Source organism: Pholcus phalangioides, unplaced genomic scaffold, assembly GCF_987345545.1.
Source record: "Pholcus phalangioides strain wild (caught in Gottingen) unplaced genomic scaffold, Ppha-v1.0 ptg000003l_1, whole genome shotgun sequence".
In the NCBI taxonomy this organism is placed as follows: Eukaryota; Metazoa; Arthropoda; class Arachnida; order Araneae; family Pholcidae; genus Pholcus; species Pholcus phalangioides.
Window position 1 is genome coordinate 33752534 of NW_028301596.1, and position 288358 is coordinate 34040891.

Sequence of the window (288358 nt, forward strand, 5' to 3'; positions counted from 1 at the left end):
CGGTTCTCACTTCAAAGGATCCTAAAACTAAATTTTTATTCTCCTCGTTGAAAATAAATGAGACTGAATTGCATTTTACATGAGAATAAGACACGTGTTTGAACCTTGTTTCCTTTCTGTAATTTGATGAGACCTGAGCCGTGATAGAAGGTTCTGAGAGCGTTAAAATGACTGGAAATTATACCGGCACTTTATTGTCTTATATTGCTATCAATGGAGATAACTAGACAATAGCGACGGAAGAATTCACGGGTTTGTGTGACGCAGTTTTAAGGTTTTATTTTTATCGTTGAAGCTTATAATTTTTATGTCCGTTAATTTAGTTGATGAATAATATGGTAATGCTGCATGTATCTATCGGTAATTAATTGCAAGCGAATGAGCGGAACAAAATCAATGTGAATCCCAAAATATCTTGAGATAATCATTCGAAAACAAATCTCGGAAATTATTTCTAAGAATTATCAGTAGTAAGATTTCAGTGGGACGTTGTTGTGGTTCGTGTCATGAAACGCCAGTTGTTTGATTGACCCCTTTACTTTGCGATCAGGGACGTAATATTGCTTCTAAATGTCAGTGGAATAAATTCAATATAGTTTAGTGTTACTTCTATATCTTTTTTTTTCTCATCGGGAGGGTTTATTACAGCCCTATGAAATAAAGTTGTGTGTGTGTGTATGTTCACCCCCCTGTTCTCCTCAGCTCCTCCCCCCAGATATAATGTATCTTTCTCAGAGCTAAGATACTGTACATGGAGGTGAGAAAGAGAACACGTAGGTGGGGGCAAAAAAGCAAAGTGATGTACATCTCTTATATCTTCTATCTAATTATCTACTGTATGTACTGTTCCTCCCCACTTTTATTGCTTTTTTTATCGTGCGAACGAGATTACAATATTTATCGCCTATACGCCTAATACAGATCATTCAAACTTATCGCCAACAATTTGTACGCGAAGGGGGTTGAATGCACTGCACAGAGGTAATCGGAGTTTGATTTGTACCTTCCCACCAAAATTTCGCTAAAAGCTCGCGGCAAAACAAACCTACAACCTCATAAAATAAATATTAATTTTTAACACTATAGGTTTACCGACATCTCTTATATATACCTATCTCTACCGACACGGGTCAATTTGAACCATGAAAAAATCACACATTTTCTTTAATATCTCGTTTATTCACTGGAAAATCGATGGCAGCTCCATCAGAATGCATACCAGACTTAGCGCTGGACACGTACGGTAGAGGATAGGCCAAAGTAATATGTTACTTTTAAAAATGTTGGCCCCCGACCGGAAAATATCTCGTCAATCGTATAAATGATGTTGATCGATGTAGTATGAACAAAATTTAAATTCATTCATAAAATATCACATTCATTGCAAGAAATATACATTCTTTGCGAGTTTCGTCTTTGAAAGATAGGTAGCAGCACCTGAACGCATGTATGCATGAAAATTATTTAAATGATTGAATGCGCATAATTGGGTACCGCAACAACTAATTACGACACAGCCACCTCTTCGGAGGAAAAATGCTAGTAAATAGCCTTTGTGGCGATAGATATGCATCAATCAGATAAAGAAGTATTCAGGGTGGGCAACAGGCCTTGTGTGTACGCATTTCAAAATTTTCTAAGAAATCAATCAATCGCGCGACACATAAAGGTGTGGTTTGTACTAACATAATTGTCATGACGTAGAGTTGTTCTGTTTTTGTAATTAAAAATAATTACAAAATTTCAAATCGTAGACCACAAAATAGTACGAATTTCAACTGAAGCTGTACCACCACCGAACACTCGACATAACACAAAGTATCACATAAACAGTGTATAATTAATGTTTATCACAATTTGCGTTACATGAAACTATCACATTTCAACATGAGCATCGTTTACATGTAACCCAAGTTACAAAATATGATAATATTCAAACGCGATATATTTATGTAACGCAAATCGTCATAAATGGAATAGCTGCGGGGATCGTGAGTTTCAACACATTTGACGCGTCTAAAAATAAATACGATAACCATAGTGGGATAAATCGAGTAGCTATCCATGCTTATCTAAAACAAACATAATTTTTTTTTCTATGGGCAGTGTATTATATACAGTCGAATCCCGTTTCAACGAATACCTTTATAGCGAAAATCTCGTTTTAACGAACACTTCATCCAAATAAGTTTACATGGGAACAATGCTAGGTAACCTGGAATTCCTTTATAACGAAATTTCGTTTAAATGAAGTGATTCATCCGGTCTCTTGGTGTTCGTTATAACGGTATTCGACTATTATTAACTATAATAATATTATTTTTTTGGGTGAGATGCATGCTTTTATATCGGGTTGCTGTATTTGGTTACATTTGACGTCCTATTTTTTTATGAACATAATTTTTTTTTCAGTCACTTCTCGTTGGGCAATTTGACTGTTGTGGCCTTTGTTTTGTTTATTTGTACATGAACATTAATAATTATCAAGGAAACAGTTATTTTCCGGATATTATGCTGAGGTGAGCTCGGAAAGAAAAGTCATCACGTCTCCGCCGGGACTCGAACCCAGGCCCTCTTGCATACCGAGAGCATTGAGCTCACCTCAGCATAATATCCGGAAAATAACTGTTTCCTTGATATCACTGGCTGAGAAAGAAGCCATCTATATCTCTCTAAACCGTCCCACCCGGGGGCCATTTCCTGAAGTTAAGAGAGGCTACTAATGCCTCTACTTCAGCGCCTCACGACACAGTGCGTGAAATTAGGAAGGCAGATTCATGTGTCTCCAGTGGTGTAGATGATAGCATGCTTGCCCGGTATGCAAGAGGCCTGGGTTCGAGTCCCGGCGGAGACGTGATGACTTTTCTTTCCGAGCTCACCTCAGCATAATATCCGGAAAATAACTGTTTTCTTGATATCACTGGCTGAGAAAAAAGCCATCTATATTAATAATTATGCACGGTAATTGCATTTTATGGGTTATGTTGAGTTTTTCGTTATACAGCACCATCTGTGTGGAGCTTTTTTTTAATTTTTAACCACTTCGATTACAAGATTTCGGTGAGAAATTCGGATGATCTCTATTTGACGAATAGACGGGACATATGGTAATCTCGTTCCAACGTAACCGCCCGTCAGAGAAAGGTAAAGAAGTTGAACGGGGAAAAGAAAGGGGAAAAAAACAAATGAAAAAAAACCCAGTATAAAATGCATAATGTAGATAAGAGAGTGTAGCTATACGATATGTAGTTATACGGGTGTTGATTTCTCTTTTCAATTTCACCCACCACTTTTGCTCTTGTACGTATCTAGTAGAAGGATCATCGTATGTGGGGGATAAAGTCACTAAAAATTGTATAAAACTAAGGCCCCTTTCACACGGAGCGGATGCGGGTCCGCATACCCTTTCAAACGACCGCTGAAGATGCGGACGAATCGCCCGCATCTTTAGTTCGAAATTCGTGCATAAAAACTGTTTTTTCGCAATTTTTGTAATTATTTGTCTCCTTCACCCCTGATTCAGTGCCCATAGGCAGCCTAGAGGCATTCTTTGGTGGTTTTTATCATTGAGCCTAAAGATGCCTCCATTCCGATCCTCACAAGTAGTCGATGGGAGAAAATATCTTAAAATATTTTCAAAAAATTTTGAAAAAAAATCTGTCTTTTCGGAAAAATATGAAAGAAAATTCCAAAACACATCCAATGTTCGAAAAATCCAATCCAAAAACATCCAAAACATTCGATGTTCCAAAAAAACAAAATTCAGCAAATATCAAAGAATTTGCAAGTACAAAAAAAGGGAGGGGTTGGGACTTTCAAAATGTCTGTGCTTAGAAATATTCACATCACAATTCTGTCTTAGGCCGGGATTACACTATAAAAGTTTTGTAAAAGCTCTTTGATAAAACGTGAAAAATTCAACCATTAAGATCACCGGTTGCATTTGCTTGAATGCAAACGATGCGCCTATTGGTTGAATTTTTCAACTTTTATAAAATATCTTTTACAAAACCTTATAGTATAATCCCGGCCTCAAGTATGGATTACACTATAAAAATTTTATAATAATTCTTTTAAAAAAGCAACTAATATATTTATCGGTTGCACTTGCAATTTATTAGTTGCTTTTTTCAAGTTTTATAAAATAACTTTCATAAACCTTTTAGAGTGAAATCCCATCCTTAGATTAGTCACTTCTGAAATATAAAATTTCATTTTTTTAAGTTTATAGACTAAATATTGAGTAAAATATACTTGTAGGTATTCGGGGGGAGCCACCAAAAATATTCAAGCGCTAGGGTCTTCAAACGTCTTAATCCGGCCCTGAGTGAACACCGTACGTGGATAACGTTGTTTAATAAAAGTATTTTTTTTTAAGTTTAAAAAAATTAACAGATTAAAAATTAAAAAAAATAACAAATATTTAAAATAATATTTCAGATATTTATATTTTTAAATAATTTTAAAAATTTAAAAAGAAAAAAATTAAAATTTTTAAATTAAATTTAAAAGTTATTAAAGTATGTAATCAATTAAATATTCGTAATGGCTTATAGTTTTGGTCCCGTCAGTGGCCGTTGTTGGCAGGTTTTATTGTATAAAATTGTGAAATATGGACAAAAGGCAGTTGAAGTTGCTATATCTCAATCTCAGAAGGAAACGAAGGGATACACGTATGTAGGTACATTATATTAATTAGCAGGGACCATCATATGGTGTTTTTAAGGGGTATTTATGGCAAATAATTAAAAAAATTCCGTGAAAAATCACCTTCAAAAAGTAGCCAAAGATGCGGACGAATTCGCTCCGCATCGTCTGAATAGCTCCGAATAAACCTATTGTCAAAACTTCTATGTGCGGATGCGGAGCCCGCACTTAGGTTTTGACACATGCGGACGACGTCCGGACAAGCATGAACATTTCCTAGGTGCGGAGATTTTTCGGCTCGTCTGAAAGGCGCAGTATATTCCAATTGTTAAAACTTCTTCCGGACCCGCATCCGCATCCGCTCCGTGTGAAAGGGCCCTAAAAGGCAGATGAAAAGAACAATTTCGCATACTGTTACAACAGCTAAAGCGCGAGATTAATATAAACAATGTAACATATCTTCCTACAGATGTAGAGCATAAACATCCACCATGGACGTATCACCCGGTGAAAGATATTTTGCCAACACAGGTCTTGACCATAGATGCAGAAGAATCAACAAATCGAATTATTTTCACAGACGGTTCAAAGACCGTGGATGGCGTAGGGGCCTCCTACATCAGTATATACATGGGTGAAGTAACAGACAAATGGAACTGCCGATTGCTAAATAACAACACTGTATTTCAAGCAGAGTTATACGCAATCTGGATGGCGGTCAGTTATGCAAAAAATTGTGCAGAAAAATCAACTATAAAGACAGACAGCATGTCATGTATACAAGCAATACGAGACGTAGAATCCCCTTATAGCCTGGTGCATGACATCAGAAAAACACTAATGGATCACAGGAAGATTGCAATACGATGGGTGAAAGCTCATGTAGGCATTGAGGGGAATGAAATGGCGGATAAATTCGCAAAAGAGGCTACAAAACATCAACATGAAAACCATCTAATGAAATTACCGGCATCCTACATTAAAAATCTGCTCTGGCAAGAAGCGTCAGAGAAATGGCAACACCATTGGCAAATATGCACAACTGGAAGAAAGGTCTTCGACGTTATACCAAAAGTGGGTAAAATGAAAGAAGTCGTGCCGAGAGAAATAGTAATGTTCCTCACAGAACACGGTCCATTCGGTGAATACATGCAAAGGTTCAAAATCAGCCAGACCAGTACGTGTAGATGCGGCCATTCGGGAAGCGTGATACACTATGTGACACAGTGTGAGTACACAAAGGGATACCATTTACAGGCGCCACCGAACGGACGAGAGATCTTGTGGAAACGAAAAGTTGTTTTACAAAGATCTGCAACGAGGAAACTACAACAAGTCTTGGGCTATCTGATAAATTATAAAGAAACTATTTTGATAATAACTGGAAGTAGTGAACAATCCACTAGTGATTCGGAAGTGGAATCTGAAACGGATGCGGGTTCCATATAGAGGGGCGCACTTGGGCTCCTAAACCATAACATTTGAGTAATACACCCTGTATAATTTATGAATGTTTTTGTATATACAATTTCATAGTATGATGGTGGTGTATGATGATTCTGTACTAATATACAGTAACCTTGTATATTAGTAGGAGCTCATTATGGCATTTGTTGTGAATATGTGACGTACATAGTAATGTTTATGTGTATCAACAATTATTATAAAAATGGGAATTTATATTTTGTAATTAGAGTATATTATGTAAATATGTGTGAGTAATTCAAATGTGATCGCTGCCACCCAGCACTGTGAACAAGGGCTGTATTTGATTGTTCCCGCCGAACTTTTTTAGTATGATAGTAATTTGTAACCTTGAATATATATTTGTATGAGTTCATGGTGATATTTGTACCCAATACTACCTTCATACAGTAATGTTTTTGTGCATTCCCAATGGTATAAAAAAAGGGAAATTTTTGTAAAGTAAATAATATATGCATGTAATTCAAATGTGAATGCCCAGCACTGTCAACGGAGGCTCTGTTTGATATTCCCGTTGCAGTGCAGGCTCTGTGTGAATTCTGTGTGTGTGTGTGTGTGTGTGTATATTGCATATTCTGCAATAGGTCAGGTAAAACTGCTCAGCACTGTGGACGGAGGCTTTGTTTCTTCGTTTCCCGTCACAGTCGAGGCGCGGTATATATGTAATTTGTATACATTGTGTATTGTGTATTTTGGTCATTCTCAAAGCTCTCCCACTTCAACTTGCCAGCTTCTTCCTCTTCTTTCTTGCCCACAAGTCTTTTCCACATTTCTTTCGGAATCCCAGGCTGCGGTCTCCGGCCCTTATGTGCCACTGGGCGCACGTGCAATTTTTCTCCCTAGTCATTGGATTCAGTCACCCATTTTTGTCAAATGGCTTGTATGTTGCATTGGTTGATGGCTGTCTTCCTGGGGAGAACGACGCGAGTAATTCGAAACTTGCGAGCACGGGGCAAGGGGAGCCACCACTATAAATCTTTGTTTACATTTCCGACACAACTCTGCCTCTTTTGAGGGAACGGAAGTAAGGTGCTTTGCATCAGTCCGGGGTTGTGAGCGGTTCTATCTATCTATCTATCTACCGTTACAACAAAGCTTGACGGTGATAAGAGAGGAATGTAAGCACAGGGAGACCTTTGTTTTTGACTTCATTCCAAAGGCGTTTGGACGCAATATTACGTCCTAGATCGTAAAGTGGTTAGTTCATTAAAAAACTGCTATAAGCCATGATAAATATTCCTCATTGCAATCCACACCATTTTATATCAACTGGTTGATTTTTTATTAATTTTTAAAATGTGTCTTGGACTTTTCTCCCAACCGGTATTTATTTATTTATATAATAATGTTGGCCGAGGCCTAAACATGAGAATGCGGTTGATGGTGATAGAAAAAAAAAGGTTTTACATTTTTCGAAAATATAAATGGCGTGGGGGAATCAACGACAGTGGAGGGGAGTAAGTTCACTTAGTAATGGTATGCGGAAAGAAGCTAGATTTAAAGCAGTCCGTGGAAACAGAGATAGGGTTTATCTTAAGTGGATGATCAAGTCTGCTAGAGATATATGTTGGCTTGGAGATAATATCGGTGGTAGGAGAATTTTAAAAAAAAGCATGGTTAATCGAGAAAAAAAGACGATGAGTACTCAGAGGGAGAAGATTAAGTTCGGAGACAGGACACAAAGGAGGACCAACTGTCGTAGATAAAACGGGTGGATTTATTTTGTATTGATTCCAGCTTCTCGAAATTGCTAGCAATGTAGGGGTCCCGAATTTCGGAGGCATAGGAGAGGAATGGAAAAATATAGGTTTGATAACAGAGGAGTCTAACATCGTGAATAGAGTGTTTGAGGTTGCGGAGGAGGAAAGAAGAGTTTATTGACACATTTTGATAGATATAATCGAGTGCTTATTCCAGCGCAGGTCTGCTGAAATTATGTCACCGAGGTATTTATATTGAGAAAACTGGGATATGGAGGAGTTATTGATAGAGTATGAAAATTCGAAAGGTGAAAGTTTACGTGAAATTCTCATGGGAACTGTTTTAGAGATGTTGAGAGTCATTTCCCATATGGAGCAGCATCATTGGGAGATGGAATTGAGATTGCGTTGGAGAAGTTCTTAGTCTGACTCGTGATTTATGGTGCGGTAGATTACGCAATCATCATTAGCGGAAAGTCTAGTGGTGCGGCTGAGGGGTTCGGGGAGGTCGCTAATAAAAATTGATTTTTATATCATATTTATATTCGTTTTCGTGCGATGTATTTTTCTTTTTCAATTACAGTCGGACCGCTTAACCGGATAAAATCCTCCGGGGTGCCAAAATTTCTCGCAAGAGACAAAGTTCTCCGCTTAATACGATAATTTCGACGAATTTTCTCCATACCACAATAAAACTACTTCAATGAATAAACACTTTGAATTTATGGGAAATATGTTATTAAATGAAGGTTAAAAAAAATACATTAGAGCAGTGGTTCTCAACCTTTTTGGACTCGCGGAGCCCTTTCTGGTATATAATTTCTGTGGAGGAGCCTTAGACTTATTTTTCATTCATTCATCAAAATTATTAATTTGTTATTATTCAGAAATACTTGTAATTATTTTTTCCGAATTTACTGTTTTTTTGTATTTTTCTGGAGATGCCCCTGGGGAGTTCACGCAGAGCACCGATTGAGAACCGCTGCATTAGAGAATAGTCACTGACCTCCGAGTATCCAATTCACTCTTTAATACGTACGTTTAGTAACTAATTTTCATAATGTAGACTAAAAATCTTAGATATTGTCTTCATTGCAACTAAATATAATTTTAATTCCACTTTTGATGTCTCATTAATTCGAGAAGCTTTATTAATATTGATCCTTCACCAGTTTTTATATACAAATTACACTAACGTTGTAAAATGACAATTGAATTGCTGTCCGCTTAATCGGATATTGTGTGTTCGGAAGTCGTTGCTATTTTATTAAGCGGGGTCTACTGTATCTGCAAATGTAAATAGATTATTTTTATAGTTGGAATTAATATGATAAATGAATAACTAAATAAATATACTCTAATAAAAAATAATAAATAAATAAATATACTGTAATATAATAAATACTACTCGCGCGGTACACGAGTATATACATCGAATGTCCATTGGAGTAGCAGTTGAATTAATTGCAGTCTCCCAAGATCAATAATCAGACGCGTACGTGTACACATACACACACCCTGCCTGGGTATCGTCTCTCAACTGTCCGACGATCCATGGTTTATAAACTGAGAAGCGTCGGTATGGTGAATCTTAATGATCCACTTATCGGATGCGATGATTAAGTTCAACGGCAGTGGCTTTGACGCGTTACGAATGTGCCAAAAGCCCTCGAGTAAGATCTTCGAATATCATTTTCTGGTCGCCTCCGATGATTACGAGCTCTTTGAAAATCCAATCAAAACACGTTCTCATCATTATCATTATAGAAGTCAACTGACAAACGCGCGGTAAAGAGTGCAGCGGACGGACGCCAGGCAAAATGTCGATGCGGACAATAATTGAATGACGGGGATGCGCACATTCTGTGCATGGTAATTACGCTATTCCCCCCCCCCCATGAATCTTTGCTCTCAGACGGGCGGTGCCGGATTCCATGAGCGAAAATTAATTCGTATCCGCCCCATGAAATTCCCTTGCATTTAGAATTCCTACCGTGTTCCGTTTCCCGACGAATACCTTCATTAAGTGATTCTGCCATTGAAAATCACAAAACATACATTGGTTGTAACAACATTTTAATAGCCTTGATGCCAGATGTTTCTCATCTGTAAAAAAAATCCAATCATCTGTTTAATCTATGGACACATTTTTTAAGCATGATAAGGGTCTGATCAACTCCCCCAAGCCCCGTTCAGTGGAAAAGTTGTATTAATGCTATAGGTGGAAGGCGGAGGTTGATATTTGCCCCAGCTCCTGTTCGTGGAATATGTATCCTATTATGCTATGTGAATCTCTCTACATATACAGTATGGTTCACGTGGTCTTTCTGTTATGCACATCTCGTCAGATTAGATATGACCCCCCCCCCCATAGTATTACAAAAAAACAACAAAAAATGATAAAAATTAACACGGATACCAGAGCCCCGTCAGCTCTGCCACACTATAGCTGAGGCAATCATACTCTATTCGGAGTACGGTTTTCTTGGTCCTCCTGCTATTAACGCTTCGTGACAGATAGATAGACGCGTTGTCCTTTTGCTGTGTGCATCTCGTGATGGAGTATGGTTTTCATGGTTCCTCTGCCATATGCATTTCGTGATATAGTGTGGATCCCGTGCATTATTCCATTATACATCTCGTGATAGATAGAGAATGGTTCTCACTGCTGTTCTGCTACATACACCTCATGGCAGTATGGTGCTCGTGGTCCTTCCGCTATGGATATCTCGAGATAGATTGAGTATGGTTACCGTGGTCCTTCAGTCACACGCATCCCATGATTAACGGGGTACGGTTCTCGTGGTTCTTTTGCAATATACATCTCGTGGCAAATAGATTAGGCTTCTTGTGGTCCATCTGCTATGTACTTCTCTCTCGTGATGGTAGATTAATTTTCTTTTGGTTATTCTTTCATATACATATCGTGATAGATATAGTATGTGGTTAGCATAGTCTTTCTGCTGTGAACATCTCGAGACAGAATATGGTGCTCGTGGTCCTTCTGTCATATGCATCTCGTGATGTACAGACTATGGTTCTCGTGCTATATACCTCTCATGGGAAATAGAGTATGGTTACAGCGAGTCCTTCTGTAATATACATATCGTGATAGATGGGGAGACACCCCACACACCCACTCCGGCTATATAGAAATTTACTGCCATTAGTGAGTTAGCTTGGAAACGAAGGCTACATCTAACGGTGGTCGCCTCAAGATCGTCGGGGAAAATATCTTCTTATCTATATTCTTCCCCCGTTTCGAACCTGGGACCTGACGGCACCCTTCTGACGACCCAAAGTGGTAGACGAGAGTCTTACTACCACGCCACTTGGGCGTGATGGATATGCGGCATGATCCTTCTGCTATATATATATCACATGAAAGGTATAGAATAGTCTTCGTGGTGTTTCGGCTATCGACATCCCGTGACACAGTATGTTCCTCATGATCCCTTTGCTACGTACATCTCGTGATAGGTTAGATTATGCTTCTCGTGGTCCTTCTGCTATGTACGTGATAGGTTACGCCTCACTTGGTCCTTCTGCTATGCACATGTGACAGATATAGTATGGTTCTAGTGGTTCCTTTTGTTATGAACATTTCGGGATGGATATTGTTCTCGTGGTCCTTCTGCTGCAGGTTGAGTATGGTTCTCATGGTCATTTTGCTGTGTACGCGTGGCAAATAGCGTATGGTTCTTATGGTGCTTTAGATATGTACATCTCGTGATAGATCCATATATCGTTCTCGTAATTTTTCTGTTATGTACATTTCACGGCAGGCAGAGGATATTTCTCGTGATTTTGCTGAAATGATAGATCGATTATGAATCCGTGGTCCTTCGCTATATACATCTCGTAAAAGGTATACTACGGTTCTCGTGATCCTTCTACTATGCAAATCTTGCGCACTCTCACCTCAAGACAGCTACTTCACCTTACGTGCATTTCATCTGGGGATCAAAGAAGGAGACTTTTTAATATTAATTTTGAGACGAACTTTTGTAGAGAAATTGTTTTGTTGTCTCAACCGGAATTCTCAACCCCTGGCTCTCTTGCAATTCGCTCAAGTGCGCTAACCAATACATCATTCATTACTTCTTCATTATTTTTCTTTTTATAACATGCACAGCAACGGGATATTTCCGTTGTTTCATCATAGCATTTCTCTCTTTGCTGTCGGCACCTGGACCTTACCGAGTTAAGGGAGCCTCTTCAGTGCGTTACTATATATGCGTATTAATATGAGGAGAGAAATCCCTGTTCTATATGGTAGTGTGTTTTTAGTGCGCTCGCCTTGATTACAAGAGGACAAGGGTTTTATTCCTGGCGGAGACAAAAATGTTCGTGTTGGCATTGTTATCCAAAAAGTCCTTTTTCCTTGATGTATAACACTGGGCTGAGACAATACCATCCCTGCCATTTCCCCTGGGAAATGTCTAACGCAATCTCATGGCCTGAAGCATCAATTGCTGACCTGGTGACGGCGACTGGAAATAAATACAGCAAAAAGTTTGAAAACCTTATTCTAGACTAGGGATGACCAAGTTCTTTATATTCAAGGGCCAACATAACATTCAGCTGCAGAGCCGCGGGCCGCGTTGTGGGTGTCATTCCGGTGTATAAGCCGCACCTGGAGAACAATCGATTAGAACAACCTCCCACCTAATATCACTGATTGTTCTGTGATTTCCGATTTCATTTGCAACATCAACGGTGGTCATCTTCGTCGTATTTCACAACCGCATCCACTTGAATAGGCCTCTCGGCCAAGGAATTATGAATAAATAAATAAAAATTAACTCGCACTCACATTTCTATACGCCACAATTACCGGCAATTTATACAAATACAAATACAAATACAACGCCACAACAGGCAAAATGCCCAACGAGGTGGCTGATAAAAAGATGCCCATAAAAATATGGTTGTCATATGTTTCAAAAATACAGCAACCCAATTAAAAATGCAATTAACACAAATTACAAACAATATATACACATGATAAAATATTATACGATGCCCATAAAGATTACTTATGGTTGTCTTATTCTAAGAATAGATAGCTTCTCGATTTACCCCAACATGTTTATCGTATTTCTTTTTAAACGTGTCAATTGTGTTACAATTTACTACCTCCGGGGGTAAGCTATTCCATTTATTAACAACCCTATTGGAGAAAAATTCCCTGCGACACCATAACCTTGCATTGTCCCTCACCAATCGATACTGGTGTCCCCTTGTAAAAGCAGTCGATTGGCGGTGTACTAAAAGTTCATGGTCCATCCTATCCATCCCATTGAAAATTTTGAACACTTCGATCATATCTCCTCGACACCTGCGTTCATCCAATTAGATCGTCCAATCCAATTTAGTCGCTAGATTTTTTCCCTGGGCATTGTAATCCCATTCATTTTTATAAACATATGTTCATTATTTATCTGATTGCGTTCTCAGCCAAATGTAATGCATCAAAAAAAAAATTAGTTTCTTCTGCAAATCATTCCATTTTCTCATATAGTTTCAATTTTACAAATAGAACATTTTTTTTTCTAATTTTTTTCTGCAATCATTATTTTGGCAAAATGGGCAATTTTCCAAATGAGGTGGCGGAAAAATAGGAAAAAACAACAACTTTTCATGACAAATTTGAGCAATTTTTGTGTTTTTGAAGAGGCAGTAGAATGAGAAAGCCATTAATAATTGCGTCACTAATTATAATGAATGTAAATAATTTTCTGCTGTTGGAACGAATAGCTCAAATAATGATGGAAAATTTGTTTCAACACATGGTAAATTATAAATTTTAAATTGATGATTTATTTTTACCTCCCTCTGGTGATTTTATTATAACTATGCTGGACAGCTGTGTCGGCAACCCCTTGTCTAGACTTAATTTCACTTTCAAGTTTATTCAATAATGCAAAAATCTATTTTTCTTTCAGCAGTAGTAAACCTCACATGCAACTGAGCTTGAACTTAATTACTTCCAATGTCATGTCCGATAAACCTGTTATTGAAATATCGGTAATTTTTACGACTCTTTTCGAATTAAACACCGATTTCTGGAACGTACTGTCGAGTGAACATGGATTGATAATTGGGAATTATTGCAATTTTGCCACCGTTATATTTGTCAGTGATAGGAGAGATATCCTCGGATTCGGAGAACGTGTTTATACGGCTGATGTTGCAATATGTATATGCCGGTAAGAGTTGGTGTGTAGACTGATAAACACACGCATACACACGTGGAGATCTCGAATCCTAATTAGCCAAATTTGCGAAAAGTCGGTTCTGCTTATAAATACGTTTGTTAGTCAAGCACAGCTGCATTGGAAACACATCTCGGAGAAAATTATTAAACGAAAATGTGGGTGATTCTCCACCGTGAAATTGTTTGTTTCATGCATTTATTTGAGAGGAAAAGACAAATAAACACACACATGCGTGCACTGGAAATACACGCGACAACACTTACAAAGTAATTTGTTCGAAATCTAATTTGCAAATTGCTTCAGGAATGATTCGTCTGATTCGTTGTTTGCAGATTAATAACAAGAGAAGAACACACGGCTAATGGTTTTCCCCCCTCTTCTCTCTCAATCTGTATATATGCATAACAAAACTAGTCGCTTCGTTATCAACAGGAGCTAATGGCATCGAAAGCAATCTGGAATTAAATTGGAATCGCTCTTATTCCTACTGGTACAGAAAGTATTTGCTGCGTTGAGGTTGAAAGGATTAGCTAATGCATTAGACGTTTTAGTTGGTGCCTTAAATATTATCGAGATACAAAATTGGTAGCCAGTATTGTTTGATATTTCTGGAAAAAATTTGAATAAAAGATTTAACAATACCTATCTAAACTTCAACGATTATTCATATTGAATTTCACGTACATTGGTCTATCATGCGTACTTTTTAAACCTCTTTCTGTACAATGAGGACACACCCCGTATTAGAGTAGCTGGAAGCGAATCGCTTTGAAATACCAAGTCGACACATCCACCATCTTGGGTAGAAGTGCCACGTTATTATTATCGCTACAACCGATCATAGGGCCCTTTATACCATTGTACCAGTTCCTTTCCACAATTTTTTTGGTGTTTTAGAAAGTAAATCTTTTAGTGTGATTTCAATGCAAAATTCGGTTATACGGGGGTGTCCCTGAACTCATGAGCCAAATTTTAAGGGAAGGTAAAATACACATAAAGAATCATTTTTTTATAGCAATGTGAGGTTGAAAATGGAAAGTGCTGGCGGAAAAACACGAAATGGTGAGGAAATGAAAAAAAAAAAACCTTTTTAATTACAATAAGTGATCAAATGCGCCACCACCAACTCCGATACAAGCCTGGCAGCGTCTAGCAAGTGATTGACCATTCTTTGGAAGATGCCGATTGTTTCACGAACAGTTGCAGCAGCGACTAAAAGTTTTGCAATGAGGTCATCAGAGTTTTCCGCCAACACTTTTCCTTTCCGACCACACATTGCTATACAAAAACAGCTTCTTTTTGTGTATTTTACTTTCCGTTTACTTTCACATTTTGAGAGCTGCTAAAATTTTACATTCTCTGATATTCATAAAATCGCACCAAATTTAGGTATTTGAAAAATAAATTCAAGGTGAGAGAGAGAGAGAGAGAGAGAAAACTGTTAAACTTTTTGCTAATCAAGATTTCATCTATTTGCAGATAGCACTGAAACCAATTTTCGAATGACGTTGCATTTGCTCAACTCTTTGTTTAAATTGTTTTTCAATTTAATTCGTACATATGTTTGTATGAAATTAACGTTTTTGGAAATTAAAAAGTCTGAAATCCAAAGCATTTATTAAAATTTGGTCACAAATAAATTCGGATTTTTATGGCTTTTCAAAATGAAAGTTTGAAAATTTTATCCCGATTTTCGATCTGGAAAAGTTTTTTTCCATGACCAACAGAAATAATTTTTTTTGAAAAAAATAATTTTTTCGCACATGATACACGAGGTTCCCAAATTCATAATTACTAATTATTTTAATCAAATTAAGTGAATTATTTAACAAATAATCAAAAGTAATTATATTATAATATAAGTAATTTAAAAGTTTTAATTGAAATGAACACCCTTTACACCAGGAAAAAAACGTGCTAAATTGATATCATATCTCTCTCTTTTGAAACTTCTTAAATTTGTTATTAAGGTATTCAGTTACATATCATGTATATAAAGAAATTGTGCAGCTTTTTGTCATGAATTGGAGGAACGGTTAAAAATGAGTTGAAAACAAGGTTAACTTTATATTTTACCTTTAATTGACCATTATACCTAATTAAAAACGCCTCTGTAATTAATTAAATTGCTGTGTTGATGAGTATTATTTCAATTAAAAATATGCGAACAATATCCGTTAACATCTGCTTCTGTAAAAAAAAATCAGTGCGTTTTTACGAAGGAGAACCATAGAGAGTTAAATGAATACGGTAAGGAATACTGTTTGCCACCAAATTGGTGCTTTCAAAGTTATTAATGCAACAGGCCCCGGATTGAACGATAGGCTGTTTTAAAAAATTGTCAGCAATTGCAGGGCAAATGCCCGAAATGGGTGATAAACCGACAGGCAATAACAGTTCCTGGGACTCAACAATCACTTTCGGAATGTTTACTTTGGTAAACGTGGTTCCCTAGAAATGCGTTTCAGACATGTAGATGCCTTTACAATGGTTTACCACTTCTTTAACGCTGCCAGTATTATGTATAATATTTTATTTCTTTGTAATGGTTTGCCATTTTTGCAATCCTCCCAGAAACTGAAGAAAACCCGGGAAGCACCGGGTATTATAGCTCGTTAAAAATATTTTAGTAAAAGGTTGAGGGGGCTTTTCATACTTAAAATTTTATTTCTCCAATTTTCGATTCCCCAATAAACAAAGCTGCTGCTACTAGCGGATGACTCAGTAAACATTTTACCGAGAAATTTGTGACGAATTCCTACTAATGTCAGACGAGAGTTCATTTCCGAAAAAAATTTCACGTGCTGAAGAATTGCTGCCACGTGTCTTCGAAATTCGGATGCAAATTACACAATTCATTTTACATGTTCGTATCGCGCACAGTTTTAGGGTTGATTGCTCTCTCTGTGGTGAGACATCTTTTGACTGGGATCGCGTCTCGAAGTATGAAAATACGGAGAACTGGCACCGTTTGTCATCTTGGGGTCTGTGACCTTATTCTTTTATCTAAATGTTATTTGATGCATTAACACCTTTGAATGGTGTTTAAGATTTGTATACATAAATTCGTCTGATTTCAATCTATGAATTCCATTGATTGAATAACCTTGGGATATGAGTGAAAAATGAAATAGGAATGCAATAAACTTTCGTAAAAAAAAAATATTAATCTCATTTTATTTTTAGTCAATTAATTTAGAAGGTTCATAAATTAGCTTTAATTGCATTCTTCGAGAGTCTTGGAGCGAAAACTATGCTGAAGTTGTTCTCTCTTCATAGCTTGACGTCTAATATTTCACCATTACATTCCGCTTTTCTTGCACTGAGTTATTAATTACTCGGTTCCGGGGCGTGTGTAGAGCAAGTATTTAATGAAGACTGATGGAGGTAATGCCTTTTGTCGTACATCATTTTTACACATGCGGCTCCGCTTATGTAATGGCTCAAGGGAAGAAGAAGAACAACCACTGGCACTTTTTACACTCCTCTCTTTCTTTGTTCTTTCGCACGGCCCGAAACAGTGCAAACAGAATGTTCAGAAAGGCATTGCATTCATAAATCGCCATTTTCGTGCTTTCCTCTTGATTCCGCTTTTTTTATAACACCGTGTAACAAATAAATCTTAACAAATAGTTCGTGAATTTTCTTCAAGAGACCAAATATGAAAATATTTCTATTATAGTTCTTAATATATTCATGATTCTTAAATCACGTGCATTCCTGCACTAACAAAAAACAATGTTTTACTGGCGAAAACCATAGAAAAAATGCATTCCTTGATGATGCAATACATAAGTATGTATATACAAATATGTTGTATAATATTTTATCACGTGTATATATTATTTATAATTTTTATTAATTTCATTTTTAATTGTGTTGCTGTATTTTTGAAATATATGCCATCCATCTTTTTATGGGCATCTTTTTCTCAGCCACCTCGTTGGGCATAACAGATGTGCATCTGGCTGACATTGGTATCACTGTTATAGTGGAATTACATCCATTTATTACTCGTCATAAGTACTGTATGTTAGTGTTTCCTAGCCTGTGGTCCGCGAGTAGGCTACTATGTGAAGGGTCCGCGGGATCTTTTTCATTTAATACCATCACATGGATGACATATTTTGTGCTGTGGAATTCTAATTCTGAAATTATTTTTTGAAAACATGGAACCGAAATTAAATATTAGCCACAGCCGAAAAGACATTAAACAATAAGTACAATAATTCATAGAAATGAATTATTGGATAATTAACGTAATCAATTACAGAAAAAACCCGCATTTTCTACCAGATAAAAAAAAGGGGGGGGGTGCGAGAAGGTAAGTAGCATTGGTCTGGGGTTGCGGAAAGGAAAAAGTTTGGGAACCAAACTAATGTGTGTAAATTTTAGACTTCACCATTATTATGTTTTGATATAGGCATAGCATTTCATTAGATTGCCTCTCACTGACGTTTTCTACTGCCAATTCTAATCAAACCAAGATTTACCAGATCCGCAAAGCGAATAAGGACGTTCCACTCAGTAGGTGCGATTTGTCCAGTTTGACACTGTGGCCAACCAGCGAAAGCGAAGGAAACATAGATGAAGGGAATGGACAGAAGTCACTTCAATACCATTTTAGTCATTGCTTTAAAGCGAGAATCATGGGGAAAATATTTGTTACACTAGAGCAGTCTTCTTTAACCGCTTATCCGCGAACTGGTGCCGGTCAATGCGAACTTCCTTCCTGTCTGTAAAACATTTCGCTAAATTCTCAAGGTCATTTTATGAGTGCTGAGCTGCATTGTTGCGAGATGAGAAGGATGTTTTTGAAATGTCTGTTTATGTGGGAAAAAATGTTCAGCTGCGTCAGAGTAATGCAAAAAAACCGAAAATCCGATACACAAAACATACTATCATACACTGCTTGGTATAAGAGTGAAATATATTAGTATCAGGTCATATATTGTTAATTTTTATGTTGTACTTCGGTTTGAAACCATAAACCGATTTTGCTTGAAGAATTATAACAAATACTTTTGTCTTTGTTTGATAGATGGCAGCAGGTGCCCGTCGCAATCAATTGAGCATATACCGGTTACTATTTTTTTTACGTTTACCGCAATATTAATACAATTGAAAAAATTACTTTTTACAATGTAACCGTATTCTGTTCCTATTGACAAGAAATACAGAAGTTTAAAACCAAGAAGTTTTATACATCGTAGTGTGTTGTCTTCCGCAAAATTTCATGCTGCACAATTAAAAAGTAGACACATTAAAAAATAATTTTTCAATTGTATTAATATTGCGGAAAACGTTAAAAAAATAGTAACCGGTATTATGGTGCTCAAAATATGTACCGGTGTGCAGCAAAAAATGAATAATATATTGATATCATATTATATATTGTGTTCATTCTGATGCTGAACACTGGTTTAAAACCAAAGGCCAATTCACACTTGAACATATATAACAAATAGTTTCGTTTTTCTTTCATAAGTGGCACCAAGAATGTTATATTTCTTCACTCCATAATTTCATTTTTTTATTAATATCAATTTTGTGTTAATATATATTTCATGCCAATTCTAACCCCCTCTCAGTGAACCCGGCTTATAATGAACAAAATCTTCAGTCGCGTTCTCCAAACCTCCGGATATAGCGATCCAAATTTTTAATCCCTTGAAACTCGGAAAAAACAGTACAAAATCCTAGATTTCCGAAAATGGATGTTCTAACATCGTATGTAATATTTATTAAATAATATCTCGTATTTTTATATTTTTTATTCAGTTCCGATTTTATCAACTGTGTCTTTTAGAAATTTTGGAGAGAAATTTTTCATAAGAATTCACCGCAAAAAAAAAAATACTCTCCTCCCTTCCCAAACTAGCTGTATACGTGACCCGAAATTTTAGCACTTGAGAGAAGTTGGTGTTACCAAGGCACCGGAAATTGATCCCGTTACTATCCGATCCCGAGTCTCGTATCCTGATCCCAGATCAACGATGATGGAAGAGAGAGAAAAACCAAGACATTTTCCTCCCCTACTCTTCCTTTTCACCTCTCAACACCATCGAGTAGAAATTCAAGCAGTGGTAAAATATCCAGTTGAAAAAAGAAATAAGATTGCCATAAATTTGAAGAAATATGGCGTAAAGTTCTAGTCGCGGGGCTCTTCGGGAACAAAAAATTCAGTCATTTTAAAGTCTATATGGCGTGTAACGTGTGAATATTGATGTATAATATGATAGGAGTGTGTAGAATCAATGATATTTACATCAATATCTACACGTATATAATACGATAGGGAAGTGCAATCAATCATGTCGTACACTTTCTTCTATTTTTACAGCTATTTCCCCCGGGAGAAACCAGACACAAACTCATCTTATAGGGTGTACAAAACAACATGCATTAATGTACGTGGGCAGGAATAATCCCGGTGTATATCCAAGAGAGAAATGACATGGATATTTTTTACGATTGACATGACAATAATATCTTGGAGTCTCGGGAAAATCTTCAATATTCTGCTGATCACTTCAATGTCATCCTTCAACAGGGCTGCAATAGGAGGGAGGCAGGGCAACTATCCCTTGCTGCAAAATTTAGAAGGGCGGCAATTTTAGGTGGGAACAAAGAACACCGTGTTACGAAATTATCGAATTTTAAAATTGTGGGGGCGGCAAAAGTGGTAGTTACGGCCCTGTCCTCCAGTAACTTCTATTTTGTCGACAGCGGATTAGATATTAAAGGAAATACCTAATATTTCACCGCAGCATGCAGCATCTTGAATTTATGAATGCATGGGAAAAGTTGTTTGTTTTATTCACGACTTCGGGAGAAAATAATACATAATAGTACTGCAAACTGAGCAACCAAACTGTTGCAAAACTTTCGAAACACTATAGTGTTCAAGAACTAAGATCAAGCCTAAGATCAAGAACTAAGATCAAGCCTAAGATTAATTTGTTGTCATTGAGCCAACCGTTCTTCAACCGCTGTTGCCCGGACTTAGTACCGGTGCCGCTTCATCAAATTCTTAAAACCACTACATGATTGGGGAGCTGCATCGTTGCGGGGTTAGAGGGATGCATTCGAAATGTTTATTTATATGAGAAAAAATAAATTGTTCAGCCATACGTCAGTAAATGAAAACCAAAAACGAATGGAAGCTGATGCAGTGGTTTATATATCACAGAATATCACAGTTGATGAACCCACTCCTGTACATTTTTTTAATACGAAACAGTCAATGTCCACCTACTGGAAAAACGATATCACTAACCTCAATTCTCGTATATCCGGGTGCCGTAAATGAGGATATAAAATAAATGAATTACCTTTTGGGTTTGATAATACAATTGAATAATCTACGTAGATTAACCCAAAATTCCAAAAAGAACCACTGCTATACGCGTTTCGGAACTATATGAAGTTCCTTCATCAGTAGCAGAAACAATATATAATTCCTTATAGAATTTGACTCTTGTCTACAACAGCGAGTAGTAACTCCCGCTCTAAAGAGTTTTTCAATATTTTTCTTTCTTTGTTTCTGCTACTGATGAAGGAACTTCATATAGTTCCGAAACGCGTATAGCCGTGGATCTTTTTTGGAATTTCGGGTTAATCTACGTCGATTATTCAATTGCATGAGACTATAACAATTTACGCATATTAAAACAAGCAAGTGAGATGGATAGGTCAGATTATCATTTTGAAATGGTTTAGTTAGTTACTTGTTCGACAGCGCCAAGTTTTTTCAGTATATTCTGCCAAGGGTTCCTTTGGCTGGCTTGAATTCATCGATAGTTTGAGGGCAGTGGCGTGTGAATGAAAGACGTTTGTGTCGAGATTACTTCAGCGTGTCAAAAAGATAAATTTCGTTGCCTTGAATATTGATGAATGAGTTCGAATTCTATTCACTTGCCCATTGAAATATTTTTGTGTAGAAGAGAAATGTGCATAAATATTTCTTAACACATGAAACAAATTATATTTGGACTCCCGCTGCCACCTGTCAAATAAAAACGAAACTATTTTTTATTCTTACAATTAAATGGGTTGCTGGTTTTATACTGGTGTGCAGCATGAAGGTGAAAGATATGTTACGACAGATACGGAAAACTGGCTGAGTGAGGAGATATCGATGTTTCAGGAGAGGAAAAATTCATCTCTGCCCTCACGCGGACTCGAACTCTACCAACTAAGCTATGAAGACAGATAGAGTTTGCCTCCTTGGAGCTTATGTATACGTTCAATGGCTCCGTTCAATGGACGGTGGCAACATTCTGCTAATAGCTCGCAGATGACATCAGTACCACCAGATGGCGGTATATGACGAAAGACGTCACTCTCCCTACTTCCTCTTCCTACTGGCTGACCGAAAGATATGTTGTATGATATCAAAAATTGTGAATTTTTATGCTGCATAGCGATGTAATTCTCATGCGCCATAATACTGGTTACTATATTCTTACGTTTGCCGTAGAATTATTCTTTGGTAAAAACAAAACTATAGTAAATGGTGTTATGCACGTAAAATGTGCATGAAAATAAATAATGGCATTATACCATATTTTGTTCATTCCATTCTGCACCGCGATTCAAAAAACTTTCTTTCAATTTCACTTCAAGAAATACAACCCATATGTTTGCGTTTATTTAATAGGTGGCAGGGCTCACTCATGTCACCGCTATTTTGTGCATGTAAAATATATGTATAATAGGATAAAAATGTGAAACTTATAAGTGAGAAGATAAGGAAATACTCGTCTGTGTTTTATCTTTATGTTGCCGTTTCCGAAATTCTTCTCTCACCTATGCCGGTCCGCGAAGTTGTTCACTTAATTACACCGTATATAGAAAAAAAGTGAAGAGATCACTGATTCGACCTTTTTCCGTACAAGAGCGAGATACTCTCGGCCTGGAGTGGATTAAAGACTTAAATTTGAGCTTTCCTCCCCCCCCCCCTTCTACCACTCATCGAGACGCGTATATTAGTAACCATACGCGAACGGGAGTAAGTTTTTCCCCCTTTTACCTTAGCATTATTTTTTCCTCCCTCACTAGGGTTAGACGAGTAAGAAAATAATTAGGGGAAGTGAGACTAGAAGGGGAAAAAAACGAAACCTCCATTCATCTTTTTAACTTTATTTCTTGAATAGTAACAAACATATCAGTTTCTGACATATATCTCTGGTACATGTACTATACTTCGTCCAAATTTGTTGCTGATAGCCTGTACATAAATGGGTTAGTAATCTTAAGCAAACCTTAGCAACTAACGATTGATTTTGTTTGACTCAAGTGATTCTGAAAAAAGCTAAAACTACCAAACAGAATCTTACGTATTCAAAAATGCCTATGACAAACGCAAACTCGATCTTTACCTGAAATGATTCCTTATGATAAAATCGTATTTATTCCAGTACTTCATTCAATTATATAGCAGATATTTCTCTGAAACGGATTTTTATGTAACAAACCCAATCTTGTGTAACTAATTATACAAAGTATATCATGTTAATTATCACCCTAATGAACCTGAGACGAATTCCCATCTAATCAAAGATTTCCTTTAATTGAAGTACCCGGGAAAAAATCTGACGCAGCAGATATAAATATCATGAATATTCAAGATTTATTCAGAAAATTAACATGAAATTACCCTTTAACTCCTAATGAAATGTTTATGTATCCAGCAAGGAAATGATAAAAAGAAAGAAATCGAAACATGTAAGAAACCGTGAAAATACTTTTTGTAACCCCCGCTCAGAGAATTCACCCTTCCTTCCCAAAGGAACAAGGAAAAATAGAACTAAAAACGGAAACGGAATAGCTGATCAGGCAAATTTAGGAATAAAAAAAACGAAAATAAAAGGGGGATAAGCCTTTGGAAGAGGGAATTCTTAAAGACAAATGAAGGAATGCGAAAAGAGGATAAAACTAAAGAAACAAGAATGGGTTGAAAAAGAAAAATACCTCGCGAAGCTGCATTTTCTGCTTCCTTTTGTCTCACCAAAAGTGAAGTTCAGAAGTCGATTTCTGATACTTTTTCCCTTTCTATTTCCCCCGAAGATATTGATTCTTCGTGTATCCAAATCAGCCGCATAAGGAAGCCAATAAGAATGGAATATAAAGAAAATAAGAAGGAAGATGTGGCTTTGATTTCCCAGAAGCTGACTCCTCGCGAATCCAGGAAGCTGGAAATAGTTCCGGAATTTGTCTGTCAAATATTCTTGATTTCACAATCGATATGAGTATACTTTATTTCCAGCGGCTATAACTCTTCCTTTTTCTGTGGAGATATAAGTTTTTTGGCATATGGTGGTGCGAATCTTCGGAGGGGAATGAAATACAGTCGTCGAATTCTTTTCCCATGTCGGGTTCTATATATATATATATATACAAGCTTTACGCCGATATTTCTTGATATTGTTACAGCAGATATCCAAATTCTTTTCAAGTTTCCGGAAACTTAGTGGATCAGTAATTCTCGGTTGAGTCATAGTGCAGTGAGACTGATTGGCTGTTGGGGTTTACACTTCTGCATATGTAACGCTATCGTAGGTTTTGCAGGATCAGAGCTCTTTGATTTTTCGTTTCAGCGCTGAGCACCTGTAGAATTCAGTGGTTTGCTTCCTCTATGTAGTATTGCGAATAGACGTGTACGTTCTGCTGTTGCTGTATAGCATGCATATAATTGTCTTACCGTTCCTCACCCGGGCCTTCAAGTGTATTTTCACTTTATATTTAATTGTATTATTGTTAATTGTACCTTTCACGTTAATTATCACCTTTGCAATTGGTTTTAAGACCAGATCAATAAATTTGAATTTGATTTGTCGTTTTCTTCGCTCTGTCTTCTGCTGACTAGTTATGTAAGGAAGGAGGTCCTGTATGGGCACCTCAGTATGACGATCCGAATCCGTTTTAACTTAATGACTTCATCCTCGGTATTTCAACTGCCACAACGACAGCCGCGAAAACCTAATTGAAAAATCTATTTTATGATTATTCAAGTGAATCTAGAGTATAAAATTGAACCCAATTTATGAAAATTCTCTATACAGGGTGCATAGCTATACACCTGGTACTGCAAATCAACCGTCGATCCTACAGACATGCTTGCAATTAGAAATAAGTGTTCGAATAACCTGTAGAACTCAGATACGTCATTAATGCTTGCGAGGGGGTTGTTAGGTGTTGAAATAAAAATTAAAAAAAATCTTTTTATACGGACACTGTTCTCAAAAACCCAATTAGCAAATCGTGGCACAGTCCTTCCTGAGGATAACAAATAAATACCAGGTTTCCAAGTACAATATTCGCTGAAATATTTGAATTCAAAAATTAAAGAAAAACGACATAAATTAACGGAAAACACATTTTTCTCTTATTTATGTGGTTTTTCCTCCGATTTTTGAGATTACATATTTCAGCGATTACTGCACTTAGAAAAGTGGAATTTTCTTTGTTGACCTAAGGAGAGAGACAGAGCAACAACTTTTTAAGATTTTTGTTCACAGGGTGTTTACCTATAAAAAGTTTTTTTTCTTCATATCACCGTCCCCTAGCACTATGAATGGCGTATATCTGAGATCTAGATGTTAATGGAATGTCTTTATCTACTTGGAAGTGTGCTTCGAGGGTCATTGGTTCTCCAATAATTTGCAGTGCCGTGCTTTTGTTAACTATCACCTCTGAATTACATGGAAAATTCACATTACAAGATACATTTTATTTGAACAATCTCAAATTTTCTAAGTTCAGCCTTTGTCAACTTAATTTTTTTGGTTTCTATGATTGAAAAACTTTGAAAAGTTTTGATGATATGTGTTGAATGAGCGAACAGATTTTTTTTACAATACTTTAGAACATAGCATGAGCATTCGCCATTCTCACCTGAAAATGTGGGGGAGAGATGGCAGCACCAGCATAACACAAAAAAAACAATAAATTTACATAAATATGTTAGGGCCAGTGTTCGATAATACGCATATAAACGCGTGATTCTTGCATCAAAATTAAATTTTACTCTTCCGAATTTCGTTGAGGAGTGAAAATATGCCTTTAAATTTTGGGTAATTTTTTTAATAGTGTCTCGCTGATTTTTAAATAGTGTTCTGCATATAACCAATTCGTTAGAAGTTCCACAAAGGAATGTTCACGAGCGGCATGAGCGGTTGAGTAGCAGCTTGGATTATGGTCATTTATTCCGCATAAGTGTTCATGTCACTAGAGTGATTTTGTTCAAGTTTCCTTTCCCCACAATGACGTCCATTTCATCAAAATCGACGGCGTTAGAAGACAACTCACGTTGATGATGTGATAAATCTTCAATTTTTATTGACATGAAGTAAATATATGAAACTTAACAAACGACTGATTTTAGCGGCCATTCAAGAATTACGTTAGTAAATGTTTAGCCATTTTTGACCCCCTTGAAGTGAAGTCAGCAAAACTCTGACCCTTCCCCCTTGTCAGCAAAATTCCGCATCTGCTCCCCTACCGCCTAACGCATATCGGTGGGATCAGAGTCTATCGCCGGGGGGGGGGGGCATAGGGAGGCTGTGCCCCCCCCCCCAGATGATCAAAAAAAAATTTTTAATAGAAATTTCGAAAGGAAATACTTTTATAGGAGTAATTATAAATTCATTGCGACCCACCCTCTAAACCATATATGGCAAGCCCTTGACCCGCGGACCAAATGTGGCTCTGGGGGTTATCAGATGTGGCCTGCCCCCTCACGCCTAATTCTGTAAATATGAACTAAGTGGCACATTTACAGATCGCTTAAGTGACTTATGGCACAATTCCAGACCGTTTGAGCTGCCCGTGGCATATATTCAAATCACTCAAGTAGACCCGCGGCACATTCACAGATCAATCACTTAAGTGCCCCGCGACACAGTTCCAGAACACTTAAGCGATCCATGGCACATTTAGAGATCCATTGAGTGATATGTGGCACAGTTTTAGAGCACTTAAGCCGCCCCTAGTGTGGTTATACATCGCTCAAGTTACCAGCGGCACATTCCCAGATTACGTAAGTGATCCGTGGCATAATTACGGATCACTTGAGTGGTACGTGACACAGTTCCAGAGCACTTGGATACACGAAATATTTAGAGATCACCAAAGTCGCTCTGTAAGGGACTTATCAACAGGAAGAATGTTAGTCCAGGTGTTCACAACTTAGTGAAAGTTTGTTCTTGTTTTTGGCGGGCCGAATAAGATGTCATTAAGAATATTTCATATTTTGATAAAGGGTGGTTGATGACGTAAGCATCCTTCAAGTCCCCCCGCACCCGTCATCAAAAGTCAACAAGTCGAAACCCCCTCCCCATCGATGCTGACGTAATACTTGAATGACCCCTTATTAATTTATCTATTTGCGCTTTCCCCATTTTCAGTTTGAAAGATTAGCGGCAGTATCTTTATTATACATCACATAACACGCTCAAAACTACACCCTGTTACATAATTTACTTCTTCCGGGGATAAATCAGTGATACGTTGTCTCAATGCCGATTTATTGGTGTCGTGGATGTTCAAGGAGAGGTATAAAAATGAACGCGAAAGGATGACTGAAATTTTTCTGACGGACTGAAAATTTTGCGTCGTCTTCAGTAGAGGATGTGGAATTGCTCAGTCTAGTATTGACAAACACATGCATATGATTTCATACAGGGAGACTTCCTGAATATTATTGCTAAGATGAATTTTGCAAAGTTTTTTTGTCTCCACCAGGCAGTGACGTCGGAAGTGTTTCGAATCTGTGGGTGCTCGTCATGAGTATCATGTTGGGAATTCGATTTCTGAGTCATTTCTGTGGGGCTTGGAACCGTGTCACTAATTGGAGTGCTCGACATCCCCGACACCAACGCCACTGTCTAGAACGGTGTCGCGGGTCACTAATGTGCGGTAATTTGAGAATTCTGTGGGTGCTCGAGCACCCACAGCACCCCCGGCTCCGACGCCACTGCCACCAGGAATCAAACTCTAGACCTCTAGCGATCCGAGCAAGGTAAGTTGGTATGTTATATACGTTCTAACTATTCTTCCCTTATTTTGGAAAAGTCTATCAGGTGGCTCTCTACTGGTGCCACCTTGGGGGTCCTATGGCTGAATTGAAGGCCATGTCTCAACTCAGCTCATCGCGGGTGCGTGTTGTAATAAGGAAAGAAATAGTTGCGTCTCAGTGAATATCATCTGTAGTGCGCTCGCCCGGAGTGGAAGAGGTGCCGGTGGAGACAAATTTTCCTTCCCGAAGTTCGCCTCAGCATTATCCAGAGAATATCTTTCTTTGTTGTGGACTGGAAGATCTTTAATTGCAGCAGTTTCAATCACGTGCTCGATACTGCATAACTTTGATTTGCAACTGGTTTAATAACTGAATCAGTTAATTTAAAAAAGGTAGGCTAGGCACTGATACTGTGGGTTCACGTCTATTTCTGCAGGCTCTATGCGTGTTGTGTGTGATCTTTGTTATTGTGAAATTACAGAGAGTTATTGTTATTAATTTTTCTTCAGTAAAAGTTACAATACTCAAATTATTTGGCGACAAACTGTACTGTATATACAATGCATATATTTTTGCATTATTATTATTTTTTGTACTTTTTACTTTTTTGTGTTTTTTCAATTTATGATAGATATATTAATAATTTAATTTACATATCCTTTCTTCTCTTTTGCGTCGTCTTTGTATTTTTGCATAGTTTTGTATTTCTTCATTGTTTTGTATTTTTGCACTGATTTCGTGCTCCTTCATTGTTTTTGAATTTTTCATTTTTTGTGCTATAATATTTTGCATACGTGTAAACTCTATGTATGTATATTTAATTGTGTTTAATAAAGTTTTCTCCGACATGGTCCCGCCCCTTCACAAGGACAATGGCTAAAATTGGCAAAAGGCGAATAGAGTATGCACCGTGTTTGTTTCGAAAGAAAGAAAAAAAAAAGAAGGTACTCAAATTCCTTAAAAAGAAATGTAGTATAAATTACAAATGCATTAAAAAATTTCCTTTCGTTTACAATGAAATCCAAACATTGAGTAAAAATCGCGCAGATTTCTTTAATAACGAGTTCTATGTCAATCCTTCTTTTAGGTCGGTTCCTATCAGAGTAGAGTTTATTCTATCTTTTGTTTTGACATTTATCCAAGTACCTTTGGATCAAATTGGTCGCCCGGAAAGATAAAAGAAAAAGGAGATAATGATCCCGATGTATTTCCGATTAGAATCGAAAACAAAAGGATAGTCTTCAACAGCACGTAATAGGATCGAAACCGAAGTGTGAAAAACTTTGCTTTCATTTCGAACAAAATTGGTAATTGACAACAACACGAGAAGAAGAATGAGAAACAAACAAATGGGTCTCTCTCTTTGAAAACTTTCTTCAGTGTTATTTTTCTTTGTTGGTGAGACCTTTTACCGGAAATCACCTTCAGAGAGGAAAGGAAAAAGTTAAGAAAGAGCTATATATTTTTTAAAAAGAAACTGGTAGTCGAAAGATAGTTTCGCACCCTTTTACCAATTATGTGTTTCGATTGGTTCGTTAGTACATCGAAACCGGTGGTGTTACGAAAAGTAGGATTTATATTGTATGTGTGTACCTGAAAACAAAAGTTTTGCTCTTGAATGGAGTTCCAGGCTTACTGAGAGTGAATTGCGTTGAGATTGAGAAATGAGCGGGAAACTTCAGACTTTTTTCAGGTTTTTAGCTTCCCCTTCCCCCCATTTCGATGTACTGATTGGCTTGACGTTTTAGTTGCTCAACGACATTCGATGAAACATATGAACCACCGGGCAAATTAAATACATTCAAGTGCGTTACGAAAATAAGTAAAATTGATTTCTTCCTTAGCGTGCAGTGGCAATAGTGTGGTGCTGGTAATAACACCGCTAAATAAATCATTGAATTATAATGTCTCAGTTTTTTTCAGATGCATCTGAGATTTTTGCCTGCGTAAACTTAAACATTCTTTTTTAGGAACATAAGCATTAGTATTGGAAGCAAAACATGGTGTCCCAGAACTCTACCCGTAAAATGAGAATGATGATGGATACACGTCCAGAAAAATCGTTTTTGGAATGGATCCCGCAGGTTTTTATCCGAAGGATACGTGCATTTCACTGCTTCATAAGTCATCTAAAATAACTAACTCAAAATTTACCAAGTCAATTTTCTCAATATAACCAAAGTTTGAATCACTGGTGCCAAAAAAGACAGATAAGAAATTTCGTAAAGTAACCCTTGTGGATTTAAAGGAGAAAAATATACCCCCTTCTCCCCTTAGCACGCATGATATCTCTAGAGAAGAAAAGGAACGATATTGTTTCTCCCTCCGTGATCCCCACTGTTTTTTTTGTAAGCCTTTTTTGACCTCTCACACCGCCTATAGAATTTCCTCAGAATGTTCGCAAGGTTGCCATATTCTGGCGACTTCTGAAAATTTGTAATGCACTTATCCCCCAAATAAGTTATGGCACTCGGCGTCGCCCCCGAGTACCATTTCAAAAAAATGTTTGTCTTGATGTTTACTATCACCTCGGTATTCTGGATTGTGGGATCAGGTCTGGAAGTTGATGCATTTCTCCCGTTTTTCAACAAAAAATAGAATGAAACAGCACACATTATTATTAAAACAAGTTGTTTTTGTTCTAGAGCACATTGAATAGCTATCGAAAATGTCACAGCAAAGATCATACAAAAATGATCAGCACAGTCCAGAAAATATCACTTTTCATACTTTCAAAGAGTTGTGCGCAGATTTTGAAAGCGCTTTTTTTTTCACACGGATACATTTTGTTTTATATTCATTTTAGTACAGGACTTTCTTAGAAAAGACTTCATATTTGGTCCATTGATAAGTAAAGATGGCGCCTTCGTCCGTTTATGTTATAAAATTTCATTCGTCGTTTCACCCTCGTACAGCGGTTTTTACAGTACTAGAAAAGAAACCTGTCCTTATGTCTATATGTATACAACTATCACTGCGTCACAAGTTGGAAATCCGTCAGCACAATGTGTTTGGATCCATTCCCTCATTCACCAGATGGCTCTGTGTCGATAGTCTCGAAAAGTATAGGATATGTAAGCTGGTTGCCTTTGTCCCAACTGAATATTTTCTTATAGAGCGGGTTATAGCTGATCATGCTACTCTGACGGAAAGGGTTCGAGAAAGTTATGTCGACGTCCAGGACCCTGTTTTGATACAGGTCGAAGGCAAACGTTATCTGAGTGCTGGTCGCCGTGACGCTGCTCACGGCGTACAGCACCCCGCAGCAGATGAACATCTCACCCACGGTTCGGTGCTGGAAAGTAATGTTCCTCGCGTAGTTGGTCTTTAGCGTGTAAGGGTTCAGCTTCCTCACTATCGTGAAATTCGAGTACATGCTCGAGTAGATGACCCACAGGCCGTTCTCGTCGACGGCAACGTCCATGTAGTTCATGTCCGTCGAATACAGGTGGTTCTTCCGATCGAGGTCGTGTATGGGTTCCCCCATGGTCGAGTTCCTGGCGATGTCGTATTTCATGATGGTGTTCTTACGGGCTTCGTGGTAGTAGAAACTCCCGTTGTAGATGGCGTGGGCGTTACCGGATATCTCGTAAGGAGTCAGGTCGTGCTTGACGCTATAATTGTCGCTCCTGAAGCTCGCGAGACTGTTGTACTCGTACAGGAAGTACGGATCTGACAGCAACGTGACGTAATACTTGTGTTCGGTCTCTGGAGTTGGTAGCGGGTCTTGGTACCATGACCCCATCTGTTCTTTTGAGGAACGCTGGAAGACGGGCTTGCCGAGCTGCCTAATCAAACAGTCTGCAAAGAGAAGGGGAAAAAAACAACAGTGACATAATTCAATACAACACGATGTTCAATTGTCACAAAGGCAATCGATCCATCTAGGTCATAGTCTCCCAAACTTTTTGTTCCATCGCCCCCTTCTTCAAAAATTTCTTTCTCTCATCGCCCTCCAACTCAAATAAACCCATAGGATCCTATGTTAAATCAGTTGGTTCTATCGCCCCCTTGGACCATTCCATCGCCCACTTTGGGAAACACTGATCTGGGTGATTGCGGTCATGCCACTAAGATTCGCCAGGACGGGTGAAATATATTATAGGCAACCACTATTAGTACGAGTAGTGTAAAACCTGCGTGTTTTTAGAGAAAATATAACTTGTGGGGATTATTATTATAATTATTTTTGTAAAAAAGCATGCTTTGGCCCGATGAGCCAATTTAGCCTGTATAATTGAGCGAGTAGTTTTTCTTTGATACAGCCACGAGACTGAGGCGTTCCACGTCAGTTCGCTCTGGATTTTCGACATGTACAGTTAGCTCTCAATATCTCCGTGTATATATTTTTTTCCCCTTAACACTTGTGATGTCGTATTTAGTTATGTAATAAAATGTCTAATACGTTCGCGAGTTGCTCATCTCTTGTTTTCCACATCATCTATATTCCGATAAACTGATATTCGTTACCGAAATACGCTGTTTTTTTTTAAGAAAAACGAAATGCGCTGAAATACTGTAATCTCAATATCTGATCAACTACCACATTATGAAAACTACAATACATGCTGTTTTGTAACATTCTATAAAATGACCTATCAGCGTTGGGATTTTTTTTATATATCATAACCTTAATGCTATATTTTAATACACTAGGATACGTAAAAGTCATCTGAAATACTACATACTGTCCTGCCTGGGCTCAGGAGGGTGATGCCGTATGTTTGGTATGTTGAGTACAGGTACAGCAACCACTCTCGTTGGGTGAGACTGTCCTAAATAGAATAAAACAATCCATATTCAGATATAAGGCAGAGAGCAAAGGGGGAATACGATAGCAAGAGACATTCCTCGAGCACAATTACGTACAGCAATTGCTATACTAGCTACATCATAATTCACTCATATCTATTATCATAAATTTGTTCGGGCTATACATGATGCACACATAAAAACTTTCACAAACTCTTAAAAAATTCCCCAGAGGAATATTTAGGAGGTGCATGTACTGTGTACTAGTAATCCGTAGTTGTGGAGCAATGATTAGAACACATGACAAACGTACCGAAGATTGTGTATTCGATTTCCTCTCCATCCCAACGGAGGTTTTTTGACGCCCGAGTAGCGTGATGGTAAGATGATCGTCTACCTCCGTGAAGGTTGCTGTGATGGTTCCGGTTTTTCTCGAACCCGAGGAAGGATATAGTTAGATATTTTCCCTCACGAACTTGAGATGACCACCGATAGACAGCACCTTCATTTCCAACCCATCTCATTAATGGCAGTAAATTGCGATATAATCTAGGTGATTGTGGTGTGGCCTATACACGTGTTATAGGTCACCACTAAGATTCGCCAGGCCGGGTGAAATATCTTTACCACTATTAGAACGAGTTGCGTAAAACTTGCGTGTACTTCACCAAACAACAGCTCTGGCTATATGGCCAGAGTTGTTGTTTGGTGAATTACTAGTAGTGGGTTCAAACTGTAGTGGTGGTCAGCTGAAGTTGGTTTTCTGTGGGTTCCCAACTCCGAGGAGCGAATGCGATCAGTTCTCCCCATTGAAAAGTCTCGCCACAGAGAGCTACGTTCCTGAAAACGGTACAAATATTCGATCTTCACTTCTGAAATATAGATGGGAGCACTGAAAAATCAAATATACCATATTAGCCGTAACAGTAGTCACTACTACGTCATTGATATCACTTTATGCGGTAAACCTATTCTTAGCTCAAAGAGGGATGACAATCCCCCCCCTTCTTTGTAAGTGTATTAGTTTGATTGGGTAAGACTTTTTGCACTGTTTGACATCATGTCTTACATGCCGTTCATTCTGGAATGGTTATGGAAGAGAATACAATTTATGGGAAGAAATGCAATATACACTCATGTCTATAAATTAAGGATAATTCAGAATCACACGGAAATCAAAATCTAAAGTAAAACTTTCACCTGTAGAATTATCACACACATTTGCAAGAATGATATGCAAATTTCAGGAAGCCACCAGATGATGCTGATAGTACGTCACAATGACGAGAGTGTAAGAGGGGGGGGGGGTATATAAGGAATGGTGGCAAAGAAGTAAAATTGTTCACAAGAGTTCTGTAAGGCGCTCAATGCCATAAGCGAATAGTTATGACACAGAGGACGCATGTGGATAATTTTTTACGTGGTAGAATTACCGGCCGCCTGGAATGTGGGCGTACTCAGATGGAAGTATCCGAGGAACTTGGAATTGCCCAAAGTGTCATCTCTAGGCTTTGGCAACGATTCCAAGATAACGGAAATGTCAGTAGACGTTACAGTATAGGTCGCCCCCGAGTTACAACGCCGAATGAAGACCGTTATTTGGCAGTAACTGCCAAAAGAAGCAGACGGAGCACAGCATCCGACCTGTCTCGTCAGCTATCTGCAACCACGGGTACCACAGTTTCAAGGCAAACCGTGTACAGACGTTTGGGAGATATTGGTCTATATGCTCGCAGGCCTGTCAGATGTGTTCCGCTCACGGCAACTCACTGTCGGCAGCGATTAGCCTGGAGTAGAGAACATGCAATGTGGACATCGTCACAGTGGGCTTGTGTGATGTTTTCCGACGAGTCCAGGTTTAGCTTGCAGTTTGATTCACGTCGGACTTTCATATGGAGAACGCCAGGTACCCGTTACCACCAAGACAACATCATTGAACGGCACCGTTACGGTGGTGCAGCATTGCTCGTTTGGGGTGGAATTATACTGGGTTCCAGAACAGATCTGCATGTTTAAACCGGAACCATGAAAGCCCAAATTTATCGGGACATTATTCTGGAACAACATTTACGTTTGTTTAGGGGTGCCATGGGCGCATAATTTGTGTTTATGGATGACAACGCCCGTCCTCACCGAGCAAACATCGTAAACGAAAGCCTTGAATCTGAGGATATAACCCGTATGGAATGGCCAGCATTCTCACCTGACTTGAATCCGATAGAGCATGTGTGGGACATGCTTGGCCGACGAGTTGCAGCCCGTCAACCGCCTACTACATGTGTACCGGAACTTCGGAGAGCATTGCTTGCTGAGTGGAGTGATCTTCCCCAAGATCAGATCGATAATTTGATACTCAGGATGCCTAAGCATTGTACGGACTGTATTTCATCGCATGGGAGACATACAATGTATTAACCATCATACCAACCATGTAATAGTAAGTTTTTGTAAAGAAGATATTTTTTACAATTGCTCCAGGGAGCAAAAATCGTAGTTTTTACGAATGGTACCATACATACACCATCGTTTTTGTTCTTTATCTTTTGTTTAATAAATGGGCTTTATGAATAAGTTACGTTTGTTTTGTTTCTGAACCTTTATTTGCCGGAGCTGGCATTATCCTCAATTTATGAACATGAGTGTATATTAATGCATACCAACCGCTTGTAATTACTAAATTCAAGTTTCTTGAGAACATATCAACAGTAAATAAGTAATAACACAGCAAAAATGTGAATGCCGACCATAAGTAATAAAACTTGGATTAGAATTATATTGATTATACCGTTTAAAGTGCGATTACTGAGATGTCACAGACCATCGCGGTTCTGATCACGAACCTAAAGCAGAGAACAGGATCGGAGCCGTGGGATAAGATTTCGCGCATTCGAAGTCATGATCTACGACGTCATTGTCGGTTTATAATGAAATCCTCACTCCAGACGATATCGTGCAGAAATAATGCAAAATGCAGTGTGACCTGTATAAAAAGGAACGTCATGAGACCGCAATAACTTTCCGTTTTAGACAGTTTTCCGTTTCATAAAGGTGGACATTCAAGCACTAACCATCGATGGAATCATTTCTCACTCCGTTTAAGGGTGTCACGAACCCTAAAGTCGAGTTTTCAAAAATGACTTTAAAAAATATTTTACTCAATTGCAAATCAAATGAAAAATTTTCACGTTAGCCCACCGTTCAAAATAAAAGAATGGAGTAATGAATACAAATGTATACAAGCATGCACTGAATGCATTGCATTATGAAAGCGGTTTTCTCAGATTGTAGTTTTTGATTTCATCCGTAAAGCCGGGTTTTCCTAAGAGCAGAATTTCTGCGCCATAATATATATAGCGTGAAAACACCGATTGCTTAAAAACCTGAAATTCATGTTTTTTCGCCCAATCAGCGTTTTCACGCTGCACGCACTATAATGAATTACCTGCTGCTAGGAAAACCTGGCTTTAGATTAAAAATGAACTACTACACCAAAAATTCTGAAAATTTTGCAGAAATGTTTATTCGACATGCGTTCGTAAAATGAACCTCGAACTTGGATATCCGACTATTCGTTAGAATTTTATAAATTTCCAAAGTTTGAAAATTCTAGATTTTTTATTAATATTTCAAATTGATCAATTGCAAATTCGGCGGTTCATTTTACTAGCACATGTCGAATAAACATTTCTGCAAAATTTCAGAATTTTTATTGTACTCGTTCTACGATGAACTCAAAAACTTTCAATCTGAGAGAAAATCGCATTCAAAGTGTTTTCTCTTGTATACGTTTACATTATATAATTCAGTATTTCATTATTTTATTTTGAAAGAATAAACAAACCGACTGACACGAAATTTTTTGCCTTTGATTTTCAATACAAACATTTTTAGAGCCTTTTTTTGAAAAATCTACTTTAGGTGTCGTGACACTCCTTAAGACATGTTTCCGTCTCAGACAGGATCCGTAGATTCCTACATGAACTGAGTCCACAGCAATTGGCGGTACGTGTGGTAACTACAGAATGAATTCGAGAGCTTAATACGAAACAATAAAGTCATCTGGAACATACACTGATAATTAAAAAAGCGTAAATCACACAGCGTTTGATTGGTGGACGAGTTCCATGTTAATGACCTTGTCATCCTCTAACAGGGTTGTGAATAAATGGAATAGCTTACCCCTTGGGGGTCGTGAATTCAAACACGATTGGCACGTTTGAAAAGAAGTATGATAAACATGGGATAAATCGAGCAGCTACTAATACTTGAGACAACCATAATCTATTATGGGTGGGCAGTATATTTATATTTCATCATAATTATTGGGGTTTTTTTAATGTTCTTGTTGGGTTGCTGTATTTTTGATGTAGTTTAGATGTTTATATTCGGCATCCATATTTTTTTATGGAATCATTTTTCAGTCACCTCGATGGATCTTTGTATTTGTATATAAAATAATTTGTTTCAATTTATAAGAAGGAAAGTCCACTTTTCCCAGTATTTTTTTCATTGTATTTTTCGTATTTAAAATATTTCTATTCCATGCAATGCATTGTAATGCTTTGATATAGTTTTGGTATCCATATTTCTTTATGGGCATATTTTTTTCAGCCACCTCCTTGGGCAATTTGTTTGTTGTGGCCTTTGTACTTGTATAAGTAAAAAGTAATTTCTATAACTTTTAATTGTGGGAATATTACCATAAATCTTTTTTTTTCACTGCTAATTAGTAAATTCAAGTGTTATCTCAGAAATATCCAAAAAAAATTTAGTATAAAATTTTTTTCTTACACCACCTAATGACAGTCCCTCCTCTGTGCTAATGGATATCCACTGGTGAGTCGGGATGTTTGCGAAGCCATTAAATACACGTAGTTTTTTTCCTTGACTTTATCTCCACATATATAACATACCATATTCCCTAATGTCAGCCGGGTCATCACTATCCAACAGAAGGCGGAAAAAAAAGTACCACCAAACTCCATTATTACATTAATTGACTCTTTTCCCTGTAGATAATCCACAAAAGCCAGGGCACATCTACACGTTATAGGCGATGGTACACGCTCGATATCTCTAAGGAATATCCCCCCAAGACAATTTTGAAACGGGATTAAAAAAAAAAAAAAAAATCCGCACACAAATTTGCAAATCGGAATGAATTCATTAAATAATTTTTTTTTTTCCCAGGTCCCAGTGATTTTTCAAACATATTCACAGATGAAAGAAATTCTTGGAATGGAATGAAAATGGAGATGGAATAGCTCTTCCGATGGGAATGGAGGGGGGGAAAAAAAAGGAAGAAACCAACAATGGGAAAAGAAATTACAGGAAACTCAGCACTCCATTTATCAAATCATTCAATTCCTTATGGAATCAAGACACTTTTTTTTTTTATAAAACTATATTCTTTTTACCTGGAATTTATTTTTATATTTTAGTTGAATTTTTTTTTTTTGTTTCTTCAGGGCCGAGGAGGGATGAAGAAACCAAACTCTAATCCATTCCTAATCAAGTTCCGCCATTTTTTTGTACTTTTCCTTTCCTTCAGGGCGATAAATGAAATTTAAAGTGATTTTTTTGTTTTATCTACTTTCCACTCGAAAATGGTTTTTTTTTTTTTTTGGTCTTTTCTCTCCTTGACGTGTCCGCAAATAGATTTTTTCTTTTCTCTTTCCACCTGAAGTATTTACTCTATGAATTGATTTATTAGAAAAATGGATTTTTGTTTTTGAGGGAAAAAGGTTTTTTTTCTTTTTGTCCTTTCTTATCAATGAATGATGTAAAAGTGAATTATATGTTTTTATGTGCCATTTTTTAAGATTTCTTTTTTACTGTGGGTAGATGTTTCTTTAAGATTATATAAACGCAAAATATATAATACTGGATGCATCATGTAATACTTATCAGGTGCACAAATATGGTTCAACGTTTATTGTCAGATACTTTAAGATGTGTGAGATTAAAATTGATGGTATCTTTATATACACAAATGCAAAGACCACGATAGGTGAAATGTCCGAATGAAACATTCTGCCCGTAAAAAATATGGATGCCAAGTACCATCAAAATACCCAATACAGCCGATCCCGCTCATAACGTTCAAAATTAGTACGATTAATTTTTGAGAATTTAACTTTTTCCTATAATGTTAACTTTTCCCGCATAAAATGGTTGAACGGTTTGCTATTCCCGCTTACAACGTTCGAAAATTTCACATCGGGCTTTTTTCCGCCCTTGGAAACAACATACTTTTCCGCCTTTTTCACAGGTAAAGAAACGAAAATGGTGGTTATTTGTGTGCTGGCGATTAACTATTATGTGAAAACTAGAGGTCGGACTTCTCTTTTATCGCTCTTTGGAAGCCGGTTATTCTTTTCGGCGTAAAGAATCGCCTGAAAGTCCGTTTCTTTCTCTTTTTCAAGGGTTATTAGGCATAATAATTTTATTTCTGTTTTCTGTTCCTCTCCTTTGTCCAACAATAGTGTGCAGAGCATAAACTGCCCTTACCACTGTTCACATACACCAGGGTGATCGAAGTTATGCCACCGAATAGGGAGACTTATTAACAGATAAGAACTAGGAAAAGTTTTCAGAAGAGGTTAATTTTTTTCCCTTTGCGGTCTTATTCAACTTTGCCGCATTAGATCGATTCCAAAAAATGACTTCTTCCAAAAAAATGAATCTTCTCACAGTGGTGTTATAGACGACAGCATATAACAAAGGAACGAAACGGTGGGTCTTCTCATCCAACTCTGAATCTATTGGTAAAAAAATGAAGCCGGAAAAGTGTGAGAGAGATGGTCACAAAACATAAACAACTTCACATATTTTCAGGAAGCCAAAGCATCAAGTAGCATTTAAAGGCGTCTTTTAACGGATAAGAAAAATTGGACAGAACAGCCAATACGATGCTTTCATGACCTTTGAAATTTGCAATAAGCAATAATATCATTACAATTTGCAGAGCACAGTTCGAGTCAGAATGTCTCGGAGCAAGTTAAAAAGAAAAGCTCTAAGTGTAGGAGATAAAATAGAAATTCTTGAATTTGTAGATGTTTACTACCACCTACCCTTTACTTTCTAGGGTTACAACAGCAAAAAAATTTGAATTTACCTCACAGCACGTTAAACACCATCCTTGGTTCAAAGATGCTTTGTACATCAATATCAAAATGTAAACTTTCTTTTTTTCCCCTATTTTTTTTTGTTTTTTTCCCTGCAAACTACATCCCGTATAATGCACGTTAATATTTAATGGAATAACAAATACATAATTTCTTTGATTAAATCCATATGTACCGTAATATTTGCTAATAAATTTAAAAAAAAACCTGCCTAAAAAGCTATGATCGGTGAAAAACTATGCCTTACAAATCTTATAGACATTTCTCGCTTATAACGTTCTTTAGTTTTGGTTTTTGAGAAAGCATTTTAAGCGGGAGCGACTGTATATAAAAGCATATATAACCATAAAATAATAATAATATATAATACACAGCTTATAAAAAATATTACTGTTTGTCTTATATATACATAAGTATGGATAATTCTCGATTCACCAACATGTTTATCATATTTCCTTTTATATGTGTCAATTGTGTTAGAATTCACTATTCCGGGATATAAGCCATTTTATTTATTAACAATCCTATTAGTGAATACCCCTGAGAAACCCAACCTGGAATGGACCCTGAAAAATATTGGTGTCCCCTTGTCGAAGGAGTTGATTGACGGTGTATTAATAATTAATGGTCCAAACTATCCATCCCACTGAAAATTTTGAACATTTCGATCATATCACCCCGACACCCCCACCCGAACCTGGCTCCGCTGGCTTTCCATTCAGCAATTATTTCCGTCTCGCCCTGTCAGATCTGTACTGAGAGGGATGGCGGTGTCAGATCTACAGAACTTGACCTGTATAACCCTTAGAGGTGGGCCAGGGGTGCACCAGAAGCATATCCCTCTCGACACCTGCGTTCCTTCAATATAAACATACTCAAGAAATTCAGTCTTTCTTCACAGCTCAAGCCTAGTGTGCCAACAAGACTTGCGTAGTTCTTCTCTGCACCATCTCAACCAACGGGTTAATTACGTAACGGTGGGCAAAAGGCTACTACTTGCGCCTTCTCCCTGTTTGAGTCGCACTGCCTCGTCGGAAAACAGACTGGCTCAACAAACCAATCCCGACGAGGCAGTGCCACTCAAGCAGGGAGAAGCCGTGAGTTAGTAAGTAGTAAGTAAGTAAGTCTTTTGCCCACCGTTACGTAATTCTTGAAAATGTTCGCCACTCGTGCGAATGAAACGTCAAAAGACAAAAACTGTACTTCACGTCCGCCAAAAAACCCGAAATTTTTTAAACTTAATTCTAATTGTTTGAATATTTACAATAATGTGATTTTTGTACATTCGATACTAACATTCAACGGGCTTCTTTGATGGGTATCTTCAGAGGTGATATGATTGCGTCATGTAAGACAAGGGAACTAGCTGATTGGAAGCCGTCACGAGAACTTAAGTCAACCGACTTAAAACTCTACAAAAGAACCAATGCTTTTTAACGCGCAGAATATTGTCAATTAATTAAAAACGGAATCGACAAAAGTTTTTGTTCGTTCTCCAGATTGTGCTGAAAATGAATTAACTAATTTGTCCAGGCATTTCGTTTCATGGAAGGGCCGCAGAACAAAATCGGCATCCGAATATGGGTCCCATTCTCAGTAGCAACGACGTGTGTCAAAAACAATCAACACAAATATCATTTCTGTATTTAAAAAAAAATCTTAATTATCAACGAATAAAAATTAATTAAAATCAAAACGAATGCAAATCAATCATTTATATTTTTATGGCAATTAAAATAAATTATCTTTGCCACCACATTTGCAATTTCATCAAATAAGAACGATTATCTCTCTTTTTTTTTCTCATATCTGTAAAAATAAATTAATTGAATCATTTACGAACGTTATAAAATAATGGGAAAAAATATTTTCAAATTTATAATTGGTTAAATTAACTGCCTAATTAAAATAAGCTTTTATCTTCCTGTTTTAAGATAAACATTCTATTTTTCGCTGTTATTGTTTATTACTACTTAGTAAAAAGACTAATTAATGAAGATTAGACTCGATGGAAGATTAAAGGGTTTGTGTATTAACTTTTTAATTAGTGATTTTTCCCCCTTTTTTTCACTCAATGGATTCCGGTACAAATGACTATCATAATCATAAAGAGATGTGTTTAAGGGAAGATTGGAAACACCCACGAGATAATCGATCGGTTTTATGTGCGATGAGAAATCGTTTCTCTTCATGATTCATTTAAATTTTTATTCCGATGTTGTGAAATATACGTGAGATATATTTAATCGGCTTTTGTGACACCTATAAAAAAATTGTATGAAACTGATGAATGGTAAAGGGGGAAACTGCTATTTAGTGGATATTATGCTGAGGTGAACTCGGAAAGGAAAGTCATCTTGTCTCCACCGGGACTCGAATCCAGGTTCTCTTGCATACCGGGCAAACACGATGATACCACCTGCATCTTCAACCTGTTGCTCGCGAGCACCATGGGTGCTCCCTAAACCACCCTGAGTGATCGATGCTTGTGTCTCATTTCGTGCTCGTGAGCACGTGATCAACAATTCCACTTAAGCACTTTCTACCATCGAGCTTATATTACATAATATAAGCTCGATGCTTTGTACACATTACATCCAAGGATTGAAATCATCCTGATTTCACGCATTCGTATGTCAAACTCGCTTAAGAGTGCTCTTCTTTTGATGATGAGTACAGGTGGTGCTCGCGACTAAGAAATGGTGAGAGACCTGTGACCTACACCAATGGAGACACGACCCTGACTTCTTTAAGTTCACACGTCAGCGTAATATCCAGGAAAATATCCTCTTGATATCTTGGGCTGAGATAAAAACCATTTATATCTCTCTACCGTCTCATATGTGGTGGCATTTCCTAAAGTTAAGAGAGTGACTACTAATGCTTCTACTTCAGCGCCTCACGCCACAGTGCGTGAAATAAGGAAGGCAGTGTCGTGTCTCCAGTGCTGTAGATGATTGCATGATTTCCTGGAACTCAAGAGGCACGAGTCCTGGAGAGGGTCAGACAAGGTTTATTTTTGTTTCCGAGTTCACCTCGGCATAATATCCAGAAAATATCTGCTTCTGTCCATCTCTCCAATGAATTGCAAGTTTAATTAGATTTTTTCAATCACGATTACCAATGAATTGCCGTCGCACCGATTAAAGAAAAATTAATAACGATTAAAAATACCAAAATGATCAATTATAAATTTTTAGAATAAAATTGAATTATTATTTATAAATCCACAATTTTATGGTATTTTTATTTTATTTTACTGATTTAGGGATCACCCTGTATTATCATGTAAAAAACCGTCTTCTAAGATGACGGACAAGGAAATATTTACAAATCGTGATCCGAAAAATTGGGGTAGGCTGTGACAAGGCCGCAAGTTCTAACGTGAATACGTTCTTTGTGCCTTTGAGTCATATGTAAGGTACTGACATAATGAAATTTGTGTCATTATCATCGACCTTGTCTCTGGAATTGCTATCAAACTATACCAATGTCGTTTATTTCCGTTGTGACCTGCTCGACATATATCGGAAAACAATTTGTTACGAATCAGGGCCGCGCACCTGGTGTTCAGATGGAAAGAGATGCTGAAACCGGAGTGAGATATCATTGAATGCACCATTGCAATGTGCATCTGACGAAACCATTGCTTTTGACTTGCGTTGGGTACTTCCCGAGATACGTATGAGCGTTTACAAAATTCCGTCACGCAAATTTTTGTGAATGATCTCGGCATCGTCGGGTGATTTAAAAGAGGTGTTCGCTTCAAAAATTGTGTGAGTGACAATTCATGATCATGAAATTCAATTTAGGAATCATTAGGAACGTCGTATATCCGGGTTTTCCTAGGAGCAAGATTTTGTGCGGCACGTCAGGTGAATAGAACCATTTCGCGTAGTCGTAAACGTGTAATTTTACCACGCTATGCCTTTGTGATTTCCTCGCATCATCTGTCCTGTCGCCTGAACATCCGCGTATTTTTGTCATTTTGTACAAAAAAAGAAAAGAGAAAATGCGAGACATAAAAGAGGAAGGGTAAGAAAACACACACACATCAAAAATGAAGACAAGTTCGGCGAAACGCGCGGCGCAAGACGCATTTGACTCCTCCGCAAGCAGTCGACCAATCACGCCCGACTCAAAGCGCTGACGTGAGGCACGTTGCACTCTGCAGGAAAACAGTCGTACCGTTTTTTCTACTGGTGAGTAGACGGCGTCTCGCGGTAGTCGATTGACGTTGCACGCGGTGCAGAAATCATGTTATCAGGGAAACCCGGCTTAAAGTTGTCAAACCCTACGTGTAAAATTTTTGTACGCTGCGCATTTATAATTTATATACACGCACAAAATATCTTACATACCCCCAGGTGGACATGCCGGTGGTGGATCACACATCGTCATACATGCTTCGCAGTCATTTTCCTCATATTTGGGCAAAGGCGGCACTGCAACAAGAAAAATGGCAATATTACATTACGTTACTGTTTGTTATACAGTATGTCTATTTAGGAAAATGTACTGCATTTTTAACAAATATTTTTATTTTCTCTTTAAACCGAAAATAACTCGTATATATCGTTAGAAGCAATTTACGCCCTGCTATTCTCGGGAAGTGGGGATACGATGCAAGACACATATATCAAAGTTAGAAAATATACGCCAACTGGGAGTGGGTGGAGTAGGATCAAGGTACATGTCACCGGCAGTGACAAGTTTCTTTTTTTCAATTTTTCAATTATTTTTCTGTGATGAAATAATTCACTCTCTTTCTTTAATAATTCACTTTTTAAAGCCAAGATGATGCAAGGTATATCTTATGTAATAAATCACACTTTTCCCTGAAAGCCACCTTAAAAATCCCCTGAAAGTTTAACTGTAAGTGCTGCTCTCTAGCGAAAGTCCTCAAAGTTCGAATTCACCATATGTCTAACTCAAAACAATCCTTTAAGCCAAGACTTAACTCTTTGAAGTAAAAGAAAAATCTACAGGAGAAATAGCAACTCACACATTTGTGCATGGTGGGTCTGAAAGGGGTAAGCAACACGATGCAGCCACGAATAAGTGACTGCGTCGAAGTTAATAAATAGGACACGAACTGCGCATTTATGTAAGTTTCGTGCGTGCATTTATTCAAGTGATGCAATCTATCTTCTAAAGACGAAACTAAGAATGAATGAATATTCTTATGATTGGAATATAAATGTTGTAAAGTCGATTATACTCACTGCACAGAGATCCGTCCAAACTCGACACCTACCTTTAAAAGTTTTACATGCAGTTTTTATTGGTGCTTTGTAACATGAGGTGGATCTGTGGTTCTGCCGCCTGTGGGCTACACGAATTCTGCCGCCCTTTTTCATTCTAGTCTATTTTTTTACCGCCCATTGCTCGAATTCGTCACCCTGTGCCATTGCCAACTTGACCTCTCTCCCCCTGTAAGCACACCTATGCCTTTAAGTCACCCTTTTGGTGAATATGGACGAGGTGCATATATATCTGCTTAGTAGTAATAGTAGTCGTCACCCTTTTGGTGGCGCATTTACTCAAACATTATCCAGGCCACTCGTTTAGTCATTCACATGCTTGAACGCGTTTTATTTAGGCGATTCTTTTGGCCGCTCACTAACCTGGTACCTTGCTCTTTAGGGGGGCACTCCCATGCTCATACACCCTCTAAGTCACTCACCGACATGGTCAATCGCTTTATACGTCACTCTTTTGATCGTTCACATCCTTGCGTAAGTAAGCTCTAGGCCACACTTTTGATCATTTGCATGCTTGTTCACGCTCTAAACCACTTTTTTGTTCACTCACGTGCTTTCACTTGCTTTCTGGGCAAACACAGATTTCGGAAGGGCTCTACAGACATTTTTTCGCCTTTCTCCCATTGAACCAATTCTGTCGGCAACTCATTTCTCAAAGTTTCCGCTATTTTGGATTTGACGTCCTGTGCTATAGTCCGCTAAGCCCCATCCCCCCCCCGTAAATACGCCACTGTTCGTATCGAATATAGTACATTCAAACATCCGTATAAAATGCACGTCTATTCAACGGAGAGATGTCTTGATCCATATTCGTTCCAATAAGAACTAATTTACCTCTGGAAAAAAAAAAGATTCCTCAGTTTAAGAGACATTTGATCTGATGCGCGTCCCTTATCGAGAGGTATCATCACTGTATATGCGTTTTACCCTACTTATTGTTGAACTCATGTGAAGAATTTATTAATGATTAAGCTTACGTTATTTTCTTTTTCCTTGCAAGAATAATTATTACAAATGAGTTATTTCCAATCTGTACAGGAAATGATAACTGAAATTTTCTGAAAAGCTCCGATTTGTGTAGATATTTTCAATTGCCGATTCAAGTCGTAATTTCATTCTCACTCATAGCAGGTTAAAGAGGCTTCTTGTTATGATACACTCTTATGGAGAAAATTCATTAAAATATCCACAACAAAAATTACACACAAAAGAATAAGAGGAAAGAAGAACGATACTCACGTTGTCCATAAACTTCATAAGTCGGTTCAGCGGTCGGTAGAGGCGTCGGGATGCTCGGATCAGTTTCTGATGGAAAATAACAAGACGAAAAATGAATCTAATGACTTATTACGTACCTAGATGATGGGGGAAAATGAGTGGAAATCATCAAAAAGAGGGAAATGGGCATTTTATGAGAACTTGGAAATTACCGTAATTAGTTGACAAGTCATCGTAAAACGTTTGTTAATTGAAAAAAAAAACTAATGACAGGTGGAGGATAATTACTTGCCATCCATTGACAACTATGAAATGGAAAAACTTTTATTGTCGTTCTCTTCGTGTTCGATTCTTAAAAGAGTCCAAGAATCGAAAAAATTCTAATTTCGAGTCTAAAACTCGAAAATAATTTTCCAGAATTTTCATAAGTGGAATGAATTAATTGATGAAAACAGTACAAATGGATGAACTTTCAGATTTTAAAAACACGACACGAGTTATTATAAACTTTTTTAAATCCACATTGCCTTTCAAGATTTTGTTAACTGAAATATTGGCAATTTGCTAGTTGCTCAAGTTTGGCGGCTTGGCAATTTATAGAGGTCTAGTTTTAACGAGTACCGGACATTTTATTCCTGTCTCTAATTTTCTCAGATTTTGAGGTTTACAGCGGACGTACATAGTGTCCCACAATCGACTAACGGTTTTCAAAATGGGATAGCAATAAAACGGCGACAAATATTAAAACAATTCTTGCGAAATATAAATGTGAGAAGTCGGAAATAATTTCAACTACGTCATTCATGTTGCAAGGGATTGTATAGGCATTAAATTAAGATAAAAATTAACTTTTTAAATAGACGCGCTCTGCCCAAAAATCCAATTAGAGAGAAAGTTGTTGCCCTGTCTCTCCTGATGCCAACGAAAAAACTTCCATGTTTCCACGTGTAATATTCTCAGAGATATCTGAATTGAAAAATCTTGGGAAAGAAGCGTTGTTCGTTCATTTTTGGTGCTTTTGTTCCTCAATTTTCCTCTTCGATTTCTTAATTTGAATATCTCGGCGAATATTGCACTTAGAAACGTGGAAATGTTTTTTGTTTACATCAGGAGAGACAGGACAACAACTCCCTAATTGGGTTTTCAGGCAAAGGGTGTCCATATAAAAAGTTAATTGTTTTTATTTCAATAGCTACTACTACTTTACCAGACATACACCTAGTCCATATTCCTCTGCGGAACTTGCAACGAATTGGTACATGTGTGTGTATGTATAGTGAACATTCCGTGAAGTTCGTTTCCGTGTATTTTTTATTATGTGTAGTGCTGCCATCTGCAATCAATTTCTTTAAACTACGAGTTTTTCTCAACTCATAGTCAGTGAAGTGTAATGAATGGATAATTATACCGTTGTAGGCCTGTTGCTCTATATGCGGCGAGATCGGCTCGCATTCGCACCTCGAAGTTGGGAACCGCAGGAAATATACTTCAGCCCACCACCACTGGCGTGAGGGTGGGGTTTGAACCCTGGTCATCGCGATGCGAGTCCGTCACTATGACCACTCGACCACTACAGCGGCTATTTTAATAACTACACAACCCCTTGCAACATGAATAACGTAGCTGAAATCCGTGACTTGGCACATTTATATTTCGCAAGAATGAGTTTAATATCTGTCACCGTCTTCTTGATATTCCCGTCTTCGAAAACCGTCAATCGATTGTGGATGCGTAAAAAACAAAAAAACCTCAATGAAAGCGTTGATGGAAGAAGTCATTTCGCGAAATTAATGAGGTAAAAAATGCAGATATAATGAGAAAAGACTTTATAATTATGGGAAGAATTAATTTCAGAATTAGTGAAAAAAAATTATTTAACTATTCATGTGTAAACTCTTAACCAATAAAAAGTATTTCCAAAATTATTGAAAGAAATATTTCCAGAATGGACATTTCCCATCTGCGTTCATATTTAGCTGGAGATTCTCTCCGGTTTTATGAAACGCTATTTTTTTGTGTGTCAGGTAATATGGAGTACTATAAGTATCATCTTAGTTGAGCTAGTTTAGGGAGATAAAAGAGTAAAAGTCCAGAAATAACTTGTGTATCCGGTTCTTTGTGCGGTTTCACCTTGACTGGTTTTGGGCAGAAAAGGAAGATTGCATTTGTGGCTGTTGTAAAAGACCATGACACCACCACATAGGTCTTGAAACGTTTACTAGTCGCGAACACTGCATGCACCATCGTCACAAGAAGAGTACCCTTACTGCGAGTTTGACGTACGTATGCATGAAAAATCGCGATGATTTTAATCCTACTCTTGAATGTGATTCGTGCAAGATACTTAATTGGGACTTTGATCGAGTGCTCGCGAGCATGAAATCGGATACGAGCATCGAGCATTCTGGGTGCTTCAGAGACCGCAGCAAATTGAAGATGCCTGATCTACAACAAGGGTGACCAATCTTTAGGAGAATGCGGGTCACTTCATTGATTTGAATACTTGTCGCGGGCCACTTAAGTGATCTCTAAATATGTGTGTGGATCAATCATTTCTGTGATCTCGAAATGTGTCTCGTGGGCTAGAATTAAATGCTCTAGAGCTGGTCCGCGGGCCACTCAAGTCATGTGGAAGCGTGAGACGGGCCACTTAAGTAATCAGGAAATGTGACGCAAACAATTTGAATGATATAGAAATTGTGCTACTGGGAACTTGAGCTTTATAGAACTGTGCCCCGTATTACTCTAGTGAAGTGGAACTGCACCGCGGGCCGCTTAAACACTCTATACCGGTTTATGTGCAGCGGACCACTCAAGTGAATCTGGAACTGTGATAGATGTAGAAGAAGAAACAAACTCACCGAACACGTTGAAAACTCCTTGGGTCTTCCCGCGGTCGTTCTTGCTGACGCACTTGTAGTGGCCGTAGTCGGTGTGTTCGACATGCGTTATGTTGAGTGTCATGGTGGTCGTGTATCCGGACTCTTTCTGGTTCATCTTGTACTTCCAGGAAGGGTCCACCATGCGATTGTCCTCGTGCAGCCAGAAGTTGACGCCCTGCGGGTGGGAGTCGATGATGCATTCGAGCAACGCGTAACTTCCATTGACAGTGCCGATGTTCTGGTTGCGGATTTTTATCAATGGTGGAACTGTGGAAAGGGAGCAAAGAACAATAAGAAACACACACACGCATACAACGCAAACTCTATTGTAGGAATGCTGGGCAATCAGCTGAATAAAAGTCATGTACGATTCGCTTTCACGGTGATATTGGTGTGTTGAAAATGAAAGTGGCGTAAGCCAAGATTAGGTTGATTTTGTACTTAGCCGCATAAAATAGCCTACAGATGACAATACTGTAATTTTCCTGACACTATAACTACTAGTAATCTCAAATGCGAATTTCTTTCTCCTGAAAAACTAGCACTACATTCTCAACCCCCCCCCCCCCCATTATCAATTAAACTGTTCAATGAATGGGCTCGGTCAGTTTTGTTATATAATTATAAGGAGAGCGGGAGATTTTTAATGCGTTAATAATGATTTTACTTTTACTGTTAAGGATGAAGAATGAGGCACATCGCTATGGTCCAGTTTCCGAACATTCTGGAATAGCTCTTTTTTTGTGATAGGCATTTAAATCGTATTTCGCTTTCAGGAATTCCGAATAATTTCGTGAATATAGAATATGTTGACACAAAATACTGGAACCCGAATCTATATATCATCTAGATATCTCAGAAATCGGCTCGAAAGAAAAACTGGTTACTTACAGAATGAGCAAGTTGGGAACGAAGAACGAAACTGACTGAACGAAACTTTGATTCGCTGACCAATAAATCACACTATGCCTGACGATGCTGTATGCTGATTCAGTTAAGATGCTGCTACCAATATGATATTCCAGAAGAAACAAACTTTAAAAAAAGAAATATACAGTCGGATTCCGATATAACGATTAAAAAACCTCGAAATAACGACCAGTGGCCAATCCGTGTGCACCAATACCATTAAGCGTCGTGCTGTCCGCATGTTTAGATTCCAGTAAAAAATAATGTTATTTCGAGTTAATGATCTGCATTGGCGTACGCAAAGGTATGGGGGGGGGGGTGTTCTAAATTCCCAAGCCGAGATTATAGTGTTTATTTTTGCAGAAAAAAACGTAAAACCCCACCCATAAGAAGAAAGAATAAGCATTTCGAAACCCTCCCCTCGAGAAAATTCTCCGTACACTTATGGTGCTCTGTATAGACAAGAAAGAATATGGCGGGTCATCTGAAGAGAAAACTTTTTTTTATTTAGCGAAGAAAATCTAGACTTTGATAAAAATATTGGACGTATCAAACAAACTTCTACCAAGCAATTTCTTATGCATTCTGACTTTATTCTTAAGTTTATTATTATTGTTCGATTGTTGTAACAGCAACAACCCCCGCAAAGTAGCTTTGCGGAAAGTAGCTTTTGAAATTTGCCGTTTTGCTTCTGATCAATTTGTACCCGATTTAACGAATAAAGAGGTCGGTTTCCTACGATTCGTTAAATCGGGGTTAGACTGTATTATCAATTTTTTTCTTGTATTTATGTGAAATATTCTCAAGAATTGAATGTTGATTGTAATCATAAATTTTGATAGCCGAACATTGCGCAACTACAAAGCACACTTATGTCGTAAGAATGTCCCAGAGAAAACAGAGTTTATAGATATCTATACTAAAAAAAAGTAAGCCGAGGAATTCGGGATGGCATACAAAGGAATGAGTCGGTGAGTTTCTTCTAAAAACAGAATCGAACGAGCCACCAGCAAAGAAATAAGATGAATTGAGAAAAATATACGCGAGTAATGGGCTATGCATAGCCAGAGGCACATTTATTGTTTTGTCGCATGCGGGCTGCACGAATTTCACCGCTCTTCTCCCACTCTAGTTCAATTTTCTTGACTACACTTTACTCGAATTCGCCACCATGTGCTATATATAACCCACTTGCCCCCCCCCCCCCCACTCCCGCAAGCACACACCTGTGTCTCTAAATCGATCTTTTGGACATTCACATGCTCAAACACTTTCTAAGTCACTCTTTTAGTCATTGACATGCTTACACATTGTTTTGGCTATACACATGCTTGCACACTGTTTTGGTCATACACATGCTTGCACACTGTTTTGGTCTCACACGAATGTTGCACACTGCTTTGATCATACACATGCTTGCACTCTGTTTTGGTCTCATACGAATGTTGCACACTGTTTTTAATCAATCACAAGCTTGCACGTGCTCTAGGTAACTATATAGTCATTCACATCTTCCACAATATCTGACCTGTTCCCTCACTCTGGAGGTACATTTTTTGCTCATGAACGTGCTTGCAAACTCTCTGGGTGATTTAATCTTTTGGTCGCTCACTGACATGGTTCTTTGCTTTATAGGTCACTCTTTTAATCATTTATACGTTTATCCACATGCTTTATGCCGTTCTCTTAGTCATTCACATGAATGTACGCACTCTAGATCACTCTTTTTTTCTCTTCACATGCTTTCACACTCTCTATATACTATAATACACTTCTATTTGGCGAATTCTGAAATCGATATAACAACCTCCTATTCAACGAATTTTATGATTACGACCCGATATAATGATCTCTCATTTAAGAAATTTTATGATCGCACCCAGATATAATGAACTCTTATTTCCCAAATTTTAGGATCATCCCCCGGTAGAACAATATCTCCTATTTCTCATAATGAGAGATTTGATCAAATTTACTAGGCGCGCTTTTTGGTATCATGCATAATCACCAGTAAAAGTGATAATTGTTTCAAGCGCTTATCAAATTTACCAACGAAACTTGGGTATTATGCATAATCACAGGTTAAAGTGATAAATTTATCAAACATACCGAGACGATCGATCATTACGCATCACAACCGGTTAATACACATAGTAACCGATTCATCACATTCACCGTAACATATCGATGTTATAAATCAAGAAAGTTACAGCTAACAGTTAAATCCTTAAAAACGCATCGCAAAAATGTATAAACAGATAATTTCATGGTGCTCATTCTTTAGGTTCCGTTGCATCTAATGAGCATGCAAGTGGCATAAATTTTAAAATGATTTAATTCCGTTTATTATTATTATTATTTTCCCTCTCAAGTCTCATTAAGAGGTTCTCATTAGCGTTGGGGTACGAATTAGAAAACACTGAAGAAAGGATCTTTTCGCGAAGGAAGTTCCACGTGCTTCACTCGTATACATTCCGCATATTTCCCAATGTAATGTGTGCGTTTGAAAGTGCGCAAACATGCTCGAAATATATGTGTTCTTTGTTTGCCCTCATATGGGAGAATTTAATCTCTTAGAACGAGAGTTTTCTGTCGACGAGAGGAAAAGAAGCTCTAAAAGGGGGAGAGGAAAAACTTTTCTCCCAAGACGGAAGAAGTTTTTCTTTTTGCGAGGAAAGAAGCGCTTCTCTCTACTTTTATTTCATTAGCTGAAGGTTTGTGCGCTTTCTTCCATCGTCGAAGTTTTTCGGCCAGACTCAAAACATCGAGAACATTTTCTAAAAGGACCTTCTGCAAACACTCGCTCCTTTCTCTGGGAGGGAAAAATTGTTGGATTAAAAGAAAAGTCTGCAAACACAGTTTACGTCAAAATATTGTTTCTTGGCTCTTCTAGGACGGTGAACATTTTTTTTTTCTGCTTTTCGTTTTCTTATACGAAAGTGTTGTTTGTTGTCGCGTCCCGTTCCTTATTGTCTGTTGTTTTTTTTGTTAGGATTAGAGCTTGTGTGCTCAAGAGCTTATCAGCGTCGTCTCTGTTCAAGTTTCAAGTTTACTCGAAAAATTGGTGTAGTGTATAGTATAGAATGATGACGCAATCACAATTATTCATTGTTTTTCGATATTCTTTTCGACCTCCTTGAAACATTATAGGATTCTTGGGAGAGAACTACCGACAAGATATTTGTGATCGATACGCAAAGTGGATGAAAAGTCCATGACGAATTTTAAAAATTAATAATAAGAAAAAAGACATAAAAAAGTGGTTTCGCCAAAAAAAAAACCCACTTCTTATGACGTGGAGTTTTTTTGAAAAATTTAAAAATGGTTAAAAAATTCAATCGCAGATGGCGCGTTATTCAAGTAAAACTCAGCGAGAGGAAAAAAAAAGCGATAGAAATTGTGTAGCGAGATGAGCAACAGATATGAACGGCATTCGTAAATTTCATAGCTGTTTTCTAGCAGTTTTGCATTCTGGCACGCTTGTTTCTCGGCAGCTAGTTGCTGTGCAAAATAGAATGCAAACTGAAAATACTGTCTTCCAGAAATGGCAGCCACGCTAGCTGTTGAAGAAAAAGTTCTGGTCTTTTGATAATTTTTGTCGCACCACGGTCATTTTCTGCCCCCCGAGGGCTAACTAGACCGATACCTACAATTTATTGTCGATTCCAAACGGCAGCCATTTTTTTATACCCACCGTGAGGTTGAGACACTAACCCCTCAGTGTGGGACTCCCTGCGGTAGGTGTCAAACATCATTGTAGATGTGGTCATGTCGCCGTTTCTGTTGTACCCGTTCTGTTGTGTCAGTAAAGTACCTGTCAAGGACGAACTGCGTATCAAACTCGCGACACCTTTAACATTCCTTTGACACTTAGGCGAGTATCTCATCGACCTGGGCTACCGCTACCAAAAAGTTCTGTTATTACAGTTAAAAGAAATGTACGCTCGAGTAAACTGAGTATCGTTTAGATTTCGTCTGAGCTGTAAAGGGTTCTTAATAGAATACTAACTCTGCGTCTCAGAAACATAGACTTACATGCAGTTTTTATCAGTATTTTTTTTAGTTAGTATTCTAGGGTTAATGTTTTAATATGGTGGTTTTTATTTAATGCAAACGCGTAAAAAATAGTCGTTAATTAGTCACATTTTGTAATTGTCAAGTTTCTTTGCAGTACAGTGTCACCTGTGAGTGATGTGTCGAACTATTTTTTAATTCATCCAAAAAATGAAAAAAACAAAACAACTCATTGGCGTTTGCATGTCAATTGGTTGATTCCTCAAATTTTCAAAATGTGCCATGGGGCCATTCAAGTATTACGTAAGCAGATTTTCAGCCATTTTTGACCCCCCTCCCCCCCTGCCGGCAAAAGTCAGCAAAACACTGACACCGCCCCCCTTCCCCCTCTGTGAGCAAAATTTCGTCAGCAGCTTAGAATATTTCATATACAAATACAAATACGACGCCACAACAGGCAAATTGCCCAACGAGGTGGCTGACTTAAGAACATCATGGATCCCCGAGCCACTTTTTGGAGGCCCTACCTACTACTGCTACACCACACATGCACCCCCCCCCCACCCCAACGAATCGGTACATGCGGGAATGTACGTGTACGTGTAGTGCAACCTGACGTAAAGTTTGTTTCTGTGTAATGCTTGTTATTTGTAGTGCTGTCATCTGCCCCCAGTTTTTCTAACTATGAGTGAAGTGTTATGGTTGAATGATTTACCGTTGTAGGACTGTTGCTCTCTGTGGCGAGACTTTTTAACGGGGAGATCGGCTCGCATTTGCGCCTTGAAGTTGGGAACCACAGAAAACCAACTTCATCCGACCACTACTGTGGGGTTCGAACCCGGATCCTCGCATCACGAGTCCGGCACTATAACCACTCGACCACCACAGCGGTAATATATATACACAGCGCCTCCACTGTGACGGGAGACTGAGCCTCCGTTCACAGTGCTGGGCAGTTTTGTTTCAATTCCCTTTTACAGAATACGCAGTATACACACACAGAAAACACAAAGCCTGCACTGCGACGGGGAAAAAAAAACAATCCTTGCCGGGATTCGAACCCAGGACCTTTGGATTAGAAGTCCAAAGATATCTTCAAAAAGGGGTGGTTGATGACGTAAGCAACCTTCAAACCACCCTCCCCCCCTTGTCATCAAAAGCCAGCAAATCCGAAACCCCTCCTCGATGCTGACGTAATATTTGAATGACCCCCATGGACTTTTCACTCACCGAATGTAACAGATTAAAATCGTTTTAAACTGTTTTTTTTTTCACAATTTCCATCAGGTTTAACGAACAACAAATTTTAAATCAAAGTCTTCATATTCATCAAAATCCACGCAGGTCTAAAATATTTCTAAAAGAATATCGAGATATTACACATCAACGCCTTAACAAATTCGTTTTTTTTGCTATATTGTGTCGAAAAATAAGTACATTTTCTATAAACAATTTTATATTCAAATCGATTACATGAATTCAAGTCAAATTGTTACGAGCATTGTATTTATCAAGTTACGCTAATTTTTAATTACAGAGAAAAAAAATGTTATTTTTACTTAACGTTGGCTTTTTTCCGAACAACCAGCTGAACTGGAAAGAACACTTTACAGAAATGGACGACAGAAAAGGTCATGCATTTTTTTAATACTTACATTCTTATTTTCATTTCGAAACTCAACTAATATATGTTAAATTTTAAAACATGGAGATATAAGCAAAGTCCTGTATCACAATTGGAACGAAAATATCTGGCTGACAACTTTATCGGGACAAAAAACTTTACTGGACAACTAGAGCCATCAATTAGGAACACAGAAAACTAAGTTAAAAAGCCAGGCAAAACGAGAGGATTAGGGTAGAAAAACATGCTTCCCTCCATTTTTCTAATCATCCAAATAAGTTTACATAAGAACAATGCTAGGTATTCCTTTATAACGAAATTTCGTTTTAACGAAGTGATTCCTCCGGTCTCTTGGCGTTCGTTATAACGGCATTCGACTATAGTCGTAAATTTCTGTAAATTGTGTTGTGCTGAAACATTCTTAACACTAGCAGGTATCCACGTGCTATGCGTTGTCTTTGAGTGGTTTGCTCATATTTTCCATCAATTCGCACAGATATCTCGAAATAGTTCATTTTGAGCCAAGAAATGCGTACTTGACGAATGTCTAACTTGGGTGGATTGAATCGCAATCAACTAGACTTGCTTTACGCCTCTAGGAATTAGTATGACAGAAGGCTGGCGTAGCGCCGCGATCGCAACTGTATTGTGCGGGGGCAGAAACGTATGAGAAAACATAAGTTCAACGTATTTATTTATTGCCCCATGGTCAAAGCGAGTAAGGATATATAGACGTATTTTTACACTCTTATGACAATCAGGTCACTCTCATGAGCTCTAGTCGAAATGTCGACGTTGTTTACCTTGATTTCCAGAAGGCATTCGATCGGGTCCAACATGGCAAACTCTTGAAGCGTTTACACGAGATTGGAATTGGGGGCAACTTGTTGAATTGGATAGAATCGTGGTTAAGAGATAGGTCGCAACGAGTTATGGTGAACGGGGAATTCTCTGGTTGGACAGACGTCACAAGTGGAGTTCCTCAGGGAAGTGTTCTTGGCCCCATACTTTTTTCACTTTTTATCGACAAACTCGATCAGGGTATCGATGGGATTACCAGCAAATTTGCAGATGATGTGAAGCTAATGGGGGTAATCGGGAATGAAAGCGATAGGGAGTTGCTTCAGACCAACTTAAACAGGATTGCAGCATGGGCAAATGAATGGAGCATGACGTTTAGCGTAGATAAGTGCATGGTCGCTCATTTTGGTTTGAACAACCCCCGGTTCTCTTACGAGTTGAATGGTGTCACTATCCCGGATGCAACTAGAGTCACCGATTTGGGAATTCTCATTGACGAGCGACTTAGGTTTTCTGAACATTGTTCAGCGGTGGTCAAAAAATAGAATAGAATGCTTGGTCTCATTTTCAAAAAGGTCACTCCGCGTTCTCCTAAAGTCATTCTTCCGCTTTTTCGAGGCTTAGTTCGTCCTGGACTGGAGTATGCTGTAAGGTTTAGGAGACCATACCTACAGAGGGACATAGACTTGGTTGAAGGGGTGCAGAGAAGAGCTACGCGTGTCCTTATTGGCACACAGGGCTTGAGATATGAAGAGAGACTTCATTTTTTTGAATATGGTTACATTGGATGAACGCAGGTGTCGAGGAGATATGATCGAAGTGTTTAAAATTTTCAATCTGATGGATAGGATGGACCACGAACTTTTAGTACACCGCCAATCGACTGCTTTTACAAGGGGACACCAGTATCGATTGGTGAGGGACAATGCAAGGCTATGGTGTCGCAGGGAGTTTTTCTCTAATAGGGTTGTTAATAAATGGAATAGCTTACCCCCGGAGGTAGTAAATAGTAACACAATTGACACGTTTAAAAAGAAATACGATAAACATGTTGGGGTAAATCGAGAAGCTATCCATTCTTAGAATAAGACAACCATAAGTATTCTTTATGGGCGTTGTACAATATTTTATCATGTGTATATATTGTTTATAATTTGTGTTAATTGCATTTTTAACTGGGTTGCTGTATTTTTGAAATATATGACAACCATATTTTTATGGACATCTTTTTATCAGCCACCTCGTTGGGCATTTTGTCTGTTGTGGCGTTGTATTTGTATTTGTATAGGGGTTTCCAAGCAAAAATGAAGCAAGACAAAGCACGTTGAAACAGTTGAGTTTTTTTCCTAGACGATACCCGTGAAATTCCAATAACCAGACAGGAATCCACGGTTTATCCGGATTTTGAACCCCTATACCTGAGAGAAACGGAAAGTCAATCCACGAAAAAAGTTGCGTGAAAGCGAGGAGAAGGTTTATCAGATTATATGTTACATCGTATATTGCGGGCAGTCTGTCCGGAATCTGAGTGCAACTCATCAGTTGATGAGAGAACGGGGCTCATGGCTCATGGGATTCTTATTTCCTGTTTATCCAGGACTGCAGCTTGGAAAATTGTACTAATAACAGCGTTTTTCTCTACCTTTTCTCTCTTTTTTTCGTTTGGTTCCCTTGAGGTCAATCGCTTTCGTACGTGTCATGCTAAAGCGAGCAGAGCATCAACATTTCCGGAGCTAATTTGGTCCGAACGTGACCGGTTGTTGTTTTCGTCCACTACTGTGACACGTTTTGCTTGTGAGATAAAAGGCTTCACCCTCGAACAAAGTTAATCAATGAAAGAGTAACTCTCTCTCTCTCTGTTCTGCATATCCCGGATAAAGAAAACAGCGAAATTTCCCGGTACATCACGTTTCCTCTAGAATCCGGAAATCCATTTACTATCTTTTTTTTTCCTTTTTCCCTTTGATTTAAATGCAAAGCATGTTGGATTGAATTTCTTTATCAAAGTTCGGTCAGAATAACTAAGCTTCACAAAAGTCCGATAAAAGATCGATCTTATTCCAGAGTCTTACGTATGCGTATCCACCATAATAGTGTCACGGAAATGTTTGGTCGTTGAGAATATCGACCTATAACATTATAACTTCAAGTTTTAAGATTCTGTGCTGCACTCGTAGATTCGACCACATACCCGATTCATTCAAGCTTCCACCAATAGCCAAAATTATAATTTTACAAGAAAAGACAATTTTTATCTCGCCCATAAGAATGCTTAAAATAACAAAAGGTAGTTCAACGTTTTCACAGCTGGTAAAACTCAAATATCACTTGAACTTAGGCTGAACACTTATTACTGATCCGTCGCATTTGTATCTGAGAGACACGTGCACGTTACAGTCGTAAATTATTTTTCTTCTCTGCACCTTCAAGCTATCTGCCCCTCCCCCTCGTGGTAAAGTGGTATTTAACAAGCTATTTAAAGTACTCAAGACAGTTTTTATCTAAAGTTGGGGCAAGAAAACTACTGTGATTCTTTTTTATTGTATCACGGATATACATACGGCCGATGACGTCGAGATTTTTCCATCTAAGGCACCTATAAAGAAGATCGGACATCGTCGTTCGTCTTTGAGGGAAAAAAACAGGTTTGTCACTCTTAGGCCCGGATTACACTATAAGTTTCATAAAAGTTCATTAATAAAACTTGAAAAATGCAACCAATAAGGTAAGGAGTTATATTTGAGCGAATGTAACCAATATTATTATTGGTTGTTTTTTTTTTTCAGGTTTTGTAAAAAATATTTTGTTCAAATTTTATAGTGTAATCTTAGCCAAAGTCAGGGATCTTCAACCTTAACATACAAATTGGCGGTACAAATTGAAACTTTCCTCGAAGCCCGCGGGCCACAAACTCATGTAATTGAGTTTGAAATCACTTTATGCGGTTAATTAACCATTTATTATACATACATATATAATTTCATAATAATTAATATGTAAGACATATTAATTTAAAATTAATATCGCTTGAAATCATATGTCTTTCAATAATTATGCAATTATTACGTACGTACGTACGTCTCTGATCCCAATATGCGTTAGGAGGTAGGTGGCAGAGCTGACGAAACTTTGCTGATAAGGGGAGGTGGTCAAAAATGGATATAAACCTACTGACGAAATACTTGACGGCCCCTGTCAGAAGTAACAAATACCGAAGTAAAAAGTATTAATTAAATTAATTCATAAATCTAAATCATCCAATTTAGGGTTATATTCTATAGCTTAATTTCATTTTGCTGCTGGAAGTTTTGGGTTTACTTTTTCCTATCCTTCCAAAGAAAACACTAATCCTCTCCTTGCCATGTTAAATTTAACTCACTTTAAGCTATTTCGTCTTACGCTATTATTTTGTGGAACCAATCAATCGCGTAAAGCGAGGGACGCCTGCACACCAAAAGCATAGGGACCAGGAAAACAATCCGGTGGATCATTTTCGGTTAGTTGACAAGGGGTTAAGCTAGAGAAAGACTCACATGAGGCTAGAGAAACAGATGCGATAAAATTGATACTACGAAAATCATTTGAAAATTTCCAGGTGTAACCATGATTTGAAAAAGTCTCTCCGCAGAGAGCTCTACAACATGATACTGGCATAACATGTAAATTCAAACATTTCCATCTTTACCTAAGAAAATGGAAGACATATGGCAGTATGAATTCGAAACAATCGCAACTCGACAACATAAATACGTTAGGGACACATACATACTCAGAACACACATTCCGGAATGTGCCGATGCGTTAGAAATCTCGTAGAGCAATGTGTACGAGGTGCATGTACGGTTAAATAGTAGGTGTAACCACGTTAAGTAATCACTGTTTTGTGTAAACCGCAATAATTTTCCTGAATAAATTACAATATCCTACAGAACATATATCTGAACGATTAACGCGACCGACGGAGTGTTAGGATAAGAAGGGTAATAACAGACACTTTTGAAACACAACGATAAAGATAGAACAAAGCGTTCATCACGATATTTATCGCAGAGATTTTTTTTCCCCCCCATCTATCACGAACAAAACCCTTTCACGATCATTATCGCTATAATAAGCCTCCCATATACAAGCATTTTTATTATGGGAAAGACATCAAATACGAGCACGGGAAGAAAAAAACGGATAATTCACACAAGCGGTTCCTCGCCGTGCATCTCCCCACCCCCCCACACACATATTAATTATAGTTATCATAAAACACATTGAACTGCGGAAGAGATTAATTATATTATCATCATAACATAATTTCCAAAAGCTTTGTCGTCAAGTCATTCTCTTCTTAAGTCTTAATCTGAAGACGATTATAAAAAAAAAAGAAAGGCCATGAATATAAAAGAAGTAAATTATAGTGATTTCTTTTAGAAGCTTAAAAAGAAATGGAGATAATAATTTGAGAGCAGGAGGCAAGTGGTCATTAGCTCGGAAGGTTAAAAGACGTCAAAACCACAATTACTGAACAGGAAAAAAGAAGAGGTATCTTCCCCCAAGGACAATTAACAACAGCTGTTAACCGAGCCATTTTCTCCAACATTGTTAAAAAGTATGGGGGGGGGGGGGAAGAAATATTTCTGGTTTATTTATGAGTTGAGGGAAAATAATTTCTGTAATATTTATACCATACACTTTAAAACTATTGTTATTATTTATAAATATAATAAACCAAATTGGGAATTATTCTCCAATCACGTTATGTGCGATGTTTTACTATCATTTGTGAAAACGTATGAGTATACCAGATAAGGTTCCTCATTTATTTATAAGGCAATTATTACTAGTATATCGTTATTAATGGATATTTTTCATATGGATATTAATCATCTTATAAATGGATGATAACTACCAAAAAAGGTGATTCGTTATTTATTTTGTTTCTATTTTCATCATTTCAGATACTATTAGCCATAAATAGATAATTTAGTTATGAAACCTTTTATTTGACATTCATAATTTTCATTTTTCTTTTTGAGCCACTTCGTTCTGCGGCTTGCCTGCTGTGACCGTTTTCTTTTTTATTTGTGCAGCAAAGCCCCTCTTAACAGTCACCCCTGTGTCACGGGGTGTTTAAAAATAAGAATTCTCCCATAAAAATCGAAGTTAAATAATGTATTTCAACCCCTGCTTAACGGTATTGGACACCATTTTCATCGTTCGTTCCAATGGACCATATCCCCTGCACGTACATCAGCAGTTGCAATTTCTGTTTAAGTTATACGCACTAGATGGCAGCACAAGTTCTAATATTTGATCGGTTTTTTTATTCATTTTTTGGAAAATTTTTTAAAATAACAGGTGTTTAGTATAAAACGTGCGACCTAGAATGTAAACAAACACAGTGATTTCGATTGCGTTGCCACTCACCTGATTATCAATTTAACATTAATATTTGGTTATAAACATTGCACACAAATATTTTTAACTGGACCATAAATAAAAAATATGTGATTCAGGGGCATTTCTATGCAAAATAACTATTTACTACAGAACAAAAACATCATTAGAGAAACATAGATGGCTGAAATTGACTACTTATGAAATTGACTTCAGCGCCTCACGCCACAGTGCGTGAAATAAGGAAGGCAGGGTCATGTCTCCAGTGGTGTAGATGGTAGCATGCTTGCCCGGTATGCAAGAGGTCCTGTGTTCGAGTCCCGGCGGAGACGTGATGACTTCTCTTTCCGAGTTCACCTCAGTATAATGTCCAGAAAATAACTGTGTGTGTGTGTTTCCTTGAAAAACTCATTGTTTACCTTTTTTGGGTCCTTAAAATAGTACTTCCGGTGCTGGAAATTCTCACTTCCGTTTAACTAAATTACCTATAACTTCGGTTCTAATCATCGTAGGAACAAAAACAAACCAGTTTTAGATTCTCGTTCAGGAAATTTGGTATGTAGTTAGTAGTTTACAATGGTAGTTACCTTGCCTTTCAGGAAATTTATCAGACTACGTTGAGAAAAAAAAATCCAAAATTTTTGGAAAAAATGGCTTTTTCAACGTAGTAAGTTACCTTAAGAAAATTTTGGTTTGTGAAGTTTTTATTGTTTTTTTTAAATATTTGGCAACTCTGATGACTGTTTAGAATCTGAAATCAGGCGTTGCTGGTTATGCTCGTATATTTTATACATTATTAGACGCTTTTAATATGGCCAGTTATAGTAATCGCCACTGTCTGTCAATAAGAGGGAAAAATTATGTCAGATTACAGTGATTTATGACGGTATCGGCGGAAGATTATGTTCTACAGATGAGAAAGTAAGTAGAGGAAACCATATCACCGAAATATCCGACATCGTTTAGGAGTTAGCAATGTCAGTCATCTGAAGAAGACGATGATGGAACAAGTAGAGCGTCCCAAATGATAATTTTGGGAAAACTCATGTACCATGTGACAAAAAAAGGGAAAAATGATTTTTTTTCTATTTAAAAAAATATATATTTCTTAGTCCATGGTCAGAAAAAAAATCCTAATAAAAAATCGGAATAAAATTTCGGAAATTTTCATTTTTGAAAAATCACAAAAAAATTAAATTTTATTGTAAACAGATTTTAAAAAATACCATGACACACTCATTAGATCTTTTAGTTCCCAAAAATGTTCATTTTCATAGAAAAATTTCAATGAAAAGTATCTGAAATTTTTTGAAATGAACAGTTTCAACAATGTCAGTAAAACATGGGCTAAAAGTTGTTGCAAATATGCAAATCAGAGTCTTATAAAATGCAGCTAGTTCTACTAATGGCTCATTTTTCTGTATTTTCCTATTAGTGGTGCTAACATAAGATTTTCATAGTGATTCTGACATTGGTATGTGTCACACTGTTGGTGAAGTTGTTTTGCCTGAATGGCAAATCGCCGGTTAGAGATTTGCGAATGTTTCGGACACAAAATAGATTGAAGAAAGGCCCGAGTTTCACTCTTTCTGATTTTGTTTCCTTTAGTGCCCTCTAACAACAAAATTTGAACTAAATTACCTTTCTAACCAAAAAACAGTTTTTCGTTTCGTGAGAATAACTTTTTCGCACAAAAATCGCATAAAATATAACAATTGCTTCAATTTTTACGAAATTTTAAACTATTTACGAATATATTGGACATCCTGTATATCATATGAATGGGGAACAAAATTTCATTTGAATGGTAACGTACAGCTTTATTCTAGTTAAGCCTCTCTTGTTTTCTTAATACAATTTTTACTCCTTGATATTCTTTTTTTATCTGAATATTTCAAGGATATTTTGTGTACCCGGTACAAAAACTTTAAAACCGTCAAAATCACGTAATCTCTAAGGATGAACAAAAATGAATACCTACAAGCCACTTCCAGCTTGATATCCAACGTGTCAGCCGGTGGTATACCATTATCAGCCGTGCATCTGTACAGTCCAGCTTTATCTCTCGTCACAGTCGGTATGTACAATGGGTCTTGAACCGAAGATTCTGGGAGGAATATTTTGTTATCACATTAGAAATGCATCAGGATAGAATTTTGAATAGAAAATGCAATCAAAATGAATTTTGGTACTCATACTTACAGAAGAAAATTAATTTTCCATAAACTCTGTTATAACGACATCGAAGATTCCACTAAATTTTGTCATTATAACCGATGTTTGAGTTCTCAATGTTTCTCTTCTTTAGGAAAAAAAATATGTAATCGGTTTCTGTGCGTATATAAAAGTTGTATGATGTAAACGTCTTGTAATATTTCTTTTTGATAAAGGTGAACGTATATGATCGAGAAAAAAATACTGAAAATTGGGGTTGTACATATCCGATTCTCGTGAAAAATGTTGCTATTTGTCAGCGAAAAATTAAATTGCCAAAATTTCATAAATAGTAACGAAATATGCACTAAAATTATGCCAATATGCCGAAATATGCACTAAAAACAAAAATTCAAAAATACACATTGAAAAAGCCGAAAATGTCACTAAAAATCCAAAAAAAGCACTAAAAATTAAAAAAATGCACTGAAAAGATCCTCAAAAGTCATTAAAATTTCCAAAATATGTCCCAAACATGGCCCCCACATCGTGGAGTAGGGCGTCTACACTGGAACCTTTGCCGGTGACCCCACACCAAATTTTCACGGGACCTACTATAACGCATTCGTAGCTTTGTAAAAAACAAACAAAAAAAATGATGAAAGTTGCCCGGGAAACAGGGATGGAGCCCTGCTAGCCCCTCCCTTGAGGGGATCGGGGTTCCCAGAACTAGTAAAATATGCATTATATAACAAGTTATCATGTAAAAAAAAAATCTTAAATTTTGTTCTCGGTTCGTCTTAAATTAAGTAAAAAAAAACCATGAGTTAAAAATTTTCATAGAATTTTTGTAAAAGATCCCTTAAATCTAAAATACCCTTAAATTAATTAACTGCATAAGGGAGATGAAATAAGATAATTTTGATCTTGTCTTGTAGATTCCAGGTTTGAGTAACGCATGTAGCATACAAACATCTTCTAATTTCCTAAATACCACCCTTCTGCCCCCCCCTCCTAACTTTGTTAGTCCCTAACATAGGTGTAGGATCATGGCCTCACAATGCTTGGGATGATAGGGCTTCATCCCGAAAGTCCCGGGTCTCCATTATTATCTTTTTTCTTTCTTCTTTCACACTATGAATCCACTATAGAAGGGCTGGTGAAAAATGTCTTGGGGCTCAACAAAGATCGCAGCCTAGGGGGGCCCTGTTGGAGGATGTGGGAGTCATGGGTAGGATAGAAGCACTTTACTACCGAATCATTGTTTATGAGCGGGGAAGAGAAAAGGCTGGTGTTATGTATACATTATTGAATAAATAATGATATACATTATATACATCATGTATTCATTTTAAAAATCATGGAAATGTGAGCTTTCGTATAACTGCAAAAAAATTTTTAGTTTTTCTCAAAATTATCCAATTTTATGCATTTATATGCATTAATGCTGAAAATGCCCAAAATATGCATATACATTTATGCACTTATGCATATACATTTATGCACTTATGCATATACATTTATGCACTTATGCATATACATTTATGCACTTATGCATATACAGCGAGAGAAACACAGTGTTTCAACAAGTCTGTAGTGATAAGAAACACTGAGCCCCGCCCTGACAAATATAATTTGCCATACGCAGTGAACATTTATTTTATCCGAAAAAAAAATGCATATGTATATATATGAACAAGTCTGTAGTGATTTAAAATATATTTCACTGGGGGGGGGGGAAGTCAAACATGACAAATATGTGAAATGAATATTTATAGTCGCGGGCATTGTGACAATTTTGAATAATTTCATCATTTTTGTGGCACCACGGTCATTTTGTGCACACGAGGGCTAATTAGACCCCGGGACCTACAATTTGTTACCGATTCCAGTTTTTTTAATACTCATCGAGAGATTGGTACGATAACCCTTCTCGGTGCGGCACTCCCTGCGGTAGCAAACTCTTTCCGCGGGTATCGAACTCGCGATGCCTCTAAAGATCCTTTGTCACTTTAGGCGAGTATCTTATCGACCTGGGCTACCGCATCCCCACAATTTTTGAATTATGCAAATTACTTCCATCCCAAATTCTAGCAAAGTATTTGAATTAAATCAAGGTTTGTTGGGAAAATAACCTGAGCATTTTTATAATAGAAAAAGTCACAGTAACGAAAATACGGGAGAATGTTCCGTCTTATCCAAACTAGACACCCATTTATGACAAAAATTAGTAACGTCAAAAACTATATTTAATTCAAAATAAACATCTTCCGTAATCTAAAATCATTTACACGACGCTATTATGCGAATTAGAATAAAAATACGTCATTCTTTATATCCAATATTTCTGTTATTTTTAATAATGAATCCACTTATTATACATGTTACGAGAGACAATTATTAAAATTTTGTATATCCATAGATACAGAATAATTTCGCGACAATTATTTACTCACAGGGTTTACTCACAGAGTTGTTTACTCACAGTGTTTTATTAACATACGGATTTATAGAAATGAATTGAGAGGATTGATAATTTTATTTTTCGATGTTTATTCATGATAATGTCGAAAAGCGTTGAGTAATATTTAATTAACTGCAAATTATTTGGAGATATAAAACTTATTTATATCTCCTTAATTACTTCTTGCCATGATTTTGGAACAGTATATCTATTAATTACACTTCCATTTACTTGTATCGGGTTCAATTAGCTTCGTATCCTATAAAGTGGCTATTAATTAATGTATGAATTAAAACTTGAATAGCTAATGATTTCTGGCTTTCATGTATTTCTGCGACGTCGTTACACGCTCGGCTTCGGTGTATATATATATGTAATAAATGCTATTAGTTATCGTATAGTAATAAGAGTAACATTGCAAATATTTTGGTTGATTAAAATTTATGGTGGAATATTTTATATATATTTACATTTATATGACATTTATATGATAATGTTAATAACTGCATTAATTCAGATAATTGATTACCTTGCGAAAATTTATGGGAGATAGCCCTGCCGTCGATTCTTCTCCAGGAAATTAAAGGTGATGGGTTTCCGGATGCCGGACATCGGAGTCGGACGTTGTGACCCTCGTCGACGATTAGAGTCGTCTCTTGATCTTTCTCGACGATAGATGGCGCAGCTGCCGGAAATTAATTGGTTAAATCACGTGATTTCAAAGATACAATTTGACTTTACATTTATTGCAAGGTTTTCATTTGCGTCTTTCATAGAAAGGACTTACTTAGTATGCTTCCATTCTTAGTGAGGTTAGAATGCCACGCTGTTATACCAGGTGTACCTGCAAAATGTGAAATATTTTCAATTACAAGGGGGGGAAAAAACGACGAGAGTTTAATGTAGTTCCCCAAGACAATATGTGATTATGTGTTTTCGACAATTTCCAACTATAAAAATGTAAAATTGGAATTTGTGTTTATAATGCCGGGATTACACTACAAAGGTTTAACGACAGATCATGTACAAAACTTGGGGAGAAAAACAACCAATAGGCCAACCAATAGTTGGCTACATTCACTCGAATGTTACCCATACGATATTGATTGCATTTTTAAGTTTTATAAAATAATTTTTTTAATATTCATTCCCGGTCTTAAGAACAACAGAACACAATCTCACAGAGTAAATTTCCTTTCAATTGATACAGAGAGAAGAAGATTTCAATCCCCTCAATTTTTTCGATTAAATGAAAATATTTCTTGCAATATATTATTTTTCGGTACAGACTTAATAATGGCTTTATTGTGCATTAGGCCCGAGCCCACGGCGCAAAAAAAAAAGAACGATTAAAGAGAAAATCACCCTAAAATCATTAAAAATACAAAATCATTGTTCAGCAGCGTTATGTATAGATAGCTGATAGATAGTGTACAAGCTTTTGGACAAAACTTCGGATGATCTCTATTCGACGAATCGGCGATAAATCTGGCAACCTTGTGCTAACCTAATCGCAAGTTTGGAAAATGAAGAACGGGAAAATAAAAAATAGGAGAAAAAGAAGAAAAAATAAATAGAAAAGGGGGGGGGGACACAAATAAGTAGATAAGAGAATATACAGTAGATTTCTCTTTCCACCCTCATCCTACTGTTCTTCCTCGCTCTTACATGTATATAGTATGAAAATATATTATATGTGGATTGAAAAAAAACACTAACAAGCGTACAGAAAAAACGGGGAGGAAAAGAGACAACTTCGATTCATAGGGTTACAATAAACCTGCGCGATGATGAGGAGAGAGGGAAGAAAACACAAACAACTGGATTCAATTTATTCAATTGGTGATCGAACGGAATATTTCATCTGTGATCGTAAAGGGGCTAAAGAATTTTTTTTTTTGTAAAAAATCCATTCGATGATTCAGCAAATTACAAACTTCACGCCTCAAAACACTTCATAAAGCTTTGTCACAAATACTCGTACAACTAATATGTTTTAAAGAATATATATCATATATACTGTGCACTTTTTCCCTCTCTCTTAATGTTTCAAAGTTCCAGAAAGAAAAAAATATGTTTCCGCAGTCGTAGAGCAAATATTTATTCTGTCCCAATGAAAATTGCTGATCTGGTCCGTCGTCTTTTCAGGTTTTTTTTGCTTTTGCTTTGGACACTCTCGCACTGCGAATCGCTATAGAATAGGGTTCTCGAAGTTTCTTTCTTTCCAAATATATATATTTACAATTGACTCTAAACGAAAAAAAAGAAAGAAAGTTTTGTTGATGTTGTCCATCCGAAGAAAATGTACGAGAGAAAAAAATATACAGTCTTTTTATCCTGTTTGCTCTAAACTGCTCCGATTTTCTATCAACCGTCCGTAGAGAGAAAAAGAAAAACGTTACACTGACTGCTGCAAATAAACGTTTCTTTCGTTTTTTTTGTTTCGAGATATACGTAAAAAGAAACGTTTATTCTTTTGCTATTTTCTATCTTAAGAAACGTTTTACGATCGAGTCTGGTAGAAAATCTACTGGACTGTGTAGAACACGACGGTTGAAGATAGACAGCTCTCCTTTTTTTTTTCCTTTGTATATCTGAAAGGCTTACGCTACTGTAAAGAAGCAAAGAGTTGGATGGTAAAAAATAAATAAGAACAGTTTAAGTTATGAACACGGCATTTCTCTTTTCTTTTTTGTCGTGTTTCCTGTCTCCGAGGCTCAATGTGTAATTTTTTACATTTCTTTTTACATTTCTACCCGGTGAAAACACGTGTAACTGGCATTCGGAATGGCACTGACGTATGTGATGAATGATGTATCTGATTGAAAAATGTATAGATTTTTATATCAAAGAGACATTTTTTTTTTACATTCTGAACTTGAGAGATGCAGGTTTGAAAATGAAATGTGCCGTTCTTTTTTGTCTGTGCAACACATAAACTTCAAATGTCTAGTATTCTGTATCTGCACACAATTTCTTTCCCTGAACTAGAAATATTTATATCTGGAATTGAAGCAACTGTACATTTGATATCCCTCTTAGAAGAATTCAAGTTCTTTTGTTAATATCAGGAATACAACTATTATACTCCCTCTATAACGGATGCGAAAGAGTCCAATACAGTGGAACCTCAACTAACGGACACTTTCCTGGTCCGCGGTGAAGTGCGGACACTCTCGATAGCGGGCAGTAAAATCACAAGCAAAGTCTAAACTCTAATTTATTATTATTTTTTTATCATAATACGAGAATTTATCATACTCAACTAAGATTACGTTTAATCCCAAACTCGTGTTGGTAAATCGTCTATTAATTGCTTAATTAACTGAAGATGGTTAACTATGCTCCAGGATGATGAATTCGAATGGTTGTGCTGGGGTTTTGTTTGTTGATACGTGTGTAAAAAGCCAACATCACAGGACTGATAGTGTTGTTATGAATTTTTTTTTAATGTCATTACCACGTATTTCCAAGAGATCTTTACGATCTGTCCAGGAAATTTCTTAGTGTGTTAGTACACATCCATGCCCGAACCGGGATTCGAATCCGGACCTGCACAGTCAGAAGCTAGCTCCCTTACCAATGAACTGCCAGGCGGTTATAATTTTTCTATCTTCTTCACGCTTATTTAAATTTAATTCCATTTTTATTGCAAAATATGTATGTGTAGTGCACGTATCATGTACGTTTAAAAATAATTAATTAATTTAATGAAGAGAAGAAAAGTCATAATTTTATTTATATTTGCCAGAATATCAACTTTATTTGGTAACTATGCATAATCGCCGGTAAAAGTGGTAAATGTAATGAAATTTAATGAAAGTTTTTTTATTGAGACGATAGGTAACTATGCATAACAACTTGTGTATTACTTTTACATATTCATTTTAACATTAAAATGTATAGCAACCGAAGCCAAACGTCGTATAAATATGTGAAAGCCGTGTAAACGAGGTTCCATCATATATTTCCCGTTAGCGGACAAAATTTTCAGTCCGTTATCGAGTGGTTCTACTGTATATGATTCGTTATATGCTATATGATAATAATAAAAAAATATGGGCAAATTTTTTTCCCACAACAAAATTATATCTCCCCTCTTTAAATAAATGTGATTACGAATGATTTTTAGCGTATAAACATTTTAGATTCATTAAGAGAAATCAATAACTGAAAATATCATCTTCCAATTAAATTCGACATAAGGCTGTTCATATGAATATTTATAATCAATGTTTAAAATAAATTATGAAAAATTCAGTAAGTCAAGCTAAGATATCGAAATACGGTAGAATCTAGATTTATAATGGATCAGATAAAACCAACATTTTCATTCGTCAAGTCAATGAAATTGTTATACCGGGGTTAGATAACTGAAATTTGCACACATTGACTTCTAAATATGTCTTTGAGAAATCCGTTGAATCGGAAATCATTGTAAATGGGTTCTAGTTGTATTTCATTGTAATTACATTCTTAATTCGATTTTCTGTATTCTTGAAGGCAAATAATAGTCTTATAAAAAGGATGTTAAATGTATAGGCAGTCGAACAAGACCAAAAATTATACTCATCGTTGCCGGATGTTCGATACAATTCGATTCGTTACTGCAGGGTTTGGTATTAAACGCATATGAATGTAGTAATGTTGACGCTCGTTATAACGATCCCACGTTATAGCGACCATGGAATGGCCACTATAACGTGGTGAAAGTCTACAAGTCCATCGTTACAAAGTCCCAATTTTTTTTTTTTTCATAGAACAACTGTCATATATGTTTTGCTTTCAATAGAAGGACCCTCCCAATATAACGTCCATTTTTGACGGGACGAAGGAGGGGGTCGTTATATCGAGTATCAACTGCATAAGAAATAATAAAGCTATTTTATTTCGTCTTTAGTAAGAAAATGTGCGTCGGGAATCAATCGATACCGTATTTCTTAAAATATGCCGGGCAAGGTTGTACTGTAAGCATCGTTGTGTCTGCACGAGAAATATAATGGAAATCACATGAAAATATATATAATGAAAGTGTACCTCGCTTTTTTACGATAAGATTATCTTCGCCGTTCGGAAAAAATGAAATGCAATATAAAAATTTACTAGAAGTATATACTATTTATTCTACTTATATCATTAATCATTGAGAAAATAACGATAGTTGAAGTATGATTACTATTCATACACGATGTTTGGGTATTATTATGCATCGCGTTATTGAATATAATAACATTCAAAGAATATTTTGAAATGCTATGTTGTATTGTTTAATTATTATTTTTTTATATTTTATTTCGTTAATAAAAATTTTATTTGGAAATTTACCTTTTTTTTAAAATTTTGTAACCATTTAAATTAAAATTTTTCAAAATAAATAGTTTTAATGTTCCTAATATCCCGTTTTCCTAAACATAAGCCCTGTAGCATATTTCTTGTTAATACCACCGAAAAACATTGTAAATGATTTCGAAACTGCGCATTTCTAATTATGAGCATCAAGAAAACTTAATACCTGCAAGAAAATACACTAAACATATAAATATAATGACTAAAACACACACAAAAATATTATAGGCTACAATACATTAATATTTATGAATCCCGAAACAAAATTTTCAGATCACGAGTATAGAATTAAATGTTCTACGCAAAAACGAAGAAAAAAATGAAATTTAAATAAAATTTCAATTTATACACACAATATTTAATTAGTACTCACCATCCACGCCAGGAGCACCAGGAACTCCTCTCCTGCCTCTAGAGCCAGGTAAACCTATAGGCAAAATAAAGAAACAATAATAAAATGAGAAATATGTGTATTTCGAGATTCTAAACTATATTAAAATTTTCAGTGCTTCCTACAGTTACGGATAATTCAAATACAAGCTGAAAATGATACAATTTACGAGCTAACATTTGTGAGCTTGAAACTTACGAGCAGAAGCTCAGGCATGAAGACACACGGAAACTCGTGTATTTTGGATCTCATGTAAAATTGTACCGTAGAGACTGATTTTTATGCTTGTATTAATATTGTCAATATGAGGAATGAAGTCAACTCCATTATAACTTAATTTTAGACTGGGAAAGTTTGCATCGAAATACGAGTTTTCCATGGTAAGTAATAATAGATTTCCGCGAATGATCGTTAGATAATAATCAATTTCCACCAAGGATTGGATTGCCAAGTTTAGATATTCATCCGTGTACGTGATCCGTAACCGCTATAGTGATATTCTTTTATTTTTATTCTTTTATTCTTCGCATATTCTTTTGATAAAACATTGTTTCAACATGCCAGCGTTATCCGTGGTCTTAGAAAGTTGTAAAAAAAAATAATTTTTGAGTGGTTGTTCTGTTGATAGGTGTCATTTTTGGTTAATTATATACGCCAAGCTTTGTAATCATTAAGTGAAACGTGTCTCGATACTCAGGCTTTATATAACACGTTAGTCTATTTGGCCCACAAATTGAGAGAAAAAATTTACACTCGTGGGCTATTGTTTTTTGTCAATTATTATGAGTCTTGCCAGAATATGAGATGACCATTTTTTTCAGTGTCCCACCAGTTTGAATCTCTTATAAAATGGCCTGTTGATACTTGAATGAGACAGACAGAGAAGGAGAAACAATAATATATTATATATAGTCTAAATATCTAGCGAACTTCTGTGTTCTGAAAAGTTTATTCCCTCTTTTTCAGCTACAAACATCATTTGAAGAATATTTCTGCAGATGAAAAAATGAGTAATCGGCATTTTTTAGATTGGCTATGCGTATGACAGTCTTTCATTATAAGGAACATTGCCGATTAATAACTATCCGGAAAGTTCGCCGATTCCGGGTTTTTTTTGTTTTTGTTTTTCCCTGTTCTTTTCGGTTTTCCAACGCGAATCTCGGACAAAACAAACGGAACTTCTTGTCCAGGAAATGAGAATATTGTCCAGCGAGAACAAACACAACTTCCTCTGGCCATCACTAATAAAAATAAAAGTGCAGGAAGAAAGCATATACATATATTGCGAGCTCTTGTTTTTATATAGGACATTGTAAGGGGGAAGAGACACCTTTTCTATACAAAAAAGAGTGAGGATGTTTTCGTCCTTAATGTTTTTTTTTTCTTCCGTCGATGTCTCGCTGACGTACAATAGTGGATGACGAATGAAGATGGATGGCCTATGCTACTAAGTTTTTTTTTCTAGTATAACCCTCTTTATTTTTTACCCTTTAGCCAACTGGATCTGCCAATAGAAAAAGCTCCTCTACCTTATTATTATTATCAGAATTACACATTGTTTTATCGATACTTAATTTAATTATATAAGTTAATTTCAACAAGTAAACACACATACACAAATATACTTATATACATGAAACAACGATACCTCCGCTTACGAATTTTCGGGATAACGAAGATTTTTGTAATGATTTTTCAGGTTTGGATACAGATTTGCGATTCGGTTAATGATCGCAACACTACAAATTTTCGGGTGAGTTCTTCGAAATTAATGTCATTCACGACTCATGAATTTATGTCAAACTGGATCCTATATTTTTCTTTCAGAAAGAGGGGACATTTCCCGTGAAGTGAATAAGTACGCTAGAGAAAATGTACCATTTTTAAAAAATTCCAGACTTGTGTTTTTATTACAAGTGGCAAGACTTTTGTCATCGAATTTGCGAGTCTAGCCATTCCAGGAGATAATATTTTCCGTCTGTAACGAGAGCCTTGTTCACAAATTGGGTCATGGCGTTTACAAGGGTGGGGCTGACAGGGCCACAGCCCGGAACGATACTTTCTTTTCCCCCACACTACAAAATTACTATAGTGGGGCCTGTTAAAAATCTGTCCAGGATCCCTCCAAAGATGTAGAAACATTTAAAAAATTTCAAACAAATCAATCAATTGTCATTAAGAAAAACGTTCCTTATCAAGATGCAGAGATTTGTTTGAATAGAAGCACCCAATCACCCGTTTAGATGTAGAAACGCTGCTTATATCAAAATCTTGGTTCGTTAGCATCAATGTGTGTATGACATTTTACGTGCCAAGTCGAATTTTTTTTCCGCGGCATTGTAAGTAAAGTTTTGAAATTTTTTTGTTTATATGATATATAAACATATAAACTGGACGTCTTGATAAGTATTTTATTGCAAACCGCACATTTTTGTGTAAATTTTGTGTCAAGTGGTTGATTTTTTTACTTTTGAAAAAAAATACATCCCATTATAACGAACTCCCAGAGACCAAACAATTAATCACTTCGTTATAACGAAATTTAGTGTTATAAAGGAATTCCGGATTTTTACATTGTTCCTACGTAAACTTATCTAGGGGAGGGGATTAAAAAAGTTTTCGTTAAAACGAGATTTTAGCTATAACGGTATTCGACTGTATTATAACCACAATGCATTCATGAAAAATATTTCTCATAACTTAAAGAGCAGTAGAATGCTTGTCTTGAATAAGTAAATAGTAATTTTTTAATACATTTATGCGGAAATATATTACTGTTTTAACTTATTTTCTGAATCTTATCTTTTCTGGAAATACAGTTACGATTTTCGATACATACCTCAAGAGATTCATTGATGAACATATTATTAGAGACAGACTATAGTGAAACATTAATTATAACTAAAATTAATCAAGTACAATTGAATTTTTTTTTGAATTGCTGCAATAGCTTTTATACAGAAAGATGGTCCGAAAGACCAGAAACTAATTTTTTTTGAGAGCTTATTATTTATTGTTTAACAAGTCAGTATATGCAAAACTTCCACTGTTTTATATCATGTCATAGACCAGGGTGGCACAACCTTCTCAGTTCGCGGGCCAGATATATGCGGTATTTCTGCCACTTGCGGCCCAGAAAATTAAATATATATATTTAAAGGGAATTTATTTTAAATTTACATAAGCCATATTTTACGGGACATTCTGTTATTTTGGCCATCCCATCTGTCTTATGAAATGTCCCGTCTTTCCCATTTTTTCTTCAAACCTTTTTGAAATAAGCAACTACAATTATTTTCATGGCTTATTATATTATGATTATCTCAATCCGTAGCACAAAACTATCCATCTCACATATTTGTCAAACTTTCCCTTTTTTTTACACGTTCTGACTTGCTGCAGTCTTCTATATTACGCTGTTAGCGAATTTTCAACAATTTTAGATAGATGGCAACTTCACGTGCCTTCGACAATTTTTTTGATAAATGAAATAATTGGAGATATCCTGTATGGATCACCCGATTTCGGATGTTCTTATGTAAAAAGTATGGTCAGCCCAGATATTTATCGTGTTTCGTGTATTGATACTTTTCTACCGGAACCCTTCACGCGGGCCGGATGGAAACCCTTGGTGGGCCGCATTTGGCCCGCGGGGCAGAGGCTGTACATCCTTGTAATAGTCCCGTGTATTATTGAATCTGAAAGCGTTAAGGCAGTTTTGTAATCGATTTATATAAATTAGTATTTCATTAATTTCATCCACTTGCGGAAAAATTACTAACTGTTAAATTCCAATTCCAAACGTTCCAAATGCATTTATTATTCAGTTATAACACACCCAACATTCACAATTTTCCGACACGTTCTCTCGCATTATCGAATACGGCTTCCACAAAAATTTTATAATTCACAAGCGAATGTAAAATTATTTTCAGTAGGACTTGAGTTTCCGTGTTAATTGTATGGAATTACTGATTCAAGCAGTTTCTGTAAATTCGGGTATGCATATGTATTTATGAGAGATACTCACGCTTTCATAAATAACCCGGCGAACGGAAATCATTTGTTGGCTGTCAAGTCGATTTCGATAATTTCCGGGTGAAGAGGATCACCTTTTTATTCACCCGTAAGATAAACTTTGGCGCATGCTCGTCATTACTAAATTGCCTCGAAGCTTCACAGTTTATATAAAGGACGTATCAATGAATTACACGCGCTAGATACTGATTAGATATAATTTAATCAGGATCATCTGGCATTTCCCAGTTCCCTTAGGACTCCAAGCAAGTTACGCGAACCAATACATATATACAGGACCTCTTCATTTACATTGTTATATTACCCATACACGCATGTATGCACACAAGAGATAAATAGACGTACCCCCCATAGGAAGGTATACGAACACATATAAACGCCGAAAGCGCGTTAGAGCTTTGCCGAACCCATCGAAGCCTCGAGTTCACGTAAGATTCGAATCCGAAACGTAATTTACATCGAATTCGATTATTATTGTATGGTGTATATCAATTAGATGTTAGAATGAATTACATTCCGCAGATTGAGGGTACGTTTCACACGAATTGCCTCGAAATGATATCGGATGATTTCGAAAATAATCGAAATGGACTAAGGTGCACGTCAGTAAAATCTATGAACCCTGTGTATTATATGTGTGTGGTAAATTATAGTTTTATTTTTCATGTAATTTTGATTAGTAATTATTCTTTACCAAGTCAGGAATATATACTGTTGTACGATACGTAGCATTATCAGCCCAGCACCACCGTATGTTTGAAATGGTATCATGGTTGATGGCATCATGTAAACTCCTCCTTCCTCACCCAATACTGACAGTATTTTTTTGATTCATTAGTGTTTATTGCATGACAAAATTCTCTTTAAAAAGAAAAAAATAATGATCAATCAATTGATTTGGGTCGATATCTTTAGTAGGACCATTTGAGTTAGGAACACCTTTATGTACCTCAGATCTTAACTGGGAAAAAAACAATTTAAACCACGTTAAAAATGAGGTGCGTATATGTGTTCCTTCTGGAGAGAAGAGGTTAAAAATACCAGAAGAGTCGACTCTTGTCTTGCTCGTTCCCACCCCTGACAAGAGTTGTCAATCATCCCTCCCAGCCCTTTCACCATAATCTCTTATACACGCAAACCACCGTCTCGGCCGTCTCCGGCCATTTTGGCCAGCGTTTTATGATTGTCAGCGTTTCCAGATGGCTCGCATGTGAATGTTTTATGTATGCTTTAATTTGATGCAAGAATGTAAACCTCAGGGGGTACTAAGTTTCTGCTCGCGAAATGTTAATGGTGCTTCATTGGGTAAGATATTTTTTCTCGTAATAGACGCTTATATCATCAGTCTCTCCGAGACCGCCCGTTCCTTTGGAAAAGAGCGCAAGAAATCTCAATATGGGTTCTCTGAGCGGTCAGTGGGCGTGTCTGTCTGTAAGCACCGTCTACGGCCGCTATGGCCGGTAAAGAGTTAAAGATAATTTTTCACGCACTTTCCGGCAGCTATTGAATGGACTGCAGCCTGTTTGTACAGCTCTAAATAAATTGAACAAACCTACAGCATCTTATTTTATTTCTTCTAAGGGGTTTCTTCCTCGTGTAGTGGCCCAGACCGCACAAAATCTTTTTACTTGGATATGAATCGGTGGTCACATTAATTTGACTCGACTGTGTACAGAAGTAAATATACAACCGGTGTGTACTGTGTGCATATTTTCGTTTGTGAAGGAAAACTACATATACTTCAAAGTTACAGAAGTTTTTCTTTTGAAATTGAAATTATTCATAAGATATTCAATACAGGGGGGGGGGGGTTTCTGAAATCCCATGCACGTACTCAATATACGAATACGTGCACATATGTTATTTTAAAGAAGAAGAAAAACAGCACATATACAGACAAAAAACAACAACAGCATGGAAACACATGAAAATATGTAAGAAAATCTTATTTTTCTAGAGAAAAATCTAATATTCATTCAATTCATAATTCATATCAAGTAAAAATAATTCCGTCGTTGTACAAAACAAAGCAGTGATGTAGGATCTCAAAACCCAAGAACTAATTACTTACCGGTTGGTCCTGGAGGTCCTTGAGGACCTTTAGGGCCTGGAACACCAGGAATACCTGTAATAAATTGAATACTTTTACTAAGTTTCGGAATTCTTGTATTACTCGACTACTCGTTAAAAATTAATTCAATGAAATAATAAACAGCAATAGAGAATCAGAAACGCTTCAAAACTGCGGAAGAACAAATAGTTATGAACAAAAACTATATTACAATATTATTCGAGTCTCGAAACTACGAGGTTCAGAATAATCAGAGTTATTCCTTTGTCCGAGTCGAAATTCCTTTCTCTCTGTTTTACGCCAATAATGAGTTTTCTTTCATTTTGTCTAACTTTCCTTACGAAACACAAAGAATTTCTGTCTTAAAGGGATCTTTACAGAGACTAAAGGGGGGTCTTAACAGGAACTGAATGGGGTCTTGATGCCTAGACTGGATTCTTTGATGGCCTTCCAGGTTAGTCACAGGCTCCTCTATAGTAAATTTATAGTTTACGAAACAAACCCATTCATATTGGCATTCATCGTGGGCATTCACGTCTGCGAGACCTGTCGGTCTCACTTATAAATGGGTCTTGTGTAATTTATTAAGAACAAAACAGGTAGGCTAGTAACCCCTCCTCCTTTATAAAGCCGTTTTGTATTACTTTTGGGTAATCTGAGTTTTCAATAATCCGATGCGATCGTGGTCCTGTTTACCTAAGATTATCGAGACTCTACTTCACACATGCTCAACCCATGACCCGCGGGCCAAATCTGGCCATCAGAGTCATCTGATGTGACCCGCGACCCCAAACGAAATTTCGTAAAAATGAACTAGGCGGCACATATCCAGAGCACTTAAATGACTTGGGGGTCATTCAAGGATTACTTCAGCATCTGAGGGGGGGGGGGGTTTCGGATTTGCTGACTTTTGATGACAAGGAAGGGGGGGGGGTTGAAGTTTGCTTACGTCATCAACCACCCCTTTTCGAAGATATGAAATAATCTAATCTGCTGACAAAATTTTGCTGACAGGGGGTGGGGGGTCAGTGTTTTGCTGACTTTTACTGACAAGGGGTAGGGGAGCGGGTTAAAAATGGCTGAAAGTCTGCTTACTTGAATGGCCCCTTGCTGTGAAGTTCCAAATCACTTATATGATGCGCGATATATTTCTAGATCACTTAAGAGAGCCGCGTTGCACAGTTACCGATACCTCAAATGGTCCGTGGCACATTCCGAGATCACTTAAATCACCCGCACCACGTTTACAGGTAACTGAAGTGACCTGCGGGGCCGTTACAGATCCCTCGATTAAGTGGCCCGCGACACGTTTACAAACGAATGAAATGGTCCACACTCTCCTGAAGGCTGAGCAGCCTTGCTCTATTGCATAATAGAGACAGTTGGTATAAATCAATATTTATTTTGATTGCATACATTCATACACATTTGTAGGAAAATCGACAATAAACACACGTTGTTTCGAAATGAAGTGTTTCTATGCTGAAGAACGATGAATGATTTCGAGTCCTGTATATCTGTATTTATAATTCCGATACTATCCTAACTATATTCTGATACCAATGATTGAGTCCTCCAGTTACTAATACCGTCGTACTTCAATAACTGGTGCGTGCCGGTATTGGTCTCGCCGCACGCTATGTACGGATTCACGATTGACGGATGATAGGTCTGAGTGAATTCAATGCGTTATATGAATGGAAAAGTCAAATAAATACTACATGATATGAATGGATTTAAATTGAATACGTGAATATGGACATATATTGAAATTAATATGAGATGGCGATAACTATTGTATGATATGTACATGTAGATCCACTCAGACATATCATACGTTATCAGATCGGTGGATAGTATGTAATAAGCAGGTTGCTTTTAGAAAATCAATCAATGTTAAATTTTGCTATGTTTAAGCAATGGTAGTTTATATTATCGTATTTCTTTGCCTATCCGCTGTGTTTGTGTTTTTTTTCAATGTTCTTTTTGTTCCTCGGAAAGCGGCGGATAGACCAAAACATTGCGGCAATTCGAATGAACATAACTTATATTGATAAAAATTGTTTTTTCGGGTTCGAAGACCGTCGTCCGTTTGAGTTTGTTCTCAACGTCTCCCCAACACTAGTGGTTGGCATCATCAGGAGAATTGATAAACTGGATCAAAGTCAAGTTTTCCGGAGTCTCAGGTTGTATTTATGCACATAAGTGGCTTGAACTACACTATTGTTTTGCGATTGGTCAGTTGATTCTATGGCTGACAGCGTATTGTAAACAGTTGTTATGCTGGTAGAACCTGATTGGCCGAGAGATGTGGAGTTATCTGATTGGCTGTTGTCATCATTCTGTTGCTGGTTTATCAGTTTATCAATTCTCCTGATGATGCCAACCACTAGTGTTGGGGAGACGTTGAGAACAAACTCAAACGGACGACGGTCTTCGAACCCGAAAAAACAATTTTTATCAAATGATGGCCGCGAAAACCTTATAGACTATAACTTATATTGTTTAGTATATATATCTATGTCACGGTAAATGTGATAAATCGATTATTATACATAATAACCAGTTATTATCCATACTTACCAACAATATTGGTGAGTGATGAATTTCTCTCTTTTATTGGAGAATATTCATTATACACAAGCATCGTCGGTAAATTTCGATAAATGATCAAAAAATCATCACTTGTTTACCTTAGATTATACACAGTACCAAAGCGTCGTTGGTACATTCAATAAATACTGAAAAATTATTATTTTTACCGGGGATTATGCATACAACCCAAGCGTCACTGGTAAATTTGATAAATATCTGAAATTTATCGCCTTTATCTGAGATTATGCATAATACCATAGTGTAATTGTTGAATTTGATATATATTTGTATATCTATGAGAAAAAAAAATCCTTATCGGGATCCCGATAGAATAACAAATTTTACGATCGCATCTCGATATAATGATACAATGCATATATGAATTATCACGTATAGCATATAATGTAGTCGATTAATCATGTTTACCAACGACGCGACGCTTGGGTATTATACGTAAATGAAAGTGATGAGTTTTAGTACTTATTAAATTTACCGATGGCTCTTGGGTACTGCATAATCACGAGTAAAAGGGGTAAATTTATGAAAATTTATCGAACTTGAATGCTTGGCAAGTATGGATAATAACTAGTCATTGTGTAATAACTGGATTTAACACATTTACCATAGCATATACACTTTGAACCACAAATAGCAAGCAGCATTCAAAATATCCTGTATAGTACGCACAGTCAATGACTTGCTAACTTGTTGCTTCCGATTTTGAATGACAGATGGCAGCACTTATCGAACACGTAACACATACACAGCGGCATACACATTCCAGCACAATACATTCCGGCATTCATCAATTGTCACTCTCCGCTATTCGTGCCAAAGTTTAGACAACTGGCTGATGTGAAGATGAGTTCAAGAAAAAAAATTCAACTGTCTCCACTATAAAACTAATCACCGTCCCCTCGTAACTTTCGATGGGATTATAATACATCGACGTAACATCGTATCTAACTAAATATAACTTAATTTAATATAAATAATAATATTATGAATATAAATAATAATATTATGAATATAAATAATAATATTATGAATATAAATAATAATATTATGAATATAAATAATAATATTATGAATATAAATAATAATATTATGAATATAAATAATAATAATATTATAAATATTATTTAATTTAATATATTATTAGTGAATGAATTCATACCGCGTATTTCCAACATAGATAATCTCTTATCAAAGTACTCAATCCCCATTCGTTTCTCTGTTACTGATTCGAAATTTTTCGTCTCCTATTAGATGATGCATCATCAAATATTTGAAGAACTAAGTTGAATTTACACATACTGCGCCTAATAACACAGTTTTCTCAAAGTATCACTTAAGATGCATTCTTATCAACTCTCAACAAACGAGCATGTTAGCTTTCAGATATTTCTTAAAGATCTTTCATGCCAGTGATACGTACGTACGTTATCTGAGAAGAATTTATTTTCTGTGTCATGGATAAAGAATTATTGATCATGTTTTCAATAAGCTTGAAAGTTCTGATACGATATTTTCTTCTTTGTGAAACTTTATTGCCGTGAGCGTTCGATAATATTCTCACTGATCTCGACTGAGATACTCGATTCTTGACAAAGGGTGAGGATAAAGGAAAAAATGTATTGGGGAAGTAAAAGAAAAATTCATCGGGACACAATATTCATTTAATATTGCCCCATAGTATGTATCACATTAGTAAGTACTTCACGTATCGAAGATTTTTCGATACATGGAGAACTAAGTAAAATAATTTAAATCACTCTCTGACGTTGTTTCACATCATATCAACCTCCTATGATCTGGGGAATATTTGAATATACATGTGAAAAACCAGACAAAATGTTGTTGATGTCATTTTCTGACAGCTGCTTAAATTGCACGTGTTCAAAGATTTATAAAATAGCGCCAAATCGAACCAATTGGAAATAATATTCAAGATAAAAACTGTTCAACTTTTCTAAGCAAGATTTTATAAATTTTAGATAACAGTAACACCCGTAAAATTAAGGGTAACTGTATGTTTCACCCCTAACTTAATTTTTTATATATTCTACCTAATTTAAATAAATCCTTACGAATGTTTTTCGTTCCACTAAATTCTTATGTGGCTGTATTGTTTGAATTAAAAATATGCCGGTATATATCACTAATATTTACGTCAACGTTTTTACGAAGGTGAAGCATAAATAGCATAGAGTATAGATATCTCAGAAAATGTGCGTAAAATGGAATTTTCTATTTGCGGAAATAAGAAGAGAAGAAAGAAGACTTTACACAGCAATTAAGTGTTCTATTTTTGTGTAATACAACTAATCCTTAACATCAGTCCCTTAATCCCTTTTGTGTTTACATGTCAAACCAATCTACTTCCTTATTCTCTCTCTCTGTGGACTACTACTACTACGCCGTAAATGCACTTCGCGAACATTTCACCGGGGAGTTTCTACAATTTGATGTACATACGAAAGTGTTGTATATTTGTAAGCATGGCTCTAAACATATTCATGATGTAAAAGTTATGCGTGGTTCGTGTTCGAGAAGTGATACCATCTGTATTTTATATTGGAAGTGGCAATTTTACGTTTTTGGAAGTACAGGCGGCCTTGCTCAATCGGATAGCGGATACCCCGCTTAAACGGATGAAATCCACCGACACCGAAATTTCTCCCATTGAAACAATGTTGAAATCCCTTGCTTAATATGATAATTTCAACGATTTGTCACCGCTAAATCGAATACTACGCTTCACACGTCAACTGCCAATTCACATGAATTACTCTACAATTTTTTTTTTTATTGAATTAAATATTTGGATTTGATGGGAAATATGTTACTGAGAGTTAAGATAAAACATTCGAGGGTAGGTATCTTTCCACGTATGCAAGTTGTCTTCAATCAGTACATTTCATCAGTACATACAACCGCGCTCAACGGGCACTCGCCGGTAGCAGACACCTCCCGTTAACGGACACTTTTCTGATCCCCAGTCCCACGGAACAGGGCTTTAATGTATGTCACTCCTCGTTAGCGGATACGCTCGATAGCGAACAGTAAAATCAGGCAAACTCTAATTTTTTTCCGAACTCTGATTTGTAAATTTTTTTTTTCATAAATTAGGAATTTATCATATTCAACGGTGATTATGTATAATCCCAAGCTCGTATTGGTAAATATGATAATTTGTCAATTAATTACTCGATTAACTGAACATGACTATGGGCCAGGATGTTGGTTCTGAATGGTAATGTTTTTGTTTGAACATGTTGATACGTGTGACGAATGCTAACATAACTGATAAGTTTTGAACGTTTATATATTTTTCACACTTATTTCAATTTAAAATTTCATTTTTATTGCAAAATGTGTAGTGCACGTATCATGTGCGGGAAAAAATAATCAACTGTGCGGTTTAATGAAGAGAACAAGAGGTTATAATTTTTTCCATATTTATCAAACTTTCCGACTTTATTTGGAAATTATGCATAATCACCGGTAAAAGTGATAAATGTAGTGAAATTTAATGAAACTTTCTTTATCAAGACAATTCATGATTATGGTTAACCACCGGTGTGTTATTTTTGCACACAGTAAAAGTAACATATAGGAGGCAATTGCGACCAAACAAAAATGTCCTATAAATGTGAAAGTATAAACGAGGTTCTACTCTATATCGTACCTCCCCGTTAGCGGAAAATTTTTTTTGTCTCATGAGTGTCCGTTATCGAGAGGTTCTGCTGTATAACAATTCAACTGATAAGTGGCACTACCATTCGAAAGAAATCGATCCGAGGATGTATGTATATGTCCTTGTTTGTTGAGAACTAAGAATTTGTCAATTCATAAAACAATTCATGGAAACTACTACTTTTATTCGTAAATACAGTGTTTGATACATCCGAACGTAGTAAGACTGCATTAATCTCTAGGAAATATTGATTAATGCTGTTCAGGCTCGGATATATGGGGGGGGGGGCAACTGGAATGCGTATATGATAATATTACATTCAATAAATCCGTTGAAAATTACTTGTATTAACATTTTTCATTAAATAACAAATTCAAGAAATCATTAGACTAAAAAACGGAAAGACTGGGACATTTTTTTCAAAAAAGTCGGGATGGAGAAAAATACAGAGAAAATCGGGACTATCCGGGGAACATATGGGACAAAATGCAGGACGTATGGTCAATGCACGTATGGTCAATGCATTCCACAACAATTTGAAGGGGAAGGGGAATCACTCCTCCCAACAGATAGCTCTAGATCTGCCCCTCACGCTGTGTCTTTAACATTGAAAGTGCGAAACCACAGAAGAGAGAAGACATATTGTAAATCTGTAGAAATATTTTTCGAGAGGCAGTACCACTTGTCAGCAAGCTCTCTTTTGTACTGTTTCTTTTTATTCAATAAAAAAGTGCATCATCAGTAATGCCAGTTGTTTGCATTTGGTGGTGAATATCCACCGTCTTTTATTAAATACACTCAAACCTGTTTTTGTACGATCTTTTTTGTGCGATTTTTTTTGTGCGGTATATGAAAATTTCAATCAAATTAGAACATAATTGACGAAGTTATCAATAAAAAAAAAATTAGTAGGTTTGATCGGCCATTTAGTTTTTTCGATTTCTGATATTTCATCACATAAGTATTGCGTCAGCCAATTACATTATATATCTATTGAAGTATATAATCGCATTATTTAATTGACGTAATTCAAAGTGCTTTCATATTCCTGGACCATTAAGAGAAGCCATCATTTCAAAGCGTAAATTGAAGAGAAATTTATTATTTTTTCCATTTAGATATAAAGTTTTAGGATTTTTATTTTATTTTTCGACATAATCCCTGAAAATGAATACGGGAAAAAACAAAGCGAAGAGAAAGGCAATTTCCTTAGAAACTAAGACTACGATTTCAAAACAAATAGCAGAAGGTGAAGGATCCACAGCTCTTGGTAAAGAATTTTGGATTAGTTGAATCCACTATAAGAGGCATTACAAAAACGTTTTGTATGTGTAAAACAATTACATATGTAAATAAAATATTTAAAAATGTTCGCATGTGTATTTTCTCAATCAGATTCCAAAAGGTTTGGCGAGATACCAAGTATCTGCCAAGCAGGGCCGCAACTAGGGGGGTGCAGGCTCTGTACTAGAGGGGGCGCAAATTTCACTCTTTAATCTCTCCTTCAATATTATGAGGGGGAGCTAAAATTCATTTTGTTGCCCCGGCTGACTTAGTTACGGCCCTGCTGCCAAGCCTCGTGTCTTGATTTCATTTAAAAAGCAATTCTTAGTCATGCCGTAAGGTTTTGAGTTATTTTCTACGTGAGACTTTTTTTATGTGGTCCTTATCCACCGCACAAAAACAGGTTTGAGTGTATTGTTTATTTCAGAAGATTTTTTAAAAACAGGATCTAGTTCTTCGATTGTTTTTTTTTTTTTGAAGAAAAGGTAAAACGTATATGTATAAATTTAAATTTTGTGACATATATATATAAGAACAAGCTTGGCCATACGTCGCATAGCATAGCGTAAACTGGTTGGAAGATTTCTTTCTTGTGTAAATGTCGAGAACCTTCTCGCGTATGTCATCTTTTCAAAACAATTTAATGTTGCCGCGAAATTATTTCCGAAAACTAATTATCGGAATTTTTTTTTTTGTTTTCAAGGAGTTTATGTTTTCCCCTTTATTCTTTTACAAAATGAAAAACATATTTACAAAAGATCCTCTTTTACTTCAAGTTTCAGGTTACGGATTAATTTTTCGTACGAGAGGAAGGATATCAAGTTTTTTGAAAATTACTTTTTTTCATTGAGAGTAAAAAAAAGTAGTTCTCTTCAAGGCATATTATTTTTCAAAGCTTTGCGTATTAAAACTATTGGAAAAATAGGTCTTTTGAGTTGATATTAGGGAATTAATTCATTCCGAATAAGTTCAATATATTCTAAGTGATTATTATTTTGTAGAGCACAAATGTACAGGCATACACGCATAAATTGCCAAAATCTTATTAAATGAATAATTTTTGAAATTTTGTTTTTTTCGTAAACCAGTACTACTAAAATGTAGATAGCGTTAAGAAATTATTTTTACAACATTCGGTTCTTGATGAAAAATTTAGATAAGTTTAAATGTTCTGTTTATACATAATTGGGGAATTCATTTCACCATGTATTGATGGAAAATTTATTTTCCTATGCATTATTGGGAAACTTTTTTCTAAGCATCACTCAGCCACTTTCGTTTTTTGAACAGCATTAAGCAATTAATGGTTCGAGCATTACTGAGCAATCTTCGTTTCCTACATATTATGAGCAAATTTGATTTCTTAAATATTGTGAGGAAATTCAATTTTAATTTCTCATGTATTACTGAGCAATTTATTTTACTATGTATTACTTTATGTTAGAGAAATTATTTCCCTAAGCATTAATTATAAATTTAAAGATCCCTTACTTCACTGAGCAAATTTAATTCATCAAGCCATTAATGAGCAATTCATTTCCCCATGTGGGTCATTTTTAATTTACTATGCATTATTGAGAAATTATTTTCCTATGCAATATTGAACAATTTTAATTTCTTACGTATTAGTGAACAATTTGTTTTTAATTCCCCATGTAAGTAAATTTCAAATAACTGCATTTAATTTTCCATCAGTACCAATAACGTGTTGCTTCTTTTCTCATTATTTCTCTTTTCTTCGCCTCTCGATTCCCTCTGTATGATTGAATAATTTTAATTTCAAAACCGATATTGACAATTTATTTTTCAGACAGTATTGAACAGTTTCAATATCAAAAGCCTTATTTAGCAATTTTAACATCAAAAGCATCATTGAGTGATTTTACTATCAAAAAAATTTTTAACCAATTTTAACTTACCATGTACAACTGATTGCTTTTAATTTCCTATGTTTTACCGAGTGATTTTAATTAGCTATCTGTTACTGAGCAGATAATTTAGGCGTAGATAACTCTTTCGGTACCATATATATACAGTAGCGTATGAATTCGCCAAACTCAAACCATCGCAAAAATTAATTTAACGTTTTTCGAATCGTAAACTGAATTCAATGCCTTTCTAATACAGGGAAACACATTCATCGTGATTGTAGAGATTATTTTATGCGATAAGAGCTGCAATTTTAAAATCATGTTTTTCAAGTCATTCAAATAAAAGTCACCACTTATTTGGATATCATTAAAAGTATGAGATTTTTATACATTTCGCTGCTTCCGGAAAGTCAGAATTTTTAACACCAATGAGTTTCAATAATTCATTCATGTTCCTGTGTCTCTGGTGTACGCTGAAGCAGTTTCTACAATGCGGGTTTCGATGCAAGCAAATGAGCAAGTACAACCAAATATTTTCTTTTTTCTTCTCAATAAGCTCCGACAGCATTCCACGCTCAATCAACGCAAAACTACACACGTTCGCAAAAGATGCGAGTACATACGAACAACATGTCTTCTATCTGAATCACGAGAGAGAGAGAGAGAGAGAGAGATCCTCTCACAAAAATAAGGAGTGACTGCGGTCATCAGTACTGAAAACGTGTTGCTTCTTTGCACTTCCACAGCATCACTTCGTTATCGGTTTCCATTAGCACAGGTTCCACTAACGTTGCGAGAAGGCATCAAGGGTTTAGGTAGGAAGTAGCAACAAGAACATCAACAACGTACGTACGTATTCGGCTATCTAGTATTTGTCTTCTTCTGAATAAGGTAAAAGAAGAAAGTGCATTTGTCTAAAGCATTTATTATGTTCCGTCGTTAGCCATAAGTACGTGAACAGAGTAGGAGGAAAAATGTACAGGTTTCCTGCGAACAAGAAATCGTATTGATTCGGTACAAAGTGGAGTCAACACTGCTTATTAGAATCACGCATAACGCTACAGTTCGAATATTGTTATCACTTTTCCAAAAAACAGAACAAACCAATATCATAACATGGGGAAAATTCGTTTACGGTTATCATGACTTCAGGTTACGTTAACTTTCTTTTTCAGTCGAAAATTCATTTTGTGCATTTTGAAGCTAACATTTAACTATTTCTTTCATTTATTCTAAATTCTCATCAGTTCTGAAGCATTTTTGCGTTTATTCCGAATTTCGTTATTTTCATTTTCTGAATTTTCCATCACCTCATTCTCATAGAAGAAAGTAATAGGGGCTAGGGGGAGAAGGGGCTTTTATATCCCCGGGCCCCGTATCGGCTGCAGGAGACCCCGGTTCTAAATTTTCGCTATTTACACGTTTTATCACACGGGGACTGTATAGAAAGTTTATTATTTTTATTTTTTATGTATACGACTCCCCCCCCCCCAGAAAATATTAAAATATAAATAAACAGCATGTCATTTGAAAACTTTTCGAAATTGGAAGTATACTTCTAATGACATTGGTGGCCGAGAAAGTCCAGTCGACAGACAATGAATCGCCCTGTATACCGTGGTTTTTGGATGTAAGGCATTATTTTATCTTCCATCAGAATCCAAAAATAATTAAAAGAAAGAGAAATGATATCCCGAAATTCATAGAAACTAAATTCCACATTCGAAAATAATTTCTTTCTCAGTATAGGAATATATTATTTCAAAATTCAAATTTACAGAGACATCTATACGAGAGAATTTCTATTATTCATTACTTCACATTATAATAACGAATATATATATCACTCTTCCGAAAATATCTTCTAAAATTCATGAATAATTTATAGACAATAATTAATAATCCATGAGGGGTGATATAAATGCGCTAGAATTCTGTTGACGAATGCACATACTTTCGCGGATACTTTTCTCACATTTGTGTCTATTGTAAATAATGTTACGAGTGTATATATATATGTATCGATGAGCGTATATATATAATAGGTATACATACGAAGAGAGTAACAACATCACATGCAGATGTTACTTTTCTCCGCGATTTGCAACAAACACGATCCATCCATCTCAAAAGTGTCTGGAATTCTGAATAGGTTTGTGGTTATTTGAATGGTTCCCTTTCGATATTGAATATCAAACAGATTCGTGTCTGAAATATCGAAACTTCAATCTCTGTTAATTAATTCTCAACGAACACCAATTTGCCGTCCAGTGGGAGCGAGTGCATATTATGGATGAATATACGGGGTGCATAGCAAACAGGGGATATGACATTTTACTGTAGAACCGTTGATCCTAGAGGTGTACTTCCAAATAGAAAAAAAAGTTTCCAAATACGGTGTAGTATTCAGGTATATCATTCATGTTTCAAGGGGTTGTATAGTTATTGAAATCAGAAAATTAACTTTTTAAACAGTCCCCGTGGCTCCCAAAAATTCAATTACAGAGTTTTTGTGCTGTCTCTCTTGATGCCAACAATGAAAAATTCTGTGATTTTAAGTGGAATATTCATAGAGATATTCGAATTCTGAAAACGGAGGAAATTTGGAGAAAAACAGCGTTAAATGCGGAAAAACCGTTTTACCTGCTTTTAACGCTGTTCTTTTTTTTTCCCAAATTTCTTCCTTTTTTCGAATTAGAATATCTCAGCGAATGTTGCACTTAGAAACGTGGATTTTTTTTTGTTGATGTCAAGAGACAACAATTTTCAGAGCGCAAAAATTTTCTAATTGGATTTTGGGGCACACGGGGACTATATAAAAAGTTATTTTTTTATTTTAATAACTATACAACCCCTTGAAACATGAATGACATACCTGGATACTACACTCCCAGCAGCGACCGGAGGAATTACTTCGTTAAAACGAAATTTCCTTATGAAGGAATTCCAGGTTACCTAGCATTGTTCCTATGTAAACTTATTTGGGGGATTAGAAAAGTGTTCGTTAAAACGAGATTTTCGCTATAACGGCATTCGTTAAAACGGATTTGATTGTATCATGTACTCTAACACATAGTATACCAAACTTTTTATTTTCCATCGCCCCCTTCTTCAAAACTTTTTTCGCCCGCCAACTCAAGTAAACCCATATGATCCTGTTAAATCAGTAAGGTTCTATCGTCCCCTTGGACCATATCATCGCCCACCAGAGGGCGATATTTCCCACTTTGGGAAACACTACTCTAAAATGTACTCAAAAATTCTAAATGTATAATAAGACGTCCTGAATTTCGCGGCGTGATTTGTCCGTTATATTAAATAGAACATGTACCAAGAACGGAATGACTTTCTATCATTTCAACAATTTGTACGCATAAAAGTCTAAGGTGTGGACGACGGTTGAATGACGAAATTTCTAAGAACACACGGAATTACATTGGGTTTTTGGGGATGTTAGGCCATGGACGAAGATTTCCCATTCCTTACGTTTCACCTGTACCTGTAACAAATAATCTTCAGGTGTTATATACGTAAGCCACCGAGACTCTGGCAAAAACATGTTATATTTTGATGGGTTGATATAGTGCGGTTGACCACCAAAGCACTTACACGTAGGGACACGATGATTTTCAAAAATGGGGAAGCATTCATCTCTGAATTTTGACACGGAAGGCTGGCATCGTCCGTCGTTGAACCAGACTGACACTTATTCAAACCCAATCACGATATTACGCTTAAAGGAGGTAGCTCCCGTATGGTGGCTTCGGAGCTGGGGATGCGATCTTTGCTACCAGATAAGTGGAAAATTTATAAAGAATGGGAAAAAGTTAAACGACTAAATTGCCCGTGTTTCACTATATTGTCATGGAGTATAAAAATCCGTGAGTTTTCCAGGTGTGGCTTAGGGTCCATTCAAGTTTTTTTTAAGCAGATTTTTAGCCATTTTCGACCCCCCCCCCCCGTCAGAAAAATTTCGTCAGCAGCTGAGAATATCATATCTTTTAGAATTTTCATATCTTCAAAAAGGGGTGGTTGATGACGTAAGCGACCTTCAAACCCCCTTCCCTCCCTCGTCATCGAAAGTCAGAAAATCTGAAACCTCCCCCCCTCGATGCTGACGCAATACTTGCATGACCCCTTATACGCAAGAGTGATGCCACTGGTGTGGTCCGCGAAACTGCAGCTGACCATTGTTGGCCATCGAACAGAGAGAGTTTACTAACACTAACAAATTCCTGGACGGATCATGCTGATAACTAACATGAATACATGAGGATCACGTTATTATTATTATATTAATGGTCCAAGGACCGATCCTTGTGGGACTCCTTTCAATACATTTTTGAATGTGCTGATTTCACCATTTATTATGGCAGCTTGTTTCCTGTTATAGTAATATGTTTTAAACCAATTTAGAACATTACTTCGTATGCCTGCTGAGAAGAGTTTTTTGTTAGAATATCTAAATCAACATAATCGAATGCTCGTTTTAAGTCTAAGGAAACTGTAATGGAATATTTGTTGTCATTAAATCCGCTGTTTAAATGATTACTTAATTCAATGGCAGCCATTTCTGTGGTTTTTTTTTTTTTTGGAAACTGTATTGGTTAAAAAAGTTTTTGTTATTCAAAAAGCTGATAAGTTGTTTTTCAATACATATTTCTATTATTTTTTTTTTAAAAAACTGAAAGAATGAATATTGGTGTATAAGTCACCAAATCATTTATATTACCTGCTTTAAAAATTGGGTGTACAAGAGCTAATTTTAATTCTTCATAAAATAATCCATTTGTTATTGATTTGTCGACAATGTTTTTAACAATATCAAAGTGATAAAAGGAGATGATTTTAAGCATTTTAGGGGCTAATTTGTCGTATCCACTTTCTTTATTATATTATAATTCTGTTATTTTATTCCTTTTAACGTTTCATTAGAAGTTTCTGAGTAAAACATAAAACCAATAGAATTATTGACGATACTATCCTGTATTACTCAATGGCACAATTTGTAATTTCTTCCGTATCAACTAAATTTCTTCTAATAAAGTGATTACTAAAACATTTAGCCATATCTTTAGGATAGGTTTTTTGAGTTTCGGTTTTACAGAAACTTCATAAATTCGGTTTTTTTTTCTTTAAAACTTGACGCACTTTTTTCCGATAATCGATTATACACCATAACTGGAAAACAGTACAAGATAGAATAGGGTTCCATGTTCCACCTGGATTCGTCTAACACCCCATTTCGTTTGTCAGAACAGGTCACGGCTATAATTTAATATACTTTGATTTGCTGTTGCAATTATGGTATTTATCTGTCCATGGAAATACTCACTCCAACTCTGACATGTTTATCTATTTTATTCAAAAACGTGCGCTAAGAATCAGAAATGACGTTCCATAAAATGTTTTATTTATGCCCAAAATGCTCCATCTGTGTATCGTGTTCACCGGAATCCGTTTAAGACGTGAAATAGCTGCATATCTATCATTTTTATGAGTAATATTTCCGAAAGAATAAAGTTTATATATAACCAGAAAAAAATAAATAAATAAAGGAAGAGAAGAGGGGAAAAAGAGAGTCATCTTTAGCGAATATTCTTTTCCCGGGAATAGAACCACATTTCCTGGAAGAAATATATTTTACTGCTTCGAAGTAAACTGCGACACTCAACGAGACGTGTGACCTCGGTCCAGATCTCGCCTTGGCTTCCCTTCCTGCCTCGTTGCCTTCAGGACTTTGGGACGATTCCTGAAGCGCGTATATCTCCGCTCGGGCGAAAGTTATGACCAGGGAGTTCCGTCATTTCGGTAGTGGACACCTCACCCCCGCTTTTTTTCCCCTGCTGTGTCCGGGTCATTTTTTATTCCGTTATATTATTTCGTTCTTTTCGATCCCATATACTTTGAGAAAACGGTTTTCCAAAGCACATGGAAACAACTGGCATCGGTTTTCAGATGTTACTGTTTTATGCACAAGTTCAGAGAAAATACGATACATGTCATGGGGATAGCCAAAAAAAAAAGGTGTTTTTCTCTTTGGAATTGTATAACAGGAGAATTTTATCTTGAACTATATATATGTTACTGCCAAAGCCCGAAGTTGGCCATTTCGCGAAGGGCCGACCCAGCCAATGTCCGCAATTTGTGATTTCGCCGAGCTTTAGCCGGCCCCTATATATCGATCAGTATACATCCCTATATCGATCCCTGTGATTCGGAGTCATAGCCGCGTTGGCGTATTTTTTGTGTGATAATTATGGTCATTTATAATTGTATGACAACCCTAACGATCAAAGGAATCTGAATATCGATATCTTAGCCATACATACATAGGGATGTATAAGGATCGAGATATAGGGGCCTGACAAAGCCCGGCAAAAGGCCGAATTTCGGACATTGGTTACTACTACTGCTACTAAACCACACATGCACCTCACCTCGTCCATATTCCTCTGCGGAAATGTGCGCGCTCGTGTGTGTGTGTGTGGGTGAACCTTCCGTGAAGTTTGTTTCTATGTAATATTTGTTATGTGGAGTTATAATCATTTTTTTGGTGGGGGGGGGGAGCAGTTCCTCCCCCAAAATGTTTTTTTTAAATTCAAATCAACTTCCTTCAATTTTTTAGAAAAAAATTATGAATCTGGCATCCTATATAAAACTAGCAGTAATACCTGGCACCCGGGATTTCTTCAAATACTATGAGCATTAAAAAAGTGACAAACCATTGTTTCGGAAACAAGGTAATAAAAGTAGACATTCCAGAAGTCGTTGTTGCTGAACAGTTTTTTTGTGACCCTAATAGGCATTTGCCTCAAGTGGGGGATATGTTTGGTGAACGTATAGAGAACATGCACCCAGAAAGACACACAGAAAATCGACTAGGCCTATTTCGTTCTATCTGTGAGTGAAATTTGAACTTTCGTATATTTACCAAAAAGAACTCTAGGCCATGATAAGTTATCTTAGTGCAAACCGCAATTTTTTTTTCAGTAAATCACTTGATTTGTTGTTAATTTTATATTTATTCTTTTGAGATGCTGTCTTTGCGCGATGTCATTTTGTACTGGATATAGGATAATGAAATTCAAAGAAATCATTCAACAAAAGAAATTTCTAAAGAAAAAAACCAGATTTCCGTAGTTTTTCAAGATCAGTCGTAGCTCCGTGTTTTATGGTAGAAATACTAGGAGTTATACAGAAATTCAGTAGTAGTTGGCAAGTATGAATATGTATTTTGTCGGGGGTGCTCAACCTTCTCCCAGCAGCGACCCAAAATCAACAGCACGAGCAACTTCTCGAACAATTCGGTCTGTTTTTAGTTTAAAAATTCTTATTAAATATTTCTGATTGACAAAATGTTATTTTTGGAATTAGTGAAGCCAGTTCATAGAGTCTGTAACAAGGCCCGAGCCCCGAATCAAACTGAGGTTCCGAAATCATTGAAAGCTTCCACTAATGTTAAAATTACTTCCTTCATAAATTCTGAATTATTTTTGATTCTGTGATAATTCTTCTTACTCATTTTCAGTTCTTATTAATTTTCACACTATTTTTAATTAACTTTCATGATGTTTTTCATTATAATTTTGAAATAATTTTTTTTATCAATTCCGGAACCATTTTCAATTAATTATAGGGGTTTTTTTTACATTGGATAACATAATTTTTCCTTCATTAATTTCAAGTTTCGGAATAATGTTGCTTTTCCATTAATTTCTAAACCAACGCAACTTTACCGCACACAAACTCAATCATATATTGCAATTTCCAACTAGTGAAAAATGAAGGCGCCATCTATCGGCGGTGGATAGATGGCGTCAAAGACTGAACTTTCATGCATGTTTGCTTAATGTATTCATTATTTCATATGTTTGAATACAAGAATGAGTTTTTCTCATGTTAAAAACCCGCATCAAAACTGGGTTAAACTGTCAAAACTAATTTAGACTGTTAAAAACCAAAAATAATTATTTTTTAATAATAATTCTTGGTGCGATGTAATGCATATTTTGCCGATTAAAGTGTTTTATTTTTAAACATGAATTTTTATTACATTAATTAACACAATATTAATAGTAATTTGCAATTTCGAATTTTTTGACATAAAAAGAGTCTAAAAAAAATCATATAAAATATAATTTTATATGGTCTATTTCATCTACTCCACTCACTACCTATGTTCAATTTGCTACAAAAAAAGAACTGTTCAATCAAAATATGTAAGAGGTAGTGGATTAGGGTTAGGTTTTTGACTTCAGAAACCAGCTCAATATTAAACCGTCAAAAACGAGCCAACCCTGGTTCAATGTCTTCATTGAAAATCATTTTCAGTATTCCTGTGCATTTTGTAATCATATGATGTCATTTCAGAAGCCGATTTCTCCCTAAAAAATAATGTTAAGATTACTTTATATAAAAGGACTCTAAAACGGCGCCAGAAATATATTTAGGTTTCATCGAAGTCGGCCAAAATAGTCGAGACGCCCCTGAAACCAGTGGTGCGACAAATATATTTGTATAACCCATCTCCGGAGCACCTATGACCTACGTTTAGGTCGCGATCCATAAGTTAAAACCCCTTTTCACTCTCTCTGTATGTGAATACGCACAAGTCCTTTTATCTCAAAAAATATCTTGTTAACGGAGAGAACCACAGAGTTATGTAAATGAGACATCAGTAAAATTGACTACGTCGTCTGATCACAGATGCAATCGATTGATGTAGATCAGGGTGTTTTCTTAATGAAGTTCCGGAGTATGTGATTGAAGAAAGAGATAACGAAGTGAAATAGATGAAAAAATCCAAATTACAAAGTTGCAGATGTTATCAGTAAGTTACTACGAAACGAAGCCGACGTTATACAGCAATTACCTGAGCAGCTATAATATCCTGAATAAAGCCGATCTATTTGTGTATACAATTAGTAGAAAGTGGCACAAAAACTAAAAAATTTAATTTAAATTCTAAAGACTACGGCACGTCATTAGAACTTGTTACTATCCCCAGAAGGTAAAAGAAAATAGGCACAAACTGACACCTACTTAACGTCTGTAAGTTCTCTAAGTAAACGCTGCACTACTGCTACCTCACTGACACGTTGCACCAAGTCCGAAAGATGCGCGATTGTTCTTCTCACTCCAGAGGACGTATTAATGCAGTGATTCCCAATAGTTGAACCGTTGCACTCTAGTGCGCCTAAAGGTCAATCAGGAATGCCGCGAATATTTCAGGGATCATTGGAAGTTGTAACAGAGCTGACATTCTCTCAATGAATATGTTAAAGAAGTTTGTAGTGCTGCCGAGTTACTTCGAGATCATGTCACCACAAAATGATAAGTTTGAAAAAGCCATATTAAAGATAAATGTGTACTGAGAGAACATATATGGACAGCGTTATAGTTTTACAAATGCAATTTTCATGTGCATACTTCTCTAATGATACACTATACCATACCAACTAAGAACAGCCCAGGCTGCATCACCTATCAGCAGCATTAGTTTTTTGCCCCTGTGCAAAGGTTGGACTGTCTTGGACGATATTTAGTGAAAAAAAAAAAAAAAAAAAACTTGATAACTAAGTTAAGTGAGGGTAATATGGCCATGCTGAGCTTCGGTTATTTTGCTGATGCCTGTATGGTAAATTATGAAAAACAGATGGGAGAGTTGTTAAAAAAGGAAAAAAATCATGATCAACGGTATAATCTCAACGTAAAATATGAAAAAAATTGATTTTTTTCAAAGAGTCTACGTCTTGGCCATATTCCTCACGGGTGAAGGCAATATATGGTTAATGAAGTCATCGGCGTTCATACCTCAACAAATTAACAGACGTTTTCACGAGAGCTTATTGACTTTTTTAAGTCATTCATGTGTCTAAGGAAACTTTCAATTTAAAATTGAATACAAAACGGAAATTACTTCGTCCCAGAAAATGAATTTCGTAAGCTTTGACCAAATTAAAATAACGAATGAAAAAAATTTAAATTTTTTAAGAAACCCATATCGGTCAGATAAGTTATTTTTCTTCTTTCTTAGTGAATAGAAATTGGAGAAGGCAGCCCTGGAGACCTGATCACGTGAAATTCCGGAGCAAAGAATAGATTACGTAATATAACTCATACTCTGATTCACGCATATGCGTATTGACTATAATATACCTGGCCGTAAAAACTGTCAAATATCCGAAAGAAACCTACATGACAGACAGAAATGTATGCACATTGAAATTACAATGAATACCTCTAGTAGTTACCTCTCACTGGTTATTAGCATTTTAAACTGCGCATGTCATGATTAATGAATTGAAGTTGTAAACAAATACAAATGTACCGTAGGAAAACAACGTGATTTTTCGAATGACACGCACAATATAATAAATCGGCGCGAAACTACGCATCACCCAGGAAGAAAAAAAAAATAGCAATGTGTTGAAATAAATAGCTACGAACAATCAAAACATTTGCTTTCGAATTCCGTTCGAAATAAGAAAAATACAGAAAATTGGTCATATTAAGAACATATCATAATTATACCATCAGACTTTGCGCAAAATAATATGAAGGCCACAGACCCTCTACTTCATTATAAGCAAGACCACGGGATTTCTGTTCTAACAAATCGAATGTTATAGACCTCTCTACAGATTAATACTCATTATATAATAATGTAAAGATAATTTGATTGTTTTTTTCATTCAAGCTCACGGTCCCACAGAAGCTTCTCAAAGGGGACCCCCAATTAGAACGTGAATCCCTGGAACAAATATAACCATGTCACAGAACACAAATGAATTAGACCTTCCTCTCGAACATCATAACGTTATGAAGCATTATTTTTCGAAAATTATAACTGATTTAATTTCTCTATCATCACCATCTGATAACAGAGATATAAAATTTGATTTCGATTTGTTTGATCATAATTCTGTATTTTACTGTCCCACCTGAAGAAATTGCCACAAACACAACATGGAAACTTTCTACCACGTGACGGTGTTTTCATTCTGTACGTATATACTGAATAAATATATCGTGGGAAAAACTTCAAAAAGATGACTAGTGCCAGAGATGGTCAACAGCGGGCGTCAAGATTTCTAGAAATACTCTTGAAATATACTTTCTGAAATCAGTGTGAAAGAAAAAAATATTGTTCAAAAAAGAACAAGAAACTTTTTCTAAACTTAATTCTCAGTTATACCTTCATACATATTTCAAATGTTTCAGACATACTTATGCAGTTCCTACAACACCCAGAACACACTCAGTGGTTCCTCATGCATAATTAATACAGTATTAATATCTTGTTAATACCTTGTTGTTTCTTTTCCTTCAACATATTTTGTTGAAGAAAACCGAACTTTATAAAAATGGAGTTTATACGAGTATATATATATATATATATATATATATATATATATTCGGAATGGTAACTGTAGCGTTAATACGAATTTAATGGCGTCTATAATCTGAAGTTATTGAGAGGCAGTGGGAAAACTTTACGACTAGATTCAGTGTATGTTTCTTCTTCTCTTCAAAAAACGCTGAATCTGATGGAAAGATTTCTTCTCGAGTGACTGTGTATGTGTGTGTGTGGATTCTGCAGAATATCCCAAAGTCAACAAGCTTCTACTTGAAAAGAAAATGCCGACGTAGACAAGAAAAGAAGAGAGAAATGGTTTTTTGAGAGTTTATTAGAATGTGCTTTTGCTGCAATGCCGACAGCTCTTTTCTCATGCCCTGCACACATACACATGCTGTATATTTCCTCTATAAAGTATTTTGGATATGCATAAGAATTCCTTTTTTTTGGAGAAATACATGTATATTGACTTACTTGGGATCACAGAGATTTCTATTCCAAAGAAGGAAAACTGAGCTAGAGTTCAAATAAATTTTGTATCAAACATTGGATTTTGAATAGCTTAAAAAATAGAAAAACTTTCACCTTTCTTACTTTTATCTCCATTTCGTAAATTATAACAAAAATACTGGTGAGAGTTCCCGAGATGTAATCATTGGTAATTCAACTAGACATCGTTGAAATTTGTTGTCAAAAGCGTGTAGGTAAAGGAATTAACTAATGTTTTCTGCCATGACTCATACTAATGTTGTTTCACAAACTATTCTGTAGAAAAAACGGTTTTGACGACACTATGGTAATTAGAAACAGAATTCCACATAATTCCAAATCAATAAAAGATGACATAATGGAAGAACTTGCAATGTATCGTGATAATAATTAACAGCAAAATAGAATAGAGAAAGGGGAGAATGAGAAGAGAGATAGAGAAGATAGAGTAGTTTGAAAGAAAAGATAGAGAAGATAATGATTCGGGAAAAAAAATCATAGTATAGAGATGAAAAATATATAGAAGAAAGAGAGGACAGAGAAAAAACAGTAGAGAAGAGAGGGATAGGAAGGACATAAAATAGAAAGGAGAGAGAAGAAAGAGAAGAAAATAGAAAGGGAAAAGAAATAAACAATGAAAAGAAATACAAAGAAACAGAGGAAAGAAAAAATGAAGAGATAAGAGAATGAAGCGAAAGAGAGGAAACAGAGAGAAAAAACACAAAATTTCAATGAGAAAATTTGAAAACATACACCATTGACACAAAATTGAATTTACTCACCGTTGGTGCCATTCAAACCGGGTCTACCGGGCGTGCCTGGTATGCCAGGGATACCATCTCTGCCCGGTATACCATCTATGCCGTCTCTACCAGGAACACCATCAAGTCCCGGTTCTCCTGGTATACCATCTCTCCCATCCAGTCCAGGAGAACCTTTCAGGCCTTTTTCTCCTGTATTGTCAATCGAAATGAGGAGGAAATAACAAAGTTAGAATTAAAATAAATGAAATTTTAAATCGAGTATAAATTGCTATTATATGCATTTATAAAAAATAAAAACGCATGAACCCCTGCCTTTTAGTCCTGGAGGCCCCGTTAAGCCTGGGAACCCTTGCGGGCCACGAATTCCAACTTCTCCTGGCAAACCTCTTTCTCCTCTATCTCCTCGATCACCTTTGAAGCCAGGAATTCCTACATAAAATGATTAAATTTTAATAATTTTAGGAACGACTTCGTGACTTCACGCATGGAGAGATAATATTTGAGAGAAAATATTTCAATTTTAGTATCAGATGCAGTATAATGATATGATTTACTTACCAGGCAATCCAGGGTCTCCTTTATCACCAGGAGGGCATCGTTCTTTCAACGCCACGCAGTACTCCTCGAGAATTTCCACCTGATGAAATTCAAAATAATAAAAATCTTGTAATGAAAATGACTATGCAATATCTTTTAATAATTCAGTCAAACTCAGTTATAACGAAATCGAAGATTCCACGAAATTTTGTCGTTATAACTGAGGTTGACGTGTTCAAAACCTTTTTAGCCGAAAAATATAATCAGAAACAGTCAAATATTTTGAATGAAGAGCTTTTATATATTTATGATATTTATGAGCGGATTGACCATATTTAATCGAGAAAAATACGGGAAATTGGAATAATTATTATGGATCGTAACGGATCTTCACTTAATATGTTGTCAAATGGTGATGAAATTATATTCTTTATGGACCTCGGTTTTGCAAGAAATTAAATAAAATCGGGAAATGCATTGCATGAAAAAAATAAACTTGGTAAACATGTGAGATGAATGTTTATATTTATTGTAACACAATTTATAAATGATGCAAATTACCTTTATTCCTGATTCTATTAATGATTGGGAATTAAAGCAAGCTTCGTTGAAAAAAAACGGGACATTTTTGTGAAGTTCCCTATAGTGGACATGCCAATGAGCAAGTCGGAACGTGAAACGTGCAATAAATCTTTTCAAATGTAGGTTTAAATAGAACAACAAACGAACATTCTCTAGATGTGATTAGCTCTATTCTTAGGCCGGGATTACACTATAAAAGTTTCACAGAAGTTCATTTATAAAACATGAAAAATGCAACCAATAAGCTCATCTTTTACATTCGATATAACCAAGTTTGACTGTATGAACATGAAGTAAAAAACTTTTCGACCTTTTTTTGGTAATTACCACAGGCCCATCGATCAAGCATCTGACCAGTGTGACTATATTTCCAAATATTGGAGGAACTTTGCAACTTCCGGGAGGTTTTGGCTGCAACAACAACCGTTTTTCATACACCAGTGACATGGCATTTTCCAACGATCACTGCTGTCTATTGTTTTTTGCTTCCGTGATGATTCTCTTATTTTAGATTGCTGTAGTTTAGTTGTGTATTTGACATCTGTACTTTTTAATGGGGATCTTTTTTTTTCAGCACTTCGTTGGGCAATTCGCGTGTTGTGTCCTTTGTGTTTGTATCTGTATTTGTTTTATGAAATGGGAAACGTGATCGATTCGATTTAGATACGAATATTTCTTCAAAGACTTATTTTACAGCATGGATATATTCAATTGTTAATAATGCAATCAGTGTCTGGGGAAGAGCATATCACGGGAATATTCGGAAATCTGATAATACAGTGAAATCCCGTTATAGCGTAAAAATCTCGTTTTAACGAACACTTTTCTAATCCCTCAGGCAAGTTTACAATGCAAAAACCTGGAATTCCTTTATAAGGAAATTTCGTTATTACTCCAATCTCTTGGAGTTCGTTATAACGGGATTCGACTGTGTATATATGACAGAATAAGATCTCAAGTAGTAATAGATAGTTTCGAAATACAATACTTCATCCTTAAGACAAAACGTTTGTAACGGAGTTACCAAATTTTTGCCAATAAATGAAAAATATTTAACAATCAAAATAGAACTATATAACCCAGTTTATCAAATATGCCAAAGCCTAATAAAACATGACATAAAAAGAGCTTTTCTCACATTGGCAAAAAAAAATATGAAACATTATTCTCACTGAAAATCAACTTAATAACAATAAATGCACAAATCACTCAATTTTTGGCGCGTTAGAAGCATAGATTACGAAATTGTTCTGATGAATGCATTATGAGTAGATATAAAAATAATGTTGTGCAGAGTGCAATGATAATAAAAAAATGAAATAATGTATAGCATAATTATATTCAGCATCACAATAAGTAATTTAACACTAATTTTTTTACTCAAACGAATATGTAAACAAAAATATAATTAAACAAATCTAATAAATATAATTGCTCTTGCTAAAATAGTATTCAATAACTGATTGCTTTATTCCTGCTAGAAGGGCCAGTGCCGTCTTAACGCATGGGCCTATCCGAGCACAGCCCGCGGGGCTCAAGAGAAGAGGGGCCTCAGAAAAATGAGAGGTATTTGAATTTTTCGAGAATTTGCAAGGCAGGACGTCAGAAAAATCACTAGGCCCTGGGCGCAGGATTCTCTTAAGACGGCCCTGGGAAGGACCCTTGATGTCACAAAGCATTTGCGTGTAACTTTTTTTTTTTTAAATAAAAATAACGTGATCTTCACGTATTCCCAAGGGATCAGCATGATCCGTCCAGGGAATTTGTTAGCGCTAGTAGACATCCATGCCCGAACCGGGATTCGAACCCAGTTCCCTAACCACTCGACTGCCAGGCGGCATTAACTATATATATATATATATATATATATATATATATATATATATATATAGTCTTATCTATTGCCGTATATCTTATTGCCAGAGACTTCAATTTCTGGGTTTACACTCACTGAAATGGCGTAGAATCGCTGCAGATCTGAAGATGTGCTACAAACTAGTCCACCAAAATGTTTATCTACCATCGAGGGAGCCTTTCTTTGATATCATAGACAGGCGAGTTAACCTACGTAGGCATCGCTTCCAAATAAGAATACCAACGGCTAGAAGGAATTGCTTTTTCCACGGATATAGATGCCGTGTGGGAAGAATATGGGACAGTCTTCCATCAGAACTTGTATGTGCCTCCTACGCAAGATTCGCTTCCACTATTGGGGATTTCGACCTGACTCCGTATGCAAAGTGCTTCCCGTACTGACTATTTTTTTCTTCTTCCAGTATGAGTGCATTTCATGCCTTCTGGGGTTATTGTAAAAAAAAAAAAAAAAAAAAAAAAAAATATGTGTATATATATGTCTGTATTTGGGTAATAAAAATATGTTTTGAGTGAAAAATAATATGATTCTGCTTTAAAAAAATGTATTCGTATGAAAATTATTGACTTTTACGCAGAATTTCTGTTAGAGCGAATTCAAATCAAATTTGACTTTAAAAAAAATGCAGTCGATTCCCGTTATAACAAACTCCAAGAGATCGGAGAAATCACTTCGTTGCAGTTCAAGAATTGCAGTTTTTTGCATTATCCCTACTTAAACTTATCTGGGGCATTAGAAGTGTTCGTTAAAACGAGATTTTTTTTCGCTATAACAGTATTCGTTAAAACGGGATTCGACTGTAATTCGAATCAAACTTATTTCAAGTATTATTCAAAAAAAAAGTCATGCAGTAATGCAATTTTTTTGCTTTAACTACTCGCAAATGAGCGCAGAATATTTATAAATCTTATTTAGTATTTTCATCTATATATTTCAATCGAGATCGATAGCCGTTTTATTATTCCACATATGCAACTTAGCATATTCAAATCGATGGTTATAGGAAACACCAGGATAGTCTAAATCGATATATGCATAGTATATTTACTTTGGTATGGGAAAAGAATACTTTTTTTTTGCTGCAAATACGCGGGAAATTGAAAGAACGGAACACCCATGTGTGCGCATGAGAGAGAGAGAGAGCGTATGTGTGTGTGTGCTAGTTTTCTCTACCCGCATAAAGCATTTTCCACATTTCTCTCCCATGCTGCCATTGACATTTTTCCGACGACATATTTTTTGAAATATGGCTCCAATATACATATTCTATATAACATCGTAGCAAAAAAGAAAAAGATGGTTGATTTTATTCAAAAAGAATTTTGGGTTATTTGTTGGTCGTTATTTTGGCGAAAATTGAAGAAAATGATTTATGATGTATTAAAGGAATATGTTACAGTTCAATAATATCGCTTTCATAATGGCATCCATCTTATGGGACGTTTATATAATATTCAAAGCGTTGAATTGAACACATAAATAGTGTTTTCTTATCGATGTCAAAAATGTCGCGTTCATTATGTATTTTTATCCTTGAGTGCCGTTTCAATTTAGTATTTTACTAACATACTGGATAAGACATACAGAAATGTCCTCTCTACTTGTTAATACAAGTTTCATTAAAAGACTGGTTATTCGTGGAGATTAAGATTACAAGGAAGAAAATTCTAGAAATTATTATATATTCTAGAAACCTTGAGAAAATTCATCACTGCCCCCACTAGGACTCGAACCCCGGTTTCTCGCTTGCCGGACGAGGGCTCTACCATCTAAGCTGTGGAAGCAGATCGGATGTTTCAACCTCGGAAAGTATATATATGTTGAAATTCTCTGTACATGGACGGAAACAGCAATCAACTAATATCTCGTGAATGGCATGGGCCACCAGATGACCACTAGGCGATTGCTGCCGCCGTCCATATACGGAGCCTTTCAACATATATATGCGCTCCTAGGTTGCAATATTCTATCTGCTTCCATAGCTTAGATGATAGAGCACTCGTCGGGGTTCGAGTCCCCGTGTGGGCAGTGATGAATTTTCTTCCTTGTAATCTTCATCTCCACGAATAACCAGTCTTTCAATGAATCTTGTATACTGATGAGAGTTTATGCTATTGTGTATATGTATGTTTTGTATAGTGAAAAACTCTAGCGGAACCCTAGCACCCAAGATTAGATATCGTCAACCTGCGAAAACCCGCGTGTGGCATCGATTAGCTCAGTGGTTTTCAGACTTTTAACCAATGTCGTCTCCCTTGCCATAACAACGTTTATCTGCGATTCTCCAGAATAGTATAAAAAGAACCCTTCGTCATCATGCGTACTCCCACTCTGTCTCCATGGCAGATATAAGCTGGATACCCCCAAGGGGTGTGAGTATGTTGGAGATAAAAAAAAAAGAACCGAATGAGAACATACGCCGTCATAAAAACCGAAGATGGCAAACTCTTCATGTTAGTCAGTATTCTCGTAATAAACTGACAATGTGAACGGAATTCCACAACCTCTCTCTAGTTATTGTATACAATAGATCTCTGGTAGTGTTATTGCATCTCTGATGACTAGCCATATGTGACTGGGCTAGCTGATGTACACAATTTTGTTTGTGTTATCTCCATAGGCGGTATAGGCTTGGAAGTCTCGGGGGGGGGGCACGGTCATTATTTCTGGTTGAGCACGATGATGATGATGTCAATTCATATATGCATATATACATTAGATCAATCAACTTCACCTTCGACGCTGGGGGGGGGGGCAATATCTCTGCCCATGGTTATCTCTGAAATGTTTGGAAATTGTGGAATGTGTATCAGATGCACATATGTGTGTGTACTATTTTACTTTGCATTTTAAGCATATTGAAAACATGCATGAATATTTTTATTCATATACTTGTCACCATGTATCCATATATCAATATACATATCTCTACGTGGATTTCATACTAACCCCGAAAATTATTGGCTTTTTCTGGTGGTGGCTTTTACGGTTAGAAATCCTGTAGGATATGGACCGAGCCATCACACGATGGGTTAGATAGTTAGTTAGTCTTCTAGGATGTTACGAAAACCACACATTTTAAAAGTCGGCACAACTGGGTGCTTCGCTTATCATCGCGTCTCAGGCAAAGTCATTGATAAAAACTGCGTTCTCTAATCGCTGGTTCTTGGTCCAGTGCCGGTCCGTGAGAATTTTCTACCGATCCCCAATTTGATTAATCTGTTTTGCCGCTACATATATAATATATGATTTCAAAAAATAAAGTATTGTCTCTATAAATTTTTATTCTTGTGTGTGTGTGTGTGTGTGTGCCCCCTCAGCCGGTCTGCAAGTTATTTTTTGTATGTATCTATTTTTCCCGCGGTCCACAACTTATTCTTCATATTTACATATTTTTTTTCCGGTATACAGAAATATTATACGCTCCAATTTTTTCACTCTGCATTATATTTCTTTTACCAGTTCTCAAATTATTTTTTCCTCTTCATTAATTTCTTGCAGGTCCGCTATTTTTTTCCATTTATTAATTTCTTGTGATCCCGCAATTTTTTTCTATTTACTAATTCCTCGTGGGTCCGCAATTTTTTTTCTATTTAATTTTTGTGGGTCCGCAATTTTTTCCTCATTTATTAATTTCTTGCAGGTCTGCAATTTTTTTTATATTTATTAATTTTTTGTGGGTCCGCAATTTTTTCTTCATTTATTAATTTCTTGTCGTTCCGCAATTTTTTTCTATTTACTAATTCCTCGTGGGTCCGCAATTTTTTTTTCTATTTAATTTCTGTGGGTCCGAAATTTTATTTTCTATTTAATTTCTGTGGGTCCGAAATTTTATTTTCTATTTATTAGTTTCTTGTGGGTTCGCATTTTTTTCCTATTCATTAAGTTTTTGCCGGTCGGCAAATTATTTCCCGCTTTTACGATGGGCTGCAAATTATTTCTTTAATTTCTTCCCGTCCACAAGAGTCAAAAGATTAATAAACACTGGATTAGACATCTTCACTCTTACAGCAGCAGGCAGAGGATGTACGAAGTGGCCAACCCATCAAATATATGCATTTTTGCCAGCTCTTCAATGTTTCGGTTCAAAAACTCATAGACTTACATGTATCAGAAACATCTATTTTGAGACCGCAAGCCACTGGCCATTAAAATGATGTATTCATTCAATATGCTCGGCGACATATTAACCCCAGAGTTATATTACCCCATTTATATTCAAGATAAATAACTCATTTAATCGAATTCAGTCTCATGGACTGATGAACTAATCGCGAGATTACACGATCTAAATATAGTGTTCGGTAAACGTAAAGTTATAAAACTAATCAATTAATTTACACACACACACTTTACCTACCGAACTGAATATCGCTTATTGAAATATTGCAAAGAATGGTACCCATAACGAGCTCCGATGTTGAATTTGATGGACAAAAGAAGCAATCACTATAAATTTCCGAATTATTGATGTCTAGACCGTTTTTGTCTTAGGTTATTTCTTTTTAATATTTTATCATTTTATTTCTCCGGTACATTTCCAATTAATTCCGTCGAAAGCGCACCCCCCCCCTTCCGCAAAAGTGAAGCAACCACCATAAAGATAATTAATTACTCTCAAACCATTTTCAAAGTAATTAATGGAGTCCGGTGTCTTCTGAGACATTCCTGATGCTGAATAAAATTTCGTCTGTTGGCAAAGGGACGGGAGAAATGTTATCGTCGATTACAGAGATGGGAAAAATTCCTCGAGGGGAAAAACGGAAATTAATTATGTCTCTTATCTGGATGGACTTCTGGAATTTTAAGTATTCTGAGGTTTTAAGGTATTACTGTTACTATACTACTGTTACGACTACTACCAGGATCTTGTGGTCAGATCTGTCGCGGCTCATCATCATCGGTCTTGATAAATCATCTCTCACAGAAGCATCTAACAGGACATTTCGGGTAACAAGGAATGGGTTTCTCCGGGACATCAAGAAGCCATTAATTGCAATCAATTGTGAGCTTGTACGTTAACGAATTCTACGTTTAGTCTCTCTCTCTCTCTCTCGCTCTCTTTAACTGCCGGTGTTTTGGTGGACGAGAGTAGCGATGGCTTCTTGGCCGCATCAGTAAAGTAAATACAGAAATGATAATAACATAGATTCAATTTATGAACATTTCCGCAACGCATACCAGATCTTAACTTTATATGCCGAAAGTCTGAAATCCACCGATAAAATTTTATATCCCTTTATAATGATATTTTTTTCAAGTCGTATTTAGAATCACCGAATGCAGTGATTCCCAACGTGGGCGTTAACGCCCACGTTGGGACGATAGAAGACGTTAGAGGACGATAGAACGTACGGGTATAACATAGGATCCTATGGGTTAGATCGCGTTGGGGGCGATGGGAGAAAAATATTTCTGAATGGGGCGATGGGACAAAAGACGTTGGGAAACTATGGTCTAATGAATATATTCTCCTCTCGATACGACGATATAGATATTCTCTACAACGAAAAACCTCTCTACAGCGACATTTTATTCTTCCCCCAATAGGTATCGTTGTATCGAGGTTTCACTGCAGTATATTCGAGTAATATGGAATACGAAGGTTTTTAACAGCTGTTGCGATGAGGAATTTTTGAAAGAGAAAATTCAACTGCTTTTGCGGGGAGAATCGAACCCACGTCCTTTCACTTTCGGGGTGAACGCACTAGACTACAAAAGCAACGAATCTCTCAATCTTTCCTTGGAGCTCGTGTGCACTGAAAGGGACCGTACATGGACGGCCGGACCTAACTCAGGCCAAAAATATGGAATAGACCCGCAAAGGCAGATCTTTCTTTCTAAAATTAATCTTTGCAACAGCCAAGTGGTAAAAACCTTCGTATGTATAGCGGAGAGTGACGTCATACTTTCATAATATGGAATAGTTTAGTAATAACCTGTATTGTTTGGTCAGAAACTGATACCTCCAAAAAATAACTTTTTGATCTAAAAGTAAATCTTGCTAAATCTAACTAATTAAAAGTGAGATAAATGCACAAATACGTGCGTACGGTTAAACAACATGCTGATGTATGAAATTTCGTGTGTGCTCACGTCTGCGAAAAAGGTTGAAGAACTCTGTCATAGACTCATTAAACATTGTGATCAATCCGATTTAGTTTTCTTCATTCTGAACCATCCTATTCCATATTTACTTCACGAAAACAATTTTTAATGCCTTTTTTCTTAGTTGTAATATTTATTTTCAAATGCTAGATACACTTGTCAATGCAAAGACAAGAAACCAAATTTTATAGAAATGCAGATTTCAGATTTCTTCTATGTTTCAAGTTGGAATAATAGAAAAAATAAAAGAATGATATTCTGTATTACCCAATGCACTATAATTATCTTTCGATGGAGAATGAGACGGCTCCACAGATAGCGTTTTGAACTCTAACCCTCGGAAATATTTGCCGTTTTGAGAAAATATCGATGTAGCATTGAAAGAGGATTGAATTAAGTTAGGGGAAAAAAGAGCTGTGAACTAATTACCAGATTCACCAGTGAATCTGCGCGTATTCGATACATAACCAGGGCCATTCTAACATGTGCGGGAGCTCTGATTTCATGTATAGCGTGAGAGAATATTTTATATCCAAAAAGATATTATATATATTACAGAATTTCTTGAAACATCTTATTTGAAGAGATTATTTTAGAATTGTTAAAATAAATTGTGTTCCAGAATTATTAAAATTAATTGTTCCAAAATTGAAAGAATCATTTTCTAATTTATTCAAAAATGATAATTTCAAAATTATTAAAAACAATAAAAATTTCGGTGTTATTGAAAATAATAATATTTTTCGAGTTATTGAAAAAAACGATTTTAGAATTGACGAAAATTTACGAGGATTTCAATAATTTTAGAATCGATAAAAATTCACGTTTAAAGATAGAATAATTTCAGAATTACCGAAAAAATAATTTTGGAACTTGAATAGGATGGTTCATTTGATCGCAAACACGAAATCACTATTATTAGATAAGCAGCTTTTTATTATCGATTATATTTTTGACACTAATGTTGAAAGATATCGATCCTTCTTGAATTCTTCAACGAGCACAAAGTTGCTCGCGAACAGCAAGTCGTAGGTGCATCATCTAAAATTCATAAGAAGGTTTCAACAGCTGCCTGATCCGAAAATGAATTCAACGGCCTAGACTACAAAGACTACTTTGAACATTGAAGGACCGGACACACCCCGCTTCCCATCTCAAGGAGATATCAAAGCGTTCCCGAAAGATGGGTGCATCCGCAGTTAAAAGGATTATTTTTGTTCGCGGCCATACACACTTGCGCAAAGCCACTCGACGTTGTATCTTGTAGACGTCTTTCGTTGAGTTCTTGTTCCATTCAACTTGCCAAAGATGAAGCATTCTGTATTTCAAGATATTACGGGCATGACTCCTCGGCCAAGGTAGAACAACCAAGTCTTTCAATGTTGTCGCTTCCTTGGCAAGTTGATCCGCTTTTTCATTTCCAGCAATACCAACGTGCGCTTTGACCCAGACTAACCTTATGTTGTCGTGAGCGCGTAGGATAAGACGAATACTTCGTACGTCAGGGTACGAAAGACTACTATTAGACTACAAAGAAAATGAATCCCCTGTGCACCAAGAACGGGACTGTACATGGACAGTCAGACATAATATAGGCCAACGGTCACAATTGCTGACACTGCCTCCAGATTTCGACTTATTCCCAGCAGAGGCAGTTGAATTATCTTTTCTAAATTCAGATAGCAGAGAGAGTGTTATCATCTTTGGTTTGAATCCAGTACAGTTAAAATCTCATTCAAGGTGGTTACGATTATATTTCTGACACTAATGTTGAAAGATATCCGAGATGGCAAATAATCAACTCCACAGCAAGTTAAAAGTTCTTAAAACCTACTAAAATTATGTCTTAATACTTATTTAAAGATGTAAATTACATTTATTGATTAACCATTGCTCTCGGCGGTCTCCTCTTCTTTTTTCCCCTCTGACTTGTATTATCGACTCAGAAAAGCAGTCGGTTTTTGTTCTTTTGTTGTTCGCCATGATTTAGCGCACGTGTCAGCCTCCGCTAAAAGTGTTTGCCACAGAATAATATTTCGGGCGGATTTTCGAAATATTTCAAACCGCCACAGAACACACCAAGTGCTCCTGCGGAATCAAAAATTCCACCGTAGCACAGAGAAAGCGTGTTTTGATAAATTTCAGTTTAGGCGAGCGAAGGGTTGCTGTGTGAGAGCATCAATTTATCATGTGCCGAGAGCCATTTCTCATCCTCACAGGAACAAGTTCCCACCACCGACGCTGCAGCAACAAGGAATAGATTCAATACTGATCTCCGTACAAGTGTTCGGAATAAAAGCTACTTGTTTTTTTTTTTCACTCGGGACGTGCCAAGACATAACGATATCTATCAAGTATCGTCAATCGCAGAAGCTTTTATTCGCAACATACAAAAGAAAAAAAAAATTATCCGATGCACACCAGGGAGTGATTCTAGTCATTTTTTTTATTTCATTTTATTTTGACAATTGATCTTTTCTATTTCCAGAAACACCATAAAAATTGATAAATAGTGAGATTTAAGTGAATAAGAAATGCATAATGTACTTCCTTGGAACTCTTTCTGTGTTTGCTGACCCAGAAACGCTCCGTTTGAGGTAATGCATTGTTTACAAAATATAGAATTGGTTTCATATTTCATTCATTTCTAACTTTTGAATCATCTAGTAAAATATATATACAGATTAGGGAGAAAGTCCACGACTCATTTTAAAAAATTAATGAAAAATCAACCAAAATTGTGGTTTTCACCAAAAAAACTATACGTACTTGTGATGTGTGTTCTTTGCTGTAAATAATGAAAAAGTTCAAAGTTTTAACTTCGGGATAGCAATACTGCATAACGAAACACTTGAGATAATACATAAATGTGACCAGTGTTAGAAAATACGCATCTAGATGCGTGATCCCCCCCCCCCAACTTTATTTTCTTACACAGCCGAATGTCTACTGAATCCCCCCCCCCCCATCACAACCACATTCAATCTGCTTCTCGGAACTTCATCATGCAATCAGTTATTCTACGGAACGTGTTTCGAGGGTATTCGAACGTGAATTTTCTCTCCCTCACGTCGCTATAGAAGTGTCACTTCAAAAAAAATGTCCCGATGCATTTGTTTTTCCTTTCTTTTCAGTGGTTTTTAGCTAGGGTTCTGCGGATTTTTTTAACGTCCTTCATTAGGTTTTTACGGCAGGGGTGCACAAATTTTTCAGTCCACGGACCAGATACGAGCTACTATTTCTGCCGCTCACGGGCCGGAAACTGTTTTTTTATGGGGGGCGACTATATGGTCCTTGTATATCACGGGACATTGTCATAATTTCGGCCGCCGCCCCCCCCCCCTTAATAAATACATTCATCTCCAGGCTGATTATATTTTTCTGGAAAATTTACGGGAAATTAGGATTTCGAATCTCGGAAATTGTCAATTGTTACCAAAGGTAACCAAGTAGCTAATTAGTGTAAAAATCACTTTAAAATCACCAATAATGGGAAATGGAGTACTATTGCATGACGCAGTGGACCAAGATGAATGAGATTATTATTATGAGAAAATTATTTCGAAATGGCGAAGATGTGGCATGAATGGTCGTATTGACAGTGATAAAAATCACAATATAATTTACAAATTGGGAAAATAATTTCAATTCTTTATTTCAGGAAAGAATTAAAATTCAAGGAAGCTCCGTTGAAAGAATGGGAAAAACTGGACGGTTTTTTCAAAAAAAAGGCGGGACGGCCAAAACTACGGGAAAGCAATGCTAAAAAAATATGAGTCATATGGTCACCGTATTAATCTCCCACATTTGCGAAACATTTTTTTTTTTCCTTTTTCGATGAATTGCATCTCAATCAATTGGGAGTTGTAGTGGTCTTCTTACTCCCCGACATTGGCGATTTTTCGGCATTTTCATCGATGTGATTGGCGATTTTCACTTATTTCTGGCAACTGCACTATTTTTAACTATGTTTGGCGATAATTGGTGATGTCCTACATTCATCCCGATTTCCCGTATTTTTATGAATTAAAAATACACACACACAGTGAGCCTTTTACTACTGATACTTTTCAGCATGAACATCTTTCACGGGGTGGATGCAACCTATTGCCAGGCTAAATTTCTGCTGAATATTATTCGGTAAAGGGGGCTCTGTAGTCCTCGTCTCATTGGCACAAAGGGTTTGTGGAAGATAAGAGGTGCAGAACCCCTGGCGCGTGGGACATTCGAATGCCTCGACTTTTCAAAATTTTTGTCATGTCAACGAAACAAATTGAAATCCGGGTCTAGATCTTCGCATTCCTTTCTTTTTTGGAAATCAGATCTAGTTCTTTTCGTATTTATAGTTGGGTTTACAGTTTCTGGTTTCAAAAAACGCAGGAAAAAAAGGGTATATAAATAAGTTCCAATTCATATTGAAACAATTAAAATAGCAGTGTTTCTACAGTCCCTGCTTTCCCTTTTCTGATTTTCTATGACATTTTCCCAGCCAATAATAAGAAAACCAGAGAAAATTCGAGAGCTTCTTATTCGAGAGAGTCATTCGTGAATGCTATGATCATTTTTTTCTCAAGTTAGAGAAATATTAGTTTACTTTTCTTCAATTACGGGAAAAACATGGTTACTGCATATTTTTACACGGGTAAAAAAAAATGCGTTTACTCCAGAGAAATTTTAGACGCAGGTTGTTTTTTCGGAACCAAATAGTCGAAGCACGCACTCACGTAAATGGAAATGTACTGCTTGAGCGGCGAAGAAGTAGTAAAATCGGAAATCATATTAGATTACTCGATACGGTTATTTGGATTTCTACGCAGTTGGAATTCCCCAGATTGGCTCTCAAAACATTCTGAAACATGCTTAAATACAAACAACAACAACAACTCCTTCGACCCGAATGTTTCACTTCCTTTAAGAACACGGTACTTACGTTTTTGTTATTCTTATATCTCCGTAATTTAAGAGATAATTCACTTCAACTGAATTCCTTCGTTTTCCAGCGTAACTTTAGATTTACAATACAGATCCAAAACATTCATGTAAGAAATATAGAAAAACTAGCTATAATACATGCGGCGCTGCCCGGGTTTTCTTCAGTTACTTACGCCCATTTCGGGCATTTGCCCTGTTTTGATGAAATTTTAAATTAGCCAATCGTTCAAGTCTGGTCCCATTTGGTATATGTGCAAAATTTGGCGACGATGGATCTAAAATTGTAGATTTGTATAGAGAACACACACAGAGAAAATCAATTTATATATATATATCTTATGTATAGATATGCTGCTGTAATTTCGAGGGGGAAGAGGATATAATGTTGCCTACTTATTTGCTATTAAGCGAGAGAAATTTGGGAAATAGCAACAGTTACAACTAATGATTGTTCGAGAGTTTTAGTGGAAAGAAAGCGATAAGATAAGCAATAAAGATGCATAACAAAGAATACTCATTGTCAAAAAAATGGTGTACTGAGAAGGAATGATTCGTTTGCTGTGAAACTCGGCATGAAACTACACTACCAGGAATTAAAAATGCAACACCATAAACGCGTTGCGCTATACAGGGTGATTCTGAACTCATGCGGCAAACTTTAAGAGAATTATACAGGACACCAAAACAAGCATTTTTGATCATAGAATGCGTGATCGAATCACAATAACAAAAATGGTAGAGGGTGTTTTGAAAAGACTACTACTACTAAACCGAACATGCACCTCGTACACATTCCTCTGCGGAATTTCTAATGAATCGATACATGTCGGAACATGTTGTGTGAGTGCATGTATATACACGGCCTAACATATATATGTTGTCAGACTTTTGCTTGTTTCGTGAACGTGCTAGTGCTGCCACCTGCGTTCCATATTTTGAAGTAAATATGGTAAATTCTTTAATTTTCATGTTATGTTGGTATCGTGTGGCAAGACTGTCTGCGAAAAGACTTTTAAATGTACGACCGACCATAAACAAATATCACATTTTTCGATGGATTTGCTGTGGTATGTGCTATCTACCTTTCGAGGGTGCACATGCACCTTCGGATTGGTTTGGAGTTTGTTTTCTATTGGTGCAAGGACCATCAAAGTTATGCTGCGCTAAACAATGATCAAGCGGTACAATGAGTTTGTGGTACAATTTGCGTTACCCAGGTTGCAGAATGAGAAGCCATACCACATCACTATATTTTTCAAGCTCGAGTAGTTGATTGCACTTATTGCAGCACATCGGTGCCATGATTCCAACATTGCTGCCGATCACAATCAACCCTCCACAACTTATGTGATGGGAGCTATTGCGTACGACAGCTGAGCTGAAGCGACGAAATGATTTGGATGAAGAAAAAAATTGTGAATTCATCCAACTTTATTCATCCTTGAAAGATATGAATTAAAGAATGGATTCACACAATGAGAATTAATAGAATCGGGAGGAAATGAAAGAAGCATTAGAAAGAGAAATGACCGAAATAATTAAAGGAGGATTGGGTAGAAAATTATGCAAGGAAGAAGAAAATTATATTAAAAGATGCAGGAAGAACTAATTTTAATGAAGAAAGAAAAATTATAACTGGATTTGAAAATTGAATTTACAAAAAAATAGGTTATGAAAATTCTTCAGTTGTAAATTCTAAGACGTAAAATGGACAGAAGGGATGAAAAATTGCATGGCATGAATTCATTTTAGTAAATTAAAGGGGTATGAAGAATATTACGAAGTAAAGCAGATTGTAATTAAATTAATTATATAAGGAATTGAAAAGTTTAACACTCAAGAGGTACACATATTTGTACATTTTTAACGGTTTTAAATAGTTTTAATCTTTTTTTTTTCAAGAACTGAGGTACACGCATGTGTATCCAACTCAAATGGTCTTAGTAAAGATATCGGCCCAAAAAAATTGCCTGATTAATTAAAAAAATTCAAAGAGTATTTTGACATACATAAACACAAAGCAATAAAAAAGAAACATTTTAATAGTTAGCTCGGGTGTGAAGAAAATAAAGTAACAAAAAGTCCAAAGATGTAAGTAAGTTAAAGAAAATTAAAAAACAACAAAATGAAGACGAAAAAATGAGAAGAAAAAGATATGTTAAATAATGTACGAAAAATAAAAATAAGAAACGTACTGGGGGACGGGAAAAGTGGAAAAAAAAATTCAAAGACAATAATGTACGTGGGAAACGAAAACAAACTGGTGAAATGGATGAAAATTTCTGTGAAAGACAAAAAAAAAACAAAAAATAAGGGAGGAAATAATCGAAAGAAAATTAATGAAATTTCCTATAAAAGAAAAACATAAGTTTTGAAAAACATAAAAGTTAAAGAAACAAAGGCAAGAAATTCAAAAAAAAATCAAATATGAATATTAAAAAGAAGAGAGAAAGATACGGGTCTTATTGCACGGAAAAAAATGGAGATAAAGATGAAGAAGATAAGCAAAAGATTTAAGAGATGTGAACTAAAGTAGGAGGGACTTGAAGCTAGAAGAATTCAGAAAAAACATAACACAAAAAAATTCCGAATATAAAACCTGACTGACAAAATTTAGAAAACACTTATTTAGTGGAAGAAAAGAGCGTAATCGGAGCCTCGCGTGAACCAGAAAAACTTCAAAACGTCAAAAGATACGGCATCTACTCTATTGCCAAACATCAAACACAAAGAATGAATAAAAAAAGAAATTATACATTTTTTTTTATTACTATTTGTTTCCGCATTATCGGGATGTCAAAGTCAAGTAATGCCCGAGTAATTGAATTCTTTTGTCGTATAACGTCGAAGTTATCAACTTCACTCTCTCGGCTTTCCAACATCGGCTAAACTCATCACGGACTCATTGAAAAATTCAGTGCAAAAGAGAAAAGCGAAAGGAATGAAAAATGAAATGGGCCACGGAATTTCTCCTGAGAGAATCGAACTACTCCTCGAAACCAATCAAATACCTAGTTCGGTTTATGAAATTCCATCCTTTATAATAAGTACGATGAAGAAAAGAGAAGAAAAAGATCTTTTCCTCGAAATCCATTTTTTTTAACCAACCTCTTCTGCGCTTCTGATGAAAAAGTCATTGGTTTCCAAGAATTCACCGAGAACCAATTTTAGGTTCGAATACCATCGATGTTAACGACACGTCTGCCACAAATCCGAAAGCGGTAACAAAAAATTGTCTCAAGAAGCCGCATAAATGGCGCAACTCTTGAAATATTGGTCTCGCGAAATGATTGTCTAGTTTTGTGAGGGTTATTCAATCTTTTTTTTCGAATATACGATGTGATTCAGAAGTTATTATGAGCAAAACTTTAAGCAGCGATAGAGAGAGAACACCTTTAAACAAGCAATTTTTTCATCATGGAATGTAGGGTTGTAAAGCAAGTGGTGGATAATACGTTTTTTATATGTTTGAAAAATTTCAGGGTTTTTTTTGTTATTGATTACATTAATTAACCGATAATTAATTTCTGTGAATTGTTTTACTTATTGTTTAATGTCTTTCCGGTTCTGGCTAATATTCAATTTTGGTTTCGTGTTTTTTTTTAATTAATTCGAAAACAAAAGTAAAAATACCATTTTTTTTAGATTTGGAAAAAAAGATTTATTGAATAGTTCAGTCATTGATTGCAACCACAACAACTATAAATGAATGTTTCTTTAAGACTTGTCTGAATTTTTTGACGTTTATCCTGAGTCATGTGTGTCCACGACAATATCAAATCTAAGCAAGCACACAACATGCTAATAACACGAGGTGTCAATGTAAACAAACCAAGAAATAGTTTAGGTAAATAATGGTTTGTTTCTCAACCGAAATAAAAAACAAGTACGATCTATAATCCAAAAACGAAACTTTTACCACGCAAAATTCGTATGACCCATTTCCGCCAGCAGAAGTCACAAGATGAGGTGTCAAATTATTAATATGATACATATTCTTTTGGCAATCGAAAAATTCATTTTTTTAATCATAATTTAAATTTTCTTGAATAATCAGTCAACATGTTTTAATTATGTTTTCCATTTCGCCGCCTCAAAAATGCTCTCCCGCACCTCCGGTTGGGAACCACTGCTCTAGACCAATTGTTTTCAACCTTTTCTCAATTGCGTACTAGTGAACATGGTTGACTAATTTTAAGGACAGGTGAAAATTTAAGATTTAATTCTAGCTTCCCGGTCGAAAATAGGAAAACCAAATGGGAAACCACGTAGTTTATATGGAGTGACAAAAAATTAATAGATGAGAAAAATAATTTGAGGAACGAAAAAACTAAAGAGAGAAAATAATATGCGGACCGACAAAAAAAAAATAAATAGAACAAATACAAGTAATTTTTGGATCAGGAAAAGATAATTAGAAGTAATTTGAGGAATAGAGAGAGAGAAAAAACAATTAGAAATAATTTGCGAGATGGCAAAAAATAAGTAAATTGAGAAGTAATTCTTACTGGCTAAGACAAATATTGCGAGACAGAATTATGTCTCCAGAAGCCAAACGAATACAGCTAATATACCTGAAAACCATTATGGAGACCGTCTAACCCTTTCGATCTCGAGTGTTCATTTTCTGGAATTTTCAATTTTTTTTTTTGAATTTTTGTTGCTCAAAAAATGAATTATAAATATAAATGTCAGCAAATCTTTATATTATTTTCTTTCAAATTTGCAATTTTGTTTGTTTGCTTATTTTTTGTGAAGAAATAATTCACTTCGTTAAAATTTTTTCAGTTAAGATGATCGAGGGTATATTCATCTTAGCACACAATTTTTTCCAGAAGTTTGTTTCCCATAGGCACGTTTTATTGGAAGCCATCTTAAAAAAAACCGCCGAAAGTTCAACATTAAGTACTGCCCTCTAATGAAATACCCCCCCCCCCACCCCCCCAAATTAATATTCACCATCTTTATAACTGAAAACTTCCACAATCCTTTCATTCAGGGAGAAATGGCTCATGGATCGGCGAAAAATTCGCCAACAGTCCGAGGAACAGCGGTGGAAGAACATTGGCGTTGCGCTTGAACGCATGAAGCACTGGTTCTGTGATTTATCGCCATTTCTACCGCGGATTGCAGAAGATCACGAATCTAGAAGAGGCCGATATACAGTATAATTCATGTATAGTGTGCTGCGGACGAAAATATTCTGCAAACCCAAAAACTGTACCTGGAGTGTTTTCCGTCAAGACTCATGTCAGATCGAAAAACCCTTGTGGGACTGCACCAGTGGCTACGAGAAATGTGAACTCTTTGTCACTGGCAAGGCAGAATACAAGGACCAGCATCGTTCTAAACGCTTATCGAGAGGACCCAGGTTTGAATCCCGTTGGAGACACAATAATGGTCTGCTCAAGTTGGTCTTTTGCGGATTTTTTAACTTTCAGAGTGAATGCGAGTTGGTCTCTGAAAAACTCGGATAGGCAGACCTTCAAAACAAATACAAGGCCACAGCAGGCAAAATGCTCAATGAGGTGCATGACAAAAAGGTGCCCACAACGAATATGGATGTCATATACATATACTTATATCTAAAATACAGCAACCCAACTAAAAATTATAATCATAAAAACTAACTATATATGCATGATAAAATATTATACAATGTCAATAAAAAATATTTGTGGCTGTTATTATACTATGCGTTAAGGCCACATATACACACACAATAAACATTGAAAGACTGAACGCAACTCGCTTCCCACCTCAGAGAGATATCGAAACTTTCCTGGGAATGGGTGTATCCGGGAATCTATTAATTTATGTGTAAATAACAAACAACGATATTTCATATATACACATATGTACAATAAGGAATCTGGAATAAAAATTGTGATCATTGCATCACCCATAGATAATCAGTCCGAGTTCGTACCAAAGTCCTTATGTCGATAATCTTGTCTTGTATACATGATAGAATCTGGAATTGAATTTATCTAATCTATATAGAATATACCAATCTCACTGATTTTTTTGTAAAAGCAATCAAGCTGAAGTAAGATATAAATTTACGTTTATATGGCCGGGCACCTCCATTTCATTCGCACCCGCCGGAAAAGGATGAAATAGTTGACACTTGTCTTCTTCGGCGTAAATTATATTGATTATTTAGGTGTCGGTGAAACAACCGATGCTTTTCTTCTTGGCCGTAAGTTATACTTTTTTAATAGGTAACCGTGCTTGCTACCTCTCTTGTTGGCTCATAAGACGGGTCCTTTGAGCGTGAATGTCGACCACTTGTTCCTACAGCTCGTGTCTTATTGTGGAGTAGATGTAGGTTACGGTGCAACAATTGAATCAACGTCTGCAAACGTCGGAAAGTTCAGAGGGCTGTATAGAATTCTTATCTTCTAAGCCAGCATTCTGGAGTCTGGCAATTGGCCAGAGTGGAAGTCTTTCGTCTGGGAACACGTGGGGATGTAATGCCACAGGGAGCCATTTGAACCACAGATGCATACGCTGTTACTAGAGCGTTTAAAACGCAGAAGATACGCCGGAAAAGGGCCATGCTCGGTGATAGCGATTGTTTTCTCTCTCTAGGCCATACGTTCAAGCGACAATGTGTCTCGCTAATTCTCGTCGTGTGGGACACAACAACAAAACGTTCCTGCATGTTCCAATTCGTTAGAAAATCCCCAGACGAATGTTTACGAGGGGCACGCACAGCTAAGTAAGTAAGAATGCAATGCGTGCCATAAGTATGAGAACCCCTTAAAAGTCCGTTTTGCCCAGAAACATATGAAATCGCTCAAACTTTTTTCGATCCGGTGCCCGTCTTGTCGAAAAAAACTTCTGGTACAGTCTTAGGGCTTCTAGAGCATTCCTGTCAATGTCAGTGCAATATTTTCCTGGACGAAATAAAAAAGATGTGACGAGTATTTAGGTTCATTGGAACAGGGGGTGGGGGCCGGAGGCACCAGGTGGGGGGCAAATCCCTCTATTATGAATATATTCTTTTTTTTCAATAATATGTATTTTTAGTATCGTTGTATATTTTTTATATTTCATATTTTTGACAACCTTAAACGTTTTTATCAATAGTTTATAGCGAATAGAAAATATTCCCCCATATTTTTCGTAGAAATATAGTCAAATCCCGATAAGTCGAATGTGCAGCGGCCGGCTAATAATTTCGAGTTATCGTTAGTTCGGCTTAACTCTGAAATTCCGATTTCAGAGTGGGCTAAAGTAAGATTCCGAAATCTTTATACAACGCTATTTACCGTATTAAGAAAATATGTCATTCTACATTAGATGAAGAAATTCGAAAACAGAAGTTATTCTGATTCAATAATTCACGTTTACTTATTGGATGAGAAAATCCACATATAAAACTAGACGAGCATACTGTATTATGGGAACGAACGCATACATGATACTCGAACAAATGAAACGAATCATAAATAAAGTGTAAACAAGAATATTTTCTATCAAAAAAATTCAGTGAGTGTTAATTGCAAAATTGGGTAGCTAAATGCTGAGTTCTATTAATAAATGCGGTGTATATTTCATATGTATAATATATGTACCATAAGGAATCTGGAATAAAACTTGTCATCATTACATCATCCATAGATAATCAGTCCGTATTCGTACCATTGTCCTTATGTCGATGTCGATAATAGAAGAATAATATTGTCTTGTATATATGATAGAATCTTGGATTGAATTTATCCAATCTATATAGAATATACACTAATCTCATTGATTTTCAGTATGATCAATCAAGCTGAAGTAAGATATAAATTTATGTTTATATGGCCGGCCCCTCCATTTCATTCGCGCCCGCCGGAAAAGGATGAAACAGTTGACACTTGTCTTCTTCGGCGCAAATTATATTGATTATTTAGGTGTCGGTGAAACAACCGATGCTTTTCTTCTTGGCCGTAAGTTATACTTTTTTAATAGGTAACCGTGCTACCTCTCTTCCCTAACATGCTGAGTTCTATTAATAAATGCTGAGTTCTATTAACCCTATCGACGGCTCAGGGTCGAACACAAAACCTCTTCAAAAAAAGCTACTTATTTTCACAAAATCTTTTCAAAATGACCACAGGGTCACGTGATTCTAGAATGCTTTCCCCCCAGTATGTGACAATGGGTAATTGGCATGTATGATAAGCCGTCGAGAGGGGGCTGAACCGAAGTGACAGGCTGGTAACGCCCGGTGATTGACCCTTTCTTCCCAGAAATGTACTTTCTCCTTTCATTCTCCAAAGTTTTTCTATTTTCCGAACTAAATAAAAAACACATAAAGGCGGGATATACTCAAAATTTTGAACGAAATTATTGTAGCGTGTTTATAGATGCTCAGCATTCTATGGTAAATAACTCTATCAATATAGATTAGCTTTAACAGGCAATAAAATTTACTTGCTTTCGCTTGTGAAATATTGATATGATTAACTTAGTAACGAAATGTCACAGCGTACTAAAAAATTACTAATCCATCCACTAGGTATTTGAAAATGTCCCAATATTTTCAAGTTGAACACTATAAATATTCTGAATCTCGAGAAGCATTCTATATATATGCCCCTTAATATTTTAATTGTATTTTTTAAATTTGCAAGTGTTGAAGTATGTTCTCGCGATTTTGAGGTTCACCTAAAATGTGAATTATTTTTGAAAATCGAAAAGCTTTTTCGTAAATAATGTGCGTTGATTAAATCAGTGTTGTTGGAATTACTACTATTCGAGGCAAGGCATTGTAACAACTGATATTTGTCAGTTGATACAAATCTATTCGAGCAGAACTACAGCTACTTCCCAACCTTGGAACATCATTAAATAATTAATTTATCAAAACTTTCGGGTATAAAACTGCTTCTCAATGCTTTACTCACATTCTTTTTGAATATTCATTTCTTTTTTTCCATGATATCTTATGATCGTGGAATTAATTTCAAAAATGAGCGTAGGTTTAGTGAGATTGAATACGCATATTAGATATACAGTCATTTGCATCGGAATATAATAAAAGAATTCTCTCTGAAATATATAAATTTGGTGCATTAAATCATCTTACAAAAAAAAAATACATGAAAACACACAGTGACATACTGAGAAAAAGTTTAAATACACAAATACTCGAAGTAAATAAAGTTTCTGGAATTCAAAACGTGAAAGAAAGTTGTAACTAGAGCCCGAATGAAACATGCACTAAAAATAAAGTTGAATCTGCATTTTTAAAAATGTCGAATTATACCATGAAATAAAAATACCGATCTTTTTCAAAAAATTAGAACACCCTAGAAATTTACGAGAGCAGTTCATAAAGAGCTCAAGTTGGAAAGCTCAAATTAAGGGTATGGTTGTAATTTACATTTTCATCTTTCCACCTATGTGACTTGCTGCAGCAATTAAGTAATAGCTTAGAAAGAGTCAAAATCATGATCTTTCTCCATACCATACGTCTTCAACTGGAATCAAAAGGTAGAGAGCTTAACGTTCACACCTCCATCCAGAGATGCCTTCTAATCCATTGGCCTCTATTTTTTGTTTCCACTGAGACTTCAGTTGAAGATGAAAAACGCAGATAGTATCAAGAATTCGCCAATGTGTATCAAACCTCATCGATATTTCGATGGTTTCGTGATATATGATGATTGTGCCTGATACTAATCTTATCACGAGATTGCGGACTCGGGATAAAATAAATAAATTAATAAAAACTGATCAATTGCAAACCGCTATCGGGGAGCCGATAGCGAAGATGGGATTTATAGCTGAGGCCCGATTCGGGTCTGTGCCGGACACTCATAAATTGAATGTCTTGATGCATAAAATCCATGGCCAAGACCAAAGATGGCCACAGTACAAATACAATGTATTCGTACGATATCAGCACGCGTCCCCCCCCCCACACAGTCCTAGCAAATACATGCGTAATTATGCGTTTTTCAGAAATTTCCCGTTTTTCTACCCGTATTGTGAACATTGAATGATTGTAGGTTTGCATACATAATGAGGAAAGATATGAAACACTTATTCGATCAAGTTGATGTAAATTTGCATGAAAATATTCATGTAATACAGTAATAGGTTTTAAGCCAAATGTTCTAATTTTCTCAAACAGCTTTCGGAGTGTTCCAATTTTTTGAAACAAAGAGGAAAAAATTAATTTGGTATTTTACGACGCATTTAATCTACTTTATGAATTTTTTTTTGCCACCGATATGCTCAAGATATGAAAGCTCATATAATATGATCATGATAGAAAAGGAAACTCGTAAATTTCTGGGTGTTCTAATTTTTTTGGAAAGGATGTATATATGCGAAAAATTGAAACCATCGTCGAATAATCCCGAATTATGGCATCAAAAATGAAAAATGCACGCAAAATTGAAAAAAAAATTATATATGCATTTGAAAGAGATAAAAAATGAATTGGAATGTTCCAACAAATCAAAAAAAGAAGCAAAAACACTCATATTATAATGCCGAAATATAAAAATATGTGCCTTAAAAATGCGTTAATATGCCTGCCCTAAAGGCTCAGAATATGTGGGGGGGGGGGGGTTATTGAAAAATATACGTATAATTAAAATATAAATATATATTTATTTATATATGTATTTAAAGTGCGGAAATTTCCCTAAGAGAAAATACACCCAGGAAAAAAAAGAAAAAATCGTCCATTTCGGAATTCAGAAATAAGTCAGAAATGAAAAATATGCTAAAAAAAGAAAACGCATTTATAGTGCAAAAATATGCATTTAAAGAAACATGCCTCAAAATGAACAATAGTCAATGTAAAATACTTTATTTAAAAAAAAAAAAAAATCATTGAGTTATCTGATTATATCGAGCGAAAAACTGAATGAGGGGAAGTCATTTTACTCGAGAATCGAGTAATAGTTTGGTATTTTTTATTTTTGTGAAAAATGGCATGGAATCCAAGGAAATGACTGAATTCGAATTTAAAAAATAGCAGATCACATGGGCGGAGATACGGGGAGGTGGCATGGGGAGCACTGCGCCCCCCCCCCCCAACGTCAAAAGTTAAGTCGACTAGTCTAATGTATATGTGTATAGATATCATCATCACCTTGCTCCCACAGCAATACTGACCGCGCCCCCCAGACTTCCAAGGTTATCTCCGCCTAAGGCGGATAATCTTATCACAAGAGAGATTTCTGCACATTTTCCAGGAAGTTTACATTCCTCAACTTTTTTTGGGGATCGCGAATCTTTACAAAGAAAACTATTAGTGACATCACAAAGGAGAAAAAACAGGACATTCCATCTTTGCATCAACCATTTTGTCAAAAAAAAAGGGGTTTGCCAACTTGGCTCGGCATTTATTTGATACAATACAAGTTCCTTTTCTGAGAAAAAGCGTTCGCTAGTTCTCTCTCTCTCTTCCATTTTGGATTTATTTTTGTTGTACCATGGTCATTTTGTGCACACTTATCTGTTGTACCTACTGTGGGTACTAGAAGAATAGCCAGTTTTAAGAAGTCCGATGAAACAGCTGTTGTATTGGCACACAATAGACAATTGAAAGTACAACAGAGATGAGATTTTTTTAAACTCAAGCACCTGTTATTTTGCTGTATTTACGAGTCTGAATTTACTGGTTCGCAAGTAAAATGGCATGCACCCTGTATAAGAATATCTTAATACTAGGGGGGCTCTGCCCCCTAGTATTAAGATATAGCAGAGTATATTAAGATATAACAGCTATATTAAGATATAGCAGAGCGGCAAGGGGGGCTCTGCCCCCCCTTCCCTTCCCAACATATCTTGTTTATGTCGTCCCACTTCATCAGCGTGCTATGGAAAGGGACACGTGAAAGCATCAGCTTACTGAATTTTAAGATAATAAAGCAACAAAAAACAAATGTGATTCATCAAGTAACCCAGAAAAACTTCTCCACGAGGGTCCCCAGACTCCAATTCGCTGAATTTTAGTGAGGGACCCAGACTGGATTCATCTCGGGCTTCCGCTGTTGCAAAATTCCACGGAAAATAATTATATTCATCCATGGCCCCCAAAATTAATCCTGTCAATTTCCACATGGGGCCCCCGACCTGGAAGCTTGTCGGTCATCCCCCGCTGCGAGTGCTATGAAATATTTTCATTTGTACTCATTTTACCAACGAATAAAACCCATCGCTCCCAACAAAATACGTTTACAAAATACATTTATCTCAAGCTTCAGCTGTTGCAAGTTCCACAATGTTAAACAAAAGACAACAATGAGATTCATTCAGGACCCCCAAAATGAAACCTATCAATTTCCACATCGGCCCCCGACAGGCTCGTCATTGGGGGGTATATATATACATATATTCAGTACATGTCCTTTGCCCCCCCCGGAAAAAGTTGAAATGACGGCCCTGGTCACCGACCTCGAAGCTTTTCCGACGTCCACAGCTGCGAGTGCCACGACAAATTTTCATTTGTATTAATTTTACCAACGAATAAAACCCATCGCCCCCAACAAAATACGTCGGACCCAGAAGAGAATAAGATTCATCCTGGGCCCCCAAAATGAAACGGGGTCCCCGACTCGGAAGCTTATCGGGTATACCCCTGTGAGGGCCATGGAAAATATTCATTTGTATTCATTTTACCAACGAATAAAATCCAGCGCCCCACGCAATCACTCCTGACCGAATTCCGGACTGGAAATATCTTCAGCTTCCGCTATCGGACATTTTTCAGTTTTAAAGCAGCAAGAAAACAATGAGGTCCATCAAGGGCCTCTGGAAATTAAACCTTTTAACTTCCCCATGAAGGTACATGTGCAATGTACCAAGACCCCAAGACCCGTATGTTGGGAGCACCGGTGATTTATGTATATTATACAATATCGGCATGACCCCCACAAGGGCAGGGCTGACAGGGGCTGGCTCACTTTTTGATTTTTCACACTATAAATTAACCACAGAAGGGCCCGCTATCTCTCCCATCCTAGGGGTCCCTACTGTAGGAAGTGGGAGCCTCTCGGTACATACACATAAATTAGTCCCGATGGGGGGCATGCAAGAGTTGGTCCCAATATGCAAGAGGTAAATGAAAACTTGAACCAAAATTGTAACCGACTTCCGTAACCCAAAAACGTAACAGATTTTCGTTACATAAAATCATCACTAATTTCTGTTGCTTAGAAACAGGCCCTTTCGAGTTTGGGATTTTATATTATAGAGTAGATAATAATAATTCAAAGCAAAAAATATCGAAAACCCTTTAGAACGTTGTTCAACGGACGGCTTTTGAAACGACGCAACGTACCAACGAGAACGACGGGGGGCAAAGCATATGCACTCAATGTGTGTGTGTGTATATATATATATATATACCATTTTTAGTGTATTTTCAAAAGCCGGGAGGGGCAACGCCCCCCCCCCGACCCCCCCAAAGGACGGTCCTGCTCAAGAGGTTAACGAAGCCACGCTGGAGATTTTTTTTCCATGAGATGCTTCAATAATTTGGTGACAATTTCAGTAGAACATTAAATTGCCCAAGAATCATAGTACATAAAACAAATGATATATAGAACATTCGTTAAAATATATACACGAACATACCCTAACCCAGCGGTTCTTAATTTTTTTTTCACTCACGGAGTTCCGTGGGCCTTTCATTTTAATTGATTTATCATATTTTGTTTATTCATTTCATTTTCCTTGACCGGTCGCAGAGCCCTGGAAAATGCATACGGAGCACCAGTTGAGAACCGCTGCCCTAACCAAGCTACTAACGAGTGAATTAGCACAAATATAATTAGTAATAACTGGAGGAAGAACTAATAATTTGTTCTCTTAGCACAAGCTGTAGTTTTCTGCGTGGATGATGAATGAATTATAGGATTCGGAATAAACCTCAGAACAGTGGTTAAATTTCATAGGTTTGAATATATATTCATAGATACGAATAATAAATATTTTTGTCAAATCAATTAACAACCTCTAATTTACAGGTAAAAACTTTCCTTTTCTTTCTTTCTTTTTTTCAACTATAACGTGGGTATTTGCGCCCTTTTCAAACCAAGTAATCCTTCTTTTCTCAATAAGCTATTCTTCTTTTCAAACATTGGTAAGTTTGGGGAGGAGAGGACTGTATTGTTGCAGGAAGGGGCAGTTTGACGACACTGTGTACCTGTCACTAACCGTACAATGAGATGGGGGAAGGAACTGGTTCCTGGCGAACGCATTTATGAGTTCGAGCCGAAATGACGGTAGTTGTCTTCGGACTCATATATGAGTTCAGGCCGAAATGACGGTAGTTGTCTTCGAACTCATATATGAGTCTTCACCGTTTAGAAGGTTAATAAATGCTGAGTTCTATTAATAAATGCTGAGTTCTATTAATAAATGCTGAGTTCTATTAATAAATGCTGAGTGCTATTAATAAATGCTGAGTTCTATTAATAAATGCTGAGTGCTATTAATAAATGCTGAGTTCTATTAATAAATGCTGAGTTCTATTCATGAATTCTATTACCCAATGCTAAATTATATTGATACATTCTATTACCCAATGCTAAATTATATTGATACATTCTATTACTAAATGCTAAATAACAGTGTTAAATGCTATCTTTTAAGTCTCACTCATTCCTGAAAACATCGATTTAAAGGAAGAAAACTTCCAGTTAGCGGAAAATTTTAACACTAAGAAACGAAAGACGTTCTGGGGATGAACGAAAACTTCGCCATAAAAAGATACTCGAGCTGTCGGAGTTCGATTTACCACAAAATGACTATACTGTAGAACTGTCAATACTCCAATCATCTTCATGATGCATTTCCATTTAAAAAGAGGGATGCAAAATGACCATTTCATGCCTTGCCAGCACGTGTCACATTTTCGAAGAATAAAAAAAAATCTTTGAGGATGAGACGGCAGAGGTTCTCAACAATTGACAGCCAGTAGTGGGAGCTAGCTGCCTGAAAATGCTGTTGTTGATGAAACGCAACAAAACACACTTTGTTGTCTAGTGCTATTCAACAGTGAGTTAAGAGGACGATTGTCGATCGCAACAATGAAAAAATCATAATCACCTAAGGTTAAAAAAGTATATAAAGAGACGCGACAACAGTCCAAGCCGTGGGTCGACCCTGGGGGTATCGACGCGTCACGTCGTGGAGCGGCTGTGGAGCGTAGATTTCGCGATGGACCGGTCGTTATATCGAGCGAACTTTGATGGAGAACACTTCAAGACACTCCATGGTCCCTCCGTAGCTTTGCTACGCGCATACCATGAGCAGCGTCCAGTTAGTAAGGTCAAGGCCGCCGTAAACGATTCGCGTTCCACCGGATGTCGTGAAGCAGAAGCAAAGCGATGGTTGGAAAAGTAACCCAGTTGTATCACCCACCGCGTGATGCCTCTCATAGTGTAGCAGGTATATCGCGCGTAACAACAAACAATGAATATCGCGGCACGCATTTATATTCAATTTCACGTGATTTCTCATATTTTTTCCAGTCCCGACATTTTCTCTAAATATGTTCCGTATTTTCAACGGAGCAAACTTGAATTTATAACCTTTACAGGAATCGTGTATGGCATTCTCTTAAAATTTATAAATTATGTTATAACTGTTACGGTAAATGTGATAAATCGTGTATTATGCATAATAGCCGATTATTATGTCTACTAACCAGTAGGTCTTGGTAAGTTTAATAAATTCACTTTCACCGACATTTATATGCATAACACCCAAGCGTCTTTGGTAAATTTGGTAAATACTAAAAAAAAATTATTACTTTTACCGGCTCCTCCTAATTAGATCATGGGGAACCACTCTGTCTCAATGAAGAGATTTTGGGAGGGTCGTTAATGAAGACCTGGCTCAAGCTGGAAGCTGAAAATGTATGTAAAGTCCGCTTCTGTGTAATGCTTGTGATATGTACAAATACAAATACAACGCCACAACAGGCAAATTGCCCAACGAGGTGGCTGACTTAAGAACATCATGGATCCCCGAGCCATTTTCTTGGAAGCCCTACCTACTACTACTACACTACACGTGCACCCCGCCCACACCCCGCCCCGCGGAACCCCCCAACGAATCGGTACATGCGGGAATGTGCGTGTACGTGTAGTGAAACCTGACGTGAAGTTTTTGTTGTTTCTATGTAATGCTTGTTATGTGTAGTGCTGCCATCTGCCACTAGTTTTCTAACTATGAGTGAAGTGTTATGATTGAATGATTTATCGTTGTAGGACTGTTGCTCTCTGTGGCGAGACTTTTTAACGGGGAGATCGGCTCGCATTTGCGCCTTGAAGTTGGGAACCACAGAAAACCAACTTCAGCCGACCACCACTGTGGGGTTCGAACCCGGATCCTCGCATCGCGAGTCCGTTACTATAACCACTCGACCACCACAGCGGCAAAATATCATTATCTGCCTCCGAATATATTCTCTTGAGTCCAGCGTCTTATAAAACTCATCTCTGCCTCTACTGGGAGTCGAACCCGAGTCCCTCGATTGCCGGACGAGTGCTCTGACCATTAAGCTACAGAGGAGATATTAAGCTGCAGAGGAGATTGTAGGAGATTGTGAGGAGTGTAGTGCTACTATATGCCGTCAATTTTTCTAATTGAATAATTGTATCTTTGTAAGCCTGCTACTCTCTGTGGCGAGACTTTACTAGGATATCACCTCGCATTTGCGTCTCGAGGTCTGGAACCACGGAAAACCAACCTTCACTGTGATGACGGTGAGGTTTGAACCCGGGTCTTCGCGATAAAAGTCCGTCACTATGACCACTCGACCACTACAGCGGCTACTACTTTTACCGGAGATGAATTTGATAAATACTGAGAGCATTGTCACTTTTACCGGTGATTATGCATAATAACCAAATGACGTTGGTTGTGATGATGCGCAATACTCAAGTGTAATTGGTGAATTCGATAAATATTGAAGGAATTCCCAATGAGTCTAATATGTGTTATGAATACAGTCTGACCCCGGCTGTATTCATAACACATTCGCAGCACCATACATAAAACACGCATCAACAATATTTTCTGCAATCTAGAAACGATTTAAATGCTAGAACCGGCACTTTATACGTTTAGTGACAGCGCCGTCTAGCGGTTCACCGCCTGCGTTACGGCCGTGCATTGTTTGATGAAAATTGCTTGTGCAGATATTACTCATTAAAGTTTTGCGCATGAGCTCTGGATCATTCTGCCTAAGTAATCACTGCCGATCAGTTCACCATTTTTACTCATATAGCTTCAGATCACAACATTAATACATCATTCAGAGATGCCAGAATATTATTACTCATTGATTAGCGAGCGATAATCGAATCTCAAGAGATAGAAACCGAATAGAGCAATGGATGACATGCCGTATGCGTGGTGTGTTCGCTTTGCCCTTTCGTGCCGAGGCTGATTGAGTTCATTACACTGTAACCCGAACCGAAATGATTAGTTTTGCCTGATACAAGGAGATTGATCTGTTCCTAATCATTCATACTACAAAGGATGCGACTGAGAGGGAGGGACACAGAGTGAGAGGAAATTCTTAATCGAATGAAGGCGATACTAGGATAATAGGATTAACGATATGCCATTGGGCAATAAGAAAGCTTCTTGAAAGGGAACGGCTGCAAATTTAATGTCATGTTTCTAAAGGCTCTGTGCCGAAAATAATCGGCTCTCACAAACTATCTTATCTTACTTACATAAATTATTGCTAAATCAATTGGATAGCAGGTGATGGCGGATGGTCTCACACATGCAACTTTTCTTCCAAATCGAATTCTTCAAACAAAAATAATTTGGTTATATGCTCCTGATTACTATCCAATTTGCATTAGATTCGAAGCTGGGGGGGAGGGATCTTCACGGCTTCAAACAAGATTCTAAGACACAGGTGAAAGGCGGATTTCTGGATTTTCCAAACTTTATCCCACTCTAGTCTAATTTTCTTGACCACAAATTCTGGCTGCCTTGGACTATAGTTAGGTTAGTAACCCCTCTCCCCCCCCCCCATCCTTGTGAATGCGCTCCTGTCTCTAAGTCACACTCTTTTGGTCTTACATGCTTGCAAACTCCTTAGATCTCTCTCTTGGTGGCTTACCTCGACCTGGTACCTCACTTTCTACGTGTTCAACTTTTTAAAATATTTCAGGATCCCGTGAAATTCACGGACCGGCGTTAATTATACATTCGAGAAATTCAATAGAGCTGGAAACCTCTATATCCATCTATCGAATTAAAACAAAACTATCTGTCAAATTCTGTGAATAAAATTCGCTGTAGGTGTAAAACCGGTATGCAATGTCAAAATAAACAATAATATATGTGCATGATGCAGTATGGTTTTTATTTTCATGCTGAGGCAAATTTTATAAGCTATAATACCAGTTAATATGTTTTTATGTGTGCTTCAGAATTTGAGCAATTATTTTACTATAGCAATTATGATATATTGCCCCCCCCTCCCACTACAAACCACCGCCGATGATCCTTGGCCAAAGTCCGATAGCAAAAGACACGATTCGGGATCATCATCAAGTTAGTGTATTTTTTGTGATAATTATGTCCACGGTAGCAACCCATCAAATCACACAATCACGATGCTGTAACGATTTTATTTTTCAAAATTTGGCACACGCACGGGAAAAAACTATATGTTTATCAAGTTATTTTAGTGTTTTCTATCAAATTTCATTTTTTTCCGAAAGCATGAATATTCAAATTTCCAAAACGTGGGAAATGACTTATACGCTTACTCTACCCATGTTACTCTTTGAGTGTCATTTCTCTAACATACTTTGTAACGTGCGTTTCAATAATGATTAAACATTTGTGTTTATCGAAAGACCTAGATAGCAAAGTAGGGGATCCAACACAAGCTGATAAGCCCAAAAAAGTGAAAATTTGCACTTGAATATTTTTTATTTCTTGTTGAAACTTTGAATTTGCTCTGTTTTCCTCAGGATATAATATACAGAGCAAAAACTTTCTAATTGTAAGAATTTAGATTTTTTATTTTGTCACACACTGTATTTTCACTCTCAGAACTGGTACAGGTTAATTTTTGAACGCCTTTTGAGCATTTCTTAAATTGAAACTATACCTCTACGACGGACGGTTGATGAAATAAAACCGCATTAGCACTTACAGGACGCGCTGTATGTAGGAAGTTTGGGTTTGTGGGGATTATAGAATAGTCGGGGTGTGTGGGGATTATAGAATAGTCGGGGGTGTGTGGGTGGTGTGAGATATATATGTTACTGCAAAAGCACGAAATTGGCCAATTCACGACGAAGCCAGCCACTTCGCGAATTGGCGAATTCCGTTAAATGCTCACCTGGTCAATGTCCAAAAATCGGACATTGGCCATCCAGTGCGCCGATGATCCTTGGCCAAAGTCCGATAGCAAAAGACACGATTCGGGATCATCATCAAGTTAGTGTATTTTTTGTGATAATTATGTCCACGGTAGCAACCCATCAAATCACACAATCACGATGCTGTAACGATTTTTTTTTTCAAAATTTGGCACACGCACGGGAAAAAACTATATGTTTATCAAGTTATTTTAGTGTTTTCTATCAAATTTCATTTTTTTCCGCTCTCGTCACATGGAGCTAATCCAATACAGTTGCTATATATCACACTTTGGAGGTAAAAAAATGTATTTGGCTCCGCACATCGAGCTTTGGCCAGGGATCTCCGGCCACTTCGCGAAATGAACGATTAAATTCCGAATCATGTCTGCATTTCGGCCTTTGGCTCAAGCGTTTTGCCTAATTCGTGAAATGGCTGTCCCCGTCGCGAAGCGACTGCAACATATATATATATATATATATATATATATATATATATATATATATGTGTATATAATCGGCAGTAACATATACAGCGTTAGAATTAAAAAATAAAAATCACTTGTCCCACGGGCCAATGAATACGAGAACCTACGGTCCATAGACATCATGAGTGGGCCGCTAAGCGAAAAATCTCTTCTCAATAATAATAATACAGTAAAACCCCTTTTAACGAACACCCCCTCAGATAAAAGTAAAACGAACCCCTGATTTACGGTCACCTGTCTTTAACGGACGAATTCTTTTATCCCGCCAATGACCGCAAAAGTGAAGTTTTACTGCAATTCATTAATTTTCTAAACATATTGCCATTTAGAAGACTGATATACCACCAAGGAGTGCAAAAAGCCATAAAAAATCAACTAGAACTGTATTAAAATCTTATGAAGCCACCACTATTGATTCTGTGACGTTACCGATTAACAAGTGTAGAAGTTTCAAGAGTCATTCTTTTTTAAATTACATTTTCAGAAAACATTTTGCAAAAGATATTTGCTACTAAGAAAGTGCAATATACTGAATATTTTTCTACTAAAATTCGAAAAGCAACACTGATTACAAAAAAGGTCCCGCGGACGACCAATAATTTCGAACGCTGATAAATTTGTGTGTGTGTGTGTGTGGGTACGTGCGCCGCCAAATGGAACTGATAAATTACTTCAAAATGTCCCTATGATGTTGTAGAGGCAGTGTCTCTGATGGTTGCAACTATCATCCCGACTGCTATAGGAAGACATGTTTTCCCACATCCAGAAATTTACTCTAGCAATTTTTCAAAAGTGTTTATTAGTTATTAGAAAAGTGCCCAATTGAAACTAAGCAAGATGTACGTCAGAAGCGTTGTATTTTATTGTGCTGTGATCATTTTTAGCTATAGCAAATCCTCCCGCCCACATGAGACGCTATATTCTCAAAGACGATGGAAGTGTCGGGTGATATGGGATACTATAAGCATCTTCTCAGTCAGGCTATAACAAGGTCACAAAGCAGAACTCTTCAACCTTTCAGACACGTCTGAAAAATTCAAAGTATGGATGTAATTGAATGGACTAATTTGCAGAAGAACCAGTAATTTTTGATTCATTGCATATCTACTAGCTGGATCTATAAAAAAAGGGTTATGTATCAGTTTATCAAGAAGTGGAGCCCGGGGTAAAATTTGAATGACTAAATTGCCCGTTTATCACCATGTTACTTACGACGTGCACACATCTGCGAGTTTTCAGGGTCATTTAACTGATGCGGCTTATACACAGGAGTGATGTCCTTGGTGTGGCCCGCGACGCTGCAACAGAACAGTGAGGAGTTAGGAAAACCCTGATTATTGAGTGGCTTCAACAATTCGGCAAAATGTTTCGCGGACCGGCACTACAGCCCGCTAACCCCACCTCCTCCTGTAAATAGGTCTCTGTTAACCTGAATCTAGAATAGACAGACAGAAACTCCACAAAAGATGGAAAAAGGTAAAACTTTCTAAAGTTTTCCGAAACTTTGATGTTTGAAATTCCCCCCCCCCCCCCACAAGGAACGTCCTCGCCGCCACAAGCTTTTCGAAAAGGGATGAACTAAGAAGAAAAAAATATGTGGTGGGGGCCATTTATACGAATATTTGCACAAACCTCGTATAAATTCCACGACAACCACAAAAAAAAAAAAAATGAAAAATAAAATAAAATCGCCTCTAGCGTTTCCAAACGTGTAATAGGAGGCCTTTCCACGGAAATTGGAAGGTATCACCGTATGCAAAATTACTCGCATATTATTCAGCATGAATGCAGGCGCAACGCAGTACCGTTACTACTACCACCACTGGAATGCAAATCTCTTATACTTTTACGTAGAAAGAAGGAGGAGCGAGAGAAGGCGCCCTTCTCGTCTTGCTCTTTTTTTTTGCATAATACGAACAAGGTATGTTGGATGAGGTTAATGGCACAGAAAAGAAATATAAGAGCGGGGTAAAAAAGAAATAAAACACGAAATCTCAGAAATTGAAACTTTATGCACATATACAAGTAAGGTTTACCCCCGTTCATGTCAGCAGGAATAAGAATAAAATTTTGGTATTATTTTCCTCTCCTACATTTCTACCGAAAATCTGCTATTGCAATATGCATTAATTCTGCCCGTGTTGCCCCATCAAGGGATCGAAAATACGCCCGTAAAATTTATGGCAAATACATTTGAAGTTAATCGTGTCCAGACGCATTTGCTCCGGTCTTTTTTTTATTCTTTCGTATGAGGCGTTTCGTACAATTTAACCGACACCAATTCCATGAATTGCATGTAGAAAACGAAAGCTTTATATGGAAATGGAGTACCGTAACGATAAAATGCGTTCATACATTGTAACTAGTTCTACTATAAATATTGTAACAATATCCTAGCAGTTTTATCTTCTTGATTTGCACGAAGAAGTGAATGGGATAGCTATAGAGATTGCAGACCAGACGAATACAGGATTAGAATTTTGGTGGAAGTCTATGGCTTATGAGTCAGGTACTGGGCTTAAAAAGCGTCTCGTTTGGGAGTCTATGGAAATGAATGGAAGAGGAGACTGAATTATAATTCACGTAGTGCACGGATTTTGTGAGAATTAATGTATTAGTATCTATACATATATAATAGCATGTCCTGACTGACTGACCGATTCATCATCACTGAGCCGTAACCACTGAAGATATAAATACCAAATTTGGTCGATAGTTTTGTTTTATGACGTAAAGGTTCACTAAGAGGGGGTTTTTTTTTCAAAATTCGACCTTAAAGGGGGGTCAAAAAGGGGTTCAAATTTTATGCAGAGAAATCATACGGAGCCGAAACCACTAGTACAATATTTAAGAAATTTGGTCCGTAGGTTTATTTCATGACGTAAAGGAAAAGATGTTTCTTAATTTTACGAAATTCGATCCCTAAGAGGGTTCAAATGTTATACAGAGAAATCATGACAAGACCGCTGGAGCTATCTATATTTATGAAATTTGGTCAGAAGTTTTATATCATGTCGCTAAGACTCACTGAGAAGGGGTTTTCCAAAATTCGACCCTTAAGGGGGTAATAAAGGGGCTGAAAGGGTATACTGAGAAAACATGCCGAATCGAAACCGCTGGAGCTATCTGTATTTATGAAATTCGGTCAGAAGTTTTATTTCATGACGTAAAGACTTACCAAGAGGGTGTTTTTTTTTTTTTTTTTTTTTTTAAATTCGGCCCCTAAAGTTGTCATGAGGGGGGCGGGGCGCAAAGGTTATATGGGACAATAATTGCTGAGCCGAAATCTCCGAAGCTTTAAATATGAAATTTGGTCAGTAGTTTTATTTTGTAATGTTAAAACTGACTAGCGATGAATTTTTCAAAATTCATACTGTAACGGGGATATAAGGAGGGGTTCAACAGTTATATGGCGCAATCATCACTGAGCCCAAACTGCTGGAAATTATAAATATGAAATTCCATCAGTATTATATTTTATAATATAGAGACTCGCCAAGACAGGATTTCTGGAAATGAAACCCATAAGGGGGTCATAAGGTATTCAAATGTTATTGGAAGGAATCATCGCCTTTCAGGCTACCGAATCCACGCGAGCGAAGCCGCGGGTAACAGCTAATACTGTATAAGAAAATGAAATTTTTGTCAGAGTTGTATATTTAGGAGTCGCTACTCAAACGTGTTTGCCGCATAATTATGTTTGTAAAATGGTAACTCATGCCCAGGAGGAGAACCATTTTAATCCTATTAGTTATAAGAAGGAGTAAAAATATTCAAAGTCAAAATTCATCTATTGGCTGCGCAAGGGACATTTTCAGTATTGGCTGAGTTCGTCTACCACCGTGAAGGTTGCCGTCAGGTCCTGGGTTCGAACCGGAGGAAGAATGTAGATAACAAGATATTTCTTCCATAACGATCTTGAAATGATAGATGGCGCCTTCATTTCCAACCCAACTCGTTAACTGCAGTAAATTTCGTATAGCGATACGGCCGGAGTTGGTGTATGATGAAGATTTCGTAGTAACATTGGACAAGTCTAGAGCTCCTTGCATTCCTAGGCTGATTCAAGTATTAGCTATCATTATATCGAGGGGTCCGACTATATTCATCACACATACTAGACTAATTTGGTAATTTTTTTCATACTTATGTCAAATTCGCCAATTACACTAGGTTAATACGCATAATCACAGATAAATGTGATAAATTTCAAGTATTCATCAGAGTTACCAACGGCAGTTGGTTATTATGCATAATCACCAGAAAAAGTGATAATGTTTTCAGTATTTATCAAACTTATACCAAGATGATTGGTAAGTATGCGTGATTATATTATGCATAATAACGGATTAATCACATTTACCGTGCAAATCACATTGCCGCTGTGGTGGTCGAGTGGTTATAGTGACGGACTCGCGATGCGAGGATTCCGGGTTCGAACCCCACAGTGGTGGTCGGCTGAAGTTGGTTTTCTGTGGTTCCCAACTTCAAGGCGCAAATGCGAGCCGATCTTCCCGTTAAAAAGTCTCGCCACAGAGAGCAACAGTCCTACAACGAAAAATCATTCAATCATAACACTTCACTCATAGTTTGAAAAACTGGTGGCAGATGGCAGCACTACACATAACAAGCATTACAGAGAAACAAAAAATCTTCACGTCAGGTTTCACTACACGTACACGCACATTTCCGCATGTACCGATTCATTGGGGGGTTGTGGGCGGGGTGCATGTGTGGTGTAGCAGTAGTAGGTAGGGCTCGTAGGTAGGGTAAAAAAGGGCTCGGGGATCCATGATGTTCTCAAGTCAGCCACCTCGTTGGGCAATTTGCCTGTTGTGGAGTTGTATTTGTATATATACTTGAATTTTAGGGTTAATAGTGGGACGCGTGGTATCCCATAACCCATCACAATCTCCGGAAATCAATTCACGTGATCATTATTACAGAAATAAACCAATAGCATGTATTGTATCCAAGAGAATACGAAAACAAAACGAAAAGGGATCAAACTGGATCGCGCGCACCGCTCGCGGGACGAAGCCCAATAAAAAGAAAAGACGACATTCGAGAAACATCGTCGGCATCACGCTTTGTTCTGAGAGATGTGATTAAACACATTTATTACATTTCATCGCCGACGGTATAATTATAACAGCAATCAATATCTTCAAATAATGAAAAGAATCCAGATAAAACTCCACACGCATTATTATCATTTCAGGATACTACGTGGAATCTCATTGAGACATGACCCCGGGTAATGTGATGTTAGAACATTTTTCTTTCTCCTCGTAAAGCATTATAAATCACGCACGTTGCGAATAAACCACACGCGTTAACGATTGCCCGGGAATATAACTCTTTCTCTCCATTTTTTTTTTTTCCTCTCTCGAAATCCGGATCATTATGGGACTGATCCTTATAATAGTTGCGTTAGCAGAAACTGGAAATAAAATAAGAATAAAAACAAAGTTGTGGAGGCGGAAACAGGAGACAACATGGAATTCGCGTGCGAGTGACTTTCGTTCCTAACATTCGCCACACCCATTCCAAAACTGAACTTAATCTTCCATAATTCCAACTTAATGAGCGTCGGAACACAATATCAGAGCCCGTTTTGTTAGCATAACCAATATATGAGTTGCCGGCAGTAATAAGTCTTGAGGCCCAAAACGACGTTTTCCGTATGTCATTGCGTATAAGGGTTATTATTATTATTATTATTTTTGAATGAAAGAGCTCAACCGGTGAAAAGCCTCTTTTCGGCTTGTCACCGGTGATAGATATTAATTGCCTCGGATTTTTTTTATATTTTTCTAACGCTTTTGGAACATGTGAGAGAACGAAAAATGGTCTTTCGAAAACTATAATAATGATAATAATGCTAGAAAAAAAGATAATTGGTTTTAAGAAGTGGGGAAATGTGACTAAAAATATTATAATAGAGAATATTGATGCATCAAATTGACGTGATGAAGCCAAATATCTAATACAAATACAACGCCACAACAGGCAAACTGCCCAACGAGGTGGCTGACTTAAGAACATCATGGATCCCCGAGCCATTTTTTGGAGGCCCTACCTACTACTGCTAACATGCATCCCCCCCCCCCGGCGGAACCCCCAACGAATCGGTACATGCGGGAATGTGCGTGTACGTGTAGTGAAACCTGACGTGAAGTTTTTTGTGTCTCTCTGTAATGCTTGTTATGTGTAGTGCTGCCATCTGCCACCAGTTTTTCTAACTATGAGTGAAGTGTTATGATTGAATGATTTATCGTTGTAGGACTGTTGCTCTCCGTGGCGAGACTTTTTTTAAAGGGGAGATCGGCTCGCATTTGCGCCTTGAAGTTGGGAACCACAGAAAACCAACTTCAGCCGACCACCACTGTGGGGTTCGAACCCGGATCCTCGCATCGCGAGTCCGTCACTATAACCACTCGACCACCACAGCGGCTAAGGGGTCTCATCTAGAACAGGGGTGGCCAACAGCTACCCCGAGGGCCGCATGAGGCCCGTGAAGGGATTTTGTGCGCCCCGCTACAAGGTAAAAGTACCGTGGAAAAATTAAATTTGCGATCATTATCTGAACTGTCGGTTCCAACAACAGATTTCTTGATTAAGAAACTGCTCACAAACTTCTAGTGACGAAAAAAAAACCTAATTTAGTAACTAATTAATTCAATTAATAATGGAGTGGCTTATACACCAAAGTTGCACCACTGATGCGGCCCGCGAGGCTATAGCTGACCATTATGTTGGCCCTCGAACAGAAAGAAGTTGGCCACCCCTTATCTAGAACAAAATGATTTATTAAATTTGCTCTTTAAAATAAATGAAAGTGTTTTTTGTAAGAGAAATTACATCTAGTAATTGACAATTAGAGAGAGAGATAATTTCAGTGACTGGAGATTATAATTCTTTTGTTGCCAAAATTATAAAAGAGAAAAAAAAACTGGAATGGAAAACTAAATAGTATTTACATGCCAAATATAAAAATAAGCTGCGAAGAATTCATTTCGAAGAATTGATTCTTGTTTTTTCCTAGGATTATGTGAATTTCTAGGAAAAAGAAAGTTCCTTGCTATCCAAAATGATTTTAAATTGAAATTTTATTTATTTTTTCCAAAACAAACACAAAGGCCTCAACAGCAAACAGCCCAACGAGGGAAGAAGATTCCCATAAAAAAACATGGTTCTGAAATATATGCAATATCTGAGACAAGTATTTTTCAAACAACGTTGTTTTAATATTAAAACAGCTATTTTGTTTTTAAAAATTTCGTTTACATTTTACATTTTGTTTAAAAACAGACAATTATGGATTTCATAACAGCTTATATGTTACTGTCAAAGTAGTGCGGCCGATTCGCAACGCGGCCGGCAACTTCATGAATCGACCATGAGTTCTGGCTAAAGCCGAAATTACAGAAATGATTCGGACTTCAAGCCGGCCATTTCGCTAAATGGCCGGACATCCCTCGGCTACTTAGCGAAATGGCCGACCGAAATCCGCCTATATGTCCCATTTCGATGTCTTTTTCAAAGCTCGACGTGCTGGTGTATCGGTCCAGTAGGAGCCAAATTTTTTTAATCGCCAAAACTATAATGCATGGCTATACATAGGGTGTCCTGTAAGTGATAGCACGGCCTTTATCTCATCAATCGCCCATCGAAGAGGTATGATTCCAGTTTAAAAAATGCTCAACAGGCGTTAAAAAATCACCCGTACCAGTTTTGAAAATGAAAATACAGTGTGTACCAAAATAAAAAAAAAATCTAAAATTTTACAAGCCCTCCCCCCTCCCGTACTCCAACTTGTTGCCCTGTCCCTCCTGATACCAACAAAATCATCCTGTGTTTCCAATGGCCCGCCATTGTCCAACTCTCAGACATTCGTTAACGAAATTGGTCAATTCACGAAGTAGCCGGCACCGTCGAAAATTGACCACTTTCGGGCTTTGACAGTAACATATACGAAGGAATTTATAAAATTATGCGAAGACAATGTGAAGTTTGTTTCAGAGGAATACAAAAATTTCCTGTTATGTGTTTGAGTAGTGCTGCCACCTGTCTCCCGAGTTTGGAACCAATGTTTTAGATTTAGATTTGAATAAATATTGATTTTTGCAACTTTTTCCTGCTGAAATTTTCTCAGATGGTAATTAAATGTAATAAAAAAATCTATGCATTTTCATTTAAATACAATGAGATTGAATGGGCGTATTAGCCCAGGTCGATGAGATACTCGCCTAAAGTACCAAAGGATGTTTAGAGGCGTCGGGAGTCAGCACCTCCTAGAGACAGAAGGCCGTGTTCTTGTGACGTCAGTAAGTAGTTCATTTTCCCTTCAAAATATTCAGAGAAAAATATTCCCTGCGCGTGCCATTATCACCGTTGTGCGGTAAAGAAATGATCGGGCTCAGAATTTGCGATTTCTGTGCCCCACATCCAATCACTATGCGGTATTTGTGAGCCAATCAGGAAGATTCTACGCCAAAATAAGAAGAGACGAAATAGGATGCTGTGTTTCAAAATGTGGCAAACTTGCTAGGTAGTCTGAATGACGTTTATGGCAAACAGAGCAGAGGCCTATCTCTAGGAGGTGCTGCGTGAGTTCGATACCTGTTTCATCCTTGTCAGAAACTTTATTGACAGAACAGAAGGGGTACATCAGAAACGGCAACATGACTATAGAAAAAGATTGCTACCGCAGGGAATCCCGCACCGAGGGGTTATCGCACCAACCTTTCGGTGAGTTTAAAAAAAAAAGGCTGCCGTTTGGAATCGGTAATGAATGGTAGGTCCCGGTCTAATTAGGGGCCTCGTGTGCAGAAAATGACCGTGGTGCGAGAAAAATGTCGAAAATATTCAAAATTGCGTTACAATGCACACGACTATATTCATTTGCCATGTTTTTTCCCCAGTGAATTACATTTTAAATCACTACAGACTTTTTCATATACATACATATTATGTATTTTTTTTTTAGTTCGTCTTTGTCAGAAAAATTCCTGACACGGGGGGGGGGGAGGGTACAACCGGGGCCTTCGTGATTTTTTTTTCCTTCTTACCTTAAGAAGGGAAAAAACGATATTCCGTAGGCCCTGGTACAATACAAAAAGATTACTACGGCAGGGAGTCTCACATCGAGGGGTTAGCACACCCACTTCATTATTATTATTAGGCTAGTATTCGGTAAAAATTCAGTGTCGTTGCTGATTGGTTTAAAACCTGCATTTTGCAGGATTTCTTGCCAAATCAGCAATGACGTTTCATTTTCAGTGCATAAAAAATCCTAGCCCTAGAGCTGTCGTCAGAGGAGCGAATCGGAAAAGCCGGTCTGATTGCGGAATTGGAATAGCGGGGGGGAAAAATTTTACTTTTCATCGGAAATTATAAAATATGCAAAGTACGTCTCAAAATTTTGAAAATATGCTCCCTCACGTAAAAATAGCGAAACATGCAAAAAAGAAATGTACCTAAAGACATAGAAATCCGAGCCCTAAAAATGAAATCAGTCCTCCTAATGAATAACAATTTAAATTTTCTTATCCGAGGCTATTTTCGGAAACATCCCGCTTCGCTGACGCGATTACTTCTCTTTACAAAGATTTTTAACAACTGGCTTTTGCGAAGATGAATTTTTGGAAAGAGAGAAATTTCAAATGCCCCCGCGGGGAATCGAACCCATGTCCTTTCACTTTCTGGGTGAACGCCCTAGACTACATACTCAATTCGCACTGCTAAATAAATAAACTTTTCGTGACCAATCCTACCCAATCTTCATTGTTTATATCCAGGAAGGATATTAATGAAGCAGTAGAGGACCAGTCTAATAAAGGGAAGGGAGAAAGCTGCAGGTATATCGATATCTCTCCTAGTGACTTCGTGAAGCAAACTTCGCGGGATTTGTTTGCAGTGGAGTAACTGGCTGAGGTCCTCGATTTTTCAGGATCAGTTTGTGCAAATGGCCCGAAACCAAAATGATATCCTCCCACCGAATCCCGACTTAATGCTTCTTTTCAGACGGAAGAGTTGATCAAGAGTTGGATGTCCTCTCTCTCTCTCACATACACACTCTACCTCTTTCATTATTTCTATCTCTTTTCACGGTTATATTCTGTTATTTTCTCTAACAATATGGCCAGTGTCCCAATCTTCTCTTTTCTATCTCACACTAATGTTTGGGCCATTCCTTTACTATTCATTCACTCTCCGTCGGTATCTTCATCTTCTCCTGTTTGGTGTGTTCTCCATTTTCGTCTCCATTCTCCTGTTATTACGTAGTATTTCCTTGTTCAAAAGAAAGGATGGATTTACTGTGGCGCAAAAATCCTCGATATTTTTTTTTTTCTTTTGCGTTGAGGAGTATCTTAAGAATGAAAAAAGGAATGTCTGTGAATGGGTGAACAAATCAATCCCCAGAGGTTTTCCTTTCGAAAAAGCGTCAGTTTCATTTATTTTTTTCTATCTCTTTCTTTCTCTGCCACGCAGATGGTCGTGACATGTGGAAAAGTGTGAATCGAAAGCCTCTAGGTGGTTGTTGATGTTCAATCGTAACATTCCATGTCCGAGAAGACATGTCAGTTCAACAGATTTCAAAGGAAATATCTATTCAATTTTCGGGTGAGGATTTTAAGATTTGTTACCGAATTACGGAGTATGTTGGGTATTGAATTCGAAAAGAAATTACCGATATATCGTTTATCGAGTGAAATTGCAGGAGAGGAAATATGGTTTTACAGTCGAATCCCGTTATAGCGAACTCCAAGAGACCGGAGAAATCGCTTCGTTAAAATGAAAATTCGTCACAAAGGAATTCCATGTTTTTGCATTGTTCTTCTGTAAATTTATCTGAAGGATTAGAAAAGTGTTCGTTACAACGAGAATTTCGCTGTAACGGTATTCGTTAAAACGAGATTCGACTGTATGTATGCTCTCAATCATAACTGAAACTCGATCCACATGAGCTCCTGAGGTGGTCGCACCTATACAAAAATATGAACTCAGTACACAAAAATTCACAGTTGATGAGAATCTGAAATTAATAAAATAAATAAAGAAATTTAACATAAAGTTCTAAAGATAATAATTAAAAGATAAATAATATAAATTTAGATAAATACAGAATTAGTGGGAAAAATTTTCAGAGTTGATGGAAAACATTTCCGTAATTTATAGAAGAAATAGTTTCATAATCAGAGAAACTTTTCATTAATTTGGGATATACCGTTCTTGATTAAGGGAGTTGGAATTAGCCCCCAGTAATTCTCAACTGTTAAGAGGCCACTGACAAGTGTGTGTTGCACTGTTTTCGAAAAAAAACCCAACTTTTTTTTAATCTTGGATTTGTTATGCAATTTTTCAAATTAGAAACAGTGGTACGCTGTGTTGTTGATGTTGGGATGAAAAAGATTTGAAGTAAAAAATGCATGAAATATAATGTATCCTCATGAAATTTTCTCTATGTGTTTTTTTTCGTAATAGATCTTAAAACATTTTTTGGGCTTTTAAATTCAAAAAGGATGGTCTAGAGCAGTGGTTCCCAAATAAATTTAGTCGTGGACACCCCGTCATCCCGGAAATCCCCGTTTCTGCAGGGATCCCCATTTATGGCAGCAGAAACTACAGCCGTCTATCAGAGAAAATGATATCGAACAATGAAGGACGTTCTATCCAGTTCAACTAAATCTGACGCGATAGCAATGCCATCAACTGGAACGCAATGGAACTAAAACAGCGTGACATACTCCTTTCAAGACATGTCAACGCAAGTATAAGTTTCGTAAAATAATAATAATATTGATAATGTAATTTACTAACGTGGCGGCGGTGCTTTTTAAATTTAATTAAAACTTTTTTTAAGTAATTTGTTCACATAATTTATTTTTCATAATAATTCTCATTCTCACAAAGAAGCAATGGGAAATAAGAGGTCATAAAAATTTCGAAATGCTACAAACGCAGTTGCAATGTTAGAATCGAAGCAAACAGAATCTCACTACTTATTACGGTAGAGCAAATCATTTACGAGTAGAACTTGGAGCTACTATGTCCTATCCTGAACGTACACAGTGCAATTAATAACCCGCTTGATTGTCTTCACCGAGTAGATAAAGACGGGATTATACATCTAAATGAGAAGCACGCGACGAAGGAGCAGTAACTACATCCAATGTACAGCATAGAGACGGAGACTGTTGCTGAGGCAGATAAAACGAAGATTAGTGAATATACTTGACCAGAGAGACAATTAAATCGACAAATATTCCCAGCCTAATTCTGCAATGGCGATCAAGTCCTACAACGGGTGATAGCGAAATGTGAGACGGACAGTTGACATACTCGCACACTAACGCTGCACCTCAGCAGCTCATCACTTAAGAGCACAGGTGCACATTCTGCACAACCTTTTCAGTCCGCGGGCCAAATAAGCGATGTCTCTGCCGCTAGCGGGCCAGAAACCACTATATATATATATCTGGGGGGGGGTGACCATGTGAACCGTATTACGGTCTATTCACGTAAGTTTGATCATTTCAACATTTTTATAAAATGTCACATTTTTTCCCTCATTTTCAACATGACTCACTTGAATTTATGAATTAAGATTATTTTCATGACTTGAAGAAATATAATACGGTAATTATGACTCTATCATACTTTTTCAAAGTGATATGAATCCTCGCAGTCACATATTCATCTTGCATATAACTGTCAAACATATAAGCCTATGTTTTTCTTTTGGTGAATTTAGATTTTCGGACTTGATGTGGTCGTTTATTTTCCACCATTGGTGAGATTTCAGCGATAGATGGCAGCTTCACTTGCCTTTGCCAATCTTTTTTTTGGTCGTAATTGGCAATTTTACTTGCCTTTGGCTGTAATCGGCAACGTTACTTGCCTTGCTCAAACCATATCTTGGCTGCAATTACAACTTTACTTGCATCTAACAATATTTTGCGAACATTTACGATATCCTTTATATAGATCCCGATTTCCCATATTTCTTTTTCTGAAGGAAATGTGGTTAGGGCAGGCATTTATCATGTTAAGAAAGTGTTATGATATTTCTGTACCGAAACATCTTTCGCGGTGCGGATGCAACCCCTTGGCGTGACGCATTCGGCCCGCGAGTCACCGATTGTTCATCTTTGCTCAAGATATACCGAGACTGCATAATAAGAGCCAATGTAAAAGTATATACCAATATTTAAGTAACAATAATACATAGTGATAATATGACGAATACTTTACGGGACATTCTCGTCTTTTCTGCTTATTATTTGCCACCTGACTGTTTTGGAGAACTGTCCCGTATTTTCAAAGATATTCACTTGAATTTGCGATATTTACTGGACATATTTGTCATGTTAAACGATTTTTTTGTTTGTGAAATCATTCTAATTCCCTGAGATCTGCAGATTCCCTTTATTTTCCACCTATCGGCAACATTTTACAACAAATTGAAAATTTATGGCACGGTTGACACCATTGTTTTGGCCAAAATCGGTGATATTTCATTTAGGTTTTACTGTAGAATATGGTCACTTAGTAGTAAATGAGTGATAATATCAATTCATAATCTGGATGCCCCGTAATCGATGTGAAATCTGACATTGTCAGCCTGAAACCAGAAACTTGGCACCTCTGAATTTGTAAGAATTAACACTTGGGTGCTCTTCTTGGGATGCTGAGCATAAGGGGTGCTCGCGAATAGAAAAAATATTCAAGACCTTATCCTGCATTATCCCCACAATAAATGTTGGCACAAATTGTACACCGCACATCCAAAATATGAAGTGGCGATTCCAGACTTACAAAGTGCCTCACTTTACCGGATATCAACGATTCCAGCACACAATATCCGATTATTCGAGGAACAATTCAGTTTGCCATTTTACAACGTCAGTATAGTTTGTGTATTGAAAGATGATGAAGAATGAATATTAAAATATCGATTCTCACAAATAAATCAGACATCACAAATGAAATGAAAATTATATTCAGTTACAATTATAATGTGAAATTACCTCGGATTTTTAGGAAAGTTAGTGACCTCTAATTGATCAAAACGGAACAGAAATAAAAAAAAAAATTAAATGTACGTATTGAAGACAACTTGAATACTTGAAATCCAGTACCTACTTTCAAATGTTCTACTTCAATAACATATTTTTCATTTGATTCCAAATGTTTAATTCAATAAAAACATCAAGTGCATAGTGGTTTATGTGTATTAACAGTTGACGTGTGAAGCGTGATATTTCATTAACCAATTTAAGATCCGAACGTAATATTTAGTCCAAACGCAAATGGAATAAATTCAAATAAGTTCTCTGTGCTTTCTTTCCCCTCTCTTCACCATCACGAAACTTTATAGTAAACCTATTTCTACTGTAGTTGTTCATGCTTTCCCTCTTTTCTATACTGCTGCTAATGACTTTTTGTCACACATATAATGCATCTTTCTATTACATATGTAAAAGCAAACACTTACAGTGAGGGTGAAACGAGAACTCTTAAAAAAAACTCGTATCTACTAGTACTTCTCCTTTTATGTATGTTGTTTTTCCTCTTTTTCCCTTTTATCTTCCTAATGTGCGGTTAGGTTAGCACAAGGTTGCCAGATTTATCGCCGATTCGTCGAGTAGAGATATCCAAATTTCCTGCCAAAACCTTGTACGTGAAATGGTTAAGCGGGGAAAATTCGTTGGAATTATCATATTAAGCCAGTAACTTTAAACTTTGACATTCTCACTGCGGGAGAAATTTTGGTGCCGGAAGATTTCATGCATTTAAGCGGGCCCGACTATATTTTCCGCGAAAAGATATTAATGCAAAGTGCTTTAGATGAATCGCTTTATATGTACATGTTCATCAATGAAGTAAGTCACCATAAAAGTGCATTTTGTAACTGGATATACTTTTCGATCATTAACAAGCGAAATCGATCCCCCAGGTGATAAAAATTGAATCGAAATTCCACTATTTCTGTTCATGACGATACAAATACCGAGAAATAGAAAGTCATTATTCCGATTCCACCTAGAAATTCAAACAGAACAACAGGAAAAGAGCAAACACAGAAATACGCATATACTCCATAAAATAACAACATAAAGAATCAACTCCATGTACTTATCTGGGAAAAGAAAAATCGAACAAAAATACAAGGATAAAAATTCCAGGAATGGGTATAAGCTCCGGGGTTTTTTATTTCAAGTAATAGTAATAACAATAATAAAAGAATTTCTCGTTCTCCTCCGACGAAAAAAAAGAAATTGTTCGTTATGCGAAAGGCGAAAAATACTTAAATGTTAGAACATTCTTCGAAAATAAAAATGTAGAAATTTCGGGAAGAAAAGGGGAAAAAAATGGGGGAAACGATTCTGGATGAAATTCAATTTACGCGACAATAACCAAATAGGCTTAAAAATTTTTACTTTTCATTTTTTTTCCTCTCAACTTCTAGCCACTTATTTTTCCCCCCAAGGGAAACTTCATAACCAAAAATGGAAAGTTGGTAGTACAAAATATGTAATAACGCCAGAACCTATTAAATTTAGTGCCTTTCTACACGCGAAATAATAAAATAAAAATTCTCACTATTAATTTTCCTTTTACATCTCTTTACGGTTTTCCGAATATTTCTGAATTTGTTCTTTGTAGAGAAAAAAAAAATTTAAAAACGAAACACAAACTCAATCAGAATATTTTTTTTCATACATATATTCTAGATTTTTGTAGTCAATAGCATAGAATAGTTTTCTCTCAGCAGAAATAAAATTAAACGTTTCTTGGAAATTTTCCGAAACCGAAACTGGAAAGAGTCTCCTCCTACTGAACAAATTTTTCACCAGGAATGTAATTACGGTGGTTTTATTTTTATTATTGATATTATTATTATTATTGTGCATTATTTTCTTCTTGTATGCTTTTTTGGTTTATGGACTAGGATAAAATCTCCCAAAGGCTTAGAAAGTGAAACTAATTTGGAATTCGAAAATATGAATTTAGTGTTATATATATATATATATATATATATATATATATATATATTATATGGAAACAGACTTGCGTGAATTTGCTTTTTTGCGTGCGTGTGCTGTACATTTATGCTATGAAATGACGAAATATTACGTTTTGGAATGTAAGTTACGATTTTTGTTTAGTTATTGAATCCATGTGGAATTTTTGTCTAATTTTATTTTGTTGTTCTTTTTATTAAGGTTATAGAAATGTTGATCAGTTTGTATACAAATGTAAATATCTGTATGGATATTTATGAAATTATTTATGGATTCCATTTTCGAAGAACATGTTTTCAATGAAAAATTCTTGGAAATAACGTTATGTAAATGTTACGTTGAAGCTTTTTTGTTTGTTTATTCTATGGTGTGATGTTTAAAATAAAAAATAAAAGCATTATTACTTATATTACATTATAAATTATTTTTACTTAAAAATAATTAAATGCAGCTGTCAAAGAAAAAATTACATTGACGTATATGATGAGGAAAATCGTTTTACAGCCGGGCCTCCAAGTGGATGAAACGATAAACTGGTTGAAGCGCATATTTTTCTAATACATTATTGGAAGACAAATCGGATGATGTTAATCGTATCAATGGATAAAAGTCCGCTGTTATGCTGTCGTAGGTCATAGTGACGAACCCTGGTTCGAACCCTACCGGCGAAACAGGGATAGTCAGCTAAAGTTGATTTTCGGTGGTTCCCAACTATCGAGACGTGAACGTGAGCCTATCTTCTTTTTTGAAAGTCTCGCCGCAGAAAGCAACAGACCTACAATAGTACAAATATTCAATTAGTCATAAACAGTTCAATAATAGTTTGAAAAACATATTGCAGCACTGAAAATTCACTCATAACACTAAATCTGCATTTTCGTAGAGTAGATCTGTGCACATGCACACTTCCAACTCACTTTTTTTCGGTAGTAAATTGCCCAGGACGATAGTCCGGAGTAGTGCTCGGTTTTAAAAAAGAAAAGTGGATAAAACCGCTTTTACTTAATGTTGAGTTTCTGCTCTTGAAATGGTAATGGTGCTGCCGGGGGTAACATAAGACTTCTTATTTTGTTGGGCCATAATAGAGTCTGGCATCATCATTCTTTCCGACACCGTCCATCCCTTTGAGAACGAGCGCAAACCATCCCGAGATGGTCTCTCTGGGCGGTCACCGGTCATGTTTGTGTTTCGGTCTGTACTTATTATTTATCCGAAAATTTCAAACACTAAGTAAGTTGATAGTGAATGAATCTTCCTAAATACCTTGCTGTCCATCCATTTAAACAAACGATCTAGATCGGGGATTTCTAACTTGGGCCCCGTCCCACGAGGGAACAATTTCATTTTGAAAGGGGATAATTTAAGAATGAGTGTTTCCATTAAGGTTGGAACTTTTCCGAACTTCCACCATTTTTTATATCAGTTCAAATTTTCACTTTTCGAAAAATTTCTTGATGGCATCTTTCTTTCATTTTTCTCTTTCAGTGTTTTCTTTGGAAGGGGTTTGAGCAGGGTTACTTAATGTTTTGTGCTCCTCGGACGATTTGTGCAGCAAGATGAAGTCCAGGGACCACTCTCTAGGCGACAATTAAATGAAGAAAAGTAAAAGTCATCGATCCCCTTTACAAAATAATATTCTATACATAGCAATGTAAAAACATTAAGTTAATTTTTATCTCATCCAAGTCAGGGCCCCTCGGGTTAAGAACCACTGCTTCTTTGCCAAAGTAAATGACTTTTATTTTCGCTCTTTCAACGTAAATAGAAGTTTACTGTTTGAACAACAATAACTACAAGTAAATGGAAAAAAAAGACAAACTGGAACTGGGGTAGGGGCAAAGACCCTGGAGTGCGATAGCAAAATTTAAGTATGCGAAGCAAAAAAGAATTGGTTTTCACATAACAAAAAATAAAAACTTGGTTATGGACTACGAAGTTTCACGGGGTGGGGTGGCTTCGGACAAAAGAAGGTTGGGAACCACTGATCTAAATACTGTTGTATATTTTTAGTCGCAGTGGTGGTCGGTTGAAGTTGGTTTTCTGAGGTTCCGAGGCGCGAATGTGAGCCGAACTCTCCGTTAAACACCTCTCGCCACAGAGAGCAACAGGTCTACAAGGCACGAATATTCAATCATTACAATTCACTAGTATAAGTTCGAAATGTTATATTTCCATAATTCCGTTTTAGAGTGCAAGCTGTAAAACAAATTTAGTGAGGCAGCTTCACTGAATATCCCCAAGTACGAAGAAAGAATCCTGTGGTGGTTATTGTGTCCATTTTTATCCACTAAGACAGACCAGACCGTTCGATTGTAGATTGATTGTGTTCTTCAATCACTGGTATGTGGGAATTTCCTGTCATTAATGAAGCATTTCAGAAAATTCTCGAAGCCACCTTTTTCGGGAAGCTGCATTATTGTGGGTTGAGAAAGTTGCTTTTGAAATTTCTATTTAATAAATACACACGCCATGTAGTAATAAAAAGCAAAAAAGAGGAATCGAATGGAAGTTTATGCAGTGCTTTCATACCTCAGAAACAATGCCGAAGGCGCATTTGAGGCACACCAGATAGTAATTTTTCAAGTTTTGCGGCAAACAGTTAAACATAGTAACTGGCATTCTGGCAACATAAAATTTACAACATCGGTGCGCAGCATAAAAAATAAAACTATATAGAGTACCGTAAAGAAAATAATTTTTCTCTACGCTGGTTAAAATTCACCAACCAATTTTACTTGAAAATTTATTACAAATATTTTGTTTTTAATAGATATATTCTCCCAGTAAATGGGTTTTCTTTCGCATGTATATTTAAAAATTGGGTGATACAGCAGTTTTATTGTTGCACTGGAACCACTATTCGCATCAACAAGAATTAAAAAAAAATGTTCATCAAAAAGTGTGTATTGCCTATTACAGGGATTCTCAAACTGTGGGCCGTGAACACAGGTCACGGGCGCACTCTTTGTTAACTTGCTCTGAGTGCCGCAAATAATCGTTAATTATGGAAAGAAGTGCCGCAGATAGAACTTGACGATCCTTCGTTTAAAAGAATTTTATTTATCTATAAAACACTAAAAATGATTTTTGATATTATTCAACAAAAAGAACCATAAGAATATAGGAACCAATTTACGGCCTTGCAGTTCACATTGTTATTCAACATAAAGATGAATTACGTAGCTTATTTTTCATGTACTGCACTCTGGTTGAAATTTAACAACCAGTTTTGCTCAAATAATAATAATAATAAATAGTTCTATTTTTACTCGATAGATGGCAACAGTGGTCACGCTCAAAGTTTGTTCTGTCACGTATAATAGCAGTGTATAACTAAGATACAGTATAATTAGTCAGACAGTTACGAAATTTTCCTCCTATTATTTATTATTCGCAAATTATTTCTCCCATTCATAGCAGTGCGTGAAAATATTCATCTCAGTGATCGGCAAGTAGAAAAAAAAGTGTGGGGGGAGGGGGGGGTTGAGAGCATTGTACTGGAACACTTTTTGCGTATTTGTTCAGTATGTTATGAACGATGTTTAAAATTTAGATGGTAAATGTTGAAATACCTCCTACAAAATGGAGGCATTATACTTGGTGCATGGGATATACGGATCATGGGGCAGATATATTCGATAAAAATACTTCCATTTTTGATCACTAGGTGAAAAAACGACGCTTTTTATCGCAGTTCCCCCATGATCAAAATGACATATAAACAAAGTTTCAATGAAATATCTCTACCTTAATGGGCGCAACGTAGGTCGGAGTAGTGTCAGAAAAATTCAAGTGCCACTACTCAGCTTAATTACACTGGCACTATTCCGACCGATGTAGCGCCTGTTGTGGTTGACGTATTTCAGTAAAACTTTGTATATACGTTATTTGAACCATGGAGAGGGGACTGTGATAAAAATTGGTAAACCTGGTAGTAAAAATTTAACTATTTTAATTGAAACTTTCTTTCTTGTCCATATATCCTATGTACCATACCTCCATCCAAATTGGAGCTACATACGTCTGAGCAGTGACAATTTATTTATAATCACCCTGGATTTAATTTTAAATCTACACTACTCGTCCCGCTTATGACAGCATTCAATATCCGCGGTTTCAAGTATAATTATGGATATTTTTGCTCTTAGTAGTAGTGTTGATTAATGAAATAACATGACAATCGAGAGGCATCGTTAATGAGACAATGGGAAACTTCTTACGAGAGATGACTGCAGTTCAATTTATTGAGTGAAATGAACCCGATTCTAAGGAAATTTCAATCCTAGTTTTCAAACGGAGATTTCCTCGTGTACAAGTCGATCAACCGGCGGTATCTCAATGATACTTTTTAATCAAAAGATTTATTCTTCGACATCAATTTCTGAACAGGAGAGGAGGAGGAGGAGATCCCATTCACTATTCATTGAGCCAGACCAGAGCAAAAGTAATAAAAGCTCTCGTTTTCAGTTTCTCTTTTAATAAACTGTCTTCTTCTCTCGCGTTATAGGAATATAAGAAGAAGAAGAAAAAAAGATCTTTTACTACCAAGAGATTGGGAAACGAATGGAAGGTTTGCTGATCGGAGAATGATTTAATAAAGAATGATATGATGGTGTGTGTGTGTGTTTATAGATAGATATATCTATCCTTCCCATTCAAGGGTAAATTAATTTACCAACTCCTCCACGAAGACAAAAAAAAAAAAACCGAAAAAAATATGTCCTTAGTTGCTTTCATCAGACGCTTTGGGAATAACATATTTCATTTGATCCTCTTCGTCGAGAACTTTCTAGACACTCTTTTTCTCGCTACTCGAGGAATGCGAACAGTGGGGAGGAAAAAATGGGCATAATCCATAAAATATATCGCCAAAGTTGTGTCAAGAGCCGTTCATCTTTACGAGTAGAACAAGACGATGTACGAAAACAAACAAATATTTCGTCGCTTACACGGCACGAAATAAATCCGAAACTTTAATCCTTTAATCCACAGAAGGTTGAGTAACCTTTCGTAGTGTGTGTGTATCGGCTTCAGTGATTCTCACAAGCTCCAGTATACATCTCTCTCTTTCTTTATGTACCACAGTAAGACCACTGAGACCAGTAAATCATCTTTAGAAATTCCCGTCGAAAGGAAAGGGTGTATTTTTTTGATCATTCATGTCGTCTTTGCAAAAATAATTAGTAAATATAATTTATACTCAATAATTACTACTACTTAACCGTACATGCACCACGTTCACATTCCTCTACGGCAGTGATTCTCAACCTTTTTTCCACTCGCCGAGCCCTACCCAGTATATAGTTTCTATTGCGGAGACCTGCTTTTGAAGAGCCCTTTTTTGTACATAATTTTTTTGGCAGAAAACCTTGTAGGCCTCTATCATTTATTTATCTATCAAATTTACTGATTTATATTTTCCTCGAGTGAGCTGATGATAGAATGAGTGATCTCATTAGTACACTTGTTCACCCATTCGCTCATTCACTCACTCACTATCTCCCTCATTTGTTCATTTGCTTACTCACTCGCTGAGAATCATTGACTCACTCACTGAACCATTACCTCACTCACTGAATCATTACCTCACTCACAGAATCATTACCTCACTCACTGAATCATTAACTCACTCACCGAATCATTAACTCACTCACTGATTCATTCGCTCACTCACTGACTTACTCATTTGTTCATTCGCTCACTCACTGACTTACTCATTTGTTCATTCGCTCACTCACTTACTCATTTGTTCATTCGCTCACTCATTAGCTCACTCACTGACTCACTCATTTGTTCCCTCACTTACTCACTCATTCCTTAGCTCAGTCACTGAATCATTAGCTCACTCGCTAACTCATTTGCTCATCCACTCTTTCACTTGCTCTCACTCGATCATTCGTTCATTCATGCCAAACCGTTGTCGGTGAGTTTTCCCAGCGATGAATTTTCAATTCGGTGAATCTGCCTAGCGGTGAATCGCAGGGTGGTGAATTGTTGTTGCTGAATTTTTTTGGACATGGATTTAACGCCGCCATCCGTAAATTTCAGTGTATTTTTTTCTTTCATCATGAAAAATACGACAATGGACATTAGGAAATTATTATAATTACGCGATTATTTCAATCTCATTACAAAACTAAATTATTTTCTAGTTTCTTTATATTCATGATTGATCGAAAAAAATTCATATTCAGTCAAATTCAGTTATAACGAAGTCAAAGATTTTTTTCGAAATTTTTTCCCAGTTATAACCAAGGTATCGTTGAAACCAGCATGGTGTTTTCAAGACCTTTTATTTATGAGAAATGTAATCAGATACAATCAAATACGAGCTTTTTAAAGTTTGTTTCGTTATTATTAGAGTGGCACTATTTTAGCGAGAAAAATATGGGAAATCGGGAAAACATGAATTCGGAAGGTTACCAAAATTACTCTCCGAAAATGGCATCAATTGCTGGTGAAATACCAATTTATTGCGCATGGATAAATTAAGGTGCAGGAGGGATATAAAGTGCTACAGGAACTTTGCAATAGATTAAAATGTTAAAAAAAATAGCATGACGAATATGTAAGATTAATATTTATATTTATAGTCATGTTCATTAAAATATATATTATCAATTACGTAAAACATGTTTATTGAAATACAGGGTGTTTCAAAAAGAATCGTCCGGTTTAAAAAAAATTATAACTATTCAGCTTTTAATCCGTTTTGATCGAATAATGTACAGGTAGAAAGAGGGAAATCCTGAATTTCCCGCAGTTGTCAACAGGTAGCGCTAACGCTCTTCTTTCGGCACCACTTAAGTGTTTGTCAAGATGGCGACTGCATGACAGAAATCGTTTTGTGTTCTAAGCTTCGCGAGGTGTGAGTCCGTAGCAACTGTTCGTCGTGCTTTTCGTCGACAATTCCCTGGTGTTGAACTTCCTACCGCTCAGAGTATTAGGGGATGGTATAAACAATTCCAAAACACGGGTTGTGTGTGTAAAGGAAATGCTTTGGCCGTGCCCACGTGTCAGACGAAAATGTGGGCCGCATCCGACAAAGTTTTGCACGTTGTCCACAGAAATCCACTCGCTGTGGATGCGAACATGCTCGCAAACGTTTGGGACGAATTTGACTACCGTATAGACATATGCCGTGTGGACATATTGAGCACCTTTAATTTGGTTCGTAAAAAAACATTAAAATTAATCTTTAAATGTCTATGTTCAATATTTTTCGCAATATACGCATTTGAAATCGGATGATTTGAGTTCTACACAAATAACGTGTAGAACTCAGATACGTCGTTCATGTTGCAATAATTTGTGTAGTCATCAAAATATGAAAATAAACTTCTGATACGGATACTCTGTCCACGAAAACCCATTTATAAAGTTGTTCCCCTGTCTCTCCTGAGGCCAGCAAAAAAACTGCCACGTGTCTAAGTGCAATTATTAGTTACTGTGATATTTCAATTCAAAAAGTTTGGGAAAAACAGCACCAATTGATATCAAACGCTTCTTTCCCTCGTTTATGCTTTTCTTTTTAACCTTTCTTCGATTTTTGAATTCAAATATCTCAGCTAATACTGCACTTAAAAACATTGAATTTTGTTGTCGTTGTTGTTGTTTTTTGTTGCCCTCAGAAGAGAGAAGGCAACAACTTTGTAATTGGGTTTTTGAGGACAGGGTGCCCATATAAAGAGTGTTTCTTTCATATTAATAACTATACAACTCCTATACAACTTGTGACTGCCGTATATCTACACATTGTTTGCATACTTTTTGTAATTGAAAGTATGCCTGTTAAATCAACGGTTCTCCAGTAAAATGCCGCAAGAGGAATTCGTAATATAATCATAACATCGTTAATTTTCATCAAAACTGAACATAATAATGATTAATTAACACTCTCTCCCAAGTTACAACTACCATTTGCATATTTTCAGCGTCATTCTGAAATAAGCTGCAATTATTAGAATAACAAAAAATTGAATGTTTGTAATCCTCTTTTGCGTTCAAGATATCATCCACCGAAAAATTGATTGCGTACTTATATCAATTTTCACACGTAAGAAGAAAAAAGTAATAATAAGCAGAAATTTTTTTGCTGTCTCGTGTTAATCCCACATAAATATTTCCATGCGAATTAGAAACAATTTAACAACGAAGATGCAACGCAATTAAAAAAAATGAAATATGATTTATTCGGATTTGTTTTTCATTACTACTTGGAATTTCTTAGCCATCAAGGAAGCTGGAAGACGAAGATAATCATTATGCTAATTTAATTTCGGATTGATAAGGGGTCGTTCAAGTATTACGTCATCATCGATGGGGGGGGGTTCCGATTTGTTGACTTTTGATGACAAGGGCGGGGGGTTTGGATAATGCTTACGTCATCAACCACCCTTTATGAAAATATGAGTTAGGATTCAGAGAGGCAGAGCTAATGACGAAATTTTGCTGACGGGGGGGGGGGGGGTCAGCGTTTTGCTGACTTTTGCTGACAAGGGTGGGGAGGGGGTCAAAAATAGCTAAAAATTTGCTTACGTAATACTTGAACGGTCCCTAATGAACTGATATGAAATAATTAGCGGGAGAGAAAATTACCCACGAAACACTTGAGTTTCCATCAATATCCCGGCTCAGAAAACAATTCAGTTCCAAAAACTCAAAAATAATATTATTAATATATATAATGCCCATAATAAATAATAATCGAAAAAACCGTATCATTTTCGAGATGATCGAACATTTCCTGGGGTTCATTCAACGGTTAAGTGTTTCCATCATAAAACTTTCTGTCATTTTTATACTTTTGATACATATTTTCCACCTCATCGAATCCCATTTAACGCGATTACAGAGTGTCGTTGGTTGTTTGAAATATGACGTAAAAGTATATAAAAATAACAAATAATATATTTTTTGAAAAAAAGCTGAAACATAAACGAAATCGCATTTCGTTACCCGAAACTAAAAATTACGATTTTTTGGTGAGAGGAAAGTGTTGGAGGCCCCCAACACGATCACGGCGCGCGCGAATCAATTTTCACGCTCCATATCTTCCGGTATCGGGAAGCAAAATAAAAGGAAAAAAAGTTTTTTTCCCGGAATTTTATATTTATACACAAAACTTTTCTCTCTTTCTCCTACCGGCACAACACACATTGACACATACTCGTATACACTACGTATATATCCGATCATTCGCCCCAATGGCTTCCTGAGAGACGTTTCCGAGCGTCATCAGGAGAGACGTTAAATGTTCGACGAAATAAATGCAATTTTACTTCGGGTAAAGGCCTTTGGAAATTATTCGATAAAATATGTGCATAATATTATCTAAAAGCTTGATGGGAATTTATACGCTGTGTTTCGAATTTGTTGGATTTCAGTTCGATTCGTTAACGCTAGAACTGATTGGAATTTCGAACTACCCTAGAGCGACGGATATAGCGGTCATTTTCATTGCATTACGAAAATTTCAAAATAAATTATTTTTCTTTACCGAAACTCCCCTAAAAAGCAATATATATTCAGTCTCTTTGATTTATTTTGGTGATAAACCCTTGTTCGTGTATCAATTTTTTTTTTGGAATCTGTCAAAAAGACTTTGGCAAAAGGACTTCGGTATTTATGGCAAACACTAAAAATCCCGTGTTTTGTTACTTCAAAAAGAGGCTAAACTATTATTATTTTTTTTTTTTTGTTGAAATCGTGTAATTCCTGACTTCATTTTGACACAGACATCGTTTTGACAGATAATTGCGAAGAGATTGCACGCGCAGTATGAAAAAACCGTGAATAGCCGCCAAGTCGTGAGTAATGTTGAATAGGTAAGTATAAGACAGCTTTTTTTCCGATGACGATCGCATTGTGTCGGAAATATCAACGATACTTATTAGTAGAGTAATAAATTTTCATAATTTCTAGCAGAAATTTCCTTTGGCAGTGATTTTAAAATTTGTTTGTGTATGGTACTCAAGATCTCGATTTTCTCTGCTTGCCAACTGTAGAATTATTTTTTTCATGACATACTCATCAAAATAATGCCTCCACAGATCATCTAGTAGGGCCTCTAGCCTGGGATCTTTCGTGCCCCCCCCCCTTTACTCTTGTATTAGTGAATCTATAATAGTAGAAACTCGATAACGGACACCCATGGGACCAAAACGTTTATCCGCTAATGGGGAGGTACGATGTACAGTCGAACCTCGTTTATACGAGTTTCACATTTATATGACATTTATCTTCAATCGTAATTACTTCGAATAAATATTTAAAATATATATGTTACTGTGCAAAATAATGTAACCTGTATGTAAAAGTGAACATCGGTGCGGTGGTTATGCATAATCACCAATTGTCTCAATAAAGAAAGATTGATTTCAAATTTTACCTCTTTCACCTGCGATTATGCATACTTCCCAAATAAAAATGGAAAGTGTGATAAATATGGAAAAAATTATAATCTTTCCTCGCTTCATTAAATCAATTAATTATTTTTATCTGTATATACGTGCGCTACGTAATACGTAATACGTATATACGTAAATAAAAATTAATTCCAATAAATATATTACAAACAAAACTAATATTACCATTCGGAATCACCATCCTATATCACAGTTATGCTCCATTAATCAAGTAATTAATTGCCGAATTATCATTTTTATCAGTACGACCTTCGGATTATACATAATCACCATTGAATATGATAAATTCTCGATCAATGGATAAAAATGAATAAATTAACGCTTGAGGGCCATTCAAGTATTACGTAAGCAGATTTTCAGCCATTTTGGACCCCCCCCCCTTCCTTGTCAGCAAAATTTCGTCAGCAGCTCAGAATATTCCATATCTTCAAAAAAGGGTGGTTGATGACGTAAGCAACCTTCAAACCCCCGTGCCCCCCTTGTCTTCAAAAGTCAGCAAATCCGAAACCCCTCGCCCCCCCCCCGATGCTGACGTAATACATGAATGGCCCCTTGAGAAAAAATCAGAGTGTCTGATTTTACTGTCCGTTATCCAGAGCTTCCGCTAACGGGGAGTGAAACACATTAGAGCCCTATTCCACGGATCAGAAAAGTGTCCGCTAACGGGAGGTTCCACTTTACTGTGAAAAAGCAAAAACAAAGATGATAAGAATTGTATATTTCGTTGAACTCAACTATTTAACATGTATGTGATAACGTATATCGGATATTACGGTTGTTTTTCACGTTCCCGTGCTACTTCGTTATAACGAAGTTTCACTGTACCTTAAATATTATCAAAGAGAAAAATTAGGAATAAAATGTTTCATCGCTTAACTTCGTCGAACTAGTAGAATTTTTTTTTTCTTCTCGTCATTATCTCAGTTGCGTGTGTCTCTTGTAACTATTTCTTTGACCATTTATTTGCACTGTTAATAGTCTTTAACGTACATGGAATGATACAATGGCTGTGTGAAAGCGAGTCGGCTGAAATGAGAGTTGATTCTCTGTCTCATGAACATTCCGGATCGATACATTGATTTGTCCGTTTGTTTCTATCGAAACCGGAAAGGAAATAAAAAGCTTCTCGTTTTTGTGCTTTCTTTTTTTTTAGGACAACAAAATAATGCACACACGTTTTTTATGCTGCATACATATGATTGTATTTCTTTTTTAACCTCCATTATGTCCCGTTTTTTTTAGCGGTATGGATTTTTCCTTTTTTTTATTTTATTAGCGTTTTTACTCCATAGCCATGTAATGTTGCTATTGAGGCTGATGCGAAAAACCTCTGATAATTATTTTATTGATATTTTTAAAAGTCCCACGAGCCCATTTCTCAACTGTCGTAATCTGATAATATACTAATAAAAATTAATATACGATGGAACTTCGTACTGCTATTTTATTTATTTTTTTAATAAGGATTTTAAGATATTCGTGAAATATATTTTTTACGATGCAAAAATTCCCGAAATGCTCGGAAAAAAAGTTCTTAATGATGAGTTATGCCAAATTTATTTTCGTATTTCATTTGCTAGTCATCTATTTGTGCAGTACTTATATGATTTATTAGGGATATAAAGGTAAATTTTAAGGGTTCGGTATGCGATATTGTACTAAGTTTTATACAGTATTACTTGGAATTTTATCTTTTTTTTTTTTTTTGCGTACCATGGTTATTTTCTGCACGGGAGGGCTAATTAGACCGGGATCTATATTGCTTGAAAAATAATTTCAGAAGATACAAATGAATGTTTTTAATAGAATTTTAACGATGAATACAAGTAATTTCTTTTCATGAAACAATGCATAAGCGCAAGTGAAGCGTTCAAGACACAAGTCACCAACGCATGGCCCGTGTGTCGCATGTGGCCATCACAGCAGTTTGTTACGGCCATTCTGGCCGTTTTGGGAAACTAACTACTGAGTATCCATACGAAAATAATAATAATAATAATAATAAATGAAGCTCGCGGGCAACCCAAATCTGTGAAAGATACGTAATTACAGAATTTGCACAAATAGTCTCTCATAATTTGAAAAATAATTTCAAAAATTAGTGAAAGAAATAATTTTAGAATTACTGAAAGTGACCATTCAAATATTACGTAAGCAGATTTTTAGCCATTTTTGACCCCCCCCCCCCCCCTTGTCAGCAGCTTAGAATATTTCATATCTTCAAAAAGGGGTGGTTGATGACCTAATCAACCTTCGAAAACCCTCCCTCCCCCTTGTCATCAGAAGTCAGCAAATCAGAAACCCCCTCCCCACGATGCTGACGTAATACTTGAATGACCCCAAAACAAAGAATGTCATATTTGATAAAAATTTATAACTAATAAAAATATTCGGCATTAATAGCAGAAATAATTTAAAAATAAAAAATTCAAAATTTATGAAAAAAATAAATTCAGATTCTGAAAAAATTCATATTTAATGAAAAACATTATCTAATAAAAATTCATATTTAATGAAAAACATTATCTAATAAAAACTCATATTTAATGAAAAACATTATCTAATAAAAACTCATATTTAATGAAAATTCATATTTAATGAAAATGGATGTTTAATTAAAATTTATAAAGAAATAATTCAATGAAAATATTATTCAAAAATTATCTGTGTTGATATGTCATTGTACATTACTCCATATGCGTCTGAATACCATCTTGAAATTCCAGATACCCCCAATATAACAAGGTGGCCGGAGGGTTTGATGGAAAATTTTAATACCGCCCGCAATGTCTGTGAAAGATTGAAGACCGTGGTTTAAGGTCTTGCGGTCTAAGTTAGTCAATGTTAAACATAAAGTGCTAAAGTACACACAAACTGCTAAGAAAATTCCTTATTCACTTTATAAAATATCTTATTAAAAATGTTTTTCTTTTCTCTAGGACGTAAGTTTGCCTTGTAAATTCTCAAAACACCTCGTAATGGAACATTCATCCCAGGAGCTTAGGTGGTCATTTGCGAGATGAATTTTGGAAAATGGATAGGCGCATATACAAATTCCATGAGGGCAGACATGCCATTTCTAAGCATGTTACGCTTAATTCTGAAAATAGAATAAAATGTGTTGTGTGTGTGACTAAAATAATATTATAAAAATAATGCTATAAAAAAACGAATTTGTTGCAGTTTTTGCATTATTTTTATTCCATAATGCGTGAATAGGTCACTAGAGAGCGTCATACATTACTTTTGTCTAATAATTCATGTAAAAAGAAAATGTTTCAATTACCCCATGAACTCGGAATCACTATTTAAAGGTAAATTCGGCTAATTAGAACTTAGTTAATTCGATTTTTTGGATAATTCGAATTTTTGGAATACCCTTTGAGTTTTCCATTAAGCTTAATGTTAAAATTATCTGTATAATTAATTCAATCTTTTTTCCTCTTGTTTTCAATAATCCAAAGTTTGATTCAGATTTATGTCATTTGCAAAACATCTATTTTTTTAGAATTTCTAATTAAATTTTGTTCATCTTTTCCTTTTATTTCCGGTTTTCTGATCTTGTACAGTGTGGGCAAAAAGTCCGTAGAGACTTTAAAAATTCATAAAAACCGGAAAAATAACCGAAAAGAAAATGGTTCGCAGGGTTAGCATCGCTAGAACACGGGAAGTTTTTTAAGACATGAAAAAATAACAAAAACAGCCAATAAGTGGCGCCGACGTACACAAGTCAAAGAAAAGCTACGCAAATAACGAACAGAATGCCTCCAAATCGTTTATTACAGCAGTATGTGTTCCACGTGACCACCACCACTCAGGGGATAACACATTGCAGGCGAGTCACAAATTCAGAAACGGTTTACAACGGTGAACTTATTGTGGATTAGAAGAGCAAGTTCTTATAACAGTCTCATTTGCATATTTCCACCGAAGTCGCTCGTACCAGTGCCACCTATCGGCTGTTTTTTGTTGTTTTTCCCATCTTAAAAAAATTCCCGTGACCTAGCGATGCTAGTCCTGCAAACCGTTTTTATACCGGTTTTTTTTCCAACTTTTATTCATTTTTAAAGTTTCTATGGACTCCCCCCCCCCCCCCTGTACATAATGTAACATTCAATAAATATTCAAATCAACAAAAGTTAATTTTTTTTTGCTGTGATTTTTGATTAACTAATTGACTAAGGTTGATACTTTTTCTCTGGTACGAATCGGTACATGTTGGAATGAGCGTGTTCAGAGTCTAATAAGGTTTCTTTTTCTGTAATGCTTGTTATAGTGCTGTCATCGATTTTTCGAACTGTGAGTGAAGTGTAATAATTAAATAATTGCATTGTTGTAGGCCTGTTGCTCTCTGTTGCGAGACTTTTTAACGGGGAGCTCGGCTTGCATTCACGCTTCATAGTTGGAAACCACACCCGACCACCACTACTGCGACCGTGGGGTTCGAACCCGGGTCGTCGCGGTACGAGTCCATCAGTAAGACCACTCGACCACCACAACGTCAACCATGAAGGTTACTGTTAAGATACACGGATTCGAATCCGAGGAAGAACATCCAAAACAAGTTCCTTACCAACCGACCCTGGGAAGACCACCCATAGACGGTGCCTTCATTTCCCACCCACTCCAATGGTTAAAAATTGCCATATGACGATATATGACCGGAGTTGGTGTGGTAAAGTAGTTTCCACACACACACTCGCTTTTGTCTTTCCGTGAGCAGCTGGAGTTTTATTGGTTCTTATACGACCTTATTAGCACCTGCCAAGAGCAGATGAAAATGCCACTATTCAGGAAACATGGACGTTCTTGATGCAATCTCCACAAAGATGGAATATTTAAAAGCTGGAATGCTGAAACCCCAGTCAATTTTCTGGTAAAATGTGTTTGAAATTCATGTCTTTAAGTTATTGTTCATTCATTTTAGAATATCCATGTACATTTCCGAAATGTTTAAGCAAGGCTAATACGCTTCTAGGAGGTGGGGGGGAACTGTAGTTGCCTTACGAATGCGGAAAACGTATAAAGTCACAGTAATTTTCTCACGAAGAGGACTGAAGCGAACATAAGAGAGCGACCGAGGTCGCCATTTCGACACTTGTAGAAGCTACAAACAAGATGTTAAAAAAAATAACTCTGTTAACGCTCAACAAAGGTTAATCAACTTGAATATTTTGTAGAATTTTTGAGACCATCCAAAAAGGAATGCAAAAATAAAATTCACAAGTGAAATAGTTTGCATGATCGTTTACCTTTTACACCGGCATAGTAGATATGGCATTTCATGCATTTTGGCTATTACTCAAAGATCCTTATTTTTTGTGAATAGTATAGTAGTATAATATAGTACAAGAATCAATATAGTTATATCCTATATTGACGAATTAGGTAATTCGAACTTTTTCGATGCCCCCTTGGGCTTCAAATTAACCAAGTTCAACTGCATAATTATGTTCAAAAGGCATCTTTCATTAAATGGAAAAGTTTTCGTACACAATCGAATTAAACTACTCGAGTTTTTTAGGTCTATAAATTGTGTCTTAGAACAGTGTTTCTCAATATTTTTGAAAACAAGGGCCAGTAAAATGTGTCTGATTAGTTTGACGGACATTTGTGTCCCGTCTTACGGGACATATCCGTAATTTTTGTTGTTCCGATTTTTTTTTATACATTTGTCCCGTTTTCCCAACGATATACTTTTTTGAATTTGTAATAATTACTGTGAAGTCGTAATACGCAGCGGTTTTGTAGTATAAATTATATTACTATAATTATGGCAAAAATTATGTTTATCTCACATATTTGTCACATTCAACGTTTCCGCCGGCAATTTCTTTAGAAATTTTAATTACGATCAGTGATTGTGTCTACTTTTGGCGATTGTGTTTTTCGATGACAATTAGTGACGTCCCGTATTTTACGAATTATAATCTCCGTTTGCCGTATTTTTCTCAATGAAATATCTTCATCACATCATTTTTTTGACACACTGTACATTTTCGAAAACTGCGATTTGTAGCAGAACTCTATCTCCACACCCTTGAGCAATTTCAGCAGTAATCATCGAATTGCATATAGTGCAATAAATTGCAAATTTTCGACAAACATTTAGTACTACCCTGTATTTATATAGGATCCCAATTACGCCTACATTCTCTCTTCGATGACGAATGATGAACCTAAATATGAAGGTATAATTATATTTGAACCGATATGGATATCAATAATATCAGTTACAACGGGCGAATAATTCATCAAGTCTGTTTGAGGACCACCTATGCCTTCGTCGCGGCCCATCTCTGGTCGCGAGACCTACATTGATTAATTGGATAATTCAATTTTTTTTGCTGTAACCATTGTGCTTAAGCCAAGTTTAATTATGATAAAGACATCTTTTATCAAGTGGGAAAATTTTCGTACACAACTGAATTGAATTACTCAGGTTTTCGAGGGGCTGGAAATTATGTCTTAGAATAAAAGCTCAATGGATAGCAGAAAATAATTGTTACTGCTATCCCATTAATTTTCCGGTAGATAGCTTCATTCTGATCCGACAAACGGACAATCTGTTGACTACTCGTCAGTCGGTATCTAGAGATTCCGGTATCCAGGACATCAAAACAAATCGACAGTTCTCTTCTCGCGATAAGATAGATAGATAGATAAAGAGAGAGAGAGAGAGAGAAAGTGGGGAACTTAATGTTTACTTTACTCCTAAAAATTCACTTCGCGCCTTACGGAATATATAAAAGTGTTTTCACAGTAAACTGGGAAAAGTTTTTTTCTTAACTTCCAGCCATAAAATTCAAAGAAAATTTAAGTTTTAAAAATTGGAGGGTTGAGAAAGAATCAAGTTTAAAACTGCCGCCGGTGACGTGAGTTTATTGGCTTTTTTTAGCTCCAGTGGAGACTGAAGCCGGCAGCGTTTTGTGTTGACGCTATATTTATGTATTTTTTCGCTATTTAAAGTTTTCTTTTTCTTTTTTTCTGCTTGATGCTGTCTAAGAAGACGTTTTCCACAGTTGCGTCGTCGCAAATCGTGTTTGGTGCGTTTTAAATTGAACGGAGGCGTTTTTACGGAGCTTCGAGATAAACAGAATGAAATACTAAACGCTATGAAAAACAAATTTCTTATTTACATGTTTCTTAGCGCAGAACACTTCCGTGTATATGCGCTATTTCCCCGTTATTTATTCACTTAAGAATTCGGAAGAAAAAAAAGTTTATATAAAAGCTCATGGACACAGCTTTTTCTTATTCGTTTCAATGCCATGTTTATCTCAATATTATTGCTATATAGAATGTGAATGCATTATAATAACTCTTTTTGATAACGGTGCGTTATTCGATAAACTCATTTTCAATGGCTAAGCTATAACTAAGTTCTTAGTGTAAACGGTTAGGGGGGCATTCAAGTATTACGTCAGCATCGATGGGGGGGGGATTTTGGGTTTGCTGACTTTTGATGAAAATGGGGGGGGGGAAGTTGAATAATGCTTACGTCATCCAACACCCTTTAAAAAAATATGAGATATTCTTAATGGCATCTTACTGGGTATACCAAAAACGAGAAGAACCTTTCGCTAGTTTGCGGGTATTTCAACTAACATTCCTCCTATTGATTAGTCCTCCATAGAACCACTTTAGTGATTTCTAAATGTCCCGCTGATCCTTCAAGTCAGCTAGAAATGTGCCCAAAGGTCGCTCAAGTGTTCGAGAAATGTGTAGGGGGGCCGCTTAACTCCATAACTGTGCCACATTCCACATAAGCGATCTCCAAATGTGCCAAAGGCCGCTTAAGTGTTCTGGAACTGTGTCGTGGGTCACTCAAGTGAAATATAAATGTGTTGCGGGTCACTTAAGTGATCTGTGAACGTGTCACGGGCCACTGAAATACTCTGGAATTGTGTCATCTGTAAATGTGCCGCTTAAGTTCATTTTTACAAAATTAGGTTTGCGGTGGCGGACCACATCAGATAACTCATAGGGCCACATTTGGCCATGGACCATAAGTTTAGCATTTGTAGCTTAGAGGGTGGGTCAAAAGAGAAATTTTATGTTCTTAGCCTTCAAATAGCATTGAGATTAACAGAAATTGATTATAATAACATAAAGTTATATATAAGTTATATATAAAGTTATATATAGTTATATATATAAAGTTATTTTATTCCGAAATTTTAAATTTTTTTAATAATAGTTTGGTGGGGCATAGCGGGCTTGTGCCATACCGCATACGTATCTGATCCCAATATTCGTTAGGAGGTAGGGGGAAGTGCTGACGAAAATTTGCTGAAGGGGACAAAAATGACTAAAAATCTGCTGACGTAATACTTGAACGGCCCCTTATGTACATTTTCATCCTTTCCCGATTCATCCTAAAGTCGAAAATAGTGTCGTTTCATCCTAAGTTAAATAAAAAGTGTCTTGTTCTGGTCCTCTTTTCTTCAGCCCCCCTTTTCTTTCTGTTCTATGCGTGCCGATGATAATTCCCGGGGACCGTGGCGCTCTATAAAGTACTAAGAGTGCTCTCAAAGTACCTTATTCCATACTCACGAGACCGATATCCGTTTAAAACGTTCATCATTTATGACAATCAAAGTTTAAACATATGAATACATAAGACACTCAAATTCAGGGTCAACCCATGACCCGCGGGTCAAATGTGGCCCTCGGAGTCACCTAATGTATCGTGTGACCTCAAACCTAATTTTGTCAAATTAAACTTGGAGAAACATTTTCACATCACTCAAGTGACTTGCGGCGTATTTACAGGTCATTTAAATGATCCAAACAGAGCACTTAAGAGGAACGCGCCACATTTCAACATAATTTTACTGACCCGCGGTACATTTCTGGAACACTCTAGTGGCCTGCGACACGTTTTCAAACCAGTGAAGTGATTAAGTGACTCACACCCTCCAAAAGCTTCAGATCCCTTGACATAGGTGCTCCTCTCATAATAATGATGGGTAAGCACCGGTGCTCTGGACTGAAGTCCACCGGTATTTATCAGCTGAGGATGAAACGGCACTATCTCAGCAACAGTATGAAACGGGAAAGGATGAATCGGGACATCGTCAGTGTAAACACGATCGCTCATCAGAAATTCGTTTCGGATCATAATTGTGCCAAATCTGTGGAACAGTTTTATGTCACTAATATGTTTTTATCATTCATTAAAGCAGGGTCGCTCTTCGACCCGCGGGACAAATGCATCCCTCCAAGAGATCCCATCCAGTCCGCGAAAGTGGTTTCGGTAGGAAAATATCAAATGCACGATACATAAAAGCTTAAGGCAGACTATGTTTCCTTAATAAAAATTTGGTATTCATTCTCGATATCGCTTATTACCGCAAAACAATTGTTAAATGCAAGTGAAGTTGCAAATTATAGCAAAAAAATGTTAAAGGTGCGTAAAATAGCCAATTACAGGCAAAAAAAATGTCAAAATCGTTCATTTAATAGTCATGAAAATAATCTCAATTCTTATTTACAAATATTCATGTAAGCTGTCTTGAACGAATGTCATGGAAAGATACTGCATCCAGTTTTCAAAACATGAAAAAATCGGATCTTTTTCTCACGTGATCCTATTACTGCTGTTTGAATTCGCAATTTAGTCCGATTTTTCAAAGATGTTGAAAGAGCAGATGGGGATATGCCGTATTTTAATGAATGCTACATTGTTTTTAGTTACTGCATGCATCACCTTCAGAAATTATCTCAAGTTTTACTTTAATTGAAAACATTTTCCTTTCGAAGCCACTCATTTTGAAACAGAAGAAATAGAAAACATTCCTTACGCATTTTATAGCACTGGATTACCACAGATTTCTTTTGAGCACCGTATTGGTTAAAATTGCTTCCTGCACAAGCCATAGAAGAAATTAAGGAAAAATGTAAATCACTCTAACTTTACTTAACTTTATTCAATATTTATTTCGAAAGAAATCCGCGTATTAAACGATTTTTCATAAAAATATACTTTTACTGGAACGGCCACATTTTTAAATCTTCTTCTGGGGGACTTTAATTTATGGCCCTCAGAGTTTTTTCCCGCGGAGAACCGGGAATTTATAGAAGATGGTTAAAAACATTGAAGACAGACAATTAAGAGGGAAATAATAATTATAATTTGATTACAATCGCAGGCCAGTGAGAGATGGATTACGAAGCCCCAAACAGTTTTTGGGGCGAAAATTGGCTATATAAAAAACATATCTAATTTTAGAATTCACAGAAGTTCTGAAGATGTTTTTGAAAGAAAGAATTTTTCGAAAATATTGAAATATATATAAAATAATTTTGAAATGAATGAAAGAAATAATTTCGGAATTATTGAAACTATTATTTCGTAATTAAATTCCGTAAAATTATTTCGTAATTGATAACTTTTTTTTGATTAATATGAGAAAAATTACCAGAAATTGCTGAAAAGAAATAATTTTTTGAAAGAAAAATATTTTCAGAATTATTTAGAGAAATAAGTTGATGATATAAATAAAATTATGATGAGATAAATAAAAAAATTGATGAAAAAAAATTAATTCCAGAATTATTGAAAGTAATTTTTTGGAAATTAATGGAAGAAATTTTTTGGAAATTAATGGAAGAAATTTTTGGAAATTAATGGAAAAAATATATTTTCGGAGTAATTAATTCGATTCAATGATTTCAATTTAATTATATAATTAAAGGAATTTTAGAATAGTTAAAAGAAATGATTGATCGGAAATTTTTCAAATAGAAAGGAATGATGTCCAAATTAATAAAAGGGGCGACACCCCCCCGTTGACCTTTCTGTTAAGAATATGGATTCCATCTTATAATTATGAATATCTCAGGTTGGTGGGCCGAGAACTTCATGGGAAGTTTAAATTTGGCCCGCGATGCCTGAAAGGTTGAAGATCCCTAATCTGCTTCATTTTCAATAGACGATATACAGAGTGTTCACTCTCTTATCGTTCACAAAATCTAAATTTTTTAACTTTTTTAATTACTTAATATTTTTTTTATTTCATTTGAACAACAGTTAAGATGATACGACACACACATGATTTTAAACATTTTTTTTTTCTAACTGAAAGTTTTCTCTAAAGCCAACGGTTCAGGAAATAGCCATTAGGCAACGATAAGAGTTGACAACCACATAAAAATTTTATTAATTTACTCAGCATTGAATAGAAATTATCTCTAACGAATTTTATGATGAATTTTTGAATTTTTTGTCATGCAATATGAAGACTTGGTATTACATTATCAATATTTTACTGTATTGAAGGATACCGCCAATGACACACAGCAGGGCTAGAATTTTATGCCCTGTGGTCGAGAATTAGCATGGATAGAAAAGGAAACTGTATATGGAAATTTGGATCATCACCTTCCTTATTGCACATGGACTTGGAAATTCTCTCAGATTACCCAAGGTAAATATGTTTATAATATAAATTTTGGCACTTGTTATTTGCATTAATATTACCCACATCATATAATTCTGTATAATGTGAATCGTGTGTCTTTATTTTTCTCAAATATGCAAATAAAATGTATTTGTATTTACAATATTCTCTGGATTATACTTTCAATGTACTTCAAAGTTCCCGATTTCCCAAAACAAATGTGTTCATAATATAGTTTTAGGCATTTGTTGTTGTTTGTATAGTATTTACCCGCATCATATAATTCTATATGATTTTTGAATCGTATGCCCCCCCCCCCCACTATGGAAAAATCACATTCGCTTACATCTACAATATATTCCGCACCACATATTTACATTTATTTTGATCTACTGCATTTATATGATCACATTTTTTTATTTCAATATTTTTGAATTATAAACATGCAACCTGTGTCGCTCACCGCACTTCCGACATCACGCGGCTACTACAGCACCTAGTTAAGCTTCCCGGTCACTACCCTGAGCGGAGATGGTGGCTGACATGTTGTTTTGGGTTTGCTACCTTCGCAATGACCGCGGGATGTTGTTTTGGCTCGACTTACTATCAATAGCAAGAACAACCGGGATGTTTTTGATCAACATTTTAACGACACGATTGTAATGTTTTCCAGTGTCAACTCTCACTTCAATAACGTATTGATGTGTAGTTATGTTTCTATAAAATATTTGTATGTGTTCTCTAATTACCATGTAACAATAACACGTCTCAGGACCTGTGAAGTGCCCTATTCGGCTCCCACAGCTGAGTCCTGCCTGTTGGTGGGCAGGGGTCCAGTATTTTGTTTGCCTGTGTGGCTGATCGTGGGACCCCGTGGGAGAAAGATAATATCATAATCCGGCGGTGACCTTTCAGTTAGAAATTCCTTGGAATATGGACTGGACTGGGTTACCGTTCGGTTAGGATGTATTGAAGAAAATTGTAATATTACGTACGTCATCGTGAAAGTCTGAATTCCGGTAAATCCTAGGATTCACCGAAGCAAACTACTACTACTACACCACTCATGCACTCTCTCCTCTCTCCGTCCTTATTCCTCTGCGTATTTTCTAACGAATTTGTACATGTTGGAATGTGCGCGTTGCGAACCTAACATGAAGTTTGTTACTGCGTAATGCTTGTTATTTGTAGTGCCGTCGTCTGCCATCAATTTTTCTAACTGTGAGTGAAGTGCAATTATTGAATATTTGTACCACTGTAGGCCTGTTGCTCTCTGTGGTAAGACTTTTTAACGGGGTGATCGGCTCCCATTCGCGCTTCGAAGTTGGGAACCACGGGAAACCAACTTCAGCCGACCAGCACTGTGGCGACGGTGAGGTTTGAACCCGGGTCCTTGAGATGCGATTCTGTCACTATGACCGCTCGGCTACCACAGCGGCAACCGAAGCAAACCGAGAAAGCTCGAGAAAACGCTCGTGGGAATTCTAATTTTGGGATTTTTACTAAACCAATTAGCAAAAGAATCAACAAAAGCTCAATTTCCTCTTCCAAGAATTGAAATAGCACGTGTCTTCACGAGTACGATATCAATTAATATATATATATATATCTCATTTCCCTATAAACTACAACTACTTGAAGTTAAATATTTAACAGTGGATGAGTACCTTAATTAATGATAATTTGTTTCAGTTAGTTATTAAATGTCTTGTGAAAGGCCGGCGTAGGTTCTGATTGTAATAGGTAATTATATGATTATATATGCAGTATATCATTGGTTTATTTTGAAGTCTCTCAAACTGATAGAGCCATGATTTAATAATTAATAACACTGATGTGCGCTTATAATTATCTGTTTCTTTGGACTTTTAAAAGTTCTCTTCGGATTCCCCGGGATATGGGCTTATATCGTACATGCATGTCACGAATTTTGTATATCCCGAAAATGCAGGGACTAAAAAAGTGTTTTGAAGAAAATCTTCATAAAAACAAAACTAAATGAACCTTAAAGACATATCTTTTTTTTGATTTAAGGAAAATGTGCAACTAAAAATAAAGTTATAATTTCATTTCAGTAGGAAATAATTTAAAAAAAAGAGGTCCATGACCATTTTTCAGATAATGTAAGGGTTTTTTCGCTCTATAATTATATGAATTCCAAAATTATTTTTAATTTCTCCAATTTTATTCAATTATCTCCACTATTAAAGTGAAAAATACGTAAGCAACTCGAACAAATACTTGGCCACCTGGCTGAATGAATTTGACAGCAACGTAACGAAAACATGTCACATTTAAGGCACTCACACCACGGAAAGTTTTTTTGGTTTGATGTCTGCGGATACATCTTATTCAGAAAATTTCAAAGCTAATTTCACCAATGAAGATGCGTCTTCAGCTTTGGGAACCAAGCCGGCCGTTCTGGAGCAAACATGGATGAAAAAATTATTTAGCTACATTTTTTTTTTATGACCATGGAATGATGTAGTATAATTATTTTATGGACTTTTCGGATACATTAACAGATACTTTTCAACAAATTTTTCAATCATGAGATAAAATTAATTGTAAGTTTTGGGTCCAGAAACTACCTGATAACATGCATGAAATCATTTTCAATATAAATGGGCAAATAGAACTTTTCGAATAAATCATGATGCATTTTTATGAAACCACTATCTTTGTAGTCAGTAAAACTGTTCTTTTTTTCTACTCGTTTAATAGATTGAGCGAAACAAATCATGATTATTGTAGAATCTGCATATAAAAAATCAGTATGATATACTACTCACCGGAATCCTGGAAAATGATGTGAGCCACACAAACTCATCATTATCTTGTTTGTTCTGAGGTTTATCGAAGAAATCAACACTGGGTCTGTTATCACCGGGCTGAGTATATTGCCTCGTTCTCCGCCTCGACCACGTACTCCTGCGCACTCTGATCAGTGATTCTGTATCATCGGGAGATCTGGTGAAACCAGAAGTTCCTTCGTTCTCCCTGATCAACCTGTAGCCATGAGGTTGATCTGACACTGACGCGTGGTACCTGAATTTCCGATTGTCATTACTGGCTCCTCGAAACGGCACGCTCTCTTTAGAGTCATCAAAAATCTTGTCGGTGTCTGTAATCCAAGACAAATCACTGGATTGACCGTCACGGATATCTCCATGCTTGCGGTCATTCGTCCATACCGAGCTATCGGAATTACCGAATGTACCAACCGGTATCCTATAATCAGTCTTTGTGTTTATCCTCGCTTTCGGGTAAGGTTCTTTACTGATATCTTCGTCTCTACCGGACCCTTGGACATCAGTCTGTTCATCATAGTCACTCTGGACGTGGTTTGCGGCTTGCGGGACATCTCTCGACGTGCCGCAGTCCGGTCCCCTTCGTAGGTCCCCGCTGTAGACCCTCAACGTCAGGTAGAAGTCCAACAGGACACCGATGTACAAGAGACCGACGAGGACGCAGAGGATCTTGAAACGTTGCCGCAATCCTTCGATCGGTTCGCTGGAGGATGGTGATGGTGGTGGTGATGAAGCCATAGTACTAATATCTCCGCATCGGCAGCGACCGTTGTTGTTGTGTCGTGGGCTGGAGGCCACAATCCACGTGCGTGTTGCGGCATATCGCTCCAACTTCCAGCCAATGGATGGGAAAAATAAAGGAGGAGGGCGCTTACCTCGACGGGCTGGGAGCTTCTTCTCCACTGAATTTGCTCCTTTCCCGCGAGGGAGCGCCACGGAAACATCTCGGCACGTTCACGATATATATACACATTTTCTTTTTACAGGAATTTACCGAAGCTTAAGAAATTTTATCCATTTTTTTTGCCATAAAAAAACTGAAAAAAAAGATAAAAATGTACCGGAGAGCGGAAAAAAATGGCACACTCGCATCTCTTTTTCTGTGTCCGTGTGTCTATAGAAATCGAAGCTAGCCATCCGAAAATTGCTGATAGTATTATTCTTTTTTTTCCGTGTTACTTTTCCTGGAATCATTCAGAGGAAATGGAGAAAAAAAAGTTGTTTTCCATTTCTTTTTTTTTTCCGTGTGAATCATCTTTTGAAAAGCAACCACTTTTCCCATTCAAAGTGGTTGTATTTTCAGATGGATCTAAAGTTTTCCATGGAATGCTTCCCAAAAAATAGAAATCCTCCCTCCCCCCCAAAAAAAGTGCATCATGAATTCAATATTTATTAAAATATATTTTTCAAGTACATGTGCTGGAAATTTAAGCCACGGAAATCTTGGATAAGCCTCGAGAAAAAGATGTTTTCGTTATGAAAGATTTCAGTTATTTTTTTAATTTCCGTATGCATACGTGCATAAGATAAAACACATTAGCTATTCTTTGTGAATTAAGAGTATTAAAACCTCTTTTAATGCACTTTTGCTTTCAACTGAAATTTTTATAATACTTAAAAATAATACGTGGAATTAAGTAAATGGAAATCCTTTTGTTTTTATGATATTTTTTTATTCGTAAAGATATTTAAAAAAAAAATAGCTTAAAAACTTCATAGCGTTCTGTTCATTTCTTTATAATATATGCCGCTTAAAAAACGGATTACGTTTTCTGAATATAAAATTGGTTTTTTTTTAATATTTTACATAGAATATCTTTCTCCAGAGAATAACGTGAAAGAATTAGTAAAAGCCGATATATTTAAATAGTAAAAAAAAATATGTATTTTTCTCTAACAAAGGATATGAAAAGGAAGTAATATTACAAATTCAATGACATAAAATTAATTACAAATACAAAGGCCACAACAGACGAAATGCCTTACTAGAGCCTAGGCTGAAAAAAGAGGCCCGTAAAAAAATATGGATGTTGAATATATACCTAAACTATATCAAAAATACAGCAACTGAATAAAAGCAATGATTATTTTAAAATATAGATATACTGCCCATAAAAAATTGTGGTTGTCTCACCTAAGTATGGATAGCTTCTCAATCTATCCCATTATGTCTCTCGTACTTCTTTTTCAAACGTGTCAATCGTGTTTGAATTCAAGACCCTCCGGGGGGGGGGGGGGGGGGAGATAAGCTATTTCATTTATTCACAACTCCTTGTGAAAAATTCCCTGCGACACCACAACTTAGAATTGTCTCTTACCGATCAATGCCGGTGTCGCCTTGCCGAGGCAGGTGATTGACGGCATATTAATAATTCATGGTCATTTTATTCATCCCGTTGACAATTTTTAACACTTCAATCATATCCCGCCCGACATCTGCGCTCTTCCAATGTAAACATTTTCAAAAAATAAAGTATTTCTTCATAGTTTAAGCCCCATGTGTCATTAAGAGCACGCATGAATCTTCTCTGCACCCCCCCCCCTACCAAGTCTATGTTTCTTTGTAATAAGGTCCCTAAAACCTGACGACATACTACAATCCAGGACAAACTATAAGTCCTGGAAAAGTGGAGGGATCACTTAAGGAGAACGCGAAGATAGAGCCCTTTTTTTTAGAATAAAACCGAGCATTCTATTCGATTTTTCGACACCAACGCTGAACAAAGTTCATCAAACCTAAGCCACCCATCAAAAAGAAAAAAATGACAACTTAATTTTTCTGTCGTTGTAAAGTTTACATTATCTCATGCAAGTTCAGCTGAAATTAAATCATTAATTAAAATCTTTAAGATCTTCTATGTGTTAATCATGCACTGCTTGGTCGATACTATTAACATTTACCATTAATCAATGAATAGGGGAGGGGGCTTTCCAAAATTCAATGTACAATGCCTAAAACAACTAGAAGATATGCATTACTTATTTAAATTTACTAAATTTATTTAGTATTAATATGATAATATCTGTAAGTAAATATGGGCCATTCAATTATTACGTCAGCAGATTTTTAGCCATTTTTGACCCCACCCCCGTCAGCAAAAGTAAGCAAAACACTAACCCCAAAAAAAACACTAACTTTCAAAAAAGGGTGGTTGATGACGTAAGCAACCTCAAACTCCCCCCCCCCTCCTTGTCATAAAAAGTCAGCAAATCTGAAATCCCCTCCCCCTTCCCTGATGCTGACGTAATACTTGAATGATCCGCAGAATTATTTTAATAAGCGAAATATGTATAATGATAGCTTCTATAATAAGCGCTACATACTAGGAATATTTAATATATAAGCGTTTTTAAATTTCAAATTCCAAAATAAATCGGTTATGGTTTCTGAAGCAATAACTCAAATTCAAACGATTCGCTTTCACATCGTCTCGTGCGTTTTGTGCGTACATTATTCATCTCTGAACTCATGGCATTCAATATCCATAATATTACAAAAAAGAAATTAAATTATGTACTCTATTTTCCATCCTCTTTTTTCTCTCTCTAATTTTCATTCTTACTGGGAAATCATTCGAATAAGATGAAAAAAATCGATTCAATCTTTGCTTAATACAAAACCAAAATGGAGACTTTTCTATCTAATTACGTTAAGCACGGAAAAACCTGGAGGGGGAAAAAAACTAGTCTTTTGGGGAAATTCTCATTAGGCTGTGAAAAAAGTATTTTCCTATAATGAAACGAGCATAGAGATATGTATTCACTGTACAATTATCTTTGATTTACATAATGCTACTGTAGTTAGCTCTTATGTAACTGATGGTTGTTACAAGGGGAATCGTCATATCATTATACGTACCTAAAAAAATAGATGTGACGCAAACAGATATTTATGAGGATTTTTCCAGCTTGTCGGAATTCACCTGTTTCCTGATGCTGACGAGATATCTCGACCATGTCTAATACGAAAATGCGTTTTAGTTCCATATTCTGACACTGAGACTTTGAGATTGTCGTTATAACGACCCCACGTTACAGAGACTATTATTACAACGACGTGCAGGATATGTCCCAAATGTTTTCCTAGCATATATGTTTTACTTTCGATAAAAAGATCCTCCCAATATAATGTCTGCTTTCGACGGGGACGAAGAGGGTCGTTATATCGAGTGTCGAATGTATTTCTTTCATTTTTTACACTGTAAATTTACTAAAAAAGTCAATGAAATTGAATCATTGATAGTCCTTTTAGGGGACATCCTGTAATAATGATTCCGTGGGTCAGTGACCATATGTGTGCCTATATGAATGACCAAGTGAGTGGATGAGTGATCGTATGAGTAACCAAGCGGGTGATTGTTTGTGTGAGTGACTATGAGTGATCGTGAGTGCATGAGTGACAGCGAAATCACGATACAACAATAGTTTATCCATTATACACAATACAACGATTTCATACAGTCACTCACTCACCAACCCATTCAGTCACTCACTTGATCATTCGCGTGGTCATTCATTCAACCCCCATATATCCAATTACATTCACTTACTCATACGGTAATTCACCCACTTATATGGTCACTCATACGCTCAGGGAAGACGAAATGTTAGGGGCGAAATTTATGGAATCTCAATAAAAAAAAGTAGAGAGAGAGAGAGAGAGCGAGTAAATATTGAACGAACGAGTAACCCGAGACAGCGAGTGAGTTACAGAGAAAGTGAGTGAATGTGAGAAAAACGAGCGAGTGATAGAGTGAGGGAGATACCGAGAAAGCGAGCAAGTAAAGCCGGGTTTTCCAAGGAGCAGGTTATTTGGCACCACGTGCAACACGGAACGTCCAGTGCGACACACCAGCCGCTGTGGTGATCGAGCAGTCATAGTGACGGACTCGTATTACAACGACAATAATACTCAATCGCTACACTTAATTCACAATTTGAAATAAAGATATGAGAGCACTAAAAATTCACACACAAAACAAAAGCAACAGGACTACAACGATGGTTATTCAATCATTACACTTCATTCATAGTTAGAAAAATTGATGGCAGTTTGTAGCACTACGCATAACAAGTACTACACAGAAACAAACTTCACTTCAGGTTCACTGCACGCACACGCACATTCCAACATGTTCGTTAAAAGTACCGCGGATGAGGAAGAAATGGACGAGGTTGCATGCATGGTTTTAGTAGTTTAAAATTATACTGTTGTTCAAGGTAGGCACGTCGTTGTGCTGTGTATTATTATATTGCACCAGTGTTTCGGAATTATTTTTTGCCCGTGGCTCCCCTTGAACCATATTTTATTCTCGTCATCCCCTGTCTTTCCCCAGAACCCCCTTACCCTCATCTTGGACTAAGTCGTTTTCTATTCATTGAATTAATTTTTTTCAGTGAATTTATATAGTGAGAAAAAAATTGAATAATTGAGATCAGTCTCCGAACCCTTTAGGTCAATTTCAAGTGAACCTCTTTCTTGTGCTGGTTCTATTCAGGGCCATCTCAGCATCATGGTAGACCGAGTATGTGCTACGGAAAATGTCATAAATCCGGTGATTATGCATAATCACTGACCATTTAGTTAAGTTTGATCAATTTAACGATATTTATCACTATTACCGGCGATTATTCATAACACTCAAGAGTCGTTGAAAAACATGATAAATCATATTAATCCCATTGCCGCTTATTATACATAATCGCCGTTTCCTATTGGTAAATATGATAAATCGGTCCTATTGACGCGATAAGTTTTTTTTAATTTAGATGACCGTACTTGTGAGCAAGAGTTAACCGCATTTAACGAACTCTGATTTTTCGAATTTTTCCAAACATTCCTGAAATAACTACTATAAATAGCTCCTGTAATTCACTCCTATTCGACGAATAATGAAATCGGACTTCGATATAACTCCTTCTTAACAATTTTCTTCTATCGTACCCCACAATGTAGGTACTAGCAAAAATACTCGGCACTCCCCGTGTTTCCTCCATACATCAGAGGCATTGAAGAAGTGACAAACTATTGTAAAGGAATAAACATGTCTGAAACGCGTTATTTGAGAACCACGGTAACCAAAGTAAGCATCCTAAATGTCATTGCTGACGCCTATGAATTATTTTTACGAAATTTTGAAGTATCTTATCTTATCTGAAGTCAGGTCCTGTTTGGTATATATGTAGAATTCGATGACGATTAGTGAAAATTGTAGATTTATATGGAGACAATACACACACGCACAAGACAGACAGAAAATAAATTTTATGCATACCCTAATATCCAGGTACAGGGTATTATGCTGTATGACCGGTTTACATCGATAAATTTCAAGTATTTATAAAATTTACCAGCTGTATGCTTGGGCTTGTGCATAATCACCGGTAAAAGTGATACCTTTTTTTAAGCATTTATCAAATTTACTAACGATGCTTGGGTATTAATCATAATCGCCGGTAAATGTGATAAATATAGTGATTCATCACTAGAGTCGGAAGTTTAGGAACTAAAAATGGTTGAAATAGGCAGGCAAAAAGCCACTTAAAATGCCTAAAAAAGGCATTTATAATTTTTGGAAGGAAGAAAAAATAACTAAATGCAAAGGTATTAAGGTCCAAAAAACTAGCTGAAAAACTGGTTGCACTTAATTCGTCTATTGTTTTAATTATAGTTTTGTAACGAATCTATTTTTCCAGTATGGACATTTTTACTAACTCTCTGTGGCCTTACAGCACATAATGCGTTTTGTTTGTTTATACGTTGTTAAAAGAAGGTGAGAAGAGAAAATCTAGCTTCCAAGAGAAGAGAGCGTGAGTTGGAATGTGGCTTCCGTTCTGTAAGGTTGTCTGTTTTGAGTGTGCTTCAAAATAAAGGCTTCTTCGTTAAGTTCCGTAGTTTCGTGCTTTAATTGGACACCCCTCCAATATCAAGTGTTTAGGGATATTCCGTCACCTCCCGGAAAAGAGACGCACCTCCAACGCGACGTCCCCTTATAGTTTATAATAACTGCATTATTATCAAAGTTAAATTAATTTCGAGCCCAAAATAAAATGTTAGTAGATCCTCAGGATTAGGACAATTCCAGGGCCACCATTGCTAGACGCGGAGCCCGTAAGGAAAACGATGTGTGGGCTCCTTGGAATTACGCATAGTTATCGTTTATTTGTTGTATTATTTGTAATAATAATTATCATTTCTATAGTTGAGGCATGACTATCTTGTTCTATTTTTTATTGAAAAAAACTATTTTTTTAATATTACCAAGTATGCGGGACTCCTTCAAGCGCGGGGCCCTGTGTGACAAACGCCTCTGTCAAACACCCCTGAGGGCCAATCTGGTGAGTTTAATCGAATACTAAATATGTATGTTTAATAAGTAGCCATGGTTGTTTGCAGTGCATTTATGGTACAAGAAATAAAATCAAAACACCATGTGTGCCCCACAGCACTGTCTGCTCCTACCCCACCTTGTGTGAGCCATGACGTCAATTTATGACCTATTGTGACAGTCATCAGTCAGCTATACACATACAACGCTGTCCAATGCCTGAGCGAAACATATTATGTACAGCGTGTGAAGAGAAAAAAATTAGTTTTTTTTCCCTCTGCTTTTCTAACACAGGCTGCGTTCATCTGAAGCAAAATCATCCACACCTAAAGTCGGGTTTTCCTATGAGTAGAATTTCTGCGCTGTGTGCAGCGTGAAAATGCTGATTGGTAAAAAACCTGAAATTCAGGTTTTTGCGACCAATCAGCGTTTTCACGCTGCACGCGCTGTAGAAACCTGCTCCTAGGAAAACCTGGCTTTACGCCATCTGGTCAAATTAAAGTTAATTCATGGAAACACCGATCTCTCAGATGACTTATTTACGTTTAAATGGGGCTGGAAGAGAGGTGGGGGACTTTCTAATGCTAATCACCAACAATACTGAGAGGTGGAAAATTTTACAAAAAGACCAATTCTTTCGAAGTTTTCATTGCCCAAAATATCCAAGTTTTACAGATTATGGCTTCTGAAATTCACTAATAAATATAAAACTATGTTAAAATAGGCACTTTATGACATGGAAATTTAAAATAAAATAAATAAAACATTTTTACCAAAAAAAAAGAAGCATTTATGGCATTTTGCCTGAACTTCCGGGTTCTATTTATCACGTTACCGTATGGTGCATATTTGCCATAATCAGGAGATTGTTTGACTCGTTTAAATTTATTAAGGAAATGCTGTGCGGCCTCGTTACTGAGAATATTTTTCCCTAGCTTGCAGGATTTCCTACGTGAGAAAATTCATTTTTTAATAACCGAACTCAAATCAGCTTATAATTCGATATATATTTCATCACACAAAGGGAAAGAAAAACTCTTTGAAAAGTGCTTATTTTTCCCACCTAAACAAGAAAATCCCGTTATTTACCCGTAATCAAATTGACACGAGGGGGTGCCCCGCCATTTAATTTCTTTTTTCTTATCTCTTGATTTTAATTGAGAAAAAAAACAAAATTGACCGGGAGACCTTTCCTTTAATTATATTTTAATCCGCTTTTTATGCTCAACTAAAAACGTGTATCCTGTTTCAGTTGGTTGACTTTGCCTTAGAATTTTCAAAGGAAATTATTTAAATGAGCTAATTAGCATACAAATTACTTTTACTGCGATTTTGTTTTTGAAATCGGGTGAAGTTGATCTTGTTCATTGAGTGAACAGAAACGCCCATTCAAATTGAAAAAAAAAAAAATTGTATTTTTACTTAAATATAAGCTCCCCAAATGGGATTTCAAAAAAAAAACACAAACATCTTTTTTTTTTCAAAATCGAAAATTCAAAATTCTGTAGAATCTCGATGATTGTGGCCTCGATATTTTGCATTATAATGAATGAATTAAGCAGGCAATTATTCAGATCTTTATTCTCATGAGCCATTTTGATCATTAATACTAAAATTATTATTAAAGAATTACTAATTAATTGATAATTATTTTAATTAATGAAAGTAACTAGGAATTAAATGAAAAGACAAACTAGTTTAATTTTTTTTCCCCACATAAGCTAAACACTTCCGTAAATAAGGGCGTTGTCGCAATTCAATGCCACGCAATAAGATTGACGATGACATTGGACATCAACAATGTGACATGAGACAGCGGTTCCGTTTATGACAAATGTCAAGTCTTGGTAAAAGTAATAGGTTGAATCATTTTCATTTCTTTGATTATTAACAGAGACCCGACATACTAGAGTGGAGCCTCTAGACCAGGATTTTTGACAGACTAGCAAAGACTGTTAGCGGTTCATTCCCTCATTGATTTTGTTATGCATTTATAGTGAAATCTCGCCACAGGCTATACAAAATTTGCATGTCATTTAGAAAAATAATAGTAAAAAATGACAGCGTCTCGCTTCCAGTTTAAATTACAGATGGCAGCACCTGAACACATAACAAACACTGCTCGCTTACATAAATTCAACGTTAAGTTACACAATAACTAATTCAGACACTTCTTCAGAGGTGAAACGATGATAAATTGCTTCTATGGAGATATAAAGAAAGATTGTGTATGGTTAAGATCTATGTGTTCTGTATGGTTAACAACAAACAATGTTTTCAATTGAAAACATTGATTGTATTAATTTGTAAATAAATCCTTCATGAAGAAATTTATTTTTTTTCCTACGGGTATGAGATTCCAAACTTAATTTCCAAAACAGAAATTTCATTCATTTCAGCACTTATGACATAAATTTAAAGGCGTTGGTGCACGATCTTGGCTTCCCATGCTTTCCTATGGGAAAAATCTCTTTCCCATTTTTAGAACATTTAAAAATTTTCTATTCACTTTAGGTTCTCAATTTTTTTTACTGAAATACTATGGATATTTTTATGCAGTTTAACGGCAGAATTTAGGATTTAATATCATTGGTTATTTTTTTCTCGAATTTCAACTTCAACAACATGCACCTTTGTTTCAAAAATCACCAAAATTTACATATAATTTGTGCCTTAAAAATTTTTAAACTAAATTAAAAGAACACCACCACCATAACACCATTTTAACACCATAGTGTTGAAAGACACACAAAGACTTAGTTGTGATAAAAGAACATTTTAGTGGAAAACGTCAGCATATACGGGGTGATTCAAAACTCAACGTACAAACTTTTAGGGGAGGTAGAAAACACAAACACAAAACAGAATCACAATATATATATATATATATATATATATATATAGTATGCATCAAAGAGAAAATTAACAAAATCCGCTTTCAATGAAAGATTTCAAAAACAGATTTCAATGAAAAACTTTAAAAGTTAGAGTATCGCGCCATAAAAGGCTGCTTTATACACATAACCCGAAATTAAATATTACGAAAAATGTGGGGGTTCCCCCTTGAGAACGACCTCCTCATTGATCCATATTTTTCCTTTTTACAATTTTTCAATAACTTCTCATCTTTCGCCTTTTCATAATATATATATATATATCTTCGTTTATCACCCAGCTGAAAAAGTTTTGGTTTCCGATCATACATCTCTATGCGATTCTGTTTTCCACCTCTAAAAGTTTGTACGTTGCGTTTTGAATCACCCTGTATAACGCCTGCCATATTAAAATATTAAGAAAATATATTTCTAATACAGGTAGAACACTTGAACACAGACGCAGAAAATTTCATTGTATTTGAAAATCCGAAAGTGTGTCTTTTTCGGAAAATTTACGTGCAACAACCTCCTTAATAAATTTTTTTAAATCACCTACTTTTAAAGAAGAATAAAACTGAATTTGTATTTTGTTTTTAATTTTTATATTGCTTCTAAGCACATGGGTGACTACAAAAGATAAAGGGGAAAAAAAAAGTTTCATGAATTTTTTGGATGATACCTCTAAATTAAAGGATCAGAAAGGTAAACGAAAGGCAAAAAAAATATAAAAATCAATTCAAATCTCTGAGATCGGCCTGTTAATGGTTAATGAAGTAAATTTATGAGGTAAAAAAATTATAATTTTTTGAGACCCTAGTCCAGAGAGCGCTTAAAGCTTTTCCCCTATAGAAATCGAATGTCATAGGCCGGTATTACACTATAAAAGTTTCATAAATGTTCATTGATAAAACTTGAAAAATGCAACCAATAAGGGCATCGGTTGCATTTGCTCGAATGTAACCTATGAGCTTTATTGGTTGAATTTTTTTAGTTTTATAAAAGGGATTTTATCAAAATTGTATAGTGTAATACCGGCCGTAGACTAATTCTTATTCACTCCTATAGCATACCAACTCGAACTTCAGTATTTAAATCCTATTTATATACCTATCTATAAAACCCGTTTTTTAAGAGAAATATCAAACTCCATAATTAAAAACAACACTTTCCAAGGATTATAATAAAAATATAAATTATTTATTAAATCTTACTCATTATCGTTTCCATCCATAAATATTTGTATTAAATTATCCTCAAAAGTAAAAATTAATTTTCTGAAATTGGTTTTCGTACATTTTAAATTGATTCCTGCGTATAATCTCATCTCCTCCATAAACTCTTGATTAATCAAACTCATGCTTTGGGGAAATTCACGGGGATTAAATTTTCAATTTGAAGTCAGTAATTTATATAAGTTATTTTTAAAAAAAATCTCTCACTCTTAACGGTTAATTAGTCGAATTTCAGCTGCAGTATAAGATCTTGATATATTCTTCGTAATCCCTCTCAATTTATCGAATATGAATCATTCGGAACTAATTTATTTTCCGAGAAAGAGAATTTTGAGTAAATTTCATTTAGGAAGATTACAATTGAGGGGAAATACTTCATAAATATACGCATGGATATCTTCATGCAACTATTCTCTGAGATAATTTGTTTTTTTCCAAAATATTCATAATCACCGCTAAAATCCACAAATGTGGGAAAGTTTATAAAACTTAGCGAGACCATTGGTGATTATGCATAATAACCAGTGACTACTGATAATCACCGATTCATCTCATTCACCGCAACATATACAGGGTGTCCCATCAAGACCGCCCAAACTCTGCACAGCCAGATTCCTCGCTTGGAATACATAAGAAATGCCCGAAGAACCGGACCTGTACGACCCATGGTTTTCGCGAGAAATGTGAAGGAAAAGTATGATGTCACATATCCGGTGCAAGGAAAAAAAGCTTTATTGGAAACATGAACATCTGTATTTGCATATGTTTACATAGGAAGATATTTGAAATGTCCACCGCGAGTACCGAGGCATGCAAATACCGATGTTCATGTTTCCAATAGTTTATTTCCTTGCACAGGATATGACGTCACACTTTCCTTTCGCATTTTTCCCGAAAACTGGATCGTACAGTTACAGTTCTTTGGGCATTTTTTATGTATTCCAATCGAGGATTCTGACTCTGCAGAGTTTGGGTGGTCTTGATGGGACACTCTGTATATGAGATAGACCATATGATTCAGTACTGTTAGCAAAGTAAATTTATGGAGTAAAAAAATAATTCTGAAACTCTTAGCTAGAGAACTTTGGACTTTCTCCTTTGGGAACTGTGATAATCATAGACTATATAATTATATTATTAGATAAATTCTCCTATAACACACTAACTCCAACTTTTCAATATTCAAATCCTATTATCAAACCCGTTGGCTCAAACTCCATAATTTAAAACCATAACAATTTGCAAGAATCATAATAAAAATATCAATTATTTATTGAATCTTACCCATTATTTTTTCCATCTATGAATATTTTCATTAAATTATACTCAACAATAAAAAAAATAATTTTCTCAAATTGAACTTCGTAAATTTTGAATTTATTCTCCCCTGTGTGTGTATAATCTCATCATCCTCTATAAACCCTTCATTAATCAAACTCATACTTCAAAAACGGAGATTAAGTCTTCAATTTGAAGTCGGTAATTTATAAATGATTTTAAAGTCGAATTTAAACAGTAATAAGATCTCGATATTCCTCATAATCCTTCTCAATCTATCAAATATGAATCGTTCGGAAGCACTCATTTGCTTCCCGAAGAGAATTTTGAGTAAATTTCATTTAGAAAGATTAAAATCTAAGGAAAATATTACGGAAAATATATTCATGGATATATTCATGCAACTATTCTCCAAGGTAATTTGTTTTTTTTTTCCTCTTCGTTATTTGAGGAATGAGATTAAAACGGCCAAGAATATAAAATGGTGAAGAAGAAGGAGGAGTAAAAAGAAAGTCTAATTACATAGAACATGGAATCCAGAAATGAGATACGAGAGAAGGAGATTTCCCTTAATAATCGAGCCGAAATACCCCACAGGAAAATATAAAAAAAATAATAATAATAACAATGCACAGAAGAACAAGTTATGGCAATTTCCCGAAGATTTCCGATCAATGGAAGGGACCATAGATGAAATCGTTTGTGATTTACATAATACCAGCAGAACGTCTGTTCCGAAATATCAATAATTCATTCGCTCATCATGCTACTACCGATGCCGCCGACAGATGATGATAATATAAGTAGGAAAGAACAGGAAAAAAAAGGAGAGAGAGATGAGATAAGCGAGGATAATAGATAAGAGGAAAGGAAAGAGCCATGATTCGGGCGGTATCTTTTCCGGAACATATTTAGCTGGAATGAATGCAGTAGGCTTTATGGAAGAGGGAGAAAAAAAAACGTTTCTGGGAGATAAAAGGAAATTATGCACCGGTACGTGAAATGTCCTTCTTAAGATTTCTGGAAGAATATTCTATACGGGCGAAACTATTCGATGTCTATATCTTTCATTAATGGCTTCCTATCGAAGATTTCCAGATATTTATGAGATGAGCGTGTTTATTCTACCAAGTGAGATGCTTGAGGGAGTTCTTCATTTTCTTTCGGATGAGCTATAGAAATATGATCGTACTACAAGATCTATACAGGGTGATTCAAAACTCAACGTACAAACTTTTAGGGGAGGTAGAAAACACAAAAACACAAAACTGAATCACATAGGAATGTATGACCGGAAACCCCAACCTTATCAGCTGGGGGATAAACGAAGATGCAGGAATGACAACTCAATTATGGATGGAAAAACTCTTTAATTAGTGATACTTAGCACGTGTGCACGTCAAGTCAAGTTTCACAATTGGTGCTCAAAGTTCTTACCATCCACAGTTATGCACGCTTCAGAACGGCGACGCATTGATTGTCGAACCCTTTCATAAATACCCGGCATTTCGCGGACGTCTGCAGCTGCGACAGATTCTTGCGACGTGGATGGTAAGAACTTTGAGTATTTGTTGTGAAACATAACGTGTACGCGTACTGTCCTCGTGTAAAGTATCGCTAAATAAAGTTTTCCATCCATTATTGGCTTGTCATTTCTGCATCTTTGTTTACCCTCGAGCTGATCAGGTTAGGGTTTCCGGTCATGAATTTCTATGTGATTCTGTTTTGTGTTTTCTACCTTCCCCTAAAAGATTTTGCGTTGAGTTTTGAATCACCCTGTATACTGGATAATTCCAAAATAAATGGTACGAAAAGAAAACATTCCTGCAAGTTTGATTAATTCGTTTTACATTATCTACGCAGTGTGAGAGGTACACTCTCCAGGTTTTATTTGGCAACATTGAAAAGCTGACAATCTCCTGCATTGTGCCATGTGGTATTTCTGCCACTCGCGAGCCAGAAAACTGTATGTAAAGAGTGGCCATATGGCACGTAATCTTTGGCGTCCCAACTTTTTCATAAAATGTCCGTCTTCCTACTTATTTTCAAGGAGGCTTAGTTGAATTTTTTGAATCAATAATTAGATTATTTTCATGACTTATATTGAATTTTATTATTAATTACAGTCATATGAATATATTTCTCCCATATGTGTTTGTCAAATATTATCCTTTTTTTTGGCAAATTACATTTTGACTTGCAGTACCCATCATCTCAGTTACTTCAGTGATAGTTGACCACTTTACTCACTTTTGACAATTTTATTCTTATGGTTGGCAACTTTACATACTTTTTACAGTTTTTCGGCTGAAAATTGCAGCTTTACTTGCCTTTTTACAATTTTTTCGACCATAAATGGCAACTTCACTTGGCTTGACGATTTTTTCAGCAATATACCGTATTTTTATGAAAGAAACATGGTCGACATTGGTATTTATTGTGTAGTGTGTATTGATACTTTTCTTTTGGAACAACTTCCGCGTTCCGGGTGGAAACCCTTTGCTTGTCTGTTTAAGCCCTAGGGCCGAAGTTTGTGCTGCATGTCCTACATGTCCAATGGAAAAAGAAAAATCGATAAAATTATACGAATTCCCTCTTATTCAAACGGATTTTTTTCCTATGTTATGATAATGGTCCATTCTGTTTTTTTGCAAAAGTGATAACAATAACCAAATGATAACATTATACGTGATTCTAATATAAAAATTCGATTCAAAACTTCATTTTCGAGATTGTTTATGGACTCGAATCTGTAACACGATGATATTGCATTAAAATCTTCATTGACGTTTTCAAAAATATTTGCACACATTGAAATAAACGTCCCTGCAAATTGTCAGTTAAAGGTGAATTAACACGTCCTGGAGGGACATCTTTGAGCGTAGGTAACTCCAATATGCATAGCAACGCCCAGAAATTCAAAATTCGATTATGAAAGAAATAAAATTGATTATAAAAATACCAGATTATGAGAATAAATATTCGAACAAAAATTTCAATTACGAATATTCCATAAAAAGGCATTTTTATCTTAAACCAAGCCTCAAGGGTCTCTCTCCTCAATTGGAAGGTTCCATTGTTTTCGTTTCGTCGAGTAATAATCATAACGTATTTAAGAAGAAATCCATTCTTTAAAAATTTATGAATTTTCATCATTTTCATTAAAAACATTAACTGCTCTCGAATCTTATTCACAGCCCATCATATGAGAGTTATACGTAATTCAAACAAAAGTCATATCAAATTATATTTTTGGGGGATTGTTCACATTAAATACAAGAAGTTCCTGAAATTATTTCAAGAAATACAATCTAAGTTTTTATTTTAAATATGTAACACGGCATAAAATATTCAGATTCGGGAAAAGGAAATTAGAATTTTTATGAAATTTATACAGTAGGGTTTAGTTGATATCTCAGTAGTTGATATCATCAGGTTTCCTTTTTAGGGGAAAAAGGGGAAACGTACATCTTAATTTAATTCATTTTTAATTTTCATTTATTTCTTTTCCGGGAAATGCTAATTGCATATTTTATGGAGAGAAAAAAATGAAGGGGAAAAGGGAAAATTTTAATCGAAATTTCTTAAGCAAATATTATATCTTGAAAATTCTTCAAGTCACGAATTTTTCTCCTAACTTCATTTTCAAAAAGGGGAAATTAAGGTAGCAAAAATTCAGGAGGTACACGAATGGGATTTACTTACACCAAAAGGATATAAATACACATGCATTTTTTTTCCTTCTTATTTTTACAGTTACTGATTTTCAATGACTTTTTTTTGTTAAAGAAAAATTTCGTTTCTGGTTTAAAAATTAGATTTTTATTTGCACGGTTAAAATTATTTTTTCTCTCTTTCTTAGTTGTTAAGGGGTTTAAATTTTCTCATTTCTAGGAAAGTTTTTTTTTTAATACAAAAAAATCATGTTATGATTAACTTAGTTTCTATATTCTTTGTTCACAACTTTTTTGATGTGAATTTCTGCTTCCCATTCAGATTAAAATCACACAAACTTCCTCTACTAATTTTCTAGAATTTTTTTTTTTTAAATATCCGATTAAAGTAACTCAAAAACGTCCATATATATGTAAATATTATGCAATTGAATCCACAAAGTGTAAAAATACATTTAATAAAACTGAAACATGTTTATTATAACTGTCGAAAAATTTGGCAAAACTAAAAGCACGGTTTTCTATAACTTTTCTAAACAGAAATACAAACTGCACCGTAGCGAAGGAACAAAAGATGTATTGGAAGAGTAAAAGAGAGAGAGTAGGTAAACTCTCTTTGCCTAATAATACTCAGAAAAATCACCGATGAAAAAAAGCAAATACAAAGAAAATTCAGAACTTCTAATGCATTGCGACACGCTATGGGTGTCGCCTTCAGAGGATAGGAAAAAATATATCACGCTGACCGAGGATACCATGTGGATCGGTTACCAAATCTTAAATCTCGGTTGCTCAGCGGAAAGGAAAAATAGACGTCCGTACAAGTCAAACGTCGTAACCAGGATGAAGCCAGTGATGATGTATATAGAGCACTTATATTTTTTTTTCAGCTTCAATTCATGAGTCATTGTGTAAGTCAAAGAATTTTCCTACCAGCTTCTTCTAGTTCAGACAGCAGCTGCCAGATGTCAATACTGATGAGGCAGATCCCTTTGTGAAATCCGACATAACTCTGTTCAACACTGATTTTGCCATAGCAGATATTTCAGTGATTTTACGTATATTGGGGGCTTCCGGCATTGGTTTTGTCAGATTGGCGCAAGTTTTTCAGATAAAGTGAAATTAAATTTGAATGGTAATAGCATGAGAAGCGTACACATCACATTGAAACTGTCCGTTATAAACAAAACAGTAAATCATTGCCAAAGATATTTCAGTTATTTTAGGATGACTTTGGAGCTGCTGATTCTGAATCTGGCATTAGTTTCCTCAGATTGGCTCTAGTTTTTAAATTAACGTGAAAATTAAATTTCAACGATAGTACCATAAGCAGCGTACAACCCACATTGAAACTGTGCGTTATAAACAAAAATAGCAAATGATTGCCATAGATAATTTAGTGATTTTAGGATGATACTGGGTTCTAATTCCGAATCTAGCATTGGTTTTGCCGAATTGGCTCTAGTTTTTAGGATAATGCATACTCTAAACAATGTGATTTATATGGTGTTTTTATATTACTAATGAAATTTATTTTTTTTACTTTATCTCAAACTCAAAAACTAGATAAAATCTGACAAAACCAATGCCAGATTCGGAATCAGCGCCCCCCAAAATGATTCTAAAATAACTGAAATATCTTTGCTAATGATTTACTGTATTTATTTATAATACACAGTTTGAACGTGATTTGTATGCTACTTGTGTATCACCACTGAAATTTGATTTATCTCAAAATCTGGAACCAGTCTGACAAAACCAATGCTAGATTCAGAATCGGCAGTCCCAATATAACCTAAAACCATTGAAGTTTCCTTCAGAACATGAAAAATATTTTATTACTGAGCAGTGTAATATATTAACTCACATATATTTTTCTCGATAATGCGTACATGTCACAAAAAAAACCATAGCCAGTTCCGCTTTTTTCTTTGACATATTCGTATTCAGCATTTCAATTAATTAGGAAATGACAATTTCATCTCGGAAACAGAATTTTTGTAGCTCAGTGATATTGAGCCCTTTCATCGTTAGGATCACCATAGCTAACCATAATAATTATGGTCAGTTATGACTGGTCATTATAAATAGCCATAATTATATATCACAAAAAAATATGCACACGCGGCGATGACCCCTAAATCATAGGGATCGGTATATAGGGGTCGTCCAATGGCCAACTTCGGGATTTGGCAGTAACTCATATATAAACTAAATGTATTTTCATTAAAACCTTTTCAAATTTAATATTTCTGATGAATAGTTACGTCTGTAGACAGCTCCGAGCACGAAAACCTTGATTACGCGAACACTGTTTAGTAAAAAATATTATAAAATATATTTGAAAAATATGAAATAAAACATTATTCTTCATGGTTTTATCTTTCATATTTTTTTTTACGATTCCATCATAAATTCAGCTTCAATCGTTTCAAAGAATTCCTTTTGCTAAAAAAAAAAGAATAAAAGTTCAATATTTCATTGGAAAATAACGTTACAAACAAAAACAACGACGTTAAAATTACTTGTTTAGTACGAAGTTGGCACATTTTTATCCCAGAGTCGATTTCAAGAGCAAGTTTTTTGATCTTCCAGAACAAAAAGGAAACAATATCAAAAATGGAATCTTTCGCACGTACGTATTGTTCAAATAACAAGTAATAAATAACTGATAATATTTTTTTGTTTTCTTTGTATGTTTTTTTTTCTCTTTCCCGGCAAATGCTGGGACCAGAGCATAAAGAATCTTAAGCCAATGCGTGTTTGCTGCCGAAATGGCTAAAAAGAATTGCAACGAGAAACTGTAAATTTGCTGCGCTCGTTTCCGAGTTGACGTTATCTATCCAATTTTTTTCTTTTTCGTGTTTCTTCAAGTATCCGATATTAGATTGTGTGTGTGTGTGTTTTTCACTTTTTCTTTTTGGCATAGGATAAAATTGATGGCGTTGAAACAAATTGCTTCGATGCACCATCGCGATCATTCTCTTTTTTTTTCCCCCTTATTTTTTATCCTATTTTGAAACAAAGATTTAAATTAAAGGACAGAAAAAAGTAAATTTTTTTTGGTGTTTGATGTAAAAAAATTTAAAATAAAATTATGAATTTTTTTGTGTATCCATAAAATTCAGATGAATATATGCAAGAAATGAATTTTTTTCTCATCGTTAGAATTTTTATGACTTTGTTTATAATTCATATCCCGCTCAAGATAAATTAAAATCGGTGGCTAAATAACGATCAAAAACCACCCATCAAATAGTAATTTTGTAACTTATTTATACTTTATTTTTTTATCTATCTTTGGTTTATAAAAAACATGAGATACCATATATACTAACTGCAAAAACATCAGTTTCTACAGAATATGAAACATGAATAGAGAACCATAAATATCAAACGTCAAAGAGATATGAATTAGTTTCAGGTAATTTATAAAATTTAAGTCATTATGTATTAAGTACTAAATGATAGATAACTGAATAACAGATAGAAAGAAGAAAAGATTATAATAATAACTGATGCATAGACTAAACACAGATAGATAACTGAGTTAGTATACACATATTTCAAAACATTTATTTTAAATGTATATGTTACGGTAAGTGTGATAAATGTGGTTATTATATATAACAACCGGTTGTTATATGCATATTCACCAATCATTTTGGTAGGTTTGATAAATTTTACTGAATTTATTAATTTTACCGGCGTTTATGCATAATACCCACACAAACGTCACGTTGGTAAATTTAATAAATACTAAAAAAATTATAACGTTTAACCAGAGAGTTATGCATAATACCCGAGCGTCGTTCGTGAACATGATAAATCGTAGTAAATTTATCAATCTTGCTGATTATTACACATAATCGCCATTTCGTATTGGTAAATATGATAAATTGCCGTTATAAAATATAGATGACCGTACCAATGAGCGAAAGTCTGAACCGGATTTGATGAACTCGGATTTAACGAATTTTTCCGAGCATCCCCCCAAGTAATTTCTATTAAAGATAATAGTGAGAGAGATATGCCATGTAATAAATTTTACGATCTTACTCCGATATATAATGAACTATCATTCGACAAATTTTATTATCATACCCTCTATATGAAATGGAACTCTTATTCAACAAATTCTTTGATTTGACGATTTTTACAAATGGCGAATACATTACCTGGGCGGGGAAGGGGGGGGGGTACATGGGGGCAACTGCCCCTGGCGGCAGTTTTAGGTAGGGTCAAAGAACACCGTGTTATAAAGTTATCGAATTTTGGATTTGTGGGGACGGCGAAATCATGTCCCCCCCCCCCCCATAAATCTTAGTTACGGCACTAGGCGATTATTTATAATAACCGGCAAAAGTGATAAATTTAGTACGGATATATATGTTTACCAACAACGCTTGGGTATTATGCATAATCATGCAACGTGGCAATGTTTTCAATATCTATCAAATTTACCAATGACGATTGGGTGTCATACATAATCTATGGTAAAAGCGGCAAATTCATCAAACTTTCCAAGACGACTGGTAAGTATGCATAATAACCGGTTATTATGCGTACTTAAGTTACTGAATGGAAAAATTAGCTTCGAAACGTAGATATCAATCTGAATTTTCAGGAAACTAGTTGGGATTTAAGAGCTTCGTTTACTTGACATATAAAAATATGCATGACGAACACCTCATACAATAGAAGATTTTCACGAACAAAGTATTTCCTCTACTTTGCAAAAAAATTCGAATATATCTCTGTAAATAATACATGTATGTTTGCATTTCCTTTCTTGTAGGAACACCCACGAATATGTTCTTCAGTTTCTCGCTATGGTTTAGTGGTAGTAGTTTCTCACTATGTACGTATCTTCCTAAAGAATGATTCTCTCCATGCTTGTATATATTCTGCTTTTCGATATAAAGTTTTCAATATTCACGCCAAGCCATATTTTGAAACCGAGTAGAAATATCTCGAAATTTTGCGATTTTGCTTTTGAAAATATTTTGACGCATGATAATATATGAACGAAGATAATCTGACGCAAACATCATCATCATCAATAGTAATACATCATCATCAGCCCTAAGGCTGGTTCGCCCCCATGTTGAGCAGCAGTCACTCATCTCTGTCTTGGGCTTTGTTCTTTAATTGGTTATAGCTGGTACATTCTGAGTCATTTAGGGCCGTATTCACCGACATGATATAAACTGTAGTCACAATTTTTGGATACGAGATTAACATAGATTTGTTAAAAACCTGAATTTTACCAATATGCATGTCGTTCTCTTATCAAAAAATTGTGACTATAGTTTATACCATGTTGGTTAATACCGCCCTTAGTAGCATTGAGACCCAGGTGATTCTGGGCTTTTTTCCATCAATCCTGCCATCCATCACATCTCGTAGCAATCCGCCGTGATGGAGAACATGTCTTTCCCTTTATATTTTATTAATTAATTTATTAATTTTACCTTTATTTATTTATTTAGTTAGTTTAATTTATTACTATTATTATTATTTTATTGAATGTCTTATCGATTTTTCGATGGCTCTACTCAACAACGTTTTATACAAGTGTGGAGATATAGTCTAAAGTAATTTCGTTACGAAAATAAATGGCAAGACTACTTGCTATTACTTGATCGTGCATGCAACTTGTATGCATTCCAAGTGGCAAGAATGGTACCCAGACCAGAAGACCATATCACCTCTTAGCTCTTTCATTCAAAGGTTTTAACAGCTGGCCGATGCAAAGATGGATTCAGGAAAGAAAACTCAGCTGGCTTCTCGGGGAATTGAACGGGTCCGTACATGGACAATTCGACTTAACTTAGCAGACAGCTGACGTAAACTGGCATTTTGCCACCAGATAGCGAGTTATTTGAAGATGATATCACTTTCCGCTATTCATACAAATGCCACACCTTTGTTATGAATTGCAATTTTAGTGCAATATTCGCTGAAATATTTGAGTTCAAATATCCGAGAAAAATTGGTAGGGAACAGCAAAAAAGTAACGGACAACGCTTCTTTCTCTTATTTGTGCTGTTCCTTCTCAACTTCTCTCAGGGAATATTGCTCTTAGAAACATGTAATTTGTTTTTTGTTTTGTTTTCGGCCTCGGGATAGACAGGGAAATAACTTTTAAATTGAGTTAGAAAGTTTTTTTTTATTTTATTACAGTAACTATACAACCTCTTGTGCAACATGAATGACGTATCTGAATACTATAAGTTATTTGGATACTTTTTCTAATTGCAAGTATGCCTCTAGGATCAATGGTTCGCCAGCAATACGGCAAAGAGGAATTATGAAATTACTATACTAAATAATATACTAAATAAAATATGTTTTGAATTAACATCATATATTGCGACACTTCATAAAAATCAAAATGGTGATATCCACATCCGTTAGTGATGAAATATATCGCGAAAGTCCGTAAATATATGGAGGGAGAGCGTATCTTCTCATTTATTCCTCGTCTAGAAAATCACGTGACATTCCAACTTGCATATCTGCAAAATTTGAAGACATCAGCTCGAGGAAGTTCCCAACATCGGCTCACGTACAGCAGTAATTTACGGGCAGGAAGACACACACACAGTCCGGAAATATAACTCAATAAATGTACGAGTTGGTGGTTGATTCCGGACGTATAACCGCGCCACAAGTCTGGAAGGGAAATTACTGGGAAATGCAAATTCATTAGAGAGTAGAAAGGATTGTAAAGTGGAAGGTAGAGGAAGGAAATCCATTTGTACGAGAATATGGGAAACGAGGAGGAGCTCAAGCAACTATTCGGACATTGCCTCTTTCTCATCATTATGCATCCATCTGCTCTTTATTACCTTCCAACCAAGTAACAGATACTTTAGTTTTATGAGTTTCCTCAAAGGGATGCTCCCAAAACGATGCCACTCCCGAGAATCTGGTGGCTTTCCCAGACGAGGCATGATTGCATCATATATTAGCCAGGGATTTTCATGCCAGCTTTGATGCTATCCTCCCCTCATCCACTAACTTTATGGATACAAACTTCCATGGAAGACATTTGCAGTCCTGATGACTTCATCAAAAACGTATTGAAACTACACTAATGTAGGTGATATATACGATTTTTTCCTCCTGCCAAAGCTGATGAAAACGGAGTCGTCAGATGGGAAGGAAATATACTTATTTTTGGAATTTAATGTGAATTTCTGAGAAGTATGAAAGAGAACATTACATTAAAAGCAATATTACGTTATCAATATCCGTCAATAATATACGTTATCAATGTATATCAAATTTTGTTAGCGCACCGTCCGTAAGTTGAAATTGCGCCAACTTGGCGATAGTTCACCGATTTTCCCGATCTTTAACCGATATTTTCAAATTTTCTATTTTCTACAAAACCTCTAAAAATCACTAATGACTTATTTGAGTATACTTTTCATGCTCTGTGGGAGGAGGGGGCTACCAAATATTTCTGTCAGCGGGTCTTCACTTCGTCTTATATAGATGCTTGCTATGTTAAGAATTTCATGCACGAACTCAAACGTAGCGAAGTAAAGGACCAGGAAATAAGGGGTTTTTCTTTCTGCTCGTCTTGAAGCATGTCCTCAGCCACGTGGACCACAGCGAGTAGTATGGACTGATTGCGACTTTGAATACAGAAATGTTTGTCAACAAAAGAGGTGAGAGAGAGAACAACTTCTAGCCTCCTACATAGTTTTGCAGCCTGATAACGGTAACTTGCAGGAATGAAAAATTGGTTTGGTTAAACTTTACCTTCAGCATGTACAAAAAAAACTTTCGAGACAGAATGGTGATAACATTATCCGAAGTTCTGATAATTACAAGCGAATCCCCATATTATGGTGGTGGCCCGTTCCGTTCTTTGCAAAAATGATAACAATACCCAAATGATAGCATTCTTCTTGATTCTAATAAGCGGCGTCGACTATAATTTAATTTACTTACTAGATGGATCATTTGGACTTGAAAAGAGGGGGGAAAAAGGATTAAAAAACAACGCTTATGAGAGATGAGAGAGAAGAAAGATCCCATTATGCGAAGCCACCATTAGACTCGTTAGCAAGCAGTTATTCCATTTATGTAAACTTTCCATGGCAAAATTCTTAAGTAAAAATTTAAATTATGAATTTTTTCGTGTGTGTGTGTGTGATTTATGGTAACGAGCACCGCGGAAATTTTTCAATCCGTGCATCGGATCTTTCAACAAGACAATGGTTTCGCAAACACATCTCAACATACGGGTACTCGGATCTCTTTTGTCTAGATTACACCGACGATGTTTGCCTTTGATGAATTTTAAAAAGAAAAAAAAATTAAGGTTTCCATTTTTCAAAGAGAAAAAAAAAAGAAAAAAGATAAAGCATATTTTTGAAAAGAAAACTTGCTGTTGAAAGTTAACATGCGCTCATCCATCATAAAAGAAAATGGAGGGAGGGAAGAAAAATATCTTAATAAATATTAAGATACTTTCTCTCAAATTTTCAACGATTTGTAAGACGATCAAAAATTAGAAAAAAGATAAGAATTTCGTGAATTTCTGATTTTTTTACTGCTCCACTGAACAACTCGTATCGAAACAACAGGAAATTAGCCAAAAAATTTATTGTTTAAATTGATTTTTAATTTTCCAATATACAAGTTATTCAAGCCATATCAAAGCATCTCGTCTATTAAAGATAATAATTCGTTATTGAGATTGTATTTAAAAAAAAATTTAAATATATGCATTGATAAATTTTAAATTCGGAGGAAATTGAAGATAGATAGATATATAGATAGATAGATAGATAGATAGATAGATAGATAGATAGAACCGCTCACAACCCCAGACTGATTCAAAGCGCTTTACTTCCGTTACATTAAAAGAGGCAAAGCTGTGTCGGAAAAAGTTAGCAAATATTTATAGCAGTGGCTCCCCGTTGTCCCATGCTCGCAAATATCTAATCACTCGCGTCGTTCTCCCCATGAAGACAGCCATCAACTCGATGCAACGTACAAGCCATTTGACTAAAATGGATAGCTTATCCCAATGACTAGGGATAAAAATTGCACGTGCGCCCGGAGGCACATAAGGGCCGCAAACCGCAACCAGGGATTTCAAAAGAAGTGTGGAAAAGACTTGTAGGGCAAGTAAGAAGAAGTTTGCATATTGAAGTGGGAGAGATTTGAGAATGGTCTAAATACACACAATGGTCTATATATACAGCGCCTCCACTGTGACGGGAAACGAAGAAACAGAGCCTCCGTTGACAGTGCTGGGCATTCACATTTGAATTACTCACATATATTTACATTATATACTGTGTTTATACAAGTATTTTGTAATATACATTATTTACATAATATAAATTTCCGTTTTTATATAATTGGTGATGCACATAAACATTACTATGTGCAATGCATACTGGGAACAAACGTCATTATTGAGGTCATACAAATATTCAAGTTTACAAAATTATTATCATACTGTGTAAGTGTATATACAAAAACATTTGTTTGTTCTTCCGGTTGTTTACGACAGGGTCGCTGAGTGTGTCGAATTTGGAATAGGGTGTGTGAGGATACTCATTCTTTTCAAAAATAGTTCACACATACACACGTGTCCTTGTTTCCCAATCAAAAATTATACACACACAGTGTGTATTATTTAAATATTATGGTATAGGAGCCTCTAAGTGCACCCCCTTTATATTGAATCCGCATGTGTTTCAGATTCTACTAGTGGATTGTTCATTGCTCTTCCAGTTATTGTCAAAATAGTTTCTTTATTATTCATCAGATAGCTAAGACTTGTAGTTTTCTCGTTGCAGATCTTTGAAAAATAATTTTCCGTTTCCACAAGATCTCTCGTCCGTTCGGTGGTGCTTCTAAATAGTATCCCTTTGTGTACTCACACTGTGTCACATAGTGTATCACGCTTCCCGAACGGGCGCATCTACACACGTGCTGGTCTGGCTGATTTTGAACTTTTGCGTGTATTCACCGAATGGACAGTGTTCTGTCAGGAACATTACTATTTCTCTCGGCATGACTTCTTTCATTTTACCCACTTTTGGTATTGCGTCGAAGACCTTTCTTCCAGTTGTGCATATTTGCCAATGGTGTTGCCATTTCTCTGACACTTCCCGGAAATTGAAAAAATTATCGATGAGACGAAATACAGTGTGTTCAGTAAATTCCTACATGGTTCGAAAATTCATAATATTGAAGCTGTTATCTGGAGGGAAAAAGAACACCATGTATGCAAATGTAACATAGGAAAGAAGAAGAAACCGTATGCAAATCTGCGTCACGTGAATAAAAGGCACGGACGCCAGCCCTGTGAAGTTATTCCAGCGTGGAACCGGTCTAACAGTTGTAACGTACGGGATAATGGCGCACTTTAGTAAAACTGAGTCCGCGCCTTTTATTCACGTGACGCAGATTTTATACGGTTTCTTCTTCTTTCCTAGGCTACATTTGCATGCATGGCGTTCTTTTTCCTCCAGATAACAGGAATGCTGTTTTAACGTTTGCGGAGTGACCGTTTCGAAACGCGCTAGCGCGTTTTCGTTTCACGTTAGACCATGCATTCTTTGATGGCAATTGTTTGTGTTGGTGTGTACTATCACCCCTCTTCTATGGACGAATTTTGTTTTGTCTCGTCGATGTCCGCAAAAGAGAAGTTTTATCGTAACTGTCTTAGGTGTATGTGTATTGTCTTTCTCTGATTTTATAATTGGTGATAAAAATAGTATTTACATAATCGATGAAAATTGATAATTAATAGGAAAATAATTTCAGAATTAATTTGTAATAATGATTTTAAAATTAATGAAAAAATTTCAGAATTAATGAAAAAATTTCAGAAATGATGAAAAAACAATTTCAGAAATGATGAAAAAATAATTTCAGAAATGATGAAAAAATAATTTAAGAATTAATAAAAAACAGTTGCAAAATTGATGAAAAAACAATTTCAGTGAAATTCTTCTGAATTACTTGGAGAAATAATTTCAGAATTAATAAAAATTTCCATGTTTTTATATATACTACCTTACTATTCTGCGATAAATATTGCAATTGAAATGATGCCGCGTTTCCTTCATGGGAATTGAGCCCGCAATGACTGAAAGGTTGAAGACGGCCCCTACCGTAGAGCATTAGCAGTCAAACACTTCCACAAATATTGTTGTTTTATAAGGAGATAAGTTCTTTGGATGAGGCATGGATTTTAAAATAAATCCCGGATGAATTTATTATCATTATCACTGTTCCACCCGGTGTTAGAAAACAATGCAATCACCATTTCGAAATAATGAAGTCATCAACGTGACAACCTAATGTCTTTATCTCTATATTCATATGTACACACCATGAAGGGAACATTCATTGATTTATTCATCGATTCTTGTTGAGTACACAAACACGTGATGAATCTGGAATTAGTTTGTGTTATGTGTTAAGGATTCGATCAAAACAATTCTGGTGGAAACAAACGTATTTTCTATTGAGGGAACGAGTTATCATTATCATTTTCACCATCCCATTTGATAATTGCTCACTAAATGAATCACGTGGGATAAACCAGAAATAGATTGATATCTATCGGCATTGAAATGCGAAATTCGGATGATGAGGGGATTTCTGTGCATCAGATATAGTTCATAAGAGACTAGTGTATAGCAGTGTTATCCGACTTTTTACGCATATGCTGACCGGTGGAATTAAGTGAGCATCTTCGCAGACGAAATGGGGCAAAAAATTAGCGATGAAACAATTCCCTAACCTTCTTTTTTTTTATTTCATTTTTTTTTCTGTATTACTGTCCTTACACGCTAGAAACATCATTGAGATGGGACCCCTGCTGCCACCTATACAATAGAAATGAAACTATTGGTTATAATTTGTTCACGTAAAATTGGTTGTTGATTTAAATTAATTAAAATGAACACTATTTGGTGAAACACCGATTCTTTTTTTTTTTTGCGTCATAATACTGATAATGTTTTTAAGTTTACCGCATAATTTAATCAATTACTTTTTGTGTGCCAAATATGAATACGTTTGAAGCTGAAAGCAAAGGTCAATAACATACCATTGCGACGAACAACCAACTAAGATGAACACTTTTTTTTACTTCTGTAGCTAGCAAAGATTATTAATAAATACATAATAATTTTTAATCTAGAATTTCTGCTGCCAAGTCCTATGGGGTTAGCTTGAGTTAGGGGGGGGGGGGGGGGAGCGATGAAAAGAAACAAATGCTGAAGAAATGGACGATGGAAACGAAAAGTTTGTGAAACTCTTGCATTGTACGAATCTTACCTTTGCTGCACAACCATCTTAGAAATACCTTCCATAAACGTGCCATTGCTCACACGCATTATCCAGTGTTTTCTGGTGCGGGCATCTTGTGTCAAATCTACCTTGTCCTGATCTATCCCTCATGGAAACCATATGTACAATCAATGATGATTCTACAGATGGTGTATAACCATGTGTTTTCTCTGATGAGAGAGTAACCAACCTACCAACCTACTCAAGCACCATATATTGTGATTCTTTAGACTGCGAGAAGATTTCGAGAATGAGCTCACAGCATTTATTTATTTACATCTATCTCAACAGGCAGGCATTGCCCAATTATAGGGATGAACAATAGAAGAGAAATACAATAAAATAAACATAAATAAAAAAACGAAATGATGATTCACACGATACGGAAAAATACATAAATCCTGATACGGAAATCCTAGACATAAGGAAACAGAAATTCAGCAATGTATATATATATATATACGTAAACAAGCGGGCATGCGTGTTTACACTGTGCGAGCAGTAATGATGATAGGCACATTCAATATAATCTCATAATATAACTTTTGAGAAATTCTTTTATTCTAGAATTAGACATATCGGTTTTCACGGGGCATTGATTATATACATCACGCATCTCAAAAATAGAGGACTGTCGCAAAATATTTGCTCGAGGTTTAAGCAGGCGAAAAGTCCGCTGAACAGACCCCTATCTCCAACTGGCACTGAAAAATTCTGCAAGTTGAAGCAGATGGCAATTACAATTACACTATGTATAATTCTGTACAAAAAAAACGAATGTAACTTCTTCTTCTTCTTTGGCATTCTAATGACTGGGAATTTCATGCATATTACAAATCTTGGAGGGCAATAAGGGTTCCGCGTATCAGTACCAAAGTTCTAATTAAATGTTTCATTTGTTGTAATTGCTTGAAATTCTCTCACAAACTAGAATTTCTCTACGACGCATAATTTCTATTCAGGTAAATATACCGAACTAACAGAGAGAGAGTGAGAGAGAGAAGTAACCCCTATTTTCCCGAAAAACTTAATTTTCAAGCTCAAAACTTCATCTGAAAACCCCGCATTTAAAGGGGTTGGAATCGCGAGTGACGGTAGCAATTCTCGCCGTGATAGTACCATTACTACAATGTCTATAAATGAAGTAAGCGCCGGATAAAGAATTTTCACGAAATTAGTGCTTCTTCCTCATCAAGTTAATGGTGAAAGTGCTTTAATCAAAGCATTTTCTTACGTCTCACTCGTACTTAACGCTTATCAGTTAACTCTGGTAACGACTTCGGCGATTACCTGCGTTACCATCTGTTCAAATTACTTCCTACTCCATGCAATTTATTGGAATAGATTAAGTCTAATTTCCTTGATAACGTTATAAACTCACAGTCGAAGTCGTTGTCTCAATGGGTGATGCAGAATAGAAATGTACTGCAAATGTAAGCACACTTTTGAAGTAATTGGTTTGTTTATTATGACGGTCACGAATCGGGCTACAGAAGGATTAATTGGCTGAGACTCGTTCTAGATATAAAAGCTCTCTTATTTTGATTGGAGGGGGGAGCAAATTTCAGTCAACTGTCTGAAGAAATAGAATTTCTCGATTTCCAAGTCATGCAGTCTTTAAAGATACGCTGAAACCACTATGAGAGCGTCATTCCGGTTCCACAGAATCAGAAAAGGGGGAAGGGGGTTCGATATAGGAACAAATGAAGTTATTACAAAAAACTTGCTATAATACCCGGCGTTGCCAGGGTTTTCTTTATATACTGGGAGCATTGAAGAAGTGACAAAAATCATTGTAAAGAGATAAACATGTCTAGAACGCATTGCCTATTTCAGGTATTTGCCTAGCTCGAGCGACTTTTAAACTAGACTATTGTTCAAGTCGGGCCCTGTTTTGTATATATATGCGAAATTTCGCGAAGATCGGTCTGAAACTGTAGATTTGTATGGAGAACATATACACACAGAAGATCAATTTTATATATGGGATGATTTCATGATTAACCTTGCATATACTCCCGCATTTTTTTGACGAACAGTCAATTCTAGAGGCGTCTTCCAACTACAAAAGTATTTAACTCTAACAGCCGCAATCCCGAAATACCTCGGATTCTTAAAACTCCAAAAACGTCAACCCCGAGACCACGTACCTGTGTAAGTTTTTTTTCTCCTGATAGCATTTTTTTCTTCCCGTCAATTAAAAACCGGTGGGCGGAGTCAACATCTATTCAAAGTTTGATGACAAAAGGGGGGAGGGAGAGAGAAATGATGTTTTTTCCTATCCCTTCGAGGTTGTATATGCTTTTACACAGCAATAAATAAGAGAAAACCATAGTTTTTTTATCCCTCCTTTGAAGGAAAAGCATTTATCCCCTCACGAGATCGGAAATAAAACTCTTCTTTGAAATAGATGGAAATTTCTAGAAGGTTTAGGGATTTTCAATGTGACAGTTATAATACGGATCACAGGAAAAATTTTAAAAACCGCTCAAAGGATTAAGAGACTTGAGCGTAGAATACACACACCGTGTGATTCTTCCTCATCACAGTAAAATACAGTCAAATCTCAATAAGTCAAATGTGCAGAAACCGACAAATAATTTCGAGTTATCGTTAGGCTCGACTTAACTCTGATATTCCTATTTCAGAGTGGAGAGAAGTAAGATTTTGAAATCTTTACAACGCTATTTACGAATACCGTATTGGTGAAGCATGTCGAACTATTTGAGATGGAGAAATTCGAAACATTAATTTAATGATATTTAATTTTTGAATGAGAACATACTCGTATATTAAGAAATAAACTACTCGTACATACTATGTTATGGAAACAGACGTACATGATACTCGTACAAATGAAACGAATTATATAGTATAAAGCGTAAAGAAGATTATTTCTGTCAAAAAATGAAGGGATTTTGGGCTCTTTCTCTCTCTCTCTTTGTGTCCTTCTTTCGCGAGAAAGTCATGCATTTTTTGCAAGCAGATAAATGAATCTGCTAAATTCTATTGCTGAATGCTGAATTTTATTGTTAAATGCTAAATTCTGTTACTAAATGCTAAATTCTGTTGCTAAATGCTAAATTCTGTTGCTAAATGCTAAATTCTGGCGCTAAATGCTAAGAGAGGCGATATGGTCGCTCATTTTGGTTCGAACAACCCACGGTTCTCTTACGAGTTGAATGGTGTCACTATCCCGGATGCAACTAGGGTCACCGACTTGGGAATTCTCTTTGACGAGCGACTTAAGTTTTCTGAACATTGTTCAGCGGTTGTCAAAAAAGCGAATAGAATGCTTGGTCTCATTTTCAAAAAGGTCTCTTCGCGTTCTCCTAAAGTCATTCTTCCGCTTTTTCGAGGCTTAGTTCGTCCTGGACTGGAGTATGCTGTAAAGTTTGGAGACCATACCTACAGAGGGACATAGACTTGGTTGAAGGGGTACAGAGAAGAGTTAAGCGTGTCCTTATTGGCACACAGGGCTTGCGTTATGAAGAGAGATTTATGTTTACATTGGATATGTTTACATTGGATGAACTCAGATGTCGAGGAGATATGATCGAAGTGTTCAAAATTTTCAATGGGATGGATAGGATGGACCATGAACTTTTAGTACACCGACTGCTGTATAAGGGGACACCAGTATCGATTGGTGAGGGACAATGCAAGGTTATGGTGTCGCGGGGAATTTTTCTCTAATAGGGTTGTTAATAAATGGAATAGCTTACCCCGGAAGTAGTAAATTGTAACACAATTGACACGTTTTAAAAGAAATACGATAAACATGTTGGGGTAAACCGGGAAGCTATCCATACTTAGAATAAGACAACCATAAGTATTCTTTATGGGCATTGTATAATATTTTATCTTGTGTACATATTGTTTATAATTTGTGTTAATTGAATTTTTAATTGGGTTGCTGTATTTTTGAAATATATGACAACCATATTTTTATGGGAATCTTTTTATCAGCCACCTCGTTGGGCATTTTTCCTGTTGTGGCGTTGTTTTTGTATTTGTATTTGAGAGAGAGAGAGAGATTTGACTGCTAAATGTTATCTTTTAAATTTCTCTCATTCCCGAAAACTTCGACTTCAAGGATGAAAATTTCGAGTTAAGGGAAAATTTTAACACTGAAATACAAAAAAAGTTCTGCAGCTGAGAGTGAAAACGCCGATTAGAACAGATATTGGAGTTATCGGAGTTCGACTTATCGCGAATTGACTATACCTATTAAATTGACTATACCTATTTAACTTCACATTCCGTAAAATCTGGGCAGAGTTGAGTACACAGAGGTGTTGAAAGTGTTTGACATTTTGATTTTTACAATATACGGAAGACTGGATACGAAGCGGAGATGAAATTCAAAAAGAAAATCCAAATATCCATGCGGGAAATGAAACCTTATTATAGTGAGAACCAGGATGTTGTCACCAGAGGCCACCTCCGTGATGTTACCCTTCACCGAATGTTTTTTCTGTCGTTTGATCGGTGCATCTACGGCAAATTTTGTTCAATTTCATCGTGAAATAGTTTCTGGGGAAGCTTTTTGGGGCTGCTACTGTCGATGTTGACTGTCAGATAACATGCTGACTAATAAAACGGTTTTTTTTTCCTTGATAAATTTTTTTATGACATCATTGTTTTCCAGTAGTGATGTTTCATGCAATTTTAGTTTTACTACCTTTATTGTGCCGGGTATTGTATGCCCATACTGAGTTGGCCTCAAACCTTGACGCGCGAAGGGAGGGTTCATTTTCCAAGGAAGAAAAAAAAAACACGCTAAAATAGCGCAAAAGACTCCAACGAAAAATACCAACTTGCTCTTTTTCCCTGCGACCTTTTTACCGAAAGAAGATAAATGGAATCGCCCATCGTGACGTTTCATGACGTAGCCAGAAGCCAACTCAGCGTGAGTGTACAATACTGGTCTTCGATTTCGTCTCACCGTCCCTACGAAGCTCGTATTTTTTGGCTTTTAGCATTTCAGACAGCATCAGTGTAGTGAAAAAAGTTGCCAATAATCAGATTTCTGTCATTGTTCTCAAATGGTTTGATCGGTTGCATCACTTCGTGCTCTGAAAGAGAGAGATTCGTTGGACGCTGATCCTTCCCTAAGTTTGGAAATCTTTACGTTAATTTTATTTCAATTACATAACTAGATCATTGCCTAATATTGCACATTAACATATTTTTTTCCCTTTCACCATATATATATATATATATATATGGTGAATTTTTACCAACTGTGACTTGCAGTACCCCTTTCTTTTCTGCCATTCATAATTTTCCAGCAATTTCAGCGACAGTTGGCAACTGTAATTAAATTTTACAATTTTATTTGCTGCAATTGGTAACCTCACTTGCCTTTATCTTATCTATTCAATTGTGGTTGTTTTTTTTTTTTTGCGATAATTGGCGATATCCATTATGGATCCTGATTTCCCGTATTTTTCATGAATTCAATATGTACAGCATATAAGCATTTATCATGTTTCTTTTTCAGCCGAACACCTTTCGTGTTCCATATGAAACTTGTTTGCAGGCCGGAGGTTGTGCACCCCTGCTTTAGGTACTATTACGATGGCGGTTTAAACATTTGCTGTTCGTGTAAATTCGATCACATCCAGGGTTCGTTATTAAATTGGAGAAAGGAAAATATATTACACATCCTCCATTCGTGTTCGTCGCATAAGCTAAATCGTATATTCCACGATCAGGTTCAGAAATGTGCTTTATGAATACACGATTCAGCAGAGTAATGGTTTATGGGTTGAACATTTCACCGGGTAATAATTTCTCCTTTCATTATTTCTCTAACAAACGAGCGCATTTATGAATAACGAGAGCACATATATTTCGAAACATATTCGTTATTTCGTTAATTTTATGGACCGAAACGCTGTGTTCTTATTTACTTACCCTTGCATCCATTCATCCAGGGGTCTAGCATTTTGCGGAACGGTTATATCTTGTACGGTAATTTTCTGAGGGCCGTCTCTCTACGAATATATATCGTAGAAGAAGCTTTTAAAATATTCAGTATTCAGTAGGGGGGGGGGGAGGGGTTTCTTTGTAACAAATATCTTGGTAGCAGATGCGGATTTTGGTCTAACATATATGTGAATATGGGTCTAACATTGCACGTGGAATCATATCAGAATATGTATGATGATATGAGTCATGTATACAGTCATTCTTAAGCTAACGAAGATGATTCGTTCCGGAATCACGTTCGCAAGCCAAAATCGTCGTTATCCGAAACGTAATTCCCCGTAAGCTTCCATGGAAAATCGTTTAGTTCATCAGAGATATGTTACAAAATTTATAGATGCTAGATATTGCATCTAGCATATATATGCTAGGAAAAAAGACAGAAATTGACTGAAGGTTGGAATGAACAGCTTCAAAATTGGATAAATGAGAATTTATAGGAAGATGAGATACTCTGAAGATCTTTTTTCTTCTTTTTTTTCACTTTATCCCCGTTTACATGTGCAACATTGCGGTAGCGTCGGAAGTTCTGGCAACCGCTTGACATTTTTTTCTTTCGTAGGGGAAAAAAGAGAAAAAAAATGCGGATCAAGGCATTGCCACCGCTTTCTTGCGGGTTGATGTTTCAGGGTAGTAACCAAACCTGACCAGCTTTGGTTGTAACCTCCTTTCCCATAATTCTTTGCACGTGAACCTCTGACGACTTCAGTGACATGGGCTTGAAATGCCGGTCCATGTAAACGGGTTTTTTTGGCGAAAATCTTGAACCCGGTTTTAAACAAGCTTTTCCCATGTTTATGCACACACAACCCACAACTGCTCTATTTATTCTGCTGAAGCCGGTGTTGACAAAACCCAATCGAGTTCGTGGATGTCCCCCATCCATTTGTGATTTGCACACCTCATTTCTGTGTTTGATACAGTAAAACCTATCAGTTTGGACACCTCTGTATCTTACACACCTTTTCACATTGGACGGTTTTGAACCGACCATAATTATTCTATCAATCCTTTACACAGTGTGTCCATAGTACAGTACCTTAATATCTTGGACACATCTCTAACTTGGACAGATTTTAATGGAACCAAGATGTCTAACTTACACAGGTTTTACTGTACATGTGCAGAAGGGAAAATATAAGCTCCTAGAATGTCCAGACCGTTCAATTTTATGCAAAGAGTGTTGAACTGAAAGAACACATGCTCTGAAAACATAAGCTTCTTTTTTTTTCAATGCATTTTCTATCAACCACTTTACGATCAATGACGTGATATTGCGTCCAAATGCCTCAGGAATAAACTCAAAAAAAGCTCTCTCTCTGTTTTTTTTTCATCTCTTCTGATCATCGCGAGGTTTTGTTGTAACCCTACAGGGGAGTTGTTTCTTTTTTACCTTCCTTTTATTTCTGTGCAATTATCAGTTTTTCCCCCACATATGATGTATCCTTCTACTATAACATATAAGAGCGGAAGAGAACAGATAGGTAGAGGGTGAAAATAGAAATATACTTCGTATACCTACTCCCTTTTATATATACTTATCTCTATTATACTGTTTCCCTTTCACTTGTTTTTTTTTTCTTCCTTTCCTTCTACTTCGTTTTTCACCTTCTTTCCCTTTTTCTATCGTGTTGTTACCATATTTATCACCCATTCATCAAATACAGATCATCCGAATTTCTTGCTAATACCTTGTAAGTGAAGAAGTTAAGTGAATCTTTTATTCTATATGAAATGCTTCAAAATTTTTCAGAAAAAGAAACGAAGATGACTCTGGAAAACGATTCTGAGGTGGATAAAACTTCGGTAATTCTGATGATGATTGACACTAAAATTCAGCTGACGACGCGGCTGTGTCATGTTAGCGCTTGCATCTATATCAACGAAAATGTTCGTTAGCCGAGGCAGAAAAATCACGAAAAAAAAATCTTCGTTAACAGAAAAATTCGTCAGGCGAGGTATCACTAGAAATCATTTGGAAGCAGCGGGGATCGACGACGAGAATAAAGAAGTGAATCATCGATGACAATCGCTCTCAAGTTCTGCCTAATCAGCGTTTCTAGTTCAAAACTTGACAAATCATCTATTTTGCAACTCTGAAAGACTTGGGAGAAAAGTGTTTCCTCACCGTTTTCGGGAGACTTCCTTAAATGAGCTGGGTATGTGTACTCGAAAAGGTTCTCCGATCGACTTCAGCAATTAAGTGTCGAAGGAATTTTACGACTCTTAATCAATTCAAACCGTCTTTAAGATTGGTGATGGAGGAATGGCAACGTGGATACGGTGCAATTTAAAATAATTATTAGGCTTTTGCTCAATATTCGGAAACTGGAGTCGTGATTCCTCGAATAAACGTTTTCGAACTAATTAAAGGTCTTATCGTCTAGGTTCTCGTATCCATCTGCAGCAGCTGCACTGACAGTTTGCTCTAGTGCCGTTTCTCTCTGTGAAAACTTCTGTTGTCTCGGTGTAGAATCCTGAAGCGTATTTACAGGGGGCGGGGGGCTATAGCCTAGGGTGGCAAACCCGAGGAATGAGAGGTAAAGAGAAAATTAGTGGAATGGGAGAAAGGCAGCAAAATTTGTATAGGTCATTAAAAGTAAAACGATAATCCTGCATCTGCCTAGAAAGCAAAGAACTAGGTTAGTCATTGACCAAGCGAGTGACCTTTGCAGTTTACAAGCAGGTGAGTGACGAGAAGAAAGACCAAGGGAATTCGCAAGACTATGAGTGAACGAACTAGTGTGCATGCATGTGACAGACAGACCAAAATAGAATACGTACATGTGAATGCCCTATAAAGTAACTTAGAGAGCGATGGGCCAGCGCAGCAAGTAAACAAAAAATTATGTGTAGAGTGCGTGACCATGACTAAAGGAATGACCTAGAGAATATGTGTAAGGAGTGACTAAGAAAGCAAGGGACCTGGCCAGTGAACGACCAAAAGAGTGACCTAGAGCGTGTGCAAACATGCGAGTAACCAAGAGGTTGTGTGAATATGTGAATGGCGAAAAGAGTGACCTAGAGTGTGTGCAAGCATACGAGTGACCAAAACGAAGTGAAAGCACGTGAACAACCAAAAGAGTACGAGGGAACAGATCAACGAGGATCCAACAGAGTGAATGTGAGCACTAAAGTGACAGAGAGTGTGTAAGCATGGGAGCGATGAAGAAAGCGGAGCAGGTCAGTGAGTCAGTGAACAACCAAAATAGTCACCAAAATGACCAAGTGAGTGTGAAAGCATGGGAGTGAGCAAAATAATGACTTAGAGGCAGAGAAGTATTCATAGGGGCTAAGCTGGCCATAGCCTAATGCGGCAAATTTGAGGAATGAGTGGTCAAGTAAATTAGTCTGGAATAGCAGAAGGGTGGCAAAATTTGTTTTGCCCACCGGCGGCAATACCGAAAATCCGCCTCTGACAGAATCTCCAATATTTTATATTATAAAACACATCACACACCCAAACATACACAGATCCTTTGATTCCATAATGGAAAGCCAAAAATATATGACGGCATTTAGTTTTCTACATGGTGTAAAATCATTACATCATCAAAATATTTAGTTGCATCTTGTTGTCTGGAATTATCTAGTTTCGATAATGATTATGGCTTGAGATTAGTCAATATCATAGTTTCCCAACTTTTTTTGTCTCACCATCACCCCCTTCTTTAGAAATTGTTTTCTCAGATCGCCCCCCCCCTCCCAACGCAATCTAAGCGATAGTATCCTATGTTATACCCGTAGCTTCTACCGCCCCCGGAACATTCCATCGCCCCCCAGGGGGCATTAACGCCCACGTTGGGAATCACTGGTCTATATATATTGGTAGATCAATGTAGCTGCTGCAGATGGATACCAGAACCAAGACGATAAGACGATTTAATTAGTTGGAAAACAGTTTATTCGAGAAATCTCACATAACCAACATAAGTCTAGCCCCAATGCACTTTTCATAGTGTTAATTAGAGACACAACTGACAGCTAGGACCTCCTGTGCACCTATCAAAAACAAAAAAAATCCATTTGTTTTATGATTATTTCAAAGTAAAACTGGCTGTTGGTTTCAAACCAGCGTTCAGCATTAAAACGAATTCTATAGTTATGATACTATTCACAGTGCAACCAAACTGATGGCCACTGTAAGGGTCACATAAGGAACTGTAAAAGGCGCTAGAACTCGCCAAAACAAATAACTTTCACCGTACAATGTGGGATCGGAAAGCGAGCGGCGAGCCACGAAGGGTCGCCTGTGTGGTGAAAATGTGGAACACAGTAAAGACCAATACTATTAAAGGACAAATAATCTTGAGCGAAAATCATCACGCTGCTGCCACCTACAAAAGAAAAACAAAACTATTCGTTAAAATTATTCGAGCAAAAATGGTTGGGTAATTGAAACCGGTGGGCAGCATGAAAGTAAATAATACTTATATGATATGATAACATATATGACTTATTTCTATGCTGCACAAGGGTGCAAAATTTTTTTTTTTTTTTTTTAAATAACGTAATTCCTACTTACTTCCAAGGGATCATCATGATTCGTCCAGGTAGTTTGTTAAGAGTTAGTGCACGTCCATGCCCGAACCGGGATTCGAACCCAGACCTGCACAGTGAGAAACTAGCTCTCTGACCGCTGGACTGCCAGGCGGCCAATACACGTTCATCCATTCGTTCGTCATAATACATGTTACTACGTTTTCATGTGTCGTGCAAAATTGCATCAACTACTTTTTAGCTTTAACTTTTTAGCAGTTCAATATGTTGTGCTTCTTTGTCAAAAAAAACTTTTTAAATGTGACTTAAGCGTTTTTTCTGCGATATAAAGCGATGTATAAACTTCTATTCGATTCTTCTGTTTGGTTTTTTAAACTGATACGGTTTATTTTTTTCTGACATAAATAGAAACTTCAATAGAACGTCTTGAAGTTTTCAGCATTCGGAAATCTCTAATGTCCGGTGGAACTAGTATTTTTTTATGCTCGTAAGCAATTATATAATCCTGACAAACAATCATCCTGACCTCTCAGGGATTATGACACTCATTTAGGTTATTTTACAGCATCGCCTGTAATGGGCTATAAATCTTTAGATCAAGATCAGCCCAAGGGCAAGGCTTAGTCCTTATCTATCAATAGAACTCTCCACCATGCTTAGGATCGATAGTCTGCTCTCAATCAGGGGATCAGCGGAACAAGTTCAGTTTCGTGTAACTCTCATCCCCGTTGTTTAGATGTACTTGAAATCATCCCAGTTCGTTGGAGATCATTTAAATCGCTCATTGGGATCTTCGCAGTACAAATATTTGAGATTTCACCCGTTGCGAAACTAAACTAAAGCTTCCAAGATGAGTTTGTATTGAATCCAGACGTTTTTTGTGAGAATCCATCCCAGCTGTATGTTTTAGTTATTATTAGAGCCCGGATTATATGCGAATATAATATATATACACACAGTCGAATCCCGTTTTAACGAATACCGTTATAGCGAAAATCTTGTTTTAACGAACATCTTTCTAATCCTCCAGATAAGTTTACATAAGAACGATGCAAAAACCTATAATTCTTTTATAACGAAGTGATTTCTCCGGTCTCTTGGAGATCGTTATAACGGGATTCGACTGTATGTATATATTTTGAATATTTTAGCCTTTTTAGCATTAATGCTATGGATGTACGTATAAAATCAAGGAATTTTCAGAATTAGTGCATATTTTTGGAAGTTTATTTTATATAATTTTTCAAATAGATATTGCTCATAATATTTCCATAACATGCGGTTTTTCTTCCAGAAGTGAGATTTACTGAATTAAAAGATATGTTTGCTATATATATATGCATGTACAGTGAATGTACGGTTAGGTAGTAGTATATATACAGTATATATATATATATATATATATATATATATATATATATATATATATATACGGGAATATTTTTTCGCAAATGGCTATATGCGCTAAGAAATAGAAAATATGCATTTTAAAAACATGAATAGATTTTTTTTTTCACATTGATTTTTTTAATGAGTATATTTTCTTATTTCTTATACATAATTCGGAACTTTTCTTTTTTCAGGATTTTTTAGTATTTTGAATTTTTTAATGCGTATCTTGGTATTTCAAGTACATATTTGCATATTTTTAAAGCATGTTGTGGCATTTTTAGTGCATATGTTAGATTTGATAAATGCGGTTGTAATACATAGTAACCGGTTACTATGCGTGCTTACAAAGCAGTTTGGTAAATTTTATAAATTTCCCTAAAATAATCACTATTACCGTACTGGTGATTATTCATATTATTAACCAAGCATCGAGTCGTTGGTGAACATGATAAATCGTATTATATGAAACGCTATACGTGATAATTCATACCCGTGTTGTATCGTTATATCGGTTTACGACTGTAAAATTTGTTATCATTATATCGGGGTCCGACTATATTTATCATCGCACTGGACCGGACTCATTTGGAATATTTTTCTACATTTATCAAATTCACCAATTACACCAGACCCTAGTGACTAGAATGTTATGCATAATCTTATATATAAATGTGAAAGTATGTATGTATGCTCTTTATACAAATCTACAGTTTTAGACCGATCGTTGCCAGATTTTGCATATATACCAAACAGGTCCGGGATTGAACCGTAGGCTACTTTAAAATTTCGTCAGAGCAGGGCAAATGCCCCAAATGGGCAAAAAACTGTCGGCCAACAATGGTTTTTGGGCCTCAACAATCACTTTCCGAACGTTTACTTTGGTTACCATGGTTTCCAACAATGCGTTTCAGACGTGTATATATGCCTTTACAATGGTTTGTCACACCTTTAATTCTGTCATTATAACAGTTTATTCCTTTATAACGGTTTGTCGCTTATCCAATCCTCCCAGTAACTGAAGAAAACCCGGGAAGCGCCGGGTATTTCTGCTAGCCTATATACAGGGTGTTCTGTAAGTGATAATGCGGCCTTTATCTTATCAACCGCCCATCGTATAGGTATAGTTTCAATTTAAAAAACTCTGGCACAAAGTTAACACTCTGGTACGAAGTTAAAAAGTTATCATTATCCACCAACATGCGAGTTCAACTGCAAAATGACTCAGCACATTTTCACATAAGTTGATCAAACTTGGCAATGGAAGAATTCCCGTAGACCCAAGCACTGGACTGATTATGTTCCCAAATGAATTCTGCCAGTTGTTAAACTCAGTTCAAGAACTTGCAGACAAAGTCTTCCCAAACATTGAACAAAATCACCGAAACCATGAGTGAGCGATTCTGGCACCGAAAAATGACAGTGTGAACAAGATCAAAGAAAAAATCCTAAAAATTATTCCGGGAGACTCCACATCTTACAAATCGGTTGACACTGCCACAGACACAGCGCAGACGGTGCTGTATCTGTGGATATTCCGCTCTTTGGATATTCCGGGTGTGCCACCACACAACTTGACCCTCAAAGTCGGAGCACCTATAATGCTTTTAAGAAATTTGGAGACCCCGAGACTCTGTGATGGCACCTGACTCTGCGTGAAGAAATTGCACAATTACATCATTGAAGCAACGATTCTAACTGGATGTGACAAAGAAAAAGAAGTCTTCATTCCACGTATCCCAATTATCACTGAAGAAATGCCATTCCCTTTCAAGCGATTACAGTTCCCGATTCGTTTAGCTTTTGCCATGACAATCAACAGAGCGCAAGATCAGTCGTTAGCAGGGGCAGGTATCAACCTACTTGAGTCCTGTTTTTCACACGGACAGCTTTTCGTCGCCTGTTCGCGTGTCGGTAATCCTAAAAGTTTGTACATCTACACACCAGATGGACAAACAAAAGTATTGTGTATCCTCAAGCAATTGTCTGAAGTTTTTAATTAAAATATTTAAAAATGAAAGTAATTTTTTCTTACTTAATGCAGAATTTTTTTTGATTAAGAAATAATTAATAAGCTATACATATATGCATTTTTTACGGGGCGGGCAACGTCGCCGGGTATCAGCTAGTCATACATAAAGGCGATAAATTTCAAGTGTATTTATCAAATTTACCAACAATACTTGAGTATTATGCATAATCTCCTGTAAAAGTGATAAATTTATCAAACTTCCCTAGACAAATATTAAGTATGCTTAGTAGCCTATTATGTATGCAATATTTATGTAGCCTATATGTGCAATAACCGATTTATCACATTTACCGTAACGTAATAAACCTCAAGTGATAAATTTATCAAATTGTCTATTCAAGATGAATGATAAGTATGCACAATATCCGGTGATTATGTGCAATAACCGATTTATCACATTCACCGTAACATAATCAACCTCAAGTGGCAAATTTATCAAATTGTCTATTCAAGATGAATGATAAGTATGCACAATATCCGGTGATTATGTGCAATAACCGATTTATCACATTTACCGTAACATAATCAACCTCAAGTGACAAATTTATCAAATTGTCTATTCAAGATGAATGATAAGTATGCACAATATCCGGTGATTATGTGCAATAACCGATTTATCACATTTACCGTAACATAATCAACCTCAAGTGGCAAATTTATCAAATTGTCTATTCAAGATGAATGGTAAGTATACATAATAGCCGGTTATTATATGCACTAACCGATTTATCACATTTACCGTAACACATATAATCAAGCTCAAGTGATAGATTTATCGAACTCTCTATCCAAGATGAATGGTAAGTATGCATAATAGCCGGTTATTATGTGCAATAACCGATTTATCACATTTACCGTAACATAATCAACCTCAAGTGATAAACTGTCTATTCAAGATGAATGGTAAGTATGTATAATAGCCGGTTATTATGTGCAATAACCGATTTATCACATTTACCATAACACATACAATCCAAGCTCTAGTTATTATTGTCCGAAAAAAAAACAAGCAATGGTGATATTTCTTTGAATTTCCAATTTGTCTTTTCCTCTGAATATTTCCTACTTTACTTATCAATTATTTATTTTTCCGGTGAATTATTTATACAGAATTCCCATTCCCTTTTAAAGAAGAAAAAAAAAATGATTGTTTTTCACACTCGCGATTCTTTTATCTCGTTTTAGCATATCAATCGAAACTGAAATTAGTTCCCATTAAGAAAAAGACGAGGGAAAAAAAAATGGATAAAAGCGTTCTTTTATCCGAATTTTTCGCTCAAGAAAATCTTCGACGATCGTTACTTTAATGTGTTCAGAGAGAAGAAAACAAAATGATTACAAAAAGAAGGAAAATTTCCTGATCCTTTTTTTTCTCCTCCTTATTTTTTTCGATTAATAGATATTTAGAGATCCCTTTTTTTTTTCTTTTCTTTCATATCTATTCACAAAAAAAAAAAAAAGCTTTTATTATGGCACAAGAGTTACAAAAGAAGATTTTCAACCATGAAATTACTTTAAAATAACCAAAATAATCAATGCGTGATAATTTTTTTTTATATTGTTCAAGAACATTGAAAGAAAATTTATATTAATTTTGAAAACAGTTTGAATGCGTTATTTTAATTGTTTTACTAATTTTTCAACATTAATGTTTTTTTTTTAAATTTCGTCTTAATCATTGGAAAACTTTTGAGTATATACGTGGTGTTTTATCTGGTATGTTTCCTGTTTTGATTTCAGAATTGTACAATTTGATTTGAATATTGTTAGAAACACTTCATTTCCTAGATCTTCAAGATCTTCAGATCGAATGATTTTGATATACGAATGTATTGATCTTATATCGGTGCGATAGATATTCCCCCGTGTCCGGGAAGTTCACCGCCAGCAATTCACCGATATCAGTTCGGCATGCGTGAATGAATGATCGATTGAGCAAGTGAACGAGTGAGTAAGTGAATAAGCGAGTGCATGAGCGATTGAATGAGAAGTGAGTGAGAAAGTTATAATTTTTTTTTTAAATTGCCGTCGTTAATTTCATTCTAGACTTTTTGCATAACCTCAAGAGGAACTGACTCTGCTGCTTGTGACTCATGGTGAATGTGCAAGCATCTAACGATCCGTATACAGCACGTGCTGTGCAGTGGCGTGCCACGAAAAAGCAAAGATGGTCGAGGCAGGAAAATTTAAAAATCTGATGGAACAACATTTTACGGCATTCACATGAATTAAAATTACAGACGATACACGACATGAAGAAAAAGCGTACAAACACATCACGAAAGATGTGGAGTTGGGGGGAGGATTCCGTGGACTTTATCTTACTACTTCACCAACTCTGCCATATTGCTATATTGCAATTTACAGCCATTAATGAGATTGGTTTGGAAATGAAGATGCTGTCTATCGGTGGTAGCCTCAAGTTCGTTAGGGAAAATGTCTACATCCTCCCTCGTATTCGAACCCAGGACCGTGACAGCATTCTTTATGATGGTAAAGGAGCATCTTACCACCACGCCACTCGGGCGCGACAACTTTATCTTACTGGCACAAATTTTCCATGGAACACAAAACATAAAAAATGCTTAAGCAAACCCCTTCCACTGAAAGAGAGAAATAAAAGAAATCATCAAGAAATTACTACTACTACTACTAAACCATACATGGACCTCGTCCCCTCTGTGGAACTTCTAACGAATTGGTACATGTTGGAATGTGCGTGTCTGTGTTGTGAACCGAATGTGAAGCTTGTTTATGTGCAATGTTTGTTATAGTGCTGCCATCTGCCTCCTATTTTTCGAAGTGTAAAAAATTTTAACTGAGAGAGAAAAATGACGGGGGTTCTCTCGGAAGGGGTTCTCTAAGCCTTCACACATAGAAAAATTCAATTCCCTCTCTGAAAATCAAATTGCCCCCTTGATGGGGTGAGAGCCCTAGGTTGAGAATCACCGATTTAAACCATCATTTACAATAAAAATCACTACAAAAAATTGAAAAGGAATTTGAAATTGAGTTTTAATCACGGATCAAGTGGAAACTACTGCAGACATGGAATAAGCTTCTTCCAAGTCCAGTACGTGAATACGATGCGAAGTTTCCAAGATAATGACCAGGAAAGCAAAAAGAAAATATCATTTCCTTAAGGAGAGGGATCCTTTAGAATCTATTTTTATCACGTTTTTCTTCTCTTCATATTCTATTACTTTAGATTTTATTTTATTTTTTTTCGTTGGGTAAGCCGACCTCCCGCTAAAATAATCATTTGAAACTCTTTGGGAAGCCTTATCAAACTATTTAGCTTTGAAAATCACATCTTTTATTAAAGTGAGTAAAGGGGGAACAAAGAAAAAAAAAAACTTCTGGGAATGGGAATTTAACGGTTCTATGTCTGTGTAATGACTTTTCTTTACTTCTCGGATATCCTTCAAGGGTCCCAACATCTCTCTCGTAAAATGTTCTCCACCATCATGCACTCCAGAGAGAGAGCTTTTCAAAGAGGTCTCCGACCGACAAACTGGAGATTTTTAACGCTTGACTTTTATCTGATGCTTTTAGAATTTTTTTTTTTTTGCTACTATTATTATTATTATTGTCATTATTATTTTTCACTCGAGCAGTTTTGCTACAAGAGTATTAGGAAGAGAAGCCATTATCAAAGAGAAGCCTGTCAGCACTATTTTCTTGTTTAAACACTTTTAGTTCTTCCGGAAACACATTCCCTGCGACGACGATACAAACACGTGAAGTGCTGAGAAATTCACTTCGTATAATGATAATGTCAAAGAAATTTGTCTAAATTCATTTTTTTATTCTTTTTGGAAAGCTTTCGAAACCATCTGAAAAGGGGAATAAATTGAAATGAAACCGTAAGATAATTTTTTTACCCTCTTGTCTTGATTGAAAACATCCGTCTAATAATTACTAATAATCGGGTAACTTTCGATAAATTTGCCTCCGATTTGTATAAACCGCATCTAAAAAATTATCTGAGAAAAGCATTCGAAGAAACACTTGTTTTATATACGCCAAAGCTTTGTGTGGGGTGTCGCAAAACTGACTGGCCCATTTGCGAAATGAATTGCAAAGATAACGCGAAGCGATAAAAATGCACCATATACTATATTGTGCTTGGGAAAACAGCGAATTTTCATCCAGATAGAATATCAAAACTAGTTGCATATTTTTGCAACAATTGACGCTGCAGTCTGAAAAAAACTAAATTACGATGTTTTCAAAATATCCCTTATTTTCAGCAACAGCATGGTGTAGTCTCAGAACAAATATCGCAGAAACCCGAGCAAATGTTTCAGAAGGGAAGTCCTAAATCAAATTCACATAGAATTTCGAAATTCACAGGACAGGGTGTCCAGCATAAAAAAAATTAAGTTTTTTATTCTAATAACTACACAATTCCTCTCGCATTGTGAATGACGTATCTTTTGAGGTCTACACGTTATTTGGTGAAGTAATTTTTCTAATTGGATGTACGCTTTTAGAATCAACAGTTTATGGCAAAGGTAATTTGTGGCAAATGGACTTAACCGGTCTCCATGTCTAGCGAAAAACAACGATGCCCTGTCCCACATCCTTCAAAAGTGTCCGTTCGCGGAAGGAGTCCACAAACGGGGAGTGTGCGTTACGCAAGGTTTCACTGATTTAAATATGGGGTAAATATTTATGAATTCGAGAAGCAACTATCTTGCAAAAAGACACCTTCAATTATTTTGGAACAAAAAATTCTATAATTATTCACATTGATGGTGGAAATCCTACGTATGAGGGATGAAAAAAGGGGGGGGGGGCACCATAGCTTATTATAAAAAAGTACGTCCACAAAAAAGATACCAAATATGGGTAAGATTCATGAATGATTTTTCGATAAAATCCCCTTGTTGATTAAGGGATTTATCTGATCACACATTTTTGTCATTCCATGTTGAAAAACCTTATGCGTGTTTCAGTTACTGCGAGTTTGTTGTGGCAGCAACTATAGTGAGTAATAATTACAGATTTCTGCGTCATTATAAATCTGTTAAAACTTTCACACAAGTAACTAAAATGATCTGTTTAACCTGTGTGATAGCATAGAGGGAAAGAAGAGTTGTGTATTAGTTTATGCTGTTTGTTTCCAATTTATACTGAGTTTTGAATTCAAATATTTTAGTAAATATTGCACTTAAGAAAAGTGGGTGTTTTTTTGTTGTTCTCAGGAAAGGCAAGGCAAGAACTTTCTAAATAACTAACAGCTAACTAATTAAGGAACTTTCTAAGTGGGTTTTTGAGTACACAGGCTGCCTGTATGAAAAGTGAATTTCCCTTACTTCAATAAATATGGAACCCCTTGCAATATGAATGACTTGTCTGAGATCTGCCCGTTATTTGTACTTTTTTTTTAAAATTAGAAATATGCTTGTAGGATGGACAGTTCACCAGTAATTTGAGGCCAAGGAACTTAACTGGTCACCTTGTGTATTAACGGACACTTTCCCCGTTAGAACACAAAAAAATTCGGTCTCATCTCATGGGTGTCGGTTATCGAAAAGTTCCGCTATAATAAGGTTCTATTAGGTTAATATTGATGAGAATACGATATTGTGAAATTCGTACACATTTTTGGAAGCTCTAATGCGACTCTTGCAGACTCAGAGAAAAGCTCAGAGAAAGGGCGTACAAGCTAGAATGAGTCTTTATATATATATGTGTGTGTGTATATATATATATATATATACACGATCAAACCTCGTTAATGAGTCACTCTTGGGAGAACAAAAATATGACTTAGTAAGCGGAGCGACTCGTTAAACGGAGTAAGCCATAGCTTGCCAATTCCTGCCTGACGACAATTGGGACTTCCAAAAAAGTGATCCGTTAAGCGGTGTGACGTGTTAACCGGGTGACGCACTAACGAAGTTTGACTATATATATATATATATATATATACATTTTTTTTTTTTGAATTTCTACTGCGGTAATAACAATGAGACATCCATAACATTGAGAAATCCAGATGTTGCTCCGATTGATGGCCCTTAGTCTCATTCGCCATCTTATAATTCAACGAAGGAAGAAAGATGTTTTGCAAATTTTTAGTGTGTTTGCATCCCTTCCAACAGACCAGTATAAATAAAAATTTATTTTACGTTATACCAATGGAGCATGCGATGGAGAACGGAGCCGCGCTCTTCGGTTCCAACGAACCATCTATTCCCACATCATCTCTGAAATAGAAAGGATAGAAGAGAATGAGACAGAAGTTGTTCAAGTGAGCGCTCAACTCTTGGATGGAAAAGAACTGAGATAAAGCTTCTGCTATCTCTCGGAAACAAAAGTCTCGCTAGAGATAAAAAATTCAACGAGTGAATCTCATTTCCGCATTATCGAGGACAAGAAAAGGGGGAGATAGACTAAGAAAAAGAGATAAAAGGTAAAGAAAAGGGATGATCTCTTTTATTTTATTTATTTTTTATTTCTACCTCACCTTCGCATCACCGAACCAGAAAGAAAAGCAATTCTCAAAAAGTAATCTCCATGTATTTCTCTTTGTATTGTGAAGTCTCTGTTATGTACGTATTCTCTACGTCGTCCCTTAAAAATGTCTCTGCCCCGGATCACTTTTATCGTCTTTTTCGGATGATTTCAATCTAAAGACGTGGTCGAAATATGTACACTTGTCTAATGGAGATTTCCACGGATCGAAGGTATGAGGAAAACAGATGTAAAGAAGATTAAAATCTCTCTCTTGGGCTTGTCAATGTCTTTTTAAACATGATCAACACCACCGATCGAATGCAAGATTTTGTATTAACAAGTGGAGAGGACATTTCTACATAGCGATAGAATGAATCGTGCTAGACTGAAGTTTGAGAAAAATGTTTTGTAAATTCAAGTAATTCATTGTGCAATTGATCATATTTACCAATATTAGCTGTGGATTATACACAATCACCGGCAAATGTGATAAATTCGCAAAATTTATCAAACCTATACCAAAATCGTCGGAGATTATGGATGATAAGTGGTTATTATCCATAATAATTGGCTGATTATGTGTAATCACTGGATTCATCACATTTCATCATCATCATCAACAACAACAACGATCATTTTCATTCCAATGCCGGATGAGGGTCTCTTTTTCCATTCTTACATTTCACTCTGTCTGATTCTTTTGCCATCCAGTAGACACCAGCCACTTTTCGGATCTCGTCAATCCACCTTGTTTGGGGACGCCTTCTCGGACGTTTGACACCACCGGGTACTAATCGAGAGTACTTGTGGTCCATTTCTTGCCCTGTCTTGTCCTGCAATATGTCCAGCCCATGTCCATTTCTAACGTTTAATTCTTTCCATGATATCAAATATGTGGCTTCTCATCCAAGTGATTTTTTTGTCTCTTCTTGCGATGCCTAACATACATCTTTTCGTGCTCTTTTGTGTTGTCTGTAGCTTTTGTATCATCTAGCTTGTGAGTGTTCATGTTTTAGCCTCCATAAGGCAGTGGTGGTAACACACACTGATTAAGCACTTTTCTTTTCGGGCATAATGGCATGTGGCTCTTCAGAATTATACAGTTTTTGCCAAAAGAGCTCCACCCAATCCTGATCCTTCTGTTTGTTTCATTAATGATCCCGTTGTTCATGATAATTTCTTGTTCCAGGTGTGCATAGCTTTCTACTTCTTCTATCTCTGTGTTGTTGAGCAAGATCGCCTTCTAAGTAGTTGAACATACCTTTTGTATTTTGCAGATTCATTTTCAAGCCCACCTGAATACTTGCCTTCTCCAATTCTTGCATCATTTGTTCTAGTTCGTCTGGATTACTGCTGATAACAACAATGTCGTTGGCAAAACGCAAATGATTGAGAAATTCTTCATTTATTTTAATTCCTATCGCATCCCAATCCAGTTTTCTCAATACTTCTTCTAAAACAGCGGTAAAGAGTTTTGGTGAGATAGTATCACCTTGTCGGACACCTTTCCCAAGATTAATCGTTGCTTTTCCTTTATTCAAACGAATGGTTGCAGTTGCTTTGTCTAATTTTCTTAATGATACTGATCGCATTTACCGTAACATACATATCTGTTACGGTAAATGTGATTAACCCATTTCTAACATTTCCCGTAACAGATATACATGTAATTTACTAATAGACGGTTATTATGCATACTTACCAATCACATAAATAAGTTTGATTAATTTATTACTTTTACCAGAGAATATGCATTATACTCCAAGCGTCGTTGGTAAATTTAATGTATGCTAAAAAAATTATAGCTTTTACCGGAGATTCTGCATAATACCCAACCGTCATTGGTAAATTCAACTTATACTGGAAACATTATCAATTTTACCGGTGGTTATTCATAATAACCAAGTGACGCTGACCAATTTTATGGACACCTGAAACTATCGCCTTTGTCTGTGATTATGCATAATACCATAGTGCAATTGGTGAACTTGATATATATGAAGAAATTCCAAATGAGTCTAGTATGTGTGATGAAAATAGTCGGACCCCGATATAATGATAACGAATTTTACTGTCGTATCGCGGTACAATCGTAAAATACATGTATGAATTATCGTGTAGTATATCATACATTGCTATTTATCATGTTAACCAACTACGCGATGCTTCGGTATTATGCATAATAGCCGGTAAAGGTGATAATTTTTCAGTACTTATTAAATATACCAAGAACGCTTGTTGGGTACCACCTTTAAAAGTGAATAATATGGAGAAATTTATCAAACTTACCACCGGCGCTTGAGTGTCATGCGTAATCACCGAATAAAGTGATAAATTAAGCGACAAATAAAGGAATAGAATTTTTTTTATACGCACTCCACAAATATCTGACCCAGCCGAAAAAAAATACTCAACACAACAATGGTTTCTTCTTTTCAACAATGACTTTTGTGGACTTATTTTATTTCGTTGTTTTACTAACAGTGGACATTCTTTTTCCTAATGTGAAAACATTTTTTAAACTCCCTTTATTATTATCAATTTTCCGCTTAAAAAATATTCGATATAGCGCGGTAATTGGATTAAGTATAATTATTAATTTATCACGCTTATAGTATATAAATAGAGAAGAATATACAAAATAAAATCGGGAATTAATTAATCATTAAATAGCATTTGTTTTGATATTGTTTCTCTCTCATGTGTGTGATCCTAATTTGTAGAAAATACTTCCATAAAAAACTTAAATAATTTGTTCAAAATTAATTAGCAACTACTGCGTTAAGAAAAAGAAGAAATAAATGTATAATAATTAAGAATATTGAGAAAAATTAATTTGAAAGTACTAAAGAAAAATAAGACTATTTTTGAAAAAAAAATGTTTATCAATTAAATGAGCAGATATATATATAATACAAATTTTAAAATAATTAGGATTTATAACAAAAGTAATTAGAAATTCAATAAAAATATCTTTGTGTTTCGACTTTCTTCATGTAATGCATAGTAATTATATATAGATAGGGTGATTATAATTAAAGTTACCGTACTTTGAGTAGTTTTTCTCAAAAACTGTTTATCCGAATGCAACCAAATTTTTAGGATTTCTTAAAGAGACCATGGGAGAAAGATTTATGAAATAAAGTAGATAATAATTCGTTTCTTTATCACCAGGTAGCGCTCTTTGAATTTCACTTTCTTCCATGAATCTTTTTATACGGACACCCTGTACTCAAAAATACAATTAGAAAGTCGTTGCCCTGTCTCGCCTGATGCCAACAAAGAAAATACCATGCTTCTAATTGCAATATTCGCAGAAATATTAAAATTCAAAACTTATAAGAAAAGTGAGAAAGAACAGCGCAAATAAGGGAAAGAAGCATTGCGTGTGTGTGTTCTTAATTCAAAAAATTAACGACGGACTCTTCATTACTTAATAATTAAGAACGGACGGGGGTAGATTAACCCCCCCCCCCACCCCCATGAGGTTTATTAGGACAAAGATCAAGATCGCCTTTGCTCCCCCCGAGATTTCAGTGTCTATGAGAATAGGGAAAACATTCTATACATGTTATTTAGTCTCTTTTTAAAATTCTAATTGTGCCTCTAGGATGAACGGTTCACCAGTAAAATTGAAGTGAATGATTATTCAATCATTACAGTTCACTCATAGACAGAAAAAACTGGTGGCAGATGCAGCACTACACCTAACATGCATTACACAGAAACAAACTTCACATCAGATTTCACTACACACACACACGCACATTCCAACATGTACCAACTCGTTAGAGATTCCGCAGAGGAATATGGAGGTACGAGGTACATGTATGATTTAGTAGAAGTAGTAGTAAAATTCGTCAAGGGAAATTAAGTAATCACCCTGTATACAGGGTGATTTTTTAATATGAAAAATGATAATTAATGATAATAATAATTAATAATAATTAATTAATAATAATAATTTTAATTAATAATAATAATTTTAATTAATAATAATTAAATGATAATAATATGAATAATGATAATTTTAATTAATAATAATTAAATGATAATAATATGAATAATGATAATTTTACAGAGTGATTCAAAATTCATGGAGACAAACTTCAAGAGGTGATATAAGGCAATTAAACAAACATTTTTGATCATAGAATGTGCGGTCGACTCGCAATATTAACGGCCGTAGATGGTGTTTTTAAGAGGGCTCAACAGCGCTTCACCAAAAATAAATGTCATAGGGTGTATATGCAGCATCTTCGGATTGAACTGCAGTTTGTTTTTTATTGGTGCAAGGACCATCAAGGTTATGCTGTACCAAACAATGGTCAAGGGGAATAGCGACTTGTTGTATAATTAGTGTTACCCAGGTTGCAACATCAGAAGACCTACCACATAACAACATCCTGACCCTCCAATGTTTGATTGCACTTATTGCAGCACATCCGCCAGAAAAAATGAGATATTTGCTTTTTGGTGAAATGCTGTTGGGCACTCTCTAAAAACACCCTCTACCGCCTTTGCCAATGCGATTCGACCACACATTTTCTATGACCAAATATACTTATTTAGGAGTGTTATATCACTTCTTAAAAGTTCGTCCCATGAATTTAGAATCACTCTGTATAAGGGGCAGATACGAGTTTCCACTCCTAAAATTCACATTAGCAATTTTGTAAAAAAATTGGAACTGATAATAAAATGGGAAATTTCTGCATATTTGTTTTGATAATCGTAGTGACTTAGCAGGATATAATCATCATGTTTCAAGTCAGAGAGCTCCCCCCCCCCCCTAGTATTGTGGCAACGATGGGAATAATAAATTCCAAGTTACCGGGCTAGTCGAGTTGTCGCACGTGCTGAGATATCGTGGTACCATAATAATTCGGTATTATAATTTGGTGGTCATTCTAATATGACTCGACTGTGTATTTATTTCATTTCTGATGATTAGAATTATTACCTGAATCAGATTACTTGTTTATGGCTCGAGCCTAATCACTGGAATTTGTATTTACGATCTAGTTAACGGGTTAATGGTGAAGAGGACAATCTCGCTCAACAACACAAAGATAGAAAAGTAGAAAGCCATGCACACCTTGGACAAGAAATTATCATGGACAACGGGGTCATTAATAAAATAAACAAAATAATCAGGATTGGGTGGAGCACTTTTGGCAAAAACTGTATAATTCTGAAGAGCCACGTGCCATTATGCATGAAAAGAAAAGTGTTTAACCAGTGTGTGCTACCAGTGCTGCCTTATGGAGCTGAAACATAAACACTCACAAGCTAGATGATACAAAAGCTACAGACAACACAAAGGAGCACGAAAAGATGTATGTTAGGCATCACAAGAAAAGAGACAGAAAACGAATCACTTGGATGATCACCACACAAATGTATTTGATATCATGGAAAGAATTAAACGTTAAAAATGGAAATGTTGTGGCCATATTGCAAAAGACAGGACAACAGATGGATCATGAGTATTCTGGATTGCTACCAGGTGGCGTTAAAACGTCCGAGAAGGCGTCCTCACTCAAGATGGATCGACGAGATCAGAAAAGTGGCTGGAGTCAACTGGATGGCTGAAGCATCAGACAGAGCAAAATGGAAAAATTTAGAGGAGGCTTTCATCCAGCAGTGGATTGAAAACGATGTGTTGATGTCGATGTTGAGTTAACGGGTGCAGACTCATATCTAAAAACACACCAAGGAATATTGTATTGTGCCCCTCTATATTTTTTCTGACCTTATACGAGTTCTTTTCTACGGGTTTTCAGATTAGAGGTAATGGCTGCTCTTATCTTAATCACGTTCAGTCGTTTTGCTTTAAATGTCCGTTCGATTAGAGGGAAGGATGATGCTGTTGATGACAATGGCGTCCGTGAGGGCTGAAATTGGGGGGGGGGAAAGACCACTGACACATCTCAGGAAAGTACTCCGTTTCACGGCACCTTTACTTTTGTATATCTTTGATTTTCCATTATATAAATCAGGAGAAAAATAACTGCATACACATCGAAAGATACATCTGCACAAATTACGCCACTGAACCAACTACATCTCGTTCATCCCCTAGCTGTCTGAGCAGAAATGGATTTAATGAGGGCTATACAAATTTTTCCACTCTTCTCCCATTCTACTAATTTTCTTGGAAAAATCATTCCTCAAATTTGCCGCTCCCTCTGAACTTGCCGCCTTGCGCTATAGCCCACTAAGCCCCCACCCCTCCCTGTAAATACCCCACTGTACAGGTATTGTTCTAACGCCATTTATATATATATATATATACATATATATTTTTTTGACACTCTATGAGTTTGCAATGCATAAAAATGGGTATTGCTGTTAGGAAGAAACAAAATTTTATATATTACTGACCAGCCTACACCCAGTTTGAACGCTCTCACACGACGCTTCGGCTGACTTTGATTTGGCCCGAAAAAACGATCACAGAACAATTTGATCATACTATCGGTTGTAAATAAGCAATACATGTAGCAGAAATAAGCGATATTTGGTGAGAATGGCTGACCTGTTTCGTATCATTGAAATCTGGTGAATCCACTAGTTACACTGAAGAACCCTTTTTTTCATGTTTTCTGTTGCATGAGATTTTTCAACTGATCTAAGTTATTTTCTCTTATCGGTGATTTCAAATCTGAAATCGATTTTTTTCTGCAAGCTCTAGCTTTTATGCAGCTTGATATTATATACTGATACATGGCCAAAGGTCTCGGACTAATGACTGATACTAGCTTAGTTGTTGCAGTTTAGCTGTACTACTATACAGATTTATCCGTCTGCATACACAACATCAGTTTTATAAATTTACTCTTGTGACTGCTAGACGACAACACTATTTTTAGCATTTTGGTCATGGCGTCAGAAAGACGGCTGCAGTACATTTCAGTTGTAGATGCGATAAGGAAAAAAAATGGCATATATTCTTCTTTCTCTTCAGTGTCATTTTCGGTATCAGTTTAAACTGAGCAGACAAGTGCATTTTGTGAAGTTCGTTTCAAATCTGATTCATGGATTCTTCAAGTAGATGTAGACATTCAAATAGTCCTAATGCATTCTGTTATATATGTGGTCGCTACAGACTTGTTCGTCAAGGGCGCAGTATTTCACTGTTTGTGAAACTTATAAAGCCTATTTTAAAATTCAACTTGGGGACCAAGACCATATATGGGCCCTCTGATATTATAATTGTGTCATAATTGCGAGGAAATGCTTCGTGACTGTAAAAAAGGAAAACTAAAGGATTTGCCTTTTGGAATTCCCATGGTTTGGCTGGAGAGAACTCACAGATTACATAACTAAGTGCAATTTTGTCTGGCCAACACAAAGAGTGTTGACAAGAAAAATCGGCACCCTGGTATTGCATACGTTATTCGACTGATTCCACACTCTGAGCAACTTCATATTCCTGTGTTTAATTGTTGTGGCTCATCTGAAAATGAATATACCGAACAAGATCGATCAGCAAATTTATTCGTAATATCCAGCTTCCAGAAATGGTTTCAACATTTCAAGATCCCACATCTTCTGATAGCGACAATTCATCAGCCGCTCTCAGCAGTTTAGTCAAGCAGAATTGAATGACCAAGTGTGCGATTTGGCCCTCTCCAAAAATAGTATTTGATGTATTAGCCTCCAGGCTTCAGGAAAAGTGTCTACTTGATTCCTCTTGATTCCTCCACAAAAGTTTCTTTTTTTCCAAAAAAAGTGATCAGGACTTTCTGCCCTCCTTGGAAGATAAGCATTTTGTTAACTGCCACGAAATCCCAGATCTTCTCAGAAAATTAGGTATCACCTTCCACATTGCAGCAGAGTAGAGGTTATTTTTGGATAGCTAAAATGAGGAATATTGCATAATGCTAATGTGTATGGAACGGTACCAGTCGGCCATTTAGTGCATTTATGAGAAGCGCATGTCGACATTAAAATGGTCATTGACTTACTGAAATATCACGAGCGTAATTTTGGTCATTTATGTTGACCAGAGAGTGTGTTGACATCCTACTTGACCAATAGAAAGGATTCGAAAAATTCCCATGCTTTCGGTGCATGTGGGACAGCCAAGCTCGAGACAAACACTGGACCCAGTAGTGGTCTATCCATAAAACTCTAGAAGCAGGAGTGCCAAACACTGTGAGTGATCCAATTGTCAGGCGAGGGATGATCTCGTTTCTCCTCCAATTCACCTCAAGCTTGGGTTTATGAATCGTTTGTCAGGTCGTTGAATGTTGATGATGAATGTTTTCAATGTATAGTTTCTTTTTTTCCTGCTTTGTCTTTCGGCTTTCGGGAATGTCAAAGCTGGTGTTTTCGATTGACCTCAAATTCGTGCCCTTGTGCCTGACCCTGAATTTGTCACGAAGATGAATGAAAAGGAGAAGTCAGCGTGGCTGTTTTTAAGGCAGTTATACAAAATTTTCTTGGTAACAGAAAGGCAGATAACTATGAGATCCTAGTTATAAGAATGTTGTTGGTTTTTCGTAAGCTCAGGTGCAACATGAGTGTAAAGCTTCATTTCCTGTTTACTTACCTTGATCGTTTCCCCAAGAATCTTGGGGTTATATGTAATGGACAGGGAGAGTGCTTTCATTAGCATTTCAAGACGATGTAAGAGCGTTACCAAGATCGCTGGGACAAAAATATGATGACAGACCACTGCTGGAGCATCAAACAAGATTGCCCTCATTAAGTTCACAAACGCAAGGGTTATAAGTGCAAATTCTTGCCTGCAAAGTGCCAGAAAAAAACTAAAAATGATATTTTGAAAAAAAATCTACATCTTACGGGGGAAAACTAGTCAGATAGATTTAGGTAACTCGAATTAGGTAAGATCAAGTGCTTGTATAAAAGCAACAAAAATGTTATTTAACTTCAGGTTCTCAACGGATAACATGCATAAATGCGTACTAGAAAAGGCTTCAATTCGAATTGATATAGATACAATATGCACCACTCTTTGTTACAGTTTTCGGTTCCTAAATTTGCGTATTACCATATAAAAAAAAAAAAGACTTGAAACATTGATTTTAATTTTCTTTACCAATTCAAGCATAATGTGGTGGAAATAGTCGATCTACTTGCGTAAAAAAATTACTATGATTTAGGTGTCCTCAGTTTTAAATAGTCCAGATATTTTCCATATTCTACTGTATAAAAGTATTACGCAGTTGAAAAAACTTCTTTAGAAACAATACAGAAATAAAACACCAGTCGTTGAAAAACCTGTGATACTAGAAATGTTGGAGTATAAAAAGTAATACTATTGAAGAAAGAAGTGATTTAAGATGTAAATCTTAAGAAAACATTCCTCCAAACAACTTTCTTTCGAGTATATTTTCTTCTCTCTTTTTTAATCTTCTCGTCACTTACAGATAAGAAACGCGAAACTTCAACACAAACATCTTAGAAATTTCCATTTAATTGGAAAACGTTTTCGTTCTTATCTAAAATGGAAAAAAAAGGGGATATAAACCGGAATTTAGTTGTTTGTCGCAAGAAAAAAGATAAAAACTACCATATAAAAAAAAGAAAAAATCTTCAATTCCGTTTTTTTTTTTTCACGTATAAAATTATTCTTTTGTAAAACTTATACGTAATTTTTTTTTTCTTGTTTGCGTAACTCTAAACTCAGATACGAATTTACACTGCTTTGATATTCTCTTACCAATAAAAACCCGTGACAAAAACAATTTTTTCATTTCATTTTCATACAATGCAAAGCGTAAATATTTTTGAATAGAAACTGAAGCCGAAATTTTTCATTTGAATAAACTTATGGATGAAATTATATTTGCACATATTAATGAGAATGAATAAATTTTTTTCTTTGGGCCATATTCAAATTCCACCGGGTGATGTGCTAGCTTTGTGCAAATTATTCTTAAGATTCTATATTAATTCAAAAAAAAACACTTATTTGTAATTGGAATTCGAGATTATGTCGATACTGGAGATTTTGTGAGTAATATTTCTTAAACATTATTAGATTTGATTCTTTAAAGTTTTGCTATAAATTCATGGGGAATGAAATGATTTATTCAGCAGGTGTGTTGATCAGAGGTTAATCAGCAGTTTCTGAATAAGGTTTTGAAATTATTTTTTGCTCTCCAGTGGTTTTTCTGAACTTTCGGAATCTCGTCATTCATATTTTTTGAGCGTCTAAACTCTTCACGCAGCTCCCAATTGATATTTCTATCGCTATATCATACTTTTAAAATCAGTATTGGTTAATGAAATGGATTGAAAATATAATTTTTCGCATTTAAATAATATTTTTTTGCTTCATATTCACAAGATTTATTTTTATTTTAAGCTACAAAATTAGCTTAATTTTTTATTTAAATAGTTATACTTATCTAATTTGTTTATAGGTGAGCAGTAACATTTTCTGATTCATTTAGATAACAATGGCTCCTCGATTCCTTTAGGATATAATATTTTCATTTCTTGTTCTAGTTAGATAAAAATGGTTTCTTGATTCATATTTAGATCATATGTTTTTGATTCGCATTTAGAAATCCATAGCTTATTGATTCTTCTTGGTAGCAATGATTTCTTGATTACTTTAGGGCAGGAGCTCTTGAACTCTGCTCCGCGACGCCCTGGTGTTCCGTCAATTTTTGTCAGGGGTGCCACGGAGCGACCACCTGACAAAAGTTTTCCGAAGAGATTCTTTGTTAAACTGCTTCGGGGAGCCGCGGATAAGCGTTGATTGAAATAAGGGGTATCACGTGTGGGAAAATTTTGAGGATCCCTGCTTTAGGGAAACAATGGTATATTTATTCATTTAGGTTATATGTTTTTGATGTATGAGTAATGTTTGCGAAACTTAAATATTCAGGAAACATTCTCGATTATTTTGGGTAACGAGGGTTTTTTGATGCATTCAAGAAACAATGGTTTCACGATTTTTCTAGGTAAAAATGTTTTTTTGATTCCTTTAGGACACAATGTTTTCTTGATGCTTTCAGGAAACAATGGTCTCTTGATTCATATCTAGGTGAATGTGTTTTTGATTCTCTTATAACAACAGTTTTTGGTGATAAGGTAACAATAGTTTTAATTTCCGGACAAGAATGATCCCAATTTGCAGGAAACAATAAGTTATGATTCTGAGATGTCGCAGTATGTTTTGATTCTGGTAATACTAGTTTATCTTAGGTCGACTATTCAACCAACATATCTCTTCAAATAATTTTTTTCCCTTCAAACACGAGACAGCGAAGGCCTTTACTCAACAATGATTTTCGAAAGCTTTGTCATGGGAATTGCGTGAATGCATAAAAATTTAAAACTATGGGGATTCAGATACGATCAATCTGGTAGCTCCGTAAAAATTACTCAAGGGAACGAAACTTTATTTCCGGATAGACGTTATTCAGTAACATTTGATCGAGGAGATTTATAGGATATAAGAGAATTCTAAACACTTCGTAGAGAGAGTCGAAATTAATCATGGCCGAGTTGCACAGGGGCTAACTGAAATGTAAATCCTTGTATCCTTTCAAATACGACGTCACAATGTTGCGACGTTAACTTGAGCACTTTACGCGTGAAACTCATTCCACCGAATGCTTTATGACGTTCCCGACGTGAATAAACGATGTGGTTGACGCACTTTGATAAGCCACCGGTGAACTTAATGAAAAGCTTCCTCCAAACACATAAATCGAGTCTTTAATGAGTTTGCCACCCGCGATTCCGACACATACATAGACACGCACGCACGACATTTTCCCCAGAAGTTTGCCATCGATCCTGAGCTATGATTTGCACAGAAAGAGGGGAGAGGGACTTCCACTTTCGGTCCGCAGCAAGAATAGTAGTTGTATGTCATGCACGGATCAACACGCTGGACTAAAGACTATGCGAGAACTTACGAACATATTCAATGATGGATCCATCTCGAGCAGTTCATTAATAAATACATTCTCCGATCGGACAGGTCCAGTTATTTATTATCAAGTTTATGGAATAGAATAATTCAGATTAAATGTGTCGCCTAAAGTTTTAACGTGCTTCACAGGAGCACCTCTTGAAAGACGCCAAATTTTCAGAGTTATTTAACTTTCTAAACTGTTCTCCTCATCACTTATCGACAGGGTGAACTTCAATGAATACGGATGCGTTAACGTATACAGGATGGTCATAAAATAACTTTGCGGATATGTGAGCCCCTACGGCCGTAAAAATCAACTAACTGGAGGATATTCGAGATTCAGGTGTTTCAGAAAATGCGCTCGAGGATGTGAAAAGACGAAACCATAGCTCTTGTGGCCACAAAAAAAATTATTTTTTCATAAAATAAGTCATGGCTTCAGCACTGAAGTGCCAAATAAGTCATGGGATACCTCTTAATATCGTGTGGGACCTCCTTTTACTCGGCGAAGTGCAGCAATATTAAGAGGTATGCCATGACTTTCGGCACTTCAGTGTAGAGGCTGTTTGATTCCAAAAGAGTATAACAGACTCCAACACACTTTTCTAGATATTCCGAATTGACTCTTTGATGATTCCACTTCGGCATTCTGCATCGCAGACTATTTGTCTCACTCTCATTGCTGGTTCCAATCTCACAAAGCCACGTGGCACTTTCTCTTTCTTTCAACCAGATCTTCCAACAGCTTAGCTTATACGGTCCACTTAGCACGTTATTGTGTAGGTGCCATTTATCCTCAACAAAGGGAATTATAACTATCTGGTCATACATATCAGAGAAAAAAAAAAGAAACCTTCAGGAAAATGTCTGGAGCTGGGTTTCAACATCCAAATGCAAGCCACAGAAAATTTTGAATGAAGTTAATTATTTCTTCACAAAAAAATAAAAATTTGAAAAAAATAGAAATTTGAAAAAAAATAGAAATTTGAAAAAAATAGAAATTTGAAAAAAAATAGAAATTTGAAAAAAATAAAAATTTGCTTAAATTTATGTTTTTAATGTGTTTTTCGAGTATGAAAAATGCAAAAGCATCTTGAAAATTACAAAAAAAAAGAATGTCTGGGTCTAAAAGGGTGTATATCTCTTAGCCACTCCAAGGCATTCAAAATCTGATGTGATGGTATTCATAAGTTTCACAAATATAGAAACAGTTTGTGGAAAACAACAAAAATAATTATGAATAATCATGTTCCTGCGAAGTGTTGCGATTCAAACACATGACTAAGAATTCCATCCGCACAAGTATTGAGCGGACAAGTATATCTCGCATTTACATACTTGGACTAATTGAGAAATGGATAAATTAAATTAAGAAAATGAGGGGAAAAAATTCGATGTTATTAAAAAATGTAATCGAACTAATTAAGAAATTGAAAAAAAAAGTTTCTCGGAATTAGTCTCATTGATTTTGTAATTTAGCTGATCCAATGGAAAGATCCACAAATGAAATTTCTTCTTATTCAGGGCGAATGTTAATGAAGTGTGAGAAAATATTATGATAACTAGCTGGAGAGAGAGAGAGAGAAGTTTCCAGAAGTTGAATTTTGGTGCAGTAGTTAATGTCGGGAAATAGAAAATGACATGGTCGAAATCCTTCTTAATTACTTTCAAACAGTGTGAAGTTTTGAAGGAGATAAAAGAATCCGCTCCGTGTTTTATCTGGATCGACACACGTGTTCACTAACCCGAATTACTTCCATTAAGTCAATTTCTGATATTATTCCTGCAAAGGGTAATAGCTTATGGACAGTCAAGACTCATCATGCATAATAAACAATTAAAACATTCTATAATATCTGTAGCCATATTGCCATTTTAGGAGATTGCTGATCATAGTATTCGCCAATACGCATCTGGATGCACGATTTACACATCAAGAGTCAATTTTGAGTCCACAAATTTCGTTGAGGAATGAAAATGCGCCTTCAGACTTTAAGTAATTTTTTTAATGGAATTATTTCTCTGTTTTCATTTTTAAGAAAACTCCTCTTTTTACACAAAATTACTCCTTAAAATTGAAGGTGTGGACCAGGGCCTGGCCTGGCCGTGGAGGAGGGCTCACCCGAGCCAACAAGCCAATGAGGGAAACCGTGGTTCAGGACCTGGCGCTTGGTCACAGAGAAAAACAAATGGCTCAAGCTCAATAGAGCTAAAAAGGCATCAGAAGAGCTTATCGGAATAAATTGTACATTGTATAATAGACATATTTAAAAATCTGTATATATATATATATATATATACACACACACACACCACCCAGCCCCCTCATACGGGTCAATGGCTAAAATTGACAATGGTCGATAGAGCCTGGGCGGTGCACGGTATGAAATGAGAAAATGATACGTACGGAACTTCACCCTCATTGGCATAGAATAAATACCACATTTGGCTTTTGCAAATTGTGCCGTGAATTGTTTTCCGCAGCCTTCATCACCTTTTCTCTCATTTCATCACACCTAACACATGCATTCATAAGTCCTAATTTGTTTCTCAAGAAATAAGAAAAGGTGTCTGATAACGAATCTAAATGCATGAATTTAACGACTGGAAACAATTGTAAAGGGTTACACCTTTGGTCGGGGGGGGGGATTCATTAGCATAATGACAAATACGAGGGACGACTCTCGATAGAGACAGTCGATAACTACTTCCGCCAACTCCAATATGGAGAAGAGCAGTCTACCTACTATCCGGAATAGTAATTGAAGAGAGCGAGAGAGTCGGAGTCAGAGTCAACAGTGATAGAGAGGAAAGGATATCCGATTCACTTTCCGGACATTGGCGAGTCCGATGGTCAAAGAGAGAGAGAGAGAGAGAGCGAATTGTCTCTTGGAACTCCAAAGCGAAAGGTACATCAAATATCGGATTAGAAAACGTGACTGGCCGTTTCCGAAAAGTTCCCTCAGTATGTGCGTGTGTAGGTAGGGACAACTATCGATTTGTTTGACCAGCGGTACGAATATGCGATGACCATTAATCGATTCCCAAAAAATCGATTATTTTATACCGATGGCAGTGAAAGTCCAAGACGAATCTCCTTTGCCGTCAAGAAAACTAATAAAATGGTAATAACTATTATTTGATTAAGAAAATATTAAAATGTAATACAAAATCATAATCCAACAACAAAATCATAATTAAAGTTTGATTATCACTATCGAAGTATAAAATCATGAATCTAAAGAAGAAAATCATATATCAATTACATTAGTGTAAATATAAAATCTAACATAGAATAATAATCTAGGAATAAAATCATAAATCGATTGTAATATGATAATCCAATAACATAATCATGATCACATGTATAACAATAATCTAAATATAAAATCATAAATCAATTATAAAATAATCTAAGAATGAAATAAAAATCAATTACAAAATTACCTCATTCATCCAAGTATACATAATGAATCAATTGTAAAATAGTAATATATGTGTAAAATCATGAATCAAAATATAAAATCATAAATCTAAGTATTATAAATCAATTATAAAATAATAGTATAATTATACAATTAGGAATCAATTACAAAATAATAGTCCAAGTAAAAAATCATAATCTAAGTGTAAAATCCAAAATTCTTTATAAAATAATAATCCAAATATATGTACAGGGTGTCCTGTAAGTGCTAGCATGGCCTTCATCTCATCAACCGTTCGTCGTAGAGGTATGATTAAAGTTTAAAACATGCTCAAGAGGCGTTTGAAAATTACCCTGTACCAGTTTCGAGGATGGAAATACAGCGTGTAACAAAATAAAAATAAATCTAAATTTTTACACGGTTCCTGTGTTCTAACTTCCAGTTAGAAAATTGTTGCCCTGTCTCTCCTGATGCCAACAAAAAAAAATCAATGTTTCTAAGTGGAATATTCGCAGAGATATTCGTATTCGGAAAACGGAGGAAATTCGGGAAAGAACAGCGTTGAATACGGGAAAGTCGTTTTATCCCATTTGACGCTGTTCTTTTCACAAATTTCTCCCGTTTTTCGAATATCTCTGTGAATATTGCACTTAGAAACATTGAACTTTTTTTGGTGGTCATCAGAAGAGACAGGGCAACAGCATTCTAGTTGGAAGTAAGAGCACAGGGGAAACCGTATAAAAATTTAGATTTTTTACTTTGTGACACACTGTATTTTCACGCTTAAAACTGGTACAGGATAATTATCGAACGCCTGTTGAGTATTTTTTAAACTGAATCACATACCTCTTCAATGGACGGTTGATGAGATGAACGGCCGTGCTAGTACTTACAGCACACCGTGCATATAAAATCATAAATAAATTACGAAAAAAATAATACTCCAAATATAAAATTATAAATAAATTACTAAATAATCTAAGTCTAAAGTCATGAATCAAATATAAAATAATAATTCAAAGTAAAAAGATCATAAACCTAAAAAGTATAAAATCATAATCTACCTGTCATTAACCGATTTCAATTTATTAAATAACTTAAGATGATGAATGAGTCGATTTATCTTTTCAAAAATTCATTTTCAAGGATTTACAAAATTGAGTAAATTTTTTTGTTTCCTAATAAATGCTATGTGAAACATTTCCTCCCCCTTTTAATATTTTTGTTATTTTTTTTTCATTCAAGTCCTTTAATAATAAAAATTGCCTCCAAATGTTGCCAAAACTGAAAAAGAAAACTTTTTTTTGTGATGAATATAGAAAAATTTTATGGGTTTCGTTTAAATTTTTATGTTTTATACTTTCTTTTTTTTTCCTTTTGGAGACGTGACCAACTTTTTAGAGCCACTCTATTTGATGAACATAAAATTGATATTCTTCAAGGAAGTTTTTAGATCATCAAGTATGTTCCGTGTGCCAGCAAAACTTGGCAAAAGAAAAAAAAATTTACTCCTCATATATATATAAAGGAAAGCACACTTTTCAATATAAATCATACGTGTCCCATGAAAACTTTAGCAACTATTTCATAGAGAATTTTGATGTCTTATTTCGACAATAAAACTAATAGGAATATAATTTCACTCAATTATTACACTCAAAATAATATTGACAGCGATGTCAATGGGAATCATCTCGCGGAATTCCATTTTATATTATATGCATTTGATGTAAATATTTATCCAGGAATTTTTTGCAAAGAATTCACAATCACCGGCCAGTGGGCCAAATGTGGCCCGACAAAGTATTCCATCCGGCTCGTGAATGGTATTCCAGTAGAAAAGTGTATATCAATGCACATAACACGATAAACCCTCACAAACTGGACATTTTATATACACCTCTTTCATGAGAGTACGGGAAATCGGGATGCACAACACATATTAGCAATTATCACCAAAAAAAATTGTGAAATACAAGCGAATTTGCCAATTACAGTAGAAATATTTTTTTAAATGCAAATGAAGTTACCAATCAGAATTAAAACATTCTCAATTGCTTGTAAAGTTGAGATCTATAATTAAAATTGCTGAAAAACCATCGTGGCAAATAGGAGCTACTCCAAGTTGCAAGTATGTAAAAATTTAATTCACTGGAAAACGTAAATATTCAACAAATATGAGTATAATTAATTATGACAGGCTCATAATTATGAAAAAAAAAATTACGTCACGAAAGTTATCTCAATTCATGATTTCAGTGAAGAATAAGATTTCGGGTAAACCTCGTTGAAAAAACTGGATATTCTATATGGAAAGTTGTAACGGCCAAAATTACGGGACTGTCCCATAAAATACGGGTCAAATGATCACCCAATACATACCGTCTTCTGGCCCGCGAGGGTGTAAAAAGTACCAAACTGAAAAATTTGTGCTCCCCGATTATATATCCTATATTTGAAGTATATTTTTGGTCCAGATTCGTAAAATCTCATTCTATATAATTTGCGAACAAGTTTTCATCAATAAATATGAAAATTACTTTAAAACAAACAACATATCAACTTGATATATTTCAAAAGAAAATCCGCATAACAATGACTGTAAATTTATGATTTAAAAAGGAATAGTAATGTTGTAATATTGCATCAGACGTCAGATAACGCAATGAGAAATCCTATTTGTTTTTCACCCTATTTCACAGAAGTCGCAGCACAGAAAAAAGAAGCTCTTTGTATGTTTCAGGTTCTGTCTCTCCAGGAGAGAATGGATGGGCGAAAAGAAAAACTTATCATATTCGTAGAGAGAGAAATTCAAATTTCTGATTTGATTTCCTGATTTTAAATTTTGAAATTGAAAAGTAGATGATTATGTTGTTGTTCTTCTTTGTTTGTATCTGTCTCTTTACTTTCAACCTGTCACAAAAACTGTCTCGTCTGTCTGCTTCTCTTTTTTTTTAATAAATCGCATTTATTATTGAAAAATATTAGTGACGTTTATCGCTTTCATTTACATTAGAAATAACAACTTTAATCAAACGATTGTACTTTAAGGAAATATTACGTACCATAATATGCGTTGAAGGTTAAGAACAGATGTACTAAAAAGCAAAGTTTGTGAAAATCCCATGCTGATTTCATTGCAGCATCACTTAGATTTCAGTAGATTTTTGGTTCAGGTTCGGCGATTATGCATTTTACCGGCGTTGCCCAAGTTTTTATGCATTGCCCAAGCGTCATTGATAGAATCAAGAAGTAATAAAAAAATTATCATTTTTACCGGTGACTATGCACAGTACCCAAGCATCGCATCGTTGATAAACATTATAACTCGTACTACATGATATATTTAAAGTGATAATGCATACATGTATCATTGCGAAGTACGATCGTAAAATTTGTTATTTTTATATCGGAGTCTGACTATAATCATCACATACTAGACTCATTTGAAATGGTTTTCATACTTATCATATTCACCAATTACACCAGGATTAAATTTGCCTTTTTACAAAGGCATTAAATTTGAAGTATTTATCAAATTTACCAACGTCTCTTGGTTATTATGTAAAATCACCGGTTAAAAGTGATAATGTTTTTAGAATACATACATCAAATACACCAACAACAACGCTTGATATCATGCATATTCACCAAGAAAAATGGTAAATTTATTAAACTTACCAAGACGATTGTTATATATGCATAACACAACCGATATATCACATTTACCGTAACATATACACTCCCAACACCAGCGTTAATCTACTAATAACCACTTAGCTTTAGTCTACTGAAGCTGCTGTCGGGTTCGTAGGTGTCCACATCTATTTGTGATGTGGCAAGCTCGCTTCTGTGTTTGGCACTTGCAGATGGAAAAGATAAAAGCTCCCAGAATATCTAGACTTCAGTTTGCTGCTAAAAGTCTTGCACTAAAAGAACGCGTGCTCGGAAACCATAAGTGTGTCTCCAATTTTTTCAATACATTCTCTATCACCAAGAGAAGTGAAGAAGATTCTGGAAAATGATTCCGAGATGGACATGAGTTAATCGGGCTCGAGTGACAGTAATTCTAATGATATCTGGAGCAAAAATTCAGCTCACGACGTGATTATTTTACGTTAGTGTGTGTGTGTGCATCGATATCAATGTTAATTTACCGAATCTGTATTCGTTAGGCGAGGGGCAGAAAAACCACGGAAAAAATCTTCATTAGTCGAAACATTCGTAAGCTAAGGGGTTCGTTAACCGAGGAATCATTATATTCAACCCCAAGGGAACAGGGTGTGATTTTTAAGTAAGCAATCATACTTCATTGAAGCGAAAACGGAATAACCGGCTGTTTGGAACTACGTGTTTCAGGGCGCTTTGGGTTGTTATGAAAGCCTCTATAAGGTACGCTATGTAGAATCTGGAGATCAAACATGTTTTCCACGAGCTATTTGAAATTTTAATCCCATATCCATGTATGTCGTAAACGTAAACGTTTAGAATCCCTTTCCAAGACAAATTCGAAAATCTCGAAACATCGACAATTCGAATCAAAAACGGGACAGTATTAAAAAAAAAGTATCATACGAGATGTGTGTGAAGGTATATTTTTATTCAAACGTTTTTCCCAAGTCTCAATAATCGTTCTCCCTCAATTAATGCTATGAAATTTGTTAATGAATTCAAGTGTTTTTTTTTCCAACGACCGCATCTGATCGGATGAATTAGCACCATTTTCGATTAACGTCCCTCTTGACAGGCTTTGTGTAACTCTCAAAAAAAATTTTTAATTATATTTTATTATAAGTAGGGATATGTAAATTTCGTATTTACGATGCAGATGCGATAAATGAGAAATTTGCAAATTTCGATGAATAAATGCGAAAATTTCTAGTTTTTACTACTTTTTTTGCGAAATTTCTACAATTTTCAGTTTTGAAAGCCAAAATTGGTCATAATTTTGCTGAATACTGGCACCTTGCGTACCACCATGTCAAAAGTCAATATTTTCCTGCATAAATGATCAGTAATTAATCTTCTTTCGGTTTTTAAAATGAAGCTCTTTCTCTCGTTCAGCTTCTGAGCTCTGAAAGAAAATTGAGAAATTAATCGATAATTTGGAACGACCAAACTATTCATTCGCGCAAGTTTTGTGGATTACGCTAGTATCTAGAAATCTTCTTTTGAGCGTCAAAGTCAAAGGCATTTTTGAAAAAAACAATAAAATTTTTTACAAATGAGAGTGGATGAATTGAAGGGTAGAATATTATGCTAAAGACAGAAGCAGATACATATATATTGATACATATATATATATATATTATACATATATATTGACTCTACACATGTGTTGGCTCCTAAGGAAATGGCCGCGGCTTCAAATCAAAGTATTCCGGGTTTTTACTAACGTTTTCAAAAAACAGACTTTATTCGAAGTTAGAACACTAACAAGTGTAGCCTAACTATGACTACTTTCCTCTACCATCCCTTAATCCAATCTCACCCAATACTACTGCTCTCATACTTTTTTAAATTTGACGTTCTACAATTCGCTCGTTCGCTCGAGCACAAAGTCACGTTGCATTTCTCCCTTTTCAGCGGCTGTTCAACAGCTTCCTACACATGACATCCAACACAACGACTGAAACTTACCAGCTTATAGATATTTTGTACACGTGAAGCCGCAAAACCCTTTTTTGGAGACGTGACACGGGATGGGGAGAAACAATCATGCTAACAGACAAGTACTTCTAGTGGCAAATCAATAAACCAACAGACTTTTTTGGTTATTGCATGCAGACTTCAAATGTCTTCAGTATTACCAGAAATATGCATAACTTCGACAACAGTCATTATATGACGGGTCACGCCAGTTGCGGATCTATCGGGAGGGGGCATCCCCTAAGCGAAATTCTATAATTCATGAAATTTTCGCAACTTCTATAAGAATATTGTATTGTATCAATCTGTTGAAAATTATCTGTATCAACGATTTTCGTTAAATAAATTCAAGAAAACTTCGACTGAAAAACTAGAAAAACTGAGACATTTTTTCAGAAAAGTCGGGACGGAGAAAAAACATAAAAACCGGGGCTGTCCTGGAAATTACAGGACGCATGGTCACTCTATTCAAATTGACTAATTTTTAGCAATTTGTGAAATCACTCCTCCCAACAGCAAGCTCTAGAACCGCCCATGGGTCATGTAAATATATGTTACTGCTAAAGTCCGAAGTTGGCCTCCTTCGCAAAGTGGCCAGCCCAGTTGACCCGGCCATAATTATTATAGTTAGCTATGGTAACCCTAACGATCAAATCTGAATATCGATATCTTAGTGATCCATATGTATACATAAATATAGGGATATATAGGTTTCGACATGTACGCGGCCGGCAAGAGCCCAAACTTCAGGCATTGGGCTGTCCACTCGGCGAAGCGTGGAACCGGAGTTTGGTCGTAAGATATGCGCACACACGTCATGTTCCCCCATGGTGTGCCAAAAGTAGACAGGTGCAATAGCTGTACCCGTACAGGGCCCACTTGGAAGGAGGGTGCTAGAGTCCAAATGGGGAAAAAATTCCCTTGAACTTTCAAAGGGCAACTATTAATTAAAATAAGTACATCATAATTTTCGTTCATGTCCATTTTTGTTTATTTTGTATGTATTTTTGTCTTGTCATCTGTCTTTCTTGTTTATTTTGTAACGTGTTCTGTTTTGTCCAATTAAAAAAGAAAAAATTATAAAACTTAGCCGCAATTATACTTCATAAATCTTCGACATCCTTTCTATTTTTGCGAATAAATGAGAAATTTCCGATTTCAAAAACTTTTTCCCCCCAAAATTTCGATTTATTTGCGAAAAATTTATGTACCTCTAATTATAAGACATTCATTTTCAGAAGAATTTTTCTTCTTCTTTTTTTTTTCAAAGCTTAACAATGAAAAACGAAACTTTTTTTTTTATCTCAACAATTGAATACCAATCGAAAAATCCAAACAAAATTGCTTAACACATTCGCAAAAAGAAATGGCTTACGTGTTTATTTTGTTCACTTTACTGATATTGCGTGCCAATCCCAGAAAAATACGGCCTTAGTACATTCTTCTAATATTTATATGAAGTGAGAGGAGGAAAAATATTTCATTCTCCAGAAAAAACATCATGATCACTTTGACGGCAGCTGATATGAAATTCTGACATTTCACTTCTCTTCGGTATTTCTTTATTTATCCCGTCTGTAGGAATATTTTCCGGGAGGGAAAAGATGGAAAACATGTCTGAAAATGTATTTCGGATTTTTTTTTTCTTTCCCCTCTCCTTCAACTAGTTATTCAAGGCAATACCATTTGCTTCGATTCGTTGAATTTTCTGAGTGTTGAGAAAAATATATATTTTTTTTTCCCGTGATGTTAATATTTTTATTAAATTTCAGTCCAAATATAAACGAGATTAAGATTTTTGTCATCTTTTAGAACGAATTCTTTGATATCTGCTGCCCGAATGTTCAGGGATTTTATTTAAATTTCATCTATTCGGATATAGTTTTGTGTGTTTGCATGGAAATTCTCTCTCTGATTTGCTTCGTTGGATTTATTGCGTTCTGCAAATTTTTGACTTACAAAGTTCTTTTTAACATCTGGCTGATGCGGGGATGAATTCAAGGAAGAAAGAAAATTCAACTGCCCTTACGGAGGAATCGAACCTACGTCCTCTTACTTCCCGGGTTAGCGCTGTTGACCACTATACTACAAAGGCAATGAATCTGAATCTTTAATTGGAGCACGTGTACGTGGACAGTCGGATCTAACTCTGGTCAAAGCTCGCAATTGCCGACACTGTCACCAAATGCCGACTTAAAATGGGTTCGATACCCCGCAAGGGCATTGAACATTAAAGGACCGGACACACCCCACGAGGTATCGAAGTATTCCCAAAGGGTGGATCTGTCCGGAAATTTTGTTTGATAACAAGTAACATAGAGCCGCTTCTGACAAAGGTAATAAAAGTAAATTGATCAGTAGCTTCAACAATAAACAAAATCATTATCCATAATTAATTATTATGATAATTATTATCCATGTAACGATATCATGACTTCGAAATATAAACATAGATTTAGGGCAATATGACCGAATGAAAATGATTACTCTAGAAATCTCACATACAACACTCGTTGATCGTCTTTTGGTGCTGGAAGCTTCCTTGATGCTCGGTGAACGACCTCCGTTAAACGGCCCCTGCACGCCGCAAGAGGGCAATTGAATTTTCTTTCTTTCCTAAATACATCTTCGCATCAACCAGCTGTTACAAAACCTTTGTATGGGTAGCAGAGAGTGACATCCTCCTCGGATAAGTCGCCGTCTGGTGGCAGTGACAGAATTTTTTATCAGAGCTTTTGCCTGAGGGACGCGTTTAGCCAAGTTCGATAAGAAGTGCCAAAGGATGTTTAGAGGTGTCGTTTTGCGTGTTCGATACCTGGTTCGTCCTTGTCAGAACACAGGGGTGCAACAAAAATGGCAACAAGACCGCAGAAAAATTGCTGCCGCAGGGAGTCTCCCATCGAGGGGTTAGCGCACCAACCTCTTGATGAGTATAAAAAAGCAAGCCTGCCGTTCGGAATCGGCAATAAATTGTAGGTCCCGTTCTAATTAGCCCTCGTGTGCAGAAAAATGACAATGGTGCGACAAAAATTATCAATGGCCTTCTGCATGAGTTAGGTCTGTCTGCCCATGTACTGTCAAGTTCAGCTCCCACGAGCTCTAAGGGAAGATTTCGATTCGCTGCCTTTGTTGTCTAGTGCGCTCACCCGGCAAGTCAGAGGATTCCCCACAAGAGCAGTTTGAAATTTCTTTCTTTCCTAAATTCATCTTCGCATTAGCTACCTACTCTTGTAATCTTGTAATAATCTGTAACTAAACAGTTCAAGCAAATAATCTGACTTCAGTAGAATCCGCGCAACAATTTTTTCGGATGTATTTTACACTACAGTCAAACTCGGTTATTACGATCCCGGTCTTAACTCGGCTATAATAGTGGTTACCCCTAATATATTCATTAGGGGGTCCCAAATGATTCTCACAGAGCAAGGGTTCTTAAACTATGGGTCGCGACTCAAACTGGTCACGGGGACTTTCGATATGGACTGTTCAAATCCAATAAAAGTCAGGGGTTCTTGGGCCACGGGCCAAACTTGAATGCATAGGCTTTACAGATGGGTCGTACACAAATCCAGTTATATAAAGCTAGGGACTCTTTAACTATGGACCATGACCCAAATTTGGTTCGCTGAGGCTTCCGAAGTGGGTTCTACAAATCGATTTGGAGACAGGAGATTTTAAGCTATGGGTCACGACCTCAACTGGATTCGAGCGACTTACTATATGAGTCGAAAAATCCACTCACAGTCCTTTTATAAATACACTTATTGCGTCACTGGTTTCACTAATATCAGTAAACAGTCTAATAGGTCGCAAAGCTGATTTTGCTGTTAGTTGTGGGACGCAGTTGAAAACCATTAAGAACGCCTGCCATAGAGGATAATACGTATGAAGGAATCTCTTGCTCATAACTTTCACTCTCAAAACTGGGCAATTTACTTCCTCCTGAGCTTTTGTTAAATTGAAACTACCTCTGCGATGGACGGTTGATGAGATAAAATCCGCATCAGCACTTACAGGACACCCTGGTTAACATAATATATCTAAAAGATAATAAGTTTAAGAGCGTGTATATTGGAGTATGGGGGAAGACTAACGACATTCAAATGGTTCTAAAACATCTATTTTGAATTGACACTATTGATTGGAAATTTCTCTTGTAGTCTCCACCGCAGATTATCATACCATAATCATGATGATAAGGGGAGGGGGGGGGGTTTGAAGGTTGCTTACGTTATCAACAACCCCTTTTTAAAGGTACGAAATATTCTAAGCTGCTGACGAAATTTTGCTGACGGGGGGGGGGGGGGATGTGTCAGTGTTTTGATGACTTTTGCTAACGGTGGGGGGTCAAAAATGACTAAAAATCTGCTTACGTAATACTTGAATGGCCCCTTTCCATTTTAGACTCTTTCTTTTTTTTCAAACTGAGCATAACTCAGGTCTATCACCATCTATGACCGATTTACTACCTACTGAGTTGTGCCGGAAGTGTTACTGTGTGCGTATGTAGTGTTGTGTTTGATTTTTCAGTGCTGCCATCTATATCTCAGAAGTGAAGTGAGTGATATGTTATGATTGAAATTACATTTGTACTGTTTGTGGGTCTAATGCTCTCTGTGGCGAGATTTTTTAAAGGGGAGATCGGCTCTACAGAGAACCAACTTCAGCCGACCACCACTGTAGTGACGGTAGGGGTTCGAACCCGGGACCTCGCGACGCGGGTCTCCATTTTAGATTCTGATTGATATGGAGACAAAAGTATTTAAGTACTTCGAATTTAGTATTTTACTACAAGAACAATCGGGGTTAATAGGACATGTTCGGCTGTGGAATTTTTAGTTCAGATCAGTTCCAGTGTTGATTAAATTAAAATGAATATATTTAGTTTCAGTAACATTTAGGATTAAATCTCATTCGCAACGAAACATTTTCTTATTAAACGAAGGTCTTGGTTGATCCGAGCTATCAATGCCGTTTGAAGAGCACAATAATACAAAATCATCAGCATATGGTGTCATAGTTGCAAAAATTTAATACTTTGAAATAACTTTCACAATGTGTGCCCAGACTTTTCACCCACCCATATTTTTCACAATCAAAAGGGCTTGAAAACGGAAACCTCGGTTATAACGACAGTTCTCATGGAATCTTCTATTTCGTTGTAACCGAATTTGACCATTTTGTTTACGAATAAATATCCGGGGTCTTTCAGCGTGGTTATATATGTTCCTATAAATTCGAACGTTCCCATTGGGGACTGCTTTTTATGGCCTCCCATAACATGAAAAGTTCCTTCTTTATTCTGCTTCTAGCTCTAAATGTTAGTCTCTGTAAACTGTAGTGATAACTAAAGGGTTAGAGAGGTTTTAGAATTCTTTCCTGACAGTATTTTTTTCCTCTTCCAAGTGAAGCCACACACGTTAGCACACACCCGAGCTCCAAGAATTACTTCTAAGGCTTATCAAGCCATTTAACATCACGTTCCTACAAGCCTCTTGCCCTTTGAGTGGAAAATTAGGAATTGATGGTTGGAGGAGAGAACATTTTAAAGCTTCTTCTTCTTATATATTTTTTAATATAATGCTCTGTCCTCTTTCTCTCGACCCTTTTCATCGGCAATTTTAACAAAAGTACGAGAGCCATTCCTTCGCCCACCTCACTTGGTAACGTTTAGTAGATGGACCGAGAGAGGCTTTCGTAACAGCCAAGACGTTTAACAAGGCTTTATCGCCCGACTAAAAAGCATTAGATTCCCGCTTGAGTAATTTCCTAAAAGTATTAAGAGAGTCTTAAGAAGAAAACTGGGAGAGAAATAATAAAAAATAATAATAATAATAAAAGATGCCGAAAAACCGCTATTTTATCTGAGAGTCGTAACACTTATATTATATGGAACAAACTACACTTGTGGGGTGGTTTTCATTTTTTCCCCCCATGACATCCACAAAAGAAAAATAATAAAGTACTTACGTTCTTTACAGTATATTTATTATCGAGACATTCCTTCTCGAAGATCAAGGGGCACATTAAATTATTTTATTGGTTGATATGACATGTTTTCGCTTGGGCTAATGGACTTATAACAGATTAAATTTCTGTAGCGGACATTTTTATTGTTGTTTTTTGTAGCGCGACATCATTTTTTTTAGTGTGAAATGGTAAGATTACAATGATATTGAGACGTGCTTTTAGGGAGGGAAAAAAAGTGACATAATATTTACATTCATGAAATTACTGGAATTCCTTTCCACAATAACATCACTTCACTAGCTCGGTTGGTTAAATAGAAAATAATTAAAGATGACGGAGAAATATGTTTAACCTTATTCTTTGACCCTTTAAATGTCACTAACGAGACTAGGATGTCAAAATTTCCTTCGTTTGGTGAATATTTTACACTTTATAAATACGCTGAATAACCATAATCTCGATACATGACTTGAAAGACCAAATAATTCAGAAAATTTTAGAAGTTTTGCTCAGAGGGAGGATCCGGGTTTTTTTCAAATCATATAAAAAGATTTGTTTTTTCGCGTAAAAAAGGCGGAATTTGCGTGAAATATTGTAAAACAAACCGCATTAAAAATCGTTCGCTCCTTATTTTTATGTTCCGGTTTTTATAATTTGTAAATTATTAATTAGGTTTTTATAATTATTTTTGTGTTGTGTATGTGTGTTTTTTCATTCTTGATTTTTATACTTACGTTTGTTTGTTTTTTTTATTTGACATTGATAATTTTGTCTCGTTTATGTTGTATATGTGTCTTTATTTAATGTTTCTGTTCAAGTTGTATGTTTTATATATTTTATTCATTAGCTGTCATGTAAATTTTCAATCATCCGTACAGACATCACAGTCTATGGATGATAAGTATGTTTTAAAAAACACTAATCAAAATCGCTATGTTGAAAATGAATAAATTTGATTTGAATATCATGGTTTTCTACAGAAAATAATATCTTCAATTCTAGTTTTCTCCGTGGTGTTTTTTTATCGCAAATTGATATCGAAATTTCCCCTTGCGAACCAAATTACGTTCGATTTATTAACAATTTTACACACTTCTTTTTCCTTATAAAATATTTCAGATAACTAAAATGTTGATTTAACCTCTCTATAGGAGCCGATCGTCAAAAACGAACTTCATGTCCCACTTGTGTCTCAAAGAAATAATTTAAGTGTGAATTGTAATTAATTAATTACAATTCACACTTAAATTATATTAATATAAATTATTAATGTAATTAATTAATTAATTACAATTCACACTTAAATTATTTCTTTGAGACACAAGTGGGACATGAAGTTCGTTTTTGACGATCGGCTAATGTAATTAATTAATTAAGCGTAATGTAATTAAGTGTGAATAAGAAATCTGGCAGGCGCCTTGGTCAATAAAATACAAATACAGATGCAAGGTCACAATAAGCAAGTGGCCAACGATGTGCCTGAAAAAAATGGAGTAGCTGAGCCCATAACAAATTTGGTTTAAAAAAAAACTCAATTAAATATGTAATTATAAAAACTAAAAACTATATATATATATATGCATGATAAAATATCATACAATCAATGTAGCCTATAATTGGGTTGCTGTATTTTGAAATATATGACATCCATATTTGTTATGGACCCCTTTATCTCAACCACCGTGTTGGGAATTTCCCTGTTGTTGCCTTGTAAATGTTTTATAACCAAGGTGTTCTTATTAACCAAGGTGCTTACTAGGTTTCTTTATATATTTTCTACAAAAAGTTTTCTTCCTTAAAATCTAGTTAATAATGTACAATGTTACTTTCTAATCAATATGAATATTTTAAATGTGTTGCGAATGTGAATTAATATGCAGGATGTCCCATAAAATCTTAAATAATTTAAAAATTCATAAAATCTAAGAAATGTTTTGCATATTTCAATGTGGTTTCCAATTTTTCTAATACAGAAAAAAAAATCAATTCAAATTTTTTGGCGATTGAGAGCGAGAGAAAGCAAACAGGATGGGACCCGAACGTTTCTTTAATCTATTATGTGTCCGAAACGTTCGTAAAGTTCGGGATAGCAATTTGTGGCTGATTTTTCAACTCCACCGTAATTCAGGGCTGCCCTTACAGGATGCGGGGCTCGGTGCGAAATATAATAGCGGGACCAGAGCCACCTTAATATATCCGGGATCCCCAGCCCCGACTTTATACATTCTGTGGGAAACGGGGAATCGGCACATCTAAAAACCCATAAATTATAACGAAAAATAGAGGAACGCTGAAAAATTTTCGTACAAAGAAATTTGAATTGCCAAAAAAATTTAATGAAAATTTCTTACAGAAAAAATTTAAATTCATGAAAGAAATAATTTTTCAAAACCAATTGACTTTGGGACCCGATAAAAGAAATTGTGAGAGAACTAATGTAAATTCAGAATCAAAATGAATAGAAAATAAGAAAAATTATTAACAGAGATAAAATTCCCCCCCCCCCCTCAGCACCCATAAGCATATAAAAATTCAGAATAAATGAAAGAAATATTTCTGGAATTGATGAAAATTCAGAATTGAAGAATCGAAAAAAATTCAGAATGGGAGAAAATTGAGAATTGAAGAATCGAAAAAAATTCAGAATGGGAGAAAATTGAGAATTGAAGAATCGAAAAAAATTGAGAATTGAATAATCGAAAAAAATTGAGAATTGAATAATCGAAAAAAATTGAGAATTGAAGAATCGAAAAAAATTGAGAATTGAAGAATCGAAAAAAATTCAGAATTGAAGAATCGAAAAAAATTCAGAATTGAAGAATCGAAAAAAATTCAGAATTGAAGAATCGAAAAAAATTCAGAATGAAAGAAAATTGAGAATTGAAGATATTTCAGAATGAAAGAAAATTGAGAATTGAAGATATTTCAGAATGGAGAAAAATTCAGAATTGAAGATAATTCAGAATGGAGAAAAATTCAGAATTGAAGAAACGTCAGAATTGAAGAAACGTCAGAATTGAAGAAACGTCAGAATTGAAGAAACGTCAGAATTGAAGAAATGTCAGAATTGAAGAATCGAAGGTAATTCAGAATTGAAGAATCGAAGAAAATGCAGACTCTGATTTGCGTATTTCAAGTGATTTACGTACGTGCAGCTCCCCGTATCAACAAAAAACTTCAAATAATATTTTTTTTCTGAAACCAACAAAAAAAATCCTCTTCGTGAGAATAACTTTTTTTTCAAACTCCACTTAAATATACCAACTCATCCAAATTTTATGAATTTTTAAACTAATTTAACGAATTTATGGGGCACCCTGTATTCATTATAATGCCACCAATAGAACTATGTATGGTGTTTTTTTTTTGGGTTTGTGGATTTCCCTAAGTCTCATAAGTAAACTACCAAAAATGAAAAGCTATGAAAAATGTATAAATGACACTGTAGCTGTCATTATGTCACTAGTTTTTTTTTTTTAATTTTCCGTTCATTTATGTTGAATAAGTAATTTGGAAATTCTTAAAAAATTTATCTATATATCGACGTCCTAAAATATTAATCTCGAAACATATTCAAGAAGGGAACTTATTTATTCCAGTTTCTAGGTGTAGAAAGAAATTTCTACACACTGGATAGATAGATCGTCGCTCACATCTCTTGTCGGCATCTTCTTAGATGAAGTGCTGCTCTCCTCTGAAAGGCGAAAAAAAAACCGGAGAGAGGGAATTTCATTTTCGTAATATCAAAGGGAAAAAAATTATACATGAAAAAAAATAAAATTTTTTCATCAAAACAAAATAAGCGTCTTTTTTTTTTTTAATCTTTGGGATTTTTCTACATCGAAAAAAAAGGAGAAAAAAGAATGGCTGACATATTGTTCGACTAAAATCTGTCGTTTTCTTACAAGATGTTGTTCACAAACTTGTTCAACTCACTTTTTCTTCGCTTTTCACATTGTCATTTTCTTTATGTATTTATTTTTTAGTTTGTAAGTGAAATGAGAATGTTTCAGAGAACTTACGACGTAAAATAATAATATTAATATTAATAAATTGAGCGTAATTCTGTGGAAAAAATGTCGTCGTTGTATTGAATTACGAGATTGTATTATAATTTCATTTAGCTACATAATTAGGAATATATTTCGAAAAGGAAATGGCTCCGTTTTTACGCGTTTTAATATGAAAAAAGAAAAAGGGGGAAAGTGCATGTTTTTTTCGAAGGAAATATTATGTCTCTAAGTAAATTACTTGGTTTCTCTCGGTGAAGCTGCTTTGGACAGGCATTATAATAAAAATGAGATATAAACTGCTGTCGACGAGGCTACTACTATTAATACTTAACCGTTCAAGTGATTTTCAAAATTTCCCTGATCTGCATCATATTTGTCACAGTGGAAATTACTAAATCCTCTACAAAGTGTGACACCAATTTTTCAAGAATAATATTTTTTATGATCTAACGTAGTTGATAAATACCTTCCCTCCCCGACACTTCCTCCTTTTTACCAGATCATGGCCCGCCGCTCTGTCTCAACGGTGATATATAAACAGATGGTCGAAGAACCTCCCCTAACATCGAGAAAAAAAATAATAAAAAAGGAAGGAAAACTCTATCGTTTTTTGTAATAGATGATGTTCGTGTAACCCTATAATACTAAAGATAAAACATCCTCTCTTTCTTTCCGTTATCAGGCTTTGAACAAAAACTCTCTTATTTCGTGTTTTACTGATGCTGCCATCTGCGCCCTCCCCCCTACTTTAAAGTCGAGCATAAAAAGTCCAGGTCTCAGTTCGGTTTTGTCCCTTTAATTAATTTTTAAGTTGAGCAACAGACGGCTTCGAGTAGTTGGCAGTTTAATTATTGCTTCTCTATATTTTAAATACAGGGTGTACCCAAAGGACTCCTTTTTTTTTAATAAACTAACTCGGAAACAGCTATCGATGGAAGAACAAAACAAATGGTATATTTATTTTTAAAGCCGTGAAAATACGATACAGAAGTTTCAAAATTAGTTACAAATGTTTCTGACTGGTGCGAACTTAACGATGTGTTTGTTCACAGTACAGTGTCCAAGAAAGAGGTTTGTAGAGAATGTCACTTTGTAAGCAGATTTTTGCAATCACGATCGATTAAAAATGAGCATCTTTCGCAGCACAAAAATAGTGCAAATGAAATTTTCAGTCAGCCTCTGTGGTGTCTCAACGGAAATGGACGCATATGTCTCACAGATCAAATCTTGAAGCTCCCCCTGTGTTGCAGGATTGTTCCGGAAATTGCCCTTCGATTTGCCCACAGAAAGAGCCGCAGAGGAAAAGATCAAGTAAGGGTGAGTATGGAGAATAGTTCAATGCAATGACTCTATTCCCGAAGTGTTCCTCAAGAAACGTAAAAACCGTTGTGGTATGATGTGGTTGGGCCCCATATTGCATTAACCATGAACTGCCTCGTCGATCGTCCAACCCAGGTCGAAAAATTTTCCAAAACGCAACGTGTCCTTCAGTAGTTATCGTTTGCGTGCGTCGTCTCTGTGCCGCGAAAGGTACGCATTTCGAATCGATCGTGATGTGATTTGCACCAACTGCTTACAAAGGACAGTTTATAGCCTATTTCTCGGGCTTCGTACCGGGACTACAGCGTATAGCGTCACCGGTTGGCAACATTTTTAACTAATTTTAAAACTTCTTTATCCGATTTTTACAGCTTTGGAAATAAACATGCCACTTGTTTTATTATTCTATCGGTCACAGTTTCCGAGTTATTTCATTTTAAAATCAGGGGAGTCTTTTATGGGGACACCCTGCATTTTCATTATGGCACAAGATGACGATGAGAGTACATTACAGACAGTCCTCCTCCTCCTAACCAGAACATGGCCCGCCGCGCTCTGTCTTAACGAAGACGTATAAGCAGGTGGTCAAAGACCTGGATCATGCTGGAAAAACTTGGTCATGTCTTTCGTTCCCGAGAGACCCTACCGCCAACCCCACATCTTGTGATACCCCGCCGAATGTCTATCTGCCCCTTCCACTATTTATTGCGCTAAAAAAATAAAAAATAAGAAAAAAATATCAATAAGAAAAACACAGAAAAAGGAAGAAAAAGGTTCACAAAAAGCCCAAATATCTACAGAAAGGGCATAAATATGCACAGATAAGCATGAAGCTTGAATATGCATGGACATTTTCAGAAAAAATAGGCAGACAGTGTCTATCTAGTTTGACAATTACTCGTGTATCTGTGGAAGAGATTCAAGAAATGCATTATGTGTTCATAAAGCAAAGCAATCATATTTTTCATCGAGGCACACATTATACAATATTTTACGACAACGGTAGTATTCGAACTTCATTGTACATCGTCTTCAACCATTGATAGATCTGAACCTGTTGTAGTTGTCGGAATGCTTTGCGATGGAGGAATGTTCCTTTGGATTGTTTTTACAGAGATCAGTTGTTCTCGATTGCTATCGATGAACTGGATAATCTTTAGTAGCCTTTGTCTCTTTGGCTTTGTCTTTTATTATTTGTTGTTTCCAGACAATCGAGTTTTCTTCAGTGCAGCCGTGAAAATGAAAATTCACATCATGTTGCGCAATGGTAGGTATTCTCTTCTTTGCCGCATTTACATAGACTTGACGTTCTAAGTTTAAATCGTTCCAGGTAAAAGGGGAAGGCACCGCGCGCGCGCGTTCTGAGATGAAGAAAATTAATTCCCTAGGCAGCTGAAGGTTCTTTAGTTCGACTCTTGTATTTATCTGGTATATCTTTCGACCAGTCTTTGACGAAGTATCCCAGTACAATTGTCATTTGTTTATCATCTCTTTCATTAATTTAGCCTTGATATGTGATATGGGGGGTATGACAAGATGTGTTTGATGTCGTCTCTTGTTGTTCCTTTGGCCAATGTGTCTGCCTGTCTGTTGATGATAGTGAATCTAATGTTTCGAGTGATCTGTCGAGTTGAGAGTGAGTCTATGATGCGTATAGTGATGATAGCGAATCGGAAAATATTGTTATTTCCTCTGTCGTTTCTGCAGCCTTTTGAGTTTCCTCATAGAGTATATACATTTCAGCTTGGAACACACTGTTGCTCGGGTGTAGTTTCGTGGACCATTTAAGCTTTATTGATTTTTCCTAGTCTTTTTCTATTGTCATAATGTAAGCCGCAGCGGTTCCATCAACAGTTTTGGATCCATTCGGTGTAAACAATTTTCACGATGGTCCTTTGTTGTTGTGTCAGTGGAACTTGTTCCAATATAGAGGTGGTACGGGGTGGGGGTTATCATCCTATTTGTTTAGTCTTTATGGTCAGTGGAGAAATAATTTCGCCACTATTATTCATTATAGTGATGGCATTCGGTCTAGTCACCAAGCCGTATTTCGCTTTGAACTCTATCCACATACTCAAAGGTGGGAGGACCGTAATTACTTGTTAGATATTCGTTGGCGCTGCGGAGAAGGCTCTCGTTATAAACAAGAGAAATCCTCTGTGGATTGAATCTAGACTACGTTTGATGGCTTTGGTGAGTTACTTGCCCCCAGATAGAGGCAGCGTAAACAATGATTTGTTGAATAACTGTAGTATATAAAATATGGCGGTGACTTATTTGTTAGAAATTCTTCGAAATATGTACTGGGTCGCCATTTCGGTTAGGAAGTATATAAAATGCGGCGTGTGAGAGTGGGTATTTAGGCCCCCATGTTTTTCCGGCCGTGCACATTAACTTTAGTAGTAGCATGTTGACTTTTTTGAATTGTTTCGCCATGCGTTCCCTCCATGAGAGGTCTTTACAGCCAGTCCATCACTAAAACTGGAAGTTGTATTCTCTCAAATAAGATGTCTTTAGATGGTAAGATCTCTACCCACAGAACATCACTTGTATCAAAAGATATTTCAAATCATAATCTTCTATAGCACAATAGACACAGCGACAATATTCTCAATAATGTTAAATTTAATTTAAGATCTACGCCTACTCAATACATAAATATTCATTTCCTAATTTTAAGTAATGCATTTGCTTTAAGGTAAATAAATATTCTTCTAAGGTATAAAGAGCTCCATTCGTTATTTAATGATTAAACATTGATCAACTGATGGGTAAAACTAATTGATTATCACGATACTTACGTCAATGAAAACACTTTCTATGAAGTAAGAACACGGTTTGCTTAACACTATCCTGTCCCTGGATTTATTGAATGAATTCCGCATGTATCGGAACAAAATTTAATCATTTTTTAAAAAACTTCAATTTTTTTTCCTCCTCTTCCAAATATTCAATTAAAGAACTTGATGCTGATTAATTTCGTGAGGAAAATGAATTAAATTCTTTAATCACTGATCATTTTCCTCAAGGAACGGAAATATTTCGTCGCGGAATTAAAAGTCATTAGAGGAATGGCGTCGGCGTCGTTATCCCTGACGGCGAAATATGTAAACTAATTAAAATTTTGGGCTGTCCTTTTACGAAACATATGTGCCTATTTGTTCTAAATATTACATCAATATACTATGATCCCTTACACGATAAGATAAAATGATATACGCTGGGGTGTTCCGTAATAAGTGCTAATGCTGTCTGTATCTCATGAACACCCGTCGTAAAGATATAGTTTCAATTTAAAAAATGCTCAAAATTCGTTTGAGAATTACCCTGTACCAGTTTCTATACAGTGTCAGAAAATAAGAAATATAAATTTTTATATGGTCCTCCTTGTCCTCCAACTTCAAATTAGAAGTTGGTTGCCCTGTCTCTCAAGGCCAACAAAAAAAATCCCAAGTTTCTAAGTGTAATATTCACTGGTATATTTTTGAGTTAAAATATCGGAGAAAAGTTGTGGAAAAGACATCAGGAATAGGGGAAAGGAGCGTTGTCCGTTAGTTTTTCCTGTTTTTTCATATCTTTTCTCAGATTTTTGAATTCAAATATCTTAGCGAATGTTACACTTACAAACGTGAATTTTTTTTTTCTGTTGACGCTCCAAGTGGGACTATACAACAACTTTCTAATTGGAAGTTAGTGGCTAGGGGGACAGTTTAAAAATTTATATTTATTATTTTGTGGCACACTGTATTTTCACTCTCGAAACTGGTTCAGGGTATTTTTTGAACGCTGGCTGAACATTTTGCAAATTGACATTATACGTGTACGACGGACGGTTGATGAGATAAAGGTCCGCATTAGCACTTACAGGAAACCCTGTATTTATTTCTTAATTTCAAGTTAGACTGAAAGCGAAGGTTTCATTGCTTATGTCCTCTGTTAAAAAAGATGTAGGCTTCCTTATTTGTTTGGAGATTACATTCCTTATTCTTCTCGGATATACAGGGTGTGTGAAAAGTTCATGACATATTTCAGAAATAAATAAAAATCAACCAATTTACGTAGAAAAGTGAGAGCTTAGCACTAAAATACTTATAACGGCATAGAGTTATATTTAATCATGCTTTTTTTTTAGATACGAAATCATCATACAGTTCAAAATTTCGATCACAGATGGCACTGAACGTATAATGGCGTGGAGGAACGTTTCTCAACCAATGATCCGTGGACCAGAAGTAAACTATGGCCTAGGTGGTCCGCAGACAGACTTGGAAAAATTATTTACCCGTTGTAATTGGTATTAGTAATATCTATATGGGTTCAAACAAGATTATATCTTTATACTCAAGTGTTCATCACACATCATAGAGGAGAATGCAGGAAATTGCGATCCTAAATACGGGATATCACTAATATATTGCCACAAAAATGCAATTTATTGCTTTAAAAGCAATTTGCTAATCACTGCTAAAATTGCTGAAGGCGGGGTAAAATAAAGGGCTGCTATAAATCGCAGTAAACAAAAATGTATTTCACGAAAAAGAACCATTCAAATGATTTGATTACCATATTTCAAACTGCGGATCTTCAAAATGTGGCAAACCGGGATCTTCAAAATGTGGCAAACCGGGATCTTCAATAATGATAATCCGTGAAACACGGGACATCACTAATTGCCCTCAAAAACATAGTCAGAATTAGGCACAATCACCAATCGTGATTAACACTAGAACGACCACGCCGGTCATTTTGACCGTTTTCAATCTTCTCGCTCGATATTCATAATGAACCAGATCGTTTAGAATGTTGAAAACATTCACTTTTCATAAAAATGCTTAAATATTACGGTGTCCAATTACCATAAATTTAAAAAAAATTCGCCGAGATATTTTGTTATACCTCGATGGACAAGGATGACCATATTTGCCCGAAGAAAAATACGGGAAATTGGACTTCGAAATATGAGAAAATTTGGGACAATGCCAATTATCGCTAAAAGTAAGCAAAATTGCCAACTCCTGCTGAAACCACAGAAAAGTTCCCAATCGCTGGAAATGAAGCGCCACTTGAAATTGCAGTGAATCAAAAAAAGACAAATATGTGTGAGATGCATATTCTTATTTGTAGGCGTAATTATTGTAATATAGTTTCTGAGTTACGGAGATAATTTTAATCGTTTATTTGCAGAATAAAATGCCAAGTTCTCTTCGTAGAAAATACGTGAAAAACCGGGACATTTTTGCAAAAAAAGTCGAGACAGTCAGAAAAACAGAAAAAACCGGGACTGTCCCGTGAAATACGGGACGTATAGTGGCCCTAGTATGGAGGGACAGAAATTATTAAAATAACGATAAATATTTCCTCAACAATTTTCTAGTCCGTGTTTACCATAAATCATGAATCCTGTGAGAGATTACACTCTCTCTGGGAGCTTCCTACTCATTTTTCATTTGGCTAGCTAAACGAATCATCTCCCTACATCTAGAATCAAGGGATATCCGCAGAATTTGTAGCAAAAGTGTGACGAAATTCCCATTTCTCTACTCCTCGGGAGAGTGGAAGCGAAACAATATTCCGAGATCCGTATTCTCGGAGTAATTGAGTTCCGTCCATTCTCAACAAACATCCAAGTTTCATTCCTCGCAGAATCGAAGAGGATCGAAACGCCGAAAGTTTGTCTGTGAAAAGGATCAGGAAATTTCCAGTTACCGTCTCTGAAAAGCTCGTTAGTTTTAAGCTTCGGGTTCTTGAATGAAGCGGGAACCATTTTAAACAAGTTCGTTTTTAACGGAGGAAACATTTTGATCAACATGACATGTTCCGTCATGTCAATAAATTTCCCGGATACGAGCAAATCGTGTTATGTAACTTGTACCGATGAAGTTTCTGGAAGACAAGAATAATAGAGGGGAAACAAGCTTGTCAGTAGGGATCAGAACCATGCGGGAAGATTCCCAAAGTAATTTTATAATTAATTTCACCATCTTAAATTTTATGACTTGTTTGAAATTGCCATCAAAGGTGATGTTTCGAAAAATAAATATGAACACTAATGTTATTTACTGGAATATAAAAAAGTTACAATTTGGTGTCTTTATACAGTCGAAGCTCGTTATAACGACGGGCAGTCCGTTACAGCGGCCATTCCATTGTAACGACCGGTAAGACAGGTCCCAAATATTCCATCTCCGCTGCATAATAATTTTATCCAATATAACGACAGGACAATATCGTTCAACCCATTATAACGAACAAAATCAGTTCCTCCCATTCTTTTTATTCGTGTGTGTGTGTGTGTGTAGGGTGCGTGAGTGAGTGCAGAGAAATTAAAATCCATCGTTGAGTGTGTGTATGAAAAGAACTTTGGTGCTTGGGGAAGTTCACTTGTGAACTTTCTTTTTTCACCATTATGTTTTATTTTCTCATGTGGTGGCTCACTGCCATTAGGCATGTACTTTTTTATTCTTTTTCTTAATTTGATTGCGCAAGTTTACCTAATTTACTAACTTATTAATTATTTGCTGCATATAGTAAATAATAAATGTAGGTTTTGGCTATATATATATATATATATATATATACAGTTATTTTTCTAAGTACAATGTACATACTGTATTATGAATTTAAAGTTTGTTCTTCAGCCAGTTGAATTTTCATTGCAACATTATAACAAAATGATATTTTTTTATTCCGTCAATACAATATACCAGGGTTTTCCAACGTGAAAGCTCGCACGGAATCCTTAATAAAATAAATTTTGAATATTTCTTCGCTATACAGGGTGTCCCAAAAGTCCCGCGGAACAAAAATTCTTTTGTAGTAGATCAAAGTCCTCATCATCATCCTCATTTGTAGTATATAAAAGTGTCAAAATATACATAATATATATATACATACATATATATATATACATACATATATATATATACATACATACATATATATATATATACATACATACATATATATATATACATACATACATATATATATATACACACACACACATATATATATATATATATATATATATATGAGTTACACATAGTGTGACCATATGATCCATATTTTATGAGCAGAATCATTTTTTCATAATATCCGGTTATTTCATCGTTTTAATAAAAATGTTAATTTTGTCAAGCTTGCTAAAAAAAACTCACTTTCAAATTTTCAAATCGTGAATTCGTTATTTTAGTATGAGCTATGCATCAATGAAAATGTCCGTTTCTTTTTCTTTTTTCATTTGGTCTCTCATTCTATTTATGCACATAACTTGAGGATAACGAAAAACATGCCTATTTAATCTTTTTTATTCTCCACCCCCTTCATTTTGTGCACAATAGGAAAATTTTGGTGGAAGACTTTCATAAAATCCGCATGTAGGTAGGTCTTGAGTTTTGGGAATACGAATTCCCAGGAAGTCTTCTTGACTGTTATTGTCTGAAGGACTTGTGTGTGAGAAGAGGAAAAAAGAAAGGAGAAAACACGAAAACCGTTTGTCTCCTACTGGTCACTCTCAATATGTTCTAAAAAAAAACACATTCTCAAAAAAACATTGCTTTAGATGAAACAGTAGGAAGAAAATTTTTGAAGATACCGGGGTTCCGAGATATTTGGGCTTGCATCCCTATTGATTCCGCGAAACCCTAAAAAAACTCTCACGGAACCCTTGGGTTGCGCGGAACACCGGTTGGAAAATTCCGCAATATACAATTTACCGGCGAAGCTAAACTTTATGATTTTTTTTTAAAACGTTTGATACAACGACCTCCCAATATAACGTCTGCTTTTCGTGGAACGGAAGGGGTCGTTATAACGAGCGTCGACTGTATATATTATATTGTCTTCTCACAAAATCACTTACAACACGAGAACAGAGTTCCACTGTCTTCACTTTAATTGTGCTTTCTGTTTTAAAATTCGAGTCTGATGATTAGACATTTTATAGAGATGTATTGTACACAACTGGAACTGTAGAGTAGTTTTGAATAACATTCCTATATTTGTGTTTATGGTGCTCGTAACATCTTGAATGATGACGTCAATTTTACATATGAAACATCGACTTCACTTCTTTCAGATACAAAAATTCTAGAGCTGGTTGGCATGAGAATATCTTAACCACTACACTTGTTACATATTTTTAAGTTCACGTCTGAAACATTGATAATTCCCATATAACGAGGAATTACCAAAAAAGTAACCGAAATTTCCTTTTATAACTTGCTTATTCAATTTTGTTTACAAAACTTTTTCGATTCTCTTGAAAGGACTCCCCCGTAAGATTTTACTCGCGTACTCCCGTTTTTAGATCTAATTAGCTCTAGATACATTTTAGATCTATAGTAATCCTCGTTTCTAGATCCAATACACTTTTCTTCCATTGCTCGAAACATTTTTTTTAATTCGTTTGTTGTGACGCCAGATACCACCCGAGTGGCATGGTGGTAAGGTGCTCGTCTACCACCGTGAATGTTATCGTCATGGTCCCAGGTTCAAACCCGAGGGAAGATGTAGTCAATTTCCCTAACGAGTTTGAGGCGACCACCGGTAGACAGCGCCTTCATTTCCAATCCATGTCATTAATGACGGTAAATTGCAATATAGCGATATGCCAGAGTTGGTGTTAGGTGTAGCAGACATTACTTCAATGAATATTTGTTTTCACCTCATCCATGTTGGCAAAATGCTTTCATTTCAGGTAGTTCTTCATCCAATGGAATAAAGAAAAGTCAGGAGCTAAATTAGGTGAATCAGCCGGTTGAGGTACTGAAGTCATACTGTTTTTGGGAACTGTGAAGGATATTTGAAACGGAGCATTGTTATGATGCAAAATCCAGTCACCCGTCTCTCACAAATCAGGTCTTCTCTGTGTGTGTGCTCACACTGCCGTGCAATCTCTTGAGCGGTTAGCTTGATCTTCTAGCTTGATGGTGAGTCGACATTTCACCTTCTTTGAAACGGGTAAACCATCCGTACACTCGAGTTTTACTCATAGCAGCATTCCAAGCGACACCACTTGGTACATTGGCTCAAGAGGTATTTCTTTACGCTTACCTAGTGGGGAAACCGTGTTCTAAGGATAATTCGTTCACCGTTCGGTTATTTTTGAGTATTTAATTACTTTTTTACCCCACACAATTTTCATGAAACATTGAAGCCAATTTCCATATGGCAGTAACGTGCACTCTAGTCTTCCGTTCTAATCTATCAATAATGGGTCATATTATTTCGAGGATTTCATTTTCAAACACGTTGGGTCAAGATCTATAGCCATTGGCCATAACGACAGTTTTAAACGTAAAGTGGTGATGGTCCCAAAATTAAAATTAAAATTAATTTGGAAGTGAATTTCGATAGATCAATCATCAAATATTGAAAAATTATTGAATTCACAGATTTTATAAACACAACCAAAATAATTTATATACATATATCCTTCAAATAATGCGTCTTTTTGTTTTGTTTTCTAATTTAAAATCATAAAAGAACTCGAGAATCTATTATAAACTGAACTCTTCTTTAATGGCAACCTATATTCAATGTATTGTGAGAGATATTTTGAAGCAAGTTATAGGAAAAAAACGATGAGGATGCTCATCATGCCTTTTATATATGAAAATTTCTTTAGGCGAAGGCAAAGGGAATAATAGAGAAGACTTTCCTATAAATATCAAAGAAAAGGGAAATTCCATGTTTAATCAACCAAAGAAGAGAAGGGTCTTTACGAGAAAATTCATAGAATATCGAATGTTTTTTCGTTAGAATAAAAATCCCTTGCGTGATCTCGAATTTTTCAGAATCTCATGAATTTCCGATTTTTTGATTTTTACGTTTTCTTCTCCTATTGGATACATACAGTAAAATCATCCAAAGAAATAAGAATCCAGTCGATAAAAAAAACAATAGTTTAGGTGAACTTTTTTTTCTGAAAATTTAAATTTTTTAAAGAAGTTATAAGCTATAAAAAACACTCAGGAACTTTATAATTTTTTTTTTCTACATTGTTTATATATATAATTTAAAATTTAATACTTGAATGATTTGAAAACTTACAATAATTCATAAAAAAATCAATTTTTCATATAATTCCGATTCATTTTTGTATTTATTTAGCATCTTCAAATTCTTCAGAAAAAATTCTAAAGGTTTTATTTTTGTAACGAGCGAAATTCGAAACTTTCTGCATTTATTTTGTAAAACTGAAACTTCATGCTACGTGAGAAACGATTTACATCTAACTTTACACGAAAGAAGAACAAAAGGAAAAGCTTGGAAGTAAATTTGAATTTTTTGTGTCTCGATCGAGTTACGCAAACTCAGAAAAATGAGCAAATCTGTCATGAATGACGGGTAACGGAAATCTAAAAGAAATTCCATGAATTTCCAATTTTCACGTTCATTTATCTCACTGGATAAATACTCTTTAAATCATCCAACAAATTAACATCCTTATTCGATAAAAAAAAATAACCACACAGTTTTAGTGCAATTTTTTTCTAATGATTGAATTGTTGATAGCTATAAAATATAGTGCAGTCGAATCCCGTAATAATGAACTCCAAGGGACTGGAAAGAGTTCGTTACAACGAACTTTCGTTACAAAGGAATTTCCGATTTTACGAGTTTTAACATTTGTGGGAAAAAAATTTGTTGCAGCGGAATTTGATTCTTATTTAAAAAAAAATATTATTTACGTTCTAGATAGTAAAGAAATGAAGTTATAAATTGTAAAAATTACTCGAACCAATCTGGCATCATTCGAGTTTTACTTACTTAATATACAGGGTGATTACAATTAAAGTTCCCGTACTCTGAGTAGTTTTTCTCAAAAACTGCTTATCCGAATACAGCCAAATTTTTAGTATATCTTCATGAGACCATGGGAGAGAGATTTATGAAATAGAAAAAAGTTCAAATTTCAACGACCGCAGATGAAAAAGTGATACTTTTTAAATTGAATTTTCTTTTTTCTCATTGACCATATAGCGTATATACGTCCTTTAGAATGGGCGCTATATAGGTCTGAGTAGTTTCAGTATATCGCCACTGTTCAGACCAATACTACTACTATGTAGCGGTACTACTCCGACCTATGCAGCGGCCGTTCTGAAGAACGTATTCCATTGAAACTTTGTATATACGCTGTATAGCCCATGGGAAAAAAGTCAATAAAAAAAGTCAATAAAAAAAGTCAATAAAAAAAGTCAATAAAAAAAATCTCCACTCCTGGTGGTCGAAAATTGAACTATTTTTTATTCAATGGTCGCATTAAGATAACCTAAAATTTGGCTGCTGTATCTTTGCCAATGATTTACATAAGTCATTCCAGTGTTATCCTAACTGATTATGTACTCTTCCGTTGATTTTCACAAACTTGTTTTTGAATTCGTTATATTTCATTACGTAATACCGCAATTCACAATGCATTGTTCCTATGTAAACCTATTTAGGAATTTTTCGTTACAACGAGATTTTTTCTGTAACGGTATTCGGAGAAACGGGATTCGAATGTATAATCTTCATAATTTTTTTCTATTTCATATATCCCAGGGGTTTAGACACAATGAGTATAAAATACATACACTTAACATTAAACTTTCCCCCTTTTTCTTCAGACCTCACATATAATTTGAAATTGAATGATTTTTATTAATAAGAATTTAAACAATAGTTCAAAAAATATTACTCTTTTCCTTATTATTTCGATTTGCTTTCACATTTATCTTCGGCCTGGACTACGCTACGAAAGTTTGATAAGGAACTTTTTATAAAACTTGAAAAAAATAACCTATAAACCTATCAGATACATTTGCTCGAATGTAACCAATAAGCTTGTTGGTTGCATTTTTTACAGTTTTATAAAAGCTTTAATGAAACGTTTATAGTGTATCTCGGCTTAAAGGTTAAACATTTTAATGAAAACTTCTTAAGCATTTTGATGTTTGAAATTCCACATGAAAAAAAAACTCAATTCTTTCTATTTCTGTAAGAATCGAAATTCGAAACTTTCTGAATGTATTCTATAAAAGTGAAACTTCACGCTACGTTAGAAACGATTTACATACAACGTTGTACGAAAGAGAAACAAAAAAAGAAAAGGTGGAAACAAATTTGCATCTTTTGTATCTCTTAAAATCAATGTGATCGAGTTACGTACACACAGAGAAAATAGCAAATCTGTCACCAATGACGGGTAACCGGAGTCTTCTGGAAAAAAAGAAAGAAAGAAAAGGATTTAGGAAGGAATTTTCTTGAAATCTCAAGGAATAAAAACAACACAATTTATTGGTGCTTTACCATTCTTTTTAAACGTAGAAGGAAAAGGAAACAAAAGCTCTATCAAATCACTTAGCTGTTCGTTTGCTCGTTATTTGTGTAGTTTTCTCGTGCCATTTGAACCCATGTCACCTTTTCTTTCACACCATTAAACTGACGTCAATTGTACATTAGCTTTTATTTTTCTTTTTTTTTTCCTCTCCTGGAAAAAGTATTTCCTGGAAAATTTAAGACTTAAATGATCCCTACAGGGAATTTACTTCGTGTCCTCGTTTTGCTTTCCACGATTTATGCTGCTTATATAAAGTTCCAAGTCGTTGTAGGAAGAGTTTTATTTTGTCTGTCTTTTAATGTTAACGGTGATCAACAAACGTATTTCTGTCTTATAGATGTCATTTGGAAGAAATAAGCTTATTTATATACAGCTATCATTCTAGTTGTTTACGGTCGATTTATGAGCATGATGAGGCTAAATAAACCGACTTTGCCTACAGATTATAACATCGCTCAACAAATGAAAACTGTTTTTCATGTTTCCAAGAAAATTTCAATAGTTTTAGGGTGCATTAAGGCTGCTGATTTTAAAACTGACGTTCATTTTGCCGAATTGGCTCTAGTTTTTGAGATAATTTACACCCCAATATTTCAATATAGTCTGCAGCCACTAATTCTTGCGTCGAATTTTACTTTCAGTTTTTATTATTTATTTTCCTATTTTATTCAATATATTATTACATTTATATCATTTCAGTGGTGTTCATTTATTGATATTAAATTTATTATTGATTTAAATTTCTCACACTTGGAAAAAAGTATGCCTCTTACACATCACCATTGAAATTTAATTCCCCCTTTATCTCGAAAACTAGAGCCAAATTGACAAAACCCATGCCAGGTTCGGAATTAACGAAACAAAATCATCGAAGTACCTTTGCCAATGATTTACATAAGTCATTACAGTATCATCAATATATATCAATATAAGTGATATAGTATTGATAATATACAGTAAATTATCAATATAAGTGATTCCAGATTTGTCCATCGTATGGCAGCAGCCTTATGATGGCACAGGATTGGTAGGTCTGTGTCAAGGTAGATTCCAACGAGAACTTCAAACTCCATAAAAACTCAGAATTTGAAAATTTTACATATTTTAAGTATTTTTGATCCTTATTAAATTCTAGCAATATTTTCACTCCAAAATAAAATGACAGTCATAATAGCGCATGTGTCATAAGGAATTTCTTAATGCTCGTGTATGAGAAATATTAATAACTTATTTATTACTAAAGTGTAAATAAACAATATTTTTCTTTATTCTTATCTTTAAATTCACGGAGGAAAATCGAAACTTAAAATTTGAAAAAAATCGCAAATTTTTAGATTTTAAAAATTTAAAATTTAAAAATCTGAATTGAAAACCGTTTCGTGATTATAAAAAAGCTAAATTAAAACAAAATTAATCAATTGAAAAATATCTCATTAATTAATTTGATTACATTGGAGTGAAACTAATTAAAATGTAATTAAATTATATTTAAAAAATAAGGTGATGTAAGCTTAGTTTTAATTTTGTACAAAATAAATTTCAGAAAATTTGAATAACAGAATAACAAACTTCAAAATAAAACGAAATCAAAAAAATGACAGTAGCAAACTTTGAGATTAAAATTTATTTTTCATAAATAATACCCCACATCAAACTCGTTAAGAATTCAGATCATAGTACATATACAGTGGTTCCCGTTTAGAACGTTTTTCAAAAAGCGTTGTAAGCGGGAAAACGCTTCAAACGAGGAATCTTAGTATGAGAATTAAGAATTATTTAGAGTAGGGACCACAAAAATATCTTACTAAGCGGGAAAACGTTCTAAATGGAGACGTTATAAGCAGGATCGACTGTAAATCGTTTCTTTATAAAAATGAAAACAATGTTTCTGATGATTAACATAATATTGATATAGAAAGATCCTTTGATCCAATCACAAGAAAAATTGAAACGATTGAAAAAGTTAAAAAAAAACAAAAACAAACAGATGATCAAAGTAAATCGGATTATTGAGTTTCTCTTAAAATGCAATAAACAATTTTTCAGAGAAATTTATCAAAAAAGATTTACTTCTTCCTAACGATAAATCGGCAAAGAACATTAAGTAAACTGTTTTGTACGGATTGTGAAAAGTGCATTTATCTTCATATATTTTCGTTTTTATTTCCTCGTCAGGGTTTCAAACATGGATAAACGAATGGTAATGTCTTCCGCATGCAAAAAGGCAATCTGTACTGCTTAGGTACGATTAAACGCCGTCTTGATACAGAAAATAAAACGCCTTATTTTATTTATTTATTTACTTTCGTTTCGAAATCTGAGGATAGAGTTACGTTCCCTTCTGGGAACCATTTAGAGACTACTACAACGGATTTTCGTCCTGTACTCATTTTTCAAACGTTTGTGCAATCTCTGATGTCTTAGCGTCTATGACTGGATACTGAATCTCTGGTGGCGGTGCAAGAGAAAAACTCACAAACAACAGTTAAGGAGGAGGCCAAAAGAGAAGAAATTGTAGCAAAGTTCCCTTATTTATTTCCTAATCTTTTCTATTATTGAATGCAAAGAAAAACTCTCATGTTGTTTCTCTCTCTCTTTGGTTCTTTTTCCCAATTTTTCTAAGTGTTCAGTTCTTTGGGAATTTTTTATTTCTTAGTGCTTTTTTTTTTTTTTTTTTTTTTTTTTACATCTTTCTATGCGATGGGAAATGTTTTTCAAAGTGAGGGTAACAACCCCTTGAGAGTTACTCGAATACACCCTAGGGATACCCAGTCGTAACAGGTGAAAAAGAATATCCTTAATTGAAAAACATTCATTTATTTATTTGTAGAGGTTTGATTGCTTAGCAATAACAAGTGCCGTATCACACGAAGCGAAACCGCATGAAAAGTAATGACTAAAAATAAATAGATTGATATTTATTTTATTTAGGTACTTCAGTAAATAAATATTTTACATAAATGTTTTTTTTATTTTGCAGACACACACAGAAAAGCTAGCAATTGCAAAAAAGTGCTATAATTTAATATTTTCATTATTATACTATTATTTTATCGCACTACTACGTACTATATACTTACTACTAACATATTTGTTTTGGACACCTTTTTCTCAGCCACCTCGTTGGGCATTTTGACTGTTGTGGCCTTGTATTTGTATTTGCACTTAATCGTACATGCACAGACATCAAGTGAACTGTTTTGTCCGGATTGTGAAAATTGCATTTATCTTCATTGAATTCTATGTTTCCGTTCTTATTTTCTCTTCAAGGTTTTAAGCATAGATAAACGGGGATGGTAATATCGCCCATATGCAAAATGCAATCTGTACTTCTTAAATGGTGTCTCGATACAGGAAATAAAACGCCTTATCTTATTCATTTATTTATTTACTTTCGAAATCTGAGGATAGAGTTGCGTTCCCTACTGGGAGCCATTTAGGGACTACTACAACGGATTTTCGTCCTGTACTCATTTTTTCAAACGTTAATGCAATCTCTGATGTATTAGCGTCTGTGACTGGATACCGAATCCCTGGTGGCAGTGCAAGAAAAAAAACTAACATATAACAAATATGAAAGGGGGCAAAAAAAAGTTGTAAAAATTTCTTTTCTTCGATTTATTTACTTACCATTCTTTTGTATTATTAAGTGCAAAGATAAAACTCTCATGTACTTCTTTGGTATTCTTTTCTTCCAATTTTTTTAAGTGTTCAAGCCTTTGTGAATTGTTTCTTATTTTCAGTGTGTGTTTTCATTTATTTTTGTTTTATTACTTTTATTTTTAGATCTTTCTATGCGATGGAAAATGTTTTTTTTTTTTCATGGTGATTGTTGTAGCCCCTTGAGAGTAATCCGAGTATACCTCAAGGATTTTCAGACGTAACTCAGGTGGAAGAGAATAAATATCCTTAATTGAAAACATTCATTTATTTTTTCAAGACTTTTGATCGTTTAGCAATAATATCAACACATCATGCGAATCATAAAAATTAAGAAAAAATTTGCAGTAAACAATTATTTTACAACGGGGATAAGTGATTTTTTTTACTCCTTCTTTTTAATGTTCCAGACAGAAAAGCTGGCGATTGCAAGAAAATGTGCTATGTAATTTAATATTTTCATTATTATGTTATTGTTATTCTATTATATTACTACTATAAGGGGACGTCGAGTCGGAGGTGCGTCTCTTTTCCGTGAGGTGGCGGAATATCCCCAATCCCTTGATATAGGAGGGATGTCCAATTGGTACACGAAACTACGGAGCTTAACGAAGAAGACTTTATTTCGAAGCACACTCAAAACAGACAACCGTACAGAACGGAAGCCACATTCCAACTCACGTTCTCTTCTCTTGGAAGATAGATTTTCTCTTCTCAACTTCTTTTAACAACGTATAAACAAACAAAACGCATTAGGTGCTGTAAGGCCACAGAGAGTTGGTAAAAATATCCATACTGGGAAAATAGATTCGTTACAATCTCCCCCTCTGGCTCCGACGACGTCTCGGCGAGGAGCCAGTAAGAGCCATCTCCCCTTTGGGAGTAGTTCCTGACGAACAGAACGAGAAGCTCCGGGCAACTGCTGACACTCTTGTCTCAGGTCGAAGTTCAGTTTTCGAGTCACACCGGTTCTGGGGACGTCGACTAGTGTTCGGATGCACTTTTGAAGGACGCCACTCTCTTGGGGTCCGGGTAACCACGGTTGTGGTCTCAGCATCTCGTAATGGAGTCAACTCCCCTTGGAATCGGTACTGCGTTAAGGGATTCAAGACGAGTTCTTGTTTCCTCCTGTTCAGGAAATCTTCAGCTTCCTGAGTAGATTCAACGTTTTCAATGATCTTATCCAAAACATCATTCCCACTTTGGGACTCGCGGAGAGTCCGTGAACTCTTCTCCACTACAATGAAGTTCAGCAGCTCACACTGCTTGGCTCCTTTACCAATCGGGCTGGATAGCTTATCAGCGTGGCTACCTGGACAGTAACGGGCAATATGACCACGATTTTTACACTGGTAGCACACTATCGGATCCCAACATCTTCGGGAAACGTGTCCACGTCGACCGCAGTTATCGGAGGTCGAGCGAGAATTTGAAACACGACATTTTTCATAACCTTCTCCAGGGCCACCTTTACAGCGGTATACCCTGTCATCACCACTCTTTTTGATCTGGTGCTTGAGAAAAGGTCTTCCTCCCCCTAACTTGGAGCATCTATGGGATTCTTCTGAGAAGGAATAAAATTCTCGCTTCTCGATGAAAGGTATCGGGCCTCCCCCTGGCTTGAAGCATCGCTTGAACTCCGGCGGGAATGAATCAAGTTCTCGTTGCTGAGAAGTAAGGTGGATACCTTTATCTTCACGAAGTCGACACGAGGGTGACTCAGCAGGTAGTGCCAGGAGAGCACTACTTTCAGATGGGCTTTCGACGAACGGATGTCGCTTCTCAGGAGCTTCAGAGAAGTACCACTTTCCTTGCTGAACATCCAGGACGATACCAGCATCACTGAGAAAGTCGGTACCGAGAAGGGTTCGGTTTTCTCTGGCCTGTGGTAGCACCATCATCTCGGTGGGAATCACTTTACCTTGGACGTTAATGTCCACAGTCGTAGTTAGGACTTCGGCTCTACGAGCATATCCATCGGCTAGTCTCATAACGATAGTCTTGCGGGAAAAGGGCAAACCATGTTCTTGTAGGAGATGATATAGCTTCTCCCCTGCCAACGAATGTGTGGCACCCGTGTCAGCACACACTGCTCCGCGCCTGTTACAAATCATCACTTCGATAGCATTTTTTTGACGTCTCTCAGTTGAGAAACTGTAAAAGTCCAACTCGTCGACACTAACTTCTGGGGTGTTCGTGGCAGGATTGCACGTTCGACATCGGGACTTGACGACACCAGGTTCTCCGCACCCGTAACATCTTAAAGCAGGATGACGTCCTGCATCTTCCGATTCCGGATTCACACGTTGATTATAATGAAAGTCTCTTTGTCGCACTGGGGACCTAGGGGGTTCATTTTGCTTTGACTGCAACTTCTTCCTCTCACATTGGATCTCGCTCTTTTTGTTTCGAAGGTTATCATAAGCATCCAGCTTCTCCACGATCTCTTCAGGGGTAGTCCACTCACTCCAAACATCCAGAAAATGTTCTTTAACTTCAGGTGGGATCCTCTTCTTCATCTGATCCGAAATCATCAGATCTTTCAGCTCGTCAAAGTTTCCAATGTTCAGTTCGGACAGCCAGCCTTCAAAGTAACTTTGGATCTCAAAATGATAGTCCTTCCAGGTACTTCCAGGTGCTTTTCTGTGAGTAGAAAAGAGCTGCCGGAACCTTTCCGCACTCAGCTTGAAACGGCGTAAGAGAACCTCCCGGATGTGGTCGTAATCATGAGCCTTATCTTCAGGTTCTCGAGCAATGAGTTTAGCAACTTCATTCGGCAAAACTCCCAGCAGATACGCAACCCAGTTCGCCTTCTCCACTTTCAAGAATTTTAGCTGTCTTTCAAACAACTTTAGGAAGAGCGACATATCATCTTCACTCGGATTGAAATTCGGGATCAACCTCTTCACGTCAAACTTGGGCTGATCGATGAGAGCGACGGATGGCTCTTCTGCCGGTTGCGAGAGTCGTTGAAACTCAAGCTGCAACCGCATCTTTTCAAGTTCAAACGAACGTTCTCGTTCCTTTTCTTCGGCGATCCTAGATTGTTCCTTTTCTTCGTCGATTCTAGCTCTTTCCTCAGCTATTCTAGCTCGTTCTTCTTCTCTTTCCTCAGCTATTCTAGCTCGTTCTTCTTCTCCCTCTCTTTCTCCGATAATAGTAGCCAGCAGGGATTTCACGAATTCTTCCTCATAACCGGAGGACTTTGTTATTATGTGCTTGAGATCTACTACACGCGAATCATTCGGAACTTCCTCTCCTAATTCCAGAGCGAGTAGGATCAAATCACGTTTCTTACCTTTGGCCAAGTACGCCATTTCGATTTTAGGAGCTATCAGGAACCTCACAGTTGAGATCGAATGTCCGTTTCGTACTGCCTTGAGTTCGAGCCCCACGTTGGGCGCCACTTTTATAAGGGGACGTCGAGTCGGAGGTGCGTCTCTTTTCCGTGAGGTGGCGGAATATCCCCAATCCCTTGATATAGGAGGGATGTCCAATTGGTACACGAAACTACGGAGCTTAACGAAGAAGCCTTTATTTTGAAGCACACTCAAAACAGACAACCGTACAGAACGGAAGCCACATTCCAACTCACGTTCTCTTCTCTTGGAAGATAGATTTTCTCTTCTCAACTTCTTTTAACAACGTATAAACAAACAAAACGCATTAGGTGCTGTAAGGCCACAGAGAGTTGGTAAAAATATCCATACTGGGAAAATAGATTCGTTACACTACTACATAACCGTATATGGGCCTAAAGACATTAAGTAAACTGTTTTGTCGAGATTAAGGAAACTGCATTCATCTTCAGTGAATTATATGTTTTCGTTTTTGTGTCTTCACGGTTTTAAATATAGATGAGTAATATTTTCTACATGCAAAAAGGCAATCTCTGTACTGCTTAGGTACGATTAAATGCCGTCTGGATACAGAAAATTGAACGCCTTATTTTGTTTATTTATTTATTTACTTTAGTTTTCGAAACCTGAGAATAAAGTGGCGTTCTTTTTTTGGAACCATTTAAAGAACTACTACAACGCATTTTCATCTTGTACTCATTTTTCAAACGTTAGAGGCCGTTCAAGTGAGTGCCGTCTTAAGGCGTGGGCCCACCCGGACACGGCCCGGGGGCCTCAAGTGAAGAGGGGCCTCACAAAAATGACATCCGGTTGAAATTCTCGAGAATTTGTTTGGTAAGGGCCTCAGAAAAATCAATTGGCCCGGGGGCCCATGGTACTCCTAAGACGGTCCTAGTTCAAGCATTACGTTAGCAAATTGTTAACCATTTTTGACCCCCCCACCATCAGCAAAATTTCGTCAGCACTGCCCCCTACCTCCTAACGCATATTGATGGGATCAAAAGCGTACTCGGAAGGGGGCATAGGGGGCTCGTGCAACGGACTCGCACGTAACGACAGCTTTTCCACTCTGAGCCCCCTCCCCCTGTCAGCAAAATTTCGTCAGCAGTTTAGAATATTTCATATCTTCAAAAAGGGGTGGTTGATGACGCAAGCAACCTCCAAAATCCCCTCCCCCACTTGTATTCAAAAGTCAGCAAATCTGAACCCCCCCCCCCCCCCGATGTGGACGTAATACTTGAATCACCCCCTAATCAGTGATGGGCAAAATTTGCATAATTTGCAAATCGTATTATGAACACGATTTAAATATTCATCTCACATACTGTATTTGTTATGTTCAACCCTTTTGTTCCCCCGTTAAACATATTGAAATTCACTGCTGACTCGTTGTAACACTTTATTTCTTTCGAATAATTGGCTGTTTCGCTGGCAATTGATAGCTTTTTTTGGCCCGTAGTTATGATTCCAATTTCCCGTATTATTCTAGATAATATATGGTCACGTAATCAATCATAATTTAATTTAAAGTTCATGTATAGCACAATCTCTGACCTGTGGGCCAAATGCGACTCGCAAAGATGTTTTATCCAGCCCGCGAAAAATGTTCCGGTAGAAAAATATCAAATACACAAAACATGGTAAATTTGACTAGACTGACCATATTTCATTTATAAAAATTCGGGAAATCGGGATCCACACGGGATATCGACTGTTACTGCTAACAAAACTGTCAAGGAAAGTAAAGTTGCCAAATTACAGCCAAAAAAAAATTGTCAAGGGAAAGTAAAATTGTCAATTACCGGCAAAAAAAAGATTTCGAAAGCTGCTTCTTTCTTTCTTTCAAACCGAGCACAACTCAGGTCTATCACCATTTATGGACGAGTTGTGCCGGAGGTGTAACTGTGTGTGTACCTAACAGTCTGAGTGCATATGTAGTGTTGTGTTTAATTTTTCAGTGCTGCCATCTATATTTCAGAAGGGAAGTAAGTGATGTGTTATGATTGAATAACATTTGTGCTGTTTGTAGGTCTGCTGCTCTCTGTGGCGAGACTTTTTAACAGGAAGATCGGCTCGCATTCGCGCCTTGAAATTGGGAACTACAGAAAACCAACTACAGCCGACCACCACTATGGCGACGGTGGGGGTTCAAACCCGGGACCTCACGACTCGAGTCCGTTACTATGACCACTCGACCACCACAGCGGCTCGCGTTCAAAAGCAAGTAATGTTACCAATTACAACCAAAAACATTGTCGAAGGCAGGCATCGTTAAATTTGCGAAAAATTGCTGATGGCGTGAAATAAGCGGCGGGGGGGACTAAAACATGCTGCAATAGGTAAAAATTTGAGATCCCGCCCCCCTAAAAAAACGCATATTTAAAAATTATGTGAGATGAATATGTTAATACACTTGACATTCGATATAACAATTTCTTCATCCCGTCGAAAATGAACATTATATTGCAAGGGTCGTTATATCGAAAGTAAAACATATATGATATACATTTTATGACACCTTTTAGGGGTTATAGGAAACATCTTACCGTTCCTTGTAATGGAATAGTCGCTGTAACGTGGGATCATTATAACGATAGTCGATTGTATTACTATATAATTTATAATGATAATCATATAATATAATTAATAAGTCCTGGAAATAATCTTAATTCTTGATATAAAAAATTCAAGTTTGCCTCGTTGAAAATCGGGGAAGAAACGGGACATTTCATAAAAATGCTGGAATTGCCGGAATTACGTGAATGTCCCGTAATGTGCGGGATCATATCACCCCCCTATATATAGTTTCTGGCCCGCGAGCGTAAGATATACTCCATGTCTGCCCTCAGGACTGAAAAGATGAAGATTGTGCACGCCCGATGTACTAATATAATCTGATAAAGGCTTCCGTTCTTAAAACGTCTTGTAAACGACACCCTCGCTAATAAGGACAAAATTTCTTGAAAACTCTGATATCGTTATAACCGAGCTCTACTGCATTTACGAATCTAACGGTGAGAGAACTAATGTCGCGTGATCGAGTACCATAAAAATATTACTGAATAACAGATGACATTTTTCTGTCTTTTCTTTTTTTTAAGGAATTTACACGAATGTTGAGGGGTGGAGATTAATATACGTACTTGTATATTCATTATAATGCTAGTCATTATATTTCAGTCCTCCATGAGTCTCTGCCGAATAGTCACTGAAAATGAATTAATAAACGCCTTCCAAAACTCGCAGGTGACAGACCTATTGTAATTTTGGTTGTTAATCTCGAGTCGATTCACATTGACTTAATGGAACGTTATGAAAGATAATGGCTCTCGTGGCCTGGTAGAAACTCTCTCTTCCCCCACCAACCCATTAAATCATTTTGTATCCGTGATAAATAATGTTTCCTTGAAAGGAACGATTAATGGACTTTTCCCACAGAACAAAATCGTGATCGTGATGACATCGAGGAAAAATGGTCACGTGAAGCTATTGATGAAAAATATCTGATATTGCCTTCCTATAATACGAATTCTTACGGAAAATATCATTCGGTGAGGTAAGAGTGAAATAAGTTTGTAAAATTTAAGGGAAAAATATGTCTTGATGTTTAAGGCCGGTATTACACTATCAAAGTTTGATAAAATCCCTCTTATAAAACTTAAAAAATCCAGCCAATAAAGCTCATAGGTTACATTCGAGCAAATGCAACCGATAAGCTTACTGGTTGAATTTTTTTGAGGTTTTATAAAATGACTTCTATAAAACTTTTATAGTGTAATATCGGCCTAAATCAAATTATCAATGTTATTGATAATTTGAATGAATATACTCCCAAAGTCCAGCGTCTTCATGCAACACCACCTATAGAAAAAAGGTCTCCGCACGAAGCTCGTCACGTCACTGAATATGTCCATTTCACCAATTGCCATTGGATATAGCAGGTCGGTATCTTAACATTTTTTTGCAGTGTATCCATTGGCAATAGGAGAAATTGCTTTCCTAATTGACGTCACAAGCTTCGTGAGGAGTCCTTGTTGTATAGGTGGTGTTGCGTCAGGACACGCCCGAGTGGCGTGGTGTTAAGATGTTCGTCTACCGCCCTGAATGTTGCTGTCGCGGTCCCGAGTTCGAACCCGAGGAAGGGTATAGATAAAATATTTTCCCTAACGCCAACACTTGAGGCGACCGCCGAAGGCAGCCCTTCATTTCCACCTCATTAAATCGCAATATAGTGATATCGCCAGAGTTGGTGAAGTAGCGTCATGGTGTGGCCGACCTATTCTTTATGGGGAGCAGGACGTTTGGACCCAGCTCTTTGGACGTGAGACACTTGAACGTGTGCCGTTTGGACTTGGCCGGATCATTAAAATCGTTTTAATTTTTTTTTAAATAAAAAATTCACGAATATTGAAATGTAGCCTTAAAAAATTAATTACGTCTCATTCATTTAATGTTTACTCTAAATATATGAATAATAAAATGAATATAAAACAATAAAATTATGAGTAAAATCAAATGTTGCATGACATGCAGAGCGAAAATACTACAAGGTAACACCAATTTTATTGAAATATCTGGATTTAATGGCGAGCTACAGGCGCTGAAAGATTGGAAAGCGTGCCATAGGCCTCTTAAGTGATCTATGAATATTACGCGGTTAACTGAAGTGATCTGTAAATATGTCACGGGCACTAAAGTGGTCTGGAACTGCGCCCAAGGCCACTGAAGTGATCTGGAAATGTACCGTGGGTCGCTTAATTGATATGGGAATGTGCCGCGAGCTGCTCAAGTGATCCGGAACAGAGCCCTAGGTCACTTAAGTGATCTGAGAACGTGCTCCGCGTCACTTCAGTGCTTTGGTAAAATGTCACTTGGTTCATTTTTAAAAAATTAGGTTTGAGTTCCCGAACCACATCAGAGATCACTCCGAGAGCCACATTTGGCCTGCGAGCCATGGGTTGAGCATATGTGGACTAAAGTAATAAAAAGAAGTGAAAAACATTTATTTCTACAAAATATTTTTTTACGAGGGATTACGAAAGAATACTATGTATTTCTTGTGATAGATACGCGATTTCCCTCCTCATCAATGGTATTAACCATTTCTCCCACGCATTTATGGGGATACGAAAAAACCCCGGTGCATTTCAAGGTAATACGATCGCCATCTACGCACTGCTAGCAGTGAACATGTTTCTTATCGTCGAGTACGAGGTCCGCAACACAATTTTAGTTTTATGCAAGCCCCCCCCCCCTTTCTGCAGATACGGAGGACTCACGTATTTGAAGGGAGTACTCAGGCATCCTACTCATATTTAGGAGTAAGAAAACCTCATATGCATTTTTAGTGATACTGTGAGCGCGATTCTCTTACATCGTTAGGAGTAAAACGTACGCATTTAATATTATGTGTCAAATATGTCCGTGAATTTCTCTGAACAATAAAGCCTGCGCATGGGGTTCCTTTCAGGGGGTTCCTACATCTCTTACACATATCTAAGGATGCACAAGCCCCCTTACGTATATCTAGGAGTATGCGAGGCTCCTAAGGGTACGACAGCCTAAAAGGTACACCTTTTAGGATATTGGTAAAGGTATACCTTTAGGTAGGTATATTAGGTAGGTTATTAGGAAACGTTATACGTACGTTTAGATGCACGTAGATACGACAGCCTCAAACGCATCTCACTACACCATGTATCTCATAAACATTACTTTAAGGAATTTATAATCAATTGTAATGAAAGAAATTCCATTGAAATCCATTAGAATCAGAGTAGTTATTCGAGTCTATCACACTGTGACCACACGACCGCACAGCGGCTCATACGCATACGTAGGGGATACGCAAGTCTGCTGCGCATTTCCAGAGGGCACTTGACTCGTGAACAACGGAGTCTGAACACTCGCGATCTTAATGTGGCTGGATTCCAGTACGTATTTCATGCTGACCCTTTGAAACAGCGCTCTAGTGATGTATTTTTCACTATATTGTGTGACAGAATATAATAGGCCTCCTTCGCTTTACTGATATCATTTTGGACTCAGCCTCACAGGGCTCAGTGGTGTTTCATATATGTAGTTTAATTGTTATAATTTTCTGTTACTTTTTCTCACTTTTTTTTTCTCCTGTTACCTTGATTAACCGGCCGCACTACCGACTGCGGCCTCTGGGGGCACTGAGCTTACATCGCTAATGCAACAGATCCTAGTAGTGCTCGTTTTGTTCAGTTCAGAGGGCACTTCAAGATTTACAAGATTTTACATTACTGCAAGGTGTGAATATGAAGTACAATGTTTTTTCCTAAATCTATTTATTTCCTATTTCTTATCTATTGTATTTTTAAACTTATCTTAAAATGTCCTAGTTTTATTTTTTTTTTCCCCCTGTTCGAATCTATTCAAATTGAACGAAATCAGTCAACCAATCATACACTTTCAAAATGCCTAAATGATCAAGAATTTTATCTCGGTTAAAACGAATAAATTCAATGCGGAACATCGAAATTTACTCCAATTCCAATCCGCGTTTCTTCTTCGATGACGTAAGAATCTACTTAATAAAATTTAACCTTCAGTGAATTCCTTTCTCAGGACACCAGCGGTATATCTCGATCGAATTTGAAGCATTGGTCCGAGACATTCGTCATGTACTCCTTCATCGCCTTATTCCTCCTTTTAATAAACCATCAAGTCGACGTGCTAATGGGAGCACCGGGCTGAACTTTTCAAAGATCAATACTATGTAATGATACTTCTCCTTGCGGAACTTTCTTATTCATCGTGTAAATCGGGAAAACTGAGATTCAGCTTCTAACGCTTGAGTAATATCGATAACGTTCTCGCTGGTAATACGGGGTATTTCGAATTTTAAACTTTAACTTGCACACATGTCCCCAAGCTGTTGTTATCCATTCAAAACTTTATGGCGACTGTAAAATTGGCGATCCGTTATCCGGACGTCTCTGTTAACCGCGAATTCTTCAATCGATTAAAATTAAGGCAGCCGCAATGCATGCGTGTGATTTTACTAGTTTATGAAAAATACGAGGTTATATATGCATATAGAAATGTCCTCTCCACTTGTCAATACAAGATTCATTGAAAGACTGGTTATTTGTGGAGATGAAGATTAGAAGGAAGAAAATTCATCACTGCCCCCACGTAGGTAGAGCACTCGTCCGGCAAGCAAGAGACCGAGGTTCGAGTCCCAGTGGGGGCAGTGCTGAATTTTCTTCCTTGTAATCTTCATCTCCACAAATAACCAGTCTTTCAATGAATCTTGTATTGAGGTTATATATGACACCGCACACCAACTCCGGTCATATAACGTCATACGACAAAATTTCCAACCAGTGGAGTTGGGTGGGAAATGAAAACGTCATTAATTGGCGGTCGGCCCAGGCTCGGCCAGTAAAGAACTTGATTCTGATGTTCTTTGGCTGGATTCGAACACGTGGATCTTAACCTTCATCGTGGAAGTAGAACATCTTATCACTGCGCCACTCGGGCACCAATATTACGACTGGTCAGATATTGAATTTAATCAAATCAGAATGAATTCATAAATTATTTAGTTAAACTTCAAATAAGGAAATGTTTCATGTTGCGAGAAAAATAATTAAAATTTCGAGAAACAATGTTTGGTAGGACCCTTTACAATACAGGGTCCACAACAGGTAAAATGAGCAACGAAGTTGCTATAAAAAGATGGCAATAATATATCTAAACTATGTATATCAAAAAAAAATATATATATATATACAATATACCGAGATGTACCATACAAAAGTCATAGTACGCACTCATGATTTTCAGTTCATCATTGCAGGAATGTCCAAAATCCCCGTTGCGAGATCGAACCGAAAATGAGTCTAATATGGGGAATAGTACCCTCTCACCGTCAGACAGCGAGCGCGACGGCATAATGAACACGCGGCAGTTGAGGAGTCCCTGTGGTACTCCTGCAGCAACGCAGTTTTCAGTTCCGGGGTGGTTCTCGGAGGGGGATGGCAAGATGCAATTGCCCTCCCAAGAGCGTCCCAGATATGTTCTATAGGGTTTTGATCGGGAGATCTGGCTAGCCAATCCATACGCCGAATATCCTCACTTTCCATATATGCGTTGGCCAGGTAAGCCCGATGTGGACGAGCGTTGTCGTCCATGAACAGGAACCGAGGACCAACCGCGCCCCCCGGAAAGTCCAACATAGGGCTCTAAGATCTCCTCTTTATACCTCCCAGCAGTCACGGACCCTCTGCCAAACACATGCAGGGGTGTGCGGCCATCCAACATGACGCCTGCCCAGACCATGACACTACCACCACCACAGTGGTCCATTTCCCTGATGTCGGAGGGATGGTATCGGGTATCAGGCTCTCTGCAGATGAGTGTACGTCGAGAATCAGTGTTCAGGCTGAATCTCGACTCATCTGTGAAGAGCACGGTGCTCCACTGAAGTCTGCTCCAAGGCTGATGTCTGCACCATGCTAAACGCGCTATCTTGTGTGTTCCAGTTAGAGGGACGCAAACAGCGGGGTCTTCTGGCATAAAGCTCTCTCTCACGAAGCCTTCCGGCAACAGTAAACCGTGCAACTCGAGTTCCAGTGGCAGCATGTAGCTCACGTAAGAGTAGTGATGCTGTAGCAGTCCCGTGGCGCCGCGCTAAAAGTGCCAAATAACGATCCTCTTTGGTCGTCGTGGCTCTTCGACGACCTCGTCCAGGTCGTCCCGATATGGATACAGTGTTCTGAAACTTTTTCCACAAATTGCAGACGGCACTGGACGTAACATCGAGCTCTGTAGCCACCTGCACCTGTGATTGCCCTGCCTCCAATCTACCGACAATTCACCATCTCATTCCATCATCCCTACGTTTGTGGCTACTCATTTTAGCTGATAGCTTGTAAAATTTACCAAACTCTTGCGAGAAACACGGCGAATGTAGCCGAGGAGTACGAGCTCGAGAGACCTGCCATTCTTGTTTGTACACAGAAATGCGTACAAAATTTGAAGTATTTTCGTGATCAGATAATTCACATATTCGAACAATGCCAGGTTTCTATCAAACATAGAATTATCATATATATATATATATATATATATCTTATATCATATTCCCTTTTCGTGTTCCCTTTTTGTGAGAAATTCATGAATAATTGGATTTGGAGAATTCGATCTCTAACTTATTTTTCCTTAGCCATGTATCCAATAATAGATATCATTGCTGCTTTTGCGTACTCAGTGACCTTGCGGATTATTGAGACACCAATTACCATAGCAATATCATCAGCATACACTTGAATTTTTATATTTTCAGACCAGTTTTTCGTGATTAAATCGTTTATGATAAGGTTGTAAACCATTGGCCCACTACAGAAGCCATAAGGGCCTCTTTTCGTTTGAACTATACTGACCTCATCTTCATCCGTAAAATGGGATATCTGCCTTCCTCTGATTGCATGAATCACTTTTCTTCTCACATTGTCCGGCATTGAAATGCTAAGAAGTTGTTTTACTATTGTTTTATGTGAAGTGTTATTGAAAGCTCCCTTAATATCTATTGATATTAGGGCACCATCCTATTTTTGGCTCGTAATTTTTTGTATACTGTCATAAATCTTTCAGAGTGCTGTCTCTGTCGAGAACCCTCTATTTGGCTCCGGAGGGAATTCACACAATCCTCAAATTCCTTTGACGTCATTAATTCAAGCCTCACAACTGGGAATTCCAGTTGAAGTCGTGAAAATTCAGAAAGATATACACGATATCGTGAGCTGTAAGATAAGTTACTGGCTGAGAGTACCTCGATGATAAGGAATTTTTTCTATAGTGTTAGAATCGAAAAAAATTGGTATTTCGATTATTCAATATTAGCCGCAATCGCTCTTTTTTGAGAGCCGATCGCCCTCTTAGAACGTCCCGCCACAGAGAGCAACAGGAATGCAACGATACAAATATTCAATCACCACACTTCACTCACTTAACTTCTGAAATAGTCCTAAAAAAATGTCCTATATAAATAAATTATATCCCTAAAAAAAATCAGATACAACACTGTACTCTAATGTTGTGTGTGAGTTTCTAGTGGTGACATCCATATTACAAATTCTGAACGAAGTGTGATATTTGGATATTTGCACCGTCATAAGCCTGCTGCACTCTGCGGCGAAACTTTTTAACGGGGATATCAGCTCTTATTCACGCCTCGAAGTTGGGAACTACAGAAAACCAACTTCAGCCGACCACCACTGTAGCAGCGGTGGAGTTAGCGTAGATCATTGCTATACTACAGCAGTTATAATGCAACTACGGCGATTATTCAAGATGTTCTGGCTCAGCATCCACTCTTGTCGGATGTATGCCCTCTTCCGTCCCGAGGGGGTACCCCCGAAAGATATACATAAAGTATCTACTATGTTCGAAGCCATAGAGACCACAGAAAATACTCTCATACCCAGTGCTGTCTTAACGCATGAACGTACCGGGCATGGGTTATTATCATAGGCCTCATGATAATGAGATATCGATACAATTTTTGTGTGAGAATGAGTATGTAAATGTGTGTATTACTAGTTAAGTAGGAGGCCTAAGAAAAACTACTTTGCCCACGGTTCCATGAAGCTCTAAAGACTTCCCTTACATACCCATACTTTTATATGTCCCATTGAAGACTCAAGTTATGATACCAAAATTGCTCCTGTTCCATACTGTTGACGTATTGTATAGGCGTAAACCTGTCCCATTTAACCATGGTTCCAAGGCATGGTCCCTTCTTATATATATATATTCGCCACCATCTACATAATATCTATGGAAAAATTTGTTCGAATCCCTGAATATTTTCAAGTTCTTCAATAACTTTATACTTATGACTGTTGAACCCATTATTGCATTTTCTTGTTGCATCAACAATGTATGTACGCTATTATATTGGCATGTTACACCAAGGTCTATGTTATTGACTCGCTTGCAAATGCTGGTACACGTTTGCTCTCATAGAGTCTGTTAGTGGTCGTTCTCGTTTGAGATATTTTATTTCTGAAACTATGGTTTCGTTGGTTATCGGTGCTTCTTGTAAGCCGTTGTGTGCAGCCCTTCAGTATAGGCGGCTGGCACCTTTCGTTGGTGCTGATCTTGAGTGCGCGGATGGGACTGCGAGGCGACTGCTCGAGTTTCCTCCTGGACCATCCAATGCGCCTCCGATCAGTCTCTGGTTCGAGCCTCCGAATCTCCAGTGTGTGATTCGTGAGCAGCTCTTGAGGAACCAGCGTAGGCGCTCGTGGCGCCCTAGCCCATCCCCTCTGGAAAGCGCCCCTCTTCTTCCTCGTGGTCCATCTCCAACGCCTGCGCCGAGTTGTTTCGCCGATCAGCCGATCTCTGCCATCGAACAGGAGCTGATCGACATCGCTCTTCGTCGGAGCATGAGAACTCGCTGCGGGATCGTTGACGAGGAAGTCGAGGCAGAGGAAGCAGTCGAGATCGAATGGCTTCTTTCGAAACACGCAGGTGGGCAGCCCCCGTTCACTGGTGGTGACGTCACCGGGTCCAGGGCTCGACCCAGGCGTAACCTGCGTGCTTGGGCGCGGCGCTTTGCCAGAGCGGTTCTGAGGTGTTTCCTCTGTTGCCGCTCTGGGCCCCAATGAAAGAAGAGCCTCGATCGGCTGCGCAGGATGATGACGGAAATAGGCCTACTGGGGAAACCCGCCGTATACAAAAGGGGTTAACGCGCCTAGCACCATACCTCTCAGGTGGTGTGGAAAATGGTGCAGAGTCTCTCAAAATTTTGTTTTCGAAAAACTTCCGTTGTTACGTCTGTGTACATCGAAGGCAGGTCGTCTACTGGAAGCTACTGGGGGAGCGAAAAAAAAAGTTTCGCATATGCGACAAAATCGCTACATCATTTTTGCGCATACACACGCGACTTGTTTTCGCTCCTTGCACCTTCCAATGAACGACCTGCCTGAAATTCAAATCGGAATAACCGCATCGATTGAAGAAGTTTGCCCGCAAAAACTCGCGGTACATTTTGCTCATCAAGAATTCGTACGACCTGGAAGGCACAGAAATGGTGAGTGGCTAAACACTATCGTTCCAGCTGCTTTATTTTTCGCACGAAAAAATTCAACGTCATCCGGAACATAGGAAATCTGGTTGATATATATATAAATGTGTTTATCGGTATAAGATATCCAACTTGGTATAGTTCCATCCTCGAGCCAAAGGCTGAACTTAGGCAGGTGCGAAGGGTGCGATTGCACTGGGCAGCGAAATATTAGAAGTGCTAAAACGGCAGTTTACTACATTGATTACGTGTAAACAAACTCAGAGCTCAGCAGGGTGTGAATATGTACAGGGCCCTGATGGGGGGACCTCAACGTAAAGAGATAAGCGGACCACATGAGGATGGAGTTAAGAGAGCCTGCATAGACCAAAAACCTGTTCGCTGACATATCAGACGGCCAGCAACTAC

The 288358-nt window shown here is 36.3% G+C and overlaps 1 protein-coding gene across 1 annotated transcript; it reads right to left on the minus strand.

Moving 5' to 3' along the window:
* Positions 1-30693: 30693 nt before the first annotated feature.
* Positions 30694-176036, minus strand: LOC149088444 (uncharacterized). The gene is made up of 14 exons (XM_089247534.1): positions 175124-176036; positions 101140-101218; positions 100894-101010; positions 100600-100770; positions 78517-78570; positions 72390-72443; positions 67458-67514; positions 67200-67355; positions 64034-64159; positions 49296-49583; positions 46456-46521; positions 44314-44397; positions 32762-32848; positions 30694-31874 (listed from the first exon to the last, which is right to left on the minus strand). The coding sequence occupies exons 1-14, from the start codon at positions 175877-175879 to the stop codon at positions 31099-31101; spliced, it is 2871 nt and encodes a 956-aa protein (XP_089103660.1). The 5' UTR covers positions 175880-176036; the 3' UTR covers positions 30694-31098.
* Positions 176037-288358: the final 112322 nt, after the last annotated feature.

Coding starts and splice junctions, on each gene's coding strand:
- LOC149088444 (XM_089247534.1), bottom strand. CDS start 175,879: ATGGCTTCATCACCACCACCATCACCATCCTCCAGCGAACCGATCGAA. Junction 78,571..100,599: donor CGGTTTGAATGGCACCAACG/GTGAGTAAATTC, acceptor AATTTATTACAG/GTATTCCTGGTGTTCCAGGC. Junction 44,398..46,455: donor TTATGAAGTTTATGGACAAC/GTGAGTATCGTT, acceptor TTCTTGTTGCAG/TGCCGCCTTTGCCCAAATAT.